This window comes from Lissotriton vulgaris, unplaced genomic scaffold (assembly GCF_964263255.1).
Source record: "Lissotriton vulgaris unplaced genomic scaffold, aLisVul1.2 SCAFFOLD_225, whole genome shotgun sequence".
NCBI lineage: Eukaryota > Metazoa > Chordata > Amphibia > Caudata > Salamandridae > Lissotriton > Lissotriton vulgaris.
In genome coordinates, this window is record NW_028252812.1 from 1,280,975 (window position 1) to 1,569,332 (window position 288,358).

Sequence of the window (288,358 nt, forward strand, 5' to 3'; positions counted from 1 at the left end):
CGTTGATAACATGTGCATTCGATACGTTGACATTTCGCTGGTTGCTATACATTCGTGAAGCAGACTCATTGTCAGGGCGGTACTCCTCATATTCAAATCGAGTACCCTCAGCTTGTGGATACCCATCCCGATCATGATGGCACAATTTATTCAAACGAAAAAGCACTCCCCCTTTTGTGGGCCATCTCAACGTAAAGAGGAGAGTATAAAATGCATTACAAGACCCATTATGCGAAAACGGTAGAGGGATGAGTGGAGTACCCCCTTTCTTCTGATGTCCAGGCAACATCCCACACACCCAGCAATTTGAAGTGTTTGTCATATTGTGTGTGTGATGTAGGATCTGAATAAAACTATTGTTCAGATAAGTCTGTCGGTGCCGTTCTTCATGATAGGGCAGGGTGAAATGGAAATGTTCAGATGGAGCTGGGGTAGTTGGCAGCAAATGTTCACGTGCAGGTACCACAAGTTCAACTACCCAGGCTATTGCCGCAATCACTACAATAGTCAGAACAAAGAGAATGGCACCCAAGAGTCTCTTATCTCGCACTGTTGATAATGCCATAGTTCTGAAGGCCTTCGCTGAGACTCAATAATTCAATATAGTCACAAAGTGTCTCATACACATACGTGTATACCTAAAAAAGGAAAAATTTGGTGCTGAACTCCGAGGTAGCCGTTGTTTTCTTCTCCGGGCCAAGACGGGTGTCGCTACACTGGCAGAACTGGTCCCCCCCCCTTGGAATTCCCGGTTTCCGTTTCACAAACCTGGAGCGGTAACCAACCAGTCATTAAAATACAAAAAAATCTTCTTATCGAGGACGCAAGTTGTAGCGTTCTCGTCCAGTAACAGTGTGGTCCGGGAAGGCTCCCTCAACTTCGGCCGACGTCACAGCTGGGCTCTTTTCTTTCTCCAAAATCTCTTTGTAATCAGTCAGTACAGCAGGAGCCACCAGGTCCGGAGAGACACGGCGACAATGTGTTGAATGCACCCACCGCTTCCTGTTGGTCACTCGCACAGCGGTACGGGTCGCAAGGAGGACCTGTTCGGGGCCCTTCCACCTGGGCTCCAGACTGCTTGCTCTCTCAAACGATCGAATCATCACATGATCACCAGGACGCAGATCATGGCCCTCTCCAGTAGAGTTGTCAGGGAGCGCTTCTCGAACCTGTTGGTGAATAGAGAGCAAATCATTTGTTAATCGTGCCAGATAATCATTCATCATAACACAAGGCACATCATGTATTAATCGCGGCTTGGGCACCCCCCAGATATTCATAGGGCGCCCAAAAACCACCTCATAGGGCGTAAGGCCAGTTCGTGAGTGGGGTACTGATCTAAGAGAGAGAAGTGCTAGCGGCAAAGCATCTGGCCATTTCAACGATGTAGACGCCACAATTTTGGCCAGCTTAAGCTTCAACGTTGCATTGTACCGCTCGACCAGACCTGCTGACTGAGGGTGGAATACAGCATGAAACTTCTGCTGAATCCCTAACCCCTTCAGTACATATTCCACAATCTTTCCAACAAAATGAGGCCCATTATCGCTCCACAGAAATTTGCAAACTCCAAAGCGAGGAAAGAATTCCTTAAGCAACACCTTAGCTGTTGTCAAAGCCGTGTTGTCTTTCGTGGGGTAGGCCTCAACCCACTTGCTAAAAGCACATACCACCACTAAGACGTACTTCAGGTTATTGCAGCGCTCAAGTTGGATGTAATCCATTTGGAGTACCTCAAATGGTGCAGAAGGTGGAACGAACCCTCCTTTCGGAGTATGGGTCCCCTTTCCAGGATTGTGTTGCAAGCATACCAGGCAGGTCTGCACTACTCTCTTTGCAGTATTAGCAATCTCGGGATGTTCCCAAACTCGTGTTAAGAGCCGAGTGATGGCAAGAGCTCCGACATGCGCCAGACCATGTGTCATCTGGACCATCGCCTGCAAGTAAGCTGCAGGCAATTTCCACTTTTCCATGTCTTTGCTTCTCCAACAACCCTCGTCATCTAGTACCCCATCGGCTGCCCATGTCGCAAATTCAGATTCAGTAGCTGATTTTTGAATGTCTAATATTTCTGCTCTAGCATCACTCCATCGCTCAGCCTGCGATTGTGCCACATACATGGGGGAGCTAGTTCGGGACATAGCCGTTTGTCTAGCTATGCTGTCTGCAAAGGCATTTCCTTGACCCACTTTATCCGTAATCTTTTTGTGGGCACTGCATTTTACTATCGCTACTTTCTTTGGGCCTAGCAGCGCATTTAGGAGATCACGCACTAGTTCTCCGTGCATGATGTGTTCTCCGTGAGATGTCAAAAACCCAGGTTCTCTCCAAAGTAGCCCAAAGTCATGTGCCACTCCAAAGGCGTACCGGCTGTCCGTGTATATGTTCACACATAAACCAGCACTCAGTTCGCAGGCTCTTGTTAAGGCTATCAGCTCTGCTGCTTGAGCCGACTTTTGTGGTATCCTAGCTGTTTCTACCACTGTCTTAAGTGTCGTAATCGCATAGGCTGCGGAAGTCGTGCCATCTGGCAGCCTTAAACACGATCCATCGACCCACAGTTCCCCATCCACATCTGGAAGTGGGACATCCTGTAAGTCAACACGACCCTTTGTCTGTTCCTCGGTCAGGAAAACACAATCATGATGTTTTTCTTCCTGACCCTCCTCAACCGGATAGGGCAATAAAGTGGCAGGGTTCAAAGTAGCGCATCTTTTCAGTGTAATGTGCGGCGCAAAAAGTGTCAGCTCATATCCTGTTAGCCGTGCACTCGTGAGGTATTGGGTCTTTGTTTGGTTTAACAGAGCATCTACTGAGTGAGGAACTAACACCAACAATTTATGTGATAAGACTATTCCCTCACTCTGTCGTATGGCTACTGCAGTTGCTGCTACCGCTCGAAAACACCCAGGCAATCCTCGTGCTACAGGATCCAGAATGGCAGAGAAGTATGCACATGGTCTCTGCTTATCCCCGTGTAATTGCACTAATACTGACAACGCGCACCCATCATTCTCGTGCACGTACAATGTGAAAAGTTTCGTATAATCTGGTGTGCCCAACACGGGTGCGGAACAAAGGGCCTGCCTCAGCTGTTCAAAAGCCTTCTGACATTCATCTGTCCACTCAAGGGGCATTGGTGTACCTTTGGACAGTAATGCTAGCAAAGGTTTTATGATATGTGAAAAACCCATGATCCATTGTCTACAGAAGGACGTCAACCCTATGAAGGCACGTACATCTCTCTGCGTGCGTGGGACTGGTGTATCTAAAATTGCTTGAATTCGATCAGATGTTAATGCACGCCCCTCCTTAGACAACAGATGACCGAGGTAGGTCACCTGGGGTCTACAGTATTGAAGCTTCTTCTTCGAAACCTTATGATTATTCTGTGCCAAAAAGGAAAGCAACGCAAGTGTACTCTGTTCACATTGTGCATAAGAGTCAGCAGCCAGCAGAAGGTCATCCACGTACTGGATAAGCGCGACACCAGACTGCAATTTAAAGGAATCCAACTGCCTTTTCAAAGCCTGACTATAGATGCTAGGACTTTCAGTATATCCCTGGGGAACACGACAAAATCTATACGATTTATTATTTAGCGTAAAGCCAAACAGGTATCTGCTATCAGGATGAACAGGGATAGAAAAGAACGCATTCTTTAAATCAATTACACTAAACGTGGTGGCCGTTGGTGGAACCAAAGTAAGCAGGGTCGTAATATCAGACACCACCGGGTATTGAGGAATGACAATTTTGTTGATCTCTCGCAAGTCAATAATAAAGCGATAGATTTTGCCGTCAGTATCTCTCTTAAGGATCGGAAGAATAGGACTGTTGCAAACATTATAAGGGACCTCCTCCACAACCCCTGCAGAAATCAAATCCTGAACAATATGTGTCAATGCAATTGCACCTTCTCTCGAAATCTTATACTGTGGCACTCGTGGTAGAGGGGCCCCCTCCTTAACAGTAATATGTATCGGTGGAATACGCATCTCTCCCACATCCGTGTCTGAAGTCGCCCATAACGTGTGCGGGAGAGAGGCCAAAGCTGAAATATCTGAAATTGCGTAAAACCTGTCGGGGTCAGGATAATTATCATTCAGGATAACCCGTACTCCCTCCGGAGCACAACGTATTGTCGCTCGAAAATATTTAAGCAAGTCAATACCCAGGATATTGTCTGGGGTATGGGGTGATAACAAAAATTGACCGAAACTGAAGTATTTGTCAAGACATAGTGCAAGGGGCTTGGACAATGGGCTGGGGGAGGGTGTGCCATCAAACCCTACACATGTAATCATTTCGCCAGACAGGGGAGCCCTCGGAACCAAGTTTTTCGACAAAGCGCTACGTGTAGCTCCTGTGTCGACTAGAAATTGATCAGTAGAACCCAGAATACCCGCTGTTACATATGGACCCTGCTGATCTACCGGCACTTCAACTGATTCCTTACCCCATCCTACGCAGTCCTATGCATGCACATAATCCTGGTGTTCCACATTCTCTCCCTCCAAAATCTGATATTGATTCCGTCTATCAAACGTATTTCGTTCATCCTGGCCACGGCCCCTCTCCTCAGTCTTTCCACGATCACCTCCGCCACCTCTAGCTCCCGTATAACCTCCTCTTGACCTTCCGCCTCCTCGACCCCGCTGACTACGCTGCTCGCGAAGTACCGGCCAATCTTCGGCCCAATGCCCAAACTCCTTACAATAAGCACACTGATCCTCCGCAATATCCGTACGACCATACGATGCGTTTCCTCCACCTCGTCTACCTCTATCATTCCCTCTACCCTGTGTTCCCCGAACTTGCGCCAACATCACCTTCGTTTTCAATTCCTTCGCCTTTTTCTCTACACTTTCTTTAGCCTCCACTTCCTGTCGCTCATAATACTGAGCCATAGTTAACAAGGACGCAGGGGTCACCGTGGCCCAGGAACTTTCACTCGACTTCAATCGTTTCGCAATCTCCGGTAGAAGATTAGCCACATACTTATCTACAAACAAATGCCGACCCGTATCGTCTGTCAAACATTGACCACTGTAATCATGAAATGCCTCCTCAAAACGTGTAAAGAAATCTGAGACCGTTTCATCGGGTTTCTGCTTGCACGACGTCAACATAGTCCAATCAATCTTTTTAGGGGGAACAAGCGTCTTTAATTTAGTCAGAATATCTGCCGGGAGATCTAGAATTAACTGACAAGGCTTACATGCTGGTTCCCTATCTAAATCTGCAGCATTCATTTCTTTCCATGTGCCCCCCAATATCGTTTCATCATTATTTTTACGAATTTGCCGCCACATATCAGGTGGCAGAATTAACCCAAAGAACAAATCTATGTCCACAAGAGTCATCACGCAAGACGAAATAGCCCCTTCCACCCCTTCATAAAATGCCGCCGGGTTTTTTCGAAGATCAGGTAAAGAATTTTTCAATGCCATAACGTCTGCTTTATTCCACGGCGTATATACCCAATTATACACAAAATACCCTTTCGCATCCTTTGACAATTTATCATCATCCGTACCTTCCCCTTTTGGTGGAACATACAAAGGCGCGGCTTCACGCATAGGCATAACATGCAATGCAAAACTCTTATCTGAACCACGGAGAGAGCACTCCTTAGTCTGCCCATTATTGCCCGAACCAGACTCCTTTTGCCTCTTTCTCCTCTCCTCCCGCAATCCGGCTGTCTCTTCCCGTAGCGCGATCAATTGCTTGAATAGGTCGTCAGCATCTGAAAGATCAAAATCACCTTTAGCCAAATTCTCACGATATACTGACAACGATTTAGATTCTAACGTGTCAGAAAGTTCCCGATACGCGCCTACAACTTCATCCGCCAAACTAGACAGGAAATACATTAATTCAAGATCCGACCACGCTTTCTTTTCTTCTAACAACTGCTCCTGAGAAACACAATTCTTAGTTACTTTACGAGCCCAACTCCGCAAATGAGCGGACCTCGCCGCAGTAAACCTGAGAGCAGATATACCCTTGTGATCCGACTTATCCTGTCCATCATCCTCTGAATCCCCAGCTGGAGCCGTCGGCGAAACATACGGAGGTGGTGACCGATCTAACAAAGAAAAATCATCAAATTCATTATTAAGGACAGGATAAAGTGGTCGGCGGATAGGAAATTGACCAGTCGTCTGCAATTTACGTTCCCGTTCCTCCCTTTCTTTCTTCTCCTGAGCCTCCTTTTCCTCAAGCTGTAAAGCCTTATCCCCGAGCATTCTTGCGCTGCTCTTTGTCCGCCAAGGCAACCTCACGCTTCATTCGCTCGCGCACCGCTTTCTCCCACATTCGCACACAATCAAACATATTTTGTCTAGACCTGCGTTGAAACAAACATTGCTCTACAAACTGTACTTTACGTAAATCGAACGACCCATGTAGAGGCCATTGCAATTCAGGATCGGCCTTTGTATACTTATGCCATAATTTACTGTACATAATAGGGGGAAGGCCATGCTTAATATACATCTCACGATTTGGTGTTCCCTCTGGGGGAGCCGGCTGTGCTTCCGCTAACCTAATTGAGGTACCCTCTCCAAGACAGCACATCCCTCGAAGTGTGCTGAAAACAGGCATGTTCAAAAGGTATCACGAAAGCGTGACACCGTATAAAAAGGCACTTACGGTACTTCACACAAATGTGCCGCTCAAAGGAAAAAAAAAACAAAGTTAGAGAAACATCTCTACATGCTTGCCTATGTGAAGTGCACTACACATATAAGTTCAAAGATCACAAATTCACAATGTTAGCTAACTCAAATCAAAAACGTAGGACTTCGGCAAGCGTCCGAGGACTACCTTACCGATCACAAATCACAAAATTTCAGTAAGCGTCCGAAGACTACCTTACCGAACACAAATCATAGAACTTCAGTAAGCGTCCGAAGACTACCTTACCGAACACAAAGCTTACCCAAAGTCTCAAATGTCCAGATTCCAACTGCCAAGGTCTTGTAAGCCAAATCAGCCAAACGGCACTTTCTCAGCGATGCAGACACTCGAAAACTCAGTCGGAGACCGGCGCCACCTGGAAGGTCAGATCGGAAGGAAAGGAAAAAACACCGTGGCAGCCAAGACTCGGGTCACTCGTGGCAGCGCGCGTCCATGGCGAGTTTCCAAGCCTTCGTCACGACCTCTCCTTCGGGCATCCGAGTCGCCGATGAGTCCCTTCGTGGTCGCCAATTTGAAGTAATCAGGGTTCCCAAGGCCTACATGCTACGAAGATAACCCACTTACATTCAAGAACTGTTGGCACGGAAACTGTAAAAGTCAAAGAACAAGTTTATTAAGACCCCATGGGGTGGTGGTACACTCATACAGCACCCTTCGGTAATGCAAGAGGTATCACACCGAACATCGGTGTGACCCTTCTTTTATATGCTTCTACAGGTAATAAACCGTACACGCGGCACAAAGTTACAGAACATTATGTACATATAAGGGCATATTTTGGAATACTGCCAGCTCATTGGAGGGTTTCAAACCCACTGGTCAGTTTGCGGCACATTCCTGAGGAACGACTGGTCAGTGTGAACTGCGCATGTGTGGCTTGACCAGTACTAAAAATAGCCTGTTGCTGGGCAGACTGGAGTGGTCAGTGGAACGGACAACGGACTAAAAGGCACGCCGGCCACGAGGCCGTTCATGATCTAAGATGGCCGCCAACATGTACAAAATGGCGTTTCTATGTATAGCTAATTTAAGCGGGAATCGTGTAGCAAAGCTAAGCGCTAACCCAGCCATCGTCAAAATACGACATATCAGTGATTAGTTCGGCATCGCTGAAAGGGATAAACCTGGGTGTTTGTTCAAACTCAGAGGCACCAATTCCCTTCTTCACCCAGTTATCATAAGGAAGTGGCAGGGGCACACGTTTGACGTGCGTCGTGTGTATCCAGTTCTTCCTACCGGCCACACGAATAGCAGTTCTCGTCGCCAGCAGCACTTGGTAGGGGCCAACAAATCTGGGTTGAAGATTCTTCGTCCTCGCAAAGTTGCGCACCACTACTTGGTCTCCTGGTTTCAGCTGATGACCTGGGCTCTCCGGTGGCTTTGGCAATGCATCGAAAACCTGTTGGTGAATAAGACTCAATTTAGCAGTCAAGTCGTAAAGGTAATCAATCAACATTGGATATTCCAGAGAACAGAATTCTTTTGGCCTTGGCACTCCCCAAATATTCGCAGGACGACCAAAGACTATTTCATAAGGACTAAGCCCTACTCTAGAATGTACAGTCGCTCTTGTTGATAACAAAGCCAAGGGTAGTGCGTCTGGCCAGGACAAACCCGTGGATGCCTGTATTTTAGCGAGTTTCAGCTTGAGGGTGCCATTGTAACCCTCAACTAAACCAGCAGACTGTGGATGGTTTGCACTGTGAAATTTCTGCTTGATCCCTAAACCGGCACACACACTCTGCATAACTTTCCCTACAAACTCACTTCCGTTATCTGACCATACAATCCGTGGCATTCCATACCTAGGGAAGTATTCTTTGAGAAGGATTTTGGCAGTTGATAGGGCAGTGTTGTCCTTCAGTGGATATGCTTCAATCCATCTGGAGAAAGCACAAACTACCACCAGGACGTATTTTAGATTGTTGCAACGTTCCATGTGAATGAAGTCTAACTGAATCACTTCAAAGGGGCAGGAAGGAGGAGCGAAGTGACCAGCAGGTGTGGGGACTCCCTTGCCAGGATTATGCATCAGGCATACCATACAATTTTTCACCACTCTCTCTGCACACTTACCAATCCCTCATTCTTCCAAACTGGAGCCAACATCTTACAAATTCCTTTAGAACTGATGTGCGCTGCTCCATGCGCCATCATTACTACTGCAAGCACATACTCATCAGGCAACATCCAACGCTGTTGTTCCGACAGATCAATCCAACATCCACTCGAGTCCAATTTACCCGTACTCTCTTTCCATACAAGCTTTTCCTCCTCAGTCGCTTCTTTCTGAATCTTTTTCACACTTTCCACTGTGTCCTCACACATTCCAGACTCGGAAATCCTTCTCGCAGACGTTGCAACATACATTCTACTCATCATATTTCTAGCTGTCTGTTTAGCGGTTTCATCAGCAAAAGCATTCCCACGACCAACATCATCCGTGATTGCTTTATGAGCACTGCATTTCACAATTGCAACTTCAGTCGGCAAGGTTAGAGATTCCAACAAGTCGTTAACTAGCTGACCATGTTGAATCTTAGTCCCATGGGACGTAATGAAACCTCTTTCTTTCCACAAACGGCCAAAACTATGGGCCACGCCAAACGCGTACTGACTATCTGTGAACACATTCACTCTCTTTCCCTTAGCTAGAACACACGCTTTCGTTAGTGCTATCAATTCTGCAGCTTGGGCAGAATTCTGACTCACTCTCGCAGTCTCCACAATCGTACTCAAAGTCGTTACTGCGTAAGCAGCAGTCACATCACCATTCTCCAATTTAAAACATGACCCATCAACATACAACGTGCCATCTGGATCTGACAACGGAGTGTCTTTTAAATCAATTCGTCCTTTTGTCTCCTCCTCGGTTCTGAAACAACAATCATGGGGTTCGGAATCACTCGACTCTTGATTAGTCGGCAACAATGTTGCTGGATTCAATACATTGCATCTTTTGATTTGAATATGACTCGCTAATAATGTCAACTCATAGCCTGATAATCTAGCACTAGTAAGGCGTTGCGTCTTGGTTCGGTTCATGAGTGTATCCACAGCATGAGGAACCATGACTACTAGCATGTTGTTCATCACCAAACCAGCAGATTGTCGAATGGAAGCCGCAGCTGCCGCTGTAGCTCTCAAACAACTAGGCAACGCTCTAGCTACCGGGTCTAATGTTGATGAAAAATATGCACAAGGGCGTTGTTTATCACCAAATCTCTGTGTCAGAACACTCAAAGCGCAACCTTCTCTTTCGTGAACATAGAGCGTGAATGGTTTACTGTAATCGGGTGTACCCAACACAGGAGCTGAACATAGTGCATTACGTAACTCAGAAAAACTCTCCTGACATTCAGCAGACCATGGCACCGGACTCGGAACACCTTTCCCAGTCAAAGCTACTAATGGTTTTGCCAGAAGAGAAAAATTTGGGATCCACTGCCTGCAGTATGATGTAATACCTAAAAAGGCACGTACTTCTCTCTGTGTGCGGGGAACATTCATCTGCGTAATTGCTTTTATTCTCTCTGGGGTCAACTTCCTTCCCTCCTTTGACAAGAGATGACCTAGGTAGGTCACTTCTTGGCAGCAGTATTGCATTTTCGAGGGTGACACCTTATGATTCGAATTAGACAAATGATGTAATAACGAAATTGTAGCTGCTTTGCAAGTTTCCTTGTCATCGGCAGCCACTAGAAGATCGTCTACATACTGCACTAGAGCAGAACCAGGAGGAAGTACAAAAGAATCTAACTGACTTTTTAATGCCTGACTGTAAATGGACGGACTCTCACAATAGCCTTGTGGAGCACGTTTAAACCTGAAGCTTCGACCTCCTAAAGAGAAGCCAAAAATATCTCTGCTTTCTTCGGCTATCGGAATGCTGAAAAAGGCATTCTTCAAGTCGATGACTGAAAACCATGTAGCTGTAGCAGGAATCAACGTTAACAATGCAGTAATGTCTGGAACCACAGGAAACTGCGGAACCACAATTTTATTAACCTCTCTGAGATCGATAACAAATCTATACACTGGAGGCTTTGAAGGATCAGTACGTTTCAAAATTGGCAATACAGGACTGTTACAGACATTTCCTCTAGTTTCTTCAACTACACCTTTCTTAATCAAATCTTGCACAATCAATAAAAGTGCTCGTTCACCTTCACTAGAAATCTTGTATTGAGGAATTAGTGGAAATTTGACATTTGCTTTCAAAGTGACTACATATGGTGGTATTTCCAAAAGGCCTACATCGTTAGGACCAGTCGCCCAAAGAGTATCAGGGAGAGAACGCAGCTCTGGTGGGAGCGCATCCATTGACAAGTACATCGGAGAGGTGATTCTTTTACCCAATGTAAGCTGTACTCCTGACGGAGAACAGTACAATGTCGCATATAGGCGTTTTAACAAGTCTAAACCAAGCAGATTTTCATTACAACCTGTCGTCAAAATCAAGGGTGCTTTCAATTGACACGATCCAACAGAGATAGAGAAAGGACCAGATACAGGGTTGTAAACAGGGGTGCCTGAAAAACCTACAGAAACATTTGTTAAGCCGGACAAAGGTGCGCCAGGGAGTTTCGCATGAATGATAGAACTTTTTGCGGCACCAGTATCCAACAGAAACGGTTCGACTACACCTGATGTTGCTACTGCGACATAAGGCCCACTCTGATCCACTGGAACTGATACTACTCCCTCTCTCTGTCCATGGCTGTCCTAGTATTCAGTTTGCTGAAATCCCTCATTAACCTCACAATAGTCTTCAACATGATACTGTTGAGATCTATTTTGTTGGGCAGACTGACCATTCCGCTGATCAAAATGATTAGAAGGGCGGTCATTCGTTTGTGGAGGCATAGCACCTCGTCCTCGACCTCTAGAGTTTTGCATAGAACCACCACGACCTCTCTGAGCCGCTGCAGCATTATTTTGCGCTAAGACTGGACACTCATTCTTATAATGACCCTCTTTCTTACAGTACGCACACTGGTTCCACTGATATTGCGGCCTCGGTGAACTATAATCTGTCCTTTGATATGACCCTTGCTGTGTATTAGTCTGATTCATGCGAGGCGGATATGCCTGCTGTAAAAGAACTTTAGTTTTTAAATCTTTCGTCTTTTTATCTGATTTCTCTTTCTCCTCTTTATCCCTATTTTCATAATACTGTGCAGTTGCAAGTATTTGCGCAGTTGTAGAAACAGCCCACGCACTCTCGGAATCTTTCAATTTATTACTGAGCTCTGGCAGTAGATTGTGTACAAATTTATCGACAAACAGTCTCTGTCCTCCTTCTGTACTCATATCCTGACCACTGTGATCTACAAAAGTCTCTTCGAACCTTGTGAAAAAGTCGGAAACACTCTCGTCTTTGTTCTGTCTGCATGCGGACAACTTGTCCCAGTTAACGCGCAGTGCTGGCATCAGAGTCTTCATTAATTCAATGATTCTACCTGGAAGATTAGCAATTAGAGGTTCGGGTTTGGAACCACCTATTTGCTGACCATCTGCCGCAATAATAGCTGCCCAATCACCACCTAGGGCAACGGGATGATTCTCCTTACGGATTTTGGCCCAAATTGGTTGCGGAACTACATTCCCAAATAACATGTCAATGTCCGCTAAATTCATCACACAAGCCTCAACTGTCTGTGCTAATTCTTTATAATATCCGGCAGGATTCTTACGCGGATCTGGTAAGGCCTGTTTCACTGCTAACACTTCGGCTCGCTTCCAAGGAATGTGTATCCACACCCTCTGGAATTGCGCCGGAGCGGCAACAACACCATTCACTGCGTCAGCTTGCACAGCTTCACGCCAAATTGGTGGAACTTCCCTCATTGGATATTGGCGATTCTGCGTCGTACTATGTTTCTCTAACTCTCTTGGTGAACGAAGAGATGTATCATTCCTATAGCTTAAAATTAGTTCCATCGCTTCCTTTATATCCTCACCAACTATCATACCTGCAGCAAATTCTTTCTGAACATTAATTAATTCTTCTAGGTTTGATTCAGAATCATCTTCTTCTAATTCGTCACGCAAAAGAGAGCACATCTCGTCGAACACATATCGTTGTGTCGGTTCTTTCCATTGCATAAATGTATCTAATACATCTCTAGTACTATATCTTCTACTTTTCGAAATCCATCTGAGAGCCGTGGAATCTAAGATTCCCCGTTCCTCAGTACTTGGAAGCTGACTACGTCTCTGCACAGACTCAGAGGCAGGAGTCTTAATTAAAGTTTTATAGAAAGGAGACAGAATATTAGAGACAGAATCAGTGATTCTTCGACGAACAGAAAGCGGAGTCATAATACTAGCAGATGTAGAAAACACAGTAGCAGTTGGAACAGATAGAATAGGAACAGTAGGAGTATCAGGTAACGTAGCTTGTGAAACAGTAGGTATAAGCGATACAGGTATAGGCAAAGAAGCCGGCACCCCAGGAAGAGGGGGTGCCGAAGGAACATTCACATTGACCACAGGAGGTACAGGAGCTTGATTCAGAGGAGCAGGAGCAGGAATACCAGGTTGTCCAGCAACCGGCAATTGAACATTCGGTACAGGTGGAGCCGTAGCACCCTGTGCATACGGTGGGGGTGACCTTAACAGATAAGACAGCAGAGGATCATTCTCGGAGTCCTCTACCGCCTTAGCTGTACTCGATGGCAAGGCAGGATAGCACTTATCCATCGCTAAATTATGCTCTCTAGTAGCCACCTCCATCGCCTTCTCAGACTCATTCACTTGCAGCTGTTTAGCAGCCTGTTCTAAAGTCATCTCCTGTTCTTTCTGTTCTTTCTTTAACCTTTTAATTTCTCTCTGTTTAGATTCTTTTCGCCAGTAATGGAAAGAATCAAACATTGCCGGCCGGGCTTTCTTCTTAAACAATTTCACTTCTAAATTGTCAAGGACTTGGGGTTCAAAACTACCATGCAGTGGCCAACTAAGGACACCGTTTTTTTTCTGTATATCGGACCCACACCTCATTATAAGATATAGGACCCACACCATGTTTACAATAAAGATCATATAGAGGAGTTCCAATCGGAGGAACCAGAGATGCGTCCTCCAACCGGGAATCACTGTTGCAACCAAAACACGACAACATACAATTTTTCCGACTTACCATTTTGCAATCCGGAACACAGAACAAACAAAAACACAAACAGAAATGTGCACTCGAACCAAGAACTTAGGCCTACCAAAACAAACCAATGTATCGATACCCAAGCTAAACCAATAGATTATCGTAACCAGAACAACCAGTGATAATCTTACGAAACCAAACCAAACCAAGAACTAAAAGGATTTTAACAACCCTTACGAAGTAACCAACTAGCAACCACTAAATACTTAACTGAGGCACTGAAGACGTCACCAAGGAGAAACCCATCTCGTCTCGCCGTACTAAGGACTGCACCTCGGGTCCAAGACAGGGCGACGGTCAAGGCAACGGACCACTGCAGCCGTCCTGAACGGGAACCCTCGTGGAAGAGAACGTCGGGCCACTTTTGCGATATGCCGGGATCGATGAAGTGGGGCGCCTCCCTCTGGAATCTTCACACGAAGCTTCTCGAACTCTTCAGGCTTTTGGACCGGTACCGAATGACGTCACCCCACTATGGGCGCCAATTGGAGTTCTGGACTTTTTGGTTCTGTCCAGAGGTGTCAGGGATAACACCCGAAGACCCCGGAGTTCTACCTGTCTCGGTGCACAAATAAACAGAAACACGGGCTTCTCGATGGTGGCGTCAAAGACCAACGGTTTATTACTGCAGGGACACAGAAGTCACAGAAACTACACACGGGCAGTATCTAGGAGCCTGTTCGATTTGTACAAGAAGGGTTGCTCCTTATATACTAAATATTGGCCTTCAGGCAAATTCTTCACATGTTGGTACATTCCCAAACCTTTGTGTCCTAAACAATAAATATTTGGCGTTGCACAGGAATCGTCGATAATATCTGATGTCAAACATTACGAAGAGGGGTTCCCACTATTCCATCACAATCCCATGTCAACATTTCATTCAAGAGCCGGACCGCCTCATCGTAAATTTCGTTACCTCCCCCTAATAAAGGTCCAGAAAGAAAGAAGCAGAGCCAGGTGTAGAAGATAGAAAGGCAGGATAAGAGATGTTTGTGGGTTGTAAATGGGCAAGGCTACCAGCTTCGGCCGCCTAATCATGATCAGGCCAACGAACACGAGAACCAGTATAGCAGGACTGGCCTCAGGCAGAGGAGGCAGCCTTTGTCGAGTCATGCAGCCACAGCGTGTTCTGTTCTAAGGTGCACGTGTCACTAGAGAGGTGAATCTCCGGCTAAGCCTACGTGTCCTTAATCGAAATGAAGTAATCAGAGGTCATTGCGTGTCCATTGTCTATGTGAGGGCAAGAAACACAAAATGGCTGCCATGATCTAAGATGGATGCCATGGGTAGATCAGAAATGTGTTTGTAACAGGAGTACTCTTGCTCGTAGCACAGCGAAAACACCAGGATATGCTAAATAGACCATTTGCGGTTCACTGATACCAAAATTATGTATTTACGACAATGTTGAAAACACGGGTTCAAATCGTCACGGAACCTCACAGCCAGTGTACTTTGTGCAGCAGAGGAGTGGCACGAGTTCTTCTCGGAAGGGAGAAGATGAGCCTAGCCGCATCATTCTGGACTACCTGCAATTTCCTGATGAGTTTTCTTGAGAGGCCCAGGTAGAGGGAATTACCGTAGTCCAGCCGGGCTATGACAGTAGCAGACACAATGGATTGATGCGCCGGGACTGAAAGAATAGGTACCAATTTCCGCAATTGTCGGAGTAGGCCAATGCAGGTGCCAACCACCGAGGAGACTTGAGGGGCCATAGACAACTCTGAGTCAATTTTTAGGCCCAGACTCTTCGCGACTTTCCCTGGAGTAGGTGCCTCACCCAGTTCGGGGGGCCAAAAAAGCTCACACCAGGGATTGTTGGGAGTATCGATGATAAGTACCTCCGTTTTGTCAGGGTTAACCTTCAGAGAGTTGTTGGCCATCCAGTTAACCGTGAACCTAAGAAGTTTTTTGACTGAGTCTTGGGTTTGGCTTGCATTATCCAGTTGAACCAGGAGTTGCGTGTCGTCCGCATAATTAAATACTTGACAGTCTCTCTGCATTAAGTCAGCTACCAGAGGCTCCAAGTAAATATTGAAAAGAAGGGGAGACAAAGCTGAACCCTGGGGGACCCCGCAAGTCACTGGACTGGCCCTGGATAGTTGGTCTCCCATTTGCACTCTCTGCAAGCGGCCAGTTAGAAAGGAGGTTAGCCATTTAAGCGCTTGCCCCCTAATCCCAAGATTCGACACCTGGCCTAGCAGGATGGCGTGGCTGACCGTGTCGAATGCTGCAGACAGATCCAGGAGAATCAGGGCGCACGGTTGTTTATTGTCCGCTCTGATTCTCAGATCATCCACCACTGACGCCATAACTAGCTCAGTGCTGTGGTGTGGTCTAAAGCCTGCCTGTCTAGGATGAAGTAGCCTAAACTCTTCCAGATAGCTCACAAGCGTTTTCAAGACCTGTTTCTCCAATACCTTTGCTAAAAAAGGGAGCTGGGAGATAGGTCTATAGTTTTTCAGAGTTTTTATATCAGCCCCTGCTTTCTTCAGGAGAGGAATAACTCCAGCTTCCTTCATATTCGCCGGTAGATAACCTGGGTCCAACGACTCATTTTAAAGATCTAACACCGGCACTTCCAAACCAGGCAAGGCCATTTAAAAGAACCTAGATGGGCACGGGTCCATTCTAGAGCCAGATTTAACCTGATTTGCAGTGGCGGTGAGGCTCGCCGCATCACAGCGAGGGAAGCTCATTAAGGTGCCACACCGCTGTGGGGGTCTCAGAGGGTCCTTTATGCTGGTATCATTTGAGATAGTGGTAATCTCTAAAATGATATCTCGTACCTTTTGGAGAAAGATACGAGATATCATTACACTACACTACCCAAACACCACTTCACTACCCTTAACCCAAAATCTACCCCCAGCATGACCCGCTACACTACCCAAACACCACTGCACTACCCTAAACCCTAAAACACTACCCCTAGCATGACCCTCTACACTACCTAAAGACCACTGCACTAACCTAAACCCTAAAACACTACCCCCGTCACTACTGAAGGACTGGGCTATTCTAAGGCCCAGCGGTGCCAGGGGACAACACCTGAAACCTTCGTGGGTTACCTGTTCCGGCGTACAAAACACAGAGACACGGGACACTTCCTGCGGCGTCAAAGATCAGCGTTTATTTACTGCAGGGATACAGAAATCGCAAGAAGTACACCATGTGTAGGTTCTGAGAGACTGCGTCAATTTACAATAAGTGGGTCGCTCCTTTTATACATATTTTCGTCATTGCACAGCATGGCAAACAAAAGGTTACAACTCAGTTCCCACAGTAAACTTCAAAAGGGTCGCTTTCATGACTTCAGAAACCCGGAACATAATTACAGTAGCATCGCCTGTTCCCAACTGTAAAAGCACGTTATCTCACCATTAAGTACATTCCATTCTGGCTGTAAACGAGTTAAGAGAAGGGACAGAGACAGGTGCAAAGGAAGACCAAGGACGAACAACAGTTTGGAAAAGAGTGTAGGGGGGCAATATCGGAAGCATGATTGCAGGATCAAAGGAGTCGTGCTCAATGTATGCACGGCTGAAACAATAGACCAGCACGGCAAGATGAGCCTCAAGCGGGGCCATCTGCCTTTGCAGTGTCATCCCCCTCGTCATAAAAGACACACTCAAAGGAACACGTGTCTTCCGCAAGAGCTTGGGAATCCCAGGGTCACGAAGCGGACAGCGTCCGTTCGCTGACTACTTGAGGGCAAGAAACAAAAGGGATGCCGTATCTAAAATGGAACCCGTGGGTTCGGATGAAGAAACCCACGAAAAAGACGAACGGTTCAGGACAGCGTAGCGAAAAACGCCTACACCCACTAAACTCGTCATTTGCGGTTCATAGATACCAAACTCGTCCATATTCGAACAAGTAAAAAACATCATTACGATTCTCACGGAACCTCAGACGCTCCTTTTGCCCTCATGTAGGCAAGCACTAGTCGATATCGGAATCGATCTCGATATTCATCAAATCATTCAGATGTTGCTGCAACATTATTCTATCCATTAATGCTTCCTTGGTAACAGATGGCCGTCTTATACACGTCGTAGCACAGAGGCCACATAAGGCAGGACCACACTGCACACAAAGACAACACGTGAATAGAAACGTTACAACAACCCCGAAGATCATCAGAATCTTCCAACCCCACGTCGACATCAGGCCCCAAAACCATCCCAGCAGCGTCCAATCACCTACGGTCACGTGTATGGACTCGGAGATCTTATGCAACTTCGAGATGGCTTGATATACAGTTGGAGCGTTATCAGGGATGAAAATGCAACAGCTCGAATGGATCACCTTGCACACACCACCTCTATCTGCAAGAACAACATCTAGAACCATACGGTTCTGCAACGTCATAAGTCTATCCGCCTGAAGCTCTGCTGTTAGATTACCAAGAGCACTTGCAGTTATATTAGCAGTCGATTCTACACACGAGTCAACTGTCTCAGATTCCTACTATTAACCATAGGTCCCCAAAACGGCAGGAAACCCTTAAAGAAGTCTCCTGCTTCTTGACCGGCAGTGTCCTCTTTGCTAATAACGCCTCTCACAACTCTAGTCTTGTGATAGTCTGAGGCGACTGTGAAAGTCGGTGGCAACAAATTCGCAATATAACAAGTGCCCGAAAAGTCACGGGGCAACCATGTATATGCGCGGTCGTAACATACAAAGTATGTACCCTTGGCAGTCAGGAAAACAGGGGAAGAGAGCATTGGCAAAACATACTTTTCAGTGCAAGCACTCTCCCCAAGATGAGCTCTCGGACTTCGACCACGACCTTGCAAGCAGAAATTACCGAGGTGGGGTACGATCCAAATCGGAGACGAGCTTTTGAGCTGTGTATCACCCACTGACATACTATACTCAGCCTCACTCAGATCCCTATATGCTCGCACCTCTTCCTCTGGGATAAGCGATGCGTCAAAAATATCTCTATCTAAGTCAGCAATCGCTATTGCCAAAGACTTGTGGTATGGGCCGGGACCAAAATTTGGAGAGCGTGGCTCTCGATGGGGGTAGGAATCTAGTGCGCTACGAAACATAGTTTGGAATGCTCGAGCTGACCCCTGGGAGCTATAAGGAAGAACCAAATATGGAATACCCCTATCCATGGTATGTGGCATTAATCCACACACCCAACAGTTAGTCGTATTCATCACCAACTGATGATGATGTAAGAGTTGGACAAAGGAGTTGTTCATGAATTCCGCACGTCTAACTTGTTCGTGTTGGGGCAGAGGATGAAAGGAATGTGAAGAAACAGTGGGAATAAAGTTCAGTTCAGGAGAAGAAGTAGGTGAAGTGGAAGGTAATAACAACTGTATTCCAAAATACACTCCACCCACCAATAACATAGAAACAGTCAAAAACAGCAGGAATACCTGAAATAGAAAGCATTTTGTTCGTACAACCCTATGTAATCTCGATCTTTGATCCAACATCCTCTCTACTTCCGACAACTTTGAGAATTCCATCCTCTAAAAACCGTCCGCAACGTTCTTGACGCACTTCGTTCTGAGTAGCGATTACCAATTCCCAGGAGTTCCCAGGAATCGACAAAAGTAACCGACCTAGTGTCAGGAACCTGCTAAACAGAAGGAAGTACCCGCACGGCCCTACGGTCAACCCGGATGAAAGGTTTTCTTAATTAAACATTCAATTTTAATACAAATCTCTTAGCTGTGGAAGAAAAAACATACATGGAAAAGGAACTCAAAAATTAAATAGAGGATGCAATAGTTCATAATGTTCATGGCAACAGTAAGGGGGTAATATGTATTCAAAAGGATTTTATTTATTAGTCTTTGTTATGAGAACAAAGAAAATATCGACTTCTCCCAGGTTGAGTCTGTTCTTCAAATAATTGTTCAGATTGTGGAACAGTGTTCAATCGGTCAGATGGCAATTCAAGTTTCGAATTCTCCAATGCTGATGGTTCAACAAATGTATCTGGCTGCAATAAATCGTTTTCTACAGGTTGAGCATCACTAAACGGCACGAAGCGTGCTGGGGTCTCTGTTTCCGTTGCAGCAATACCAGTCCTCACCCAAGAATCTGCTGGCAAAGGGATCGGAACCCTTTTGGTGTGGGTGGCATGCACCCAATTCTTTCGACCTTCCAACCGAACCGCAGTCCTCGTGGCTAGCAACACTTGGAACGGGCCCACGAATCTCGTCTCCTGGTTTCGCTTCCTGCCAAAATTTCGGGTGACTACCCAGTCATCCGGTTGGAGCCGATCTCCAGGACCCTCTGTCTGTGCCGGTAGTGCTTCAAAGACCTGTTGATGAATTAACCTCAGTTTAGCAGTCAGATCATAAAGATAATCAATTAACATTGGATACTCAAGACTATCAAAGGCCTTAGGCCTCGGGACCCCCCAAATGTTCGCAGGACGGCTGAACACAATCTCATATGGGCTGAGCCCTACTCGAGAGTGCACCGTCGCCCTGGTCGACAAGAGAGCCAAAGGCAAAGTATCAGGCCATGACAGACCAGTCGTAGCTTGAATTTTAGCAAGTTTCAGTTTCAGAGTACCATTGTACCCTTCAACCAAACCCGCTGACTGGGGATGATTGGCGCTATGGAATTTCTGTCGAATTCCAAGGCCCTTACACACACTCTTCATCACACTCCCCACAAACTCACTTCCGTTATCCGACCATACAATCCGTGGCATTCCATACCGAGGAAAGTATTCCTTCAGTAGGACTTTTGCAGTGGACAAAGCAGTATTATCTTTGAGAGGGTAGGCCTCAATCCATCTGGAGAACGCGCAAACCACAACTAACACGTACTTCAGGTTATTGCATCTCTCCATATGGATGAAGTCCAATTGGATAACCACAAAGGGACATGTAGGAGGAGCAAAATGGCCAGGTGGAGTGGGGGTACCCTTACCAGGATTGTACATCAAACACACCATACAATTCTTAACCACTCTCTCAGCACATTTAGCAATACCATCATTCTTCCATACAGGGGACAACAATTTAAATATACCTTTCGCGCTAATATGTGACAAGCCGTGAGCCATAGTCACAACGGCTAGCACATATGCATCCGGTAACATCCACCTCTGACATTCTGAAAAATCAACCCAACATCCATGCGTGTCTAACTTTCCCGTGCTTTCTTTCCACTTATTCTTTTCAGTTTCAGTGGCCTCATTCTGAATCGCTTTCTTGCTCTCAACAGTGTCCTCACACATACCAGTCTCTACCCGCCACCTTACTGAACTCGTAACATACATTGGGGTTGCAAGGTTTTTAGCTGTCTCTTTAGCAATCTCATCCGCAAACGCATTACCACGACCAACATCATCCGTAACCTTTCGGTGCTGAGTTTCCGTGACAATTTGAACCCGTGTTTTCAATATTGTCGGAAATACATAATATTGGTATCAGCGAACCGCAAATGATCCATTTAGCATATCCTGGTGTTTTCGCTATGCTACGAGCAAGAGTACTCCTGTTACAAACACATTTCCGATCTACCCATGGCATCCATCTTAGATCAGGGCAGCCATTTTGTGTTTCTTGCCCTCACATACGCAATAACCTCTGATTTCTCCATTTCAATTAAGGACACGTAGGCTTAGCCGGAGATTCACCTCTTTAGTGACACGTGCACCTTAGAACAGAGCACGCTGTAGCTGCATGACTCGACAAAGGCTGCCTCCTCTGCCTGAGGCTAGTCCTGCTATACTGGTTCTCGTGGTCGTTGGCCTGATCATGATTAGGCGGCCGACGCTAGTAGTCTTGCCCATTTACAACCCACAAACATCACTTATCCTGCTTTACTATCTTCTGCACCTGGCTCTGCTCCTTTCCTTCTGGGCCTTTATTAGGGGGAGGTAACGAAATTTACGATGAGGCGGTCCGGGTCTTGAATGAAAAGTTGACATGAGATTATGATGGAAAAGTGGGAACCCCTCGTTCGTAATGTTTTGACATCAGATATTGTCGACGATTCCTGTGCAACGCCAAATATTTATTGTTTAGGACACAAAGGTTTGGGAATGTACTAACATGTAAAGAATTTGCCCGAAGCCTAATATTTAGTATATAAGGAGCAACCCTCTTTGTACAAATGGAACAGGCTCCTAGATACGGCCCATGTGTAGTTTCTGTGACTTCTGTGTCCCTGCAGTAATAAACCTTTGGTCTTTGACGCCACCATCGAGAAGCCCGTGTTTCTGTTTATTCGTGCACCGAGACAGGTAGAACTCCGGGGTCTTTGGGTGTTGTCCCCTGACACCTCTGGACGGAACCAAAAAGTCCAGAACTCCAATTGGCGCCCAACGTGGGGCGACGTCATTCGGTACCGGTCCAAAAGCCTGAAGAGTTCGAGAAGCTTCGTGTGAAGATTCCTGAGGGAGGCGCCCCACTTCATCGATCCTGGCATATCGCAAAAGTGGCCCAAAGTTCTCTTCCACAAGGGTTCCCGTTCGGACGGCTGCAGTGGGCCGTTGCCTTGACCGTCGCCCTGTCTTGGACCCGAGGTGCAGTCTTTAGTACGGCGAAACGTGACGGGTTTCTCCTTGGTGACGTCTTCAGTACCTCAGTTAAGTATTTAGTGGTTGCTCGTTGGTTACTTCGTGAGGGTTGTTAAAATCCTTTTCGGTTCTTGGTTTGGTTTGGTTTCGTAAGATTATCACTCGTTGTTCTGGTTACGATAATCTATTTGGTTTAGTTTGGGTATCGATACATCAGTTCACTTTTGGTAGGCCTAAGTTCTTGGTTCAAGTGCACATATCTGTTTCTTGTTTTGTTTGTTCTGTGTTCCGGATTACAAAATGGTAAGTCAGAAAAATTGTATGTTGTCTTGTTTTGGTTGCAACAGTGATTCACGATTGGAGGACTCATGTCTGGTTCCTCCGATTGGGACTCCTCTATATGATTTGTATTGTAAGCATGGTGTGGGTCCTATATCTTATAATGAGGTGTGGGTCCACTATACGGAAAAGGATGGTGTCCTTAGTTGGCCACTGCATGGTAGTTTTGAACCCGAAATCCTTGATAATTTGGAAGCGAAATTGTTTAGGAAGAAAGCCCGGCCGGCAATGTTTGATTCTTTCCGTTACTGGCGAAAAGAATCCAAACAGAGAGAAATTAAAAGGTTGAAGAAAGAACAAAAAGAGCAAGAGTTGACTCTAGAACAGGCTGTTAAGCAGCTGCAAGTCAACGAGTCTGAGAAGGCCGTAGAGGTGGCCATTAGAGAGCATAATTTAGCGATCGACAAGTGCTACCCTGCCTTGCCATCGAGAACAACTAAGATCGTAGAGGACCCCGAAAACGATCCTCTGTTGTCTTACTTGTTACAGTCACCTCCACCGTATGCACAAGGTGCTACGGCTCCGCCTGTACCGAATGTTCAATTGCCGGTTGCTGGACAACCTGGTATTCCTGCTCCTGCACCCCAGAATCAAGCTCCTGTACCTCCTATAATTAATGTGAATATTCCTTCGGCACCTCCACTCCCTGGGTTGCCGGTTTCTTTGCCTATACCTGTATCGCTTACCACAAGCTGTCTTACCTGATACTCCTACTGTCCCGCTATCTATTCCTCCTGCTTCTGTGTTCTCTACATCTGCTAGTATTATGACTCCGCTTACTGTTCGTCGAAGAATCACTGATTCCGTCTCTAATATTCTGTCTCCTTTCTATAAAACCTTAATTAAGACTCCTGCCTCTGACTCTGTACAAAGACGCAGTCAGCTTCCAAGTACTAAGGAACGGGGAATATTGGATTCCACGGCTCTTAGATGGATTTCGAAGAGTAGGAGATATAGTACGAGAGATGTACTAGAAACTTTTATGCAGTGGAAGGAACCGACGCAACGATATGTTTTTGACGAGATGTGCTCCCTGTTGCGTGATGAGTTAGAAGAAGACGATTCTGAATCGAACCTAGAAGAATTAATTAATGTTCAAAAAGAGTTTGCTGCAGGTATGATAGTGGGTCAAGATATAAAAGAAGCGATGGAGTTGATTTTAAGTTATAGAAATGATCCATCTCTTCGCTCACCGAGAGACTTAGAGAAAAGTAGTACGAAGCGGACTGGCCAATATCCAATGAGGGAGGTTCCTCCAATTTGGCGCGAAGCTGTACAAGCTGATGCGGCCCATGGTATTGCAGCCGCTCCGGCGCAATTCCAGAGAGTGTGGATACACATTCCGTGGAAGCGAGCCGAAGTTTTAGCAGTGAAGCAGGCCTTGCCAGATCCGCGTAAAAATCCTGCCGGATACTATAAGGAGTTAGCACAAACAGTTGAGGCTTGTGTAATGAATCTAGCGAACATCGACATGTTATTTGGGAATGTAGTTCCGCAACCAATCTGGGCTAAAATTCGTAGAGAGAATCACCCAGTTGCCCTAGGTGGTGACTGGGCTGCTATCATTGCAGCAGATGGTCAGCAAATAGGTGGTTCCAAACCCGAACCTCTAATTGCTAATCTTCCAGGTAGGATAATTGACTTAATGAAGACTCTGATGCCAGCACTGCGCGTTAACTGGGATAAGTTGTCCGCATGCAGGCAAAAGAAAGACGAAAGTGTCTCCGACTTCTTCACGAGGTTCGAAGAGACTTTTGTAGATCATAGTGGTCAGGATATGAGCACAGAAGGAGGACAGAGATTATTTGTCGATAAATTTGTACATAATTTACTACCAGAGCTCTGCAACAAATTGAAAGATTCCGAGAGTGCGTGGGCTGTCTCTACAACTGCACAAATACTTGCAACTGCACAGTATTATGAAAATAGGGATAAAGAGGAAAAAGAGAAATCAGATAAGAAAACAAAAGATTTAAAAACTAAAGTTCTTTTGCAACAGGCGTATCCGCCTCGCATGAATCAGACTAATACGCAGCAAGGGTCATATCAAAGGACAGATTATAGTTCACCGAGGCCACAATATCAATGGAATCAGTGTGCATATTGTAAGAAAGAGGGTCATTATAAAAATGAGTGTCCAGTCTTAGCGCAAAATAACGCAGCAGCAGCTCAGAGAGGTCGTGGTGGTTTTGTGCAGAATTCTATAGGTCGTGGACGAGGTGCTATGCCTCCACAGACGAATGATCGCCCTTCCAATCACTTTGATCATCGAAATGGACAGTCTGCCCAGCAAAATAGATCTCAACAGTATCATGTTGAAGACTATTGTGAAGTGGATGAGGGATTTCAGCAAAATGGGTACTAGGACAGCCATGGACAGAGAGAGGGAGTAGTATCAGTTCCAGTGGATCAGAGTGGGCCTTATGTCGCAGTAGCAACATCAGGTATAGTCGAACCGTTTCTGTTGGATACTGGTGCAGCAAAAAGTTCTATCATTCAAGCGAAACTCCCTGGCGCACCTTTGTCCGGCTTAACAAATGTTTCTGTAGGTTTTTCAGGCGCCCCTGTTTACAACCCCATATCTGGTCCTTTATCTATTTCTGTTGGACCGTGTCAATTGAAAGCACCTTTGATTTTGACGACAGGTTGTAATGAAAATCTGCTTGGTTTAGACTTGTTAAAACGCCTATATGCGACATTGTACTGTTCTCCGGAAGGAGTACAGCTTACGTTGGGTAAAAGAATCACCTCTCCGATGTACTTGTCAATGGATGCACTCCCGCCAGAACTACGTTCACTCCCTGATACTCTTTGGGCGACTGGTCCTAACGATGTAGGCCTTTTGGAAATACCACCATATGTAGTCACTTTGAAAGCAAATGTAAAATTTCCACGAATTCCCCAATACAAAATTTCTAGTGAAGGTGAACGTGCACTTTTATTGATTGTACAAGACTTGATTAAGAAAGGTGTGATCGAAGAAACTAGAGGAAATGTATGTAACAGTCCTGTATTACCAATTTTGAAACGTACTGATCCGACAAAGCCTCCAGTATATAGGTTTGTTATAGATCTCAGAGAGGTTAATAAGATTGTGGTTCCGCAGTTCCCTGTGGTTCCAGACATTACTGCCTTGTTAACATTGATTCCTGCAACAGCCACATGGTTTTCAGTCATCGACTTGAAGAATGCCTTTTTCAGCATTCCGATAGCCGAAGAAAGCAGAGATATTTTCGGCTTCTGTCTAGGAGGTCGAAGCTTCAGGTTCAAACGCGCTCCACAAGGCTATTGTGAGAGTCCGTCCATTTACAGTCAGGCATTAAAAAGTCAGTTAGATTCTTTTGTACTTCCTCAAGGTTCTGCCCTAGTGCAGTATGTAGACGATCTTCTAGTGGCTGCCGATGACAAGGAAACTTGCAAAGCAGCTACGATTTCGTTATTGCATCATTTGTCCAATTTGAATCACAAGGTGTCACCTTCGAAATTGCAATACTGCTGCCAAGAAGTGACCTACCTAGGTCATCTCTTGTCAAAGGAGGGAAGGAAGTTGACCCCAGAGAGAATAAAAGCAATTACTCAGATGAGTGTTCCCCGCACCCAGAGAGAAGTACGTGCCTTTCTAGGTATTACCTCTTACTGTAGGCAGTGGATCCCAAATTTTTCTCTTTTAGCGAAACCATTGGTAGCTTTGACTGGGAAAGGTGTTCCGAGTCCGGTGCCATGGTCTGCTGAATGTCAGGAGAGTTTTTCTGAATTACGAAAAGCATTGTGTTCAGCTCCTGTATTGGGTACACCCGATTACAGTAAGCCATTCACGCTCTATGTTCACGAAAGAGAAGGTTGCGCGTTGAGTGTTCTGACACAGAAATTCGGTGATAAACAACGCCCCTGTGCGTATTTTTCATCAACATTAGATCCGGTAGCTAGAGCGTTACCTAGTTGTTTGAGAGCTACAGCGGCAGCTGCAGCTTCCATTCGACAATCTGCTGGTTTGGTGATGAACAACATGCTAGTGGTTATGGTTCCTCATGCTGTGGATACACTCATGAACAGAACCAAGACACAACACCTTACCAGTGCTAGATTATCTGGCTACGAGCTGACACTGCTAGCAAGTCATATTCAAATCAAAAGATGCAATGTATTGAATCCAGCAACCTTGTTGCCGACTAATCAAGAGTCGAGTGATTCTGAGCCCCATGATTGTTGTTTTAGAACTGAGGAAGAGACAAAAGGACGAATTGATTTAAAAGACACTCCGTTGTCAGATCCAGATGGCACGTTGTATGTGGATGGATCCTGTTTTAAATTGGAGAATGGTGATGTGACCGCTGCTTATGCAGTAACAACTTTGAGTACGATTGTGGAGACTGCGAGAGTGAGTCAGAATTCTGCCTAAGCTGCAGAATTAATCGCTCTAACAAGAGCGTGTGTGTTAGCAAAGGGAAAGAGAGTGAATGTGTTCACAGATAGTCAGTACGCGTTTGGCGTGGCCCATAGTTTTGGCCGTTTGTGGAAAGAAAGAGGTTTCATTACGTCCCATGGGACTAAGATTCAACATGGCCAGCTAGTTAACGACTTGTTGGAATCTCTAACCTTGCCGACTGAAGTTGCAATTGTGAAATGCAGTGCTCATAAAGCAATCACGGATGATGTTGGTCGTGGGAATGCTTTTGCTGATGAGACCGCTAAACAGACAGCTAGAGATATGATGAGTAGAATGTATGTTGCTACGTCTGCTAGATGGATTTCCGAGTCTGGAATGTGTGAGGATACAGTGGAAAGTGTGAAAGAGATTCAGAAAGAGGCAACTGAGGAGGAAAAGCGTGCATGGAAAGAAAGTACGGGTAAGTTGGATTCAAGTGGGTGTTGGATTGATTTGTCGGAACAACAGCGTTGGATGTTGCCTGATGCGTATGTGCTTGCAGTGGTGACAATGGCGCATGGAGTAGCGCATATAAGTTCTAAAGGAATCTGTAAGATGTTGGCTCCAGTCTGGAAGAATGATGGGATCAGTAAATGTGCAGAGAGAGTGGTAAAAAATTGTATGGTATGCCTGATGCATAATCCTGGCAAGGGAACTCCTACTCCTGCTGGTCATTTCGCTCCTCCTTCCTGCCCCTTTGAAGTAATTCAGCTAGATTTCATACACATGGATCGTTGTAATAATCTAAAATACGTCCTGGTGGTAGTCTGTGCATTTTCCAGATGGATCGAAGCATATCCACTGAAGGACAATACTGCCCTATCAACTGCCAAAATTCTTCTCAAAGAATATTTCCCTAGGTATGGAATGCCACGGATTGTATGGTCAGATAACGGAAGTGAGTTTATAGGGAAAGTTATGCAGAGTGTGTGTGCCGGTTTGGGCATTAAACAAAAGTTCCACAGTGCAAACCATCCCCAGTCTGCTGGTTTAGTTGAGGGTTACAATGGCACCCTCAAACTAAAACTAGCTAAAATACAGGCATCCACGGGTTTATCCTGGCCACACGCATTACCCTTGGCTTTGTTATCCACGAGAGCGACTGTGCATTCTAGAGTAGGGCTTAGTCCATACGAAATTGTCTTTGGCCGTCCCGCTAATATTTGGGGAGTGCCAAGGCCAAAGGAGTTTTGTTCTCTAGAATATCCAATGTTGATTGATTACCTTTACGACTTGACTGCTAAATTGAGTCTTATTCACCAACAGGTTTTCGATGCATTGCCAAAGCCACCGGAGAGTCCAGGTCATCAACTGAAACCAGGTGACCACGTTGTGGTACGAAATTTCGCGAGGACGAAGAACCTTCAACCCAGATTTGTTGGCCCCTTCCAGGTGCTGCTTGCAACAAGAACTGCTGTTCGTGTGGCTGGTCGCAAGCATTGGATCCATGCGACACACGTCAAACGTGTACCTCTGCCACTTCCTTACGACGACTGGGTTAAGAAGGGAATTGGTGCCTCTGAATGCGAGCAAACACCAAAGTTTGTCCCTTTTAGCGATGCCGAATTGATAACTGACACTCCGAACTCTGACTCTCCTCCTGAAAATACTTCTTTGACTCCTGAACACTTGCCCTCTGCATCAGAAGAAACTCTGCCATCTGCGAACTTGAACATTGCAAACTTTACCGACACTACACTGTTTCCTGATCAAACAGTTCCTGCAAAACTAAGATACAACTTACGATCTCGTAATATGGACAAATAAAGCAGGAAACTGCCTATTGTGATATTTGAAATTTTGAACTTTTGCCTTCAGCCAGGAAGTTTGCTATTGTTTTATTGCTTTTAAAAATTGCCTTGCCGTCTGGGTAGCCGTAGGGTTGTGGCTGTGTGCCTAGTTGAATCTGCGGGGGTCTGACACAAGGTCGATCCTTCTGTTAGTTCTGGGAACTCCCAGGGCTGATAGAGGCATTTTCATCTATGTACACATCATCAGTGGTCGCGAGCGGATTGTAGAAGATGGAGCTTCCTGCGCTGCAACGAGAAAATGTGATTTATGTTCGCAGAAACAGACTTTACAGAATCCTTCATAGCAAATGCTTTTTGATGCAATGTGCCATTACATTTTTGATTGTTGTAATAACGTTGGTGGGTGGAATCGTCTTTGGTATAAATTTGATCTTTGTGCCAGTAACTACAGTACCTCCCCTTGATCCTGCTACTTCTACTGTTTCTTCTATGCATTCTTTTCACTCGTTTCCTGAACATGAGCAAGCTCGACGCTCAGAATTTATCAATAACACTTTTGTACAGCTCTTGCACCAACACCAACTGGTAGTTAACACTACAGACTGCTGGGTGTGTGGCCTGATACCCCACACTATGGATAAAGGTATTCCCTATCTGGTTTTGCCTTTCAGCTATAATGGATCATTTCAGGCCTTTCAGACCATTTTTGCTTATGCCCTTGAAACCTATCCTCCGCGTCCACCACGTTCCACTAAATATAACTCTGTCAACAAAGCTTTAGTCCAGGGTATTATTGATATGATCAAGGATGTCAATAACACTCCATCTTACCCTAGAGACGAATTGCAAGTATATTTGAGTTGGAATTCTTCAGAGTATCGCCTTAGTTTGGGAGAAAGCAAGCGTAAAAGCTCAACTCCAATCTGGGTCGTACCTCACCGAGGTCAGGTCTGTTTGCAAGGTAATGGGAGAAATCCAAGAGCTCAGCTAGGGAGGAGTGAGTGCGTCGAAACTTACGTGTTTCCGTCTAACTCCTCCCCTGCTTTTCTTACTGCTAGGGGTACCTACTTCATCTGTCAAGACAGAGCGTATACATGGTTGCCTGCTGACTTTTCAGGGTCATGTTATATTGCTCGGTTGTTGCCTCCAACATACACTGCTTCATCTGATTATCACAAGACCAGAGTAGCAAGAGGTGTCTTCAGCAAGGAAGATATTGCTGGTCAGGAAGCTGGAGACTTCTTCAAAGGTTTCCTTCCGTTCTGGGGGCCTATGGCCAATAGTAGAAACATACGTCAGCTAACACGGGTAGTTGAATCTACTATTACCGAAACTGCTGGTGCCCTTAGCAACTTGACAGCTGAGCTTCAGGCGGATAGACTCATGACGTTGCAGAACCGTATGGTTTTAGACGTAATACTTGCAGATCGAGGTGGGGTATGCAGAATGATCCAATCGAGCTGCTGTGTCTTTATTCCCAATAATGCTCCAACAGTTTATGAGGCGATCTCTAAGCTACACAAGATTTCCGACTCTATTCATGTAGACAAGGGAAACTGGTCCTTCATAGAGTGGTTGTGGACTCTGATATCAGCGTGGGGATGGAAGGTTCTGATGGTCATTGGTGTCATCTTAGTATTCCTATTCTCATGTTGCCTGATTATCCAGTGTGGTCCAGCTCTGTGTAGTCTTTGTACTGCAACCTGTTTTAGAAAACCACCTGCGTTTGGGGAAAAGGCACGAGAAAGGATGATGATACAACAACATGTCATTGACCTGATGAGCATAGAACTAGATTCTGACATAGACTGAGTAATTGCCTATGTAAGGGCAAAAGGAGGGTCTGAGGTTCCGTGACAATTTGAACCCGTGTTTTCAATATTGTCGGAAATACATAATATTGGTATCAGCGAACCGCAAATGATCCATTTAGCATATCCTGGTGTTTTCGCTATGCTACGAGCAAGAGTACTCCTGTTACAAACACATTTCCGATCTACCCATGGCATCCATCTTAGATCAGGGCAGCCATTTTGTGTTTCTTGCCCTCACATACGCAATAACCTCTGATTTCTCCATTTCAATTAAGGACACGTAGGCTTAGCCGGAGATTCACCTCTTTAGTGACACGTGCACCTTAGAACAGAGCACGCTGTAGCTGCATGACTCGACAAAGGCTGCCTCCTCTGCCTGAGGCTAGTCCTGCTATACTGGTTCTCATGGTCGTTGGCCTGATCATGATTAGGCGGCCGACGCTAGTAGTCTTGCCCATTTACAACCCACAAACATCCCTTATCCTGCTTTTCTATCTTCTGCACCTGGCTCTGCTCCTTTCCTTCTGGGCCTTTATTAGGGGGAGGTAACGAAATTTACGATGAGGCGGTCCGGGTCTTGAATGAAAAGTTGACATGAGATTATGATGGAAAAGTGGGAACCCCTCGTTCGTAATGTTTTGACATCAGATATTGTCGACGATTCCTGTGCAACGCCAAATATTTATTGTTTAGGACACAAAGGTTTGGGAATGTACTAACATGTAAAGAATTTGCCCGAAGCCTAATATTTAGTATATAAGGAGCAACCCTCTTTGTACAAATGGAACAGGCTCCTAGATACTGCCCATGTGTAGTTTCTGTGACTTCTGTGTCCCTGCAGTAATAAACCTTTGGTCTTTGACGCCACCATCGAGAAGCCCGTGTTTCTGTTTATTCGTGCACCGAGACAGGTAGAACTCTGGGGTCTTTGGGTGTTGTCCCCTGACACCTCTGGATGGAACCAAAAAGTCCAGAACTCCAGTGCGCACTGCATTTAATAATTGCCACCTGCTTAGGCAATGTGAGTGCGTCCAAAAGATCGTTTACCAACTGTCAGTGTTGAATCTTCGTACCATGCGATGTCATAAATCCTCTTTCTCTTCACAGTCGCCCAAAACTATGTGCAACGCCAAAGGCATATTGGCTATCTGTAAACACATTCACTCGCTTTCCCTTAGACAAAACACACGCTCTCGTCAACGCAATCAGCTCTGCCGCTTGTGCGGAATTCTGACTCAATCTCGCAGTTTCCACAACCGTACTCAAAGTCACCACAGCATACGCAGTCGTCACATCCCCATTCGGCAACTTAAAACATGAACCATCAACATACAAAGTACCATCAGGATCTGCCAATGGAGTGTTTTTTAGGTCAACACGACCCTTCGTTTCTTCCTCGGTTCGTAAATAGCAATCATGTGGTGGTACATCATCTGATTCCATGTTTGTTGGCAACAATGTCGCCGGGTTTAGTACATTACAGCGCTTGATTTGTATATGACTTGCCAAAAGCGTCAACTCGTAACCGGACAACCTTGCGATCGTCAAGTGTTGAGTTTTTGTACGGTTTAGAAGAGTGTGAACTGCATGCGGAACCATCACCGTAAGCATATTATCCATGACCAATCCTGCGGACTGTCGGATGGACACCGCAGCTGCCGCTGTCGCTCTTAGACAACTCGGCAATGCTCTTGCTACTGGATCCAAGGTCGAGGAAAAATATGCACATGGACACTGCTTTCCGCCAAATTGTTGCGTCAAAACACTCAACGCACAACCTTCCTTCTCGTGAACGTATAGTGTAAACGGCTTGCTGTAGTCAGGAGTACCTAACACAGGGGCCGAACACAACGCATCACGCAATTCAGAAAAACTTTTCTGACACTCTTCAGTCCATGGAAAAGGAGTCGGAACATCCTTGCACGTGAGGGCTACCAATGGCTTCGCTAGCAATGAGAAATTTGGAATCCATTGCCTGCAATATGACGTAATACCTAGGAAGGCATGCACATCTCTGAGTTGTTGGCACAGTCGTTCGAGCGATCGCTGCAATTCTTTCTGGGGTCAACCTTCTTCCCTCCTTTGACAATAAGTGACCTAGATAGGTTACTTCTTGACAACAATATTGCAACTTAGAAGGCGACACCTTGTGATGTAAATCACAGAGATGTTGTAACAACGATACTGTTGCAGTCTTGCAAATCTGCTCAGTGTCAGCAGCCACTAACAGATCATCGACGTACTGAATCAAGGCCGCACCAGCTGCTAACACAAATGCGTCAAGTTGACTCTTAAGAGCTTGGCTGTAGATCGATGGACTCTCACAGTAGCCCTGAGGAGCGCGTTTAAATCTGAAGCTACGACCACCTAATGAGAAGCCGAATAGATCTCTGCTTTCCTCAGCAATCGGAACGCTAAAGAAAGCATTCTTCAAATCGATCACTGAGAACCAAGAGGCAGAGGCTGGAATCAGAGTCAGTAAAGTCGTAATGTCAGGCACCACAGGAAATTGTGGAATCACAATTTTATTTACCTCCCTTAAATCAATGACAAAACAGTACACAGGAGGCTTGGATGGATCAGTTCTTTTCAGAATTTGTAACACAGGACTATTACACACGTTTCCCCGAGTTTCTTCGATGACATCTTTTTCGATCAAATCGTAAATGATCGCTAACAGTGCTCGTTCTCCATCAAGAGAGATACGATACTGGGGAATACGTGGTAATCCCACATTTGATTTCAGTTGAACAACATAGGGTGATATGTCCAACAGGCCCACATCATTGGGACCTGTTGCCCACAAAGACTTAGGAAGGGAACTCAATTCCGGTGGGAGCTTATCAGTTGACAAGTACATAGAAGAGATTACTCTCTGACCCAATGTAAGCTCCACTCCCGCAGGAGAGCAATACAAAGTTGCATATAACCGTTTCAGCAAATCCAGTCCCAAAAGATTCTCACCACAACCAGTAGTCAAAATCAAAGGAGCTTCTAGCTCACGAGGCCCAATTGTAAGGGGCAAAGGGCTAGAAACCGGATTGCTAACGGGGGCGCCAGAGAATCCAACGGAAACATTTGTTAAGCCAGACAAAGGTGCGTCAGGGAGTTTCGAATGTATGATGGAACTTTTTGCTGCACCAGTGTCCAACAGAAAAGGCTCAACTACGCCCGATGTGGCAACTGCAACGTAAGGCCCTCTCTGATCAACCGGAACTGATACTACTCCCTCTCTTTGTCTATGGCTGTCCTAGTAATTACCATCAGTATCGATGTCATGCTCAACATAACAGTCATCCACGTGATATTGTGCAGGTCTACCTGACGATGAACTGCGCTGATCAAAGCAATTATTCGAATCTAATGAAGCGGTAGAACGCTCCTTCTGATTTTGAGTAACACCATGACCTCTACCGCGTGAAGCCTGTTGAGGACCACTACGGCCTCCTCGGGCCGAAACACCATTGTTTCGGTCACGCAAAACTGGACAATTAAACTTCAAATGGCCATCACCCCTACAATAAGCACATTGATTATAACCAAGCATAGATCTCGGCGTAGAAGTGTCAGTACGCGATTGTGGCCGAAAAGACTGTGATTGCGATCGATTTAGCTGTTGTGAGTCATTTTGATTCGAGCGCGGAGGATACGCTTGCTGCAACAAAACCTTAGTTTTAAGATCCTTCGTTTTCTTATCTGCACGATCACTTTCTTCTTTCTCCCTATTTTCGTAATATTGAGCCGTGGCTAAAATCTGAGCAGTAGTAGAAACAGCCCACGAACTTTCGGAATTTTTCAATTTGTTGCTTAGTTCAGGCAACAAATTCGATACAAATTTATCAACAAACAGGCGCTGACCTCCCTCAGTGCTCATATCCTGACCACTATGATCGATGAATGCCTCCTCAAATCTCGTAAAGAAATCAGAGACACTCTCGTCTTTCTTTTGCTTACACGCAGACAGTTTATCCCAGTTAACTCTCATCGCTGGCATAAGTGTTTTCATAAGAGTAATAATTCTTTGAGGAAGATTCGCAATTAACTGTTCTGGCTTAGCTCCACCAACCTGTAGTCCATCAGCTGCTACAAGAGCAGCCCAATCACCACCTAACTCAGCTGCGTGATTCTCTTGACGGATTTTTGCCCAAATCGGTTGCGGTACTACGTTACCGAACAACATGTCAATATCAGCAAGGTTCATAACAGTAGCATCCACAAGTTGGGATAACTCCTTATAATAACCTGCCGGATTTTTCCGGGGGTCAGGCAAAGATTGCTTCACCTGCAAAACTTCTGATCGCTTCCATAGAAGGTGTATCCAAACTCACTGGAAGTACGGCGGAACAACAGGATTAGCTTGCGATTCTCCTGGCATCCATACTGGAGGAACTTCTCGCATAGGATACTGACCAGGTTGTGCCATCCATTTCTCAGTTGTATCCTTAAACAATGCTCGAGGTTGCACTGCAGAACCAAGTCAAGTCAAAGTCAAAAAGTTTATTTGTATAGGTACTCTACAGAGGACCACAAATTTACATTTTACAAAAATTTTAAAAATAGTTACACATTTTAATCAGTACAATTGTAAAAAAGATTTAAGAAATTTATAAAAGTTATAGCAGACAAATTCATTTGGAGGCTGTTTGCATAAATCTATTAGTTCATTCACTCGGGTGATTCTACAGAATCGGTAAATCGGGGCGAGAAATCTTGTCCGTGCAATAATTACCTTCAAGTTGGGACACACATACAACAGGTGCTCTAGGGTTTGGTCTCCCCCTTCACACAGGGGGCAAATCGAAGATCCCTCTGGCTGCCATTTTACTGTGTAAGTTAGTATGGGTAAGGTGCCCAGTCTTAACAAGGTGATTGTCCTCCTTGCACCATGAGTCTGCAGTACCAAAGGATAGGAGATGCTCTAAAGCACGTCGCACATTACTACCCTCAATCATACCGCTCGAAAATTGATTCTGGAGTTCAGTCATTTCGGGTGGCACATTGTCTACCTCATCATCATCCCATTCCTCTCGTAGGAATTTGCACATTTCCTCGAACACAAATCTTTGCGTGGGCTCATTGAACTGAGAGAACGTATCAAAAACTACATGCAGAGTATATTTAGCAGGATGTCTAATCCACTTACGCGTCATTGTCACTAACGTATCACTTTCCCTACCACCAGGAATTTGACTTCGTCTTTGAGGGACATCAGAAACATCGGACCCAGAAATCGGTCCAAATGGAGAATAAAGAGTAGCAACAGCATTAGGTATACGACTACGAACAGACGGAGAAGAGGAGAGAAGTACAGGAGCAACGACATTAGGGGTAAACATAGGAACAGTAGGAGTAATCGAGATAGCAGGAGTAGTGGTAACAGTAGGCTGAGGGGTTACAGGCAAAGGAGCAGTAGGAAGAAGAGCGGGTAAAGGGACAGGGACAATTTGAGGAACTGGAGGATTCGGAGGAACGGGACCAACGACAGGCTGACCAGCAGCTGCCGGAACAACAGGTTGAGGAACAGGAGGAATCACAGGGGCTGTTGTATTCTGTGCGTATGGAGGTGGTGATTTCAGTAGATAGGACAACAAAGGGTCCTCTACCGCTTCTTCTCCCTTTTTATCGGAACTGGGCGGCAGAACCGGATAACATTTATCCACCGCCATGTGTTGCAGTCTAGCAAAAACTTCCTTTTCCTTCTCTTCTTTATCTTGCTGAAACTGCTCTGCATTTCTCATCACGGTAATGACACCTTCCCTCTTATTTTTCTTAATCTGTTTGATTTCTTTCTGCTTGGCCTCTTTCCGCCATAACCGAAAGGAATCAAACATGGCCGGCCTAGATTTCTTTTTAAACAATTGTGTCTCGAGATTATCCAAAATAGCAGTTTCGAAACTACCATGAGGTGGCCAACTAAGGACACCATCATCTTTAGTGTAGCGGATCCAATAATCATTATATACGATAGGACCCACTCCATGTCGACTATAGAGTTCATAAATCGGAGTTCCAACTGGAGGTATCGGACATGAATCCTCCAATCGGGAATCCACACCGCAACATTTGAAGCAACCAAACAAAGAACTACGGCCAGGCATCGTCCACACTAACCGTATCTACAAACTTCAAGGGCTATCGAATTACGATGTCCTCGCAAAATGCAAGACCCTCGCTTTTTGGCAATTGCAATCGTCAAATAAAACCCAACAACTAAGATCCAACAACTAAGAACCACAAATGCAATGGAACCATGCAAACAACCAAGTTTCAACAACAACGACTAAGGACTCTGGGAGCGACCCACAAATACTTAACTGAAAGAGCAATGGCGTCACCAGGAAGGCCCGTCTATCGTCTCGCCGTACAAAGGACTACGCCAGGCGCCAAAACAGGTCGACAGTCAGGGCATCAGTCCGTCGCAGCCGTCAGGAGGCGGGAATCTTCGCGGGAAAAGTCTTTGGACCACTTATTTCGACAACTGGATCGATGAAGCGTGGTGCACCTTCTCTCAGAGATTTCACACGAAGTTCCTCACGATCGTCGGGCTTTGGACCGGTACCGCTGATGCCGCCCCACGTTGGGCGCCAACTGAAGGACTGGGCTATTCTAAGGCCCAGCGGTGCCAAGGGACAACACCTGAAACCTTCGTGGGTTACCTGTTCCGGCGTACAAAACACAGAGACACGGGACACTTCCTGCGGCGTCAAAGATCAGCGTTTATTTACTGCAGGGATACAGATATCGCAAGAAGTACACCATGTGTAGGTTCTGAGAGACTGCTTCAATTTACAATAAGTGGGTCGCTCCTTTTATACATATTTTCGTAATTGCACAGCATGGCAAACAAAAGGTTACAACTCAGTTCCCACAGTAAACTTCAAAAGGGTCGCTTTCATGACTTCAGAAACCCGGAACATAATTACAGTAGCATCACCGGTTCCCAACTGTAAAAGCAGGTTATCTCACCATTAAGTACATTCCATTCTGGCTGTAAACGAGTTAAGAGAAGGGACAGAGACAGGTGCAAAGGAAGACCAAGGACGAACAACAGTTTGGAAAAGAGTGTAGGGGGGCAATATCGGAAGCATGATTGCAGGATCAAATGAGTCGTGCTCAATATATGCACGGCTGAAACAATAGACCAGCACGGCAAGATGAGCCTCAAGCGGGGCCATCTGCCTTTGCAGTGTCATCCCCCTCGTCATAAAAGACACACTCAAAGGAACACGTGTCTTCCGCAAGAGCTTGGGAATCCCAGGGTCACGAAGCGGACAGTGTCCGTTCGCTGACTACTTGAGGGCAAGAAACAAAATGGATGCCGTATCTAAAATGGAACCCGTGGGTTCGGATGAAGAAACCCACGAAAAAGACGAACGGTTCAGGACAGCGTAGCGAAAAACGCTTACACCCACTAAACTCGTCATTTGCGGTTCATAGATACCAAACTCGTCCATATTCGAACAAGTAAAAAACATAATTACGATTCTCACGGAACCTCACTACACAAAACACCACTGTACGACCCTAAAACACTACCCCCAGTACGACCCCCTACACTACCCAAACATCACTGCACTACCCTTACCATTAAAATGCTACCCCCAGCACTACCCCTACACTACACAAACACCAATGAACTATCCTAAACTTTAAAACACTCCCACCAACACTACCCCCTACTTTACACAAACATCACTGCACTACCTTAAACGCTAAAACACTCCCCCAGACCTACCCCCTACACAACGCAAACACCACTGCCCTACCCTAAGCACTACTCTGTACACTACAAAAGGACCAATTCACTACCCTAAACCCTAAAAAAAAGACCCCCAGCACCATGCCCTACACTACCCAAACACCACTGCACTACCCGAAACCCAAAAACACTGTTGCCCGGCACTTCCGCCTACACTACACAAACACCACTGCACCACCCGAAATTCCCCCAGCACTACCCCCTACATGACACAAACAACACTGCACTACCTTAAACCCTAAAACACTCCCTCAGCACTACCCCCACACTACACAAGCAACATTGCACTACCTTAAACCCTAAAACACTATCCCTGTCTGACACCCTACACAACCCAAACACCACTACACTTCCCTAAACTCTAAAGCACTAACCCCAGCATGACCCCTACAATACACAAACACCACTGCACTACCCTAAACCTTAGGAAATTCCCCTCAGCATGACGTCCTACACTACACAAACACCACTGCACTACCCTAAACCCTAGAACATTCCCCCAGCACTACCCCCTACACTACACAAACACCACTGCACTACCTTAAACCCTAAAACACTAACCCTGAATGACTCCCTACACTACCCAAACACCACTGCACGGTTGAATGACGATCCGTCGATGTCAATGTCATCGCGGCACTACATCGCATCGGCCGTCTCACCGGCCATTATGGCATCGCAAGCAGTTGCGCAGCAAATGCGGCAATTTAATTGGATCGCGTATCACATCGCCGATTTAACATCGCGCGACATGACAACGCGACGTTTGAGGCCACACAGTAAAAAAAAATTCGGCCAATGGGTTTATGGGGGGGGTGGGGGTATATATTGTATTTCCCACCACGTCTGCAGCCATTTCGAATCAGTAAGTGTTTAATCTGCTGAAATACAGCAATGAGGATAAACAGAAGACAGTTTTCAACACGTGACAATGGTATAATGGCTACTTTGCTATGCCCTTTGGACTCTGCAACATGCAGGCTGCACAGGAGCATTTAATAAAGTATTCAGTGATTTGTTTGAAGTATGTGTGGCATAAATTTAGGGGAAATGTTTTATTTTACGTGCTTGCCGTGGCAGCACAAACATTTTTAATAACAGTAAATCTAACAGTCACTTCATTGTTTAAGCAAATTTGAGAAGTATGACTTTGAAATTGAACATATTTTTTTTTTTACAGTTTATGATATCACAGGGCGTTTATCTGAGACAGAAGAAGATGAAGGCAGGGAGTTATCGAACTCCCAACAATACAGAAATGTTAGGGTGTTCAATGTGTATAGATGTCCTGTCTATCGAGTATGTCTTGTATGTAACCACACGTTTGGCTTCCTTATCTCAGAAGGGAAGTGGATCTGCATTGATGTCAGGAGCAAGATAGGCTTTTAATAAGCCTTCACTGATGCATCTGCCCTCAGGCTCCGAATGTGAGGTCGGCTTTCATTGGGGAAGGATACTCCTGCTGCATTTTTGTGTGAGAAAGGTAGCACCAAGGGTACACGCTTCTCTAGAATTCTTCCTTCAACAGAAATAAACGAAGGTATATTCAGGAAAGAGATGGTGAAGAAGGGTCACCAGTCAACCTTTGCAAAGGGCCGTGAACAGTTTGAGATAGAAACACATTTATTTTTGGTGAAAATCGGCAGGTTATGCAGCAGACAATGAATTATGTCACAAATGTGGCATTTCTATAATTCTACAACAAACTCAGCGGCCGAACAATCCCATAATTCAAGTAGCCTTGGCTATAATATGTTGTTTTTGCATAGTGCAGGGTTCACCACTAAGCTGCCCTCTTGTCGCTGTTAGAAGTCTCGGTTGCAGCTACCATTTGCAAGAAATGTGTCACGTCTGTAACCTCTTGTGTATGAGTTTGTTTTAGCACACAAAAAACGTTTTTTTGAGGCGTAACCCACATTTTGTTGAATCCATAAATGTGAGTGTTGCACTTGTAACAGGATTTACTCACCCAAGCACTTGTATGCGTAAACCTAGGGTTGAAATGCCCTGTGATTTTCTGTGCATTCAGAAATATACAAGTTTCCTCTCTGACCCCTTCCAACCGTGCACAGGGATCCGGAAAATCCTGAACATTGGTGGCTGTGTAGTGCAAGGTGTATTTTGTGATAAAAAATAGTTTCGCTCGTGGAGAAAACAAATCGCATTTGCACTCACACTTGCCCGGCAGAAGAGGAAATATGCACATGTAAACACATGTAGAAAATGGAATTCACAAATATGAGGCCATTGTTTTCCCGGGGTACACCTGGAAAGATTCAATTGCCACAAGTTTGCAGGTGCACTTTTGTAAACTTTTGAACATCCCTAAGAATTTATTTATTTATTTATTTATTTTTGAGATTTTTATTGCCCGAACAATTACCCTGGGGTGTCTCGGCGCATGTGTGAGCTAGCAGGACCACAATAGTAGAGTTCACTGGTCAAACAGCCATGTCTTTACGAGCCTCCGGAAGCTCATCAGGTTGGGGGCATTTTTGATATTTAGTGGAAGAAGGTTCCAGAGTTTTGGTGCAGCCACTAAAAAGCGACGGTCTCCCCAAGTTGCCGTTCTAGTGCGAGGTGCAGGTAGAAGGCAAATGTTAGCAGATCTCAGCAGTCTTTTGGGGGTGTACAGCTGGAGTGCCTCAGTCAAGAATTTGGGTCCTGTGCCATGCACTGCCTTATAGGCAATGCAGAGGGCCTTGAACTTAATACGGCTCTCTACTCTGAGCCAATGAAGCTGGCGGATGGCAAGGGTAGTAGGCTGGCGGCGAGGAATGTTTAAGAGAATTCTGGCAGCCGCGTTCTGTACAGACTGTAACTTTGACAGCACAGATTTCTGGGTGTTGAGGAAGAGGGCATTTCCATAATCAATTTTGGAGAATACCAGAGTGGTAACTAAGGTCTTCCCGGCAGAGGAGGGGAGATAAGGCAGCAATTTCTTTATTTTCTTTAGCGTGAAGAAAGCAGAGGAGACAACCTTGTTGACATGAAGGTTGAAAGTTAGTTTGCTATCGAAGATGACACCCAAGTTCCTCGCTTTTACCACTGGGACAGGTGGAGAGCCCAGTTGGTTGGGCCACCAGATGGAGGACCATTCTGGGGCGAGGTTGCCAAAGGTCATAACCTCGGTTTTATCCGAGTTAAGCCTTAGGCAATTGGAGGACATCCACGTACTGACAGCAAGCATGGCCTCTTGAAAATTAGCACCACTGCTGTGCCGTTCTTGTGGATCGCCAGCACCAGTTGGGTATCGTCTGCGTATGAAGTTAATCGCACCCCATAGGCCTTTATTACCCTCGCTAAGTCCGCTACGTAGATGTTAAATAACGTGGAACTTAGCGAGACATTCGACATTTGCACCAATGCGAACGATCAGATCTACCATTTAACTTGAGAACTGGACCCTGGATGTCCTGGAAAAACTACAACCATGAAAACGACCTGAGTTGTTCCTGCAGCTTCTACCACCAGCACAACCATGGAATTTATTGGAATCTGCCTGTCCATGGCAAAATTAATTCTCTGGTTCATAAACCCATTATCAAACTCTGGGAAGGCTCAGCTCTATGAGAGAACCAGTAGGTCAGGATTTGCTAGTAAACTATCACAGAGTTTGCTTTGCCCCCCTCTGCAATGGGATTCTTATTTCTTCTGGTCAGTAAAAAGTGTCATGTCAGTAAAAAGTGTCATGTCATGGCCTGCTGAATCTCCCTTACTTTTGTACAATGTGCCTGCCCCTTCTGAGCCGTTTTCAATATCCCCTTGGAATCCTTAAGAGGGTTACCCTGCCCCATCCTCTGACTCTTGCGAGCCATGCTCGGCTTGGATCTAAAACAACTGAAGCAAACACGCTGAAGAAACGGACTACAAGTCCCAGAATGCAATTAAAAGCCTTGGATTGGATGACCTGCCCAGGCACTGAGTTGGGGAAACCTAAGAGCTCTGATACCGGCTTAAGCCAGCGTGACAAGAGGTCTTTAATGGTCCACAACGGACCTCTTGAAGGAATGTCCACTATCAGAGTGAAAGGACACCCGGGGCCCCATCTTAGATGATTCGCATCACTCCTCTCTGAATCTTCCTGTCCCCATGGTCCATTTGCAGCCTCTTGGTTGGGCTGAGAGTTGGTCGTTTAATAACTCTCCATAGCGTATTGTTCTCCCTTTCTGTCCTGGAAATGACCTTGATAATTAGGCCCAGCAGCCAGACGGGCCTGTATCCTGTTGAAATTCTCATATTTATACACCCATACATCCACCCATCCATCCACCCATCCATGCATCCATCCTTACAGGCATCCATGCATCCATCCATGCATCCATCCATACACCCATCCATGCATCCATCCATACACCCATCCATGCATCCATCCATACACCCATCCATGCACACCCATCCATCCACCCATCCATTCACCCATCCATGCATCCACCTATTAATACAGTAATAAATAGGTAATGTTGCGCTGTACTGTTCTCCATCCATACACCCATCCATGCATCCATCCATACACCCATCCATGCATCCATCCATACACCCATCCATGCACACCCATCCATCCACCCATCCATTCACCCATCCATGCATCCACCCAGTAATACAGTAATAAATAGGTAATTTCACGCTGTACTGTTCTCCATCCATACACCCATCCATGCATCCATCCATACACCCATCGTTGCATCCATTCATACACCCATCCATACACCCATCCATGCACACCCATCCATCCACCCATCCATTCAACCATCCATGCATCCACCCAGTAATACAGTAATAAATAGGTAATGTTGCGCTGTACTGTTCTCCATCCATACACCCATCCATGCATCCATCCATACACCCATCCATGCATCCATCCACACACCCATCCATGCACACCCATCCATCCACCCATCCATTCACCCATCCATGCATCCACCCATACACCCATCCATGCATCCATCCACCCATCCATGCATCTATCCATCCATACACCCATCCATGCATCCATCCACCCATCCATCCATCCATCCACCCATCCATCCATCCACCCATACACCCATCCATGCAGCCATCCATCCACCCATCCAGGCACCATCCATACACCCATCCATGCATCCATCCACCCATGGAAACACACCTTGCATCCATCTATCCGCCATGCATGCATCCAACCATCCATCCATCCACCCATCCATCCTTACAGGCATCCATGCATCCATCCATGCATCCATCCATCCACCATGTATTCATCCACCTATCCATGCATCCTTCCATGCATCCTTCCATACACCCATCCATGCATCCATCCAGTAATACAGTAATAAAAAGGTAATGTCCCATGCATCCATCCATCCACCCATCCACCCATCCATCCATCCACCCATCCATGCATCCATCCATACACCGATCCATGCATCCACCCACACATGCATACACCCATGCATCCATCTATCCGCCATGCATGCATCCACCCATCCATCCACCCATCCACCCATCCATGCATCCATCCATCCGCCATGTATTCATCCACCTATCCATGCATCCTTCCATACACCCATCCATGCATCCATCCAGTAATACAGTAATAAATAGGTAATGTTGCGCTGTACTGTTCTCCATCCTTACACCCATCCATTCACCCATCCATGCATCCACCCAGTAATACAGTAATAAATAGGTAATGTTGCGCTGTACTGTTCTCCATCCTTACACCCATCCATGCATCCATCCATACACACATCCACCCACCCATCCATTCACCCATCCATGCATCCATCCATTCGCCATGTATTCATCCACCTATCCATGCATCCTTCCATGCATCCTTCCATACACCCATCCATGCATCCATCCAGTAATACAGTAATAAAAAGGTAAAGTCCCATGCATCCATCCATCCACCCATCCACCCATCCATCCATCCACCCATCCATGCATCCATCCATACACCGATCCATGCATCCACCCACACATGCATACACCCATGCATCCATCTATCCGCCATGCATGCATCCACCCATCCATCCATTCACCCATCCATGCATCCACCCATCCATGCATCCATCCTTACAGGCATCCATGCGGTACAGAGCGGGAATATCGTCGTAAAAATATCGTCCAACCTAAATATCGCCGCAAAAATATCTACAGGAAGAAATATCGATGACAAAAATATAGTTTGACCAGAATATCGACAGACAGGTAAGTAATATCGATAACATTAATATAGTTGTAATAAATATCGTTTACAAAAACATAGTTTACAAAAATATCGTTTTTTAATTAATTATAAGTAATGTAGTGTTTTTAATGAGTATTTGTTGTCAAAGTAGTATTTTTTGTAGTATTTTATTAGTTAATAATGTATTTTATGTTGAATTTAGTGTTAATAGTTCCGTAGCGGGTTGTGGGTTTATAGGGGAGTAGGGTGGGAAGTAATTTAAATATAATTAAATAATAGATTAATTAATGTTTTAAATGATTATAAATAGTGTAATAAATAATAGTTAATTAATTTCAATTACTCAATTGATTAATAATTATGTAATTAATTATGTTAATTGTTTAATTAATTTTAGGTGTGCGTACTGGAATTTATTAGTAAAAATGTAGTGAATTAATTACATTTTAATTGAATAATTATTTAATTAATGATTAATTAAATAAAAATAAAGAGTTGTTATTTTATAAATGAGTAAATACATTTAGTACTTTTTACACCTACACTATCCAACGCTTTCCCTACTGTTGCACCTTCTGGAGTGGGAATAGTAGTTTTTACCCCTACGCTATCCAACGCTTTCCCTACTGTTGCACCCTCTGGAGTGGGAATAGTAATTTTTACTCCTACGCTATCCAACGCTTTCCCTACTGTTGCACCCTCTGGAGTGGGAATAGTAATTTTTACCCCTACGCTATCCAACGCTTTCCCTACTGTTGCACCCTTTGGAGTGGGAATAGTCATTTTTACCCCTACGCTATCCAACGCTTTCCCTACTGTTGCACCCTCTGGAGTGGGAATAGTCATTTTTACCCCTACGCTATCCAACGCTTTCCTTACTGTTGCACCCTCTGGAGTGGGAATAGTAATTTTTACCCCTACTCTATCCAACGCTTTCCCTACTGTTGCACCCTCTGGAGTGGGAATAGTAATTTTTACCCCTACGCTATCCAACGCTTTCCCTACTGTTGCACGCTCTGGAGTGGGAATAGTAATTTTTACCCCTACTCTATCCAACGCTTTCCCTACTGTTGCACCCACTGGAGTGGGAATAGTAATTTTAACCCCTACGCTATCCAACGCTTTCCCTATTGTTGCACTCTTTGGAGTGGGAATAGTAATTTTAACCCCTACACTATCCAACGCTTTCCCTACTGTTGCACCCACTGGAGTGGGAATAGTAATTTTTACCCCTACGCTATCCAACGCTTTCCCTACTGTTGCACCCTCTGGAGTGGGAATAGTAATTTTGACACCTACGCTATCAAATGTTTTAACTAATAATATATTGTATATTTTAATTATATGTATGTATTATTGTTGTTATATAAAGTAATGTGTTTAATATATGTTTATGTACACATTTATTAAGTTTATAATGAAAAAGTGTAGTTAATGTGTTTTCAATAGTTTGAAAATAAAAGTAATGTAATGTATTTTGTTAATAGTACTTATATTTATTTATTATTTAATGTAATTTTAATTAATTTAAAAAGTCGATATTTTTTACATCTATATTTATTACAGCGATATTTTTGAGTAGATATTTATGTACTTACCTGTTTAAGTATAGGGTGTCGATATTTTTGTAAACGATATTTTTACAACTATATTTATGTCAACTATGTTTTTGTAATCGATATTTCAACACCCTACCATCCATGCATCCATCCATCCGTCAGGTATTCATCCACCTATCCATGCTTCCTTCCATACACCCATCCATGCATCCATCCAGTAATACAGTAATAAAAAGGTAATGTTGCGCTCTACTTTTAATTCCTGCATCCATCCGTAATACATTAATAAAAAAATGTAATTTAACACTGCCCATTTAATGTCTCCGAGTTGATAGGAGGCTCGAACCCTTGTTGACCATACCTAAGTCGGCACACCTACCCACTAGGCCACATCCTCTCACTGTCAACGGTGCGGCCATTGTCAGCTATATGTGTTAGTCCGTTTTTTGCAAAATGATCTTTTATTCTGTCCGCATTTTTGCAAAAGTCCATGTTAACGTCCAACTTTAGCTTTCTGACAAATTCCGTTTTTGTCTAAAATCCATTATAAAGTTCATTTCCCATTTCAAATATCATCTTCCGTTCCCAATTTTTATAAGTACATTATAACGTTTTCCAATCCGACGAAAATCCATTATAAAGTTCATTTCCCATTTTAAAGATTTTTACGTCCATTGTAGCAGTGTAACTGTTTTCGTAGTCCATTTCCCATTATGGCATTTTAACATCGCATGCGTTGTAATTGCATGCGATGTTAATGCCTTCGGTCCGTTGTAGCATGCACAGTAAAATGCTGCGATGCCAACGACAATGCGATGTCATTGGTGTTTCCCCCACTTCACTTCCGTAATTCCTAAAGCACTACCCCCAGCATGACCCCCTACACTGCCCAAACACCACTGCACTACCCTAAAACACTACCCCAGCACAAATCCCTACAATAACCAAACACCACTACACTACCCTTAACCCTAAATCTACCCCCAACATGACCTGCTACACTACCCAAACACCACTGCACTACCCTAAATGCTGAAACACTACCCTCAGCATGACCCCCAGCACTACCCCCTACATCACACAAACACCATTGCACTACCTTAAACCCTAAAACACTCCCCCAGCACTACCCCCTACACTACACAAACACTACTGCACTACCCTAAACCCTAAAACACTACCCCCAGCACAACACCTTACACTACACAAACACCACTGCACTACCAAAACCCCTAAAACACTCCCCCAGCACTACCCCTACACTACACAAAACCACTGCACTACTTAAATCCTAAAACAATCCTCCAGCGCTACCCCTTACACTACACAAACACCACTGTACTACCCTAAACCCTAAAACACTACTCCCTACACTACATACACACCACTGCACTACCCTAAACCCTACAACACTACCCCAGCATGACCCCTACACTACTCAAACACCACTGCACTACCCTAAACCATAAAACACCAATGCACTAACCTAATCCCTGAATGACTGCCTGCAGCTTGACCCAATACACAACCCAAACACAACTGCACTGCCCTAAACCCTAAAACACTACCCCCAGCATGACCTCGTACACTACCCAAACACCACTGCACCCATCTAAACCCCAAAACACAACCCCCTAAACTACACAAACACCACTGCACTATCCTAAACCCTAAAACACTACCCCCATCACGACCCCCTACGCTACCCAAACACCACTGCACTAGCCTTACCCCTGAAACACAACCCGCAGCACCACCCCCTAAACTACACAAACACCACTGCACTACACTAAACCCTAAAACAATACCCCCAGCATGACGCTCTATATTACCCAAACACCACTGCCCTACCCTAAACTCTAAAGCACAACCTCCAGCATTACCTTCTATACTAAACAAATATCACTGAACTACCTTAAACCCTAATACACTACACCCAGCATGACCCCCCATACTACCCAAACACCACTGCACTGCCCTTAACCCTAAATCTACTCACAGCACGACCCGCTACACCACCCAAAGACCACTGCATTACCCTAAACAATAAAACACTACCTCCAGCATGACCTCATACACTACCCAAACACAACTGCACTACCCTAAACCCTAAAACACTACCCCCTACACTACACAAACTCCACTGCACTACCCTAAACCCTGAACCACTACCCCAGCATGACCCCCTACACTACTCAAACACCAATGCACTACCCTACACCCTAAAACACTGCCCCCAGTATGACCCCATACACTATCCAAACACCAATGCACTACCCTAAACCCTAAAACACTACCCCCAGCATGACCTCATACACTTCTGAAACACCAATGCACTACTCTAAACTCTAACACACTACCCCCTACAGTACACAAACACCACTGCACTTCCCTAAACCCTAAAACACTGCCCCCAGCACGAGCCCCTACAATACACAAACACAACGGTACTTCTCAAAACCCTACAACACTACCCCCAACATGCCCCTAACTACTGCCCAAAAACCACTGCACTACCCTAAACCCTAAAACACTACGCCAGCATGACCACCTACACCACCCAAACACCACTACACTACCATAAATCCTGAAATCAACTACCCCAGCACGGCCACCTACACCACCCAAACACCACTACACTACCATAAATCCTAAAACAGTATCCCCAGCATGACCCCCTACACTACCCAAACACCACTGCACTTCCCTAATTCCTAAAGCACTACCCCCAGCTAGACCCCCTACACTGCCCAAACACCACTGCACTACCCTAAACCCTAAAACACTACCCCCAACACAACACTCTACACTGCGCAAACACCACTGCACTACCTTAAACCCTAAAACACTACCCCAGCAGGATCCCCCACACTGCCCAAAGACCACTGCACTACCCTTAACCCTAAAACACAATCCCCTTTACTACCCAAACACTACTGCACTACCCTAAACCCTAATATACTATTCCCAGCACGACCTCATACACTAGTGAAACACCACTGCACTACCCTAAACCCTAAAATACTACCACCTACAGTACACCAACACTACTGCAATGCCTTAAGCCCTGAAACAATACCCCCAGCATGACCCCCTACACTACCAACACACCACTGCACTACCCTAAACCCTAAAACACTACCCCCTACACTACACAAACACCAGTGCACTACCCTTAAACCCTAAAACACTACCCCAGCACGACCCCCTACACTACCCAAACATCACTGCACTACCCTTACCCCTAAAACACTACCGCCAGCACTACACACACAGCAATGCACTACCCTAAACCTTAAAACACTCCCCCAGCACTACCCCCTACATGACACAAACACCACTGCACTCCCCTAAACCCTAAAACACACCCCCAGCACGACCTTGTAAACTACCCAAACACCACTTCACTATCCTAAACCCTAAATCACTACCCCCAGCATGACCCCCTACTCTACCCAAACACCACTTCACTACCCTTACCCCTAAAACACCACCCCCAGCACTACCCCCTACACTACCGAAAACCCACTGCACTACCCTAAAGCCTAATTCTACCACCAGCACGACCCCCTACACTACCCAAACATCACTTCACTACCCTAAATCCTAAAACACTACCCCAGCACGACCCCTACACTACTCAAACACCACTGCACTACCCTAAACCCTAAAACACCAATGCACTAACCTAATCCCTAAATAACTGCCTGCAGCATGACCCAATACACAACCCAAACACAACTGCACTGCCCTAAACCCTAAAACACTACCCCCAGCATGACCTCGTACACTACCCAAACACCACTGCACTAATCTAAACCCCAAAACACAACCCCCTAAACTACACAAACACCACTGCACTATCCTAAACCCTAAAACACTACCCCCATCACGACCCCCTACGCTACCCAAACACCACTGCACTAGCCTTACCCCTGAAACACAACCCGCAGCACTACCCGCTAAACTACACTAACACTACTACACTACACTAAACCCTACAACAATACCCCCAGCATGACGCTCTATACTACCCAAACACCACTGCACTACCCTAAACTCTAAAGCACAACCTCCAGCATTACCTTCTATACTAAACAAATATCACTGCACTACCTTAAACCCTAATACACTACCCCCAGCATGACCCCCCATACTACCCAAACACCACTGCACTGTCATGAACCCTAAAACACTACCTCAGCACGACTCCCTACACTACCCAAACACCACTGCACTGCCCTTAACCCTAAATCTACTCACAGCACAACCCGCTACACCATCCAAACACCACTGCACTACCCTAAACAAGAAAACACTACCTCCAGCATGACCTCATACACTACCCAAACACAACTGCACTACCCTAAACCCTAAAACACTGCCCCCAGTATGACCCCATACACTATCCAAACACCAATGCACTACCCTAAACCCTAAAACACCACCCCAGCATGACCTCATACACTTCTGAAACACCAATGCACTACTCTAAACCCTAACACACTACCCCCTACAGTACACAAACACCACTGCACTTCCCTAAACCCTAAAACACTGCCCCCAGCACGAATCCCTACAATACACAAACACAACTGTACTACTCAAAACCCTAAAACACTACCCCAGCATGACCCCCAACACTGCCCAAACACCACTTCACTATCCTAAACCCTAAAACACTACCCCCAGCATGACCTCCTACTCTACCCAAACACCACTTCACTACCCTTACCCCTAAAACACTACCCCCAGCACTACCCCCTATACTACAGAAAACCCACTGCACTACCCTAAAGCCTAATTCTACCGCCAGCACGACCCCCTACACTACCCAAAGTTTGGCAGCAACTCTACTTTAATCTTCAAAACACAGCGATGTAGCTGCTTACAGTGTCCACGTGCAATTACCGGCAGAATTGCTTGGACGGTCACACCCCGGGTGTGGACCTCATCAACACCCATCCTAAGGCCTCCCCATCAGGCACCTCGTGGAGGGTGACTTAGCCTCCTTGACCAAGGTTGCCCTTCTCACCCCCTGCCCCTGTCCTGAAGAAGAAACGCAAGGCCGAGGCTCACACTTCCCCTAGTCCCTAAGTCGGGTCGAACCGTCGACGCCCCTGGAAAGGCCTGGACCCCATATGTACCCCCACCGTGCCACATGGGAATTTTATTCTGTACATATTGACTGTGTCATAAATAGAGTTTGTGAACTGTAAATGTGGCTAGGCCCAAATAGGACGGTGATTAACAACCAATCCCCATTTTAAATGTAAAAAGGTTTTTTCTTCTGTCACAAACTAGATTTCCTTCTCACAACCTTACACTTGAGCACTATTTCCTTACGCACGTTCCCTCTGGAGCAACCTCGTTTGAGAATTCCGTACAGTCAAATTCATTTTGACTCTTTCTCACCAGTTAAAAATGAAAATAAAATGCATGGTGAATGAGGTCCTTGATTTGTTGCATTTTGTTATATATGTATGAATAACAGACTAAGTATTTAGAGCTTAATAATTGTTTCTCTTCACAAAGCTCTTTGTAATTAGTAATTGAATAATTGAATTGAATAATTAGTAATTTATATCTTGTATGAATAAGGTTCAGGACCACTGTTTTTTGTTTCGCTAAATCTACCCCCAGCATGAGCCCCTACGCTACTCAAACGTCACTGCACTACCCTAAACCCTAAAACACTAACCCACCACAAACCCCTACACTACAAAAACACCACTGCACTACCCTAAAACACTACACTAACACCACTGCACTACCCTTAACCCTAAAACACAACCCCCAGCATGAGCCCTACACTACCCAAACACCACTGCACTACCCTAAACCCTAATACACTACCCCCAGCAAGACCCCCTACACTACCCAAACACCACTGCACTACCTTAAACCCTAAACCCTAAAACACGACCCCAGCATGACTCCCTACACTATCCAAACACCACTACACTAACCTTAACCCTAAATCTACCCCAGCACGACCCGCTACACGACCCAAACACCACTGCACTACCCTAACCCTAAAACACTACCCCAGCTCAACCCCTACACTACTCACACACCACTGCACTACCCTAAACCCTAAAACACCACTGCACTACCCTAAACCCTAAAACACTGCCTGCAGCACAACCCCCTACACTACCCAAAGACCACTGCACTAGCCTTACCCCTGAAACACAACCCACAGCACTACCCCCTAAAGTACACAAACACCACTGCACTGCCCTAACCCTAAAACACTACCCCCAGCATGACGCCCTACACTGCCCAAACACCACTGCGCTACCCTAAACAATAAAGCACTACCCCCAGCTTGACCCTCTATACTACCCAAATACCACTGCACTACAATAAAACACTCCCCCCCAGCATTATCCCCTACACTACACAAACACCACTGCACTATCTTAAACCTTAAAACACTTTCCCAGCATGACTCCCTACACTACCCAAACACCACTGCACTTCCCTAAACCCTAAAGCACTACACCCCCAGCATGACCCCATACACTACCCAAACACCACTGTACTTCCCTAAACCCTAAAGCACTAACCCCAGCATGACCCCCAACTCTGCCCAAACACCACTGCACTACCCTAAACCCTAAATCAACTACCCCCAACACGACTCCCTACACCACCCAAATACCACTACACTACCATAAATCATAAAACACTATCACGAGCACAACCCCCTACACTACCAAAACACCAGTGCACTACACTAAACCCTAAAACGTTACCCACAGCATGACCCAATAACCTACACAAACACCACTGCACTACCCAAAACCCTAAATACTACTCCCAGCATGACCCCCTACACTGCCCAAACACCACTGCACTTCCCTACACCCTAAAGCACTACCCCCAGCACAACCCTTACACTACTCAAACACCGCTGCACTACCCTAAACCCTAAAACACTACCCCCCCGGCACTACCTCCTATACTACACAAACACCACTGCACTACCATAAAGCCTAAAACACTCCCCCAGCACTACCCCTACACTACCCAAACACCACTGCACTACCCTAAACCCTAAAACATTACTCCTAGCACGACTCCCTCCACTACCCAAACATCACTGCACTAGCCTTACCCCTAAAACACTACCCCCAGCACTACCCCACACTACACACACACCAATGCACTATCCTAAACCTTAAAACACTCCCCCAGCACTGCCCCCTACATGACACAAACACCACTGCACTACTCTAAACCCTGAAACACTCCCCAAGCACTAACCCTACACTACACAAACACCACTGAACTACCCTAAACCCTAAAACACTACTCCCTACTCTTCACAAACAACACTTCACTACCTTAAACCCTAAAACAATATCCAAGCATGACTCCATACACAACCCAAACAACACTGCACTTCCCTAAACCCTAAAGCACTACCCCCAGCATGACCCCTACACTGCCCAAACACCACTGCACTTCCCTAAACCCTAAAGCACTAACCCCAGCATGACCCCCTACACTGCCCAAACACCACTGCACTACCCTAAACCCTAAATCAACTACCCCCAACACGACTCCCTACACCACCCAAACACCACTACACTACCCTAAATCCTAAAACACTATACCGAGCACAACCCCCTACACTACCAAAACACCAGTGCACTACACTAAACCCTAAAACGTTACCCACAGCATGACCCAATAACCTACACAAACACCACTGCACTACCCAAACCCCTAAATACTACTCCCAGCATGAACCCCTACACTACCCAAACACCACTGGACTTCCCTAAACCCTACAGCACTACCCCCAGCATACCCCCTGCACTGCCCAAACACCACTGCACTAACCTAAACCCTAAAACACTACCCCCAGCACAACCCCCTACACTACCCAAACACCACTGCACTACCCTAAACCCTAAAACACTACCCCCCGGCACTACCGCCTATACTACACAAACACCACTGCACTCCCTTAAACCCTAAAACACTCCCCCAGCACTACCCCTACACTACACAAACACTGCTGCACTACCCTAAACCATAAAACACTCACCCAGCACTACCCCCTACACTACACAAACACAACTGCACTACATTAAACCCTAAAACACTATCTCAGCACGACTCCCTACACTATCCAAACACCACTGCACTACCCTAAACCCTAAAACATTACTCCTAGCACGACTCCCTACACTACCCAAACATCACTGCACTAGCCTAACCCCTAAAACACTACCCCCAACTCTACCCCACACTACACACACACCAATGCACTATCCTAAACCTTAAAACACTCCCCCAGCACTGCCCCCCTACATGACACAAACACCACTGCACTAATCTAAACCCTGAAACACTCCCCCAGCACTTACCCCTACACTACACAAACACCACTGAGCTACCCTAAACCCTAAAACACTACTCCCTACTCTTCACAAACACCACTTCACTACCTTAAACCCTAAAACACTATCCCAGCATGACCCCTACACTGCCCAAACACCACTGCACTACACTAAACCCTAAAACACTACCCCCAGCACAACCCTCTACACTGCTAAAAAACCACGACATTACTCTAAACCGTAAAACACTACCCCCAGCATGACCCCTACACTACCCAAACACCACAGCACTACCCTAAACCCTAAAGCACAACCCCCAGCTTGACCCTCTATACTACCCAAATACCACTTCACTACCATAAAACACTCCCTCCCAGCATTATACCCTACACTACACAAACACCACTGCACTACCTTAAACCCTAAAACACTTTCCCAGCATGACTCCCTACACTAACCAAACACCACTGCACTTCCCTAAACCCTAAAGCACTACACCCCCAGCATGACCCCCTACACTACCCAAACACCACTGCACTTCCCTAAACCCTAAAGCACTAACCCCAGCATGACCCCCTACACTGCCCAAACACCACTGCACTACCCTAAACCCTAAATCAACTACCCCCAACACGACTCCCTACACCACCCAAACACCACTACACTACCCTAAATCCTAAAACACTATACCAAGCACAACCCCCTACACTACCAAAACACCAGTGCACTACACTAAACCCTAAAACGTTACCCACAGCATGACCCAATAACCTACACAAACACCACTGCACTACCCAAAACCCTAAATTCTACTCCCAGCATGAACCCCTACACTACCCAAACACCACTGGACTTCCCTAAACCCTACAGCACTACCCCCAGCATACCCCCTACACTGCCCAAACACCACTGCACTAACCTAAACCCTAAAACACTACCCCCAGCACAACCCCCTACACTACCCAAACACCACTGCACTACCCTAAACCCTAAAACACTACCCCCCGGCACTACCGCCTATACTACACAAACACCACTGCACTCCCTTAAACCCTAAAACACTCCCCCAGCACAACCCCTACACTACACAAACACCGCTGCACTACCCTAAACCATAAAACACTCACCCAGCACTACCCCCTACACTACACAAACACAACTGCACTACATTAAACCCTAAAACACTATCTCAGCACGACTCCCTACACTATCCAAACACCACTGCACTACCCTAAACCCTAAAATATTTCTCCTAGCACGACTCCCTACACTACCCAAACATCACTGCACTAGCCTAACCCCTAAAACACTACCCCCAACTCTACCCCACACTACACACACACCAATGTACTGTCCTGAACCTTAAAACACTCCCCCAGCACTGCCCCCTACATGACACAAACACCACTGCACTAATCTAAACCCTGAAACACTCCCCCAGCACTTACCCCTACACTACACAAACACCACTGAGCTACCCCAAACCCTAAAACACTACTCCCTACTCTTCATAAACACCACTTCACTACCTTAAACCCTAAAACACTATCCCAGCATGACTCCCTACACAACCCAAACAACACTGCACTTCCTTAAACCCTAAAGCACTACCCCCAGCATGACCCCTACACTGCCCAAACACCACTGCACTACACTAAACACTAAAACACTACCCCCAGCACAACCCTCTACACTGCTAAAAAACCACGACATTACTCTAAACCGTAAAACACTACCCCCAGCATGACCCCTACACTACCCAAACACCACAGCACTACCCTAAACCCTAAAGCACAACCCCCAGCTTGACCCTCTATACTACCCAAATACCACTGCACTACCATAAAACACTCCCTCCCAGCATTATACCCTACACTACACAAACACCACTGCACTACCTTAAACCCTAAAACACTTTCCCAGCATGACTCCCTACACTACCCAAACACCACTGCACTTCCCTAAACCCTAAAGCACTACACCCCCAGCATGACCCCCTACACTACCCAAACACCACTGCACTTCCCTAAACCCTAAAGCACTAACCCCAGCATGACCCCCTACACTGCCCAAACACCACTGCACTACCCTAAACCCTAAATCAACTACCCCCAACACGACTCCCTACACCACCCAAACACCACTACACTACCCTAAATCCTAAAACACTATACCGAGCACAACCCCCTACACTACCAAAACACCAGTGCACTACACTAAACCCTAAAACGTTACCCACAGCATGACCCAATAACCTACACAAACACCACTGCACTACCCAAAACCCTAAATACTACTCCCAGCATGAACCCCTACACTACCCAAACACCACTGGACTTCCCTACACCCTACAGCACTACCCCCAGCATACCCCCTACACTGCCCAAACACCACTGCACTAACCTAAACCCTAAAACACTACCCCCAGCACAACCCCCTACACTACCCAAACACCACTGCACTACCCTAAACCCTAAAACACTACCCCCCGGCACTACCTCCTATACTACACAAACACCACTGCACTCCCTTAAACCCTAAAACACTCCCCCAGCACTACCCCTACACTACACAAACACCGCTGCACTACCCTAAACCATAAAACACTCACCCAGCACTACCCCCTACACTACACAAACACAACTGCACTACATTAAACCCTAAAACACTATCTCAGCACGACTCCCTACACTATCCAAACACCACTGCACTACCCTAAACCCTAAAACATTACTCCTAGCACGACTCCCTACACTACCCAAACATCACTGCACTAGCCTAACCCCTAAAACACTACCCCCAGCTCTACCCCACACTACACACACACCAATGCACTATCCTAAACCTTAAAACACTCCCCCAGCACTGCCCCCTACATGACACAAACACCACTGCACTAATCTAAACCCTGAAACACTCCCCCAGCACTTACCCCTACACTACACAAACACCACTTTAGCTACCCTAAACCCTAAAACACTACTCCCTACTCTTCACAAACACCACTTCACTACCTTAAACCCTAAAACACTATCCCAGCATGACTCCCTACACAACCCAAACAACACTGCACTACACTAAACCCTAAAACACTACCCCCAGCACAACCCTCTACACTGCTAAAAAACCACGACATTACTCTAAACCGTAAAACACTACCCCCAGCATGACCCCTACACTACCCAAACACCACTGCACTACCCTAAACCCTAATACACTGCCCCCAGCAAGACCCCCTACACTACCCAAACACCACTGCACTACCTTAAACCCTAAACCCTAAAACACGACCCCAGCACGACTCCCTACAATATCTTAGGATTGGCGTTGGCGATTGGCGTTGATGAGGTCCATACCAGGGGTGTGACCGTCCAAGCAATTCCGCTGGTAATTGCACATGGACACTGTAAGCAACTACATCGCGGTGTTTTGAAGATTAAAGTAGAATTGCCGCCAAACATTCGGTAGTGTAGGGGGTCGTGCTGGGGTAGAATTAGGCTCTAGGGTAGTGCAGTGGTGTTTGGGTAGTGTAGGGGTAGTGCTAGGGGTAGTGTTTTAGGGGTAAGGTTAGTGAAGAGGTGTTTGGATAGAGTAGGGGGACATGCAGGGGGTTGTGTTTTAGGGTTTAGGATAGTGCAGTCGAGTTTGTGTAGTTTGGGGGTTGTGTTTTAGGGTTTAGGGTAGTGCAGTGGTGTTTGGGTAGTGTAGCGGGTCGTGCTGGGGGTAGATTTAGGGTTAAGGGTAGTGTAGTGGTGTTTGCATAGTGTAGGGAGTCGTGCTGGGGTCGTGTTTTAGGGTTTAGGGTAGTGCAGTGGTGTTTGAGTAGTGTAGGGGGTCATGCTGGGGGTAGTGTTTTACGGTTTAGGGTAGTGCAGTGGTGTTTTAGGGTTAAGGGTAGTGCAGTGGTGTTTGGGTAGCGTAGCATGTCGTGCTGGGGGTAGATTTAGGGTTAAGGGTAGTGTTGTAGTGTTTGGATAGTGTAGGGAGTCATGCTGGGGGTCGTGTTTTAGGGTTTAGTGTAGTGCAGTGGTGTTTGGGCAGTATAGGGGGTCATGCTGGGAGTAGTGCTTTAGGGTTTAGGGAAGTGCAGTGGTGTTTGGGTAGTGTAGGGAGTCGTGCTGGGATAGTGTTTTAGGGTTTTGGGTAGTCCAGTGGTGTTTTGGCAGTGTAAGGGGCCATGCTGGGGGTAGTGCTTTGGTTTAGGGAAGTTCAGTGGTGTTTGGGTAGTGTAGGGAGGCATGCTGGGAAAGTGTTTTAGGGTTTAGGGTAATACAGTGGTGTTTGGGCAGTGTAGGGCGTCGTGCTGGGTGTTATGTTTTAGGGTTTACGGTAATGCAGTGATGTTTTGGTAGTGTGGGGGGCGTGCGGGTGTAGATTTAGGATTTAGGGTAGTTCAGTGGTGTTTGTGTAATGGAAGGGGTCTTGCTGGAGGTAGTGTTTTAGGGTTTAGTTGTGTTTGTGTAGTGTAGGAGGTAAGGTTCAGTGTTTATGGTAGTTCTGTGTTGTTTGTGTAGTGTAGAGAGTTGTCCTGGGGTAGTGTTTTAGTGTTTTAGGGTAGTGCAGTGGGCTTTGTGTAGTGTAGTGTGGTCGTGTTTTAGGGTTTAGGGTTTTACAGTGGTGTTTGGGTAGTGTAGGGGGTCGTGCAGGGGGTAGCGTTTTAGGATTTAGGGTAGTGCAGTAGTGTTTGGGTAGTGTTGGGGGTTGTTCTGGGATGTACATTTATGGTTTAGGGTAGTGCAGTGGTGTTTGGGTAGTGTAGGGGTTCATGCTGGGAGTAGTGTTTTAAGGTTTATGGTAGTGCATTGGTGTCCCTTTTTTGTACCTGCCCACGGAGTCTCTGTACCTCGTTGCTGTTGCCCTCCTGCCTGTAGCCGTCCAGCCGCCCCAGTGACCGGTAGTCCACCCGCCGCCGCACTTCCATCGAAGCGGCCGCCGAGTGGAGGACTACCATCCCCAGGAGGCAGTGCGGCGCCACGTCATCTTGCGCGCCCGGAGGCGCCATAAATCAACCGGCACACCAGGGAGCGAGTGTGTCCCTTGTTTGTACCTGCCCACGGAGTTTCTGTACCTCGTTGCTGTTGCCCTCCTGCCTGCAGCCGTCCAGCCGCCCCAGTGACCGGTAGTCCTTCCGCCGCCGCACTTCCATCGAAGCGGCCGCCAAGTGGAGGACTACCATTCCCAGGAGGCAGTGTGGCGCCATGTCATTGTGCGCGCCCGGAGGCGCCATAAATCAACCGGCACACCGGGGAGCGAGTGTGTCCCTTGTTTGTACCTGCCCACGGAGTCTCTGTACCTCGTTGCTGTTGCCCTCCTGCCTGTAGCTGTCCAGCCGCCCCAGTGACATCACCGGTAGTCCTCCCGCCGCCGCACTTCCATCGAAGCCGCCGCCGAGTGGAGGACTACCATCCCCAGGAGGCAGTGCGGCGCCACGTCATCTTGCGCGCCCGGAGGCGCCATAAATCAACCGGCACACCGGGGAGCAAGTGTGTCCCTTGTTTGTACCTGCCCACGGAGTCTCTGTACCTCGTTGCTGTTGCCCTCCTGCCTGTAGCCGTCCAGCCGCCCCAGTGACCGGTAGTCCTCCCGCTGCCGCACTTCCATCGAAGCAGCCGCCGAGTGGAGGACTACAATCCCCAGGAGGCAGTGCGGCGCCACGTCATCTTGCGCACCCGGAGGCACCATAAATCAACCGGCACACCGGGGAGCGAGTGTGTCCCTTGTTTGTACCTGCCCACGGAGTCTCTGTACCTCGTTGCTGTTGCCCTCCTGCCTGTAGCCGTCCAGCCGCCCCAGTGACCGGTAGTCCTCTCGCCGCTGCACTTCCATCGAAGCGGCCGCCGAGTGGAGGACTACCATCCCCAGGAGGCAGTGTGGCGCCACGTCATCTTGCGCGCCCGGAGGCGCCATAAATCAACTGGCACACCGGGGAGCGAGTGTGTCCCTTGTTTGTACCTGCCCACGGAGTCTCTGTACCTCGTTGCTGTTGCCCTCCTGCCTGTAGCCGTCCAGCCGCCCCAGTGACCGGTAGTCCTCCCGCTGCCGCACTTCCATCGAAGCGGCCGCCGAGTGGAGGACTACCATCCCCAGGAGGCAGTGCGGCGCCACGTCATCTTGCGTGCCCGGAGGCGCCATAAATCAACCGGCACACCGGGAAGCGAGTGTGTCCCTTGTTTGTACCTGCCCACGGAGTCTCTGTACCTCGTTGCTGTTGCCCTCCTGCCTGTAGCCGTCCAGCCGCCCCAGTGACCGGTAGTCCTCCTGCTGCCGCATTCCATCGAAGCAGCCGCCGAGTGGAGGACTACCATCCCCAGGAGGCAGTGCAGCGCCACATCATCTTGCACGCCCGAAGGCGCCATAAATCAACCGGCACACCGGGGAGCGAGTGTGTCCCTTGTTTGTACCTGCACACGGAGTCTCTGTACCTCGTTGCTGTTGCCCTTCTGCCTGTAGCCGTCCAGCCGCCCCAGTGACCGGTAGTCCTCCCGCCGCCGCACTTCCATCGAAGTGGCCGCAGAGTGGAGGACTACCATCCCCAGGAGGCAGTGAGGCGCCACGTCATCTTGCGCGCCCGGAGGCACCATAAATCAACCGGCACACCGGGGAGCGAGTGTGTCCCTTGTTTGTACCTGCCCACGGAGTCTCTGTACCTCGTTGCTGTTGCCCTCCTGCCTGTAGCCGTCCAGCCGCCCCAGTGACCGGTAGTCTTCCCGCCGCTGCACCTCCTTCGAAGTGGCCACCGAGTGGAGGACTACCACCCCCAGGAGGCAGTGCGGCGCCACGTCATCTTGCGCGCCCGGAGGCACCATAAATCAACCGGCACACCGGGGAGCGAGTGTGTCCCTTGTTTGTACCTGCCCACGGAGTCTCTGTACCTCGTTGCTGTTGCCCTCCTGCCTGTAGCCGTCCAGCCGCCCCAGTGACCGGTAGTCCTCCCGCCGCCGCACTTCCATTGAAGCGGCCGCCGAGTGGAGGACTACCATCCGCAGGAGGCAGTGCGGCGCCACGTCATCTTGCACGCCCGGAGGCGCCATAAATCAACCGGCACACCGGGGAGCGAGTGTGTCCCTTGTTTGTACCTGCCCACGGAGTCTCTGTACCTCGTTGCTGTTGCCCTCCTGCCTGTAGCCGTCCAGCCGCCCCAGTGAACGGTAGTCCTCCCGCTGCCGCACTTCCATCGAAGCGGCCGCAGAGTGGAGGACTACCATCCCCAGGAGGCAGTGCGGCGCCACGTCATCTTGCGCGCCTGGAGGCGCCATAAATCAACCGGCACACCGGGGAGCGAGTGTGTCCCTTGTTTGTACCTGCCCACGGAGTCTCTGTACCTCGTTGCTGTTGCCCTCCTGCCTGTAGCCGTCCAGCCGCCCCAGTGACCGGTAGTCCTCCCGCCGCCGCACTTCCATCGAAGCGCCCGCCGAGTGGAGGACTACCATCCCCAGGAGGCAGTGCGGCGCCACGTCATCTTGCACGCCTGGAGGCGCCATAAATCAACCGGCACATCCACGTCGCGGCAGCGCGCGGGAGCGCCCGGGGCTAAGCCCGGGCAAAGGGCGGGCCGGTTTGTGGCCGTTCGGGGGCCGTAGGAGGCCGGGCTGGGCCTCCCCCCCGGTCTTCGGCCGTCTCTACTTCGTTGGACCTCATCGCATGATAAAGTAAGAACTGAATACATTGCTTTCTGGGTCTACCGTCTTCTACTAACTTTATGCCAGCCATCATGCCCCCCTCTAAAGCAGCTAAACCACCCAAAACCAACATACAATCACTGACAGCCATAGATCGTATGTTGCAAAGGACTATTGGAGTAGTGACAACCGCTATAGAGCATACCGACAGACGCTTGTCGCTACCCGTTGGTTCATTGCCCCCACTCTCCCTAATTAACTTATCGGATACCACTATCATTTCTCAGGATTCTTACTTACTACCATCATTTGTATCCCTTCCAGGTATTCCACCCATTCCATCTGTAACACACCCACAACTCCATCTAAAGGACACTAGCATCACGGAATCCCCCTCCCTGCACTCCACGGCGCTATTTCCATCACTGGACAATGATATCATGGTTTCTGTAGGGGTAGTCAATAATGTCATGTCCCTCCAACACCATCCTGTTACTCAAGACAAGGAGGGAGATATCAGCATTCCCTTCCAGTTACGTGAACAGATCTCGTCACCCATCCCCACCATAGATCTATTAGAAAATGAGGCTCCACTAGAAGGGGCTTTGCCGTCATCGTCACAACCACTCACTCTCTCACCTATAATGACTAAGAACCATGTTGTCCCCAGAAAGAGGAAACGAGAGGTAGAACCACTCCAAGGTAGAAGCGCTAAGTCCAGGAAGAAAACAGAGACCAAACACGGGAATGCTAAGAAAATCCAAAAAGATTCTACATCAAATGAGACAAACACCCCAAATAAACTCATAGCACAACCCCCTCTAAATGAAGAACTGGTAGGGAATTTTGAGCACTTGATTAAATCTCTAATCCTACCGTTAGTTCACAGATTAAAAATCATCTCTGAAAAGCTAGGAGAACTAGAGAGTACAACTCAAACTAATGTAGAACTAACTAGAGAATTTATCAAGCAGACATCTAAGAACACAGTATGTAGGAAACCCACCATTCCTCCAGCTTCCCAGGATACACCGGTACCTCAAATCCAACAAGGCCCAAGAAATATAGGTGAAAAAACCACAAGCGTAGACGCCGCATATAAAGATCGCAATAAAAATAAAACAGACGTTAATGGGCCCAAAAACAACCCTAACACCACAACTGGTAAAAACAATTCTTCGGCCCATAATAGGCCAGAAACCAGAACTAGGCGTGAGCTTCAAATCACGCTCCCCCCAGAATCAGCCCCATTTGTTGCTGTGTTGACAGGGGTCCCCGAGTTACTCCCAACCCAATATGAGGACTACGGGAGCCTCAAAAATAAAACAATATATTTGTTAAAAAGGAACAGACCCCTCCCTCCAAATATCAATGGAGAGATCCTACACGTTAGAAGGGCAAAATGGTTGGGTGTCAGACCAAAAGACATCAGTGGAGATGTTATAATCATCAACTTCAGAGACTACAGAGTAATGAACCATTTAAACGAGTGGTACCAGGAAAGGGAGAACTTGGGTACCAGCTACAACAATTAAATTACTTCTATCCTAGGACACTGATACTTCCTAAACACCATCAGGAGTCTCTATACCAGAGACGCCAGGAGGTTTATCACTACTCACCCACCCTAACAAATAGATCTCCTGCTCTCCTAGGCCTAGATGGTGTAGATTGACGTACCCAGGGGTTCTCCCCTAAGGCAACCTCCCGCTTCCAACTACATTCTGTAGGTCACCAATCACCAGTTCACCCTAAATTGGGTCTCTAAGAGAAGTGTAATCGAGCCACTCATCCAAATCAATAATATTGATCAATCTCAAACCCTCCTAAACAGCTTGTCATTTTCGTCAAAGACTGAAACCCTGGCCTCTGTTATTGCATGGAATGTGGCGGGTCTAGCTGGTAAAATTGAAGACACTCACTGGCAGTCAATAACAACAACCCATTCTATCATTGCCGTCCAGGAAACATGGGCAATCGAGGCACTCCATCTTCTGGGCTATAAAACATTCTTCACCCCAGCTATACCTAGTAGAAGAGGCAGACCAAAGGGAGGACTATCCCTGTATATATCAATTACTACTGGTCCAACTATCATAAAAAGTTACCTGGATAAAAATTACTATCAAATTTTAATTTCCACCTGGGGGTCTCCAAAAAATGTAATCATAATAAATTATTATAATAACATCCCGCCACCAGAAGTAGAAAAGGTAATTAAGAAACTGTCTAATACTCTTAACTCTATCGAAGAATCCCTAACCGGGGATATGACAATTATTTGGGTAGGTGACTTCAATTGCTCCATATACCCCATGAGTTTAAAGGGGGTGTGTGGTCTAGAGGGAGAAGACCATGGGGCAATATACCACCACTTCTGCCATACAAAGATTGGTGACTCAATGAATAAAATAATGAGATATTACTCCCTAGCTTTCACTAATGAGCTCTGTAACCCGCCTAAAACATTCACCCCAACCTTCAATGGCAGAGGAGCAAAATCAATCATAGATTTTGCTGTATATTCAACTATGTATGCTGCCCAGGTAACGGATTGGCTCACCCTTAATACAGCTATGAGCGACCATTACCCCATTTCGGTCACTTACAACTTTGACCTTAACAGTCGATCTCAATCTCTTGACACACACTATGATCTTAATCCGATCCTTGGGCAAAAAAATGGGTTTACAATTAAATGGAAGAAAGTAATTCCAGGAAATTTTATAAAAAGTCTGGTGAGTTCTACCCTTGATGATATTAATGTTTGCCTGTCTTTAGAAGAAGATTCAACTTCTGTTCTTAGATCTTTTGGTAACATTTGTTCTAGTATTAAAAATCTCCTGACAAGAACCCCTCGTAATACCACCAAGGGCTTCCGGGCTGGTTTGACAGAAATTGTAGAAGTGCACTTACTGCACTCAAAAACATCCTGCACACCAGTTCGTCCACTAGAACACAGATTAGAACTGCTAGACGGAATTATCGCTTTGCCTTAACTTCCAGGAAAAAGATCTTAAACTTAAAGCTTGGGCCAGTCTGCATGCGGCGTGTGAAAAAAAGGACAATATTGCCTTTTGGAAGGCCGTAAACGCACCATTCTATCAAGAGCGTTTGGGCCCTTCTCTCAGCACAGGAATGGGTGCAACATTTTCAGGCACTTTACAGTAACTTTGCTCCCCTAGAAGATTCTATTAATGTAAGACCTACAACTGAAAACTCGGGAAGTACATATCCGATAGACATTTATTTTGAATAAGAAGAGGTTCAAAAAGCTTTAAAGGAAAGTTCAGCGGCCAAAGCTCCTGGACCTGATAGTGTGCCAATCGATGTTTTAAAAAATGTTCCTGACCTCTGGGCCCCAATACTTACAAATGTACTTAATTCCTCTAATAAAATTGGTTTTATGAAGACCTGGCAAGAGGCAGTCCTGGTTCCCATTTATAAAAAAGGCGACAGAAATGATCCTGCCTGCTATAGGCCTATTTCGCTTTTAGATGGCTTAATGAAAACGGCAGGCAGTATCATTCTTTCCCGGATGCAGGAATGGCTCGACGAAAACGACATCTCATCCCCACTACAATATGGATTTAGGCGAGGGAAGGGAACGATAGAGCAAGGTCTAAATCTTGCCCTTATTATGTCAAAATATATACATGCTAAAAAAAACAATCTATACGTAACCTACGTAGACCTTAGTTCTGCGTTTGATTGCGTAAGGCATGATATTTTGTGGCAAACCTTAGGGGATATTGGGCTAGACAACAGAATCCTTATTTTTATTAAAGAACTTTATTTTGGGGCAGGTGCCCGTGTGAGATTTGGCAATAAAGGAGAATGCTCAGATTTTTCCCTATCCACAGAGGAGTAAGACAGGGGTGCATTCTTGCACCCCTGCTTTTTAATTTGTATATAAACGACGTGGGTTCTTTCCTAGTACAACACTATAATGACTACCCAGTAATTAAGGGAAAACCCATACCCATACTCCTCTACGCCTACAATGCGGCAATTCTATCACAGACTAAGAGGGGATTACAAAATGCGGTAGACACATTCTCACAATACATGAGTAAAAGGGGGCTCCACATAAACGTCTCTAAGACCTTTACAATGTCTTGTGGCCCAAGGAAAGTTAGAGCACCTTGCAACATAATTCTAGAAAATAGACGCGTTAACTTAGCAGATATCTTTTGTTATTTAGGTGTCCATTTTGACAGACGAGGCACCTGGAAACCTGCAGTCAAAGCGAGAGCCCTAGCGTTCACTAAAGCAACCGGAGCACTTTTAAATTTTGCAAAAAAGATAGTATCAAGGCCACCTAGGGAGCTCCTCCAAATTTATAAATCAAAATGCGTCTCCATAGGCACCTACAGAGCTGGCCTATGGGGGTCGCAGCCTCTGGAAACAATTCAACGAATAGAGAACAAATTCCTACGATATCTGCTGGCAATGCCAAATAGCACATCTACATATGTGCTCCATGCTGAGCTTGCCATACAACACATCTCAGATATCATAAAGGTGGCACCAATCTTATTATGGCATAACATCTGGACCAACCCTGCCACAACACTGAATAGAACTGTAATAGAGGATTGTTTGTTGTGTGAAGGGGTAAAAAATATTACATGACTCACCTATATAAAGAAGTCTGTCTCTGATATCGGTCACCCGGAATATTTCTCTAGCCCAACTACAATGGACTTTGTTTCCCGCTCCAGTCTAAAAAAAACTTTGATGGAACACCTTGAAGCGAATAGATGGAACAAAGAGAGGTCCAAGATATCAGTCATAAATCATGACGAAGTTACATTGCACAGAAACATCCAGCTGTATCTTATTGTCGACCTACCCTTTTTTTACCGTAGGTTGTTAACATCTTTTCGATTCGAAACGTTTTTTAGATTAATAACCCTCCCGAGGTGTAACGATTGGTCCAAGGATAAACTTATCTGTCCCTGTGATGAGATATCAACCCAATCTAATATCCATTGTACACTGTATTGCACTTTATACTCATACCCAAGGCGACAAATATTAAGACCTCTCTTGCTATTATGGGGAATAAGAAAGTCGCGAGAGGCTTATAACAAACTAAGGACTTTGGAAGATCATTACACGATTAATACTGTAACGATGTATTTAAGAGCAATAATGAGACTAAGATGGACCATTATATTTGAATAATTCTCGCTCCCTTGATGAATTAAGCCTATCAATCGCTATTTTTAACCTATCTGCCCCTATTGAAATCTTATGTTAATTTTTAAAATACCAGGTAATATGGATTTTACTATTGGCCTTTTGTTTTTAATTTATAACTGTAACCATAATGAATTTTAACTATTGTGATTGCTGCGTATGCTTTTATGTGTTTGGGTAGTGTAGGGGGTCGTGCTGGGGTAGTGTTTCAGGGTTCAGGGTAGTGCAGTGGTGTTTGTGTACTGTAGGGGGTAGTGGTTTAGGGTTTAGGTTAGTGCAGTGGTGTTTGTGTAGTGTAGGGGTGTAGTGTAGTTCCTATATTCCCAATAGGCTCTGCGCATTGGAATAATATCTCCTATAGTTTAGACGTAGGACTGAGGTCGACTAGATCTCTATCGAACATATTAGACTTAATTGTGAGTGCCAGCTAGCTCAGAGGTCACTAGAAACTTTGTCGAATTCACAAGAAGGGATTAGTTTCTGACAACCGCATAAACATGACAACTTTGTTTCCCAAGAATAAGAAATATATCTCTAGAGTGGCGGAAACAATACATAGTTATTTCACTCAGTCAATCGTGCATGCTTTATTTTACCAGAGGTGCAGAGAAATAAAAAGACCGGCGTTTTCAATAAAAGGTATTTATTGAACAGTCTTCTTTCTCATACAGAAGAAATGAACTGCTACAATCGTAATACTGGTTGCAAAGTACAATGCGTACAGTATGAAGAGTATTATAAAATAATACTGTAAAAGCATGATATGGTTTCTAAGCCATAAAATACATAAAATACATACATTCATAAATAAAGACTAAAAGTACTCAACTGGTGCTTCTAAAATACGCCTACCCCGATGTACCTAACCTAAGTCTAGTACGAGGGAAGAAGTACGTGAGGGTTACCTTAAGTTTAGTATTTCTCTTAGGATCTAATCAGCTCCATACCTTGGTTTAGAATGAAGGAGGTCTGGTATCTCTCTGTCTCAGGACTCGATTTTCCAACGACCCGCAAGGGTAGCTTGGAAACACTGGAGCTGGATTTCTTGGCCAGAGAAAAGACAGCGTCTCTCTCAGTGCGTCTGCTGGAGGGTCGGCTTCCTTCGGCACTTGCTGCAGCGAGGTGCATCGGGCAAGTAGATAGTCGAACTGCTCCAAACCACCGGGTGTTTGCTTGGGCAAGTATGGGCATATATATACCTTGAAGGTGCTGAGTTTGACATAAAGTTGGACAAAATAACGTCATCAAAGGGTCTCAGTTCTTTGAAAACTTTGAAAACTCCATGAGTTCTTGGATAAATCAATATTCAAGCAGGGGGAAGTCCCTGACTGTTGAAGGCGGGTTTTTCCAAGAAATCGTTGTAGATTTTCGGAACTAGTGGAAGTAGCCATGCCGTATTAGGACTGCATGAGCTATGTCTTAATATGGTTATGATTTCTATACCTATATAAGGATACAGTACTTTATACCTATATAAGGGCATGAATCAGGAAAATTATACTAGGGTCCTAAAATGCTATACAACATCCACTCCACGTATTATGTTCGATATTACCAAGTCTGTAAGCATCTAAAACATAACTAAAGAATGTGTTCACAATCCCACCCAAAAATACATACAATGCATTCGAAAATTGTTGTACATTTATTGTACATTTTGTACATATTGTACATATATGTACATTGTACATATTGTACATGTACATTTATGTATATGTATTTGTACTGTACGCATTTTAAAAGCAATAGTAGTCATTCAGTAGTCATCACGCACCTCGCGGAGGGTGACCTAGCTTCCTTGACTATGGTTGCCCATCTCACCCCCTGCCCCTGTCCTTAAGAAGACGCCCAAGGCAGAGGGTTAAACTTCCCCTAGGCCCTAAGTAAGGTTGAAACGTCAACGCCCCTGGAAAGGCCTGGGCCCCATATGTAACCCCACCGTGCCACATGGGAATTTAACTCTGTACATATTGAAAGTGTCATAAATAGAGTTTGTGCATTGTAAATGTGGCTAGGCCCAAATAGGACGGTGATTAACAACCAGTCCCCATTTTAAATGTAAAAGGTTTTTTCTTCTATGTCACAAACTAGATCTCCTTCTCACAACCTTACACTTGAGCACTATTTCCTTACGCACGTTCCCTCTGGAGCAACCTCTTTGAAGAATTCCGTACAGTCAAATTCATTTTGATTCTCTATCAGAAGTAAAAAATGAAAATAAAATGCATGGTGAATGAAGTCCTTGGTTTGTTGCATTTTGTTATATATGTATGATTAACAGACTAAGTATTGTGAGCTTAATAATCGTTTCTCTTCACAAAGCTCTTGTAATTACTAATTAGAACATTGGAATGTTGGGAGCTCCATTGAAAACAATGGACTGCTCTGGACTTATAATGGCTGGTATAAGCCTGGAGCTCCAACATTCCAATGTTTCTTTGTTCACAGCTCTGGCTGTGAACAAAGGCTTCAGGGAGCCTGAGGGGATTCCAATCCCCTCACGCTTCCAAAAGGCTTTGTTTTTTTTGTTAGAACATTCTGACCTCTAGTGACAGAATGTTCTAATAGCCTTATAGCCCTTCGTAGATGGGCTATACCGCTATTAAAGTCCGTCTCCCTTGTTAAAGGCCCTCGCCTTCGGCTCGGAGCCTTTAACGCTGGAGAGGCCTGTAGTTCCTGAAAAATTCTGTGGCTCGTGCAACAAACTTTGTCATAGAATGACGATTTTTATACCAAAAGACCGATAATGGCTAGTACACTATGCACAAGTATTTTCGTCATAATCGAGTAACGTTTGCACCTTGAAATCGTCATTTTAGTTTTTGAACCCTTGGGTTCCATTTTACGCTTGGCGGCCATTTTGTGAGTTGCCCTTCACATAGGCTTAGTACCACAGCTAAATTCGATATCAAAGGACACGTACACCTTAGATTGACTTTTCCGTGACCTGGGCAAGCTGGAACCATTGCCCCAAGCCAAACCTGTTCGGTCAGTTCCCCACCCAGTGGCCGAACGAAATAGCATCAACGCACACAGGCCATAAACTGTACCCATCGCACACACACACCCGCCCAAATCTTGCTCACACCTGTCTCTGCTCTTTTCTTCTTCTTGCTTTACGATGAGGAGGAGCCCGGTTTTATTGGGGGTACACCGATATCTGATGAGAGTGTTGGGCCTTGCCGGGTAATTGATCACGAACCGAACACACTGAAATGTGAAAATGTCACCATGACTCTGCTTTTTCTTTGTAGCGGAAATATGTGAATAGCCTACTGTAAATCTAAGAATGTTTGCACTGTAAATTTAAGAATGTTTGCCTGGAGCCCATTTTTCTGCATAAAAAGAGAAGCCTGGTTCTGTAAGATTGAGCAGTTGTTGAGAACCTACATGCTGTTGTACTTCTAGGACGCTTGTTACTTGGTTGCAGTCAATAAATTACGACTTTGACTTCACCTAGAAGACTCGTGTTTCTGTGGTCTGAATCAGGAAAGTACTCGAGGTCTTCGGGTGTTTTCCCTGACACCGCTGGGTTACCGGATCAGTACCGGTTCTGAAAAACCCAGTACCTCAGGCCCTTTAATAGCCGGAATAGTCTCTACGGCGGGCTATAAGGCTATATTGAATATGCCAAAAAGGAATCTCTGATTTATATCTTGTATGAATAAGGTTTAGGCCACTGTTTTTTGTATCGCTAAATCTACCCCCAGCATGACCCCCTACACTACCCAAACACCACTGCACAACCCTAAACCCTAAAACACTACCCCCAGCACAAACCCCTACACTACTCAAATGCTACTGCATTACCCTAAACCCTTAAACACGACCCAACTCACTACACAAACACCACTGCACCAACATAAACCCTAAAACACTGCCCCCAGCATGACCCCCTACACTACACAAACACCGCTGCACTCCCATAAACCCTAAAACACTCCCCCAGCACTACCCCCTACCATACACTACACAAACACCACTGCACTACCTTAAAACCTAAAACACTATCTCAGAACGACTCCTACACTACCCAAACACCACTGCACTACCCTAAACCCTAAAACACTACCCCAGAATGACCTCATACACTACTGAAACACAACTTCACTACCCTAAACCCTAAAACAATATCCCTACAGTACACAAAGACCACTACAGTACCCTAAACCGTGAAACACTACCCCCAGCATGACCCCCTACACTACCCAAACACCAATGCACTACCCTAAACCTTAAAACACTACCCCAGCATGACCCCCTACACAACCCAACCACCAATGCACTACTCTAAATCCTAAAACACTACCCCCAGCACGACCCCATACACTACACAAACACCAATGCAATACTCTAAACCCTCAAACACTACCCCCATCATGACTCCCCACACTACTGCACTACCCTAAACACTAAAACATGACCCCAGCACGACTCCCTACACTATCCAAACTCCACTACACTACCCTTAACCCTAAATCTACCCCCAGCACGACCCGCTACACTACCCAAAACCACTGCACTACCCTAAACCTTAAAACACTACCCCATCACGACCTCCTACACTACTCAAACACCACTGCACTACCCTAAACCCTAAAACAAACTGCACTACCCTAAACCCTAAAACACTGCCCGCAGCACAACCCCCTTCACTACCCAAACACCACTGCACTACCCTAAACCCTAAAAACACTACACCCAGCACGACCTCATACACTACTCAAACACCACAGCACTATCCTAAACCCTAAAACACTACCCCCTACAGTACACAAACACCACTGCACTACCCTAGACCCTGAAACACTAACCCCAGCATGACCCACACACTGCACAAATACCTCTGCACTACCCTAAACCCTGAAACACTACCCCTAGCACAAACCTCTACACTACACAAACACCACTGCACTAATCAAAACCCTAAAATACTTTTCCCAGCACAAACCCCTACACTACCAAAACACCACTGCACTACCCTAAACCCTAAAACACTACCCCGCACGCCTTCATACACTACTGAAACACCACTGCCCTACCCTAAACCTTAAACCCTAAAACACTACCCCCTACAGTACACAAATACCACTGCACTACCCTAAACCCTCAAACACTACCCCCAGCATGACTCCCCACACTACACAAACACCACTGTACTACTCAAAAACCTAAAACACTCCCCACAGCTTTACCCCTACACTACACAAACACCACTGCACTACCCTAAACCCTAAATCTACCTTCAGCACACCCCCTACACTACTCAAACACCACTGCCCTATCCTAAACCCTCAAAAACTACACCCAGCATGACTCCCCACACTACACAAACACCACTGCACTACTCAAAACGCTAAAACACTCCCCTCAGCATTACCCCCTACACTACACAAACAACACTGCACTACCCTAAAGCCTAAATCTACCTCCAGCATACCGTCTACACTACCCAAACCCCACTGCACTACCCTAAACCCTAAAACACTCCCCAGCACTACCCCCTACACTACAAAAACACAACTGCACTACCTTAAACCCTGAAACACTATCCCTGCCCAACACCCCACACTACCCAAACACCACTGCACTTCTCTAAACCCTAAATTACTACCCCAGCATGACCCACTACACTGCCCAATCACCACTGCAATACCCGAAACCATAAAACACTACCCCAGCTCAACCCTGCACCCTGCCCAAGCACCACTGCACTACCCAAAACCACTACCCCAGCATGACCCTCCAAACTACCCAAACACCACTGCACTGCCCTAAACCCTAAACCACATACAGCATGACCATCCACACTACCCAAACACCACTGCACTACCCTAAACCCAAAGTAAACTACCCACAGCATAACACCCTACACCACACAAACACCACTACACTACCCTTAATCCTAAAGCACTATCCCCAGCACGACCCCCTACACTACCAAAACACCAATGCACTACACTAAACCCAAAAACACTAACCCCAGCACACACCCCTAACCTACACAAACACCACTGCACTACCAAAAACCCTAAACACTACTCCCAGCATGACCCCCTACACTACCCAAACACTTCTGAACTTCTCTAATTCCTAAAGCATTACTCCCCAGCACGACCCCCAACACTACACAAACTCTAATGCACTATCCTAAACCCTCAAACACTAATCCCAGCATGACTCCCCACACTACCCAAACACCACTGCACTACCCTAAACCCTAAAACACGACCCCTGCGTCACTCCCTACACTATGCAAACACCACTACACTACCCTTAACCCTAAATCTACCCCCACGATGACCCGCTACATAACCCAAACACCACTGCACTACCCTAAACCTTAAAACACTACCCCAGCATGACCTCCTACACTACTCAAACACCACTGCACTACCCTAAACCCTAAAACACCACTGCACTACCCTAAACCCTAAAACACTGCCCGCAGCATGACCCCCTACACTACCCAAACACCACTGCACTACCCTAAACCCTAAAACACTACCCCAGCACGACCTCATACACTACTGAAACACCACTGCCCTACCCTAAACCTTAAACCCTAAAACACTACACCCTACAGTACACAAAGACCACTGCACTACCCTAAACCCTCAAACACTACCCCCAGCATGACTCCCCACACTACACAAACACCACTGCACTACTTAAAACCCTAAAACACTGCCCAAAGCATTACCCCCTACACTACACAAACACCAGTGCACTACCCTAAACCCTAAATCTACCTCCAGCACACCCCCTACACTACCCAAACACACTGCACTACCCTAAACCCTAAAACACTCCCCCAGCACTACCTCCTACACTACACAAACACCACTGCACTACCTTAAACCCAAAAACGCTATCCCTGCCCGCCACCCTACACTACCCAAACACCACTTCACCTCCCTAAACCTTAAATCACTACTCTCTACACCAACCAAACACCACTACACTACCCTAAATTCTAAAACACTATCACCAGCACAACCCCCTATACAACCAAACACCACTGCACTACCAAAAACCCTAAACACTACTCCCAGCATGACCCCCTACACTACCCTAACACAACTGCACTTCCCTAATTCCTAAAGCATTACCTCCCAGCACGACTCCCAACACTACCTAAACACCACTACACTACCCTTAACCCTAAATCCACCCCCAGCATGACCCGCTACATTACCCAAACACCATTGCACTACACTTAACCCTAAAACACTACCCCCAGCACAACCCCCTACACTACCCAAACACCACTACACTACCCTAAACCCTAAAACACTGCCCGCAGCACAACCCCCTACACTACCCAAACACCACTGCACTACCCTAAACCCTAAAACACTACCCCCAGCACAACCTCATACACTAGTGAAACACCACTGCACTACCGTTAACCCTAAAACACTATCCCCTAAAGTACACAAAAACCTCTGCACTACCCTAAAACCTGAAACACTTCCCCCAGCATGACCCCCTACACTTCCCAAACACCAGTGCACTAATCTAAACCTTACAACACTACACCAGCACTACCCTTACACTACCCAAACACCAATGCACTACCCTAAACCCTAAAATTGACCCCCAGAACGACCCTCTGCACTACACAAACACCACTGCACTACCCTAAACCCTAAAACACTACAACCAGCATTTCCCCCTACACTACACAAACACCACTGCACTACCCTAAACCATAAATGTACCCCCAGAACTGCACCCTACACTACCCAAACACTACTGCACTACCCTAAATCCTAAAACACGACCCCCAGCATGACCCCCTACACAACCCAAACACCACTGCACAACCCTTATCCCTAAAATATGAACCCCCTACACTACACAAAGCCCACTGCACTACTCTAAACACTAAAACAGTACCCCAGCATGACCCCCTACACTACACAAACACCACTGCACTAACCTAAAGACTAAAATACTACCCCCTACACTACACAAAGCCCACTGCACTACTCTAAACACTAAAACAGTACCCCAGCATGACCCCCTACACTACACAAACACCACTGCACTGCCCTAAACCCTAAAACACTACCTCCAGCAAGATCCCCTACATTACACAAACACCACTGCACTACCTTAAACCCTAAAACATAACCCCCAGCATGCACCCCAAGCACACCATTATACTACCCAAACACCACTGCATTACCCTAACCCCTAAAACATAACCCCCAGCATGACGCCCTACACTGCCCAAATACCACTGTACTACCCTAAACCCTAAATCACTACCCCCGCATGACCCCCTACACTGCCCAATCCCCATTGCACTACCCTAAACCATAAAACACTATCCCAGCTCGACCCTGCACCCTGCCCAAACACCACTGCACTACCCTAAACCACTACCCCAGCATGAACCTCCACACTACCCAAACACCACTGCACTACTCTAAACCCTAAACCACTACCCCAGCATGACCATCCACACTAACCAAACACCACTGCACTATCCTAAACCCTAAATAAACTACCCCCCGCACGACCCCCTACACCACACAAACACCACTACACTACCCTTAATCCTAAAACACTATCCCCAGCACGACCACCTACACTACATACACCAGTGCAGTACACTAAACCCAAAAACACTACTCCCTGCACAACACCCTAACCTACACAAACACCACTGCACTACCAAAAACCCTAAACAATACTCCCAGCATGACCCCCTACACTAACCAAACACTACAGAACTTCCCTAATTCCTAAAGCATTACCCCCAGCACGACCCCCAACACTACACAAACTCCAAAAGCACTACCCTAAACCCTCAAACACTACCCCCAGCATGACTCCCCACATTACCCAAACACCACTGTACTACCCTAAACCCTAAAACACGACCCCTGCACGACTCCCTACACAATCCAAACACCACTACACTACCCTTAATCCTAAATCTACCCCCAGGATGACCCGCTACATACCCCAAACACCACTGCACTACCTTAAACCCTAAAACACTACCCCCAGCATGATCCCCTACACTACCCAAACACCACTGCACTACCCTAAACCCTAAAACACTACCCCCAGCATGACCTCATCAACTACTGAAACACCACTGCACTACACTAAACCCTAAAACACTACCCCTACAGTACACAAACACCACTGTACTACCCCAAACCCTGAAACACTAACCCCAGCATTGCCCCCTACACTACACAAACACCACTACACTACCCTAAACCCTGAAGAACTACCCCAGCACAACCCCCTACCCTACACAAACACCAATGCACTACCCTAAACCTTAAAACACTACCCCAGCATGACCCCCTACACAACCCAACCACCAATGCACTACTCTAAATCCTAAAACACTACCCCCAGCACGACCCCATACACTACACAAACACCAATGCAATACTCTAAACCCTCAAACACTACCCCCATCATGACTCCCCACACTACCCAAACACTACTGCACTACCCTAAACACTAAAACATGACCCCAGCACGACTCCCTACACTATCCAAACTCCACTACACTACCCTTAACCCTAAATCTACCCCCAGCACGGCCCGCTACACTACCCAAAACCACTGCACTACCCTAAACCTTAAAACACTACCCCATCACGACCTCCTACACTACTCAAACACCACTGCACTACCCTAAACCCTAAAACAAACTGCACTACCCTAAACCCTAAAACACTGCCCGCAGCACAACCCCCTTCACTACCCAAACACCACTGCACTACCCTAAACCCTAAAAACACTACACCCAGCACAACCTCATACACTACTCAAACACCACAGCACTATCCTAAACCCTAAAACACTACCCCCTACAGTACACAAACACCACTGCACTACCCTAGACCCTGAAACACTAACCCCAGCATGACCCACACACTGCACAAATACCTCTGCACTACCCTAAACCCTGAAACACTACCCCTAGCACAAACCTCTACACTACACAAACACCACTGCACTACTCAAAACCCTAAAATACTTTTCCCAGCACAAACCCCTACACTACCAAAACACCACTGCACTACCCTAAACCCTAAAACACTACCCCGCACGCCTTCATACACTACTGAAACACCACTGCCCTATCCTAAACCTTAAACCCTAAAACACTACCCCCTACAGTACACAAATACCACTGCACTACCCTAAACCCTCAAACACTTCCCCCAGCATGACTCCCCACACTACACAAACACCACTGTACTACTCAAAAACCTAAAACACTCCCCACAGCTTTACCCCTACACTACACAAACACCACTGCACTACCCTAAACCCTAAATCTACCTTCAGCACACCCCCTACACTACTCAAACACCACTGCCCTATCCTAAACCCTCAAAAACTACACCCAGCATGACTCCCCACACTACACAAACACCACTGCACTACTCAAAACGCTAAAACACTCCCCACAGCATTACCCCGTACACTACACAAACAACACTGCACTACCCTAAAGCCTAAATCTACCTCCAGCATACCACCTACACTACCCAAACCCCACTGCACTACCCTAAACCCTAAAACACTCCCCAGCACTACCCCCTACACTACAAAAACACAACTGCACTACCTTAAACCCTGAAACACTATCCCTGCCCAACACCCCACACTACCCAAACACCACTGCACTTCTCTAAACCCTAAATTACTACCCCAGCATGACCCCCTACACTGCCCAATCACCACTGCAATACCCGAAACCATAAAACACTACCCCAGCTCAACCCTGCACCCTGCCCAAGCACCACTGCACTACCCAAAACCACTACCCCAGCATGACCCTCCAAACTACCCAAACACCACTGCACTGCCCTAAACCCTAAACCACATACAGCATGACCATCCACACTACCCAAACACCACTGCACTACCCTAAACCCAAAGTAAACTACCCACAGCATAACACCCTACACCACACAAACACCACTACACTACCCTTAATCCTAAAGCACTATCCCCAGCACAACCCCCTACACTACCAAAACACCAATGCACTACACTAAACCCAAAAACACTAACCCCAGCACACACCCCTAACCTACACAAACACCACTGCACTACCAAAAACCCTAAACACTACTCCCAGCATGACCCCCTACACTACCCAAACACTTCTGAACTTCTCTAATTCCTAAAGCATTACTCCCCAGCACGACCCCCAACACTACACAAACTCTAATGCACTACCCTAAACCCTCAAACACTAATCCCAGCATGACTCCCCACACTACCCAAACACCACTGCACTACCCTAAAACCTGAAACACTTCCCCCAGCATGACCCCCTACACTTCCCAAACACCAGTGCACTAATCTAAACCTTACAACACTACACCAGCACTACCCTTACACTACCCAAACACCAATGCACTACCCTAAACCCTAAAATTGACCCCCAGAACGACCCTCTGCACTACACAAACACCACTGCACTACCCTAAACCCTAAAACACTACAACCAGCATTTCCCCCTACACTACACAAACACCACTGCACTACCCTAAACCATAAATGTACCCCCAGAACTGCACCCTACACTACGCAAACACTACTGCACTACCCTAAATCCTAAAACACGACCCCCAGCATGACCCCCTACACAACCCAAACACCACTGCACAACCCTTATCCCTAAAATATGAACCCCCTACACTACACAAAGCCCACTGCACTACTCTAAACACTAAAACAGTACCCCAGCATGACCCCCTACACTACACAAACACCACTGCACTAACCTAAAGACTAAAATACTACCCCCTACACTACACAAAGCCCACTGCACTACTCTAAACACTAAAACAGTACCCCAGCATGACCCCCTACACTACACAAACACCACTGCACTGCCCTAAACCCTAAAACACTACCTCCAGCAAGATCCCCTACATTACACAAACACCACTGCACTACCTTAAACCCTAAAACATAACCCCCAGCATGCACCCCAAGCACACCATTATACTACCCAAACACCACTGCATTACCCTAACCCCTAAAACATAACCCCCAGTGTGACGCCCTACACTGCCCAAATACCACTGTACTACCCTAAACCCTAAATCACTACCCCCGCATGACCCCCTACACTGCCCAATCCCCATTGCACTACCCTAAACCATAAAACACTATCCCAGCTCGACCCTGCACCCTGCCCAAACACCACTGCACTACCCTAAACCACTACCCCAGCATGACCCTCCACACTACCCAAACACCACTGCACTACTCTAAACCCTAAACCACTACCCCAGCATGACCATCCACACTAACCAAACACCACTGCACTATCCTAAACCCTAAATAAACTACCCCCCGCACGACCCCCTACACCACACAAACACCACTACACTACCCTTAATCCTAAAACACTATCCCCAGCACGACCACCTACACTACATACACCAGTGCAGTACACTAAACCCAAAAACACTACTCCCTGCACAACACCCTAACCTACACAAACACCACTGCACTACCAAAAACCCTAAACAATACTCCCAGCATGACCCCCTACACTAACCAAACACTACAGAACTTCCCTAATTCCTAAAGCATTACCCCCAGCACGACCCCCAACACTACACAAACTCCAAAGCACTACCCTAAACCCTCAAACACTACCCCCAGCATGACTCCCCACATTACCCAAACACCACTGTACTACCCTAAACCCTAAAACACGACCCCTGCATGACTCCCTACACTATCCAAACACCACTACACTACCCTTAATCCTAAATCTACCCCCAGGATGACCCGCTACATAACCCAAACACCACTGCACTACCTTAAACCCTAAAACACTACCCCCAGCATGATCCCCTACACTACCCAAACACCACTGCACTACCCTAAACCCTAAAACACTACCCCCAGCATGACCTCATACACTACTGAAACACCACTGCACTACCCTAAACCCTAAAACACTACCCCTACAGTACACAAACACCACTGTACTACCCCAAACCCTGAAACACTAACCCCAGCATTGCCCCCTACACTACACAAACACCACTACACTACCCTAAACCCTGAAGAACTACCCCAGCACAACCCCCTACCCTACACAAACACCAATGCACTACCCTAAACCATCAAACACTACCCCAGCACGACTCCCCACAATACCCAAACACTACTGCACTACCCTAAACACTAAAACATGACCCCAGCACGACTCCCTACACTATCCAAACTCCACTACACTACCCTTAACCCTAAATCTACCCCCAGCACGACCCGCTACACTACCCAAACACCACTGCACTACCCTAAAACTTAAAACACTACCCCAGCACGACCTCCTACACTACTCAAACACCACTGCACTACCCTAAACCCTAAAACAAACTGCACTACCCTAAACCCTAAAACACTGCCCGCAGCACGACCCCCTTCACTACCCAAACACCACTGCACTACCCTAAACCCTAAAAACAATACACCCAGCACGACCTCATACACTACTCAAACACCACAGCACTATCCTAAACCCTAAAACACTACCCCCTACAGTACACAAACACCACTGCACTACCCTAGACCCTGAAACACTAACCCCAGCATGACCCACACACTGCACAAACACCTCTGCACTAACCTAAACCCTGAAACACTACCCCTAGCACAAACCTCTACACTACACAAACACCACTGCACTACTCAAAAGCCTAAAATACTATTCCCAGCACAAACCCCTACACTACCAAAACACCACTGCACTACCCTAAACCCTAAAACACTACCCCCGCACGCCTTCATACACTACTGAAACACCACTGCCCTACCTTAAACCCTAAAACACTACCCCATACAGTACACAAATACCACTGCACTACCCTAAACCCTCAAACACTACCCCCAGCATGACTCCCCACACTACACAAACACCACTGTACTACTCAAAACCCTAAACCACTCCCCACAGCTTTACCCCTACACTACACAAACACCACTGCACTATCCTAAACCCTAAATCTACCTCCAGCACACCCCCTACACTACTCAAACACCACTGCAATATCCTAAACCCTCAAAAACTACACCCAGCATGACTCCCCACACTACAAAAACACCACTGCACTACTCAAAACGCTAAAACACTCCCCACAGCATTACCCCCTACACTACACAAACAACACTGCACTACCCTAAACCCTGAATCTACCTCCAGCATACCGCCTACACTACCCAAACCCCACTGCACTACCCTAAACCCTGAAACACTCCCCAGCACTACCCCCTACACTACAAAAACACAACTGCACTACCTTAAACCCTGAAACACTATCCCTGCCCAACACCCCACACTACCCAAACACCACTGCACTTCTCTAAACCCTAAATCACTACCCCAGCATGACCCCCTACACTGCCCAATCACCACTGCAATACCCGAAACCATAAAACACTACCCCAGCTCAACCCTGCACCCTGCTCAAACACCACTGCACTACCCTAAACCCTAAAACACCACTGCACTACCCTAAACCCTAAAATACTGCTCGCAGCATGACCCCCTACACTACCCAAACACCACTGCACTACCCTAAACCCTAAAACACTACCCCAGCACGACCTCATACACTACTGAAACACCACTGCCCTACCCTAAACCTTAAACCCTAAAACACTACGCCCTACAGTACACAAACACCACTGCACAACCCTTATCCCTAAAATATGAACCCCCTACACTACACAAAGCCCACTGCACTACTCTAAACACTAAAACAGTACCCCAGCATGACCCCCTACACTACACAAACACCACTGCACTAACCTAAAGACTAAAATACTACCTCCTACACTACACAAACACCACTGCACTGGCCTAAACCCTAAAAGACTACCTCCAGCAAGATCCCCTACATTACACAAACACCACTGCACTACCTTAAACCCTAAATCCACCCCAGCACACCATTATACTACCCAAACACCACTGCATTACCCTAACCCCTAAAACATAACCCCCAGCATGACGCCCTACACTGCCCAAATACCACTGTACTACCCTAAACCCTAAATCACTACCCCAGAATGACCCCCTACACTGCCCAATCCCCACTGCACTACCCTAAACCATAAAACACTATCCCAGCTCGACCCTGCACCCTGCCCAAACACCACTGCACTACCCTAAACCACTACCCCAGCATGAACCTCCACACTACCCAAACACCACTGCACTACTCTAAACCATAAACCACTACCCCAGCATGACCCCCTACACTACCCAAACACCACTGCACTACCCTAAACCCTAAAACACTACCCCAGCACGACCTCATACACTACTGAAACACCACTGCCCTACCCTAAACCTTAAACCCTAAAACACTGCGCCCTACAGTACACAAAGACCACTGCACTACCCTAAACCCTCAAACATTACCCCCAACATGACTCCCCACACTACACAAACACCACTGCACTACTCGAAACCCTAAAACACTCCCCAAAGCATTACCCCCTACACTACACAAACACCAGTGCACTACCCTAAACCCTAAATCTACCTCCAGCACACACCCTACACTACCCAAACACCACTGCACTACCCTAAACCCTAAAACACTCCCCCAGCACTACCTCCTACACTACATAAAACACCACTGCACTACCTTAAACCCTAAAACACTATCCCTGCCCGCCACCCTACACTACCCAAACACCACTTCACCTCCCTAAACCTTAAATCACTACCCCCTACACCAACCAAACACCACTACACTACCCTAAATCCTAAAACACTATCGCCAGCACAACCCCCTATACAACCAAACACGACTGCACTACCAAAAACCCTAAACACTACTCACAGCATGACCCCCTACACTACCCTAACACAACTGCACTTCCCTAATTCCTAAAGCATTACCTCCCAGCACGACTCCCAACACTACCTAAACACCACAACACTACCCTTAACCCTAAATCTACCCCCAGCATGACCCGCTACATTACCCAAACACCATTGCACTACACTTAACCCTAAAACACTACCCCCAGCACAACCCCCTACACTACCCAAACACCACCACACTACCCTAAACCCTAAAACACTGCCTGCAGCACAACCCCCTACACTACCCAAACACCACTGCACTACCCTAAACCCTAAAACACTACCCCCAGCCCAACCTCATACACTACTGAAACACCACTGCACTACCGTTAACCCTAAAACACTATCCCCTAAAGTACACAAAATCCTCTGCACTACCCTAAAACCTGAAACACTTCCCCCAGCATGACCCCCTACACTTCCCAAACACCACTGCACTAATCTAAACCTAAAAACACTACACCAGCACTACCCCTACACTTCCCTAACACCAATGCACTACCCTAAACCCTAAAATTGACCCCCAGAACGACCCTCTGCACTACACAAACACCACTGCACTACCCTAAACCCTAAAACATTACCCCCAGCATTTCCCCCTACACTACACAAACACCACTGCACTACCCTAAACCAAAAATGTACCCCCAGAACTACACCCTACACTACACGAACACTACTGCACTACCCTAAATCCTAAAACACTACCCCCAGCATGACCCCCTACACATCCCAAACACCACTGCACAACCCTAATCCCTAAAATATGACCCCCCTACACTATACAAAGCCCACTGCACTACTCTAAACACTAAAACAGTACCCCAGCATGACCCCCTATACTACACAAACACCACTGCACTACCCTAAACCCTAAATAAACTACCCCCGCATGACCCCCTACACCACACAAACACCACTACACTACCCTTAATCCTAAAACACTATCCCCAGCACGACCCCTTACACTACCAAAACATCAGTGCAGTACACTAAACCCAAAAACACTACCCCCTGCACAACACCCTAACCTACACAAACACCACTGCACTACCAAAAGCCCTAAACAATACTCCCAGCATGACCCCCTCCACTAACCAAACACTACAGAACTTCCCTAATTCCTAAAGCATTACCCCCAGCACAACCCCCAACACTACACAAACTCCAATGCACTACCCTAAACCCTCAAACACTACCCCCAGCATGACTCCCCACACTACCCAAACACCACTGTACTACCCTAAACCCTAAAACACGACCCCTGCATGACTCCCTACACTATCCAAACATCACTACAATACCCTTAATCCTAAATCTGCCCCCAGGATGACCCGCTACATAACCCAAACACCACTGCACTACCTTAAACCCTAAAACACTACCCCCAGCATGATCCCCTACACTACCCAAACACCACTGCACTACCCTAAACCCTAAAACACTACCCCCAGCATGACCTCATACACTACTGAAACACCACCGCACTACCCTAAACCCTAAAACACTACCCCCTACAGTACACAAACACCACTGTACTACCCCAAACCCTAAAACACTGACCCCAGCATTGCCCCCTACACTACACAAACACCACTACACTACCCTAAACCCTGAAGCACTGCCCCCAGCCAACCCCCTACCCTACACAAACACCAATGCACTACCCTAAACCCTCAAACACTACCCCCAGCATGACTCCCCACAATACCCAAACACTGCTGCACTACCCTAAACACTAAAACATGACCCCAGCACGACTCCCTACACTATCCAAACTCCACTACACTACCCTTAACCCTAAATCTACCCCCAGCACGACCCGCTACACTACCCAAAACCACTGCACTACCCTTAACCTTAAAACACTACCCCAGCACGACCTCCTACACTACTCAAACACGACTGCACTACCCTAAACCCTAAAACAAACTGCACTACCCTAAACCCTAAAACACTGCCCCAGCATGACCTCATACACTACCCAAACACCACTGCACTACCCTAAACCCTAAAACACTACCCCAGCACGACCTCATACACTACTGAAACACCACTGCCCTACCCTAAACCTTAAACCCTAAAACACTATGCCCTACAGTACACAAAGACCACTGCACTACCCTAAACCCTCAAACACTACCCCCAGCATGACTCCTCACACTACACAAACACCACTGCACTACTCAAAACCCTAAAACACTGCCCAAAGCATTACCCCCTACACTACACAAACACCAGTGCACTACCCTAAACCCTAAATCTACCTCCAGCACACCCCCTACACTACCCAAACACACTGCACTACCCTAAACCCTAAAACACTCCCCCAGCACTACCTCCTACACTACACAAACACCACTGCACTACCTTAAACCCAAAAACACTATCCCTGCCCGCCACCCTACACTACCCAAACACCACTTCACCTCCCTAAACCTTAAATCACTACTCTCTACACCAACCAAACACCACTACACTACCCTAAATCCTAAAACACTATCACCAGCACAACCCCCTATACAACCAAACACCACTGCACTACCAAAAACCCTAAACACTACTCCCAGCATGACCCCCTACACTACCCTAACACAACTGCACTTCCCTAATTCCTAAAGCATTACCTCCCAGCACGACTCCCAACACTACCTAAACACCACTACACTACCCTTAACCCTAAATCCACCCCCAGCATGACCCGCTACATTACCCAAACACCATTGCACTACACTTAACCCTAAAACACTACCCCCAGCACAACCCCCTACACTACCCAAACACCACTACACTACCCTAAACCCTAAAACACTGCCCGCAGCACAACCCCCTACACTACCCAAACACCACTGCACTACCCTAAACCCTAAAACACTACCCCCAGCACAACCTCATACACTAGTGAAACACCACTGCACTACCGTTAACCCTAAAACACTATCCCCTAAAGTACACAAAAACCTCTGCACTACCCTAAAACCTGAAACACTTCCCCCAGCATGACCCCCTACACTTCCCAAACACCAGTGCACTAATCTAAACCTTACAACACTACACCAGCACTACCCTTACACTACCCAAACACCAATGCACTACCCTAAACCCTAAAATTGACCCCCAGAACGACCCTCTGCACTACACAAACACCACTGCACTACCCTAAACCCTAAAACACTACAACCAGCATTTCCCCCTACACTACACAAACACCACTGCACTACCCTAAACCATAAATGTACCCCCAGAACTGCACCCTACACTACCCAAACACTACTGCACTACCCTAAATCCTAAAACACGACCCCCAGCATGACCCCCTACACAACCCAAACACCACTGCACAACCCTTATCCCTAAAATATGAACCCCCTACACTACACAAAGCCCACTGCACTACTCTAAACACTAAAACAATACCCAAGCATGACCCCCTACACTACACAAACACCACTGCACTAACCTAAAGCCTAAAATACTACCTCCTACACTACCCAAACACCACTGCACTGCCCTAAACCCTAAAACACTGAGGTTCCGTGACAATTTGAACCCGTGTTTTCAATATTGTCGTAAATACATAATTTTGGTATCAGTGAACCGCAAATGATCCATTTAGCATATCCTGGTGTTTTCGCTATGCTACGAGCAAGAGCACTCCTGTTACAAACACATTTCTGATCTACCCATGGCATCCATCTTAGATTACGGCAGCCATTTTGTATTTCTTGCCCTCACATAGTCAATGGACACGCAGTGACCTCTTTCACTTAGGGACACGTAGGCTTTAGCCGACGATTCACCTTGCTAGTGACACGTGCACCTTAGGACAGAACACGCTGTGGCTGCATGACTCGACAGAAACCACCACCTCTGCCTGAGGCCAGTCCAGCTATACTGGTTCTCATGTTCGTTGGCCTGATCATGATTAGGCGGCCGAAGCTGGTAGCCTTGCCCATTTACGACCCACAAACATCTCTTATCCTGCTTTTCTATCTTCTGCACCTGGCTCTGCTCCTTTCCTTCTGGGCCTTTATTAGGGGGAGGTAACGAAATTTACGATGAGGCGGTCCGGCTCTTGAATGAAAAGTTGACATGAGATTATGATGGAATAGTGGGAACCCCTCGTTCGTAATGTTTTGACATCAGATATTGTTGACGATTCCTGTGCAACGCCAAATATTTATTGTTTAGGACACAAAGGTTTGGGAATGTACTAACATGTAAAGAATTTGCCCGAAGCCTAATATTTAGTATATAAGGAGCAACCCTCTTTGTACAAATCGAACAGGCTCCTAGATACTGCCCTTGTGTAGTTTCTGTGACTTCTGTGTCCCTGCAGTAATAAACCTTTGGTCTTTGATGCCACCATCGAGAAGCCCGTGTTTCTGTTTATTTGTGCACCGAGACAGGTAGAACTCCGGGGTCTTCGGGTGTTATCCCTGACACCTCTGGACGGAACCAAAAAGTCCAGAACTCCAATTGGCGCCCCACGTGGGGCGACGTCATTCGGTGCCGGTCCAAAAGCCTGAAGAGTTCGAGAAGCTTCGTGTGAAGATTCCTGAGGGAGGCGCCCCACTTCATCGATCCCGGCATATCGCAAAAGTGGCCCGACGTTCTCTTCCACGAGGGTTCCCGTTCAGGACGGCTGCAGTGGTCCGTTGCCTGACAGTCGCCCTGTCTTGGACCCGAGGTGCAGTCCTTAGTACGGCGAGACGTAGACGGGTTTCTCCTTGGTGACGTCTTCAGTGCCTCAGTTAAGTATTAAGTGGTGGTTGCTAGTTGGTTACTTCGTAAGGATTGTTCCTGTTTGGATAATCCTTTTTAGTTCTTGGTTTGGTTTGGTTTCGTAAGATTATCACTGGTTGTTCTGGTTACGATAATCTTTTGGTTTAGTTTGGGTATCGATACATTCGTTCACTTTGGTAGGCCTAAGTTCTTGGTTCGAGTGCGCACCTTTTTGTTTTGTGTTTTGTTTGTTCTGTGTTCCGGATTATAAAATGGTAAGTCGGAAAAATTGTATGTTGTCGTGTTTTGGTTGCAACAGTGATTCCCGGTTGGAGGACTCATGTCTGGTTCCTCCGATTGGAACTCCTCTTTATGATCTGTATTGTAAACATGGTGTGGCTCCTATATCTTATAATGAGGTGTGGATCCGATACACAGAGAAAGACGGTGTCCTTAGTTGGCCACTGCATGGTAGTTTTGAACCCGAAGTCCTTGATAATTTGGAAGTGAAATTGTTTAAGAAGAAAGCCCGGCCGGCAATGTTTGATTCTTTCCGTTATTGGCGAAAAGAATCTAAACAGAGAGAAATTAAAAAGTTGAAGAAAGAACAGAAAGAGCAAGAGTTGACTTTAGAACAAGCTGCTAAGCAGCTGCAACTCAACGAGTCTGAGAAAGAGATGGAGGTGGCCAATAGAGAGCGTAATTTAGCGATAGACAAGTGCTATCCTGCCTTGCCATCGAGTACAGCTAAGATAATAGAGGACCCTGAAAAGGATCCCTTGTTGTCTTACTTGTTAAGGTCACCCCCACCGTATGCACAGGGTGCTACGGCTCCACCTTTACCGAATGTTCAATTGCCGGTTGCTGGACAACCTGGTATTCCTGCTCCTGCCCCCCTGAATCAAGCTCCTGTACCTCCTGTGGTCAATGTTAATGTTCCTTCGGCACCCCCTCTTCCAGGGTTGCCGACTTCTTTGCCTATACCTGCATCACTTACACCTGCTGTTTCACAAGCTACTTTGTCTGCTACTCCTACTGTTCCTGTTCTATCTGTTCCAACTGCTACTGTGTTTTCTGCTTCTGCTAGTATTATGACTCCACTTTCTGTTCGTCGGAGAATCACTGATTCTGTCTCTAATATTCTGTCTCCCTTCTATAAAACTTTAATTAAGACTCCTGCCTTCGACTCTGTTCAGAGACGTAGTCAGCTTCCCAGTACTGAAGAACGGGGAATATTAGATTCCACAGCTCTTAGATGGATTTCAAAAAGTAGGAGATATAGTACTAGAGATGTATTAGATACATTTATGCAATGGAACGAACCGACACAACGATATGTGTTCGATGAGATGTGCTCCCTTTTACGTGAGGAGTTGGAAGAGGATGACTCTGAATCAAATCTAGAAGAATTAATTAATGTTCAGAAAGAGTTTGCTGCTGGTATGATAGTTGGTCAAAATATAAAAGAAGCGATGGAACTGATTTTAAGTTATAGGAATGATCCATCCCTTCGTTCTCCGAGAGAGTTAGAGAAACATAGTACGAAGCAGAGTCGCCAATATCCAATGAGGGAGGTTCCTCCAATTTGGCGTGAAGCTGTGCAAGCTAATGCAAATCTTGGTATTGTAGCCGCTCCGGCCCAATTCCAGAGAGTGTGGATAAACATTCCGTGGAAGCGAGCTGAAGTACTAGCAGTGAAGCAGGCCTTGCCAGACCCACGTAAGAATCCTGCCGGATACTATAAAGAGTTAGCGCAGACAGTTGAGGCTTGCGTGATGAATTTAGCGGACATTGACATGTTATTTGGGAATGTAGTTCCGCAGCCAATTTGGGCTAAAATTCGTAAAGAGAATCATCCTGTTGCCCTAGGTGGTGATTGGGCAGCTATTATAGCGGCGGATGGTCAACAAATAGGTGGTTCCAAACCTGAACCTCTAATTGCTAATTTACCAGGTAGAATAATTGATTTAATGAAGACTCTGATGCCAGCATTGCGCGTTAACTGGGACAAGTTGTCCGCATGCAGGCAGAAGAAGGACGAAAGTGTCTCCGACTTTTTCACAAGGTTCGAAGAGACTTTTGTAGATCACAGTGGTCAGGATATGAGCACAGAAGGAGGACAGAGATTGTTTGTTGATAAATTTGTACACAATCTGTTACCAGAGCTCAGTAATAAATTGAAAGATTCCGAGAGTGCGTGGGCTGTCTCTACAACTGCGCAAATACTTGCAACTGCACAGTATTATGAAAATAGGGATAAAGAGGAGAAGGAGAAGTCAGATAAGAAGACGAAAGATTTAAAAACTAAAGTTCTTTTGCAGCAAGCATATCCGCCCCACACGAATCAGACTAATACACAGCAAGGGTCATATCAAAGGACAGATTATAGTTCGCCGAGGCCACAATATCAGTGGAACCAGTGTGCGTACTGTAAAAAAGAAGGTCATTTTAAGAATGACTGTCCAGTCTTAGCGCAGAATAATGCTGCAGCAGCTCAGAGAGGTCGTTGTGGTTCCATGCAAAATTCTAGAGGTCGAGGACGAGGTGCTATGCCTCCACAAACGATTGATCGCCCTTCTAATCACTTTGATCAGCGAAATGGACAGTCTGCCCAACAAAATAGGTCTCAACAGTATCATGTTGAAGACTATTGTGAAATTGATGAGGGATTTCAGCAAACTGAATACTAGGACAGCCATGGACAAAGAGAGGGAGTAGTATCAGTTCCAGTGGATCAGAGTGGGCCTTATGTCGCAGTAGCAACATCAGGTGTAGTCGAACCGTTTCTGTTGGATACTGGTGCAGCAAAAAGTTCTATCATTCATGCGAAACTCCCTGGCGCACCTTTGTCTGGCTTAACAAATGTTTCAGTAGGTTTTTCAGGCGCCCCTGTTTACAACCCCGTATCTGGTCCTTTGTCTATTTCTGTTGGACCACGTCAATTGAAAGCACCCTTGATTTTGACGACAGGTTGTAATGAGAATCTGCTTGGTTTAGACTTGTTAAAACGCCTATATGCGACATTGTACTGTTCTCCATCACGAGTATAGCTTACGTTGGGTAAAAGAATCACCTCTCCGATGTACTTGTCAATGGATGCACTCCCGCCAGAGCTGCGTTCACTCCCTGATACTCTTTGGGCGACTGGTCCTAATGATGTAGGTCTTTTGGAAATTCCACCTTATGTAGTCACTTTGAAAGCAAATGTCAAATTTCCACGAATTCCACAATACAGGATTTCTAGTGAAGGTGAACGTGCACTTTTATTGATTGTGCAAGATTTGATTGAGAAAGGCGTGGTTGAAGAAACTAGAGGAAATGTCTGTAACAGTCCCGTATTGCCAATCTTGAAACGTACTGCTCCTTCAAAGCCTCCAGTGTATAGGTTTGTAATCGATCTTAGAGAGGTTAATAAAATTGTGGTTCCGCAGTTTCCTGTGGTTCCAGACATTACTGCATTGTTAACGTTGATTCCTGCTACAGCCACATGGTTTTCAGTCATCGACTTGAAGAATGCCTTTTTCAGCATTCTGATAGCCGAAGAAAGCAGAGATATTTTCGGCTTCTCTCTAGGAGGTCGAAGCTTCAGGTTTAAACGTGCTCCACAAGGGTATTGTGAAAGTCCGTCCATTTACAGCCAGGCATTAAAAAGTCAGTTAGATTCCTTTGTACTTCCTCTTGATTCTGCCCTAGTGCGATACGTCGATGATCTTCTAGTGGCTGCTGATGACAAGGAGACTTGCAAAGCAACTACAATTTCCTTATTGCATCATTTGTCTAGTTTGAATCATAAAGTGTCACCTTCGAAAATGCAATACTGTTGCCAAGAAGTGACCTACCTAGGTCATCTCTTGTCAAAGGAGGGAAGGAAGTTGACCCCAGAGAGAATAAAAGCAATTACACAGATGAATGTTCCCCGCACACAGAGAGAAGTACGTGCCTTTTTAGGTATTACCTCGTACTGTAGACAGTGGATCCCAAATTTTTCCCTTTTGGCAAAACCATTGGTAGCTTTGACTGGGAAAGGTGTTCCGAGTCTGGTGCCATGGTCTGCTGAATGTCAGGAGAGTTTTTCTGAATTACGAAATGCACTATGTTCAGCTCCTGTATTGGGTACACCTGACTACAGTAAGCCATTCACGCTCTATGTTCACGAGAGAGAAGGTTGCGCGTTGAGTGTTCTAACACAAAGATTTGGTGATAAACAACGCCCTTGTGCGTATTTTTCATCAACATTAGATCCGGTAGCTAGAGCGTTGCCTAGTTGTTTGAGAGCTACAGCGGCAGCTGCAGCTTCCATTCGACAATCTGCTGGTTTGGTGATGAACAACATGCTAGTGGTTATGGTTCCTCATGCCGTGGATACACTCATGAACCGAACCAAGACACAACACCTTACCAGTGCTAGATTATCAGGCTATGAGCTGACACTGCTAGCGAGTCATATTCAGATTAAAAGATGCAATGTATTGAATCCAGCAACATTGTTGCCGACTAGTCAGGAGTCAAGTGATTCTGAGCCACATGATTGCTGTTTCAGAACCGAGGAAGAGACAAAAGGACGAATTGATTTAAAAGACACTCCGTTGTCAGATCCAGATGGCACGTTGTATGTTGATGGGTCGTGCTTTAAATTGGAGAATGGTGATGTGACTGCTGCTTATGCAGTAACGACTTTGAGTACGATTGTGGAGACTGTGAGAGTGAGTCAGAATTCTGCCCAAGCTGCGGAATTAATTGCACTAACGAGAGCGTGTGTTTTAGCTAAGGGAAAGAGAGTGAATGTGTTCACAGATAGTCAGTACGCGTTCGGCGTGGCCCATAGTTTTGGCCGTTTGTGGAAGGAGAGAGGTTTCATTACGTCCCATGGGACTAAGATTCAACATGGTCAGCTAGTTAAAGACTTGTTGGAATCTCTAACTTTGCCGACTGAAGTTGCGATTGTGAAATGCAGTGCTCATAAAGCAATCACGGATGATGTTGGACTTGGGAATGCTTTTGCTGATGAGACCGCTAAACATACAGCTAGGAATATGATGAGTAGAATGTACGTGGCTATGTCTGCAATATGGATTTCTGAGTCTGAAATGTGTGAGGACACAGTGGAAAGTGTGAAAGAAATTCAGAAAGAGGCGACTGAGGAGGAAAAACTTGTATGGAAAGAAAGCACGGGTAAATTGGACTCGAGTGGGTGTTGGATTGATTTGTCAGAACAACAGCGTTGGATGTTGCCTGATGCGTACGTGCTTGCAGTAGTAACGATGGCGCATGGAGCAGCACACATCAGTTCTAAAGGGATTTGTAAGATGTTGGCTCCAGTCTGGAAGAATGATGGGACTAGTAAGTGTGCAGAGAGAGTGGTGAGAAATTGCATGGTATGCCTGATGCATAATCCTGGCAAGGGAATCCCTACACCCGCTGGTCACTTCGCTCCTCCTTCTTGCCCCTTTGAAGTGATTCAGTTAGACTTCATTCACATGGATCGTTGCAACAATCTAAAGTACGTCCTAGTGGTAGTCGAAGCATATCCACTGAAGGACAATACTGCCCTGTCCACTGCCAAAATTCTTCTCAAGGAATATTTCCCCAGGTACGGCATGCCACGGATTGTATGGTCGGATAATGGAAGTGAGTTTGTAGGGAAAGTTATGCAGAGTGTGTGTGCCGGCTTAGGAATCAAACAGAAGTTCCACAGTGCAAATCATCCCCAGTCTGCTGGTTTAGTTGAGGGTTACAATGGCACCCTCAAACTAAAACTTGCTAAGATACAAGCATCCACGGGTTTGTCCTGGCCAGATGCACTACCTTTGGCTCTGTTATCTACAAGAGCGACCGTGCATTCTAGAGTAGGGCTTAGTCCATACGAAATAGTATTTGGTCGTCCTGCCAATGTTTGGGGAGTTCCTAGACCAAAGGAATTTAAACTGTTGGAATACCCAATGTTAATTGATTACCTTTTCGACTTGACCGCTAAATTGAGTCTTATTCACCAACAGGTTTTCGATGCATTGCCAAAGCCACCGGAGAGTCCAGGTCATCAGCTGAAACCAGGAGACCAAGTGGTCATCCGTAATTTTGCCCGGATGAAGAATCTCCAACCCAGATTCGTTGGCCCCTTCCAGGTGTTATTAGCGACGAGAACTGCTATTCGTGTGGCTGGACGGAAGAACTGGATCCATACAACACACGTCAAGCGTGTGCCTCTGCCGCTTCCCTATGATGATTGGGTAAAGAAAGGAATCGGTGCCTCTGAATCTGGCCAAATCCCCAGGTTTATTCCTTTCAGCGATGCAGAACTAATCACTGATACGTCGAACTTTGACTCCCCTTCTGAAACTGCTCCTTTGAACTCTGAACATTTGCCCTCCGCATCAGAAGAAACTTTGCCATCTGCGAACTTGAACATTGCAACACCTGCTGAAAATACACTGTTTCCAGATCAAACAGCTCCTGCAAAATTGAGATACAATTTACGATCTCGTAATATGGACAAATAAAGCATGAAACTGCCTATTTTTACACATTGAATTTTGATACATTGCCTCCAGCCAGGAAGTTTGCTAATACTTTGTATTGCTTTGTTGTTTTAAAATTGCCTTGCCGTCTGGGTAGCCGTAGGGTCGTGGCTGTGTGCCTAGTTGAATCTGCGGGGGTCAGACACAAGGTCGATCTTTCTGTTAGTTCTGGGAACTCCCAGGGCTGATAGAGGCATTTTCATCTACGTACACATCATCAGTGGTCGCGAGCGGATTGTAGAAGATGGAGCTTCCTGAGCTGCAACGAGAGAATGTAATTTATGTTCGCAGAAATAGACTTTACAAAATTCTTCACAGCAAATGCTTTCTAATGCAATGTACAGTTACGTTTTTGATTGTTTTAATAATGTTGGTGGGTGGAATCGTCTTTGGTGTGCATTTAATTTTTACACCGGTAGCAACTACAGTACCTCCCCTTGATCCTGTTTCTTCTACTGTTTCTTCTGTGCATTCTTTCCACTCGTTTCCCGAACACGAACAAGCTCGACGCTCAGAATTCATTAACAACACTTTTGTACAGCTCTTGCATCAACACCAACTGGTAGTTAACACTACAGACTGCTGGGTGTGTGGCTTGATACCCCACACTATGGATAAAGGCATTCCCTATCTAGTTTTGCCTTTTAGCTATAATGGATCATTTCAGGCCTTTCAGACCATTTTTGCTTATGCCCTTGAAACCTATCCTCCGCGTCCACCACGTTCCACCAAATACAACTCTGTCAACAAAGCTTTAGTCCAGGGAATTATTGACATGATTAAAGACGTCAATAATACTCCATCTTACCCTAGAGATGAATTACGGGTGTATCTGAGTTGGAATTCCACAGAGTATCGCCTTAGTTTGGGAGAAAGCAAGCATAAAGGCTCCACTCCAGTCTGGGTTGTACCTCACCGAGGTCAAGTCTGTCTGCAGGGAAATGGGAGGAATCTGAGAGCTCAGCTAGGGAAGAGTGAGTGCGTTGAGACTTACGTGTTTCCGTCTAACTCTTCCCCTGCCTTTCTTACTGCTAGGGGTACCTACTTCATCTGTCAAGACAGAGCGTATACATGGTTGCCTGCTGACTTTTCAGGTTCATGTTATATTGCTCGACTGTTGCCTCCAACGTACACTGCTTCTTCAGATTATCACAAGACCAGAGTAGCAAGAGGTGTCTTCAGCAAGGAAGATACCGCTGGTCAGGAAGCTGGAGACTTCTTCAAAGGTTTCCTTCCGTTCTGGGGGCCTATGGCCAATAGTAGAAATCTACGTCAGCTAACACGGGTAGTTGAATCTACTATTACGGAAACTGCTGGTGCCCTTAGTAACTTAACAGCTGAGCTTCAGGCGGATCGTCTCATGACGTTGCAGAACCGTATGGTTCTAGTCGTAATACTTGCAGATCGAGGTGGGGTATGCAGAATGATCCAATCGAGCTGCTGTGTTTTCATTCCCAATAATGCTCCAACTGTCTATGAGGCGATCTCTAAGCTACACAAGATTTCCGACTCTATACACGTAGACAAGGGAAACTGGTCCTTAATGGAGTGGTTTTGGACTCTGCTATCAGTGTGGGGATGGAAGGTTCTGATGGTCATTGGTGTCATCCTAGTACTCCTGTTCTCGTGCTGCCTTATTATCCAATGTGGTCCCGCTTTGTGTAGTCTCTGTGCTGCAACCTGTTTCAGAAAACCACCTGCGTTTGGAGAAAAGGCGCGAGAAAGGATGATGATACAGCAACATGTCATTGACCTGATGAGCATAGAATTAGAGTCTGACATAGACTGAGTAATTGCCTATGTAAGGGCAAAAGGAGGGTCTGAGGTTCCGTGACAATTTGAACCCGTGTTTTCAATATTGTCGTAAATACATAATTTTGGTATCAGTGAACCGCAAATGATCCATTTAGCATATCCTGGTGTTTTCGCTATGCTACGAGCGAGAGCACTCCTGTTACAAACACATTTCTGATCTACCCATGGCATCCATCTTAGATTACGGCAGCCATTTTGTATTTCTTGCCCTCACATAGTCAATGGACACGCAGTGACCTCTTTCACTTAGGGACACGTAGGCTTTAGCCGACGATTCACCTTGCTAGTGACACATGCACCTTAGGACAGAACACGCTGTGGCTGCATGACTCAACAGAAACCACCACCTCTGCCTGAGGCCAGTCCAGCTATACTGGTTCTCATGTTCGTTGGCCTGATCATGATTAGGCGGCCAAAGCTGGTAGCCTTGCCCATTTACAACCCACAAACATCTCTTATCCTGCTTTTCTATCTTCTGCACCTGGCTCTGCTCCTTTCCTTCTGGGCCTTTATTAGGGGGAGGTAACGAAATTTACGATGAGGCGGTCCGGCTCTTGAATGAAAAGTTGACATGAGATTATGATGGAATAGTGGGAACCCCTCGTTCGTAATGTTTTGACATCAGATATTGTTGACGATTCCTGTGCAACGCCAAATATTTATTGTTTAGGACACAAAGGTTTGGGAATGTACTAACATGTAAAGAATTTGCCCGAAGCCTAATATTTAGTATATAAGGAGCAACCCTCTTTGTACAAATCGAACAGGCTCCTAGATACTGCCCGTGTGTAGTTTCTGTGACTTCTGTGTCCCTGCAGTAATAAACCTTTGGTCTTTGACGCCACCATCGAGAAGCCCGTGTTTCTGTTTATTTGTGCACCGAGACAGGTAGAACTCCGGGGTCTTCGGGTGTTATCCCTGACACCTCTGGACGGAACCAAAAAGTCCAGAACTCCAACACTACCTCCAGCAAGATCCCCTACATTACACAAACACCACTGCACTACCTTAAACCCTAAATCTACCCCAGCACACCATTATACTACCCAAACACCACTGCATTACCCTAACCCCTAAAACATAACCCCCAGCATGACGCCCTACACTGCCCAAATACCACTGTACTACCCTAAACCCTAAATCACTACCCCAGCATGACCCCTACACTGCCCAATCCCCACTGCACTACCCTAAACCATAAAACACTATCCCAGCTCGACCCTGCACCCTGCCCAAACACCACTGCACTACCCTAAACCACTACCCCAGCATGACCCTCCACACTACCCAAACACCACTGCACTACTCTAAACCCTAAACCACTACCCCAGCATGACCATCCACACTAACCAAACACCACTGCACTACCCTAAACCCTAAATAAACTACCCCCCGCACGACCCCCTACACCACACAAACACAACTACACTACCCTTAATCCTAAAACACTATCCCCAGCACGACCCCCTACACTACCTACACCAGTGCAGTACACTAAACCCAAAAACACTACCCCCTGCACAACACCCTAACCTACACAAACACCACTGCACTACCAAAAACCCTAAACAATACTCCCAGCATGACCCCCTACACTAACCAAACACTACAGAACTTCCCTAATTCCTAAAGCATTACCCCCAGCACGACCCCCAACAATACACAAACTCCAAAGCACTACCCTAAACCCTCAAACACTACCCCCAGCATGACTCCCCACATTACCCAAACACCACTGTACTACCCTAAACCCTAAAACAGGACCCCTGCATGACTCCCTACACTATCCAAACACCACTACACTACCCTTAATCCTAAATCTACCCCTAGGATGACCCGCTACATAACCCAAACACCACTGCACAACCTTAAACCCTAAAACACTACCCCCAGCATGATCCCCTACACTACCCAAACACCACTGCACTACCCTAAACCCTAAAACACTACCCCCAGCATGACCTCATACACTACTGAAACACCACTGCACTACCCTAAACCCTAAAACACTACCCCTACAGTACACAAACACCACTGTACTACCCCAAACCCTGAAACACTAACCCCAGCATTGCCCCCTACACTACACAAACACCACTACACTACCCTAAACCCTGAAGAACTACCCCCAGCACAACCCCCTACCCTACACAAACACCAATGCACTACCCTAAACCATCAAACACTACCCCCAGCACGACTCCCCACAATACCTAAACACTACTGCACTACCCTAAACACTAAAACATGACCCCAGCACGACTCCCTACACTATCCAAACTCCACTACACTACCCTTAACCCTAAATCTACCCCCAGCACGACCCGCTACACTACCCAAACACCACTGCACTACCCTAAACCTTAAAACACTACCCCAGCATGACCTCCTACACCACTCAAACACCACTGTACCACCCTAAACCCTAAAACAAACTGCACTACCCTAAACCCTAAAACACTGCCCGCAGCACGACCCCCTTCACTACCCAAACACCACTGCACTACCCTAAACCCTAAAAACAATACACCCAGCACGACCTCATACACTACTCAAACACCACAGCACTATCCTCAACCCTAAAACACTACCCCCTACAGTACACAAACACCACTGCACTACCCTAGACCCTGAAACACTAACCCCAGCATGACCCACACACTGCACAAACACCTCTGCACTAACCTAAACCCTGAAACACTACCCCTAGCACAAACCTCTACACTACACAAACAGCGCTGCACTACTCAAAACCCTAAAATACTATTCCCAGCACAAACCCCTACACTACCAAAACACCACTGCACTACCCTAAAACACTACCCCCGCACGCCTTCATACACTACTGAAACACCACTGCCCTACCTTAAACCCTAAAACACTACCCCATACAGTACACAAATACCACTGCACTACCCTAAACCCTCAAACACTACCCCCAGCATGACTACCCACACTACACAAACACCACTGTACTACTCAAAACCCTAAAACACTCCCCACAGCTTTACCCCTACACTACACAAACACCACTGCACTACCCTAAACCCTAAATCTACCTCCAGCACACCCCCTACACTACTCAAACATCACTGCACTATCCTAAACCCTCAAAAACTACACCCAGCATGACTCCCCACACTACAAACACACCACTGCACTACTCAAAACGCTAAAACACTCCCCACAGCATTACCCCCTACACTACACAAACAACACTGCACTACCCTAAACCCTGAATCTACCTCCAGCATACCGCCTACACTACCCAAACCCCACTGCACTACCCTAAACCCTGAAACACTCCCCAGCACTACCCTCTACACTACAAAAACACAACTGCACTACCTTAAACCCTGAAACACTATCCCTGCCCAACACCCCACAGTACCCAAACACCACTGCACTTCTCTAAACCCTAAATCACTACCCCAGCATGGCCCCCTACACTGCCCAATCACCACTGCAATACCCAGACCATAAAATACTACCCCAGCTCAACCCTGCACCCTGCCCAAGCACCACTGCAGTACCCAAAACCACTACCCCAGCATGACCCTCCAAACTACCCAAACACCACTGCACTGCCCTAAACCCTAAACCACTACCCCAGCATGACCATCCACACTACCCAAACACCACTGCACTACCCTAAACCCTAAGTAAACTACCCACAGCACAACACCCTACACCACACAAACACCACTACACTACCCTTAATCCTAAAGCACTATCCCCAGCACGACCCCCTACACTACCAAAACACCAGTGCACTACACTAAACCCAAAAACACTACCCCCAGCACACACCCCTAACCTACACAAACACCACTGCACTACCAAAAACCCTAAACACTACTCCCAGCATGACCCCCTACACTACCCAAACACTACTGAACTTCTCTAATTCCTAAAGCATTACTCCCCAGCACGACCCCCAACACTACACAAACTCTAATGCACTACCCTAAACCCTCAAACACTAATCCCAGCATGACTCCCCTGAGGTTCCGTGACGGTTCCGTGACAACTTGAACCCGTGTTTTCAAGTTTGTCGGAAATACATAAAAATGATATCAGTGAACCGCAAATGATCCATTTAGTATATCCTAGTGTTTTCGCTACGCTACGAGCAAGAGCACTCCTTCCACTGACACATTTCTGATATACACACGGCATCCATCTTAGATCATGGCCGCCATTTTGTGTTTCCTTGCCCTCACATATGCAATAGCCTCTGATCATTTCATTCACTCCACTTTGATTAAGGACACGTAGCCTTAGCCGGAGATTCACCTCTTACGTGACACGTGCACCTTAAACCAGATCACGCTGAAGCTGCATGACTCGACAAAGGCTGCCTCCTCTGCCTGAGGCCAGCCCACCTGAACTGGTTTTCCTGTCCATTGTACCTGATCATGATTAGGCGACCGAAGCCGGTAGCCTTGCCCATTTACAACCCACAAACATCTCTTATCCCGCTTTTCTATCTTCTGCACCTGGCTCTGCTCTTTTCCTTCTGGGCCTTTATTAGGGGGAGGTAACGAACTTTACGATGAGGCGGTCCGGCTCTTGAATGCAATATTGACAAGGGATTGTGATGGACTAGTGGGAACCCCTCTTCGTGATGTTTGGTATCAGATATTATCGACAGTTCCTGTGTAACGCCAAATATTTATTGTTTAGAGACACAAAAGGTTTGGGAATGTACCGACATGTGAAATATTTGCCTGGAGCACAATTTTTAGTATATAAGGAGCAACCCACTTTGTACAAATCGAACAGTCTCCTGAATTCTGCCCGTGTGTAGATTCTGTGACTTCTGTGTCCCTGCAGTAATAAACCTTTGGTCTTTGACGCCACCATCGAGAAGCCCGTGTTTCTGTTCATTTGTGCACCAAGGCAGGTGGGACTCCGGGGTCTTTGGGTGTTGTACCCTGACACCTCTGGACGGAACCAAAAAGTCCAGAACTCCACCCCACACTACCCAAACACCACTGCACTACCCTAAACCCTAAACCACGACCCCTGCGTGACTCCCTACACTATGCAAACACCACTACACTACCCTTAACCCTAAATCTACCCCCACGATGACCCGCTACATAACCCAAACACCACTGCACTACCCTAAACCTTAAAACACTACCCCATCATGACCTCCTACACTACTCAAACACCACTGCACTACCCTAAACCCTAAAACACCACTGCACTACCCTAAACCCTAAAATACTGCCCGAATCATGACCCCCTACACTACCCAAACACCAGTGCACTACCCTAAACCCTAAAACACTACCCCAGCACGACCTCATACACTACTGAAACACCACTGCCCTACCCTAAACCTTAAACCCTAAAACACTACGCCCTACAGTACACAAAGACCACTGCACTACCCTAAACCCTCAAACACTACCCCCAGCATGACTCCCCACACTACACAAACACCACTGCACTACTCGAAACCCTAAAACACTCCCCAAAGCATTACCCCCTACACTACACAAACACCAGTGCACTACCCTAAACCCTAAATCTACCTCCAGCACACTCCCTACACTACCCAAACACCACTGCACTACCCTAAACCCTAAAACACTCCCCCAGCACTACCTCCTACACTACACAAACATCACTGCACTACCTTAAACCCTAAAACACTATCCCTGCCCGCCACCCTACACTACCCAAACACCACTTCACCTCCCTAAACCTTAAATCACTACCCCCTACACCAACCAAACACCACTACACTACCCTAAATCCTAAAACACTATCGCCAGCACAACCCCCTATACAACCAAACACCACTGCACTACCAAAAACCCTAAACACTACTCCCAGCATGACCCCCTACACTACCCTAACATAACTGCACTTCCCTAATTCCTAAAGCATTACCTCCCAGCACGACTCCCAACACTACCTAAACACCACAACACTACCCTTAACCCTAAATCTACCCCCAGCATGACCCACTACATTACCCAAACACCATTGCACTACACTTAACCCTAAAACACTACCCCCAGCACAACCCCCTACACTACCCAAACACCACCACACTAAACCCTAAAACACTGCCCGCAGCACAACCCCCTACACTACCCAAACACCACTGCACTACCCTAAACCCTAAAACACTACCCCCAGCACAACCTCATACACTACTGAAACACCACTGCACTACCGTTAACCCTAAAACACTATCCCCTAAAGTACACAAAATCCTCTGCACTACCCTAAAACCTGAAACACTTCCCCCAGCATGTAAATGTAAATGTAAATGTGGCGTATTTGTATAGCGCGAACAGTGACCCGGAGGCATCCCGGCGCTTGTACTCCTACCACAAGGGAACCCCTCCTGGATTTTCCTTGTGGGGTGTCCACTCCTGGGCATCCCATGGTGAAACCAGGCATCCCTTGTGCATCGGGGGCCTTTGTGGAGACTAAGCAAGCTATTGCCCAGAGTTGCAGCGTGGGACCCATGCTTAGAATCGGCACTGAGGCGAGAATATCCGGTCAGAGGAATTTAAGCCCGAAACCCACCGAGGCGGAAATCGAACCCTGGTCCCTGGCCAGCGTTCTGCATCAAGGTCTGCCGCTCTAAGCATTGAGCCACACTTCTCCAGCATGACCCCCTACACTTCCCAAACACCACTGCACTAATCTAAACCTAAAAACACTACACCAGCACTACCCCTACACTACCCAAACACCAATGCACTACCCTAAACCCAAAAATTGACCCCCAGACGACCCTCTGCACTACACAAACACCACTGCACTACCCTAAACCCTAAAACACTACCCCCAGCATTTCCCCCTACACTACACAAACACCACTGCACTACCCTAAACCATAAATGTACCCCCAGAACTACACCCTTCACTACCCAAACACTACTGCACTACCCTAAATCCTAAAACACTACCCCCAGCATGACCCCCTACACATCCCAAACACCACTGCACAACCCTAATCCCTAAAAAATGACCCCCTACACTACACAAAGCCCACTGCACTACTCTAAACACTAAAATAGTACCCCAGCATGACCCCCTATACTACACAAACACCACTGCACTACCCTAAACCTTAAATAAACTACCCCCGCACGACCCCCTACACCACACAAACACCACTACACTACCCTTAATCCTAAAACACTATCCCCAGCACGACCCCTTACACTACCAAAACACCAGTGCAGTACACTAAACCCAAAAACACTACCCCCTGCACAACACCCTAACCTACACAAACACCACTGCACTACCAAAAGCCCTAAACAATACTCCCAGCATGACCCCCTACACTAACCAAACACTACAGAACTTCCCTAATTCCGAAAGCATTACCCCAGCACAACCCCCAACACTACACAAACTCCAATGCACTACCCTAAACCCTCAAACACTACCCCCAGCATGACTCCCCACACTACCCAAACACCACTGTACTACCCTAAACCCTAAAACACGACCCCTGCATGACTCCCTACACTATCCAAACATCACTACACTACCCTTAATCCTAAATCTGCCCCGCCCCCAGGATGACCCACTACATAACCCAAACACCACTGCACTACCTTAAACCCTAAAACACTACCCCCGGCATGATCCCCTACACTACCCAAACACCACTGCACTACCCTAAACCCTAAAACACTACCCCCAGCATGACCTCATACACTACTGAAACACCACCGCACTACCCTAAACCCTAAAACACTACCCCCTACAGTACACAAACACCACTGTACTACCCCAAACCCTAAAACACTAACCCCAGCATTGCCCCCCTACACTACACAAACACCACTACACTACCCTAAACCCTGAAGCACTGCCCCCAGCCAACCCCCTACCCTACACAAACACCAATGCACTACCCTAATCCCTCAAACACTACCCCCAGCATGACTCCCCACAATACCCAAACACTACTGCACTACCCTAAACACTAAAACATGACCCCAGCACGACTCCCTATACTATCCAAACTCCACTACACTACCCTTAACCCTAAATCTACCCCCAGCACGACCCGCTACACTACCCAAAACCACTGCACTACCCTAAACCTTAAAACACTACCCCAGCACGACCTCCTACACTACTCAAACACCACTGCACTACCCTAAACCCTAAAACAAACTGCACTACCCTAAACCCTAAAACACTGCCCGCAGCACGACCCCCTTCACTACCCAAACACCACTGCACTACCCTAAACCCTAAAAACACTACACCCAGCACGACCTCATACACTACTCAAAAACCACAGCACTATCCTAAACCCTAAAATACTAACCCCTACAGTACACAAACACCACTGCACTACCCTAGACCCTGAAACACTAACCCCAGCATGACCCACACACTGCACAAACACCTCTGCACTACCCTAAACCCTGAAACACTACCCCTAGCACAAACCTCTACACTACACAAACACCACTGCACTACTCAAAACCCTAAAATACTTTTCCCAGCACAAACCCCTACACTACCAAAACACCACTGCACTACCCTAAACCCTAAAACACTACCCGTGCCTTCATACACTACTGAAACACCACTGCCCTACCCTAAACCTTAAACTCTAAAACACTACCCCCTACAGTACACAAATACCACTGCACTACCCTAAACCCTCAAACACTACCCCCAGCATGACTCCCCACACTACACAAACACCACTGTACTACTCAAAACGCTAAAACACTCCCCACAGCATTACCCCCTACACTACACAAACAACACTGCACTACCCTAAACCCTAAATCTACCTCCAGCATACCGCCTACACTACCCAAACCCCACTGCACGACCCTAAACCCTAAAACACTCCCCAGCACTACCCCCTACACTACAAAAACACAACTGCACTACCTTAAACCCTGAAACACTATCCCTGCCCAACACCCCACATTACCCAAACACCACTGCACTTCTCTAAACCCTAAATGACTACCCCAGCATGACCCCCTACACTGCCCAATCACCACTGCAATACCCGAAACCATAAAACACTACCCCAGCTCAACCCTGCACCCTGCCCAAGCACCACTGCACTACCCAAAACCACTACCCCAGCATGACCCTCCAAACTACCCAAACACCACTGCACTGCCCTAAACCCTAAACCACATACAGCATGACCATCCACACTACCCAAACACCACTGCACTACCCTAACCCCAAAGTAAACTACCCACAGCACAACACCCTACACCACCCAAACACCACTACACTACCCTTAATCCTAAAGCACTATCCCCAGCACGACCCCCTACACTACCAAAACACCAGTGCACTACACTAAACCCAAAAACACTAACCCCAGCACACACCCCTAACCTACACAAACACCACTGCACTACCAAAAACCCTAAACACTACTCCCAGCATGACCCCCTACACTACCCAAACACTTCTGAACTTCTCTAATTCCTAAAGCATTACTCCCCAGCATGACCCCCAACACTACACAAACTCTAATGCACTACCCTAAACCCTCAAACACTAATCCCAGCATGACTCCCCACACTACCCAAACACCACTGCACTACCCTAAACCCTAAAACACGACCCCTGTGTGACTCCCTACACTATGCAAACACCACTACACTACCCTTAACCCTAAATCTACCCCCACGATGACCCACTACATAACCCAAACACCACTGCACTACCCTAAACCTTAAAACACTACCCCAGCATGACCTCCTACACTACTCAAACACCACTGCACTACCCTAAACCCTAAAACACCACTGCACTACCCTAAACCCTAAAACACTGCCCGCAGCATGACCCCCTACACTACCCAAACACCACTGCACTACCCTAAACCCTAAAACACTACCCCAGCACGACCTCATACACTACTGAAACACCACTGCCCTACCCTAAACCTTAAACCCTAAAACACTACGCCCTACAGTACACAAAGACCACTGCACTACCCTAAACCCTCAAACACTACCCCCAGCATGACTCCCCACACTACACAAACACCACTGCACTACTCAAAACCCTAAAACACTGCCCAAAGCATTACCCCCTACACTACACAAACACCAGTGCACTACCCTAAACCCTAAATCTACCTCCAGCACACCCCCTACACTACCCAAACACTCTGCACTACCCTAAACCCTAAAACACTCCCCCAGCACTACCTCCTACACTACACAAACACCACTGTACTACCTTAAACCCAAAAACACTATCCCTGCCCGCCACCCTACACTACCCAAACACCACTTCACCTCCCTAAACCTTAAATCACTACTCTCTACACCAACCAAACACCACTACACTACCCTAAATCCTAAAACACTATCACCAGCACAACCCCCTATACAACCAAACACCACTGCACTACCAAAAACCCTAAACACTACTCCCAGCATGATCCCCTACACTACCCTAACACAACTGCACTTCCCTAATTCCTAAAACATTACCTCCCAGCACAACTCCCAACACTACCTAAACACCACTACACTACCCTTAACCCTAAATCTACCCCCAGCATGACCCGCTACATTACCCAAACACCATTGCACTACACTTAACCCTAAAACACTGCCCCCAGCACAACCCCCTACACTACCCAAACACCACTACACTACCCTAAACCCTAAAACACTGCCCGCAGCACAACCCCCTACACTACCCAAACACCACTGCACTACCCTAAACACTAAAACACTACCCCCAGCACAACCTCATACACTACTGAAACACCACTGCAGTACCGTTAACCCTAAAACACTATCCCCTAAAGTACACAAAAACCTCTGCACTACCCTAAAACCTGAAACACTTCCCCCAGCATGACCCCCTACACTTCCCAAACACCAGTGCACTAATCTAAACCTTACAACACTACACCAGCACTACCCTTACACTACCCAAACACCAATGCACTACCCTAAACCCTAAAATTGACCCCCAGAACGACCCTCTGCACTACACAAACACCACTGCACTACCCTAAACCCTAAAACACTACCCCCAGCATTTCCCCCTACACTACACAAACACCACTGCACTACCCTAAACCATTAATGTACCCCCAGAACTGCACCCTACACTACCCAAACACTACTGCACTACCCTAAATCCTAAAACACGACCCCCAGCATGACCCCCTACACAACCCAAACACCACTGCACAAACCTTATCCCTAAAATATGAACCCCCTACACTACACAAAGCCCACTGCACTACTCTAAACACTAAAACAGTACCCCAGCAGGACCCCCTATACTACACAAACACCACTGCACTAACCTAAAGACTAAAATACTACCTCCTACACTACACAAACACCACTGCACTGCCCTAAACCCTAAAACACTACCTCCAGTAAGATACCCTACATTACACAAACACCACTGCACTACCTTAAACCCTAAATCTACCCCAGCACACCATTATACTACCCAAACACCACTGCATTACCCTAACCCCTAAAACATAACCCCCAGCATGACGCCCTACATTGCCCAAATACCACTGTACTACCCTAAACCCTAAATCACTACCCCAGCATGACCCCCTACACTGCCCAATCCCCACTGCACTACCCTAAACCATGAAACACTATCCCAGCTCGACCCTGCACCCTGCCCAAACACCACTGCACTACCCTAAACCACTACCCCAGCATGACCCTCCACACTACCCAAACACCACTGCACTACCCTAAACCCTAAACCACTACCCCAGCATGACCATCCACACTAACCAAACACCACTGCACTACCCTAAACCCTAAATAAACTACCGCCCGCACGACCCCCTACACCACACAAACACCACTACACTACCCTTAATCCTAAAACACTATCCCCAGCACGACCCCCTACACTACCTACACCAGTGCAGTACACTAAACCCCAAAACACTACCCCCTGCACAACACCCTAACCTACACAAACACCGCACTACCAAAAACCCTAAACAATACTCCCAGCATGACCCCCTACACTAACCAAACACTACAGAACTTCCCTAATTCCTAAAGCATTATCCCCAGCACGACCCCCAACACTACACAAACTCCAAAGCACTACCCTAAACCCTCAAACACGACCCCTGCATGACTCCCTACACTATCCAAACACCACTACACTACCCTTAATCCTAAATCTACCCCCAGGATGACCCGCTACATAACCCAAACACCACTGCACTACCTTAAACCCTAAAACACTACCCCCAGCATGATCCCCTACACTACCCAAACACCACTGCACTACCCTAAACCCTAAAACACTACCCCTAGCATGACCTCATACACTACTGAAACACCACTGCACTACCCTAAACCCTAAAATACTACCCCTACAGTATACAAACACCACTGTACTACCCCAAACCCTGAAACACTAACCCCAGCATTGCCCCCTACACTACACAAACACCACTACACTACCCTAAACCCTGAAGAACTACCCCCAGCACAACCCCCTACCCTACACAAACACCAATGCACTACCCTAAACCATCAAACACTACCCCCAGCACGACTCCCCACAATACCCAAACACTACTGCACTACCCTAAACACTAAAACATGACCCCAGTACGACTCCCTACACTATCCAAACTCCACTACACTACCCTTAACCCTAAATCTACCTCAGCACGACCCGCTACACTACCCAAACACCACTGCACTACCCTAAACCTTAAAACACTACCCCAGCACGACCTCCTACACTACTCAAACACCACTGCACTACCCTAAACCCTAAAACAAACTGCACTACCCTAAACCCTAAAACACTGCCCGCAGCATGACCCCCTTCACTACCCAAACACCACTGCACTACCCTAAACCCTAAAAACAATACACCCAGCACGACCTCATACACTACTCAAACACCACAGCACCATCCTAAACCCTAAAACACTACCCCCTACAGTACACAAACACCACTGCACTACCCTAGACCCTGAAACACTAACCCCAGCATGACCCACACACTGCACAAACACCTATGCACTAACCTAAACCCTGAAACACTACCCCTAGCACAAACCTCTACACTACACAAACACCACTGCACTACTCAAAACCCTAAAATACTATTCCCAGCACAAACCCCTACACTACCAAAACACCACTGCACTACCCTAAACCCTAAAACACTACCCCCGCACGCCTTCATACACTACTGAAACACCACTGCCCTACCCTAAACCCTAAAACACTACCCCCTACAGTACACAAATACCACTGCACTACCCTAAACCCTCAAACACTACCCCCAGCATGACTCCCCACACTACACAAACACCACTGTACTACTCAAAACCCTAAAACACTCCCCACAGCTTTACCCCTACACTACACAAACACCACTGCACTACCCTAAACCCTAAATCTACCTCCAGCACACCCCCTACACTACTCAAACACCACTGCACTATCCTAAACCCTCAAAAACTACACCCAGCATGACTCCCCACACTACAAAAACACCACTGCACTACTCAAAACGCTAAAACACTCCCCACAGCATTACCCCCTACACTACACAAACAACACCGCACTACCCTAAACCCTGAATCTACCTCCAGCATACCGCCTACACTACCCAAACCCCACTGCACTACCCTAAACCCTAAAACACTCCCCAGCACTACCCCCTACACTACAAAAACACAACTGCACTACCTTAAACCCTGAAACACTATCCCTGCCCAACACCCCACACTACCCAAACACCACTGCACTTCTCTAAACCCTAAATCACTAGCCCAGCATGACCCCCTACACTGCCCAATCACCACTGCAATACCCGAAACCATAAAACACTATCCCAGCTCAACCCTGCACCCTGCCCAAGCACCACTGCACTACACAAAACCACTACCCCAGCATGACCCTTCAAACTACCCAAACACCACTGCACTGCCCTAAACCCTAAACCACTACCCCAGCATGACCATCCACACTACCCAAACACCACTGCACTACCCTAAACCCTAAGTAAACTACCCACAGCACAACACCCTACACCACACAAACACCACTACACTACCCTTAATCCTAAAGCACTATCCCCAGCACGACCCCCTACACTACCAAAACACCAGTGCACTACACTAAACCCAAAAACACTACCCCCAGCACACACCCCTAACCTACACAAACACCACTGCACTACCAAAAACCCTAAACACTACTCCCAGCATGACCCCCTACACTACCCAAACACTACTGAACTTCTCTAATTCCTAAAGCATTACTACCCAGCACGACCCCCAACACTACACAAACTCTAATGCACTACCCCAAACCCTCAAACACTAATCCCAGCATGACTCCCCACACTACCCTAACACCACTGCACTACCCTAAACCCTAAAACACGACCCCTGCGTGACTCCCTACACTATGCAAACACCCCTACACTACCCTAAACCCTACATCTACCCCCACGATGACCCACTACATAACCCAAACACCACTGCACTACCCTAAACCTTAAAACACTACCCCAGCATGACCTCCTACACTACTCAAACACCACTGCACTACCCTAAACCCTAAAACACCACTGCACTACCCTAAACCCTAAAATACTGCCCGCAGCATGACCCCCTACACTACCCAAACACCACTGCACTACCCTAAACCCTAAAACACTACCCCAGCACGACCTCATACACTACTGAAACACCACTGCCCTACCCTAAACCTTAAACCCTAAAACACTACGCCCTACAGTACACAAAGACGACTGCACTACCCTAAACCCTCAAACACTACCCCCAGCATGACTCCCAACTCTACACAAACACCACTGCACTACTCGAAACCCTAAAACACTCCCCAAAGCATTACCCCCTACACTACACAAACACCAGTGCACTACCCTAAACCCTAAATCTACCTCCAGCACACACCCTACACTACCCAAACACCACTGCACTACCCTAAACCCTAAAACACTCCCCCAGCACTACCTCCTACACTACACAAACACCACTGCACTACCTTAAACCCTAAAACACTATCCCTGCCCGCCACCCTACACTACCTAAACACCACTTCACCTCCCTAAACCTTAAATCACTACCCCCTACACCAACCAAACACCACTACACTACCCTAAATCCTAAAACACTATCGCCAGCACAACCCCCTATACAACCAAACACCACTGCACTACCAAAAGCCCTAAACACTACTCCCAGCATGACCCGCTACACTACCCTAACACCACTGCACTTCCCTAATTCCTAAAGCATTACCTCCCAGCACGACTCCCAACACTACCTAAACACCACTACACTACCCTTAACCCTAAATCTACCCCCAGGATGACCCGCTACATTACCCAAACACCATTGCACTACACTTAACCCTAAAACACTGCCCCCAGCACAACCCCCTACACTACCCAAACACCACTACACTACCCTAAACCCTAAAACACTGCCCGCAGCACAACCCCCTACACTACCCAAACACCACTGCACTACCCTAAACCCTAAAACACTACCCCCAGCACAACCTCATACACTACTGAAACACCACTTCACTACCGTTAACCCTAAAACACTATCCCCTAAAGTACACAAAATCCTCTGCACTACCCTAAAACCTGAAACACTTCCCCCAGCATGACCCCCTACACTTCCCAAACCCCACTGCACTAATCTAAACCTAAAAACACTACACCAGCACTACCCCTACACTACCCAAACACCAATGCACTACCCTAAACCCTAAAATTGACCCCCAGAACGACCCTCTGCACTACACAAACACCACTGCACTACCCTAAACCCTAAAACACTACCCCAGCATTTCCCCCTACACTACACAAACACCACTGCACTACCCTAAACCATAAATGTAGCCCCAGAACTACACCCTACACTACCCAAACACTACTGCACTACCCTAAATCCTAAAACACTACCCCCAGCATGACCCCCTACACAACCCAAACACCACTGCACAACCCTAATCCCTAAAACATGACCCCCCTACACTACACAAAGCCCACTGCACTACTCTAAACACTAAAACAGTACCCCAGCATGACCCCCTATACTACACAAACACCACTGCACTAACCTAAAGACTAAAATACTACCTCCTACACTACACAAACACCACTGCACTGCCCTAAACCCTAAAACACTACCTCCAGCAAGATCCCCTACATTACACAAACACCACTGCACTACCCTAAACCCTAAATCTACCCCAGCACACCATTATACTACCCAAACACCACGGCATTACCCTAACCCCTAAAACATAACCCCCAGCATGAAGCCCTACACTGCCCAAATACCACCGTACTACCCTAAACCCTAAAAACTATCCCCAGCATGGCCCCAATGCTACACAAACAGCACTACTTACCCTAAACCCTAAATCATTACCCCCAGCACGACCTCCTACACTTCCCAAACACCACTGCACCACCCTGAACCCTAAAACACTACCCCAGCACGATTCCCTATACAATCCAAACACCACTGCACTACCCTAAACCCTAAATCAACTACCCCTAGCACGACCCCTACACAACCCAAACACAACTACACTACCATAAGTCCTAAACCACTCTCCCCAGCACTACCCCTACACTACCCAAACACCACTGCTCTACCTAAACCCTAAAACACTACCCCCAGCATCACCCCCTACACTATCCAAACACCACTGCACACTCTAAACCTTAAATCACTACCCCAGCACGACCCCTACACTACCCAAACATCAATGCGCTACCCTAAACCCTAAAAACTACCCCCAGAACGACCCTCTGCACTACACAAACAGCACTGCACTACTCTAAAGCCTAAACACTACCCCCAGCATTTCCCCTACACTACACAAAAACAACTGCACTACCCTAAACCATAAATGTACCCCAGAACAGCACCCTACACTACTGCACTACTCAAATCCCTAAAACACTCCCCACAGCATTACCCCAACACTACACAAACACCACTGCACTACCCTAAACCCTAAATCTACATTGAGCACACCCCCTACACTACCCAAACACCACTGAACTACCCTAAACCCTAAAACACTATCCCTGTCCAACACCCCACACTACCCAAACACCACTGCACTTCCCTAAACCCTAAATCACTACCCCAGCATGACCCCATACACTTCCCAATCACCACTGCACTACCCTAAACCATAAAACACTATCCCAGCTCGACCCTGCACCCTGCCCAATTACCACTGCACTACCCTAAACCACTACCCCAGTATGACCCTCCACACTACCCAAACACCACTGCACTACCCTAAACCCTAAACCACTACCCCAGCATGACCATCCACACTAACCAAACACCACTGTACCACCCTAAATCCTAAATAAACTACCCCCAGAACGACCCCCTACACCACACAAACACCACTACACTACCCTTAATCCTAAAACACTATCCCCAGCACGACCCCCTACACTACCAAAACATCAGTGCAGTACACTAAACCCAAAAACACTACCCCCTAACCTACACAAACACCACTGTACTACCAAAAACCCTAAACACTACTCCCAGCATGACCCCCTACACTAACCAAACACTACTGAACTTCCCTAATTCCTAAAGCATTACCCCCCAGCATGACCCCCAACACTACACAAACTCCAATGCACTCCCCTAAACCCTCAAACACTACCCCCAGCATGACTCCCCACACTACCCAAACACCACTTCACTACCCTAAACCCTAAAACACGACCCCTGTATGACTCCCTACACTATCCAAACACCGCTACACTACCCTTAACCCTAAATCTACCCCCTGGATGACCCGCTACATAACCCAAACACCACTGCACTACCTTAAACCCTAAAACACTACCCCCAGCATGATCCCCTACACTACCCAAACACCACTGCACTACCCTAAACCCTAAAACACTACCCCCAGCACGACCTCATACACTACTGAAACACCACTTTACTACCCTAAACCCTAAAACACTACCCCCTACAGTACACAAACACCACTGTACTGCCCCAAACCCTGAAACACTAACCCCAGCATTGCCCCCTACACTACACAAACACCACTACACTACCCTAAACCCTGAAACACTACCCCCAGCACAACCCCCTACCCTACACACACACCAATGCACTACCCTTAACCCTCAAACACTACCCCCAGCATGACTCCCCACAATACCCAAACACTACTGCACAGACGGCTCGTACCGTTTAGTATTGGATTATCGGCATCTTAACTCGCATTGTTGTACCTGTGCAGTACAGAATACCCACGGCTCTGCTTTAGCGGATGGTCTTGTGGGTAAAAGGTATAAAACCACACTTGATATTTCCAATGTTTTTTTTGCCCACAACTTAGATGGTCTAAGTTCTCAATGGACCAGTTTTACAAGTGGCGGCAAACAGGCCAATACAAACGTTTGCCGATGGGCTATAAGAATAGTCCAGGCGTGTTTGCTGCCCGCATAGTCTCTCCCTTAGAGAGAGTGGACACGGGTGCATGTTCGTATGTGGATGACATCTATCTCACAGACGACGAGCTTTGGGCGCATCTGTGTCACGTTGACCGCATAATTTGTAACTTTGTGGACTTCGGTTACAAATTTAACTTTGCAAAGTCTCACATTGCAGAGTACACAGTGTTGTTCCTGGGCTATGAGCTCAACAATGAAGGTCGAGGATTGGCTCCTCACTTATTGGAGAAATGGGCACAACTGCGCGCTCCTACAACTCTGAAAAAATTACAGTCTTTGCTGGGATTTTTGAATTTCGGGCGTACATACATTCCTGAATATGCCCAGCGAATCAAGCCTTTGTATGCTTTGATACAACCTAATTTTACCAAATCGTGCTGGCTGCCAGAAGTTTGCAATCCTTGCAGGCTGATCTTCTAGAATCTAAATTCTTACTGACTCGTGATAATTAACCACACCAACCTGGTGATAAGAATCATCCCTGGGGCGGTGGGTTTCACTTACCTTCTTTTAATGAAGGAGACACAGTACCTATTTTTTACAACTCACACTTGTACACTTAAGCTGAAATGCGGTTTTCCTCTGTGGAAAAAGTTTTGACAGCAGTGCTGATGGCGATTCTTAAGGAACGTGCGCTGTCACAGGGAAAACGCATGTTGGTTGTTACCCCGTATCCTGCACTAGAGGCAGTGACGAAAGCCAGTGTATCAAATTCTAAAGCTTTGCACAATACAATGGGCAGCATCATTGAAATCAGATGTGAGACCCTTGCTCATTGCACCATCAGGATTCAAGCAAACCGGGCCGAAGACGGCTGTAATGCCAGAAACCGGTCACCGGGAGCTTGTTTCCTTCCCAGTGTAAGAATTGGCTTTTGTAGTTTGGTTTGTCCTGTTCCCATCATGCACTGGGACAGGAACAGACTAATTTGCATACAGCCAGGTTCTGAAACTGGGATGGTGCAGTGAGCTAAAAAACGGTGTTGGATCTAGCCCTGATCTCTTGACTGGGTGAGAGCTTTCTGCTTAATTCAGAGACTCTGTCCCTCACCACCCCTTGTTGTAAATATTTTTGTCCACCCTAAGCGTGGAAGGGTATTCTCAGATGTGAGACCCTTGCTCATTGCACCATCAGGATTCAAGCAAACCGGGCCGAAGACGGCTGTAATGCCAGAAACCGGTCCCCGGGAGCTTGTTTCCTTCCCAGTGTAAGAATTGGCTTTTGTAGTTTGGTTTGTCCTGTTCCCATCATGCACTGGGACAGGAACAGACTAATTTGTATACAGCCAGGTTCTGAAACTGGGATGGTGCAGTGAGCTAAAAAACGGTGTTGGATCTAGCCCTGATCTCTTGACTGGGTGAGAGCTTTCTGCTTAATTCAGAGACTCTGTCCCTCACCACCCCTTGTTGTAAATATTTTTGTCCACCCTAAGCGTGGAAGGGTATTCTCAGATGTGAGACCCTTGCTCATTGCACCATCAGGATTCAAGCAAACCGGGCCGAAGGCGGCTGTAATGCCAGAAACCGGTCCCCGGGAGCTTGTTTCCTTCCCAGTGTAAGAATTGGCTTTTGTAGTTTGGTTTGTCCTGTTCCCATCATGCACTGGGACAGGAACAGACTAATTTGCATACAGCCAGGTTCTGAAACTGGGATGGTGCAGTGAGCTAAAAAACGGTGTTGGATCTAGCCCTGATCTCTTGACTGGGTGAGAGCTTTCTGCTTAATTCAGAGACTCTGTCCCTCACCACCCCTTGTTGTAAATATTTTTGTCCACCCTAAGCGTGGAAGGGTATTCTCAGATGTGAGACCCTTGCTCATTGCACCATCAGGATTCAAGCAAACCGGGCCGAAGACGGCTGTAATGCCAGAAACCGGTCCCCGGGAGCTTGTTTCCTTCCCAGTGTAAGAATTGGCTTTTGTAGTTTGGTTTGTCCTGTTCCCATCATGCACTGGGACAGGAACAGACTAATTTGCATACAGCCAGGTTCTGAAACTGGGATGGTGCAGTGAGCTAAAAAACGGTGTTGGATCTAGCCCTGATCTCTTGACTGGGTGAGAGCTTTCTGCTTAATTCAGAGACTCTGTCCCTCACCACCCCTTGTTGTAAATATTTTTGTCCACCCTAAGCGTGGAAGGGTATTCTCAGATGTGAGACCCTTGCTCATTGCACCATCAGGATTCAAGCAAACCGGGCCGAAGACGGCTGTAATGCCAGAAACCGGTCCCCGGGAGCTTGTTTCCTTCCCAGTGTAAGAATTGGCTTTTGTAGTTTGGTTTGTCCTGTTCCCATCATGCACTGGGACAGGAACAGACTAATTTGCATACAGCCAGGTTCTGAAACTGGGATGGTGCAGTGAGCTAAAAAACGGTGTTGGATCTAGCCCTGATCTCTTGACTGGGTGAGAGCTTTCTGCTTAATTCAGAGACTCTGTCCCTCACCACCCCTTGTTGTAAATATTTTTGTCCACCCTAAGCGTGGAAGGGTATTCTCAGATGTGAGACCCTTGCTCATTGCACCATCAGGATTCAAGCAAACCGGGCCGAAGACGGCTGTAATGCCAGAAACCGGTCCCCGGGAGCTTGTTTCCTTCCCAGTGTAAGAATTGGCTTTTGTAGTTTGGTTTGTCCTGTTCCCATCATGCACTGGGACAGGAACAGACTAATTTGCATACAGACAGGTTCTGAAACTGGGATGGTGCAGTGAGCTAAAAAACGGTGTTGGATCTAGCCCTGATCTCTTGACTGGGTGAGAGCTTTCTGCTTAATTCAGAGACTCTGTCCCTCACCACCCCTTGTTGTAAATATTTTTGTCCACCCTAAGCGTGGAAGGGTATTCTCAGATGTGAGACCCTTGCTCATTGCACCATCAGGATTCAAGCAAACCGGGCCGAAGACGGCTGTAATGCCAGAAACCGGTCCCCGGGAGCTTGTTTCCTTCCCAGTGTAAGAATTGGCTTTTGTAGTTTGGTTTGTCCTGTTCCCATCATGCACTGGGACAGGAAAAGACTAATTTGCATACAGCCAGGTTCTGAAACTGGGATGGTGCAGTGAGCTAAAAAACGGTGTTGGATCTAGCCCTGATCTCTTGACTGGGTGAGAGCTTTCTGCTTAATTCAGAGACTCTGTCCCTCACCACCCCTTGTTGTAAATATTTTTGTCCACCCTAAGCGTGGAAGGGTATTCTCAGATGTGAGACCCTTGCTCATTGCACCATCAGGATTCAAGCAAACCGGGCCAAAGACGGCTGTAATGCCAGAAACCGGTCCCCGGGAGCTTGTTTCCTTCCCAGTGTAAGAATTAGCTTTTGTAGTTTGGTTTGTCCTGTTCCCATCATGCACTGGGACAGGAACAGACTAATTTGCATACAGCCAGGTTCTGAAACTGGGATGGTGCAGTGAGCTAAAAAACGGTGTTGGATCTAGCCCTGATCTCTTGACTGGGTGAGAGCTTTCTGCTTAATTCAGAGACTCTGTCCCTCACCACCCCTTGTTGTAAATATTTTTGTCCACCCTAAGCGTGGAAGGGTATTCTCAGATGTGAGACCCTTGCTCATTGCACCATCAGGATTCAAGCAAACCGGGCCGAAGACGGCTGTAATGCCAGAAACCGGTCCCCGGGAGCTTGTTTCCTTCCCAGTGTAAGAATTGGCTTTTGTAGTTTGGTTTGTCCTGTTCCCATCATGCACTGGGACAGGAACAGACTAATTTGCATACAGCCAGGTTCTGAAACTGGGATGGTGCAGTGAGCTAAAAAACGGTGTTGGATCTAGCCCTGATCTCTTGACTGGGTGAGAGCTTTCTGCTTAATTCAGAGACTCTGTCCCTCACCACCCCTTGTTGTAAATATTTTTGTCCACCCTAAGCGTGGAAGGGTATTCTCAGATGTGAGACCCTTGCTCATTGCACCATCAGGATTCAAGCAAACCGGGCCGAAGACGGCTGTAATGCCAGAAACCGGTCCCCGGGAGCTTGTTTCCTTCCCAGTGTAAGAATTGGCTTTTGTAGTTTGGTTTGTCCTGTTCCCATCATGCACTGGGACAGGAACAGACTAATTTGTATACAGCCAGGTTCTGAAACTGGGATGGTGCAGTGAGCTAAAAAACGGTGTTGGATCTAGCCCTGATCTCTTGACTGGGTGAGAGCTTTCTGCTTAATTCAGAGACTCTGTCCCTCACCACCCCTTGTTGTAAATATTTTTGTCCACCCTAAGCGTGGAAGGGTATTCTCAGATGTGAGACCCTTGCTCATTGCACCATCAGGATTCAAGCAAACCGGGCCGAAGGCGGCTGTAATGCCAGAAACCGGTCCCCGGGAGCTTGTTTTCTTCCCAGTGTAAGAATTGGCTTTTGTAGTTTGGTTTGTCCTGTTCCCATCATGCACTGGGACAGGAACAGACTAATTTGCATACAGCCAGGTTCTGAAACTGGGATGGTGCAGTGAGCTAAAAAACGGTGTTGGATCTAGCCCTGATCTCTTGACTGGGTGAGAGCTTTCTGCTTAATTCAGAGACTCTGTCCCTCACCACCCCTTGTTGTAAATATTTTTGTCCACCCTAAGCGTGGAAGGGTATTCTCAGATGTGAGACCCTTGCTCATTGCACCATCAGGATTCAAGCAAACCGGGCCGAAGACGGCTGTAATGCCAGAAACCGGTCCCCGGGAGCTTGTTTCCTTCCCAGTGTAAGAATTGGCTTTTGTAGTTTGGTTTGTCCTGTTCCCATCATGCACTGGGACAGGAACAGACTAATTTGCATACAGCCAGGTTCTGAAACTGGGATGGTGCAGTGAGCTAAAAAACGGTGTTGGATCTAGCCCTGATCTCTTGACTGGGTGAGAGCTTTCTGCTTAATTCAGAGACTCTGTCCCTCACCACCCCTTGTTGTAAATATTTTTGTCCACCCTAAGCGTGGAAGGGTATTCTCAGATGTGAGACCCTTGCTCATTGCACCATCAGGATTCAAGCAAACCGGGCCGAAGACGGCTGTAATGCCAGAAACCGGTCCCCGGGAGCTTGTTTCCTTCCCAGTGTAAGAATTGGCTTTTGTAGTTTGGTTTGTCCTGTTCCCATCATGCACTGGGACAGGAACAGACTAATTTGCATACAGCCAGGTTCTGAAACTGGGATGGTGCAGTGAGCTAAAAAACGGTGTTGGATCTAGCCCTGATCTCTTGACTGGGTGAGAGCTTTCTGCTTAATTCAGAGACTCTGTCCCTCACCACCCCTTGTTGTAAATATTTTTGTCCACCCTAAGCGTGGAAGGGTATTCTCAGATGTGAGACCCTTGCTCATTGCACCATCAGGATTCAAGCAAACCGGGCCGAAGACGGCTGTAATGCCAGAAACCGGTCCCCGGGAGCTTGTTTCCTTCCCAGTGTAAGAATTGGCTTTTGTAGTTTGGTTTGTCCTGTTCCCATCATGCACTGGGACAGGAACAGACTAATTTGCATACAGACAGGTTCTGAAACTGGGATGGTGCAGTGAGCTAAAAAACGGTGTTGGATCTAGCCCTGATCTCTTGACTGGGTGAGAGCTTTCTGCTTAATTCAGAGACTCTGTCCCTCACCACCCCTTGTTGTAAATATTTTTGTCCACCCTAAGCGTGGAAGGGTATTCTCAGATGTGAGACCCTTGCTCATTGCACCATCAGGATTCAAGCAAACCGGGCCAAAGACGGTTGTAATGCCAGAAACCGGTCCCCGGGAGCTTGTTTCCTTCCCAGTGTAAGAATTAGCTTTTGTAGTTTGGTTTGTCCTGTTCCCATCATGCACTGGGACAGGAACAGACTAATTTGCATACAGCCAGGTTCTGAAACTGGGATGGTGCAGTGAGCTAAAAAACGGTGTTGGATCTAGCCCTGATCTCTTGACTGGGTGAGAGCTTTCTGCTTAATTCAGAGACTCTGTCCCTCACCACCCCTTGTTGTAAATATTTTTGTCCACCCTAAGCGTGGAAGGGTATTCTCAGATGTGAGACCCTTGCTCATTGCACCATCAGGATTCAAGCAAACCGGGCCGAAGACGGCTGTAATGCCAGAAACCGGTCCCCGGGAGCTTGTTTCCTTCCCAGTGTAAGAATTGGCTTTTGTAGTTTGGTTTGTCCTGTTCCCATCATGCACTGGGACAGGAACAGACTAATTTGCATACAGCCAGGTTCTGAAACTGGGATGGTGCAGTGAGCTAAAAAACGGTGTTGGATCTAGCCCTGATCTCTTGACTGGGTGAGAGCTTTCTGCTTAATTCAGAGACTCTGTCCCTCACCACCCCTTGTTGTAAATAGTATTGGATTATCGGCATCTTAACTCGCATTGTTGTACCTGTGCAGTACAGAATACCCACGGCTCTGCTTTAGCTGATGGTCTTGTGCGTAAAAGGTATAAAACCACACTTGATATTTCCAATGGTTTTTTTGCCCACAACTTAGATGTTCTAAGTTCTCAATGGACCAGTTTTACAAGTGGCGGCAAACAGGCCAATACAAACGTTTGCCGATGGGCTATAAGAATAGTCCAGGCGTGTTCGCTGCCCGCATAGTCTCTCCCTTAGAGAGAGTGGACACGGGTGCATGTTCGTATGTGGATGACATCTATCTCACAGACGACGAGCTTTGGGCGCATCTGTGTCACGTTGACCGCATAATTTGTAACTTTGTGGACTTCGGTTACAAATTTAACTTTGCAAAGTCTCACATTGCAGAGTACACAGTGTTGTTCCTGGGCTATGAGCTCAACAATGAAGGTCGAGGATTGGCTCCTCACTTCTTGGAGAAATGGGCACAACTGCGCGCTCCTACAACTCTGAAAAAATTACAGTCTTTGCTGGGATTTTTGAATTTCGGGCGTACATACATTCCTGAATATGCCCAGCGAATCAAGCCTTTGTATGCTTTGATACAACCTAATTTTACCAAATCGTGCTGGCTGCCAGAAGTTTGCAATCCTTGCAGGCTGATCTTCTAGAATCTAAATTCTTACTGACTTGTGATAATTAACCACACCAACCTGGTGATAAGAATCATCCCTGGGGCGGTGGGTTTCACTTACCTTCTTTTAATGAAGGAGACACAGTACCTATTTTTTACAACTTACACTTGTACACTTAAGCTGAAATGCGGTTTTCCTCTGTGGAAAAAGTTTTGACAGCAGTGCTGATGGCGATTCTTAAGGAACGTGCGCTGTCACAGGGAAAACGCATGTTGGTTGTTACCCCGTATCCTGCACTAGAGGCAGTGACGAAAGCCAGTGTATCAAATTCTAAAGCTTTGCACAATACAATGGGCAGCATCATTGAAATCAGATGTGAGACCCTTGCTCATTGCACCATCAGGATTCAAGCAAACCGGGCCGAAGACGGCTGTAATGCCAGAAACCGGTCACCGGGAGCTTGTTTCCTTCCCAGTGTAAGAATTGGCTTTTGTAGTTTGGTTTGTCCTGTTCCCATCATGCACTGGGACAGGAACAGACTAATTTGCATACAGCCAGGTTCTGAAACTGGGATGGTGCAGTGAGCTAAAAAACGGTGTTGGATCTAGCCCTGATCTCTTGACTGGGTGAGAGCTTTCTGCTTAATTCAGAGACTCTGTCCCTCACCACCCCTTGTTGTAAATATTTTTGTCCACCCTAAGCGTGGAAGGGTATTCTCAGATGTGAGACCCTTGCTCATTGCACCATCAGGATTCAAGCAAACCGGGCCGAAGACGGCTGTAATGCCAGAAACCGGTCCCCGGGAGCTTGTTTCCTTCCCAGTGTAAGAATTGGCTTTTGTAGTTTGGTTTGTCCTGTTCCCATCATGCACTGGGACAGGAACAGACTAATTTGCATACAGCCAGGTTCTGAAACTGGGATGGTGCAGTGAGCTAAAAAACGGTGTTGGATCTAGCCCTGATCTCTTGACTGGGTGAGAGCTTTCTGCTTAATTCAGAGACTCTGTCCCTCACCACCCCTTGTTGTAAATAGTATTGGATTATCGGCATCTTAACTCGCATTGTTGTACCTGTGCAGTACAGAATACCCACGGCTCTGCTTTAGCTGATGGTCTTGTGCGTAAAAGGTATAAAACCACACTTGATATTTCCAATGGTTTTTTTGCCCACAACTTAGATGTTCTAAGTTCTCAATGGACCAGTTTTACAAGTGGCGGCAAACAGGCCAATACAAACGTTTGCCGATGGGCTATAAGAATAGTCCAGGCGTGTTTGCTGCCCGCATAGTCTCTCCCTTAGAGAGAGTGGACACGGGTGCATGTTCGTATGTGGATGACATCTATCTCACAGACGACGAGCTTTGGGCGCATCTGTGTCACGTTGACCGCATAATTTGTAACTTTGTGGACTTCGGTTACAAATTTAACTTTGCAAAGTCTCACATTGCAGAGTACACAGTGTTGTTCCTGGGCTATGAGCTCAACAATGAAGGTCGAGGATTGGCTCCTCACTTCTTGGAGAAATGGGCACAACTGCGCGCTCCTACAACTCTGAAAAAATGACAGTCTTTGCTGGGATTTTTGAATTTCGGGCGTACATACATTCCTGAATATGCCCAGCGAATCAAGCCTTTGTATGCTTTGATACAACCTAATTTTACCAAATCGTGCTGGCTGCCAGAAGTTTGCAATCCTTGCAGGCTGATCTTCTAGAATCTAAATTCTTACTGACTTGTGATAATTAACCACACCAACCTGGTGATAAGAATCATCCCTGGGGCGGTGGGTTTCACTTACCTTCTTTTAATGAAGGAGACACAGTACCTATTTTTTACAACTCACACTTGTACACTTAAGCTGAAATGCGGTTTTCCTCTGTGGAAAAAGTTTTGACAGCAGTGCTGATGGCGATTCTTAAGGAACGTGCGCTGTCACAGGGAAAACGCATGTTGGTTGTTACCCCGTATCCTGCACTAGAGGCAGTGACGAAAGCCAGTGTATCAAATTCTAAAGCTTTGCACAATACAATGGGCAGCATCATTGAAATCAGATGTGAGACCCTTGCTCATTGCACCATCAGGATTCAAGCAAACCGGGCCGAAGACGGCTGTAATGCCAGAAACCGGTCACCGGGAGCTTGTTTCCTTCCCAGTGTAAGAATTGGCTTTTGTAGTTTGGTTTGTCCTGTTCCCATCATGCACTGGGACAGGAACAGACTAATTTGCATACAGCCAGGTTCTGAAACTGGGATGGTGCAGTGAGCTAAAAAACGGTGTTGGATCTAGCCCTGATCTCTTGACTGGGTGAGAGCTTTCTGCTTAATTCAGAGACTCTGTCCCTCACCACCCCTTGTTGTAAATATTTTTGTCCACCCTAAGCGTGGAAGGGTATTCTCAGATGTGAGACCCTTGCTCATTGCACCATCAGGATTCAAGCAAACCGGGCCGAAGACGGCTGTAATGCCAGAAACCGGTCCCCGGGAGCTTGTTTCCTTCCCAGTGTAAGAATTGGCTTTTGTAGTTTGGTTTGTCCTGTTCCCATCATGCACTGGGACAGGAACAGACTAATTTGTATACAGCCAGGTTCTGAAACTGGGATGGTGCAGTGAGCTAAAAAACGGTGTTGGATCTAGCCCTGATCTCTTGACTGGGTGAGAGCTTTCTGCTTAATTCAGAGACTCTGTCCCTCACCACCCCTTGTTGTAAATATTTTTGTCCACCCTAAGCGTGGAAGGGTATTCTCAGATGTGAGACCCTTGCTCATTGCACCATCAGGATTCAAGCAAACCGGGCCGAAGGCGGCTGTAATGCCAGAAACCGGTCCCCGGGAGCTTGTTTCCTTCCCAGTGTAAGAATTGGCTTTTGTAGTTTGGTTTGTCCTGTTCCCATCATGCACTGGGACAGGAACAGACTAATTTGCATACAGCCAGGTTCTGAAACTGGGATGGTGCAGTGAGCTAAAAAACGGTGTTGGATCTAGCCCTGATCTCTTGACTGGGTGAGAGCTTTCTGCTTAATTCAGAGACTCTGTCCCTCACCACCCCTTGTTGTAAATATTTTTGTCCACCCTAAGCGTGGAAGGGTATTCTCAGATGTGAGACCCTTGCTCATTGCACCATCAGGATTCAAGCAAACCGGGCCGAAGACGGCTGTAATGCCAGAAACCGGTCCCCGGGAGCTTGTTTCCTTCCCAGTGTAAGAATTGGCTTTTGTAGTTTGGTTTGTCCTGTTCCCATCATGCACTGGGACAGGAACAGACTAATTTGCATACAGCCAGGTTCTGAAACTGGGATGGTGCAGTGAGCTAAAAAACGGTGTTGGATCTAGCCCTGATCTCTTGACTGGGTGAGAGCTTTCTGCTTAATTCAGAGACTCTGTCCCTCACCACCCCTTGTTGTAAATATTTTTGTCCGCCCTAAGCGTGGAAGGGTATTCTCAGATGTGAGACCCTTGCTCATTGCACCATCAGGATTCAAGCAAACCGGGCCGAAGACGGCTGTAATGCCAGAAACCGGTCCCCGGGAGCTTGTTTCCTTCCCAGTGTAAGAATTGGCTTTTGTAGTTTGGTTTGTCCTGTTCCCATCATGCACTGGGACAGGAACAGACTAATTTGCATACAGCCAGGTTCTGAAACTGGGATGGTGCAGTGAGCTAAAAAACGGTGTTGGATCTAGCCCTGATCTCTTGACTGGGTGAGAGCTTTCTGCTTAATTCAGAGACTCTGTCCCTCACCACCCCTTGTTGTAAATATTTTTGTCCACCCTAAGCGTGGAAGGGTATTCTCAGATGTGAGACCCTTGCTCATTGCACCATCAGGATTCAAGCAAACCGGGCCGAAGGCGGCTGTAATGCCAGAAACCGGTCCCCGGGAGCTTGTTTCCTTCCCAGTGTAAGAATTGGCTTTTGTAGTTTGGTTTGTCCTGTTCCCATCATGCACTGGGACAGGAACAGACTAATTTGCACACAGACAGGTTCTGAAACTGGGATGGTGCAGTGAGCTAAAAAACGGTGTTGGATCTAGCCCTGATCTCTTGACTGGGTGAGAGCTTTCTGCTTAATTCAGAGACTCTGTCCCTCACCACCCCTTGTTGTAAATATTTTTTTCCACCCTAAGCGTGGAAGGGTATTCTCAGATGTGAGACCCTTGCTCATTGCACCATCAGGATTCAAGCAAACCGGGCCGAAGACGGCTGTAATGCCAGAAACCGGTCCCCGGGAGCTTGTTTCCTTCCCAGTGTAAGAATTGGCTTTTGTAGTTTGGTTTGTCCTGTTCCCATCATGCACTGGGACAGGAACAGACTAATTTGCATACAGCCAGGTTCTGAAACTTGGATGGTGCAGTGAGCTAAAAAATGGTGTTGGATCTAGCCCTGATCTCTTGACTGGGTGAGAGCTTTCTGCTTAATTCAGAGACTCTGTCCCTCACCACCCCTTGTTGTAAATATTTTTGTCCACCCTAAGCGTGGAAGGGTATTCTCAGATGTGAGACCCTTGCTCATTGCACCATCAGGATTCAAGCAAACCGGGCCAAAGACGGCTGTAATGCCAGAAACCGGTCCCCGGGAGCTTGTTTCCTTCCCAGTGTAAGAATTAGCTTTTGTAGTTTGGTTTGTCCTGTTCCCATCATGCACTGGGACAGGAACAGACTAATTTGCATACAGCCAGGTTCTGAAACTGGGATGGTGCAGTGAGCTAAAAAACGGTGTTGGATCTAGCCCTGATCTCTTGACTGGGTGAGAGCTTTCTGCTTAATTCAGAGACTCTGTCCCTCACCACCCCTTGTTGTAAATATTTTTGTCCACCCTAAGCGTGGAAGGGTATTCTCAGATGTGAGACCCTTGCTCATTGCACCATCAGGATTCAAGCAAACCGGGCCGAAGACGGCTGTAATGCCAGAAACCGGTCCCCGGGAGCTTGTTTCCTTCCCAGTGTAAGAATTGGCTTTTGTAGTTTGGTTTGTCCTGTTCCCATCATGCACTGGGACAGGAACAGACTAATTTGCATACAGCCAGGTTCTGAAACTGGGATGGTGCAGTGAGCTAAAAAACGGTGTTGGATCTAGCCCTGATCTCTTGACTGGGTGAGAGCTTTCTGCTTAATTCAGAGACTCTGTCCCTCACCACCCCTTGTTGTAAATAGTATTGGATTATCGGCATCTTAACTCGCATTGTTGTACCTGTGCAGTACAGAATACCCACGGCTCTGCTTTAGCTGATGGTCTTGTGCGTAAAAGGTATAAAACCACACTTGATATTTCCAATGGTTTTTTTGCCCACAACTTAGATGGTCTAAGTTCTCAATGGACCAGTTTTACAAGTGGCGGCAAACAGGCCAATACAAACGTTTGCCGATGGGCTATAAGAATAGTCCAGGCGTGTTTGCTGCCCGCATAGTCTCTCCCTTAGAGAGAGTGGACACGGGTGCATGTTCGTATGTGGATGACATCTATCTCACAGACGACGAGCTTTGGGCGCATCTGTGTCACGTTGACCGCATAATTTGTAACTTTGTGGACTTCGGTTACAAATTTAACTTTGCAAAGTCTCACATTGCAGAGTACACAGTGTTGTTCCTGGGCTATGAGCTCAACAATGAAGGTCGAGGATTGGCTCCTCACTTCTTGGAGAAATGGGCACAACTGCGCGCTCCTACAACTCTGAAAAAATTACAGTCTTTGCTGGGATTTTTGAATTTCGGGCGTACATACATTCCTGAATATGCCCAGCGAATCAAGCCTTTGTATGCTTTGATACAACCTAATTTTACCAAATCGTGCTGGCTGCCAGAAGTTTGCAATCCTTGCAGGCTGATCTTCTAGAATCTAAATTCTTACTGACTTGTGATAATTAACCACACCAACCTGGTGATAAGAATCATCCCTGGGGCGGTGGGTTTCACTTACCTTCTTTTAATGAAGGAGACACAGTACCTATTTTTTACAACTCACACTTGTACACTTAAGCTGAAATGCAGTTTTCCTCTGTGGAAAAAGTTTTGACAGCAGTGCTGATGGCGATTCTTAAGGAACGTGCGCTGTCACAGGGAAAACGCATGTTGGTTGTTACCCCGTATCCTGCACTAGAGGCAGTGACGAAAGCCAGTGTATCAAATTCTAAAGGTTTGCACAATACAATGGGCAGCATCATTGACATCTCTGGATGTCACGTTTATTTTTGATGCCTCCTTACAGTCGCAGGAGTTTTTGCAATATGAATTCGTTCATCCGGCACCTTTGGCTATACGACAACAAAATAGAAGGAGGCTCCCCAAGGGATTCTATTCATAGGCAGGAACAGGGGGGTAAGAAATAAACTAAAAGAAGAAATACCCTGCCAACATATATTCAAGGGGGGTCCTAGGCGAGGATCCTAACAAATAAACAAAGCACACAACCCGCCACAGTGAGCCAATACAAAACCTCACTCCATAATATTAGTATTTTTTTATTATAATTCATTGTTTACTCTTCGTTTCTTATATATAAAAATAGACATATAGACCTATACACACATGATTTTCACAATTTCATAAACTTAATTTCCAATGATAGGGATATAAAAACACACAATTCATAGAACACGAACAATAAGCCATATACAAGGGCTGACCCAGTCCCACCCACACCATGTCATTCACATTTGTATCATCATATATTCAGGGAAAGTCATTCACTCTATCTTCCATACATCAAAGATTGGTACAAGGTACCACCCAGTGAATAAAGAGATGGTCAATTATTCATAAAGACAAGGGGATGTAACGGCAGACACAGATGTCAAACAATGGGGCTGATGATGGAATAACCAATCCACTCTGCCAAAAGCGAATCACGCCGACGCGCGTTTCGGAGTCAGGTCCTCAGGGACCACACCTTTGTCAGGGCGATGGTGTACCATGGAGAGAGGACAGGACTACTAAAAATACAAAATATACATGTCACTTATCTAGGCATTTATTCAATCACATATTTCATGATACATAGAATCAAATACATTGATACTAGTTTGGCTCAGAGTTAGGGCGGAGCTTCCCAAGACTTAATCTAAAACATTTGCAGTCAAGATTTAACACTAGGCTAACACATGCTAGCTCACGGGTTTGGTACCAACAATCCTACATCCGTCATCACTCATACGTGTCTTTGTCGCTCATACATTTTCCAAACTACATAAAAGAGGGAATGATTTTTGTGATTCCAGGGGTAGCACAATAAAACATAAAATTATCTGGGTCCGAGTGGCTGAGCTCAAAGAGCAATTGACACTCGTGTTTGTAATTCACACTTTAGGTCATCAACGCGTAGGAGTCCACGCTGTTGGCAATTCGTTGGCAGATGAGGCCGCAAAATTAGCAGTATCGTAATATTTAGTTGCAGCAGTTACACGCACCAAAAATAGGATTGCTGATGATATCTTGGGAGCTGTTGCTGCGACTGAGAAGGGAAGTAAATATCCTAGGGGATTCCCTTCGAAGTATTCATACCACTGAAGTCCTGATAAAGTTCCTTATGTGAAAATACCTGAAGTTGGTGAGAGGTTGATTCCCAACGCAGATCGCAGGCACACATTGCTCACAGCGGCACATGAAGGAGTTGCGTCTGCACATGCGGGCGTTTCGGCTACTGTGGCTCAGTTACAACAGCGTTTCTGGTGGCGGGGACGGTACAAACAGACGCGTGATTATGACCTTCAATGTGACATTTGCCAGCATATTAAGCCTTCAACTGCTGCGCGTCTGCCCCAGACACAGTTGTACATATCTAATAAACCACTAGGTTGTGTTTACTTAGATCACTGTGGTCCTTTTTCTTCTGATACTGCGTATAAGTACATCCTAGTAGCAGTTGATTCATGCACACGCTTTGTGTGGGTGTGGCCTCACCGCAGCGCTGATTCACAAACTGTCATAAGAGACTTGCGTGTCTTTGTAGGGATTTTTGCATGTGGTACCTGCCATTCGGATCAGGGTCCGGCTTTCGCCTCTAAGGCGTATAAGGATGCAATGACTTTGTTGGGGGTCCAAGTCAAGTTTTCGTCTCCATACAAACCTGAGGGTAATAGTGTTGTGGAACGAATGAACCGAGATTTAAAGGAGTCTTTGACAGCTAGAGTTATAGGCACTGGCAGGAACTGGCTGGCCCACCACAATAGCGTGCAGCGTGCTCTAAATAATCTCCCTAGAAGGTCTCTGGGTGGGCGGACCCCATACGAGATGCTCTTTGGTATCAAGATGTTTGTACCAGACCTTGATGGTCTAGACTCTGCAGCTGTTGCTGTCTCCTTTGACGTAGATTAACATTGCAATGTTTTACAGAATCTACAAGAGACGAGAGACAGTCTTTCTAAGGAACATTTGCCCTCCACAGAAGATCAAAAACAAGAAAGAATTTGGTCCCTCTTATCGAGCTCCAGTTCCAGTGCTTGGTATGAAGGGCACAAGAACAGTCATTTTACCACCACTTCCAGGTCGTAAGGAAAACAGGAATATCTCCATTGACAATGTCAAGATACACAGAGTGGACGATTCTTCTTAGTATGACACCGGCAGTCTCATGTCCTTCGATTGTGAGAAATTCTGTTTTGGCCCCAGCTTAAAATCATGTGCCTGAGGTTGCCTTCGAGATGCCGCAATTTCTAGTCCTTTATTGAGTACACTGTCTGGTACTCAACTTGATGAAACTGACTACACTTACCCAACTGACTTATCGATGCCTGATTTACAAACTCGCCTGGCCACGGAATCCAGATTTTCATTTGACACTGTTTCACATCCATCAAGAAAGCCTTCAAGGATTACTGTTTATGCAAGATTGTTTAAAAAACATTTTTTAATTCCCCCTTAGACCTATATTTGGATGGTGCTTTTTTTGATTTACCTTTTTATGTCAATTGGTTTTGTGTTTTATTTTTTTCGTCTCGTCAATGGACACTATGTCGAGGAGAGAACATGCATTCGACATATCAATGGAACATTGGCTCCCCATTCCTCATCACACAGATTGAAAAGAGACTTGGCTTTCGTTAACATCACTGCTTGGCCTGTCCTAGATGGGATTATATGGGATGCTGTTAAATTTCAAATCCATGGCCCCACTGAGGTTATAAATGTCCCTAATGTGCTTAGAGTTAACATGGGGGATGTAGTTAAACAAAATATACGTTCTGATGATTGGGATGTTCAGGCCGTGAAGCTTTGTTTTCTGATTTGAAATATTATGCTGCCTTTGATGCTGAGGATTTGTATTTAGAATCTGCTAATTACGGTGATTTATATTGTTACCAACATTTTGGCAATCACTAACTGCATAAAACTAATACCAGGAGGAACACTGTAAATTATACACAATGGGAGCATTGTCCAGCTCCTATACAAGGCAGTTCTGCTACCTTTTTGAAAAGGTTCACTTATTTTACTGATTTTAATCAGACAAATCCTAATGCATTTTATTTTAAAATGACCGAAAAGTCCACATCCAAATTTAGACTAACCAATACTAAATTATCGTACTCGAAGTCCTTTCTAGACCAGTTGGCTGTTGGAGGCTACGAGTTGTGGAGGGAAACAGTTGTCCTTAAATCTGTTTGGGGTTCTAAAAGTTGGCAAGTGCAAGGCACTGAGGCTTTGCACCGTGCATATCTCATCCCGAACCATATGTTGTTTTTGAATTCTACAATTTCACAGACAACTTGCTTTGGATTGGCTACCTCTAAAAAATTAAATGCTGCTTCTTTCCCTGATTTAGAAGAATATTCAGGTTGGGGTAGTACTACAAAATTTTCGATCAGAGAGTTGCAAACTCTGTTGCTAAATTCTTCTTTTAACATATCCAGTTTGGATCCCAATGGCTGGTTGTTTTGGCACAGAAGTGCTGACTCGTGCTAACATCGTTTTCTGGGTTTGGCTCAAGGCTTTACACAGGTCAGGGTGGATCCCCGTTTTGAAAGTGACCATTCTGTGACTACCTATTCTGTAGGCAAATTATGTCAGAATTGGCTCAAACATTCTACCTTGGCGTCAGTTAAACTGCATTTATCTAAACTGACTGACGATGTTGATCTGAAGGATTTCATAAAAGGCCCGGCTAAAGGTAGATCTAAAAGATGGATATATGCTGTTTATAACGAGTTCTGTAAAACATCCCAGATTGAGGCGGCTACCCGCCTTAGGGCTATAGATCAAGCTAATTTAGAAAAAGTGCTAGCAGTTGTAGATAATAGCATTAACACACTATCTTCCCTCATTTACACATTGGATAATATTGTGTCATCTGTTGTTGATATTGTGCAAGATGAAGTGTCTGTATTGTACCATGGTAAAAATCAATTGCGTTCTATTATGCATTTTGCTTGGACCCTGCAGACGCTTAAGGCAGGAAAAATGCCATGGCATTGCATGAATACCTCTTCCCTGTTTTACCGTTTAATTTGACTGACAAGCAGCGTTTACTTTCAATGAAAGATGCCTCTTTTTCCATGTTACACATTGAGCGGTTGAAGTCTTTACCGTTTTCTGTGGCAGAGGCCACTACTGCAACGTGGCTTATCCACGGATTGATACTCTCCCGTTTCCTCTGTTTGAGTTTAAAAACTGCATGAAGTACTTTGCCATAGGTAGATACGAGCCTCTTGGAAGTTCTTATCTCCATGAAGCCTGGTCGCTTCCTTTTACATATAGATGCCTTAGGGAGGGCAAGGAAGTTTATTTGAATGGTGAAGAGTGCACTGAAACACCGGATCACTCATTATTATGTAGGCATATCCAGTTACACGACTCCTGTAATCAAAACGAGCCAAATTTAGCCTGTATTTTGAAAGGTACCCCCGTGACTGCTATCGTTCCCACATTCACATTACTGGCAAATGGGATTTATTTACTATTAAACAATGAGGATTGCTGTTGGTTAATAAAAGGAATTGCTTATGTTGTTACCGTCAGTGAGCGTGTGGTTTGTTGTAAGAATGTAATGTATCCACCCACGCATGGGAAACTGGATATTTCCATCTGACCCTAGATCCCGACCTTGAAAGCAGAGTTCAATAAGATGAGTCTCATAAGAGCTCTATTGTCCCAAAAAGAAGTTGCCCTCACATCTGCTCGATAAACATTTGTCCTTCACGTGGCTAACACCCGTACAGAGGTGCATGCTTTATTAAATACTGACTTGCCCTTGCATTTTGGTGAATTAATTCACACAATCTTTAATGCGTCCTCCACAACTGGGCTGGCGCACTTTTTTAAAGTAGTTAGCAGCAGCCTTGTGACTTTGTTTCAAAGAATATTCGGGGTCTTTCCTGCTTTCTTTCATTCGGTCTTTTCCAGCCTGTTTGGTGGATTTCCCATTCTATTGGCGCTGGCTGCAGGCGTTCTTTTGCGGTTTTGTTTCATTCAAAATGGATGCACATCCTGTGTTTCAAGACGAGCAGTCGCGACTGGCACTGTTTCGCAACAGAATGCTTGAGTACTATGGAGCATTACCACTTGCCACCTTAAGTGCAGGTTATGGATTATCGTTTAGAGTTTCCTATTTTACATGTGTCCAGCCTGTCTTTCATTGCCTGAGTTACGATTTCGACTGGGCCCTGGATTTGTGTCTCTGCAATACGGTGTCTCCTGATGTGGATTATAACCAGCTCACGAGCCCCTTAGTTGCTCATGAATTGCTTTTTTCTGACGGAGGGATTATGGCCTTTGCAGCGATACATGGAATACTGGGTCGTTGGAATGTATTCGCAGCGGTGCAATATTTCTTGGCACACAGCTTCATTGAGAACCCACCGAGTTGCCCTCTGATGGTGCTAGAGGCTCCGGTAATTGAAGAGCATGTATATTCTTTCCGACTATTAAATTGGATGGCTGAACTATTTTTGGATGAGGACAGTGACTTCCTATTGGAAGCTGTTGCTGACTAATTTTCTTGATTATGAGATTTTGTTTTTGGGTGAAATTGTTTTTTTAGTAATTTTCACTTGCGCAAATTTGAGCTGACTGTCGTTCTTGAACTCTGCATTCCAAAACTTTGCCCCTTATCTTATCTTATCTTATCTTATCTTATCTTATCCGTGCTCGGATCAAGGGAGGGTGTGATAGAGATATGCTTTGCCTTCACACTGTTAAGTTAGCATGAACTTATTAGAAGTTTAAACGCCATTTTACCTTTCTGCTGCTTCTGCACCCGGCACATATTGTTATTAGAGCTTTAAGCCTAGTAGACTATTTTGCTTCACACGAGAATAATATGTTTTGCTATTGTATCAGCTTTGCTTGGTAAGCTATGTCTGTACAGTGAGTGCCGAGGCCTTCAAGGTTATTTCAACACAGTGGTTGTTGTGAGGTCTGATCTTCGCACGTCCTAGACATAACATATATGTAGCTGCGGCCAACTCTGGCTTTAGGCGCGTTTAATATTGCACTGCACAGAGCATGCCAACACTCTTGATGATTTTTCGCATGCAGAGAACTGGTGGAAGATGATGTGATCCCTTTCCACTAGGATCAGAGGTATGGGGCCGCCCTTCTAAAACCCAAAGAGACCTTCTTTAGATATAATATAATATACTAGCAAGGGAGGGTAAGACTTAGATGCCATTTAGCCTTCTTCCCTTTAGCATTTTAACATGCTTTCTCCCTTTGTATTTTATGAAATGAAATGAAATGAAATGAAATATGTATTTATAAAGCGCAGTTGCTGCCCTGGGGCGTCCAAGCGCTAATAGAAGGTGTATTTGCTGAACAGAAGAGGTTCTGCTAGGAGATTAATGGCGGGCATTGAACAGGAGGGTTTTCAGCTGTTTCCGGAACGAGAGGAGGTTGGGGTTGGACCTGAGTTGGAGGGGAAGGGAGTTCCATTGTTTGGCGGCGTTGAGAGAGAACATCCTGCCACCAGCTCTTGCTCTTTTTATTCTGGGCACTGAGGCCAGAAAAGACTTATTTGATCTAAGATTTCTGGTGGGGTGGTACTGGGTTATTAGTTGGCGGCCAATTGCTGGACCTGTGCGCCAAAGTGCCTGGTGGGAGATGCACATCGCCTTGAAGGCGATTCTTTGTCGTACGGGTAACCAGTGCAGCTTGTTCAGCCCAGGTTTGGCTGATTGTCTGCGGGGCAGCTGGAGCAGTGTTTGGGCACTGCAGTTCTGCACTATCTGCAGCTTTCGTAATGTGTATTCCAGAGTACCGAGATACAAGGCATTATTGAAGTCCAGCCGAGATTGAATCAGGCCCTGGACGGCTACCTGTTTGGCCTCCATAGGCAGGAGAGGGAGGACTTTCCTCAACATCCGGAGAAGACCAAAACAGGTTGCGGACTGTTTCGTGGCCTGAGTGTTGAAGGAGAGAGCCTTATCCAGCCAGACCCCCAGGCTCTTTATGCTGTCTTTGGAGGCTGGGGGGTTGCCTAGGCAGGGAGGCCAGAGAGAGTTGAAGTGTACCGGAGATGTGGGTCCCAGAAGCATCAGCTCCGTTTTATCCCCATTGAGTTTGAGGGAGGATGATGTCATCCATCCCTTAACTTCCTCCAAGCATTTCAATAGTCCTGATGAAGATGATTGGCCGTCTTCCTGCGCCAGAGAAACCACTAGCTGAGTGTCATCCGCGTATGATATGATTTTAATGCCAAACGGACGAACAACCTCAGCCAGTGGTTTCATATAGATATCAAAAAGCGCAGGGCTTAGGGAGGAGCCCTGCGGAACTCCACAGTTCAATGGCCTGCTTGTTGAGACAGTATCTCCATCAAAAATCTGGAAGGACCTAGAGCTCAAGAATGATTCGAGCCAATGCAGTGCCCCGCCTGCTATTCCTACGTCCAATAAGCGGCTCAGCAAGGTGACATGGCTGACCGTGTCGAAAGCAGCACTCAGGTCAAGGAGGACCTCTGCCACTGATCCCCCTTGGTCTAAGATCTTTCGAGTTTCCTCAGTGACTGCTAGCAGGGCGGTTTCTGTTCCGTGCTTAGGTCTGAAGCCTGTTTGAGTGGCGTCTAACAGCTGGTTATTCTCGGGAAAGTCCGTTAGGTGGATGTTGACATGTTTCTCGAGAATTTTGCTCACCCATGGGAGCAGGGAGATCGGACGGTAGCTGCCGGGATCTTCAGGATCGAGGTTAGGTTTTTTGCGCAACGCCCGGACCTTGGCCTTTTTCCATGCAGGCGGGACGGTGCAGGAGGTGATGGAGGCATTTAAGAGGTTCATTATGGTAGGAAGCACGACTTGGCTAGCTAGCAACATTATCTCTGGCGGGGCTGGATCGCATGGTGATCCTGATTTTACTTGACGAGCTAGTCGGTCCAAGGATTCGGGATCTAGCAGAGGGAAATGGTCTAACGTTACCAGAGGTTGGAGGGGTCCCACCTCCATATTCCCCTGTCCCAGTGCGCTAGGGTTTGTTACTTCAGCCGGGAAGGAGGAATAGATTAGGTTCACCTTCTGGTGAAAAAATTCTGCCAGGTCGTTGCAATGAGCTGAAGTTTTGGCAGGAGGCGTGGTCGAAGTAGAGATTTTAGTGAGGCTTTTTACTATATGGAAGATTTCCTTAGGTTTGGACTTAGCTTCCATGATCTTTCCTGAGAAATAGGCAGATTGAGAAGACTTTACATCGCTTTTGTAGGAGTTGATTGCCTCTCTGTATTGAGTTTTTGCCTCTGGTGCGTAGGCCAAGCGCCACCTTCTTTCTAACTTCCTACAGAGGCGTTTTTTATCTCTGAGGGATTTTGAGAACCACGGTTCAATTTTATGTGATCGTTTTGATGTGACTTTACGAATGGGGAGGGTGGCTTCAAGGGATTTTAATATCCAGTCCTCATATTCTTGGTTGGCTACGCTCGGGTCCTCGTTGCGGAGCGGACAGGTGTGCATCAGATTGTGGAGCCAGAGGTCAACTGGTAGTCTGGGCCAGTTTCTGGAATTCCTGACCAGGGGGATGGGGGGTAAAGATTTGCACGTGGTCCATGTGAAAGGAATGAGGAAGTGGTCTGTCCAGGGCAGGCAGATACGTTGACGACCACTAGTTCAGTGCAATTGCTGAAGATTGGATCCAGGTGGTGACCTTTAATATGTGTAGGTACATCAACCCGTTGGTCTAACTGAAGGGCCGCTAGATCGTCCATCAGTTCCATAGCTATGTGATCGCGGATGGTGTCAAAGTGTAGATTAAGGTCGCCTAGCAATGTAAAGTTGGAGCTAGTAGTGACCTGTTCAGCTAAAATGGCTGGGAGCGATTTATGAAACTGTTTGTAAAGGCCCGGGGGACGGTAGACTACAATGCCGGAGAAACAATTGTTGGGGGAAAAATCAATACTGAAAGCAAGGCTCTCACAGTCTGGGATAGATTCAGGGTTAGTGCGGTAGTGATACTGCTCATTAAATATGTTAGCTAGGCCTCCTCCTCTCCCTTCAGCCCGATCTAACCGGGCGATTTGGAAGCCTGTAGGCAGGGCTGTTACGATATCCGGCTCGGAATCTGGTGTCAGCCAAGTTTCTGTCAGAAAAACTGCGTCTGGCATGTGTTCTTCTAGCATGAGAGCAATTTCCGTCCTGTGTTTGGGTAGAGACCTGCAATTTAGCAATAGCATATGGTACTCCTGTTTCGTGACCCACGGCTGATTGTCGTTGAATGTGTGTCTGCACCTCGGACAGATCAGTGGCAGTTCGGTGGCCATAGAGGTGTGTAGACAGCCCTGCGTCTCTATAATTCTCATACTATGAAGGGTGTCTGAGCTGTATGCCCTTGTGCGTGAGGAGCGAGATACAGGGGGTATGGCCCCGGGTCCCGCTCGGTCGCGGACGGGCGCAGACGGGCTTGCCTTTGGCGCGCCTTCGGCGTACCACCGGCGCACCCGCTGCCCGTCCGGGGAAGGCACATCTTAAAATAGGAAGGAGAGGGGGGTGTGGCCTGAGGCAGTGGGCGTGTCCTGGGCTCAGGGCTTCCTCGGGGATGACGGTGATCCCTCTGCGACCCGCTGCAGCCTCTAACTCGGCTGCGCGGGGAGAGGTGATCAGGTGAGTCAGGGCTTTCCAGCAAGTTAAAGACAGAGTGTAAACACAATACAAGTTTTACTTTTTTAAAATGAGCGTGGCTCCCGGCTTCCGCCTCAGGAGTTCATCAGCTACAACCTACGACGCGCGTGTGCAGGAGCGCGATTTAAGTAGTGGTGGACTAGTAACTATGCTGATAACTTTGTTACTTATAATATGATTGCTTGTATTAGCTAAGATACTGCGCTTGAGAACACTGCATTAGAAATAAACCTTTCAAATTTACATGTGTCTTCATTTACTCCTCGTTCTGGATTGATATGTTGGTATAACGAAAGAGTGTTCATGTGTTCCACGTTACCTGAGGTGTTCTAAGTCCATGTTCTGGGTTGTCTAAACATTGGGAGTTTGTAAGAACCAATGAGACACTGATTGCTAGTCTGGTAGAGGACTTTGGGTACTAAGGCACACCCTAATTCACTGAGGTTCCAAGTCTCTATGCACAGTTCTGTGTAAGAGCAGGATCCCTGCGACAACACTACCCCCACAGTAGACAAACACCACTGCACGACCCCAAACGCTCAAACACTAACCCCAGCATGACCCCCTACACTACACAAACACTACTGCACTACCCTGAAACACTACCCCTAGCACGACCCCCTACACAACCCAAACACCACTAAACTACCATAAGTCCTAAAACACTATTCCCAGCACTACCCCTACACTACCCAAACACCACTGCACTACCCTATTCCCTAAAGCAATACCCCCGCAATTACCCTCTACATTACACTAACACCACTGCACTACCCTAAACCCTAAAGCACGACCCTGTACACTACCCAAACACCAATGCACTACCTTAAACCCTAAAAAACTACCCCCAGCGTGACACCCTACACTACCCAAATACCACTGCAATACCCTAAACCCTAAAACAATAACCCCAGCATGACCTCATACACTACCCAAACACCACTGCACTATCGTAAACCCAAAAACACAACCTCTATACTACACAAACACCACTGCACTGCCCTAATCCCTAATATACTACCCCGAGAATGACCCCCTACACTACCCAAACACCACTGCACTACCCTAAACCCTAAAACACGACTCCAGCACGACTCCCTACACTATCCAAACACCACTACACTACCCTTAACCCTAAATCTACCCCAGCACAACCCACTACACTACTCAAACACCACGGCACTACCCTAAACCCTAAAACACTACCACCAGCATGACCTCTTACACTACTGAAACACCACTGCACTACCCAAAACCCTACAACACTACCCCCTATAGTACACAAAGACCACTGCACTACCCTAAACCCTGAAACACTACCCCCAGCATGACCCCTACACTACATAAACACCACTGCACTACCCTAAACCTTAAAACACTACCCCAGCACGACCCCCTACACTACCCAAACACCAATCCACTACCCTAAATCCTAAAACGCTACCCCCAGCACGACACCCTATACTACCCAAACACCACTGCACTACCCTAAACCCTAGAACACGACCCCTGCATGACTGCCTACACTATCCAAACACCACTACACTACCCTTAACCCTAAATCTACCCTAGCACGACCCCCTACACTACCCAAACACCAATGCACTACCCTAAATCCTAAAACACTGCCCACCTACAACCCCCTACACTACCAAAAGACCACTGCACTACCCTAAACCTTAAAACACCAACCCAGCATGACCCCCTACACTACCCAAACACCAATGCACTACCCTAAATCCTAAAACACGACCCCCTACACTACCCAAACACCACTGCACTGCCCTAAACCCTAAAACACGACCCCTGCATGACTCCCTACACTATCCAAACACCACTACACTACCCTTAACCCTACATATACCTCCAGCAAGATCCCCTACACTACCCAAACACCACTGCTTTACCCTAAACCCTAAAACATAGTCCCCAGCACGACGCCATACACTGCCCAAACACCACTGTACTACCCTAAACCCTAAAAAACTACCCCCAGCATGGCCCCTACACTACACAAACACCACTACTTACCCTAAACCGTAAATCATTACCCCCAGCATGACCTCCTACACTACCCAAACACCACTGCACTACCATAAACCCTAAAACACTACCCCAGCACGCTTCCCTATACTACCTAAACACCACTGCACTACTCTAAACCCTAAATCAACTACCCCTAGCACCACCCCCTACACAACCCAAACACCACTAATCTACCATAAGTCCCAAAACACTATCCCCAGCACTACCCATACACTACCCAAACACCACTGCACTACCCTCATCCCTAAAGCACTACCCCCACCATGACCCTCTACACTACCCTAACACCACTGCACTACCCTAAACCCTAAAGCACGACCCCCTACACTACCCAAACACCAATGCACTACCTTAAACCTTAAAACACTACCCCCAACACGACACCCTACACTACCCAAATACCACTGCAATACCTTAAACCCTAAAACAATAACACCAGCACGACCTCATACACTACCCAAACACCACTGCACTACCCTAAACCCTAAAACACAACCTCTACACTACACAAACACCACTGCACTACCCTAAACCCTAATACACTACCGCGAGCATGACCCACTACCCAAACACCAGTGCAGTACCCTAAACCCTAAAACACGACCCAAGCACGACTCCCTACACAATCCAAACACCACTACACTACCCTTAACCCTAAATCTACCCCCAGCACAACCCGCTACACTACCCAAACACCACTGCACTACCCTAAACCCTAAAACACTACACCCAGCATGACATCATACACTACTGAAACACCACTGCACTATCCTAAACCCTAAAACACTACCCCCTATAGTACACAAAGACCACTGCACTACCCTAAACCCTGCAACACGACCCCAGCATGACCCCTATACTACACAAACACCATTGCACTACCCTAAACCCTCAAACACTACTTCAGAACGACCCCTTACACTACACAAACACCACTGCACTACTCAAAACCCTAAAACACTATTCCCAGCAGGAACCCCTACACTAGCCAAACACTACTGCACTACTCTAAATCCTAAAACACTACCACCAGCACAACCTCATACACTACTGAAACACCACTGCACTACTCTAAACCCTAAAATACCACCCCCTACAGCACACAAACACCGCTGCACTACCCTAAACCCTGAAACACTACTGCAGAACGACCCCCTACACTACACAAAAACCACTGCACTACTCAAAACCCTAAAACACTATTGCCAGCAGGAACCCCTACACTACCCAAACACCAATGCACTACCCCAAATACTAAAACACTACCCTGCACGACCCCATACACTACCCAAACACCACTTCATTACCCTAAACCCTAAAACACGACACCTGCATGACTCCCTACACTATCCAAACACCACTATACTACCCTTAACCCTAAATCTACCCCCAGCATGACCCGCTACACTACCCAAACATCACTGCACTACGCTAAACCGTAAAACACTACCCCCAGCATGACCCCCTACACTACTGAAACACCACTGCACTACCCTAAACCCTAAAACACTACCCCCAGCATGACCTCATACACTACTGAAACACCACTGCACTACCCTAGACCCTAAAACATTACACCCTACAGTACACAAACAGCACTGCACTACCCCAAACCCTGAAACACTACCCCCAGCATGACCCCCTACACTACCCAAACACCAATGCACTACTCTAAAACACTACCCCACCACGACCCCCTAAACTACACTAACTCCACTAACCTACTGAAAACCCTAAAACACTACTCCCAGCAAGAACCCCTACACTACCAAAACAAAACTGCACTACCATAAACCCTAAAACACTCCCTCAGCATTTCCCCCTACACTATACAAACACCACTGCACTACCCTAAACCATAAATGTACCCCCAGAACAACACCCTACACTACCCAAATGCTACTGCAGTACCCTAAATCCTAAACCACTACCCCCAGCACGACCCCCTACACTACCCAAACACCACGGCAAAACTCTAAACCCTAAAATACGACCCCCTACACTACACAAAGCCCACTGCACTACCCTAAACACTAACACAGTACCCCAGCACGACCCCCTACACTACACAAACACCCCTGCACTACCCAAAACCCTAACACACTACCCCCTACACTACACAAACACCACTGCACTGCCCTAAACCCTAAAACACTACCTCCAGCAAGACCCCCTACATTACACAAACACCACTGCACTACCCTGAACCCTAAATCTACCCCCGGCACACCCCCTACAGTACCCAAACACCACTGCATTACCCTAAACCCTAAAACATAACCCCCAGCACGAATCCCTACACTGCCCAAACTCCACTGTACAACCCTGAACCCTAAAAAACTACCCCCAGCATGCCCCCCTATACTACACAAACACCACTGCTTACCCTAAACCCTAAAACATTAACCCCAGCACGGCCTCCCACACTACCCAAACACTACTGCACTACCCTAAAACACTACCCCAGCATGATTCCCTATACTACCCAAACACCACTGCACTGCCCAAGTTTCAAGTTTATGTTTATTTTTTTGATTAATTAAAATCTTGTAAAAAGTAGCTAAAATATCAACAATTATAAAATTATAAAACAATCCATAAATTCAGTTAATTCCTAAAACTTGAGTATGTATCAGACACATTAGTTTATATAATAATCAATCATTTGTGATTATTTCAAAGACTTGTTTATATAATATACATATTCACACAGTCCATTAGTTAATCATGCAAGAGCCTCCAACTTTTTTTGCACAGCACAAAGGAATTTGACAAATGCTGAATTCATTGATAGATCTTCTGAGTTAAACATGCAATCAGGGCTCCTCTACACGTCCTTACACCACATAAGTTAAACAGTCTCTTAAGTATAGTTTTTCTTTCGATTTCCAGATCCGGACAAAGACACAGTAAGTGTAGAATGTTTTCTTGTCCTAATTTACAAAGCCTGCATAATTTATCGTCTTTTAATCTTTTCCATGGTGGTAAGTGACATAATCCTGGCAAATAGCCAAATCTGGCGTTAACCCCTTCGATGCTGATGACGGAGCGGTTCCGTCATCAGCATCGGTTCGGCTGTGCTGATGAAGGAACCGCTCCGTCATCGGCACAGCCCTCGGGGTGAGCGCTGGCGCTCCCCCCCTGGCACATCGATCTAAGAGTTTGATGCAGGGGTGGCAGCGGAAGACTTTCCGCTGCCACCCCCGGGCCCCCCCACACTTCCTGGTGACGTCAGTGCGCACAGCGCGCGTCAACGTCATCAGGAAGCGCTGGACGCACTGGAAGCCATTTGTTTCCAGCACGTCCAGAGAGAGCAGGTAGGTTTTGGCTCTCCGGATGGGCGAGGGGCCTTTTCTCGGTGCCTTGAGGCATGGGGGGAAGGAAACAGTGTTTCTTCTCCCCTGATGTCCCAATACAGGGCATTCCTGGTGCAGGATCGCGCACAGCGTCCTGTTTTTTTTTGTAAAGAAAGAGACCCCTTGGACAAAGGTCGTTTCCAGGGGGCAATTTAATTATTTTAGACTTTTCTGCTGCCCGTTTTTTTGGCCGATTCTGGATGCAGGGGGGTAGAAAAGCCCACTAGACACCAGGGATTGTTTTTTTTTTGTAAAGGAAGCGAACCCTTGGACAATGGTCGCTTCCAGGGGGCAATTTAAATATTTTAGACTTTCCTGCCCCCCCCCCCCCCCCCTGGGGGCAGATCGGTCGTTTTTTTTCCGATTCTGGACCCAGGGGGGGTAGAAATCCCACTAGACATCAGGGATTGTTTTTTTTTTGTAAAGAAAGCGACCCCTTGGACAAAGGTCGCTTCCAGGGGGCAATTTAATTATTTTAGACTTTTCTGCCACCCGTTTTTTTGGCCGATTCTGGACGCAGGGGGGTAGAAAAGCCCACTAGACACCAGGGATTGGTTTTTTTTGTAAAGAAAGCGACCCCTTGGACAAAGGTCGCTTCCAGGGGGCAATTTAATTATTTTAGACTTTTCTGCCACCCGTTTTTTTGGCCGATTCTGGACGCAGGGGGGTAGAAAAGCCCACTAGACACCAGGGATTGTTTTTTTTTGTAAAGGAAGCGAACCCTTGGACAATGGTCGCTTCCAGGGGGCAATTTAAATATTTTAGACTTTCTTGCCTCGCCTGGGGGCAGATCGGTCGTTTTTGTTCCGATTCTGGACCCAGGGGGGTAGAAAAGCCCACTAGACACCAGGGATTATTTTGTTTTGTAAAAGAAGCAACCCCTTGGGCAAGGGTCGCTTCCTGGGGGCAAATAATTATTTCAGACTTTTCTGCCCCCCTGGGGGCAGATCGGCCATTTTTTTGGTCGATTCTGGACCCAGGGGGGTAGAAAAGCCCATTAGAGCCAGGGATTTTGTTGCTCTTTTAAATGGAAGTGACTCCTTGGGCAAGGGTCGCTTTCTTGGGCCCATATTTGTTAAAAAAATATGTTCTGCCCCCTCTGGGGGCAGATCAGTGTCTTAATTTGGCCTTTCTGCCCTCAGGTGGGGATGAAAACCCCACTAGACACCAGGGAAATCTTTTTTTTTTTAATGGAAGCGACCCCTTGGGCAAGGGTTGCTTCCAGGGGGCCCAAATTTTAAAAGATTTATATTCTGCCCCCCATGGGGACAGACACCCCATTGGTGACATACCCTGTGACATAGCCTGTTGTAATGTGTATTGTTTTTTTTTCTTGTAAAGTGTAATGTTTTATTTTTCTCTTTAGACTGTTGCAGTTTCCGGTTTCGTTACTGGTGGTTCTGCTGTTTGTGTAGTTGCATGTGTTTGGTAAGAGACCTTTTTTGTGCAATTTCAATGTAAATGTTTTTTTTGCAAAGTGTGTAATAATACAAGTATGTTTGGTTTCTGTTTTTTGTGATTGTAAAACATGTTTTGCATTTGTGCTTGATGTGTATTTTGCTTTCTGTAGATGTAAGGTTTTTTTTCTTCTTTCTAGTGGGATATCGTTGACTATTTGCTGTGTCTTTGCAGAGTAGGTGCTGGTGAGTGTAGCTGTCTCTTGTAAGTGAATTGTATATTTTTTCAGTATATAGATCTTTGTGATAAAGGCTTACATTTGTTTACTTACGTTGCACAGTGTTGGTTGTTGAGTTGTTTGTGCAGTCTCCTTTTTTAGTAAGGATAATAGCTAGCCGCCGGATTACTGCTCAGCAAGTTGTTAGAATGCTTTTTGATTCTTCCTCTGACCATGGTCCAGAGACTGACTCTGATTCTGAGGCAGAGGTGGGAGGTGAAGATTCAGGTAGTGAGTTTTCTTTCCACATGGCATCATCTGATGATGAAGATACTCTGAGTGCTGATGAAGCTACTTTTGGTGTGGATGAAGTGCCTGTGTTTGAGGAGGACATTGCTGTGCCGATAGTGCAACAAGAGGCATCTGGGCTGCAGCCTGGGGCTGCTAAACTTCCCGTTGGTGTAGTGAGACAAGAGGCATCAGGGCCGCAGCCTGGGACTGCAAGACTTCCTGTTGGTATAGTGAGACAAGAGGCAGCTGGGTGGCAGCCTGGGGCTGCAAGACTTCACGTTGAAAGTTCTGACCTCTGGGTTGCCCCAGGCATGGTGCAGACGGCATTGCCTGAATTTACTGGTGTTCCAGGGTGTAGGGTGAACACTGAAAACTTTTTGGCAATTGATTTTTTTCAGTTGTTTATCGATGATGTGTTTTTGGCTGAGATTGTAGAGCAGACTAATTTGTATGCAGAACAGTTTTTGAGGGAGAACAGTGCCAGCCTTAAGCCCCACGCTAGAGCTGCCCGGTGGACTCCCACAAATCTGGAAGAGATGAAGAAGTTCTTGGGTTGAACCTTTTTGATGGGCTTGCTTAGGAAGCCATCAATGGCTTCATATTGGTCTACTAGTCCCTTGATGGCAACTGCTATATTTCCGGCAGTCATGAGTCGTGGTAGGTATTTGCTTCTGCTTCGGATGATGCATTTTGTTGATAATGGTTTAGCTTTGCCACGAGTTCACCCTGATTGTGACCGTCTTTTCAAGATTTGGCCTGTCATTGATCACTTTGTTGATCGGTTTTCTGAGATCTATGATCCTGGGAAAGAAATTGCAGTGGATGAGTCTTTGTTGTTGTTCAAGGGCTGCCTGGTTTTTAGGCTGAGGAAATGTAAATTTTATGGTCATGTTGTGTTCCCTAGCGCGTACCCCACCGTCTCCATGTACGAGTTAAAGTGCATGTAACTTCCCTCCTGTACCAGCTATGAAGACGCAAATACATTTGCGTCCAACGTCAACATGTCCTCTTTCAGACCCACCCTGAATGGGTTGGATAGCCCGTTCCTAAGTATACTATGCCAACGTCTTTTTGTAGTGTACTTCTACGTTTTTCAGCTCTAGCTGAGTAGGCCCTGAATTTCTGCCACCGAGCCTCTTTTCTGGCTTCTGACTCCGAGGGCCTCTGCCCAGGCTGCCTCTGTACCCGTGAACTCTGACTTACTTTCAGCGCGGCCCCTCGCGCTCAGCTCAGCCTGCTGTCTGCCAAGATTGACTATAACCTTCGAGTTATCTGTTCCGCTCCCCGAAAATACATTCCTGCCTGCTAGCTTCAGTAAACATTCCCCTCAGCTGCAGAGCCAAAGGGCCGGCCTGTCTCTATGCAACTAATTCAAGTAATTCATAGCCCTTGTTGCCATGCTCCCATGGAAGGCCCATGCCCCCACGCTCCTCATACAGACACTCAGGCGCTTATACATTCACTCACAGTTAGTATAGAATAGCTTCTGCCCTAGAGACCTTTCCGCCCAGATAGCTTAGTTCCTAAACACCAGATATCAGATATGATAGAAGCACAAGTTGATCTGACATGCCAGACTTCTGTCTCTTTCCGTCGGTGCAAATGTCAAGCCCCCTGCACCCTCCAGCTTCACGTCAATCACACGTCATGCAGCTGCGCGCGCATCCAAGCTTCCGATTTTTGCTGACATTGCAACATTCCTGTTAGTGCCACCCCTTTGTGACACCTACCTGTGACGTTTCTAGCACACACCTCTAGTTCACACCTTCTGATCACGTACTTGTAACACGTGTATACTGTTATCTTGTCTTCTCTCAGCTGTTACGCCCATTATAACTGTTTCCTATGACATGAATTAAGTATATAAGCTATGTAATGTAATAAAAGGGCGCTCTATCCCTTCTGACACCCCTGTGGTGGTCAGAACATGATATCCTGGTCTAGACCATTCCTTTTTGAGGAATAAAACCCCTAAGAACTCTAACACCACGTGAGGTTCCGTGACGATTTGAACCCGTGTTTTCAATATTGTCGGAAATACATAATATTGGTATCTACGAACCGCAAATGATTCATTTAGCATACCCTGGTGTTTTCGTTATACTACGAGCAAGAGCACTCCTGTTATGAACACATTTCTGATCTACCCACGGCATCCATCTTAGATCATGGCCGCCATTTTGTGTTTCTTGCCCTCACATACGCAATAACCTCTGATCACTTCATTTCGATTAAGGACACGTAGCCTTAGCCGGAGATTCACCTCTTTCATGACACGTGCACCTTAGACCAGATCACGCTGTAGCTGCATGACTCGACAAAGGCTGCCTCCTCCGCCCGAGGCCAGCCCACCTGAACTGGTTCTCGTGTCCATTGTCCTGATCATGATTAGGCGGCCGAAGCCGGTAGCCTTGCCCATTTACAACCCACAAACATCTCTTATCCCGCTTTCCTATCTTCTGCACCTGGCTCTGCTCCTTTCCTTCTGGGCCTTTATTAGGGGGAGGTAACGAACTTTACGATGAGGCGGTCCGGGTCCTGAATGCAATATTGACAGGGAATTGTGATGAACCAGTGGGAACCCCTCTTCGTGGATGTTTCGTATCAGATTGTATCAACAGTTCCTGTGTAACGCCAAATATTTATTGTTTTAGGACACAAAGGTTTGGGAATGTACTAACATGTGAAATATTTGCCTGGAGCACAATTTTTAGTATATAAGGAGCAACCCTCTATGTACAAATCGAACAGGCTCCTAGATACTGCCCATGCGTAGTTTCTGTGACTTCTGTGTCCCTGCAGTAATAAACCTTTGGTCTTTGACGCCACCATCGAGAAGCCCGTGTTTCTGTTCATTTGCGCACCAAGGCAGGTGGAACTCCGGGGTCTTTGGGTGTTGTTCCCTGACACCTCTGGACGGAACCAAAAAGTCCAGAACTCCAATTGGCGCCCAACGTGGGGCGACGTCATTCGGTACCGGTCCAAAAGCCTGAAGAGTTCGAGAAGCTTCGTGTGAAGATTTCCGAGGGAGGCGCCCCACTTCATCGATCCCGGCATATCGCAAAAGTGGCCCGAAGTTCTCTTCCACGAGGGTTCCCGTTCAGGACGGCTGCAGTGGGCCGTTGCCTTGACCGTCGCCCTGTCTTGGACCCGAGGTGCAGCCCTTAGTACAGCGAAACGTGACGGGTTTCTCCTTGGTGACGTCTTCAGTGCCTCAGTTAAGTATTTAGTGGTAGCTAGCTGGTTACTTTGTGAGGGTTGTTAAAAATCCTTGATTGATTCTTAGTTTGGTTTGGTTTTCGTAGGATTATCACTAGTTGTTCTGGTCACGATAATCTATTTGGTTCAGTTTGGGTATCGATGCATTAGTTTGGTTTTGGTAGGCCTAAGTTCTTGGTTCAGGTGCACATATTTGTTTTGTGTTTTGTTTGTTTTGTGTTCCAGACTGAAAATGGTAAGTCGGAGAAATTGTATGTTGTCGTGCTTCAGTTGCAACAGTGACTCACGGTTGGAGGATTCCTGTCTGGTTCCTCCGATTGGGACTCCCCTTTATGACTTATATTGTAAACATGGTGTGGGTCCTATATCCTATAATGAGGTGTGGGTCCGCTACACCAAGAAAGACGGTGTCCTTAGTTGGCCACTGCATGGTAGTTTTGAGCCCGAGATTCTTGATAATTTAGAAGCGAAATTGTTTAGTAAGAAAGCCCGGCCGGCAATGTTTGATTCTTTCCGTTACTGGCGAAAAGAATCCAAACAGAGAGAAATGAAGAAATTTAAGAAAGAACAGAAAGAGAAAGAAGAGTTGACTCTAGAACAAGCAACTAAACAGCTGCAAGATAGCGAGTGTGAGAGGGCCATAGATGTGGCCATTAGAGAGCATAATTTAGCGATTGACAAGTGCTATCCTGCCTTGCCATCGAAAACAGCTAGGATACTAGAGGATCCCGAAAATGATCCTCTGTTGTCTTATTTGTTACGGTCACCTCCACCGTATGCACAAGGTGCTACGGCTCCACCTGTACCGAATGTTCAATTGCCGGTTGCTGGACAACCTGGCATTCCTGCTCCTGCCCCTCAGAATCAAGTTCCTGTACCTCCTGTAGTGAATGTGAATGTTCCTACGGCTCCTCCTCTTCCTGGGTTGCCGACTTCTATACCTGTATCTGTCTCGCTTACACCTACTACTTCACAAACTATTTTTCTCGATACTCCTACTGCCTCGCTATCTGTTCCTACCTCTACTGTGTTCTCTACGTCTGCGAGTGTGTTAACTCCACTTTCTGTACGTCGAAGAATCACTGATTCTGTTACTAATATACTGTCTCCTTTCTATAAAACTTTAATCAAGACTCCTACTTCTGACTCTGTTCAGAGACGTAGTCAGCATCCAAGCACTGAAGAACGGGGAATTTTAGATTCCACGGCTCTCAGATGGATTTCGAAGAGTAGAAGATATAGTACGAGAGATGTGCTAGATACATTTATGCAGTGGAAGGAACCAACGCAGCGGTACGTCTTTGATGAGATGTGCTCGTTGTTACGTGAGGAAATAGAAGAAGATGATGTTGAATCAGACTTGGAAGATTTAATTAAAGTTCAAAAAGAGTTTGCTGCAGGAATGATAGTGGGCGATAATATAAAAGAAGCGATGGAACTTGTTTTAAGTTTTAGGAATGATCCATCTCTTCGTTCACCGAGAGATTTAGAAAAAGGTAAGACGAAACTGAGTCGCCAATATCCAATGAGGGAGGTTCCTCCGATTTGGCGCGATGCTGTGCAAGCTGATGCTGTTGCTGGTATTGCGGCCGCTCCTGCACAGTTCCAACGAGTGTGGATACACATTCCATGGAAGCGAGCTGAAGTGCTAGCAGTGAAACAGGCCTTGCCAGATCCGCGTAAAAATCCTGCTGGATATTACAAGGAATTAACGCAGACAGTTGAGGCTGGTATAATGAACTTAGCGGACATCGATATGTTATTTGGCAATGTAGTTCCACAACCAGTGTGGGCTAAAATTCGTAGAGAGGATCATCAAATTGCCTTAGGTGGTGATTGGGCAGCCATCACTGCAGCGGATGGTCAGCAAGTAGGTGGTGCAAAACCCGAACCCCTAATTGCTAATCTTCCAGGTAGAATAATTGACTTAATGAAGACCCTGATGCCAGCAGTGCGTGTTAATTGGGACAAATTATCCGCATGCAAGCAAAAGAAAGACGAAAGTGTCTCTGACTTCTTTACGAGGTTCGAAGAGACTTTTGTAGATCATAGTGGTCAGGACATGAGCACAGAAGGAGGACAGAGACTGTTTGTCGATAAATTTGTGCATAATTTGTTACCTGAATTATGTAATAAATTAAAGGATTCAGAAAGTGCGTGGGCTGTTTCTACAACTGCGCAAATACTTGCGACTGCACAGTACTACGAAAATAGGGATAAAGAGGAAAAGGAGAAATCAGAGAAGAAAACGAAAGATTTAAAGACTAAAGTTCTTTTGCAACAGGCGTATCCGCCTCGCACGAATCAGACTAATATGCAACAGGGTTCGTATCAGAGGACAGATTATAGTTCAACGAGGCCTCAATATCAGTGGAACCAATGTGCGTACTGTAAGAAAGAGGGTCACTACAAAAATGAATGTCCGATCTTAGCGCAAAATAATGCAGCAGCAGCTCAGAGAGGTCGTGGTGGTTTTGTGCAGAATTCTAGAGGTCGAGGGCGAGGTGCTATGCCTCCGCAGACGAATGATCGTCCCTCCAATCACTTTGATCAGAGAAATGGACAGTCAGCCCAGCAAAATAGATCTCAGCAATATCTTGTTGAGGACTATTGTGAAGTAGATGAGGGATTTCAGCAAAATGGGTACTAGGACAGCCATGGACAGAGAGAGGGAGTAGTATCAGTTCCAGTGGATCAGAGTGGGCCTTATGTCGCAGTAGCAACATCAGGTGTAGTCGAACCGTTTCTGTTGGATACTGGTGCCGCAAAAAGTTCTATCATTCATGCGAAACTCCCTGGCGCACCTTTGTCCGGCTCAACAAATGTTTCCGTAGGTTTTTCAGGCGCCCCTGTTTACAACCCGATATCTGGTCCTTTGTCTATTTCTGTTGGACCGTGTCAATTGAAAGCACCCCTGATTTTGACGACGGGTTGTAATGAAAATCTGCTTGGTTTAGACTTGTTAAAACGACTATATGCGACATTGTACTGTTCTCCGGAAGGGGTACAGCTTACGTTGGGTAAAAGAATCACTTCTCCGATGTACTTGTCAATGGATGCACTCCCGCCAGAGCTGCGCTCACTCCCTGATTCTCTTTGGGCGACTGGTCCTAATGATGTAGGCCTTTTAGAAATACCACCATATGTAGTAACTTTGAAAGCAAATGTGAAATTTCCAAGAATTCCTCAATATAAGATATCTAGTGAAGGAGAACGTGCACTTTTATTGATTGTGCAAGATTTGATTAAAAAAGGTGTGGTTGAAGAAACTAGAGGGAATGTTTGTAACAGTCCTGCACTACCGATTCTGAAACGAACTGATCCTACAAAACCTCCAGTGTACAGGTTTGTCATTGACCTTAGAGAAGTTAATAAGATTGTGGTTCCGCAGTTTCCTGTGGTTCCCGACATTACTGCCTTGTTAACATTGATTCCTGCTACGGCCACTTGGTTCTCAGTCATCGACTTGAAGAATGCCTTTTTCAGCATTCCGATAGCCGAGGAAAGCAGAGATATTTTCGGCTTCTGTTTAGGAGGTCGAAGTTTCAGATTTAAACGCGCTCCACAGGGCTACTGTGAGAGCCCATCTATTTATAGTCAAGCATTAAAAAGCCAGTTAGATTCTTTTGTCCTTCCTCCAGGTTCTGCCCTAGTACAGTATGTAGACGATCTTTTAGTGGCTGCCGATGACAAGGAAACTTGCAAAGCAGCTACAGTTTCGTTATTGCATCATTTGTCTAATCTGAATCACAAGGTGTCACCTTCCAAGATGCAATACTGCTGCCAAGAAGTGACCTACCTAGGTCATCTCTTGTCAAAGGAGGGAAGGAAGTTGACCCCAGAAAGAATAAAAGCAATTACGCAAATGAGTGTTCCACGCACACAGAGAGAAGTACGTGCCTTTTTAGGTATTACCTCTTACTGTAGGCAGTGGATTCCGAATTTTTCTCTTTTAGCGAAACCATTGGTAGCTTTGACTATGAAAAATGTTCCGAGTCCGGTGCCATGGTCTGATGAATGTCAAGAGAGTTTTACTGAATTACGAAAAGCATTGTGTTCAGCTCCTGTATTGGGTACACCTGATTACAGTAAGCCATTCACGCTCTACGTTCACGAGAGAGAAGGTTGCGCGTTGAGTGTCCTGACACAGAAATTTGGTGATAAACAACGCCCTTGTGCGTATTTTTCATCAACATTGGATCCGGTAGCTAGAGCGTTACCTAGTTGTTTGAGGGCTACAGCGGCAGCTGCGGCTTCCATTCGACAATCTGCTGGTCTGGTGATGAACAACATGCTAGTGGTCATGGTTCCTCATGCAGTGGATACACTCATGAATCGAACGAAGACACAACACCTTACTAGTGCGAGACTATCTGGTTACGAGCTGACATTACTAGCGAGTCATATTCAGATTAAAAGATGTAATGTATTGAATCCAGCAACGTTGTTGCCGGCTAATCAAGAGTCGAGTGATTCCGAGCCACATGATTGCTGTTTTAAAACGGAGGAAGAGACAAAAGGACGCATTGACTTGAGGGATACTCCATTATCAGATCCAGATGGTACGCTGTATGTGGACGGGTCATGTTTTAAATTGGAGAATGGTGATGTGACTGCTGCCTATGCAGTAACGACTTTGAAGACGATTGTGGAAACTGCAAGAGTGAGTCAGAATTCTGCCCAAGCTGCAGAATTAATAGCTCTAACAAGAGCGTGTGTTTTAGCTAAGGGAAAGAGAGTGAATGTCTTTACAGACAGTCAGTACGCATTTGGCGTGGCCCATAGTTTTGGCCGTTTGTGGAGAGAAAGAGGTTTCATTACGTCCCATGGGACTAAGATTCAACATGGTCAGCTAGTTAACGACTTGTTGGAATCTCTAACCTTGCCGACTGAAGTTGCGATTGTAAAGTGCAGTGCTCATAAAGCAATCACGGATGATGTTGGTCGAGGAAATGCTTTTGCTGACGAAATTGCTAAACAGACAGCTAGAGACATGATGAGTAGAATGTATGTTGCAACGTCTGCAAGATGGATCGCTGAGTCTGGAATGTGTGAGGATACTATGGAAAGTGTGAAAGAGATTCAGAAAGAAGCAACTGAGGAGGAGAAACGTGTATGGAGAGAAAGTACGGGCAAGTTGGACTCGAATGGGTGTTGGATTGATTTGACCGAACAGCAGCGTTGGATGTTGCCTGATGCGTATGTGCTTGCAGTGGTGACAATGGCGCATGGAGTAGCGCACATAAGTTCTAAAGGTATCTGTAAGATGTTGGCTCCAGTCTGGAAGAATGATGGAATCAGTAAGTGTGCAGAGAGAGTGGTGAAAAATTGTATGGTATGCCTGATGCATAATCCTGGCAAGGGAACTCCAACCCCTGCTGGTCACTTCGCTCCTCCTTCCTGCCCTTTTGAAGTGATTCAGTTAGACTTCATTCACATGGACCGCTGTAATAATTTAAAATATGTCCTGGTGGTGATCTGTGCTTTTTCCAGATGGATAGAAGCGTACCCACTGAAGGACAATACTGCCTTATCAACTGCCAAAATTCTTCTCAAGGAATATTTCCCTAGATTTGGAATGCCACGGATTGTATGGTCAGATAACGGAAGTGAGTTTATAGGGAAAGTTATGCAGAGTGTGTGTGCAGGCCTAGGGCTGAAACAGAAATTCCACAGTGCGAACCATCCCCAGTCAGCTGGTTTAGTGGAGGGTTACAATGGCACCCTCAAACTGAAGATAGCTAAAATACAGGCATCCACGGGTTTAGCCTGGCCAGACGCACTTCCTTTGGCCTTGTTATCAACGAGAGCAACTGTACATTCTAGAGTAGGGCTTAGTCCGTATGAGATAGTCTTTGGCCGTCCGGCAAATATCTGGGGTGTGCCAAGGCCTAAGGAATTGAGGGGCATATTATCAAGGGGGTTAATCTCCGCTTTTTTGGCTTTAAAAGCCAAGAAAGCGGAGATAAAATTATCTCCCTATTACCAAGCTGTCGCTAACACCAGTTAGCGACAGCTAATAGGAGATAGCGACCATCTTGGGCCCCGCTTTGCATGTCAGTGATATTTATCACTAATGACATGCAAAGTGGGCGTGCCAAGATGTTAGCGACTGGAAACAGTCGCTAACATCGCTATCTCCTATTACCAACTTTTGGAGATATTCGCGCTAAGCGCGAATATCTCCAAAAGCTAACACCTGCCCTGAGCAGTTCTTAGCCATGTTATCCAATGGGAGGTGGATAACATGGCTAAGAGCATTTGCTCGATAATGCATGAATATCGCTGACTTTTCAGCGATATTCATGCATTGCGGCCGTTTTTTATCGCATTTGCGATAAACCTTGCTAATAGCAAGGTTTATCTGCGATAAAAATCGCCGATGTGCGGCGATAATTTTTGTCTCTAAACAAGTTAGAGACAAAAATTATCGCTAGTTGTTGGTAATATGCCCCTTAGTTCTCTAGAATATCCTATGTTGATAGACTACCTTTACGACTTGACTGCTAAATTGAGTCTTATTCATCAACAGGTTTTCGATGCTTTGCCAAAACCTCCGGAGAGTCCAGGGCATCAGCTGAAACCGGGAGAATTTGTCGTCATCAGGAACTTCGCGAGGACAAAGAATCTTCAGCCACGCTACGTCGGTCCTTTCCAGGTCCTACTTTCAACGAGGACAGCAGTTCGTGTGGCTGGACGCAAGCACTGAGTGCACGCGTCCCATGTTAAGCGTGTCCCTTTGCCGCTTCCTTACGACGACTGGGTGAAGAAGGGAATTGGTTCCTCCGAATTTGAAAGCACTCCGAAGTTCATCCCTTTCAGCGATGCCGAATTAATAACTGACACTCTAAGCTCTGACTCTCCTTCAGAAAAGACTCCTTTGAACACTGAACGTTTGCCACCTGCATCAGAAAAGACTCTGTCATCTGCGAACCTGAACATTGCAACAGCTACCAGTGAAACGCTTTTTGCCGATCAGACAGTACCTGCGAAGCAGAGATATAACTTGAGAAGCCGTAATATGGACAAATAAAGCAGGCAACTGCATACTGTGATGTTTTGAAATTTTGAACTTTTGCATCCAGCCAGGAAGTTTGCTATTTGTTTTTATTGTTTTAAAATTGCCTTGCCGTCTGGGTAGCCGTAGGGTCGTGGCTGTGTGCCTAGTTGGATTTGCAGGGGTCTGACACAAGGTCGATCTTTCTGTTGGTTCTGGGAACTCCCAGGGCTGATAGAGGCATTTTCATCTACGTACACATCATCAGTGGTCGCGAGCGGATTGTAGAAGATGGAGCTTCCTGCGCTGCAACGAGAAAATGTGATTTACGTTCGCAGAAACAGACTTTATAGAATTTTTCATAACAAATGCTTTTTGATGCAATGTGTCATTACCTTCTTGATTATTTTAGCAACATTGGTGGGTGGAACTGTTTTCAGTATAAATTTGATTTTTGTGCCAGTTACTACAGTACCTCCCCTTGATCCTGCTATTTCTACTGTTTCTTCTATACACTCTTTTCACTCGTTTCCGGAACATGAGCAAGCCCGACGCTCAGAGTTCATTAACAACACTTTTGTACAGCTCTTGCATCAACACCAACTAGTAGTTAACACTACAGACTGCTGGGTGTGTGGCTTGATACCCCACACTATGGATAAAGGTATTCCCTATTTGGTTTTGCCTTTCAGCTACAATGGATCATTTCAGGCCCTTCAAACCATCTTTGCTTATGCCCTTGAAACCTATCCTCCACGTCCACCACGTTCCACTAAATATAACTCTGCCAACGAAGCCTTAGTCCAGGGAATTATTGACATGATCAAGGATGTCAATAATACTCCATCATACCCTAGAGACGAACTGCGAGTGTATTTAAGTTGGAATACTTCAGAATATCGCCTTAGTTTAGGAGAAAGCAAGCGTAAAAGCTCAACTCCAATCTGGGTCGTACCACACCGAGGTCAGGTCTGTTTGCAAGGTAATGGGAGAAATCCGAGAGCTCAGCTAGGGAGGAGCGAGTGCGTTGAAACTTATGTGTTTCCGGCTAACTCTTCCCCTGCCTTCCTTACTGCTAGGGGTACCTACTTCATTTGTCGAGACCGGGCATATACATGGTTACCTGCTGACTTTTCAGGTTCATGCTATATTGCTCGATTGTTGCCTCCAACATACACTGCTTCATCTGACTACCACAGAACCAGAGTAGCGAGAGGTGTCTTCAGCAAGGAAGATACCGCTGGTCAGGAAGCTGGAGACTTCTTCAAAGGCTTCCTTCCGTTCTGGGGGCCTATGGCCAATAGTAGAAACATACGTCAGCTAACACGGGTAGTTGAATCTACTATTACCGAAACTGCCGGTGCCCTTAGTAATTTGACAGCTGAGCTTCAGGCGGATAGACTCATGACGTTGCAGAACCGTATGGTTCTAGATGTTATACTTGCAGATCGAGGTGGGGTATGTAGAATGATCCAATCGAGCTGCTGTGTCTTTATTCCTAATAATGCTCCAACAGTCTATGAGGCGATCTCTAAGCTACACAAGATTTCCGACTCCATTCACGTAGATAAGGGAAACTGGTCCTTTATGGAGTGGTTTTGGACTCTGATCTCAGCGTGGGGATGGAAAGTTCTAATGATCATTGGTGTCATCTTAGTATTCCTATTCTCATGCTGCCTGATTATCCAGTGTGGTCCCGCTTTGTGTAGCCTTTGTGCTGCAACCTGTTTTAGGAAACCACCTGCAGTTGGAGAAAAGGCACGAGAAAGGATGATGATACAACAGCATGTCACTGACCTGATGAGTATAGAACTAGACTCTGATATAGACTGAGTAATTGCCTATGTAAGGGCAAAAGGAGGGTCTGAGGTTCCGTGACGATTTGAACCCGTGTTTTCAATATTGTCGGAAATACATAATATTGGTATCTACGAACCGCAAATGATCCATTTAGCATACCCTGGTGTTTTCGTTATACTACGAGCAAGAGCACTCCTGTTATGAACACATTTCTGATCTACCCACGGCATCCATCTTAGATCATGGCCGCCATTTTGTGTTTCTTGCCCTCACATACGCAATAACCTCTGATCACTTCATTTCGATTAAGGACACGTAGCCTTAGCCGGAGATTCACCTCTTTCATGACACGTGCACCTTAGACCAGATCACGCTGTAGCTGCATGACTCGACAAAGGCTGCCTCCTCCGCCCGAGGCCAGCCCACCTGAACTGGTTCTCGTGTCCATTGTCCTGATCATGATTAGGCGGCCGAAGCCGGTAGCCTTGCCCATTTACAACCCACAAACATCTCTTATCCCGCTTTCCTATCTTCTGCACCTGGCTCTGCTCCTTTCCTTCTGGGCCTTTATTAGGGGGAGGTAACGAACTTTACGATGAGGCGGTCCGGGTCCTGAATGCAATATTGACAGGGAATTGTGATGAACTAGTGGGAACCCCTCTTCGTGGATGTTTCGTATCAGATTGTATCAACAGTTCCTGTGTAACGCCAAATATTTATTGTTTTAGGACACAAAGGTTTGGGAATGTACTAACATGTGAAATATTTGCCTGGAGCACAATTTTTAGTATATAAGGAGCAACCCTCTATGTACAAATCGAACAGGCTCCTAGATACTGCCCATGCGTAGTTTCTGTGACTTCTGTGTCCCTGCAGTAATAAACCTTTGGTCTTTGACGCCACCATCGAGAAGCCCGTGTTTCTGTTCATTTGCGCACCAAGGCAGGTGGAACTCCGGGGTCTTTGGGTGTTGTTCCCTGACACCTCTGGACGGAACCAAAAAGTCCAGAACTCCACACGGACTCTGTTTTCTTTCTTTCCGATTGAGTTATTATTGATTAAGTACTTACCTGCATAGAAATTAAGAGAGTAAATTAATTATTTACGTCATTTTGGCGCCCGAACAGGGACTCCTCCCCCACCTCACGCGCCGGTTGGTGCGTTGCAAGCTATGTCCCCTGCCATCAGTTAGATGGAAACTACGCGTACCGGCAGGATTTCCTGCATCTCCCTCTGACCCACGGAGGTGACGAAGACTGCGATCAGTGCCCAGACGAGGCGGTGAGGAGTGCGGAGGATCCCGACCAGAGCCTAGCCGAAAGAAGCAAGGTCCGAGGTGTCAAGAGGCCCACCAGGTTTCCGAAATTTTCCGAAGTTTTCCGAAGTTTTTCCGAAGTGTCGAATCGAGTCCAGTCGAGTTTTCCGAGGCCTTCTGTTTCCGTGCTTCCCGGTGAGTACCATTGCTGGGACGTATCTAGACGGGTTTGGGTACACAAGTCCGGTCTGCACTGTTTTTAGGCAGTGTATCTGTACTGTTTAGCAGTATGTCTAGTATTCTGAATTTCTGAATTTCTGCACTGTTACACCAGTGTATCTGTACTGTTTAGCAGTACATCCAGTATAGGGGGTAGTCATCTATGTCTCAAATGTCTTTTCATGTGATTAATGTCGTGGTATGAATGTGAATGTGACCGTTTTTTAATGTGAATTATTGTGTTTCTTGTACAATTAGCTGTACCCAGTATTAAGTAAACTAAGGATTGAGCATTCAGTACTAAGTAAGCAAAATGCCGTTTTTCAACAAGTTAAAGCAGATAGGAACTAGGAAAGGGATACTGGAGGAAGAAATTCCTATCCCCCCTAGGGACACTCCAGGTAACTTTATGTACCATAAGCATGGCATAGACGCCATATTGTATCTAGACTTATGGACTGACTATACTAAACACCTAGATGAAAGACACGAAGATGAAAATGTTAGTAGCTCAGACGGTCCCAGCCGACGGTCAGAGAAAGGGTGGGACCCAGACAAGTCACACTACAGCTCCCGTTAAAGGGACATGTAATTACTGTAAGCAGCCAGGTCATTACGTACATGAATGCCCAGTCCTGAAACATAATATAGCAACAGGTAAAACTAAAGAAAGACCGCATCCGTCTAGACAAGACCATAACCAGCATCAGTCTTCACAGAATACACAGAATACACCGCCTATGCATGCTTCTTCACCTCCTGCACAGACAGTAGCGGTACCACAGCCACAGCCCATTGCCGCGTCTCAGCAAGTTTCGCAACAGATGTACCAGTATGCCCAGTCCGCATACCCAGATTACCCCCGATATACATGAAACAGCCTAGAGAGGGAAGGTGGCTTGCCTCTTATTGAAATTCCTGTAGATCAAGAAGGTCCTTATGTACACAGTCACGTATTGGGAAAAGACAGAAAGTTTTTAATTGACACAGGGGCAAGTCGCACTACGATCAGCCATGATGAAGTCCCAGGGGCACCCCTCTCAGGCTCACAGAATGTTTCCCTTGGTTTTTCAGGACAGCCCATTGTAAATGAAGTATCAGAACCAGTCCCCCTGGCTGTGGGTCCATTATCACGTGTTACAGACTTGTTACTTACAAAATCATGTCCGGAAAATCTGTTAGGAATTAAAACATTGAAGGCTCTAGGAGCTATAATCTGCTGTTCCCCGGAGGGAGTTAGACTCTTTCTACGGGATTTCAAGGGTCATTATGTTTTGCGAGAATTCGATGTCAGATTGAAAAATATGCCAGATTACTTGTGGGCAAAAGGCCCAACTGATGTAGGTTGCATGCATATCACACCATACCGCGTTACACTCAAGGCAGGTGTTGTTTTACCGAGAATCAGACAATACAAGTTACCACCCGATGCTGTAGTGGCTTTACTGAAAATCATTGAAGAGCTCATTGCCCAAGGAGTGGTCGTAGAGACCGACTCCAATGTCTGTAATTCACCGATCATTCCGATTCTTAAACGTACCGATCCCAATGCACCGCCAGTATATCGGCTGGTGATTGATCTTCGAGAACTGAATAAAGGCATTATTCCACAGTACCCTGTGGTTCCCGACATCTCATCCCTATTGACTGCTATTGATTCAGAAGCGACGTTCTTTACTGTAATTGACCTCAAGAACGCCTTCTTCAGCGTGCCTATTGATCCAGAGAGCCAATATCTCTTCGGATTCAGTTTAAATGGACGCAGCTTCAAATTTTCACGCGCACCTCAAGGATTCACAGAAAGCCCCAGCATCTACAGTCAAGCACTGAAAAGACAACTAGATTGTATTCAAATGCCAGTTAACACCGCTTTACTGCAATACGTCGATGATCTACTGATCACCGCACGAAGTGAGCCCGAATGTGAACAAGCATCACTGACAGTTTTACATTTTCTGGCCGACAAGGGACACAAGGTGTCTCCTTCGAAGCTACAATTCTGTGTTCAGCAAGTTGTGTACTTGGGTCACTTGCTGTCCAAAGTGGGGAGACAGCTCACTCCCGATCGCATTCAGTTAATTGTGAATATGCCGCAACCCCAGACACAAAAGGAAGTGCGGGCCTTCATAGGCCTCACCTCGTACTGCAGACAATGGATTCCTCAATATGCATTTCTAGCTAAACCACTCATCCAGTTAACGACACAGGAGGCAGCGACTTCGACTGCCCTCCCTTGGACTCAGGAACACACACAAGCTTTTGAAGAATTAAAGAAAGCCTTATGCCAAGCACCAGTTTTAGCGACACCATGTTACAGCAAACCGTTTACACTTTTTGTTACAGAACGTGATGGTACAGCATTGTCTGTCCTCACTCAAGATCAAGCAGGTTCACATAAGCCTTGCGCTTATTTCTCAAGTACATTGGATTCAGTAGCCCAGGCACTCCCTGCGTGCTTGAAGTCAGTAGCAGCAACAGCATTAGCCATCAGACAGAGCGATTCAATTGTTTTAGGCCATCAATTAACAGTACAAGTTCCACACTCTGTAGAGGTTCTGTTAAACAGAACCCAGACTCAGCACTTGACTATAGCACGACTGACAGGTTATGAATTAACGTTATTCCAGCCACACATAGAAATCAGGCGCTGCAGTATTCTGAACCCCGCAACACTGTTACCTACAATTATGACAGATCCAGCCCCGCATGATTGTATAGAAATCATTAATGCAGTAACAAAGCCTAGACGAGATTTAACAGATGTTCCACTGACAAACCCAGACCTGACACTTTATGTGGACGGTTCATGCATGAGAACAAATACAGGAGAATTAGTGGCCGCGTATGCAGTGACCACTGAAACTGAAGTTAAAGAAACACATCGTATTGACACACTGTCCGCTCAAGCAGCAGAGCTCATCGCTCTGACCCGAGCTTGTATACTAGCCAAGAACAGAAATGTCAACATATACACTGATTCCCGTTATGCGTTCGGAGTCGTACACGACTTCGGCATGTTATGGCAAGAAAGAGGTTTTTTGACCTCCCATGGTGCCAAGATACAACACGGTCCCCTCATTCAAGCCCTGCTAGAAGCAATACATTTGCCCTCGGGCATATCAGTCATGAAGTGTAAAGCACATACTAAGGTCACAGATTCTGTTTCCCAGGGTAACGACCTGGCAGACCAGACAGCAAAACATACAGCACTGACTCACACCCAGACAACTGATGTGACAAAGACAATAGTACCGACAAAGTGTATGGCAGTCAAGGATCCCACTCTAGATGTAATTGATATTCAGGCACATGCTACCCCAGAAGAAATAAAGAGATGGATTGAACTAGGAGGGATCCAGACAGATCAAGGTTGGATGACGAAGGGAAAATCTACATGGTTTCTCCCTGACTCTATGGTTCAAGTCATGATTAATACAGCACATAGCCCAGCACATCTAGGAGAGAAAGCGATGTTAGACAGTTTACAAAATCTTTGGAATAATAAACACTTACGAGCAGCAGCAAAACAGAAAGTGCGTACTTGCATGATCTGTTGTCAGTTCAATCCAGGTAAAAGCGTCCCTGTAGAGCAAGGTGGATTTCATCCTCCCGATCACCCTTTTGAAGTCCTCCAAATGGATTATATCCAGATGAACCGTTGTCGAGGATTCAAGTATGTCCTTGTAGTTGTTTGTGCTCTGTCCCGCTGGACCGAAGCATACCCAGTCTCAGACTACACTGCTCCGACCACTGCCAAGCAGTTGGTTCGCGAATTCTTCCCACGATACGGTTTGCCTCATGTCGTGTACTCAGATAATGGACAACCCTTCTCGTCCGAGCTAATGAAACAAGTTTCTTTACTGCTAGGATATCAGTGGAAGTTTCATTGTGTCCGACATCCTGAAGCCGCAGGCCTTGTAGAGAGGCATAACCAGACACTAAAGATACGCCTTGCAAAAATATGTCAGGAGAAAGGGGTCGACTGGATAGTCGCCCTGCCAGTGGCACTATTCTACATGAGGATGGTCGCCCACTCGAGATCAGGGCTATCCCCGTACGAAGTGGTTTTTGGCAGACCACCGAATATGTGGGGGACGCCCATTCCGAAAAAGATCACTGATGTTGATTGTAACATGTTGACAGATTACCTTGCCTCCTTGATGTCTGCACTCCAATCATGTCGTTCACAGGTTGCCGCAGCCTTCCCTGACACCACTGATGTAAAGCCGCACGAGGTCCGTCCTGGGGACCTAGTACTGGTGCGAAATTTCGACAGGAAGAGTCCGCTGGAGCCCCGCTGGAAATCCCCGAAGACCGTCCTTCTCACCACGAGGATCGCCGTGAAGATCGAAGGGAGAAAGGGGTGGGTCCATACGAGTCATGTGAAAAAATTTCATGAACTGAAACCAGACCGAGACTCGTCCACCCCCACCAAAGACTGTGTTGAGCCAAAAGACTTTACAGTTACCGAACGAGAAAAAACTCCCCAAGAGGAGTACAGGTCGAAACTCCGATCTAGCAAGTCAGACAGTTTAATTGTTTAAGTCCTCCCCTAGGTGAATCGGTTAAATAGTTTCTGACATGTATCCCCTAGATCGAGATAGAGAGAGAGAGAGACAAGTTAAGAAAAGTGCATATTGTAAATCACTCCGTAGTCACTGTATAGTGACACTATTAATAATGTTTATTCTGAGTATCTTAGTTATTGTTGCTAGCATTCTGCTACCTATCTACTGGCCTATTTTCAGGCGTGAACAATCTGTTTACAATGTTTCTGCTGAACATTCTTTTAGTGAGTTACCGCCACACGAACTCTCTTACAGACTTGCGCTGCGCAACAATACATTCATTAGTATGTTACACCATTCCCATCAGACTAACAATGCTACAGACTGCTGGATATGTGGCCGACTCCCTCCCTACCAGAATTACAAGGGAGCTCTGCCCCTTTTTCCGTACCCGTTCACTCACAATGGCTCCTGTGGTGCATGGTTTAAAATAATTAATTCCTTAGATCCTGATATTGCTGTTTTCAATGGGGGCTGGGTTTGGGGAAACTTGAACTTAGTCCTGCTCGACGTCTGTTACCCTGATAAGGAGGGACTCCCCACTCGAATAGGAACTGATCTAGAAAATGAAGTATATGGATTAGGTAACTACACAATTAGCCTTATGATCCTTACTGTCGAATCCGAGGCTGCACCAGCCCTGCCCCATATGCTAGTATTACCAGTCACTGGTGAATTATGTGTCCGAAAGAAAGGTTCAGTACACTTAGGTCATAGTGAATGCACTACTGTGGTCGAATTCAGTGATCATGGTAAATCGTCCTTCAAAGCTATCAGTCACTCCTATTTTGTTTGTGGTCATACCGCATACATACGCTTGCCTCCAGATTGGGATGGTACCTGTTACATTGCATTCCTTCTGCCACCTGTTTTCCTAGCTCCCCCTGATTACCATAGAAATACAAATCTAGTAAAGAATAGACCCAGAAGAGATATCCCACTTGTCGACTATACAGAAACGGCTTGGGAACAGTACACTGATTTTAATAAAGGATTCTTTTTCTTTTTAGGACCTGTCCAAAACAGTAAATTAATACGTAGATTAACTAGAACACTTGAAGCTGTAGTACATGAAACTGCCTCCGCCTTAGGTAACTTAACAGAGGAGCAATCTGCTATGCGGGTTGTTGTCCTTCAAAATCGTCTTGTTATTGACGTCATCTTGGCAGATAGAGGTGGAGCCTGTAAGGTCATCGGGTCAAGTTGCTGCGTTTTCATCCCACAAAATGCGCCATCTGTCTATCAAGCTATTACCCGTCTGCATAAAATTGCAAATCAGATACATCAGAATCCAGGCACCTGGACTTGGTCCGGTTGGTTCTGGACAACGTTAACTGCTTGGGGATGGAAGATCCTATCCTTCCTAGGTTTTGGCCTTGTCATAGTATTCAGCTGCTGCCTGTGCCTACAGTGTGGGCCGGCGATATGTGGACTGTGTGCCACATCGCGCATTGAACATTCCAGTTTCCTCTCAAACCGTCAAAGAAAGAAAGATGAGCAAATTATGTTACAAGAACAAACTGATCAATTTATGATGATTGATATATCATGAAGGGTCCGTAGGGAACAAGGAGGGAATGAGGAAATGTAAATTTTATGGTCAAGTTGTGTTCCCTAGCGCGTACCCCACCGTCTCCATGTACGAGTTAAAGTGCATGTAACTTCCCTCCTGTACCAGCTATGAAGACGCAAATACATTTGCGTCCAACGTCAACATGTCCTCTTTCAGACCCACCCTGAATGGGTTGGATAGCCCGTTCCTAAGTATACTATGCCAACGTCTTTTTGTAGTGTACTTCTACGTTTTTCAGCTCTAGCTGAGTAGGCCCTGAATTTCTGCCACCGAGCCTCTTTTCTGGCTTCTGACTCCGAGGGCCTCTGCCCAGGCTGCCTCTGTACCCGTGAACTCTGACTTACTTTCAGCGCGGCCCCTCGCGCTCAGCTCAGCCTGCTGTCTGCCAAGATTGACTATAACCTTCGAGTTATCTGTTCCGCTCCCCGAAAATACATTCCTGCCTGCTAGCTTCAGTAAACATTCCCCTCAGCTGCAGAGCCAAAGGGCCGGCCTGTCTCTATGCAACTAATTCAAGTAATTCATAGCCCTTGTTGCCATGCTCCCATGGAAGGCCCATGCCCCCACGCTCCTCATACAGACACTCAGGCGCTTATACATTCACTCACAGTTAGTATAGAATAGCTTCTGCCCTAGAGACCTTTCCGCCCAGATAGCTTAGTTCCTAAACACCAGATATCAGATATGATAGAAGCACAAGTTGATCTGACATGCCAGACTTCTGTCTCTTTCCGTCGGTGCAAATGTCAAGCCCCCTGCACCCTCCAGCTTCACGTCAATCACACGTCATGCAGCTGCGCGCGCATCCAAGCTTCCGATTTTTGCTGACATTGCAACATTCCTGTTAGTGCCACCCCTTTGTGACACCTACCTGTGACGTTTCTAGCACACACCTCTAGTTCACGCCTTCTGATCACGTACTTGTAACACGTGTATACTGTTATCTTGTCTTCTCTCAGCTGTTACGCCCATTATAACTGTTTCCTATGACATGAATTAAGTATATAAGCTATGTAATGTAATAAAAGGGCGCTCTATCCCTTCTGACACCCCTGTGGTGGTCAGAACATGATATCCTGGTCTAGACCATTCCTTTTTGAGGAATAAAACCCCTAAGAACTCTAACACCACGGACTCTGTTTTCTTTCTTTCCGATTGAGTTATTATTGATTAAGTACTTACCTGCATAGAAATTAAGAGAGTAAATTAATTATTTACGTCAGGCAATACATTCCTAGTAAGAGGGCACGCAATGGAATTAAGCTGTATATGCTGTGTGACAGTCGGACTGGATATGTCTTTAATTTCAGGGTGTACACCGGTAAGGAATCCAGTATTACCCCCCCCGGTTGTCCGTCCACTTTTGGAGTGACTGAGAAAATTGTGTGGGAACTTGGTAGAGGATTATTTAACAAAGGCCATCATTTATATGTAGATAACTTCTACACTGGTGTGCGGTTGTTCAGGGAATTGGCCAAAATGGACACTGTTGCTTATGGCACAATCCGCTCTAACCGTAAAGGTTTCCCAAAAGAACTTGTTTGTCAAAAGCTTGCCCGGGGACAGTGCGGTGCATTGCGTTGTGAGGAGCTTCTACTTGTGAAGTTTTCAGACAGGAGAGATGTCTACATGTTGACTACCATACATGATGAAAGCACTGAACCGGTGACTGTTTGGGGTCAGGTTGCAGAAGCGCGCAAACCTGTGTGTATTTTACACTATAATAGGCACATGGGTGGCGTTGACAGAGTAGATCAGAGGTTGGAACCGTATGCTGCTCTTCGTAAGACTTGCATTTGGTACAAGAAGTTGGCTATCCATCTTTTCCACTTGGCAACCTTTAATGCTTTTGTTGTGTTCCAGGAATCTTGTCCTCAGTCAAAGATGACTTTTGTAAAGTTTCAGGAGTCTGTAATAGGCAGCCTTGTTTTAGGGGAACAGGCAAGTGTTCCTAGAGTTGGAGTGGTGGAGGATGTTGCCAGATTGAAAGATCGCCACTTTCCTGATCAAATTCCTCCTACTTCCTCAAAAGACTGTGTCTGTTGGCGAAGAGGTTTGCCGAAGAAAGTTTGTATGTACTGCCCCGACTGTCCTTCTAACCCTGGGCTGTGTGTACCAGCTTGTTTTAGAATGTACCACACGCAAAATAATTTTTTGGAGCATCCATGAGTGGTGAAGTCAACTGCCTGGCCTCTATTCTTTAATACTTATTGTTCAGTTACAAAGTTGGCATTTGTGTAGTGTATTTAGTTTTAGTTGTTGTGTTAGTAGATTTGTATCAATTTGCAATTTGTTTGTGTTTTCTAATTTATATGAAAAAAATTCTAAAATATGATGTTGGTTTGCGTGCAGTGGCGATTGTTTGGCGGTGTGCGTGGTCTGGCGCTTGGCTGGCAGTGTCTGTGGACTGGTGCTTGGCTGGCGGTATGTGTGGACTGGTGCTTGGCTGGCGGTGTGCGTTGTCTTGCACTTGCCTGGTGGTGTTTGGATTGGTGCTTGGCTGGTGGTGTGCCTGGACTGGTGCTTGGCTGGCGGTGTGTGTGGAGTGGCGCTTGCCTGGTGGTGTGTTTGGATTGGTGCTTGGCTGGTGGTGTGCCTGGACTGGTGCTTGGCTGGTGGTGTGCGTTGACTGGCGGTGTGCGTCGAGTGGCGCTTGACTGGCAGTGTGCGTGGACTGGCATTTGCCTAGCGGTGTGTGTGTGGACTTGCGTTTCGTTGGCGGTGTGTGTGGACTGGTGCTTGGCTGGCAGTGTACATGGTCTGGTGCTTGGCTGGCGGTGTGCGTGATCTGGTGCTTGGCTGGCAGTGTGCGTGGACTGGCGCTCGGCTGGCGGTGTGTGAGAAGTGACTTAATGCTGGTCACTACACACAGTGCTAGTGAGCGCAACTCCATGCAACCCATGAGTTTGTGTAGTTGCTGTGTCAGGAATGTGGGCGTGCGAAAGTGATGGGCCCTTGAATGGCGCTGTCTGCTGGTGGAAGTGTAGTAATGTGATGGATCCGCAACTGGTGGTGTGAATGTTTTGTATGTGTCACACGTATGAAAGGTGTATGAATGGCCTGTAGAGAGGTTGGTGCCTTGTCGTGGCTTTACAGCTCACGAGCTGTGAGTCAGTGGTTCAGTTTCTCGTCCTTTCAATTATTAACAGTGCATTTCATTTTTTATGAAATCACTTGCTAATACAATTGTATATACTGAACCATCACTCGCCCTCGTGCCAAATCCAACCAGTATGTGTGTGTGTTTGAAGACTTGATGGCTGTGTAGTAATTGTTTTTTTTTATTTTTGAAGCAGGGTGCACCTTGTCCCTTCTTTTCGAATGTTGTGATGTGTTGCTTTCGTGCCTGGTGGTGTGAATGGTCTTCTGTGTATCAGGTATGAAAGGTGTGTGAATGGCCTGTAAAGCGGTTGGTGCCTTGAAGTGGCTTTACAGCTCATGAGCTGCGAGTCATCGGTTCTGTTTTTTTGTCCATGTAATTGACAGTGCATTTCATTTTTGTGAAATCTCTTGTTAATAAAATTTTATATACTGCACCATCACTTGCCCTCGTGCCAAATCCAACCAGTATGTGTGTGTGTTTGAGGAATAGATTGCTGTGCAGGGATCTTGGTCTTTTTAGTCTCTCTACCAGGGTGTACATGCCACCTACGAATAACCTACCAATTGTAGATATTGTTGAATACCCATGGGAGTACATGGTGATGTCTCTCTGGTGAAATCTAACAAGTTATTTTATCCACAATATCCTGCAAAACTCACAATTTCTGTCATATTTTCCTTGCAATATTGCGCCCAAATTGTCACGTTGCAGAACTAAACAACTAATTTTGTCAAAACTATTTGGTTTTACTAGGGGGTCACATGGGTTTTTCACTACGTGCTCGGTGGCCATCTAGGGAAACCTACCAAAACCCACACATTTCTGCAAAGTAGACACCTGGGGGTTTCCAAGGAGCTATGGCTTGCGTGGATCCGCCAACGTTCCTTTACCCAAAATCCCTTGCTCACCTCAATTTTAGGTGAAAAAAATCTGTTTTTTTCACACATTTTTGTGTGGGAAAGCGTGGCATCACTGGGCTCACACAATTTTCCTTTCACCCAGCGTTCCCCCAGGTCTCCCAATAAAAATGGTACCTCACTTACGTGGGTGGCTCAAGGACCCGCAACAGGCAAGGGCCCAAAACCTAATGAGGCGACATCAAAATAACCTATCACAAACCAACCTGGTTTTGCAAGGGGGTTCCCATGAGTTTTTGGCCCCGGGCTCGGCGACCATCTTGGGAAACTACCAAACCCAAATATTTCTGAAAACTAGACACCTGGGGGCTTCCAAAGAGCTATGGCTTACATGGATCCTCCAACGTTCCTTTACCCAGAATCCCTTGCAAACCTCAATTTTAGTTGAAAAAATCAGTTTTTTCGCTCATTTTTGTGTAGGAAAGCGTGGCATCACTGGGCTCACACAAATTTCCTCCCACCCAGCGTTCCCCCAGGTCTCCCGATAAAAATGGTACCTCACTTGCGTGGGTGGCTCAAGGACCCGCATCAGGCAAGGGCCCAAAACATAATGAGCCGACATCAAAATAACCTATCTCAAACCAACCTGGTTTTGCAAGGGGGTTCCCATGAGTTTTTGGGCCCCGGCTCGGCTGCTATCTTGGGAAACTACCAAACCCAAACATTTCTGAAAACTAGACACCCGGGGGAGTCCTGCGAGGTATGGCTTGCATGGGTCCCTCATCATTCTCCTACCCGCAGTCCACTGCAAACCTCAACTTTTGCTAAAGAATTCACTTTTTTCTCACAATTCTGTGTGGTAAAGTTGTGGAATCTGTGTGGATCCTCAAATTTACTCCCACCCAGCGTTCCCCCAAGTCTCCCTATAAAAATGGTACCTCACTTGCGTGGGTAGGCATAGTGGCTGCAACAGGAAAATGCCCAAATCTTACGGTGGTGACTTTAAAATTACCTATAGCAAAACTACCTGTTTTTGGGGGGGCACCTGAGTTTTTTGCCCCGGGCTCGGCGGCCATCTTGGAAAACTACAAAACCCAAATGTTTCTGAAACTAGACACCCGGGGGAGTCCAGCGAGGTATGGCATGCGTGGGTCCCCCAATGTTTTCCTACCCAGAATTCCCTGCAATCCTCAATTTGTGGTAAAAAAACACTTTTTTCAAACATTTTTGCATGGAATCTCCGTGCCACCACAAATGTCCTACTGCCCAGCGTTCCCCTTGTTCTCCCGAGTAAAATGATACCTCACTTGTGTGGGTGTCCAAAGCAGAACTGGCTAAAAATGTATTTTTTTTAAAATGTAGTGTTTTGAATTCTCAGTGCTTTGTTGTAAATACCACTGTTTCGGGGTCATACTAGTCACAGGCCTTTGGCCCACCCACACAAGTGAGGTATCATTTTACCCACTCAAGTGAGGTATCAGCGACTATGGTCACTGTCCAAGACTTTATTCAAGCGATAGGATGTCACTTTGTTGAAAGTACACAATGGCATTGTAGGAACGAAACGCGTCGGCTGTATGGAGCTTCATTTTTCTACTAAAATAAAGAAATCAAACCGAGGAACTTCGATCTCTGTGACTTATTGGAATTGTATAGTAAATATTGACTTGTCTTGTGTTAAATGCTGTGGTGCACCTGTGTTGTTATACGTAACTAATTTCGTTCCCCAGGGAACCAGCATTGTTACAGTGGGTGCTATTCAGTGTGCACATGAACCCCTGTGAAAATAGTAGGGGTAACAAACATCATCTGGGGCAACTTTATGTTAGGTGCTGACCCTAAGAAGGTTCCACTGTAAGGTCTTTTAAGTACACAATGATGTTATTGTGTAATCAATACGTGAATTACCGTTACTTGAGTGAAAAGAACAAGCAGGTGGACAGTCCATTGTGAATCTGCCGTTTAGTATTCTGAGACCCAGCGCTTCCAGGTCCTTTACCAAATTTCTCCCTGTTCTATTTTGTTTATTAGATGTTCTAGGTTCCATTATTGGTTCTGGGATTTCCCATTGTTGTTTTTGGGACTGGACGAAGTCATCCCGCTCAAAGGGTATTAACAAGTTTATATTAAAGTCACCTTTTACAATGTAGTCAGCCAACGGCTCTTCCAAGATTTGCTCCAATAGTAAATTGTTTATGGCAATCGTCAGCTCTTTCTTTGAGATCAGTTTTGGAGGTATGTGTATGTTGACTAAGAATATAATTTTATATGTCTTACTTTTACAAGATTTATATTGTAATTTTACTACGAGAAGATTTGGATTATTCGTATGTATTTGCTCATGTTTCGCATCTAGTTCAATCGGTACGAATATTGCTAGACCTCCACTTGCCAGCCTGCACGCCTGTAACTCCGCTCATCGCGCCAGTAATCTACCGCTCTGCCCTGCCGCCACAGTTGCCATCGCGGTTGCAGAGAGGGGGGAGTGAAGGGGGCAAACTACAATTCCCAGCATCCCTTGCTGGGAGGACAGACGGGACGCCCACACCAGCGCCACTTTCCCGCGCCCGGAGGCGCATATAGACGCGGTGCTCCTGCTGAGGAGCGGGGGACTATTCCACTTGGCAGCCTGCACGGCTGTAACTCCGCTCATCGCTCCAGTAATCTACCGCTCTCCCCCGCCGCCGCAGTTGCCATCGCGGTTGCAGAGAGGGGGGAGTGAAGGGGGCAAACTACAATTCCCAGCATCCCTTGCTGGGAGGACAGACGGGACGCCCACACCAGCGCCACTTTCCCGCGCCCGGAGGCGCATATAGACGCGGTGCTCCTGCTGAGGAGCGGGGGACTATTCCACTTGCCAGCCTGCACGCCTGTAACTCCGCTCATCGCGCCAGTAATCTACCGCTCTCCCCCGCCGCCGCAGTTGCCATCGCGGTTGCAGAGAGGGGGAGTGAAGGGGGCAAACTACAATTCCCAGCATCCCTTGCTGGGAGGACAGACGGGACGCCCACACCAGCGCCACTTTCCCACGCCCCGAGGTGCATATAGACGCGGTGCTCCTGCTGAGGAGCGGCGGACTATTCCACTTGCCAGCCTGCACGCCTGTAACTCCGCTCATCGCGCCAGTAATCTACCGCTCTCCCCCGCCGCCGCAGTTGCCATCGCGGTTGCAGAGAGAGGGGAGTGAAGGGGGCAAACTACAATTCCCAGCATCCTTTGCTGGGAGGACAGACGGGACGCCCACACCAGCGCCACTTTCCCGCGCCCGGAGGCGCATATAGACGCGGTGCTTCTCCCGTGTCGCGGGACGCGCGCGGGCGGCGCCGGGCTGAGCTCGGGCAGAGGGCGGGCCGTCTGTGGCCGTCCGCGGCCAGAGGAGGCCGGGACAGGCCACCCCCCTTGGACTTCAAAGAGGAGGTAAAGCCACTGACTGACCATTCCACTGACTATTACATCTGGCTAGATACTGTTACCCATAACTATAAGGGAGTAGTTACATAATATATCCCTCTGGTTGAACTTATGCCCTAAGATACAATACGGGCATACTATCGACATTGTGGTACGATTGAATGTATAGTACAGTTGTTTGTTTTTATGCTATACAGCTCAGCTTAAACATACCCCTACTAGCATGGAACCCCCTTCTAAAACTTCTAGTACAGCGCCTAATCTCCCTTGGCTAGACGATTTAAACAGTATGTGTAACATCAGGTATACCCTTGTTACATCACCCCATCTGGTAACTAATACCATTCCGCCAGCCCGCAGCGTTAGTACACAGGGGCTTCTACCGACACCCATGAAAGAAAATGCAAAAAGTACAACTCCCGTTAAGGTCACATCTGGTAAAAGGAAACATGACGGGGTTGGAGAAAGTGGGTCCCAAACCAAAACATCTAAACTGCAGAGTGCGTCATCAGATATAAACCCGCCTGTTATCACGGCTCTGTTAACTCCAGAGATGGGCAAAAAATCAGATGATCCAGCATCCTCTCCCCAATTGGTTTTACTGACCATGATTGAACAATTGATCAAAACTATTATCCATCCTCTGATCGAAAAAATTAACACCTTGGGGGATGGATTGAGGAAATTGTTAAACTCAATCTGGCACAATCTTCCCACACTGTAACATCTAAGTGTTCACCCCATGCTGGCCTTCTTAATTTGCCCAAACAAACTATGCAAAACACAGTTCCCCCAACACAAGTAACAGTCTCCACTACTGTGTGTCCACTTGTCCCTAAAGCACCACCAATACGTGCCACAGATCGTAATGTCGAGCCTAGACTAAAATGTATTAAGATTCCTCGTATTAACCTTCCCCCAGAGGCCGCTCCATTCGTGTCCATCCTTTCGGCCGATCTGCTAAATAAAGTCAAGTTTTGGCTATCGAAAAATAGACCCTTAACCCAAAACCTTGATGGCAGCATAGTCAGTGTGAGGAGAGTGGGATGATTGGGTCCCCTTCGAAAAGATATCTGTGGCGACCTGGTTCTAATCAGATTTAGGAGCAGACATATTGTCCCCTATCTCCAGTCTTGGCAGCCCCAAGAAGGTGATGGTCCTATAACAACCTGGGACCTACATGACTTTTACCCAAGTGAATCATATACCCCCTTCCGGACACAAACCTCTGATCACAACTCTAAGTTGGGTTATAGATCCTGCCCATCAAATGAGTGCAGTTTCCCCTCCTTTAATCGATTCTTTTTTCCGCAAAGCAGTTTTGAGTATAGCAACCTACCTCAATTTAACCCTTTCACGCCATATAATAACTGTCAATATTAGGCTGGCGCATACCGTGTAAACTATTCAGACAATAACAACTACTGGGTTAGCTAATTCTATTTAACATATTGAGATTATGTTGCTTTTTAAAAAATGTATGTTGTTTGTTAAATTATGATTGTATTTTTTAAACTGTATGCTTTTATGGTTTGAAACAAAATCGAATAAAGCTAATTTTGATTGATTGATTGGCTAGACCTCCACAGGGACGACCAAATTTCTGATATTTAATTGCCGGTTCAAAATATCCCTTGCAGTGTTTAAGCATAAATGGGTCCATTGCCCATGTTTCCTGCAATAATACTATTTGATTATGATTCAACAATCTGTGTATTTTGGCATCAATTAATTTTTTACAAATCCCATTTATGTTCCATGAGCATATCTTTATTGTAGAAGTGCTCAAACTCTGTTCTTGTAGTAGTGCTTGTGATGAGGTTTGTCAATGCTCTTTATTACCATGCAAGAATGTCATGATCCATTTTTCATTTACCTCTTTTCTGTCCTCTTTCTTTAGTATATTGGACCATTTTTTATCTTCAAGGTTTGTTTTTCTAAGAGGATTTTTTAATATGGAAAAACAGTGTCGATTTTTTCAGGCTGTGATTTTTTTGAAGGACTTCCGGTAAATAAGAGGGGTGTTGGATAGACCTTTGGAGCCGGTTGGCTGATTAGTATCCCCTATTCAAGAAAGATTCCATGCTCTTTCAGGATTGAGTCCACTATAGATCCTATGGCCACTGTTACCAGCGTTAGTGGAAGTCTTCCTTCGGGATTAGGATGAAAGCCTACACATTCGATATCTTCTGATGTTATCCTTACAAGCGTCATTAGCCGGAGGATATTTCCTCCATTTAAGATATCATGTGCTCCTTTTGATTCGTAAAGTGGTTTAAAGATAAGTTGTATGGACCTGCTTTTTGGGAGCCTAGTTTCCCTATTGTTTTCCCTATTTCTTCTGTGTTCCACATAAGTAATCTGCCTGTTCTGACCTCTTCTTTCAATTACTAGGTTGTCTTGGTTTTTTTGGTATGTCATATCATCTATTGTTTCTTTTTCTTTCCAAGAATATATCTTTGCTCTGTCAATCCCTATTTCGTTCCTAGCCGCAAGATCATCTTTTTGATTACAGTTCCCAATAAGGCCAGGCAAGGCTTTATAGTCTCACTCTGTTAGCTTTACCCTAAACTCTAAATCAACTACCTCCACCACGAACCCCTACACAACCCAAACACCACTACACTACCATAAGTTCTAAAACACTATCCCCAGCACTACCCCTACACTACCTAAACACCACTGCACTACCCTAAACCTTAAAGCACTACCCCCAGCACAACTCTCTACACTACCCTAACACCACTGCACTACCCTAAACCCTAAGGCACGACACCCTACACTACCCAAATACAACTGCAATACAATAAACCCTAAATCAATGACCCCAGGACGACCTCATACACTACCCAAACACCATTGCACTACCTTAAACCCTAAAACACAACCTCTAGACTACACAAACACCACTGCACTATCCTAAACCATAAAACACTACCCCAGCACAACGCCCTACACTATCTAAATACTACTGCACTACCCTAAACCCTAAAACACTACCCCCAGCATGACCCCCTGCACTACCCAAACACCACTGCACTATCCTAAACCCTAAAACAATCCCACTGCACTACCCCGTACATACACAAACACCAATGCACTACCCTAAACCTTAAATCACTCCACCCCAGCACTACCTCACACATGACACACATACCACTGCACTACCCTAAACCCTAAAACACTCTCCCAGCACTAACCCCTACACTACGCCAACACCACTGCACTACCTTAAACCCTAAAATACTATCCCTGCCCGACACACTACACTACCCAAACTCCACTGCTCTTCCCTAAACCCTAAAGCACTACCCCCAGCATGACCCCCTACACTGCCCATACACCACTGCACTACCGTAAACCTAAAACACTACCCCGGTATGACCCCCTGCACTACCCTAAACCCTAAAACACTACCCCCGGCACTACCCTCTACACTACACAAACACCAATGCACTACCCTAAACCTTAAAACACTCCACCCCAGCACTACCTCATACATGACACAAACACCACTGTACTACCCTAAACCCTAAAACACTCCCCCAGCACTACCCCCTACACTACATAAACACCACTACACTACCTTAAACCCTAAAACACTATCCCTGCCCGACATCCTACACTACCCAAACACAACTGCATTGCCCTAAACCCTAAAACACTACGCCCAGGATGACCTCGTACACTACCCAAACACAACTGCACTAATCTAATCCCAAAAACACAACCCTCTAAACTACACAAACAACACTGCACTATCCTAAACCCTAAAGCACTACCCCCAGCACGACCCTCTACACTATCCAAACACAACACAACCTACAGAACTACCCCCTAAACTACACAAACACCACTGCACTACCCTAAACCCTAAAATACTACCCCCAGCATGACGCTCTACACTACCCAAACGCCACTGCACTACCCTAAACCCTAAAGCACTGCCTCCAGCATGAACCTCTATACTACCCAAATTCCACTGAACTACCCTAAACCCTAAAACACTCCCCCAGCATTATCCCCTACACTACACAAGCACCAATGCACTACCTTAAACCCTAAAACACTTTCCCAGCACAACTCCCTACACTACCCAAATACCACTGCACTACACTAAAGCCTAAAACACTACCCCCAGCACGAACCTCTACACTGCCAAAACCCCACTGCACTCCCAAAACACTTCCCCCAGCATGACCCCCCACTACCTAAACACCACTGCACTACCCTAAACCCTAATACACTACACCCAGCATGACCCCTACACTACCCAAACACCACAGCACTACCCTTAACCCTAAATCTACCCCTAAGATTGACCCGCTACACTACCCACACACCACTGCATTACCCTAAACCCTAAAACACTACCGCAGCATGACCCCCTACACTACCGAAACACCACTGCACTACCCTAAACCATTTCCCCCTGCACTACACAAACACCACTGCATTACCCTAAACCCTGAACCACTACCCCAGCATGACACCCTACACTACCCAAACACCACTGCACTACCCTAAACCCTAAAACACTACCCAGCATGACCCCCTACACTACCAAAACACCAATGCACTACCCTAAACCCTAAAACACTACCCCCAGTACGACCCCCTACACTACACAAACACCACTGCACTAACCTAGACCCTAACACACTACCCCTAGAATGACCCCTTACATTACACAAACACCACTGCACTACCCAAAACCCTAAAACTCTACTCCCAGCATGACCCTCTACACTACCCAAACACCACTGCCTACCATAAACCCTCAAACACTATCCCAACACTACACAAACACAACTGCAGAACACTAAACCATAAAAGTACCCCCAGAATGACCCCCTACATTACACAAACACCACTGCACTGCACTGCCCTAAACCCTAAAGCACTACCCCAGCACGATTCCCTTTATAACCCAAACACCACTGGACTACCCTAAACCCTAAATCAACTACCCCAGCATGACCCCCTACACCACCCAAACACCACCACACTACCCTAACTTCTAAAGCACTATCCCCAGCACAACCGCCTACACTACCCAAACACCACTACACTACCCTAAACCCTAAAACACAACCCCTACACTACACAAACACCACTGCACTATCCTTATCCCTAAAACACTACCCCAGCACTAATCCCTATACTACCCAAACACCACTGCACTACCCTAAACCCTAAAACATTACCCCCAGCACGGCCCTCTACACTACCCAAACATCACTGCACTACCCTTACCCCGAAAATACTACCACCAGCGCTACCCCTACACTACACACACACCAATGAACTACCCTAAGCCATAAAACCCTCCCCCAGCACTATCCCCTTCATGACGCAAACACCAATGCACTATCCTATACGCTAAAACACTCCCAGCACTACCCCCTACACTACACAAGCACCGCTGCACTACCCTAAACCCTAAAACACTACCCCTGGCACTACCCCCTACACTACACAAATACCACTGCACTACCCTAAACCCTAAACCCTAAAACATTACCCCAGCACGACCCCCTACACTACCCAAACATCACTTCACTAACCTTACCCCAAAAATACTACCCCCAGCACTACCCCTACACTACACACACACCTATGCACTACCCTAAACCTTAAAACACTCCCCTCATTACTACCCCCTTCATGACACAAACACCAATGCACTACCCTATACCCTAAAACACTCCCCCAGCACTACCCCCTACACTACCCACACACCATTGCACTACCTTAAACCCTAAAACACTATCACCGCCTGACACCGTACACTACCCAAACACCACTGCACTACCCTTAACCCTAAATCTACTCCCAGCATGACCCCCTACACTACCCAAACACCACTGCATTACCCTAAACCCTAAAACACAACCCCCTAAACTACCCAAACACTACTGCACTACCCTAATCCCTAAAACACTACCCACAGCACAACCTCATACACTACTGAAACACCACTGCACTACCCCATAAAACACTACCCTCTACAGTACACAAACACTACTGCACTACCCTAAACCCTGAAACAATAACCTCAGCATGACCCCCTACAATACCCAAACACCAATGCACTACCCTAAACTCTAAATCCCTACCCCCAGCATGACCCCCTACACTACACAAATACGACTGCACAACCCTAAACTCTAAAACACTACCCCCAGCACAACGCCATACACTACACAAACACCACTGCACTACTCAAAACCCTAAAACACTTCTCCCAGAACAAACCCCTACACTACCCAAACACTACTGTACTACCCTAAATCCTAAAACACTACCTCCAGCACGACCCCCTACGCTACCTAAACACCACTGCACAACCCTAAACCCTAAAACACAATCCCCTACACAACACAATCCCCACTGCACCACCCAAACCCTAAAACATTACCCCAGCATGACCCCTTCACTACACAAACACCACTGAACTACCCTAAAACACTACCCCTCACACTACACAAACACCACTGCCCTAAACCCTAAAACACTACCTCCAGCAAGACCCCCTATATTACACAAACACCACTGTACTACCCTAAACCCTAAATATACCCTCAGCACACCCGCTACATTACCCAAACACCACTGCATTACCCTAAGTCCTAAAACTTAACCCCCAGCACAATGCCCTACAATGCCCAAACACCACTGCACTACCCTAAATCCTAAAATACTACCCCCAGCATGCCCCCTACACTACCCAAACACCACTGCCCTTCCCAAAACCCTAAAACACTACTCCAGCACGATTCCCCACACTTAACAAACACAACTGCACTACCGTCAACCCGACAACACTACCCTCAACACTACCCCCTTCACTACTCAAACACCACTGCTTACCTAAACCCTAAAACACTACCCCCTGCACGACCTCCTACACTACCCAAACAGCACTGCACTACCCTAATCCCTAAAACACTACCCCATCACAACACCCTACACTACCCAAACACGACTGCAATACCCTAAACCCTAAAACAATACACCCAGCATGACCTCATATACTACCCAAACACCACTGTGTGGTGATGACCCTCAGTAAGGCCTACCAGTGCTAGGGGTTCTCCCTTCTATGCACAGAGTCCTCAGACCAATAGAAAGAAGTTGGCACAGAAGCTGGAATAGAAAAGACAGAGTTTATTAAACCTCATGAGGTGGAACTACATTCACACAACACCCTCCGGTAGTGTATGAGGTAGCACACTGACTGGAAGGAGCTTGGTTCTGTTATACCCACACAGGGGCTCAAATGAGGGCGGTACAAGGTACAGAATTCTGGTTTCAAATACATACAAGGTCATACAGAGAGTGTGCTGGCAACAAGTGGGAGGGGCTGACAGTTAGCTGACAGTTAGCTAATTCTGGTGGACACATCCTGACAGTTACAAGTTGGGGACAGCTGTAAGCTCAACTGAGCATGTGCAAAGCAGAAGAGGCTAAATATATCTTGTCTCTAGGCAGACTTCAAGAGCAGTTAACAGGGAGGTAGGACAGAGCACATGGCGAGCACATGGAAAACAAAATGGCTGCCAGAAATACAAAATGGATTCCACACAACGGACAAGATAGTTTCTAAATATAAGATGTCTTCTGCTAATGCTAAACTTACTCGCTGCTAAATTACAACAGACGCCCCTTTCAGCATTAGCTGAAGACATTCATTTATCTGGGGTAATCTAGATATGCCTCCTGTACATTGATGTTCATCATCTCAGTAATTTCATTCTTTAACATTTGTTGTGCTTTTATCTCTGCAATATTTCTTTTGGCAGGTGTACACGCAGTGATGCACATGGAGCAAAGCATAGGGCCACATTGTATACATGTACAGCATGTAAATAGTATCACCAGTAGTATACAAAAGATAGTCAGTAGCTTCCAGCCCCAATTGATAAAGAGTGTCCATATAAAGTCCGAAAATGTCCATGTACCAGTCTCTGGGTGAATCTCTTCGGCAATCTTCTGCAATTTAGAAGATTGCATTATATACTGAAGGTGAGTGATCTGGAATGAAAACGCAACAACTGCTGCCGATGATGCGGCATGCACCACCTCGATCAGCCAGAATCACATCTAGCAGCATTCGATTTTGGAGTGCTACAATCCTAGCAATTTGTAGCTCCTCTGTAATGTTCCCAAGTGCCATTGCTGTCTGGTTGGTAACAGCTCCCACAACACGAGTCAATCGCCTGATATTTCTACTGTTCAATGCAGCACCCACAAAGAAAAATAAGCCCAAGTTGAAATCAACATATTGTTGTAGGGTAGTGTCAGTTTGGTCAACTTCGTCCATACTTATTGTCCTCTTATTTCTGCTTTTGGAAATATCATTGTACAGTTTAAAATCACGGTGATACGATGCAGGTGCCAAAAACAAAGAGGGCAACAGAAAAGATACATAACAGATCCCTGACCACCCAACAGGTAATTGATAATAACCTTTATTACCACACATGAAGTACGTATTGTGCGAAGCTGTGAAAGTACTGTTATTGGCCCCTTCAATGGTCTGAAATACAGTACACTCGCTCCTCCCCACTGGAATTCTTCCAACACTACAAATACACAAATCTGCTTTAGTTCTTGTCACAGAAATCACAAAAGGTCCAATGTTCTTTATTATTCTCATATTTGTGAAGACATATGGTGTTGAAACATTGTCAGGTTGATACTCTTCCCATTCCCATTTAGTTCCTTTAACTTGCGGATAACCCTCTTTATCTTGATAACACACTTTATTAAGTTGAAAAATAATCCCACCTACTGAACGCTTTCCAGATGCAAACAAAAGCGCATACCAAGCTTGACAAGAACCATTGTGAGAGAAGGGAAGAGGAATGAAAGGTGTTCCTCCCTTTTTCTGGTGAGCAGGTATCATCCCGCACACCCAGCAGTTGGTAGTATTCGTGGCATGCGTATGATGCAACATCTAGATAAAGGTATTATTTAGGTAGGATTGTCGATGTCTGCTCATGGTAGGGAAGAGTGAAGTAGTGGTGTTCCACTGGTATTGCCGTAGTGGCAACAAAAAGCTGTCGAACAGGAGCCACTTTCTCAACAAACCAGGTGATTATCGCCATAACCACCAGAGCAACAACAAACCCTACAGCACAAATGATTCTTTTTTTATTCATTTCAGCAACAGTGATAATTGATCTTTCTAAAACTCGTTGAAAACAATCTTTGGAGCTCTTATCCCTTGGGCAGCCGCTGATTTCTTCACCGAAAATCAAGATGGGTGTCACTACACTACACAGGGCTGATGCCCCACCCCCCTTGTCATATCGGCATTCTGTTTCACTAACCCAGGGCGGTAGCTCAACCTAAAAACTTTTTCGGCAAAGCAGATTCTTTCCTTGGTCTCAGTCGATATCGGGATTCCCCAGCGATCGTGTGGTCCGGGAAGATTCCTTCAGATTCGTCAGGTGAAATAGCTTGGCCTTTCTCTGTTTCCAGAATCTCTCGATGGTCGGTCAGCACAGCAAGTTCCACCAAAGCAGGCGACACACGCTTACAGTGCGTGCTGTGGACCCAGTTCGTCTTGTTCGTCACTCAAACTGCTGTCCCTGTCCTTGTAGTCAGAAGCACGTGCTCCGGACCTCGCCACCTCGGTTCCAGGCTGTTCGATCTGTCGAAGACCTTGACAATCATATAGTCGCCAGGACGGAGTTCGTGGGCCTCACCTGTAGATCTGTCAGGAAGCGCTTGTCGAACCTGTTGATGAATATAAACCAAGCTGTTGGTTAACTGTGCCAAATAATCATTCAACAGAACACAAGGAACATCATGTATGGGGCATGGCTTAGGAACTCCACAAATATTCATTGGTCTCCCAAAGACCACTTCGTACGGGGTGAGACCAGATCGTGAATGTGGCACCGATCTTATGGATAATAATTCCAAAGGTAGTGCATCTGGCCACTTTAGGGACGTGGAAGGCAGTATTTTCGCTTACTTCAATTTTAAAGTACCATTGTATCTTTCCACTAATCCTGCTGATTGCGGGTGGAAGACTGTATGGAATTTCTGTTTGATCCCTAACCCTTTCAGGACAAGCTCAACAACTTGCCCAATAAAATGAGGTCCGTTGTCACTCCACAAAAGCTTACAAACACCATATCCAGGGAAATACTCCTTCAGAAGCACCTTTGCTGTAGTAAGAGCAGTATTATCCTTCGTAGGGTATGCCTCTATCCATTTACTAAAAGCACATACCACCACTAGGACATATTTTAGATGATTGCAGCGTTCAAGTTGGATGTAATCCATCTGCAAAACTTCAAAAGGTGTGGTTGGTGTAGCAAATCCTCCTGTAGGAGTTTGTGTCCCTTTTCCAGGATTACACTGCCAACAGATCAAACAGGACTGTACCACTCTTTTAGCTGTGCTGGCAATTTCAGGATGCTCCCAAACTTGAGTAAGCAATTTAGTTATTGCTTGAGCTCCAACATGTGCCAGCCCATGTGCCATTTGAACCATAGGTTGTAAATTGGCTGCAGGCAATTTCCCTTTATTCATTTCTTTGTTACGCCAACAGCCCTCATCGTCTAATATTCCTTCTTTAGACCATTGCTCAAGTTCTTCCACAGTGGCAGATCTCTGTATATCCAATACTTCCTCTCTAGCATCATGCCAACGCTCAGCTTGAGACTTCACTGTGTACATGGAAGTAGTGTTTCGCTGCATTGCAGTTTCACGAGCTACGCGATCTGCATGCGCATTGCCTTGTCCTATTTTGCCAATAATTCTTTTGTGTGCGCTACACTTCATAATAGCAACTTTCTTTGGGTATGTACGTGTAGTCAAGAGGTTATGTACTAATTCTCCATGCATTATCTGCATCCTGTGGGATGTAAGAAAGCCTCTTTCCTTCTAGAGTAGGCCAAAATCATGAACCACTCCAAAAGCATAGCGGCTATCCGTGTGAATGTTTACACACAAGTCAGTGCTAAGTTCACACGCTTGTGTCAAAGCTATTAGTTCAGCTGCTTGAGCCAACTTCTGAGGTATGCAAGCTGTTTCCACTACTGTCTCAAGTATGGTGATTGCATAAGCAGCTGAAGTCGTGCTATCTGGTAACTTCAGACAGGACCCATCAACCCACAGTCCCCCATCTACATCTGGAAGGGGCGTATCTTGCAAATAGATGCAACACTTTGTCTGTTCCTCAGTAAGGAATCTACAATTGTGAGGTTCCTTTGACTGGGACTGAGTCACGGGATATGGCAACAAAGTGGCTGGGTTCAGTGTCGCGCACCTCTCTTCAAGGTAATATGAGGTGCTAACAGTGTCAATTCGTATCCTGTCAAACGAGCACTAGTTAAGTGTTGTGTCTTAGTCTGATTCAAAAGGGCATCTACTGCATTGGGTACTAGCACCAACAGTTTGTGTGACAAAACTATCCCTTTACTCTGATGTATGGACACAGCTGTTGCTGCAACTGAACGGAAGCCTCCAGGCAATGCACGAGCAACAGGATCAAGAACTGCTGAAAAATATGCACAGGGAAGCTGCTTGTCACCATGTGTCTGTACTTAAACTGACAATGCACATCCATTTTTCTCGTGTACATAGAGTGTAAAGGCCTTCATGTAATCCTGTGTGCCTAACACTGGTGCTGAGCAAAGCGCTTGTCTTAACTGACGAAAAGCATTTTGACATTCATCTGTCCATGGAAGGGGAATCGGAGTGTTTTTAGTCAAAAGCGCTAGCAGGGGTTTAACAATGTCCGAAAAACCCAATATCCATTGCCTACAAAACAAAGTCAAATCAATGAATGCACGGACATCTTTCTGTGTGGAAGGTACTGGGGTGTCTAAAATTGCTAGAATATGATCTGGTGTCAGTGCACGGCCCTCCTTAGACAGAAGGTGTCCTAAATAGGTCACCTTCGGTCTACAATATTGCAATTTCTTACTTGATACTTTATGGTGGTGTGTAGCAAGAGAAGAAAGCAAGGACAAGGTACATTTTTCACACTGCTCAGGCGTATCAGCTGCTAACAAGATGTCATCGACATATTGTATGAGAGCCATTCCTTCAGGCAAAGTAAAGGAATCAAGCTGTCTCTTCAATGCTTGACTGTAAACACTAGAACTCTCAGTATAGCCTTGAGGAACTCTACAAAATCTATACTATCGGTTATTCAAAGTGAAACCAAACAAATATCGACTTTCAGGATGAATAGGGATCGAACAGAAAGCGTTCTTCAAGTCTATAACAGAGAATGTAGTTGCTGTCGGAGGAACCAAAGTAAGTAGTGTCGTTATGTCAAAAACCACAACATATTGCGGTACTACAATCTTGTTTACTTCTCTCAAGTCAATGATAAATCTATAAATCTTAGTGTCAGTATCTTTTTTCAAAATGGTAAGAATTGGACTATTGCAAATATTGTAAGGAACTTCTTCCACAACCCCCACTTTAATCAAATCGTGAACAATGCGTGTAAGTGCTTCTTCTCCTTCTTTAGAAATTTTATACTGAGGCAGTCTTGGCCAAGAAGCACCCCCCTTGACACTAATATGCACTGGCGGAATAACCATTTGCCCTACATCAGTGTCTGAAGTAGCCCACGAAGTACTAGGGAGTGAGGCTAGTGCAATGTCTTCTTTAACAATACAAGATCTCTCAATCACAGGGTAGTTGTCATTCAAAATAACCCGTACTCCTTCCGGAGAACATCGTATTAAAGCCCTGAAATATTTAAGCATATCAAGACCCACAATATTGTCTGGTGTGTTTGGAGAAAGCAAAAATAGACATGGAGCAGTAAACTTATCAACATGAAATGCGAGTGGTTGTGACAATGGGCTAAGGGAAGGTGTTCCATCGAAACCTATCGATGTAATGGTTAAGCCAGACAGGGGAGCCCTTGGAACCAATTGTTTAGACAAGGCGCTACCAGTAGCACCTGTATCAACCAGAAACTGATCAGTAGAACCCAAAACATGTGCTGTAACATAGAGACCCCTCTGATCTACTGGAACTTCAACTGATTCCGTACCCCATCCTAGGCAATCCTATGCATAAGCAGAATCTTGTAAATCAGACGGCATATAGTCGGACATTTGATATTGGTTCCTTCTATCAAAAGTGTTAAACCCATCCTGCCCACGTTTATTAGCATCAAACCTAGCGCGATCATTCGTGCTTCCTCTAGGCACTGAATATCCTGAGCAATTTCTCATGTGTCCCCGACCACGTGGACACTGCTGAGCATGCAGTACTGGATGATCAGAAAGCCAATGTCCAAATTTCTTGCAGTACGCACACTGGTCAACAGATAAATTTGAATGAGTATTAGAAGGAAAAGACGAACCATAAGATCCACGTCGCCTCTATCATTACCTCTAGGGGGTAACCTTTGTTTTCAACTCTTTAGATTTTTTATCCTCATTATTTTTAGCTTCTAATTCTTGTCGCTCACAATACTGAGCCATAGTTAGGAGAGAAACCGGAGAAGAGGTAGTCCATGAACTCTCACTGGCCTTTAGGCGACTAGCTATTCCTGGCAAAAGGTTTGCGACATATTTATCGACAAACAGATGCCTACCCGTGTCATCTGTTAATGACTGGCCACTAAAATCGTGGAATGCCTCTTCAAAGCGTGTAAAGAAATCTGAAACCGATTCATCTGCCTTTTGCTTACACGACGCTAATACAGTCCAATCTATTTTTTAGGGGGAATAATCATCTTTAACTTAACTAATAAAACTGCAGGAAGGTCTAAAATTAACTGACACAGTTTCTGTGCAGGTTCTCTGTCTTCATCTAACTGCTCTAAATCTTTCCATAATGCTCCAAATGTCACACAGTCATCAACTTTACGCACAGTTCTCCACATATCAGGCAGTAATATTAATCCAAAAAACAAATCAATATCAGGCAAAGTCATAGTACAAGAACTAATTGCACCCTCAACTTCCTCATAAAAGGCTGCTGGATTCTTTCGCGGATCAGGCAATGCATTTTTAAGGGCCATAACATCTGCTCTATTCCAAGCAGTGTAAACCCAATTATAAATAAAATATCCTTTAGCATCTACAGAAGTCTTATCATCATTTGTACCCGTTCCCTTAGGAGGAACATATAAAGGCGCGGCTTTCCTCATGGGTTTCACATTAATTACAACATTCTTATCTGTTTCAAGAGTAGAAGTTCGTGCCATGCTGATCTGAGATGTTGGTGCAGCTGCGTCTGCTGCCTTTTTCTCCTCTCGCAAACGGGCTGCTTCAACACGCAGTTTAACTAAGCGTCTGATCGTGTCAGCCACTTGAGAGAAGACAAAAAGACCATCACGTAATTGTTTACCATCAGCTGCTACATCATCGGGCTCCATTTCTACCGAATGTTTCCTAAATCGTTCAACAACCTCTGCAGCAAATACCTCAGTAAAATATATCTGCTCCCTTTCCTGCCAACTTTTTATACTAGCTAGAAGTTCAGAAGCAGTAGCAGTTCTACGAACAGCTTTACGCGCAGCAGATCTAATCTGAGACGCACGTTCAGCAGATAACATTGAGCGAGTTTTTCTAGCTTTGTCCTGGTCCGTAGAAGAGTCCTCATCTGACTCATAAGGAGCAGAAGGAAGAGTATACGGAGGTGGACAACGATCTAACAAGAGAGAGTCATCTTGGGGTTTATTAAGAATAGGATAAAGAGGTCTACGAACAGCGTATTGGCCATTTACCTGTAAATGACGCTTCCTATCTTCCCTCTCTTTAATTTCTTTAATTTCCCTATTTTTCCTTTCCAATGCTTTCGCATGGATACTCTTTCGCTGTTCTTTTTCAATCAAGACTTGCTCACGCTTCATTCGTTCACGCACTTCTTTCTCCCACATTCGTACACAGTCAAACATATCTTGCCTAGCCTTTCGCTTAAATATCCGTTGCTCCACATACTGAATCTTTCACAAATCAAATGACCCATGCGTAGGCCAACGCAACTCAGGATCATTACAAGTGTATTTATTCCATAACGTGCTGTACATTACGGAAGAAATACCATACTTAATATACATGTCCCTATTAGGCGTCCCCTCCGGGGGGCTGGCTGTGCTTCGTCGAGTTTCAAACTGGTACCACTACAAAAGTAACACATCCTACGAAGTGTGCTGTAAACAGGCATGCCAAAAATAGTGCAAAATATACAGTATTATAATCAAAAGTAGCGCTTAAGGTATTCTTCCAACGTTGTGCTGTTCAAACAATTTTAAATAGAGAAAAATCTCCTCATTACCTGCCTATATGTATTGCAACACATATATATATTTATCAAACGAGATTCAATATTGGCCAATCATACAAACAAAGCCGCAGTAAATGTTACTAAACTACCTTACCAATCAAAGGCGTCAAACTAACAGCAAGCGCCTCAGAACGGCTCTTACCAATCAAATGGTGTCCAGGTTCCAACTGCCAAGTTCTCAGATCAACCAAATGGTCACTGCATGACAAATCAAAAGAAAAGATCTCAGTCGAGGACCGGAGCCACCTGGATGGTCAGATCAGAAAGAAAGGAAAAACGCCGTGGGTGCAAAGACTCGGGTCTACTCAGGCAGCGATCGCGTCCAAAGCGAGATTCCAATCCTTCGTCGCGACCAGTCCTTCGGGCATCCGAGTCGCCGATGAGCCCCGCGTTGGAAGCGCCAATTTGTGGTGGTGAGCCTCAGCAAGGCCTACCAGTGCTAGGGGTTCTCCCTTTTCTGCACAGAGTCCTCAGACCAATAGAAAGACGTTGGCACAGAAGCTGGAATAGAAAAGACAGAGTTTATTAAACCTCATGAGGTAGAACTACATTCGCACAACACCCTTCGGTAGTGTATGAGGTAGCACACTGACTGGAAGGAGCTTGGTCCTTTTATACCCACACCGGGGCCCAAATGAGGGCGGTACAAGGTACAGGATGCTGGTTTCAAATTCATACAAGGTCATACAGAGAGTGTGCTGGCAACAAGTGGGAGGGGCTGACAGTTGGCTTATTCTGGGGGACACATCCTGACAGTTACAAGTTGGGGACAGCTGTAAGCTCAACTGAGCATGTGCAAAGCAGAAGAGGCTAAATATATAACGTCTCTGGGCAGATTTAAAGAGCAGTTAACAGGGAGGTAGGACAGAGCACATGGCGAGCACATGACAAACAAAATGGCTGACAGAAATACAAAATGGATTCCACACAAGAGACAAGATAGTATCTAAATGTTATGTTATGTTATGTTATGATTATTTATTACGCGCACAGAAATACAAGATGTCTTCTGCTAATGCTTAATTTACTCACTGCTAAATTACAACAACTGAACAACCCTAAACCCTACAACAGAACCTCTACACTACACAAACACAACTGCACTATCCTAAACCCTAAAACACTACCCCAGCACAACCCCCTACACTATCCAAACACCACTGCACTACCCTTACCCCTAAAACACTTCCCCCAGCACTACCCCCTACACTACCCAAACACCGCTGCACTACCCTTACCCCTAAAACACTGCCTCCAGCACTACCCCCTACACTACACACACAGCTATGCACTACCCTAAACTTTAAAACACTCCCCCCAGGAATACCACCTACATGACACAAACACCACTGCACTACCCTAAACCCTAACACACTCCCCTAGAACTCCCCCCTACATTACACAAACACCACTGCACTACCTGTGGTAAATAAATATTTACCGGATACTCTTTTTCTATGCGGTATAAGTTCAATAAAATAGCTCAATCAAATGAGAGGCAGAGTCCGTGGGGTCTGAGTCATAAGGGTTTTATTCCAAGTAATGGAATGGTTCGAACCATGGTATCGTGTTCCATCACCACTAAGGTTCAGGAAGGGATAGACAATATTTTATTAACAGTGCACAATATATATAGTAAAAGCATACAATGGTGATGGATACAGAAGGCGTAACAGCTGAAAGAAACGAGATAAGAACATATGTGCGTAACAGAAGGCGTGTACAAGGGCGTACACGAAGGTGTGTGCTAGAAACGTCACATGAAAGTGTCACAAGTGGGTGGATACATAGAGGAATCTTGCAGTGTCAGCAGAAACCTATGGCTTGGGTGCACGCGCAGGCGTCATGACGTATGATTGACGTGAAGCTGGAGGGTGCAGGGACTTGACATTTCGCACTACTGAGGGGAGACAGAAGTCTGGCATGTCAGAACAACCTAAACCCAAATCATATCTGATATCTTGTATTTGGAGAACTGTTTTATCTAGAAGGAAAGGTCTCTCGGGCAGAGGCTATTCTATACTGGATGCTAGTGCGTGCATATGTGACTACGTGCAATGTGCGGGGGCCATGGGCCTACCATGGTAACGGGGGCAATGAATTACTTGTAAGGAGACAGGAAGGCTTGGCCCTTTGCTCTGCAGCCGGAAAGATGTTTACCTATTTCACTAGACTGGAATGTGTTTTCGAGGAGCTGAACAGATAACTTGAAGGCAAAATACTGTCTTTGGCAGGCAGTCCAGGCTGAGCCGGGCACCGCTCGCCGAGCAGGGAGTAAGGTAAAGGTCATGGATACAGATCCAGGCTGCAGCTTTCAGAGGCAGAAATGACTTGAGAAGAGGCTTCGAGCCTCGGATTCAGGGCCTAGCTCAATTGAGCCAGAAACGTAAAAAGTGCACCATGTAAAGACGTTGGCATGGCATACTTAGGAACTGAATTATCAATCCATTCATGGTGGATCTTGTAGGTAACATATTAACGTTGGACGCAAATGTATTTGCGTCTTCATAGCTAGTCGAGGAGGGAAATTACATGTACTTTAGGCACATACATGGAGACGTTGGGGTACACGGTAGGGGACATATATGACCATAAAATTTCCATTTACCTCATTCCCTCCTTGTCCCCTACGGACCCTTCAGGATACATCTATTTTCATGAGTCCATCTATCTGTTCATATAACATCATTTGCTCATCCTTTTTCAGGCGGGATTTAGAACGTGAACTTGGACGTGGAATGCAGGCTGTGGCACACAAGCCACAAATCGCTGGCCCACATTGAAGACATAGACAACAACTGAATATTATGGCCAATATAATCCCTAGGAATGACAGTAACTTCCATCCCCAGGCTGTTATTACACTCCAGAGCCAACCGGACCAAGTCCAGGAGCCTGGGTTCTGATGAATCTGGTTAGCAATCTTATGGAGACGGGATATGGCTTTATATACTGACGGTGCGTTTTCTGGAATGAAAAACAGCAACTCGATCCGATGACTCTACAAGCCCCGCCCCTATCTGCCAGAATGACGTCAAGGACGAGACGATTCTGAAGAACAACAAGTCTCATAGCAGACTGTTCCTCGGTTAAGTTGCCTAGGGCGGAAGTAGTTTCATTTACTACTGCTTCAAGGGTTCTTGTCAATTTGCGTATCAGTTTGCTATTTGAGACAGTACCTAAATAAGGAAAGAAGCCTTTATTGAAATCTGTGTATTGTTCCCATGCAGTTTCAGTATAGTCGACAATCGGGAGATCTCTCTTGGGTCTAACATGAATGAGATGGGAATTTCTGTGGTAATCAGGAGGAGCTAGAAAAACAGGTGGCAGTAGGAATGCAATGTAACAGGTACCATCCCAGTCTAGAGGTAAACGTAAATAAGCTGTATGGCCACAAATGAAATAGGAATGGCGGGAAGCTTTAAATGTAGACTTGCCTTTATCACTGAATTCGATCACAGTAGTACATTCACTATGACCTAGGTGTACTGAACCATTCTTTCTGACACATAATTCACCTTTGACTGGTAATACTGACATAGTGGGCAAGTCTGGTTTGGTTTCGGACTGGATATTCAGAATCATGAGGTTAAGTGTAAAATTACCTAATCCATACACTTCATTTTCTAGATCGGTCCCTGTCCTTTGTGGGAGACCTTCAGCATCTGGGAAACATGCTTTATTCATAACTGTGTTCAGATTTCCCCATACCCAATTGCCCTGGTAAACTATGGAATCAGTATCTACAGATTTTTTTAAACTAAACCATGCACCACAGGAACCATTGTGTGTAAACGGATACGGAAAGAGGGGCAGAACTCCTTTGTATTTCTGATAGGGAGGGAGTCGGCCACATATCCAACAATTAGTAGCATTGCTGGTCTGATGGGAATGGTGTAACATACTGATGAATGAATTGTTGCGCAGCGCAAGTCGATAGGACAATTCGTGAGGGGGCAGGTCACTGAACGTATGCTCGATAGTGTCATTTAAAGAAGAGTGTGCAATAGGAAAGAACATATGCAATAACACACTTATGCCAATAATCGTAAGACGCAGAAAAAACATAATCAATAATGTAACGATGCAGTAACTTCGGAGAGATTTACAATGTTTCTGTTTCTTAATCTGTTTCTGTCTATCTCTCTCTCTATTGGGGTCTAACTTGTACATGTCAGGAACCTGTCTAACCGCTTCACCTAGGAGAGGACTTAAACAATTAAACTGTCTGACTTACTAGACCTCAATTTCATTCGGAACTCCTGCTGCGGAGTTTTCTCTAACAGGGGGAGTTTAGAGTCACTGGAATCTGGGCAGTCCTGGGAATCAGTTTTTGGCGGAAGTCCATGGCATTTCTTGACGTGGCTCGAGTGGAGCCAGCCCTTACGGCCCTCCAATTTGACTGCAGTCCTTGTAGTTAACAAAACAAGCTTCGGCTCCTTCCAACGGGGCTCCAGCGGACTCCTTCGATCAAAATTCCGGACGTAAACGTGGTCGCCAGGGATGATCTTGTGTGGCTTCACCTCGGTGTTGTCGGGAAAGGCTGCAGCGACCTGTGAACGACATGATTGTAGTGCAGACATCAAGGAAGCAAGGTAATCTGCCAACATAGTACTTTCAACATCAGTAATTTTTCTCGGCATAGGCGTCCCCCACATATTAGGAGGTCTAGCGAAGACCACCTCATACGGGGATAGCCCTGTCCTAGAATGGGCTACCATTCTCATATAAAAAAGGGCAACTGGTAAAGCTACTATCCAATCTACACCTTTCTCTTTACACACTTTGGCGAGACGAGTTTTCAGGGTCTGATTGTGTTTCTCTACTAATCCGGCTGCTTCGGGATGTCGAACACAGTGGAACTTCCACTGGTAACCTAGCAGGAGTGATACCTGCTTCATAAGCTCGGACGAGAATGGCTGACCATTATCGGAGTACACAACACGGGGCAAACCATATCGTGGGAAAAATTCACGTACCAACTGTTTGGCAGTGGTGGGAGCTGTGTAATCTGGGACGGGATATGCTTCTGTCCATCGGGAAAGAGCACATACAACTACGAGGACATACTTGAATCCACGACATCTGTCCATCTGGATATAATCCATCTGGAGGACTTCAAAAGGATGGTCAGGGGGATGGAATCCACCCTGTTCCACGGGGACACCTTTTCCTGGATTGAACTGACAACAGATCATGCAGGTACGCACTTTCTGTTTCGCTGCTGCTCGTAAATGTTTGTTGTACCAGAGATTCTGTAAACTGTCTAACATGGCTTTTTCTCCTAAGTGTGCTGGACTATGTGCTGTGTTAATCATAACTTGAACCATAGCGTCGGGGAGAAACCATGTGGCCCCTCCCTTTGTCATCCATCCCTGGTCTGTCTGGATCCCTCCTAGTTCAGTCCATTTCTTGATTTCGTCTGGAATGGCATGTGTCTGTATGTCGAGTACTTCTAGAATGGGATCCTTAACTGTCATGCAATGTGTCAGTGTAGTTACATCGGTCTTTGTCATATCAGTCGCATTTGTATGAGTCAGAGCTGTGTGTTTCGCTGTTCGATCTGCCATCTGCCAGGTCGTTACCCTGGGAAATAGTGTCTGTGACTCTAGTATGTGCTTTGCACTTCATGATGGCTATGGCTGAAGGCAAATGTATTGCTTCTAACAATGCTTGAATGAGGGGACCATGCTGGATCTTGGCTCCGTGAGAGGTCAAGAAACCTCTTTCTTGCCAGAGAACACCGAAGTCGTGTACGACTCCAAATGCATAGCGGGAATCTGTGTATATGTTAACGTTCCTGTTCTTGGCTATTATACAGGCTCGAGTCAGAGCAATGAGCTCTGCAGCTTGAGCAGACAGTGTATCAATACGGTGTGTTTCTTTGACTTCAGTTTCAGTGGTCACTGCATATGCGGCCACTAATTCTCCTGTGCTTGTTCTCATACATGAACCATCCACGTAAAGTGTCAGGTCTGGATTGGTCAATGCAACATCTGTCAAGTCTCGTCGGGGCTTCGTTACTGCATTAATGATCTCTACACAGTCATGTGGAGCGGGATCGGTTGTACTCGAGAGTAACAATGTGGCAGGATTGAGTATGTTGCAGCGTCTGATTTCTATGTGTGGCTGGAACAGTGTCAGTTCATAACCTGTCAGTCGTGCTATAGTCAAGTGTTGAGTCTGTGTTCTGTTTAAGAGAACTTCCACGGAATGTGGAACTTGTACTGTCAATTGGTGCCCTAATACTATGGAGTCACTTTGTCTGATTGCTAGAGCTGTTGCTGCCACTGATTTTAGGCACGCAGGCAGAGCCTGGGCCACTGGATCTAATGTACTCGAAAAATAAGCACATGGCTTATGTGATCCTGCTTGATCTTGTGTGAGGACAGACAATGCTGTGCCATCACGTTCAGTAACAAAGAGTGTAAAAGGTTTGCTGTAATATGGTGTTGCTAAAACTGGTGCTTGACATAAAGCTTTCTTTAATTCATCAAAAGCCTGTGTATGTTCCTGAGTCCAAGGGAGGACAGTCGAAGTCGCTGCCTCCTGTGTTGTCAACTGTATAAGTGGCTTAGCTAGATATGCGTACTGAGGAATCCATTGTCTACAGTAAGATGTGAGGCCTATGAAGGCCCGCACTTCCTTTTGTGTCTTGGGTTGCGGTAAGTGTGCAATTAATTGAATGCGGTCAGGTGTTAGCTGCCTACCCCACTTGGACAGCAAGTGCCCAAGGTATACCACTTGCTGGGCACAGAATTGCAGCTTCGAAGGAGACACCTTGTGCCCCTTGTCAGCCAGGAAATTCAAGACTGTCAGTGATGCATGTTCACATTCTGGTTCACTTCGGGCGGTGATCAGTAGATCATCGACGTACTGGAGTAGGGCAGTGTTAGCTGGCATGTGAATACTATCAAGTTGTCTTTTCAATGCTTGGCTATAGATGCTGGGGCTTTCTGTGAATCCTTGAGGTGCGCGTGTAAATTTGAAGCTACGGCCATTTAAACAGAATCCGAAAAGATACTGGCTTTCCGGATCAATGGGGACACTAAAGAAGGCGTTCTTGAGATCGATTACAGTAAAGAATGTCGCCTCTGAATCAATTGCAGTCAATAGTGAAGAGATGTCTGGGACCACAGGATACTGTGGTACTATGCATTTGTTCAATTCTCTCAAATCGATCACCAATCGATAGACTGGAGGTGCATTCGGGTCTGTGCGTTTAAGAATCAGAATGATAAGGGAATTACAAACATTGGAGTCGGTTTCTACAACCACTCCTTGTGCAATGAGCTCGTCAATGATTTTCAGTAAAGCCACTACAGCATCAGGTGGTAACTTGTATTGTCGGATTCGGGGCAGTACAACTCCTGCCTTAAGTGTAACTCGATATGGTGTAATGTGCATACAACCTACATCAGTGGGGCCTTGTGCCCACAAATGCTCTGGTACATCTTTCAATCTAGCATCAAAATCTCGTAATACATAGTGACCCTTAAAGTCACGCAAAAATAATCTAACTCCTTCCGGAGAACAACATATTACTGCTCCTAGAGCCTTCAACGTTTTTATACCAAGTAGATTTTCAGGACACGATTTTGTAAGCAACAAATCTGTAGTTTGTGATAACGGACCAACTGCTAGGGGAACAGGTTTCGATACTTCATTAACAATAGGCTTTCCTGAAAATCCAAGGGAAACATTCTGTGAGCCTGAGAGGGGTGCCCCTGGAACCTCGTCATGACTAATGGTAGTTCTGCTTGCCCCTGTGTCAATCAAAAACTTTCTATCCTTTCCTAATACTTGACTATGTACGTAAGGACCCTCTTGATCTACAGGAACCTCAATAAGAGGCAAGCCAACCTCCCTCTCTAGGCTGTTTCATGTGTATTGCTGATAATCGGGGTAATCTGACTGAGCATACTGGTACATTTGTTGCGTGCAATGCTGTGTCGCGGCAATGGGCTGTGGTTGTGGTACCGCTACGGTCTGTTGTGGTACAGGCATAGGCTGTAGGTTCTGTGGAATATGTTGTTGGACCTGATGTTGGACCTGGTCCTGTCTAGGTTGACGTGGTCTCTCTTTAGTTTTACCTGTAGCTATATTGTGTTTCAGAACTGCACAATCATTTACATAGTGACCTGGCTGTTTACAATAGTTGCAGGTCCCTTTAACGGGAGCCGCCGAATTATTGGACTGTGTCATACCCTTTTTCTGACCGTCAGCTGGAACTGACTGAGCAACTAGCATTTTCATTTTCGTGTCTTTCATACGTCTCTGTTCATGGTCATGTTCCTCCCTAATTCTATTCTGGTGGTACTGTAACATTTGTAACATTTGGGAAGGCGTATTTGCTTGCAAGGTGCTCTCGACTTTCAATACACGGTTCTTAACCTGTGGTAAGGAATTCTCAACTAATTTGGTAACAAAAAGATGCGGGTAAGACTCGCTACTTGTTTTCAGGCCACTATTAATAATAAAACATTTCTCAAATCTGGAATAAAAATCACTAGTGTCTTCATCGTGTTTCTGTTTACAGGCCGAGATTGCATCCCAGTCCTCCTTTTTAGTTGTCAATAATCTTGGCAAGACCTGTACTAATAATCCTGGTAACGCTCTGGCTTTTGCCCGAGGCCTAAACCTGGAGTACGTCCTTTTTCCTCGTCCTCTAATTCAGTCCAATTAATCTTTTTATCACCCACCTCCCATTCTTTCTCTTTGAGTTTCTCATAAATACCTGCCGGCAACAGTACTTTTAACATTTTCATAATGTCGGAATATGTGTAATCACCCATTAGTAACATGTCTTTAATTTCTCTGTGAAATCCTGCGGGGTCTTTATCGTGACAGGGTACTAGTTTTTTCATTTCTAGTAATTCCATTTTAGTTAGGGGTGTGTATACAAATACACGTTCTAGGGAGTCATCTGACTTCCGGATTGGATGAACTTCTCGCAACGGATTCTGTCTGTCTATGTAAAACATTTTCCTTTCTGGGGGTGGAGCTGAAACATACTGTGGATTCAGGAAAGCATTATATCTGTGTCGTTGTTCTAAAATCACTTTAATTAAATCGGTACCTAGGCCTCTCCATCTATTCGAGAGTAGTTCTACTAATACGTCAGGTAGGGGACCTGGATCAGAATGTTGGCTTTTGTACAACGTAATGAGATGTTGAATCATGTACATACCAGCTAGTCGCTGTTCATCTGGGGAAAGGTTCAAAAATGTTTGCGCTACTGCATCATCATTATATGTGCTAGAATTGTCAGCCCATTGTACTGCTGACCGGGCTAGTTCTTGTTCATCCATGGTATTGAGTACATGGTACCCCATTCGTTCTTGAAGTACTTTATCGGTAGCCTGAAACATATGTTCGGGAGAACTCGGATTCGACATAGCAGAGAGAAAAAGTCTCCTGCTTTCTGGACGTATTGCTTTACTAAAGGGTCTTCCCTTACCTACATATGCCATGGTTTCTGGAGGTTCATCCTCCTCTGATGATTCATTCTTGTCTGTTTCTGCCTCCCTTTCAGCTTTCTTTCTTTCATGCGCTATTACTATCTCTTTACGGATCTTTCTGTACATGGCCTCTATACAATTCTGTTTATCATGTTTTCCGTCTGCTATATTCTGACCCCATTTTGTTAGTACATCCATCTCTTCCTTGTTTACACCAGGCCGATCTCGTTCTCTTATCAAACAGTTTATGAAGAAGCGTAATATCAATCCTTGAGTGTCAACTTTCTGATGTGCCATGGCCTCGCCAATACATTCAGGACCCTCCCCCGTTTGAATAAAATGATATATTTTATCTAGATGGTTTGTCATTTCTGGAAATAACACTAAATAGTCTGTAACTCGTCGTATACGTAGTGATGCTAGCATCATGGCTCCGTCTTTGCCGGGTACTGGGTCATATCTACATTCTGTAAGATACTGTTTAAGTTTTTCATGTGTTATTGGTTTCGGAGTACGTTGCATTGCTAATTCCCTAATAGTCATACGCTGTACTGGTGGCGGGGTCTGAAAATGACCTCCTGCTGCACCTCCTGAAGCGTGACCGTCAGGCTGACCGTCAGCCATCATTGGCTGCGTCGTTATGGGCGGTAATGTAGCTGGTACAGTATGTGCAGTGGGTAGGCCCCGGGGGAAAGGATTCCCAGGTCCAACGACGAGACCAGTTCCAGGAGGAGCAGTAGGGGGAAGCGTGACATGTGAACGAGGGGGTGGCGTAACTTGAACAGCAGGTTGATCAGCCGGAGCTGGCAGATGTGCATTATTAACGGGTGGTACGGGTGTATTAGTATATGCTGGAGCTACATCATCTAAATAGGAAGAAAGGAATATATCTGCTGCAGTCTTCTTGTGACATACTTTAATCGGAACTAATGGTGGCGGTAAATTACTTGGCACTTCCGGGATGGCCTTAGGTAAACCCTCGGCCAGAAGAGGATACAATCCATTCATAAGGGTATTTCGTTGTCGGTCTATTTGTTCTGTTCTGACTCGTATACCTTCTTCTACTAATTCGTTTTCTCGAGCTTTTTCTGAATCTTCTCTATGTTTTTCTGCCTTTCTGAGTTCTTTTTCTGTACGTCTATGCGCTTCTTTACGCCATAATTCTATGGCATCCTTCTGAGATTGTCTGGCTTTCTTTTTCCACAGTGCTTCTTCTACTCTCATGATGCAGTCGGCATCCCATGTCCCTGTAACAGGCCATCTATATTTCTCATCTAGGTTCTTAGTATAATCGACCCATAAGTCTAGGTACAGTATGGCATCTAAGCCATGTTTATGGTACATAAAATGTCCTGGAGTGTCCCTAGGTGGGACAGGAATCGCTTCCTCTAATATCCCTTTCCTAGTTCCTAACTGTCGTAACTTTGAGAATAAAGGCATTGTTACCTTACCCTGGGTGTAAACACGATGAACACAATAATGAAATACAAACAATCACTCATACCACGACATTAAATACATTTAAACATTTCGAACAGATACTGATTATGAACGAGTTCTATAACAAAAACAAAACTGAATCGCTGGATTACTATTACACTTGATGTACTGCTAAACAGCACAGATACACTGCTAAAACAGTGCAGACCGGATCTGTGTACCCAAACCCGTCTTGACCGGATACAGATTAATGCACCCGTCTTGATGCGTCCCCAGCAACGGTACTCACCGGGAAGCACGGAACGGAAGGCCTCGGAAACTCGTCTGGACTGGACCGGACTGGACTCGACTCGACTCGACACGTGACGTAGGTACTTCGGAACTGGTGGGCCTCTAGACACCTCGGACCTTGCTCTCTCGGCTGGGCTCTGGTCGGGATCCTCCGCACTCCTCACCGCCTCGTCTGGATGTCGATCTCAGTCTCCGTCACCTCCGTAGGCCTGAGGGAGATACAGGAAAACCTGCAGATGCGCATAGTGTCCGTCACCGCTGTGGCAGGGGGCAAGGCCTGCGACGCATCTCCGGCGCGTGGGGTGGGGGAGGGGTCCCTATTCGGGCACCAAATTATGTGGTAAATAAATATTTACCGGATACTCTTTTTCTATGCGGTATAAGTTCAATAAAATAGCTCAATCAAATGAGAGGCAGAGTCCGTGGGGTCTGAGTCATAAGGGTTTTATTCCAAGTAATGGAATGGTTCGAACCATGGTATCGTGTTCCATCACCACTAAGGTTCAGGAAGGGATAGACAATATTTTATTAACAGTGCACAATATATATAGTAAAAGCATACAATGGTGATGGATACAGAAGGCGTAACAGCTGAAAGAAACGAGATAAGAACATATGTGCGTAACAGAAGGCGTGTACAAGGGCGTACACGAAGGTGTGTGCTAGAAACGTCACATGAAAGTGTCACAAGTGGGTGGATACATAGAGGAATCTTGCAGTGTCAGCAGAAACCTATGGCTTGGGTGCGCGCGCATGCGGCATGACGTATGATTGACGTGAAGCTGGAGGGTGCAGGGGACTTGACATTTCGCACTACTGAGGGGAGACAGAAGTCTGGCATGTCAGAATAACCTAAACCCAAATCATATCTGATATCTTGTATTTGGAGAACTGTTTTATCTAGAAGGAAAGGTCTCTCGGGCAGAGGCTATTCTATACTGGATGCTAGTGCGTGCATATGTGACTACGTGCAATGTGCGGGGGCCATGGGCCTACCATGGTAACGGGGGCAATGAATTACTTGTAAGGAGACAGGAAGGCTTGGCCCTTTGCTCTGCAACCGGAAAGATGTTTACCTATTTCACTAGACTGGAATGTGTTTTCGAGGAGCTGAACAGATAACTTGAAGGCAAAATACTGTCTTTGGCAGGCAGTCCAGGCCGAGCCGGGCACCGCTCGCCGAGCAGGGAGTAAGGTAAAGGTCATGGATACAGATCCAGGCTGCAGCTTTCAGAGGCAGAAATGACTTGAGAAGAGGCTTCGAGCCTCGGATTCAGGGCCTAGCTCAATTGAGCCAGAAACGTAAAAAGTGCACCATGTAAAGACGTTGGCATGGCATACTTAGGAACTGAATTATCAATCCATTCATGGTGGATCTTGTAGGTAACATATTAACGTTGGACGCAAATGTATTTGCGTCTTCATAGCTAGTCGAGGAGGGAAATTACATGTACATTAGGCACATACATGGAGACGTTGGGGTACACGGTAGGGGACATATATGACCATAAAATTTCCATTTACCTCATACCCTAAACCCTAAAACACTCTCCCAGCACTCCCCCCTATACTACACAAACACCACTGCACTACCCTAAAACACTATCCATGCACAACCCCCTACACTGCCCAAACACCACTGCACTACACTAAACCCTAAACCACTACCCCAGCATGACCCTCTATACAGCCAAAACACCACTGCACTACCCTAAACCCTAAAACACTACCGCCAGCATGACCCCCAACAACCCAAACACCACTGCACTACCCTAAACCCTAAAACACGACCCTAGCATGACTCCCAAGACTACCTAAACACCACTACACTATGTTTAACCCTACATCTATCCCCAACACGACCCGCTACACTACCCAAACACCACTGCACTACCCTAAACCTTAAAAAACTACCCCTTACAGTACACAAACACCACTGCACCACCCTAAACTCTGAAACACTACCCCCAGCATGACCCACTACACTACCCAAACACCACTGCACTACCCTAAACCTTCAAACACTACTACAGCACGACCCCCTACACTACCCAAACACCACTGCACTACCCTAAACCCTAAAACACTACCCCCACCACAACCCCCTAAACTTTACAAACACAACTGCACTACTCAAACCCTAAAACGCTATCCCCAGCACGAAACCCCTACACTAAACAAATACCACTGCACTACCCTAAACCCTAAAACACTACCCCCACCACAACCCCCTAAACTACACAAACACAACTGCACTACTCAAACCCCTAAAACGCTATCCCCAGCACGACCCCCTACACTAAACAAACACCAATGCACTACCCTAAACCCTAAAACACTACCCCCACCACAACCCCCTAAACTACACAAACACAACTGCACTTCTCAAACCCCTAAAACACTACCCCCAGCATGACCCCCACACTACACAAGCACCACTGCACTACTCAAAACCCTAAAACACTCCCCACAGCATTACCCCCTAAACTACACAAACACCACTCCACTATCCCAAACCCTAAAACACTACCCCCAGCACGACCTCCTACACTACCCAAACATCACTGCACTAGCCTTACCCCTGAAACACAACCCCCAGCACTACGCCCTAAGCTACATAAACTCCACTTCAGTACCCTAAACCCTAAAACAATACCCCCAGCATGACGCCCTACACTACCCAAACACCACTGCACTACCCTAAACCCTAAAGCACTACCCCAGCATGACCAGCTATACTACCCAAATACCACTGCACTACCCTAAACACTAAAACACTCCCCCAGCATTATCCCCCACACTACACAAACACCACTGCACTGCAATAAACCCTAAAACACGTTCCCAGCACGACTCCCAACACTACCCAAACACCACTGCACTTCACTAAACTCTAAAGCACTACCCCCAGCATGACACCCTACACTGCCCAAACACCACTGCACTACCCTAAACAATAAAACACCACCCCCAGCACGATCCCCTTCACTGCCCAAACAACACTGCACTACCCTAAACCCTAAAACACTACCCCAGCAAGACTCCTTACACTACCCAAACACCACTGCACTGCTCTAAACCCTAAAACACTACCCCCTGCACGACCTTGTACACTACTCAAACACCACTGCACTAATCTGAACCCAAAAACACAACACACTAAACTATACAAACACCACTGTACTATTCTAAACCCTAAAACACCACCCCCAGCACGACCCCCTACACTAACCAAACACCACTGCACTTCCCTAAACACTAAAACACTCCCCCAGCATTATCCCCTACACTACACAAACACCACTGCACTACCTTAAACCCTAAAACACGTTCCCAGCACGACTCCCTACACTACCCAAACACCACTGCACTTCCCTAAACTCTAAAGCACTACCCCCAGCATGACCCCCTACACTGCCCAAACACCACTGCACTACACTAAACCCTAAAACACTACCCCAGTATGACCCTCTACACTGCCAACCACCACTGCACTACCCAAAACCCTAAAACACTACCCCCAGCATGACCCATACACTACCCAAACACCACTGCACTACCCTAAACCCTAAAACACGACCCCAGCATGACTCCTAACACTACCTAAACACCACAAAACTACCCTTAACCCTAAATCTACCCCAGCACCACCCGCTACACTAGCCAAACACCAGTGCACTCTGCTAAACCCTTAAAACTACCCCCTAAAGTACACAAACACCACTGCACTATCCTAAACCCTGAAACACTACCCCCAGCATGACCCCCTACACTACCCAAACACCACTGCACTACCCTAAACCTTAAAGCACTACCACAGCACGACCACCTACACTAAACAAACACCACTGCACTACCCTAAACCCTAAAACACTACCCCCAGCAGGACCCCCTAATCTACACAAACACAACTACACTACTCAAAACCCTAAAACACTACTCCCAGCATGAACCCCTACAGTACCCACACACCAATGCACTACCCTAAACCATAAAACACTACCCCAGCACGACCCCTACACTACCCAAACACCCCTGCACTACCCTAAACCTTAAAACACTACCCCAGCACGACCCCTACACTACCCAAACACCAATGCACTACCCTAATCCTTAAAACACTACCCCCAGCATGACCTCGTACACTACCCAAACACAACTGCACTAATCTAAACCCCAAAACACAACCCCCTAAACTACACAAACAACACTGCACTACCCAAAACCCTAAAGCACTACCCCAAGCATGACCCCCCTCTACCTAAACACCACTGCACTACCCTAAGCCCTAAATCACTACACCCAGCATGACCCTCTACACTACCCAAACACCACTGCACTACCATAAACCCTAAAACACTACCCCAGCATGACTCCCTACACTACCCAAACACCACTGCACTACCCTTTACCCTAAATCTACCCCCAGCATGACCCGCTACACTACCCAAACACCGCTGCATTACCCTAAACCCCATAACAATACTGCAGCATGGCCCCTACACTACCCAAACACCACTGCACTACCCTAAACCCTAAAACACTACCTCCAGCATGACCTCATACACTACTCAAACACAACTCCACTACCCTAAACTCTAAAACACTACCCCCTACACTACACTAACACCACTGCACTACCCTAAACCCTGAACCACTACCCCCAGCAAGACACCCTACACTACCCAAACACCACTGCACTACCCTAAACCCTAAAACACTACCCCAGCATGACCCCCTACACTATCCAAACACCAATGCACTACCCTAAACCCTAAAACACTACCCCCAGTACGACCTCCTACACTACACAAACACCACTGCACTAACCTAGACCCTAAAACACTACCCCCAGCATGACCCCCTACACTACACAATTACCACTGCACTACCCAAAACCCTAAAACTCTACTCCCAGCATGACCCCCTACACTACCCAAACACCACTGCACTACCATAAACCCTGAAACACTATCCCAACACTACACAAACACAACTGCCCAACCCTAAACTAAGTGTGGGCAAAATGCGCGAATTCGCGGTACGTGAAATGCGCGAATTTGCGTTACTCGAATTCACGCGAAACGAATTCGCGTTACGCATAATCCGCGAATTCGTGCGTATTTGTGGAATTTTATTTGCGTGTTCGCGGGGCTTTTTGCGTGTTCGTGGGCCTCTTGCAGCGCATCGACCGCGAAGTTACCCATGCGGTCATACATAGGAGCGGCCATCTTGTCCGCGTTGCGTATTTCCGTTTCCAGGCGCTATTTGCAAGCTCGCGTTGTGCGCGGGGCGCGATTAAGTGTTCACGTGCGTTTTTGCGTACTCGCTGGGGAAAGATTGCGCAAACTTACCCACGCGGTCCTCAATTGGCGCGGCCATCTTGTTTTTCATTCATTGCTATGGTTCTGGGCATGCTTTTTCAATCCTCCCCTAATCTTTGCAATCCTTTGTTTCTTTGAACTTTTTTTGATCTTTTTTACTCATTATCTATCCCTCTCTTTTTCTACATCTATATTTTGTGTTTTTTTCTACTTTTGGTTACTTTAAAGCTACTTTTTTTAACTCTTTTCTTTTCTTTACTTTTTCCCTATTCTTTCCTATTTTTTTTTTCCAGCTGTCCAGGACCATGGCAAAGGGAGCCGGGAAGAACAAGGGGAAGGGTCCCGCACCCCGTACCCGGCTCCCATGCGGGTGCTGAAGGGGGGAAGCAGTTATAGCCTGGGAGATTTTCAGCGCGGTGGAGGTGGCCAGACTGATTTTCTCCGTTCAGCGCCACCTCCCCAAAACCGTTGCGGCAGGCGGCAGGCTCGGTGCCGGGTACGGGCTCCGGGAGCGTCGCCGGCTATGGGGGAAGGTGTGCCGGGCCATGTATCGTGAGTCTGGGGTCTGGCGCACCTACAGCCAGGTGACGCACCGGTGGTCCGACGTCCTGGACCGGGAACACGACCTGCTAGGCGTCGAGATTCCTGGGCTTGGTGAGTAGTAGTAGCTATTTAATCACTACTCTGTTTTCTCCTGCTCTCTGTTATATATTGCAAATGTTTGCTTTTTCTGAAGAGCAAGAATGCTGCTGATTACATTGCAGGTACTTTATGTTTCAAAAGCTTCTATGATTGCAGATGCTGGCCTGCTCAATGGCGGTGCTACTATGCTTACTTGTTTTCAATTTTGTCTTCATTTGGCCTGGGTGATGATTATGTATCAGTGTACTTTACAGAACTGCGTAATGCTAGACATTAGAGACTCAAGCCCAGTCCTTCCTTTGTTCTCCTGCCACTAAGAAGATATAGTGGTGGTGATCATGACAGACTGTGTCTGTCACTTCGCGTGCTGGAGAGTGTTGCCTGCCAGTCCTAGTAGAACCTTTTTGTAGTTGGTTTAGTGAGTAACATAACTTTCCAAGTAGACGGTCCGCGAATCCAGCAATATCCTAGTAGACCACATCAGATAGGTCAATAAATTTAGTGCAATTGTTGTCTATTTCCCCGAAAAAATTTGTTATTGTTTTTTTTTAAATGTTTGATGTGGTTGACAACAATCATTCATGTTTGTGTCTTTCTTTCATGTTGTACATCAGCTTCCCCCAGGGGCAAGGGGACACAGGAGGAGGTAGTGGCGCCGGCGGAGCAGGGACAACAGCAGGAAGGCCAGGATTGGTCCGGCGAGGGCTCCTCTGCTGGCCCCAGTAGGTTTTCCTGTTAATATTAATAATTATACTTCCCTATCTTTTACAGCACCTGTATTTTTTCCAAACGTTCCTCATTCTATTTTTTCCTAAATCATCTTTGATCTTCTTGTAGACTGTTTCTAAATTCGTATCCTGCCTCTAGTATGACTCCCTGTGGTACTACTAGATTATTATTAGTCTGTCTGTGTAGCTAACTAAGCTTGCACAGTTGGCAAAAGGTGTTCAACAAAACTTCTATTCTATTCAGTAATAGCTCTATGCACTGAGTGCAGTCCTCTGGGTTGTCCTTAATGTCTATTGAAGTCTTCTAAATGTTTATGCTTTGACAATTCCCAACAATAAAATGTCAATGGCCACCAAGAATAAGATACTAGTTTACTTTTTGATTGGATAGGAGGACAATCCATACTATTACTGTTGCAGGGACTATACTGCACAAACAGAACTATGGACAAGAAATAGGGCATTAGTTATAAATTATAATAGGCGCAGTTAGACTTTCCACAAACCTCAGACATAACAGAAGTTGAACCCCCAATCTCCTTACTGACTAGCTAGTGTGTCAGAGTCATTATTTAGCTCCCGAATGCAGCGATGATTGATCCCCAATGATTATACAACCCAGGACATAAGACTACGGAGTCAGAGTCCCGACCTCTCTGAGCCACGGACTCATGCTTGCAAATTGCAACCCTTTCGCTCACTCACTCATGACCAAAAACCACAGAGTCTGTGTAAGTTTTAAAGCTTTATTAAAATTAAAAACATTTATTAAAATCAACTTCATCATATAGGATAAACGGTGAAGGATTCAAAACTGAAAAGTGACTGATTTCACACATTAATTGTGGGAGAGCCCTCACCTGGTTGGAACTTCAAGTCTTCTTTGTGGGGATAAATCGTTGCTGACTCCAAGTGATGATGACCTGATCTTGCTCTTGTTCTTAGAAGGGAAGCTTCTGTCTGTTTTGAGAAAAATGGTGCGTGTTAAAAAGCAAGCTTTCATCAGTTGTGCCAAAAAGTGTAGCAAGACATGTTACGGCTAAGCATAAATAAAAAAAAAACTTCCCTGAAGAAAGGGAAATTTGTAGTTTAGAGACTAGAGAGTCACAAAATATTAAATTTGTTTATGTAGTACTAGTAACATTTCTTCATTCCTAGACAAAATAGGGAGTGGTGTATATGGCATCTAAGAATATGAAATGTATTTTCTAGGCGGAACATCGGCACAGCCATCCACCATTCCCGGGGCCAGCGCGGAGGTGGGCACTCCTGGGGCTGAGGCGGTGGAACAGCCATCCAGAACTGCTGTGGAGGATGCCACGGTAGTGGCGGGCAGTGGTAAGCTATTATATTCCTTACTTATTGAGATTACAGACTGCAGAGTGTGCTCTCTGCACGGGTGTATATGTTGTACAGTACAAGTACACTTTACTGTTAAGAAGACTTACAAATTAAAAAGTAAGTTTTTGTCAACCAGGTAGAAGACATTCACCCTTGACTTCGCATGAGCAATAGCATTAGCGGCGGGAGTTGATGAGTAACCAATGGCCTCCTCTAATTTTGACTTCAACTCAGCTGTGAAAGTTTTATCGAAAAGCCAAGTCAGATCAGAGATGAACTTGATGGATGGGATGAACGAAAAGGGAAAGAAGGGTGTAAGGAAGGACGAGCGAGTTAAAAGTAATGACTGGCAAAGAATGATACATGTTTTTGAATGCTGCCCGAGGTGGCTGGGAATCTGAAGCATGGCCTGTTGAAAGCTGAAGCAAGGATGGGTGGAAGGAGAAAGAAAAGAGGACTGCCTGGGTGGGTGAAACAGAAACTGTATGTGTGCGCAATATATCCTTTGCTTCAAATTAAAATGCAAGTCAAGCACGGATGCATGGCTGGCGGTTTTCAAAATAAAATGAAAAGGTAGTTTTTCCGACTCTGTGAATTTGTTTCCAGACGCGAATTACAACAGACTACTTCCTTCGAGGGCTCTAAAGTAAGTAGCTTCTGGGCTGCCCCGATTCCCCGGCGCAACATGTCATTCGCGCCCTAATTGTTCCCTGTCGGTCTCCACTTTTCCACAGCGGTACGCGGCTGTTTGACTCCCGCCCCGCTTCTTGGATCTCTCCGCGGCCCGGCCGTCTCCATCCGAGTACAACTTGGGTGCAGGTAGGAGACGTCCTAGTAGTGATATCCATGATTTCCTGTAACTTTAACCTTTCGTGTCACACTCCAACTGCCCCTCAAAATGTCATCCCCCCTTTGTTTGCTTTGCCCCCCAGCCTTCTTAAAGAAAACGACCATGTGAGTCCTCCCCTGAATCGCGCACCGCGTCCTGGGCGCTCTATATCCAGACATCTTCGATACCGCATACAGGTACATGGTTCCCCTGCTCAATCCTGTGTCTATGCCAACATGCCTTCCATATACCCTACAGTTCTGACTGTCCTCACTCTTGCTTTTGCAGAACACTTACCTTAACTTTTCTTGTTACCACTGGGTAGAGAGGCAGAGAGGACTCTCTCAGTATGACAATACAAGCAATATATATAGTTTCTGACACCACTCCCTAATTCTTGTTTCAGGCAAACTCTTACCCAGTCCCTGTCCTGAGGAGAACCTATACTTATCACGGTTCGAAACGCGTTGACTCCCAGCCTGTGTCAAGAAAGAAGGGTGCAGCTAGGGATTAATTTATACCACTTGTGTGGGCCCTTTCTGTCAATCTATAAAATTTCCTACCACAGGTGTTGTGAGACAGGCAGGCAAATCTACTCCAGATCCGCCTGTCCACTGGTTTTCTAGTCAAAGGACTGTCTCTCTCCAATTATTACTGTGTTTTTCTGTAAAGGTTGTTCATGTTGTAATTACTTTGCAATGTAATTTGTTTCAAGTGTTGTTGTTGGTGTCACCAAACTTTTGATTATTCACCTTAAATGTCTGTATATTGTGTATATATTGTATACATTGTTGATGGAAAAACAGGAAGAGATTTTAAAATACCACGGAGAAAAAAATATAAGGTACACTGTGTAGTGCAAAAATAACACTTTCAGTTTCAGAGTCGACAGTATTACATACAAGCATCATTTCGAAAGTGTGTACTCTGAATCTCCTTTACAAGGATAATAATAATGAGTAAGTATGGGCGAATTTTGCAGATCTTTCTCCTCAAGCTAGGTGCAAACTGCTATTTTAGAACAAAATTAGACCTTCCCAGCAGTGCTCCCAGACCCCTCAACCCACCCCCAAAAATGTAGAACACCCCCAAACAGCCCCCCAAAAACATGCAATACTACTAGGCCTAAGTTTAAATCGTGCCAAAACGCTGTCTGCAACTAGGCCCAAACCCCCTTTTCCACCATGGACTTTCTTCAAACCACTTGCAATCAAAATTAGACCTTCCCAGCAGTGCTCCCACACCCCTCAACCCACCCCCAAAAATGTAGAACACCCCCAAGCAGCCCCCCAAAAACATGCAATACTACTAGGCATAAGTTTAAATCGTGCCAAAACGCTCACTGCAACTATGACCAAACCCCCCTTTTCCATCATGGATTTTCTTCAAACCACTTGCAATCAAAATTAGACCTTCCCAGCAGCGCTCCCAGACCCCTCAACCCACCCCCAAAAATCTAGAACACCCCCAAGCAGCCACCCAAAAACATGCAATACTGCTAGGCCTAAGTTTAAATCGCGCCAAAACGCTCTCTGCAACTAGGCCCCAACCCCCCTTTTCCACAATGGATTTTCTTCAAACCACTTGCAATCAAAATCAGACCTTCCCAGCAGTGCTCCTAGACCCCTCAACCTACCCCCAAAAATGTAGAACACCCCCAAGCAGCCCCCTAAAAACATGCAATACTACTATGCTTAAGTATAAATCATGCCAAAACCCTCTCTGCAACTAGGCCCAAACCCCCCTTTTCCACCATGGATTTTCTTCAAACCACTTGCAATCAAAATTAGATCTCCCCAGCAGTGCTCCCAGACCCCTCAACCCACCCCCAAAAATCTAGAACACCACCAAGCACCACCCCAAAAACAAGCAATACTGCTAAATAAAAAGACTTTTCCACCATGGATTTTCTGTAAACCACTTGCAATCAAAATCAGACCTTCCCAGCAGTGATCCCAGACCCCTCAACCCACCCCTAAAAATGTAGAACACCCCCAAGCAGCCCCTCAAAAACATGCAATACTACTAGGCTTAAGTTTAAATCGTGCCAAAGCGCTCTCTGCAACTAGGCCCAAACCCCCCTTTTCCACCATGGATTTTCTTCAAACCACTTGCAATCAAACTTAGACCTTCCCAGCAGTGCTCCCAGACCCCTGAACCCACCCCCAAAAATCTAGAACACCCCCAAGCAGCCCCCCAAAAACAAGAAATACTGCTAAATAAAAAGACTTTTCCACCATGGATTTTCTGCAAACCACTTGCAATCAAAATTAGACCTTCCCAGCAGTGATCCGAGACCCCTCAACCCAGCCCTAAAAATGTAGATTACCTCCAAGCAGCCCCTCAAAAACATGCAATACTACTAGGCCTAAGTTTAAATCATGCCAAAACGCTCTCTGCAACTAGGCCCAAACCCCCCTTTTCCACCATGGATTTTCTTCTACCCACTTGCAATCAAAATTAGATCTTCCCAGAAGTGCTCCCAGACAGCCTCAAACCACCCCCAAAAATGCAGAACACCCCCAAGCAGCCCCCCAAAAACATGCAATACTACTAGGCCTAAGTTTAAATCGTGCCATAACGCTTTCTGCAACTAGGCTCAAACTCCCCTTTTCCACCATGGATCTTCTTCAAACCACTTGCAATCAAAATTAGACCATCCCAGCAGTGCTCCCAGACCCCTCAACCCACCCCCAAAAATTTAGAACACCCCCAAGCAGCCCCCCAAAAACATGCAATGCTACTAGCCCTAAGTTTAAATCGTGCCAAAACGCTCTCTGCAACTAGGCCCAAACCCACCTTTCCCACCATGGATTTTCTTCAAACTACTTGCAATGAAAATTAGACCTTGCCAGCAGTGCTCCCAGACCCCTCAACCCACCCCCAAAATTCTAGAACACCCCCAAGAAGCCCCCTAAAACATGCAATACTGCTAGGCCTAAGTTTAAATCGTGACAAAACGCTCTCTGCAACTAGGTCCAAACCCCCCTTTTCCACCATGGATTTTCTTCAAACCACTTGCAATCAAAATTAGACCTTCTCAGCAGTGCTCCCAGAACCCACATACCACCCCCAAAAATGTAGAACACCCCCAAGCAGCCCCCCAAAAACATGCAATACTACTAGGCCTAAGTTTAAATCGTGCCAAAACACTCTATGCAACTAGACCCAAACCCCCCTTTCCCACCATGGATTTTCTTCAATCCACTTGCAATCAAAATTAGACCTTCCCAGCAGTGCTCCCAGACCCCTCAGCCCACCCCCAAAAATCTAGAACACCCCCAAGCAGCCCCCCAAAAACAAGAAATACTGCTAAATAAAAAGACTTTTCCAACATGGATTTTCTGCAAACCACTTGCAATCAAAATTAGACCTTCCCAGCAGTGATCCCAGACCCCTCAACCCAGCCCTAAAAATGTAGAACACCCCCAAGCAGCCCCTCAAAAACATGCAATACTACTAGGCCTAAGTTTAAATCGTGCCAAAACGCTCTCTGCAACTAGGGCCAAACCCCCCTTTTCCACCATGGATTTTCTTCAAACCACTTGCAATCAAAATTAGACCTTCCCAGCAGCGCTCCCAGACCCCTCAACCCACCCCCAAAAATCTAGAACACCCCCAAGCAGCCACCCAAAAACATGCAATACTGCTAGGCCTAAGTTTAAATCGCGCCAAAACGCTCTCTGCAACTAGGCCCCAACCCCCCTTTTCCACAATGGATTTTCTTCAAACCACTTGCAATCAAAATCAGACCTTCCCAGCAGTGCTCCTAGACCCCTCAACCTACCCCCAAAAATGTAGAACACCCCCAAGCAGCCCCCTAAAAACATGCAATACTACTATGCTTAAGTATAAATCATGCCAAAACCCTCTCTGCAACTAGGCCCAAACCCCCCTTTTCCACCATGGATTTTCTTCAAACCACTTGCAATCAAAATTAGATCTCCCCAGCAGTGCTCCCAGACCCCTCAACCCACCCCCAAAAATCTAGAACACCACCAAGCACCACCCCAAAAACAAGCAATACTGCTAAATAAAAAGACTTTTCCACCATGGATTTTCTGTAAACCACTTGCAATCAAAATCAGACCTTCCCAGCAGTGATCCCAGACCCCTAAACCCACCCCTAAAAATGTAGAACACCCCCAAGCAGCCCCTCAAAAACATGCAATACTACTAGGCTTAAGTTTAAATCGTGCCAAAGCGCTCTCTGCAACTAGGCCCAAACCCCCCTTTTCCACCATGGATTTTCTTCAAACCACTTGCAATCAAACTTAGACCTTCCCAGCAGTGCTCCCAGACCCCTGAACCCACCCCCAAAAATCTAGAACACCCCCAAGCAGCCCCCCAAAAACAAGAAATACTGCTAAATAAAAAGACTTTTCCACCATGGATTTTCTGCAAACCACTTGCAATCAAAATTAGACCTTCCCAGCAGTGATCCGAGACCCCTCAACCCAGCCCTAAAAATGTAGATTACCTCCAAGCAGCCCCTCAAAAACATGCAATACTACTAGGCCTAAGTTTAAATCATGCCAAAACGCTCTCTGCAACTAGGCCCAAACCCCCCTTTTCCACCATGGATTTTCTTCTACCCACTTGCAATCAAAATTAGATCTTCCCAGAAGTGCTCCCAGACAGCCTCAAACCACCCCCAAAAATGCAGAACACCCCCAAGCAGCCCCCCAAAAACATGCAATACTACTAGGCCTAAGTTTAAATCGTGCCATAACGCTTTCTGCAACTAGGCTCAAACTCCCCTTTTCCACCATGGATCTTCTTCAAACCACTTGCAATCAAAATTAGACCATCCCAGCAGTGATCCCAGACCCCTCAACCCACACCCAAAAATTTAGAACACCCCCAAGCAGCCCCCCAAAAACATGCAATGCTACTAGCCCTAAGTTTAAATCGTGCCAAAACGCTCTCTGCAACTAGGCCCAAACCCACCTTTCCCACCATGGATTTTCTTCAAACTACTTGCAATGAAAATTAGACCTTGCCAGCAGTGCTCCCAGACCCCTCAACCCACCCCCAAAATTCTAGAACACCCCCAAGAAGCCCCCTAAAACATGCAATACTGCTAGGCCTAAGTTTAAATCGTGACAAAACGCTCTCTGCAACTAGGTCCAAACCCCCCTTTTCCACCATGGATTTTCTTCAAACCACTTGCAATCAAAATTAGACCTTCTCAGCAGTGCTCCCAGAACCCACATACCACCCCCAAAAATGTAGAACACCCCCAAGCAGCCCCCCAAAAACATGCAATACTACTAGGCCTAAGTTTAAATCGTGCCAAAACACTCTATGCAACTAGACCCAAACCCCCCTTTCCCACCATGGATTTTCTTCAATCCACTTGCAATCAAAATTAGACCTTCCCAGCAGTGCTCCCAGACCCCTCAGCCCACCCCCAAAAATCTAGAACACCCCCAAGCAGCCCCCCAAAAACAAGAAATACTGCTAAATAAAAAGACTTTTCCAACATGGATTTTCTGCAAACCACTTGCAATCAAAATTAGACCTTCCCAGCAGTGATCCCAGACCCCTCAACCCAGCCCTAAAAATGTAGAACACCCCCAAGCAGCCCCTCAAAAACATGCAATACTACTAGGCCTAAGTTTAAATCGTGCCAAAACGCTCTCTGCAACTAGGGCCAAACCCCCCTTTTCCACCATGGATTTTCTTCAAACCACTTGCAATAAAAATTAGATCTTCCCAGCAGTGCTCCCAGACCCCTCAACCCACCCCCAAAAATGTAGAACACCCCCAAGCAGCCCCCCAAAAACATGCAATACTACTAGGCCTAAGTTTAAATCGTGCCAAAACGCTTTCTGCAACTAGGCTCAAACTCCCCTTTTCCACCATGGATGTTCTTGAAACCACTTGCAATCAAAATTAGACCATCCCAGCAGTGATCCCAGACCCCTCAACCCACACCCAAAAATGTAGAACACCCCCAAGCAGCCCCCCAAATACATGCAATGCTACAAGCCCTAAGTTTAAATCGTGCCAAAACGCTCTCTGCAACTAGGCCCAAACCCCCCTTTTCCACCATGTATTTTCTTCAAACCACTTGCAATGAAAATTAGACCTTGCCAGCAGTGCTCCCAGACCCCTCAACCCACCCCCAAAAATCTAGAACACCACCAAGCAGCCCCCCAAAAACATGCAATGCTGCTAAAAAAACAAACTTTTCCACCATGGATTTTCTTGACACCACTTGCAATGAAAATTAGACCTTCCCAGCATTGCTCCCAGACCCCTCAACCCACCCCCAAAAATGTAGAACACCCCCAAGCAGCCCCCTAAAAACATGCAATACTACTAGGCCTAAGTTTAATTCGTGCCAAAACCCTCTCTGCAATTAGTCCCAAACCCCCCTTTTCCACCATGGATTTTCTTCCAACCATTTGCAATCAAAATTAGACCTTCCCAGCAGTGCTCCCAGACCCCTCAACCCACCCCCAAAAATGTAGAACACCCCCAAACAGCCCTACCCACATGACCAGGCCCCAACAACACCCCAAAAAGTAAAAAAAACACAAAAAAATCACCACAATCCAATGCCATCCATGCCCTCAATGATGTTTAAATTCAAGACACCCCACATAAAGACTTGGTCCATGCACCACTCACTACCCCTGGGCCTACTGGCTAATGAGGCTTTACAGGCACCCCAAAATTAAAAAAATCCACATATAACAGTGAGCTAAAATTCCATGACATACATGAGATTTAAGTTCAAAAACTCAAAGAAACAGTTGTAGCATGCACCCATGACTAACCCTGGGCCTACTGGGTACTGTGGCTACCCACAATATTTATTTTTTTAAGTTGTGAAAAAGTTTTAAAATTGTAGTTGCAGCAACTGCAATGCCCCAAACAAACAACACCAACTTACTTGTAAAATCTCAAATCCAAAAGTGATCCAAACTTCAAAGTCCCAAAAGTCCCAAATACAAATATCCAGCAGCAGCCACAAAAAGTAATCCTTCCAGCTCCAGATCCAAATCAAAAGTGACCAGGACATGGACAAAGCACTGGGAGGAGCCTGCTGGACAGGATCAGGAAGTTGGAGACTCTGGGGCACTCCCTTCCTCCCACCCCCCCACAAAAATTGACTCCTTGCACAAAAAAGTCAGCCAAATGTCAATCTGAGGAGTTATTCTGATCAAAATCATGATTTTCAGAAGGTTTATGCATCCTGTGGTGGATTTCTAGTGCAGAATTGCAATTTTTGCAAGTTCGGGAAAGCGAGCTGTTCAAATCTCCCGCCGGAAGTCAGCTGCACGGCGCATCTAAGTGCTCGCAAGTGTTTACTACCGCGATGCGTGATCACGGGCCCTTATGACGTACTCGCGTTGTCGAACTCTCGCTGTGCAAGATGGCGGGCCGCGATGACGTAATCGCGGTCGAAAAACTCTCGCGCGATCATGCAGCAAAATCCAAAATGGCGCTGCACACGCATACCGGGAGAAAAACAACTCGCGAACACAGAATCAAGGTAAGTCAACGCCAACCGCACGGCATTGAGTTTTGCCCCACCTCTTAGTAAACAAAGGGATCCTACGTTCACAGGTAGAGGCCGCGGGTCCTTCATCGATCATATATTGTTATCTAGATCAATCTTACCCCTCCTTCAGGGTTTTTCTATCATTCCAAGTGCACACAGCGACCATAACCCTGTCTGTGTGACCATAGGAGGGAGTATCATGAAGACAAAGGACAAAGCACAAGGCAGTATTAATTTATAACCGTCAGATGGAGGTTGGCGGATTAAATGGAGCCAAATATTTCCGTCACTCTTCCATGATACACTTAAAGTTGCCTGTGAGGCTGAATTTTCCGGTTGTATTAACGACGAATCTCTACCCACAGGAATTTTAAAATCCTTTGAGGGGATCGCACTTAAAGTGGGAGGCATGTTACTAGCCCAAGGGAGACCCAGTATGTCCAGTGAATCTAAATGGTTCTGTCGCCTATGCTCAAAAGCTGCGAGAGAACTTAAGGCAGGGCTGAAAACAATTCCCAGGGATAGATCTCTGATTTGTATTCTCAGGAAAAATTACAAAAATTCCCTGGCTAAACGTAAGGTTGCTGTGAAAGAAGCACTATGGATGGAACTCCTAGATCCTGTGACCCTATCTAGTAGCTCTAGATTTTGGAGCACCATCAATCGATCACCTTTTTTAGCGCAAGGGGTCAGAGAAGTGGGCTCCAACATTACAGAGGATGAATGGGTGTCCCATTTTGTAAGCATATTTAAAAACACGTCTTTTCAGTCAGACTCACTTGACAAGAACATGGACAAGGAAATAGTGGTGTTTTCTGTAAATGAAATAGAGGAGGGTATCAATAATCTTACCAACAAAAAGCACCAGGCCCGGATGGTATCCCACCGGACCTTCTTAAATCAAACCCCTCCTTCTGGGCTCGGATCCTGGTGGCTGTGGGTAACACTGCAGCTAAGGAAGGATGCCCAGCATCCTGGGATGTTTTGACGATTGTACCAGTTTACAAAAAGGGGGATCGGAACTGCACGATGAACTACAGGCCAATCTCCCGACTCTGTGGTAAAGGTCATAGGGGGAGTGATCGTTAAGAGATTGTGTACCTGCACGGAGGAAAACAGGATCATCTCGGATATCCAGTATGGGTTCCGTCCGGGTCACTCAACCATGGCCCGGTGCCTAAATCTTTACTTGATCCTAGGGAAGTACACCATCGCCCGCCCGGGGACCATCTACATGGCCTTCATGGACCTTTCATCTGCGTTTGACTGCGTCAACAGGGGAACGTTGTGGCAGTCCATGGAGGCCATGGGACTGGAGCAAAACTTGGTGGACTTCCTGAGGGATCTCCATAGAGATACCAAGGCCAACATTAGATACACTAGTGATCTGAAGGAATCCAGGAATTTTAATATTGAAAGGGGGGTTAGGCAGGGGTGCATATTGGCCCCCTTCCTTTTTAACTTATATATTAACGACCTGGAAGGATCATTACTAGAAACAGGGGCCGATTTTCCATATGTTGGACGACGAGGACTGCCCGTCCTGATTTATGCGGATGACGCAGTCCTCTTGGCAAGCACCCCTAAAGGGTTACAAACCCTACTTGATGCATTTCATGGTTTTATGGACAAGCGAGACCTGTCCACAAATAACACCAAATCCTATGTGATGCAGGTAGGGCCGCGTCCAAAAAGACAGTACCCTTTTGTGGTGAATGGAGCTAGGGTGCCAAATTGCATAACTTTTTCTTATCTGGGTGTCCTGTTAGATCATCGGCTAAACTGGGCTGCACTCTTAAACAAAAAAAGGGGTGAGGTCAACGGTGCAAAAGCCGCGATATTTGGATTCGCAGCAAAAATGGGGAATCGACCTGTGGCAGCTATGTTAAAAATTTACCGGGCAAAATGCATCTCTATAGCCAGCTATGGGAGTGACCTATGGGGATACTGCGGCCTCGATGGCCTCCAGGTGACAGAAAACAACTTTCTAAAACAATTATTGAGCATCCCAAAGGGGACAGCAAATCTGTCAGTACACGAAGTAACTGGCATGTCTATTATAAGTGACAACTTGGCCTTGCGTCCTCTTATATTTTGATTACAATGTTGGCTTAACAAGCACCTAGGCCTCACACATAACATCTTAAAAGAGGTTTTGAGCTTAGATCATATGATGAACATCCCTTGGATTAAATATTTGAAAACTTGTTTTAGAGAGATGGGACGACCTGACCTGTTTTTAAATCCAGAAGGTATTACCAGATTGGATGTAGCGCTCGTAAAGCACTCCTTCATCCAAATTAAAAAAATGGAAACAGAGGAGAAAGAACTGCTGAAGCCTAGTGTGAGGTCGCATCTGATGCTTAAAACCTCCCTAGAGATGGAACCGTTTTTATCATTGCCACTACCAGCATACGGGCGATTTTTACTGACCAGGTTTCGATTTAACCTTTTTCATTTTTTATTGGCAGTCCCAAGGGGCGGTTGCAAAGGGAAGGTGCTAGCATCCTGTGGCTGCCACAATAAGTCTCCTCAGAATTTGCTTCACTTCAGGTTCTTTAGTAAATACTATGAAAAGCCCCGGACTTTTTACTTAAAACCTCTTTTAAAAAAGTTAAACTTCGTGCAAGTACGTCCCGCTCTCTTTTATTTGCAACTACTTAAACCTGACTGTACCCTATTTGTGGCCGGTTTTCTGAAATGTGCAATGAATTATAGGAAATGTTTGGATTTTTAAATTGATATATTGTTTTTTACGGTTTTATCAATGGCCATCTACAACTCCCTATTCTCTATGTTAATGTCGCCACTAAAACACCACTACTGTTTTTATCAAGTGTAATGTATATATTGTGTTTATATCTTGTGATTGTGTTGTATTGTTTTAACATGTTACTTTTATGGTTTCTTAAAAAGAAAACCGAATAAAGCATTTTGAATGAATTGAATGAATAGCAGAAGACATATGATTCATTTCATGCACAACAAACAAACAGCAATTGCTTTCATCAGAGCCAGACAGCCATTGCTGTCCACTGCATGCCATCTTCTTTTCATTATTCATTACCTGTTCCACTTTTTGTCTACATCTTCTTCTGAAAGAGAGGGCCCACAGGGCAGCCTCTCCTGTCAATTTCAGAAGTAACTTTTTAGCAATCAGCAAGCATGTAGTCAGTAATTCCAGTCCCACTTGAGGGGACTCGTCTACGAAGACAAAGTTTCTTTATTCTGCGTAATCCAGCCATCTGCCTTGAGGGAAATGGATAGGGGGAGTCTGGAGGAGGAGGATAGAGGAGCATGATTGAGTTGTGAACTTGTGAACCTCAGGAATGCAGACTGCGGCACCTTCAAATCAATAAGGAAATAAGATGAAGACAGTGCTGCTGATGGACTTGCTGTGATTAGGTGATTAGAGTTGTGTTGTGGTAAAAGTTGCAAAACAAAGAAAGACACACAGGAATAGAAGTGAAAAAGGAGAAAAAAAAGAAGTCATTTTCAGGCCTCGGTGTCAGGGAAGTAGAGCTCGTCCTCAAACTCTATGAGTTGAGACGGGAGTAGGTCAGCTAACATAGAAGAACTTCCGTCACCTAAGTCGGTGTCCTCTTCTTCCTGCGTGCATTCACGTATTTTGTAATCTGGTGGTATAAAGTGCTGATTCATCTTGATCAGTGTTAACCTCTCCGCATTTTTGGGCGAGAGGCGGGTCCTTTTTGAAGGTATAATGGCGCCAGCAGCACTGAAAACACGTTCAGAAGACACGCTTGCGAGTGGGCAAGACAAATAATTTAGAGCCAGGTTGGTGATCAGTTGCCATAGAGGCCTTTTCCCATACCAATACAGCAATGGGTTCTGATTAACAAAGACCTCTGTTGGGTCATCCAGATAGGCCTGCACCATCGACTCAAGGTTCTCCAGGGTTGCTCCACTTTGCATACCATCTGTGGCCTTTGCATCACTTGAACGAGCAAACCCTTGATGAGTTAGCCAATCCGCTTCCAACAATATTATGGCTGGGCCTGGTGCAAGTGAGGATGATGATACGGTTGCTGGTGTCGTTAACGGCTGTGAGGGAAAGTGGCTCCCTTCAGCCACAGATTCAGAAGTGGAACTTGACGCCGGATGGCCTGCTGATTCAGTAGTACTTCTGCCGGCTCCTTCAATTTTCTGCCGCTCTTTTTCGAACCGAGTGGCTGACAGTGCTAGCCAATGTTTGTACTTTGAAACATCTGCTTCATCAAAAGGAATGAATGCTTTGCTGGCCACGGCCTTTTTGTACTGTGGATCCAGAATAGTGGCACAAATGTAATGTCGTTCTGTATGTATGTTTTTAAGCCTTTCATTGGCAACTAGGCGGCTTAATAACCTCTCCGCCAACTGATATGCATCTTGCTTTTCAGCATCACCTCGGAACGTTGAAGAGACCGCCTTCAGTTGGTGCTCTAGCATGCGCAACAATGGGAAAGCATTGCCCAAAGAACAGTCCTCCCTGCTGACTTCACGCCTGAAGACCTCAAAAGGATGAAGCATGTCTGTCAGGCTTGCAACTAGCTTCCATTCCTCCAACTCTAGCCTCATGTCTTTCATAGTAGAACCCAGTGCAAACACATACTCATTGATTACCCCCCACTGCTCAGACAGATGCTCAAGCATGTAGAAGGTTGAGTTCCAACTTGTTGCCACCTCCTGGATGAGTCCTTTGACTGGCAGTCTACTTTCATGTTGCATGCTCCTCAGCTTCTTCCGGGCCTTAAAAGAATGGCAGAAATGTGTGCAGATTCTTCAGCAGGTGGTCAGTAACTTGCTGACTGTGATTTATGTTTTTAAGAAATCTTGCAAAACAATGTTAATACTGTGCGCCAAACACGGCACTCTGAAATAGCCACCTTGTTGGATGGCCTTAACTATATTACTTATAGCGAGTTTGCAAAAACAACAGGTGATGGACCGAATGAGGATCAATGTCACACATTCAACCCAGTCAAAAGATCTGGGTCCTAATCCATCGTTTTTTTGCACTCCACACCACCCTGGGTTAGACAATGGCGAATTAACTATATTACTGCCATTATCCGTGGAAACATAACCAATCATGCGATTTCTTGGATGCAGCCATTCACAGACCTTCCTGTCAAACTCCTCCAAAAGGTTAGGTGCAGTAAGAGATTTCTCCATGGCAAACATGGCTACTGTTGCATGTTTCCGAGTAGCTTGAAAAACTGTGTCTGTGTCAACACCTGCTTTTAACTTGTCTTTAACCCCTGCAAAAGAGACCCAGTGTGCAGTGATGCACATGTAATCAAGGGCTTGGCAACTGGTCCGCATGTCTGTTGTCAGGTGGATAGTGTGAACAGCACTCTTCTGAATAGCTGGGCCAAAAACCTCCAGCACATCATGATGTAGTGCTGGAACAGCAACTCTGGCAAAATAGGACCGGCTAGGAAACTTCCATTTAGGGCAGACTGTTGCCACAAATTCTAGAAAATCCACCCCTTCCAGGAAAGAAAAAGGGAGAAGGTCCAGCGCTTACATTTTAGCCAGCTTTGCGTTATACAGACGTGCTGTTGGGTGGTTGTGTTCAAATGGCGCATCCGACCAAAACATGCTTCTAATGGTGGGCTGGACTGTTTTACGTGATGATGATGATGCAGACTTCTTCAAACCAGTTAGGTTCATTGATGTACTTTTTCGCATTGGTGTCTCTCCCAGACTCTTAGTGTGTCTCATAGATGTTTCTGGGGTAGAGGGTGTAGGCACTACCACTGCAGTGCTGCTGCCAGGGGTACTGGGTGTATCAGAAAAAATGTCCATCGCTTCTTCACTTTCCCCCTGCATGATCAGCCCCTCGTCATCTTCAGATGCAATATGAATGGATACATTTGGATTTGTTGTACGTGTGGTTTCCTGGATCTTGCTCATGTGCGCCTCCCACATGATAGTGTGGTGTTTTTGGAGATGACCTCTCTGGCCTCCGGTACCATAGTTGGTACCAAGCTTACCCCGACTAACTTCAGCTTTACAAATCGAACAAACAACCATGTTTTCCGCCTTTTTGCTAACACTAAAAAAGTCCCAAACTGGGGACTGGAGATGTCTACTGGTGGTGGAGGTGGCACTTTCAATGCCAGATGAAGTGGAGGATGGGCGTGGCTGAATTTGACTCTGTTGTGCATTTACAGCACCACTAATTGAGATAATGGAGGTCTAGCTGGATGGAGGTCCTTGCCAGACCTTCTGATGAGAAAATATGGAAGCTGTAGGTCGTGTTGGTGTAGTAGTTAACTGCATTGGTGGTGGTGCCAGTGCCAAGACGCCCACATCATGCTCAGCAGCAATTCGGGATAGGGTAAAAATGTCGGTCTGCTGCATGCCCGCTGGGCCTGGAGTGACGACTGTGATGACTGGGTCATCGTCAGACTGTTCATCAGCAGCAGAATACAACACTTCTTGTTCGTCATCATCACCCATAAGTGGAAGCCTTGCGGGAACCTTCCTTTTAGGCTTAGCTTCCTTTGTCGGCTCATGGCGTGCCTCACTCTCAGACTGCATTGGTGGGTTCCAATCAACATCAAGATCATCAGAAGGAAGGGGGCTTGAAGAAGAACTTGTAGTAGCCCTCCTTGACCTTTTTCTTGCTGGGGATCTGGAAGACAATCGATCACCATCAGGAGGAGTGGCTTCCTCGGATGATACCTCCGATTCAATCTCGATTTCCTGATGTTCCCCTACTTCTGGAGGAACAAGCATTGTGGACAGTTGTGCCACTCCATGTGCCTCTAGTTGCGCCTCTCTCACAGCACCCATAAAGTCGAAAAACACACAAAAATCACCACAATCCAATGCCATCCATGCCCTCAATGATGTTTAAATTCAAGACACCCCACAGAAAGACTTGGTACATGCACCACTCACTACCTCTGGGCATAAAGCCTGGCTTCAAAATGGCCCCTTGACCCCCACCACATGGCCAGGCCCTGACTGGACCAGGCCTCAAAATGGCCCCCACCCACATGGTCAGGCCCCAACAGCACCCACAAAGTCGAAAAACACACAAAAATCACAACAATCCAATGCCATCCATGCCCTCAATGATGTTTAAATTCAGGACACCCCACAGAAAGACTTGGTCCATGGACCACTGAGTACCCATGGGCATAATGGATGAAAGCAAGGCAAACTGGGTGCAGGCCTGAGCACACTGCCTGGCTTCAAAATGGCCCCTCGACCCCCACCATATGGCCAGGCCCTGCCTGGACCAGGCCACAAAACGGCCCCCACCCACATGGCCAGGCCCCAACAACACCCCAAAAAGTCGAAAAACACACAGAAACCACCACAATCCAATGCCATCCATGCCCTCAATAATGTTTAAATTCAAGACACCCCACAGAAAGACTTGGTCCAAGCACCACTCACTACCCATGGGCCTACTGGCTAGTGAGGCTTTACAGGCACCCCAAAATTAAAAAAAATCCACATATAACAGTGAGCTCAAATTCCATGACATAAATGAGATTTAAGTTCAAAAACTCACAGAAACAGTTGTATCATGCACCCATGACTAACCCTGGGCCTACTGGGTACTGAGGCTACCCACAATATATATTTTTTTAAGTTATGAAAAAGTTTTAAAATTTTAGTTGCAGCAACTGCAATGCCCCAAACAAACAACACCAACTTACTTGTAAAATCTCAAATCCAAAAGTGATCCAAACTTCAAAATCCCAAAAGTCCTCAAATACAAATATCCAGCAGCAGCCACAAAAAGTAATCCTTCCAGCTCCAGATCCAAATCAAAAGTGACCAGGACAAGGACAAAGCACTGGGAGGAGCCTGCTGGACAGGAACAGGAAGTTGGAGACTCTAGGGCACTTCCTTCCTCCCACCCCCCCACAAAAATGGACTCCTTGCACAAAAAAGTGCAGCCAAAAGTCAATCTGAGGAGTTATTCTGATCAAAATCATGATTTTCAGAAGGTTTATGCAGCCTGCGGTGGATTTCTTGTGCAGAATTGCAATTTTTGCAAGTTCGGAAAAGCGAGCTGTTCAAATCTCCCGCCGGAAGTCAGCTGCGAGAAAAACAACTCGCCGAACACAGAATCACGGTAAGTCAACGCCGCCCGCGCGATATTGTAATTATCAAGCGCGACCAAGCAAAAAAATCCTCCAGCTTGCGAATTTACGGATTTTTGGGCAAATTCGCGGGATTCGCAGACCGCAAAATTGCAAAAAATACGCAAATTCCGCGAACGGAACGGATTTTGCACCCACGATTACCCTAAACAATAAGTGTACCCCCAGAACGACCCCCTACACTTCACAAACACCACTGCACTGCCCTAAACCCTAAAACGCTGCCCCCAGCACAACCCCCTACACTACCCAGACACCACTGCACTACCGTAAATCCTAAAACATTACCCCAGCATGATACCCTTTAATACTCAAACACCACTGCACTACCCTAAACCCTAAATTAACTACCCCAGCACGACCCCCAACACCACCCAAACACCACCTCACTACCCTAAATTCTAAAGCACTATCCTCAGCACAACCGCCTACACTAACCAAACACCACTGCACTACCCTAAACCCTAAAACAAAAACCCATACACTACACAAACACCACTGCAATATCCTAATCCCTAAACCACTACCCCAGCATGACACCCTACACTACCCAAACACCACTGCACTACCATTACCCCTACAACTCTACCCCCAGCACTAATCCCTACACTACCCAAACACCACTGCACTACCCTAAACCCTAAAACATTACCCCCAGCACCACCCCTACACTACCCAAACATCACTACACTACCTTTACCCCTAAAATACTACCACCAGCACTTCCCCCTACACTACACACACACACACCAATGCACTACCTTAACCCTTAAAACACTCCCCCAGCACTATCCAATTCATGACGCAAACATCAATGCACTACTCTATACCCTAAAACACTCCCAGCAATACCCCATACACTACATAAACACCACTGCCCTACCCTAAACCCTAAAACACAACCCCTGGCACTACCCCCTACACTACACAAATACCACTGCACTACCCTAAACCCTAAACATTACCCCCAGCACAACCCCCTACACTACCCAAACATCACTGCACTACCCTTACCCCAAAAATACTACCACTACACACACACCAATGCACTACCCTAAACCTTAAAACACTCCCCTCAGCACTACCCCCTTCATGACACAAACACCAATGCTCTACCCTATACCCTAAAACACTCCCCCAGCACTACCCCCTACACTACCCAAACACCACTGCACTACCTTAAACCCTAAAACACTATCCCCGCCCGTCACCGTACACTACCCAAACAACACTGCACTACCCTTAACCCTAAATCTACCCCCAGCATGACCCCCTACACTACCCAAACACCACTGCTCTACCCTAAACCCTAAAACACTACCCCCGCAGTACCTCGTATACTACCCAAACACTACTGCACTACCCTAATCCCTAAAACACTACCCACAGCACAACCTCATACACTACACAAACACTACTGCACTACCCTAAATCCTAAACCACTACCTCCAGCACGACCCCCTACACTACCCAAACCCCACTGCACAACCCTAAAACATGACCCCCTACACTACACAAACGCCAGTGCACCACCTAAACACTAAAACACTACCCCTTCACTACACAAACACCACTGCACTACCCTAAAACACTACCCCTCACACTACACAAACACTACTGCACTGCCCTAAATCCTAAAGCAATACCTCCAGCAAGACCCCCTATATTACACAAACACCACTGAACTACCCTAAATATTAAATATACCCCCAGCAAACCCGCTACATTACCCAAACACCACTGTGTTACCCTAAACCCTAACACATAACCCCCAGCACAAAGCCCAACAATGCCCAAACACCACTGCTTTACCCTAAACCCTAAAATACTACCCCTTACATGCCCCCTACACTACAAAAAACCTCTGCTTACCCTAAACCCTAAAACACTACCCCAGCACGACCTCCTACACTACCCAAACACCACTGCACTACCCAAAACCCTAAAACACTACTCCAGCATGATTCCCTACACTACACAAACACCACTGCACTACCGTAAACCCGAAAACACCACTTCAACACTACCCCCTACAGTACACAAACACCACTGCTTACCTAAACCCTAAAACACTACCCCTTGCATGACCTCCTACACTACCCAAACACCACTGCAATACCCTAAACCCTAAAACACTACCCCCAGCACGACACCCTACACTACCCAAACACGACAGCAATACCCTAAACCCTAAATCAATACAACCATCACGACCTCATATACTACCCAAACACCACTGAACAACCCTAAACCCTACAACACAACCTCTACACTACACAAACACCACTGTACTACCCTAAACCCTAAATCTACCCCCAGCACGCCCCCTATACTACCCAAACACCACTGCACTACTGTAAACCCTAAAACACTCCCCCAGCACTAACCCCTACACTGCACAAACATCACTACACTACCTTAAACCCTAAAACACTATCCCTTACGACACCCTACACTACCCAAACACCACTGCACTACCCTGAACCCTAAAGCACTACACCCAGCATGACCCCATGAACTACACAAACATCACTGCGCTATCCCAAACCATAAAAAACTACCCCAGCACGACCCCCTACACTACCCAAACACCACTGCACTAGCCTTACCCCTGAAAAACCAACCCCCAGCACTACGCCCTAAGCTACATAAACTCCTCTACACTACCCTAAACCCTAAAACACTACCCCAGCATGATGCCCTACACTACCCAAACACCACTGCACTACCCTAAAGCACTACCCCAGTATGACGCACTACACTACCCAAACACCACTGCACTACCCTAAACCCTAAAACACTACCCCTGGCATGACACCCTACACTACCCAAACACGACTGCAATACCCTAAACCCTAAAACAATACACCCAGCACAACCTCATATACTACACAAACACCACTGCACAATCCTAAACCCTACAACACAACCTGTGCACTACACAAACATCACTGCACTATCCTAAACCCTAAAACACTACCCCAGCACAACCCCCTACACTATCCAAACACCACTGCACTACCCTTACCCCTAAAACACTTCCCCCGGCACTACCCCTTACACTACCCAAACACCTCTGCACTACCCTTACCCCTAAAACACTGCCTCCAGCACTACCCCCTACAGTACACACACAGCTATGCACTACCCTGAACCTTAAAACACTCCCCCCAGCAATACCCGCTACATGACACAAACACCACTGCACTACCCTAAACCCTAAAACACTCCCCCAGAACTCCCACCTACATTACACAAACACCACTGCACTATCCTAAACCCTAAAACACTCCCCCAGTACTCCCCCCTACACTACACAAACACCACTGCACTACGCTAAACCCTAAAACACTATCCCTGCACGACCCCCTACGCTGCTCAAACACCACTGCACTACGCTAAACCCTAAAACACTACCCCAGCACTACACTCTACACTGTCAAAACACCACTGCACTAACCTAAACCCTAAAACACTCCCCCAGCTCTCCCCCTACACTGCACAAACACCACTGCACTACCTTCAACACTAAAACACTATCCCTGCATGACCCCCTACACTGCCCAAACACCACTGCACTACACTAAAACCTAAAACACTACCCCAGCACTACCCTCTACACTGCCAAAACACCACTGCACTACCCTAAACCCTAAAACACTACCGCCAGCATGACCCCCCCAACTACCCAAACACCACTGCACTATCCTCGACCCTAAAACTAAGTATGGGCGAAATACGCGAATTTGCGGTCCACGAATTCGCGCGAAAGCGAATTTGCGTTTCGCATAATCCGCAAATTAGTGCGAATTTGCGGATTTATGTTTTTTGCGTGTTCGCGGGGCTTTTTGCGTGTTCTTGGGCCGCTTTCAGCGCACTGACTGCGAAGTTACCCATGCGGTCATACATGGGCGTGGCAATCTTGTCCGCGTTGCGTTTATCCGTTTCCGGGCACTATTTGCAAGCTCACGTTGTGCGCGGGGTGCGATTACGTGTTCGCGTGCGTTTTTGCGTGCTCACGGGCGAAATATCGCGCAAACTTACCCACGCGGTCCTCAATGGGCGCTGCCATCTTGTTTTTCATTCATTGCTATGGTTCTAGGCATGCTTTTGCAATCCTCCCCTAATCTTTGCAATCCTTTGTTTCTTTGAACTTTTTTGGATCTTTTTTACTCATTTTCTATCCCTCTCTTTTTCTACATATATATTTTGTGGGTTTTTTCTACTTTTGGTTACTTTAAAGCTACCTTGTTAAACTCTTTTCTTTTCATTACTTTTTCCCTATTCTTTCCTATTTTTTTTCAGCTGTCCAGGACCATGGCAAAGGGGGCCAGGAAAAGCAAGGGAAGGATCCCACACCCCATGTGGGCGATTGAGGGGGGAGGTTGTGGTGGCCAGGGAGGTTTTCAGCGCGGTGGAGGTGGCCGCACTTACATTTTATGTTCAGCCCCACCTCCCAAAGACCGTGGCAGCAGGGGGCAGGCCCGGTCAAGGGTATAGCCTCCGGGAACGTCGCCAGCTTTGGGATAAGGTGTGCCGGGCCATGCGTAGGGAGTCGGGGGTCCGGTGCACCTATGACCAAGCGACGCACCGGTGGGATGACATCCTCGACCGGGAGCAGGACCTGCTCCACCTGCTAGGCGTGGAGATCCCTGGGCTTGGTGAGTAGCTATTTAATAACTACTTTGTTTTCTTCTGCTCTGTGTTATATTTCTAATATATGTTTTTCCCGAAGAGCAAGAAGGCTGCCTATTTGATTACATTGCAGGTAAAATAATGTTTAAATAGCTTCTGCGATTGCAGGTGCTCGCCTCCTCGGTGGCGTTGCTACTATGCTTACTTGTTTGCAACTTTGTGCTCATTTGGCCTGAATATGTATGAGTGTAGTACTTTACAGAACTGCTTAATGCTAGAGAGACTAGAGACTCAAGTCTAGTCCTTTCTTTGTACTCCTGCTGCCACTAAGAAGAAGAGATAGTGGTGGATTGATAGGTCGAATATACTATGACTTGTAATTAGCAGTAGGACATTTTTTAGTGGTCTGAAATCATGATGACGGACTGTGTCTGTCACGTCGCGAGCTCGAGAGTGCTGGCAGTCGTAGTAGAACCTTTTTGTTGTTGGTTTAGTTAGTGATTTACATAACTTTCCAAGTAGAGGGTCTGCGAATCCAGCAATACTGTACTAGTTAGTATCATCCTAGTTGACCAGATCAGATAGGTCAATACATGTAGTGCAATTGTTGGTATTTTGTTTCCCAGAGATAATTTTAGATTGTGGTCAAAGAAATCAAATATTTAAAAAAAACAATCATCCATGTTTGTGTTTATTTCATGTTCCCATTCAGCACCTCCCAGGGGCAAGAGTACACCCCAGACTCCGGCGGAAGAAAGTGGGCAGGCACGGTCCTCTGCAGCCTCTTCTGCTGGCCCCAGTAAGTTGTTCTGTTGTTAATATAATTATACTCCCCTAACTTTTACAGCTCCTATTCATTCCAAACTGTTTCCTAATTCTATTTTTTACAAAATAGTCTTTGATCTTCTTGTAGACTGTTTCTACGTCCTTATCCTGCTTCTCTACCATCACTCTCTGTGCTACTACTATTTACTATTATTATGAGTCGGTCTGTGTAGGTAGCTAAGCTTGCCCAGTCGGCAAACGGTGTTAAACAAAACTCTGATCCAGCAATAGCTCTAGAGACACTGAGTGCAGTCCCCTGGGTTGCCCTTGCTGTATATTCCAGTCTTCTTAATGTGAGTGCTTTGACAATTTCCAACAACAAAATGTCAATGTCAACCAAGAATAAGCTAGTGGTTAGCTTTTTGATTTGATAGTAGCACATACCATACCGCTAGTGTTTCAGGGACTATTCTGCACATACAGAAGTATGGACAAGAGAAATAGGAAATTTTTGATGATAGGTGCAGTTCAACTTTCCACATACCTCAGTCAGAAGTAACTGTGCGAGACTCGGGAGCCCTCACCTTGTTGGAACTTCAAGTCATCCTGGTGGTGATGAGGAGTAGTTGGTTCTGTCTGTAATTAGAAAAATGTTGCACGTTAAAAAGCAAGCATTCATCAGTTGTGCCAAAAAGTGTTGCATGTTATGGCTAAGCATATAAGTTAACACCCTCCCCAAAACCGTGACTTTTCTTCAGTCCCAATATATAAAAATGGTATATGTATTAACATTTTCTCTTCCATTACGAGACGAAATAGGGGGTGGTATACGGCATCTAAAAATATGACATGTTTTTTCTAGGCGTCACAACATCAGATGCAGCACTACACACCACCAGTGCCGAGGCCAGAAGCGCGGAGGGGTCCACTCCAGGGGCGGATGCGGCGGCGCCACAAGTGCCACCAGGAGTAGCTGGGGGGGATGGCTCAGCAGCGGCGGACGATGGTAAGTTATTATACGCCTTACCTATTGAAATTTTAGAGTAGGCTCGCAAAGGAGTGTATGATGTACTGTACAGTAGACAGTACACTAGTACAAGTACACTGTACTGTTAAGAACAGTTACTAATTTAGAACTACATTTTTGCAAATCACGGAGAAGACAGTCAACCTTGACTTAGTAAGAGCATTAGCGGCGGTAGTTCTCGGGTAAGCAATGGCCCCCTCTATTTGACATCAACTCAGCTGGGAAAATGTTATCGTGAAGGCAAGTCATATCATATGATCTTGAGGGTTGTGAAGAACGAAAAGGGAAAGAAGGGTGAAAGGAAGGACGAGCGACTCGTAACATTTATGACTGTAAAGAATGATACGTGTTTTTGAATGCAGGCAGAGGCGTCTGATAGGAAGGAATCTGATACATGGCTGCTTGAAGCAAGGATGGTTGGAGGACAAAGAAAAGATGACTGCCTGTGTGGGTGAATCAGAAAATGCATGTGTGGTGTGCATTGCAATATATCATTTGGGTCAACCTCAAATGCAAGTCAAGACGGTGGTTTACCAAATAAAATGAAAAGGGTGTTAGTTGGTTGTTGAGAAAAAGTAAACTTGGCACAAGTTGAGACATTAAGAAGAATGATAGACGTTTACTTTGGAAGCATGGATGGTATCTTCTTCTTCCTCAAAGATAGCAGAGGTGTATGTAGTAGAGCAGACGCTCAGCGGATGAACAGTGTTACTTTGAACAGCATGTCCGTGCCAGAGTAGCAAAGCTGAGGAAACCCAAATACTTGAAGTTGTGATTGTTCATAAAATTTAAATACTGCCTTGACTAGCAGTACAGTAGTTTACTTTGCAAGCACAGCATATATTGTGTATGTATTGTATAGTTGACATTTTATCAAGTCAAGTCCCTTCCTCCGGCAATTATGGGTACCACACTCACTCCCTATGTTAATAATTTTCTTTCAGCTGTGTCATGGGTGGACTATAGCTGTTGTTTACTCAATCTATCAAAACAAAGCACCTAAAGTCATCCATCATATAAGCAAAGATCATGTGATCGGCAGGATATATGATCAGAAATGATTAATCTTCATTTTCCTTTTGTAGTAGTCAAGGCCTGGAGGGCAGTGCAAAATATAAATTACATTGAGCAGTAGCCCTTGATGTAACCGAGTATGGCCAGTGCCACCCCTATAGAAAAGTAAGAGCTTCCTATCCCCACCTGCATATACTGCTTAAAGTAATGCAAGTCTGCGTCATCATGGCTTGTGTCTGTTTTTCTTGTGTGCAAGCTGACTGAGCTGGCATTATGCCGGCTACCACAAGTCCACGTACAAGTAATTTCTTTTGCAAAACAAGAGAAAAAAGAAGAAGACTGGTGTAGTCTATGACTCTCTGACTATGTAGTAGTGAGTCCATAGTGCTGCTAGTAGAATTCCTGAAACTCCCACTAATGTCACAGGCCTCCAAAGACTGCGGAAAGATACATGCCAAAATGTTATACTGTGTTACTGTGAGACAAATTTCTGTTGAATTATTTTGACTTAATGTTAAAGCCTATTGGCCACAGTATTTTTCTTTCTTTCTTCATATAGATGCTCCAAAAAAGCTCTACCGCAAGAAGATGGCTGTCCGGGCCAAGGCACGTAAGCTGGAGGCCATTTGCGTTGAATATCGGCAGCTGTGGGCTCGGGAGCAGGAGAGACGGCAACTACTGCATCCTCCTCCAGTGCCTCCGGGTCCACCAGCCAGCAGCCTCCAGCAAAACGGCGCCGTGGTCCGACAGGCTCCCGCCGCTGTTGCACAGCAGCAAGAACATCAGCTGCCCCCTCAGAGCCTGGATGGTACGTCTGCGCCACCTCCCAAAGCGAGTGGACTACCTGGAGCGATTGGCGGAGAAACAACAGCGCCAGCTCCGGGACCTCCGCAAAGAGGTGTGGGACCTGTCCAAAGGAGGACACCGATGGAGGAAGTGACTTTCTCTTGCCCCTTTTTTAAAGACTGTTGGGGGGTGGGAATTGGGTGTTGGGGAAAGGGACTTGAAGGACATTTGGACATTAGTTGGGGAGGGGGGTGAGTTGGGTTCGTTTATTTTTGTTAGGGGAAATATATTCATTTATTTTACATACTTAAACATAGTATATGCGTTCATATTATTTTGTGTGGTGGTGGGCGGGGGTTAAAGTACGTTTGCTTTCTTCAAACTTACCAGCATGAATTATCTAAACGTCCACACATGCACAAAAGTGCCACTAACAGAGTTAGTGAATTCAATTGCCCTACTAGTACTTTACTAGTACTACTGTGACATTGTCAGTCCCTCCTCTCCTCCGAGTCCTAGCCCATTATTCTACCTCCCCAAAATGCTTATCTTACCTGTGATTCGTGTTTGAGAATAGGGCTAGGCACAGGGCTGGCTGCATGGCGAGTTGACTTGAATCCTGGATTGTTGAAATATCATCGTTGTGCTGGTAGTAGTAGTGGTACACACTGGCAGTAGCAGCATATGAAAAAAAAAGGAAATGAAACATTGAGTGGCCTGAGCGTAGCATTAGAAACAGTACGATAGATAGTACGGTAGAGAATAGTGCCATACATTGTAGCCTAAGCAGTGCAAAAGTATTCATAAGATAACTTAGTACTAGTTGCGTGGAGTATGGCTACTATAAGAAATAGTATTAAGGCAAACAACAAAGCAACTTAAGCATTAAGCATTCAATTCGTCACGTGTAGGAGGAGGATGTTGTTGATGATCAATCCACGATGGCGCACATGAAATTCTGATTAGAATGATTTTTTTGTTGCTTTGACCTTATCCTCAAGAGGGTTAGGGTTTGAAAATTGGATGGGAATGGGGGTTTTTGGGAAAGTTTTGTGGGGAGAGGAAAAAAAACACAGCATGGCAAACAACAAATGAAGAAAAACAAATCTTTGGATTCGAAGACATCCATAAATCTTTTAAGGGAGATAAAGGAAGTGCACTATTGCATGCATGAAGTTGTTTGCTAAATGGATGTTTAGGTTACTGAAAAGTAGTACTTACTACAACTTAGTAGTAACTATGAAGAAACAATTTGACAGTACAGGGCTGCAGTAATAATTATAGTGACGCAATTTCACTTGCCTCTCTGCCCTCAGAGAGAATAAACCCTTATAGTTATTAGTACATTAAATTAGTTTTAAAAATAGCAAAGAAACTTATCAAATAGCTGGAGGGATGAATTTGAAGCAGAGAGCAAACAAACGCACAGAGTCACACTCGTAGAAGTTCAATTTCACAACAATAACATTTAAAAGATAAGGAGAAGTTAAGAGGATACTGTAACTGTATGTTGCAGTTGTCCTGTTGAATTTGTGAAGTTGCAGGCATCCAGCCATTCCTCTTATTCGCGGTACTCCTCCAGTCCATCTGACGCTCCGTCGATCAATCTTGGTGACGAGACACACTGTCCACTGCCTGCCTGATGCGGAATTGCGGATCACTAATGGTAAGCCTGAGTTCATCGTTTGTTCGATGGCACAGGGTAAAAGCTGGCCTGTAATTGTTGATGGAAAAACAGGAAGTGATATTAAAACACCACGGTGCAAACAATATAAGGTACGCTCTGTAGTGCAAAAATAACACTTTCAGTTTCAGAGGTGACTGTATTACAAATAATCATCATTTCGAAAGTGCGTACTCTGAGTCTCCTTTTCAAGGATAGTATTAATTACTAGTGACTAAGGGCTATTTTTTAGGATAGTGCCAAAATGCTCTCTGCAACTAGGCCCAAAGCCCCTTTCCCACCATGGATTTTATTCAAACCACTTGCAATCAAAATTAGACCTTCCCAGCAGTGACCTAAGACCCCTCAACCCACCCCCAAACATCTAGAACCCCCCAAGCAGCCCCCAAAAACAAGCGATACTGCTAGGCCTCAGTTTAAATCGTGCCAAAACGCTGTCTGCAACTAGGCCCAAACCTCCCCTTTTCCACCATGGATTTTCTTCAAACCACTTGCAATCAAAATTAGACCTTCCCAACAGTGCCTCCAGACCCCTCAGCCCACCCCAAACATCTAGAACCTCCCCAAACAGCCCCCCAAAAACATGCAATACTGCTAGGCCTCAGTTTAAATTGTGCCAAAACGCTGTCTGCAACTAGGCCCAAACCCCCCTTTTCCACAATTGATTTTCTTCAAACCACTTGCAATCAAAATTAGACCTTCCCAGCAGTGCCCCCAGACCCCTCAACCCACCCCCAATCATCTAGAACCCACCCAAGCAGCACCCCCAAAAGCATGCAATACTGCCTGGCCTCAGTTTAAATTGTGCCAAAACGCTGTTTGCAACTAGGCCCAAACCCCTCTTTTCCACAATGGATTTTCTTCAAACCACTTGCAATCAAAATTAGAACTTCCCAGCAGTGCCCCCATACCCCTCAACCCACCACCAAAATCTAGAAACCCCCAAGCAGCCCCCCAAAAACATGTGATACTGCTAAAAAAAAACAACTTTTCCACCATGGATTTTCTTCAAACCACTTGCAATCAAAATTAGACCTTCCCAGCAGTGCCCCCAGACCCCTCAACCCACCTCCAAAGATCTAGAACCCCCCCAAGCAGCCCCCCAAAAACATGCGATACTGCTAGGTCTAAGTTTCAATTGTGCCAAAACGCTCTCTGCAACTGGGCCCAAACCCCCATTTTCCACCATGGATTTTCTTCAAACCACTTGCAATCAAAATTATACCTTCCCAGCAGTGCCCCCAGACCCCTCACCCCCGCCCCAAAAAATCTAGAATCCCCCCAAGCAGCCCCCCAAAATCATGCAATACTGCTAGGCCTCAGTTTAAATCGTGCCAAAACGCTGTCTGCAACTAGGCCCAAACCCCCCTTTTCGACAATGGATTTTCTTCAAACCACTTGCAATCAAAATTAGACATTCCCAGCAGTGCCCCCAGACCCCTCAACCCACCCCAAAGATCTAGAACCCCCCCAAGCAGCCCCCCCAAAAACATGCGATACTGCTAGGCCTCAGTTTAAATCGTGCCAAAACGCTGTTTACAACAAGGCCCAAACCCCCCTTTTCCATCATGGATTTTCTTCAAACCACTTGCAATCAAAATAAGACCGTCCCAGCTGTGATCCCAGACCCCTCAACCCACGCCCAAAAATGTATAACACCCCCAAGCAGCCCCCCAAAAACATGCAATGCTACTAGCCCTAAGTTTAAATCGTGCCAAAACGCTCTCTGCAACTAGGCCCAAACCCCCTTTTCCACCATGGATTTTCTTCAAATCACTTGAAATCAAAATTAGACTTTGCTAGCAGTGCTCCCAGACCCCTCAGCCCACCCACAAAAATCTAGAAAACTCCTAAGCACCCCCAAAAAACATGCAATACTGGTAAAAAAAAATATTTCCACCATGGGTTTTCTTCAAACCACTTGCAATGAAAATTAGACATTCTCAGCAGTGCTCCCAGACCCCTCAACCCACCCCCAAAAATGTAGAACACCCCCAAGCAGCCCCCTAAAAACATGCAATACTACTAAGCCTAAGTTTAAATCATGCCAAAACCCTCTCTGCAACTAGGCCCAAACCCCCCTTTTCCACCATGGATTTTCTTCAAACCATTTGCAATCAAAATTAGTCCTTCCCAGCAGTGCTCCCAGACCCCTCAACCCACCCCCAAAAATGTAGAACACCCCCAAACAGCCCCACCCACATGGCCAGGCCCCAACAACACCCCAAAAAGTCGAAAAACACAAAAAAATCACCACAATCCAATGGCATCCATGCCCTCAATGATGTTTAAATTCAAGACACCACCCAGAAAGACTTGGTCCATGCACCACTCACTACCCCTGGGCCTACTGGCTAGTGAGGCTTTACAGGCACCCCAAAATTTAAAAAAAAAGCCACATATAACAGTGAGCTAAAATTCCATGACATAAATGAGATTTAAGTTAAAAACTCACAGAAACAGTTGCATCATACACCCATGACTAACCCTGGGCCTACTGGGTAGTGTGGCTACCCACAATATATATTTTTTTAAGTTGTGAAAAAGTTTTAAAATTGTAGTTGCAGCAACTGCAATGCCCCAAACAAACAACACCAACTTACTTGTAAAATCTCAAATCCAAAAGTGATCCAAACTTCAAAGTCCCAAAAGTCCTCAAATACAAATATCCAGCAGCAGCCACAAAAAGTAATCCTTCCAGCTCCAGATCCAAATCAAAAGTGACCAGGACATGGACAAAGCACTGGGAGGAGCCTGCTGGACAGGAACAGGAATTTGGAGACTCTGGGGCACTTCCTTCCTCCCACCCCCCACAAAAATGGACTCCTTGCACAAAAAAGTGCAGCCAAATGTCAATCTGAGGAGTTATTCTGATCAAAATCATGATTTTCAGAAGGTTTATGCAGCCTGTGGTGGATTTCTTGTGCAGAATTGCAATTTTTGCAAGTTCGGGAAAGCGAGCTGTTCAAATCTCCTGCCGAAAGTCAGCTGCGCGCCGCATCTACGTGCTCGCAATTGGTTACTCCCGCGATGCGTGATCGCGGGCCCTTATGACGTACTTGCATTGTCGAACTCTCGCTGTGCAAGACGGCGGGCCGCGATGACGTAATCTCGGTCGAAAAACTCTTGCGCGATCACGCAGCAAGATCCAAAATGGCGCAGCAAACGCAAACCGGGAGAAAAACAACTCGGTGAACATAGAATCAAGTTAAGTCAATGCCGCGCGCGCGATATTGTATTTTTCAAGCGCGACCAAGCAAAAAAATTCGCCAGGTTGCGAATTTACGGATTTTTGGGTAAATTTGCGGGATTCGCAGACCGCAAAATTGCAAAAAATAGGCAAATTCCACAAATGGAATGGATTTTGCAACCACGGTTACCCTAAACTATAAATGTACCCCCAGAACGACCCCCTACACTACACAAACACCACTGCACTGCCCTAAACCCTAAAATACTACCCCCAGCATGACCCCCTACACTACCCAGACACCACTGCACTACCGTGAATCCTAAAACATTACCCCAGCACGATACCCTTTACTACTCAAACACCACTGCACTACCCTAAACCATAAATCAACTACCCCAGCACGACCCCCAACACCACCCAAACACCACCTCACAACCCTAATTTCTAAAGCACTATCCTCAGCACAACCGCCTACACTAATCAAACACCACTGCACTACCCTAAACCCCAAAACAAAAACCCCTACACTACACAAACACCACTGCAATATCCTAATCCCTAAACCACTACCCCAGCATGACACCCTACACTACACAAACACCACTGCACTACCATTACCTCTACAACTCTACCCCCAGCACTAATCCCTACACTACCCAAACACCACTGCACTACCCTAAACCCCAAAACATTACCCCCAGCACCACCCCTACACTACCCAAACATCACTGCACTACCTTTACCCCTAAAATACTACCACCAGCACTTCCCCCTACACTACACACACACACCAATGCACTACCTTAACCCTTAAAACACTCCCCCAGCACTATCCAATTCATGACGCAAACATCAATGCACTACTCTATACCCTAAAACACTCCCAGCACTACCCCTACACTACATAAACACCACTGCACTACCCTAAACCCTAAAACACTACCCCTGGCACTACCCCCTACACTACACAAATATCACTGCACTTCCCTAAACCCTAAAACATTACCCCCAGCACAACCCCCTACACTACCCAAACATCACTGCACTACCCTTACCCCAAAAATACTACCCCTACACTACACACACACCAATGCACATCCCTAAACCTTAAAACACTCCCCTCAGAACTACCCCCTTCATGACACAAACACCAATGCTCTACCCTATACCCTAAAACACTCCCCCAGCACTACCCCTACACTACCCAAACACCACTGCACTACCTTAAACCCTAAAACACTACCCCCGCCCGACACCGTACACTACCCAAACACCACTGCACTACCCTTAACCCTAAATCTACCCCTAGCACGACCCCCTACACTACCCAAACACCACTGCACTACCCTAAACCCTAAAACACTACCCTGCACAACCTCATATACTACCCAAACACTACTGCACTACCCTAATCCCTAAAACACTACCCACAGCACAACCTCATACACTACTGAAACACCACTGCACTACCCTAAACCATAAAATACTACCCTCTACAGTACACAAACACTACTGCACTACCCTAAACCCTGAAACAATAACCCCAGCATGGGCCCCTACAATACCCAAACACCAATGCACTACCCTAAACTCTAAAACACTACCCCCAGCATGACCCCCTACACTACACAAACACTACTGCACTACCCTGAATCCTAAGACACTACCTCCAGCATGACCCCCTACACTACCCAAACCCCACTGCACAATCCTAAACCCTAAAACACAACCCTCAACACAACACAAACCCCACTGCACCACCTAAACCCTAACACACTACCCCAGCACGACCCCCTTCACCACACAAACACCGCTGCACTACCCTAAAAAACTACCCCTCACACTACACAAACACGACTGCACAACCCTAAACCCTAAAACACTACCCCCAGCACAACCCTCTACACTACCCAAACACCACTGCACTACCCTAAACCCTAAAACACTATCCCCAGCACGACACCCTACACTACCCAAACACGACTGCAATACCCTAAACTCTAAAACAATACACCCAGCACAACCTCATATACTACACAAACACCACTGCACAATCTAAACCCTACAACACAACCTGTTAACTACACAAACACCACTGCACTATCCTAAACCCTAAAACACTACCCCAGGACAACCCGCTACAATATCCAAACACCACTGCACTACCCTTACCCCTAAAACACTTCCCCCAGCACTACCCCTTACACTACCCAAACACCGCTGCACTACCCTTACCCCTAAAACACTGCCTCCAGCACTACCCCCTACAGTACACACACAGCTATGCACTACCCTAAACCTTAAAACACTCCCCCCAGCAATACCCGCTACATGACACAAACACCACTGCACTACCCTAAACCCTAAACCACTCCCCCAGCTCTCTCCCTACACCACACAAACACCACTGCACTACCTTCAACCCTAAAACACTATCCCTGCACGACCCCCTACACTGCCCAAACACCACTGCACTACACTAAACTCTAAAACACTACCCCAGCACTACCCTCTACACTGCCAAAACACCACTGCACTACCCTAAACCCTAAAACACTACCGCCAGCATGACCCCCCCAACTACTCAGACACCACTGCACTACCCTAAACCCTAAAACTAAGTATGGGCGAAATACGCGAATTCGCGGTCCGCAAATTCACGCGAAAGCGAATTTGCGTTTCGCATAATCCGCAAATTTGTGCGAATTTGCGGATTTATGTTTCTTGCGTGTTCGCAGGGCTTTTTGCCTGTTTGCGGGACGCTTTCAGCACACCGACCGCGAAGTTACCCATGCGGTCATACATTGGCGCGGCCATCTTGTCCGCGTTGCGTTTATACGTTTCCGGGCGCTATTTGCAAGCTCACGGTGTGCGTGCGGCGCGATTACGTGTTCGCGTGCGTTTTTGCGTGCTCACGGGGAAAGTATCGCGCAAACTTACCCATGCGGTCCTCAATGGGCGCGGCCATCTTGTTTTTCATTCATTGCTATGGTTCTGGGCATGCTTTTGCAATCCTCCCCTAATCTTTGCAATCCTTTGTTCCTTTGAACTTTTTTTGGATCTTTTTTACTCATTATCTATCCCTCTCTTTTTCTACATCTATATTTTGTGGTTACTTTAAAGCTACTTTTTTAAACTCTTTTCTTTTCTTTACTTGTTCCCTATTCTTTCCTATTTTTTTTTCAGCTGTCCAAGACCATGGCAAAGGGAGCAAGGAAAAGCAAGGGGAAGGATCCCACACCCCGTACCCGGCTCCCATGTGGGCGATTGAGGGGGGAGGGTTTGGTGGCCAGGGAGGCTTTCAGCGCGGTGGAGGTGGCCGCACTTACATTTTATGTTCAGCGCCACCTCCCAAAGACCGTGGCAGCAGGGGGCCGGCCCGGTCAAGGGTGTGGCCTCTGGGAGCGTCGCCAGCTTTGGGATAAGGTGTGCCGGGCCATGCATAGGGAGTCGGGGGTCCGGTGCACCTATGACCAAGCGACGCACCTGTGGGTTGAGATCCTCGACCGGGCGCAGGACCTGCTCCACCTGCTAGGCGTGGAGATCCCTGGCCTTGTTGAGTAGCTATTTAATAACTACTTTGTTTTCTTCTGCTCTGTGTTATATTTCTAATATATGTTTTTCCCGAAGAGCAAGAATGCTGCCGATTCGATTACATTGCAGGTAAAATAATGTTTAAATAGCTACTGCGATTGCAGGTGCTCGCCTCCTCAGTGGCGTTGCTACTATGCTTACTTGTTTGCAACTTTGTGCTCATTTGGCGTGAATATGTATGAGTGTAGTACTTTACAGAACTGCTTAATGCTAGAGAGACTAGAGACTCAAGTCTAGTCCTTCCTTTGTACTCCTGCTGCCACTTAGAAGAAGAGATAGTGGTGGATTGATAGGTTGATTATATATAGCTCGCAGCAGTTCTGCACTTGGATTGCCCGCAGCTTTTATTCTCTGACCTGGACCCTTGGTGCCACTGAGGAACTTTGGAACACTGGTGCCTTGATATTGTGGTGGCCTACAGAGCGGGAGGTCGGGACTGCGAGGACCAGCATTCCTTAATCACCTGCAGCTGGTGCCTCTTCCCGTTCTCTCCCCGCCTACTTGTGGTACTTATTCACGGCCTCCCCACGCTCCGCGGAACGCGCAAGGGCGCACGCCGGGCGAAGCTCGGGCAAAGGGCGGGCCGTCTGAGGCCGTCCGAGGTTGTTTGAGGTTGGGTTGGGACCTGTCCCTTTCATTTGCCATTTTGGGGTCCTGTTTAACTACCTGTTAATCTGTATTGTGCCATTTAATTTTGAGTAAAAGGATTTCTTGTAATATAACTATTATGCCATTAAGATCTGGGAAGAGTAGAACTGTCACTCTCAAAACACCGGGGGGGCGGTGACTGGCACTATGGATCAATTTTTTAAAAGAGCTACTGTAATTTTAGAGAAAGAAATTGCTCTGACAGAGAAAAGACTGTCCTTAGACCTTGTTACGGGGAAGCGTTCGTCCCTTGGCCAAATTGGGTTGGTTGTCTCCCCAGGTATCCCGAGATTACTAGATTCTCTGGTAACCCAGAGCCCTAACTCAAGTAGTATCTTGGTAGCCTCAGATAACGTAGAGGCCTCTCTAATATTAAACTCTATGGCCATTAGTACGGACTCTGTCGACCTAAGTATTAGCACTGATATCCAACTTCGGTAATTAGTCCCGCCCCGTTAGCTGCAAACCAGGGTTTATTAGCAACCCCAACTCATGCAGCTATAACCAAACCTAATAAAAGGAAAAGAGGGGGGAGTCCCCAGAAGCGTGGAACTGCCAAATTTCATAAGAAAAATAAGGAGATGCAGGTAACACCTAACTTTGCTCAGACTCCTATGTTGTTTAATGCTATCTCTGTCCCTAGCGATCCACCCCCCATTAGCAGTATAAATGAGGAACTATTGGGGAAAATTGAGATTCTTGTTAAGTCACTGATGCTACCTTTATTGGAGAGGACCAGAATGATTAGCTCGAAACTAGATTTGTTGGAGCAGTTAGTCGCTGGTAACTCTAGAACTTTGGACACACTAGCTAAAGGTAGGGAGAGCCCAAAGAATATAGTGATAGCCCCCGAAGTGCCGAGGACAGGTAGTGGTACTGGCCCGGTTAAACCGTCCCTATCTGATAAGTCTAAGATTCCGCCCAAGCCACCCCGCTAGGTAAAACTCACCGCAGGGGTAGACAAGTCTAGGGCTACTAAGGGTGGGGGTCCAGTCTCAGGCGGGGCGCCTGGTCCTCAATCTGCCTTATGTGCTTTAGTGCCAAGCTTGCAGCCAGCCCCACATGAATCAATGTCTGGTCCTCGGTCTAACGGGCATCTCGCCACAGGGAAGGGGACTAGCAATTATCGGCTCCCCTGTATAAATCTCCCCTTAGAGTCTGCACGTTACACAACTATTTTGGTTGGAGTCCCAGGCCTAGGGGTGGAGAATACAGAATCCCAGAGGGAGTTGAAAAACAAAGTCATCTATTGGCTGAATAAGAATAGGCCCCTTCCTCCCTTAAGAAATACAGAGGTTTTAGGTGTCAGAAGGGTGAGTTGGGTGGGACATTGCCCAAAGGACCTGGAGGGGGATTGTATAATCGTGAATTTTAGAGACCCCTGGGTGGTGAATTTAATCTGCAGAGAACCCAGGTTTGGCAGAGTTGGTGACATCCAATCCTTGTTCTTTGACTACTTTTATCCTAGTTCAGGGCAGGGGCCGTTTATTCCTGCTCTTCTTCCTTATAGAGGAAGATCATTTGATGGACGTCATATGGATAGGATGGGGCACCACATCCCCCTAAGGAATAGGTTTGAGTCTCTTGTGGGACTGGAGGAGGTGGATTGACACAAGTGTAACTCTGGAGTCAATTTGGAATCACAGCAAAATAGTATGGATCCCTTGGGGCTGGTTGTGTTGGCTGACAGTACAGTAGCTGTTGATCTGGAAGGGTTTACCCGCGAACCTCCCAGGGTGGAGTTATCTTTTTGTAGCGCTGGTCCGGATAGGGAGGGAAGGCAGGAAGCTAAGGGTGTGGGAGGTCTACATATGGACATCCCTTCTATGGAGAGCTTATTTGGCAATCCCATGTTGGAGGAGGGGCGGTTAACAGGCCCCATTCCGCAGGCGGAAGTTCCATCGCCCAAGCCCTACCAGTTAAAATATTGTCATGGAACATTGCAGGGATGGCTAGTAAAATAGCCATAGGGGAGTGGGCGGAATTTGTGGATGAACACGACATCCTTATATTTCAGGAAAGTTGGGCCTCCGACCCCATCTATAGATTGGGGTACCTCGACTTTTATAAACCTGCTATCAAGGGTAATCGGGGTAGAGCGTCTGGTGGCCTAATTATTTGGGTGAAGCAGTCAGTCCATTATAAGCCCACCGAAGTATCAGTATGTAGCTTAGGCATTCTCTGGATTAAACTTCATAGGCCCAATTATCTGGAGATTTTTATTGTTGGTATTTATGCCCGAGGACTTCCTGGAGGGCAAAGCCCGGGGATTAATAATGAGTTAGATATTTTTTTTTACTCTATTGGTAGGGATACGTTTGTTGTTGTGGCAGAGGACTTCAACTGCACTTTTGAACCCCTCTTAAGTGAGGGTGAGGACATCTTGGCAGAGGAAGACGCATTGTGGAATGTCCCACAACTGGATCTTAAACCCATTAAAAGGGGGACTGAGGCTGCATTACATTGGCTGGGTCTGTGCCTCGAGTGGAGGCTGAGAGCTGCTAAAGGGCGCTCAATCTCTGATAAACTAGGTCAGGCAACTTTTGATAACGGAATTAGCACAAGTAGAATCGATTATATCTTGATTGAAGCGGAGTTTTGGTCGCTACTTGTGGACATGATAATTATGGCCCGTCCCGAGAGTGACCATAACCCGCTGGTCGCTAGCCTGAAACTTGATGGCAGCCAAAGGGGCAATAGAGACTCTGAGTGTGTTATAGCAGAAGCCTTTTCAACAAATGACAGGCGCAGGGTTCGGTGGTGTAGAGTAGTTGACGACCCAGGAATACTAGATTTAATATCCCAGGAAGTCTCCTCCACCCTGTGTGCTTTTCGGGCCTTGGATGACTCTGGGGACCACCTTGTATTTATAAGTTCGCTTCATGAGCAGCTATTCATCTCTTTAAAAGCATTATTTTCCAAAAGCTGTAAACCAGGAAAAAAAAACGCCCCTACAACGGGGAATAATTGGTATAACAAATCCTGTCGGCAGACTTACAGATCTTTAATTAAAGCTGTAAGATCTCGGGTATTAAGCGACATCAGGACAGCCAGGTTAGAATACAAAAAAGCTCTAAAAATGGCAAAGAAAGAATGGGACGATCAATACTGGTCTGAGCTGTTGGAGGCTAGTAAGGCCGGGAATCAGAATAGGTTCTTGCAGATTATCAAATGGGGTAGCTCCACGGATTCCCAAGTCCCTGCGAATCATGTGCCAGTGGAAGTTTGGGTTGACCACTTCGAATCAAAGTTTAGGTGCCTTGATTATGCACCAGTCAATGTTGTTGCACCTAAACCCCTCATATTACATAGTCCGTGCCCAACACGTATGTTTACTAACAAGGATGCAGAGATCGCATTGGGATCGGTTCAAGCTGGTAAGGCCCTCGGCATGGACTGTATCCCTGCTGATCTATTTAAATATGACCCCTCGAATTGGCTGCCATACCTCACCATATTAGCCAACGCCATTGCAAATGAGGCTCCTATTCCGCATTCCTGGCGAGGGGCGGAAATCTTACCTATATTTAAAAAGGGGGATCGGTCCGTACCTGGGAACTATCGCCCCATTAGCCTAATAGACGCAATACAGAAAATCATTGCGAGGATGGTGTTGACTAAAATCCATACTTGGATCGATCTTGAGAATGTCTTATCTCCCATGCAGGCTGGGTTCAGATCCTGTGTCAGTACCATCGACCAGGTGCTTAGATTTTTATTAATCTATTGGGAGGTTGTGACCTTGGGTGGAGGAGTTATTTATGAGGCTTTCGTAGATCTCAAGTCAGCCTTCGATCTCGTCCCAAGACATAAGTTATGGGACGCCTTGAGAACTATGGGAATGCCGCATGACTTGTTGGATATTGTCATACGCCTTCATGAGGGCAATTTTGCCCAGGTAAGATGGGGTAAGCAGGGGGAGGTCACCAAGAAATTCCCTGTTACCCGTGGGGTACGCCAGGGGTGTGTACTTGCACCAAAACTGTTCCTGTTAATTATCAACAGGGTTGTGCAGTATTTTGCGAACACTCCAACAGACGCCCCGGCCCTAGGTGGAGATAAATTTCCACTTCCCATCTTTGCAGATGACACCCTCATCCTTTCCAAAACACAGACGGGGCTCCAAACTGCCTTAGATAGATTTGAGGCATTCTGTACACACAATGACCTTCAGGTTAACGTAAGCAAAACTAAATTTATGGTGCTTACTAAAAGCAAGCCATTGGAGGGTAGGGTTAGCCTGAATGGTCAAGTGCTAGAGCAGGGGGAGGTTATGACCTACCTCGGGATCGTCTTGGAAAGTAGGCTTAGATTGAAAGCGCAGTTCAATGTACTCTCTCTGAAGTTTGCGCAATTGACCGGGTGTTTAATTAAGGAGCAGAGATCCTCTCTCACGAAAAGGATTGGTCCCGTATTAAAAGTTTATAACGCTACAATAAGTTCGGCTATCTTGTATGGTGCGGACTTATGGGGCCATGCGGATCTCTCCGCTTTGGTCAAGATTCAATATAAATTTTTGCACAACTTGGTTGGCCTGCCCCCATCCAGTCCCATGACACCTTTGCTAACTGATTTAGGCTGCTGTTCTATTGACGATGTTGCCCGGTTTAGGACTGTTGCTTTGTGGAGGAGAATATGGACAACCCCTGAACTAGCTCGATTTGCTAAAGAAATTGCCGAGTTAAGATCCATATTAGGTTCAGGTAACATCCCTTTGTTTAGAACTGTAAGATCCATTCTGGAAAATATGGGCCTTGGACAACTTTGGCATGCGCCTGACATTAGTATTTTTCCTTCAAAAAAGGATTTTAAAGCACTTTATTGGGTGTCCCTTAGATATAAACTTGTTATCCAGTCTAACTCTTCCACTTTGACCGGTAGATTTTTGACACATAAACTGGATCCTTCGTTCGAGGACTATTGGGACCTTATTACTAAGAGCAGCGGCAGAAAATTATACCATCAATTTAGAATTGGGTCGCTGCCAGTAAGATCATTTACATCTAAATGGCGGGGGCAGTCCAATGAATTTTGTCCTTGGTGTAGGGACCTTAAAGAAACTATAGGTCATGTCCTTTTTGTCTGCCCAGCCTACAGATAGCCCCGGTTAAAGTGGTTGAAACCGATTTGTAAAACCTTGGGAACCCGGGTGGCGCAGGATGCAGTATGGCTGCTGAGGACCAATACATCTGAATTAGTGGCAATTTCGGTTGCCAAATTTCTGGGGTGGATGTGGATTATTAGAGTAGGCACCAACACGTTAATCGATTGAATCAATGGTTTTACTGATCTATCTCTTCTTCTTACGTCTTTTTCTGTGATTTAATATTGTTTTATTAAGGTGGTTATTTATGATGTATATAATAATGTCACCTTTCTTCCTTGTGTGATAGTATTCGTGGTATATATATATTATATTTTACTTTTTGGGATATCCTGTTTTATGGAAGTCTTTTATGATGAAATATTCGAATAAAGACGTTTGAACTGAACTGATTATATTATGACTTGTAACTAGTAGTAGGAAATTTTTTAGTGGTCTGCAATCATGATGACGGACTGTGTCTGTCACGTCGCGTGCTGCAGAGTGCTGGCAGTCATAGTAGAACCTTTTTGTTGTTGGTTTAGTTAGTGATTTACATAACTTTCCAAGTAGACGGTCTGCGGATCCAGCAATACTGTACTAGTTAGTATCATCCTAGTTGACCAGATCAGATAGGTCAATACATGTAGTGCAATTGTTGGTAATTTGTTTCCCCAAGATAATTTTAGATTGTGGTCACAGAAATCAAATATTTCAAAAAAACAATCATACATGTTTGTGTTTATTTCATGTTCACATTCAGCACCTCCCAGAGGCAAGAGTACACCCCAGACTCCGGCGGAAGAAAGTGGGCAGGCACGGTCCTCTGCAGCCTCTTCTGCTGGCCCCAGTAAGTTGTTCTGTTGTTAATATAATTATACTCCCCTAACTTTTACAGCTCCTATTCATTCCAAACTGTTTCCTAATTCAATTTTTTTTTAAATAGTCTTTGATCTTCTTGTAGACTGTTTCTACATTCTTATCCTGCCTCTCTACCATCACTCTCTGTGCTACTACTATTTACTATTATTATGAGTCGGTCTGTGTAGGTAGCTAAGCTTGCCCAGTCGGCAAACGGTGTTAAACAAAACTCTGATCCAGGAATAGCTCTAGAGACACTGAGTGCAGTCCTCTGGGTTGCCCTTGCTGTATATTCCAGTCTTCTTAATGTTAGTGCTTTGACAATTTCCAACAACAAAATGTCAATGTCAACCAAGAATAAGCTGGTAGTTGGCTTTTTGATTTGATAGTAGCACATACCATACCGCTAGTGTTTCAGGGACTATTATGCACATACAGAAGTATGGACAAGAGAAATAGGACATTTTTGATGATAGGTGCAGTTCAACTATCCACATACCTCAGTCCGAAGTAACTGTGCGGGACTCGGGAGCCCTCACCTTGTTGGAACTTCAAGTCATCCTGGTGGTGATGAGGAGTAGTTGGTTCTGTCTGTAATTAGAAAAATGTTGCACGTTAAAAAGCAAGCATTCATCAGTTGTGCCAAAAAGTGTTGCATGTTATGGCTAAGCATATAAGTTAACACCCTCCACAAAACCGTGACTTTTCTTCAGTCCCAATAATTAAAAATTGTATATGTATTAACATTTTCTCTTCCATTACGAGACGAAATAAGGGGTGGTATATGGCATCTAAAAATATGACATGTTTTTTCTAGGCAAAAACAACAGGTGATGGATCGAATGTGGATCAATGTCACACACTCACCCCAGTCCAAAGATCTGGGCCCAAATCCATCGTTTTTTTGCACTCCACACCACCCTGGGTTAGACAATGGCGATATGCAAATCAGCTCTGACCCTGTGCCCCATGGGAACAGTCCAGTCCGAACTACAAAAGCCATGTCCTTCCCAGAACGGAATCAAGCATCCGAGGACCGGACCGGTTTCGAGGTAACACCTCTCATCAGCCCGGCTAGCTTGACTCCAGTGGTGTGGAGTGCCTGGGACCCACGTCTGGGTATCCCCAGCGCACTTAGGGCGGAATATGCAAAAACAACAGGTGATGGATCGAATGTGGATCAATGTCACACACTCACCCCAGTCCAAAGATCTGGGCCCAAATCCATCGTTTTTTTGCACTCCACACCACCCTGGGTTAGACAATGGCGATATGCAAATCAGCTCTGACCCTGTGCCCCATGGGAACAGTCCAGTCCGAACTACAAAAGCCATGTCCTTCCCAGAACGGAATCAAGCATCCGAGGACCGGACCGGTTTCGAGGTAACACCTCTCATCAGCCCGGCTAGCTTGACTCCAGTGGTGTGGAGTGCCTGGGACCCACGTCTGGGTATCCCCAGCGCACTTAGGGCGGAATATGCAAAAACAACAGGTGATGGATCGAATGTGGATCAATGTCACACACTCACCCCAGTCCAAAGATCTGGGCCCAAATCCATCGTTTTTTTGCACTCCACACCACCCTGGGTTAGACAATGGCGATATGCAAATCAGCTCTGACCCTGTGCCCCATGGGAACAGTCCAGTCCGAACTACAAAAGCCATGTCCTTCCCAGAACGGAATCAAGCATCCGAGGACCGGACCGGTTTCGAGGTAACACCTCTCATCAGCCCGGCTAGCTTGACTCCAGTGGTGTGGAGTGCCTGGGACCCACGTCTGGGCATCCCCAGCGCACTTAGGGCGGCAATTGCAAAAACAACAAGTGATGGACCGAATGTGGATCAATGTCACACATTCCCCCAGTCAAAAGATCTGGGCCCAAATCCATCGTTTTTTTGCACTCCACACCACCCTGGGTTAGACAATGGCGATATGCAAATCAGCTCTGACCCTGTTGCCCCATGGGAACAGTCCAGTCCGAACTACAAAAGCCATGTCCTTCCCAGAACGGAATCAAGCATCCGAGGACCGGACCGGTTTCGAGGTAACACCTCTCATCAGCCCGGCTAGCTTGACTCCAGTGGTGTGGAGTGCCTGGGACCCACGTCTGGGCATCCCCAGCGCACTTAGGGCGGCAATTGCAAAAACAACAAGTGATGGACCGAATGTGGATCAATGTCACACATTCCCCCAGTCAAAAGATCTGGGCCCAAATCCATCGTTTTTTTGCACTCCACACCACCCTGGGTTAGACAATGGCGATATGCAAATCAGCTCTGACCCTGTTGCCCCATGGGAACAGTCCAGTCCGAACTACAAAAGCCATGTCCTTCCCAGAACGGAATCAAGCATCCGAGGACCGGACCGGTTTCGAGGTAACACCTCTCATCAGCCCGGCTAGCTTGACTCCAGTGGTGTGGAGTGCCTGGGACCCACGTCTGGGCATCCCCAGCGCACTTAGGGCGGCAATTGCAAAAACAACAAGTGATGGACCGAATGTGGATCAATGTCACACATTCCCCCAGTCAAAAGATCTGGGCCCAAATCCATCGTTTTTTTGCACTCCACACCACCCTGGGTTAGACAATGGCGATATGCAAATCAGCTCTGACCCTGTGCCCCATGGGAACAGTCCAGTCCGAACTACAAAAGCCATGTCCTTCCCAGAACGGAATCAAGCATCCGAGGACCGGACCGGTTTCGAGGTAACACCTCTCATCAGCCCGGCTAGCTTGACTCCAGTGGTGTGGAGTGCCTGGGACCCACGTCTGGGTATCCCCAGCGCACTTAGGGCGGAATATGCAAAAACAACAGGTGATGGATCGAATGTGGATCAATGTCACACACTCACCCCAGTCCAAAGATCTGGGCCCAAATCCATCGTTTTTTTGCACTCCACACCACCCTGGGTTAGACAATGGCGATATGCAAATCAGCTCTGACCCTGTGCCCCATGGGAACAGTCCAGTCCGAACTACAAAAGCCATGTCCTTCCCAGAACGGAATCAAGCATCCGAGGACCGGACCGGTTTCGAGGTAACACCTCTCATCAGCCCGGCTAGCTTGACTCCAGTGGTGTGGAGTGCCTGGGACCCACGTCTGGGTATCCCCAGCGCACTTAGGGCGGAATATGCAAAAACAACAGGTGATGGATCGAATGTGGATCAATGTCACACACTCACCCCAGTCCAAAGATCTGGGCCCAAATCCATCGTTTTTTTGCACTCCACACCACCCTGGGTTAGACAATGGCGATATGCAAATCAGCTCTGACCCTGTGCCCCATGGGAACAGTCCAGTCCGAACTACAAAAGCCATGTCCTTCCCAGAACGGAATCAAGCATCCGAGGACCGGACCGGTTTCGAGGTAACACCTCTCATCAGCCCGGCTAGCTTGACTCCAGTGGTGTGGAGTGCCTGGGACCCACGTCTGGGTATCCCCAGCGCACTTAGGGCGGAATATGCAAAAACAACAGGTGATGGATCGAATGTGGATCAATGTCACACACTCACCCCAGTCCAAAGATCTGGGCCCAAATCCATCGTTTTTTTGCACTCCACACCACCCTGGGTTAGACAATGGCGATATGCAAATCAGCTCTGACCCTGTGCCCCATGGGAACAGTCCAGTCCGAACTACAAAAGCCATGTCCTTCCCAGAACGGAATCAAGCATCCGAGGACCGGACCGGTTTCGAGGTAACACCTCTCATCAGCCCGGCTAGCTTGACTCCAGTGGTGTGGAGTGCCTGGGACCCACGTCTGGGTATCCCCAGCGCACTTAGGGCGGAATATGCAAAAACAACAGGTGATGGATCGAATGTGGATCAATGTCACACACTCACCCCAGTCCAAAGATCTGGGCCCAAATCCATCGTTTTTTTGCACTCCACACCACCCTGGGTTAGACAATGGCGATATGCAAATCAGCTCTGACCCTGTGCCCCATGGGAACAGTCCAGTCCGAACTACAAAAGCCATGTCCTTCCCAGAACGGAATCAAGCATCCGAGGACCGGACCGGTTTCGAGGTAACACCTCTCATCAGCCCGGCTAGCTTGACTCCAGTGGTGTGGAGTGCCTGGGACCCACGTCTGGGTATCCCCAGCGCACTTAGGGCGGAATATGCAAAAACAACAGGTGATGGATCGAATGTGGATCAATGTCACACACTCACCCCAGTCCAAAGATCTGGGCCCAAATCCATCGTTTTTTTGCACTCCACACCACCCTGGGTTAGACAATGGCGATATGCAAATCAGCTCTGACCCTGTGCCCCATGGGAACAGTCCAGTCCGAACTACAAAAGCCATGTCCTTCCCAGAACGGAATCAAGCATCCGAGGACCGGACCGGTTTCGAGGTAACACCTCTCATCAGCCCGGCTAGCTTGACTCCAGTGGTGTGGAGTGCCTGGGACCCACGTCTGGGTATCCCCAGCGCACTTAGGGCGGAATATGCAAAAACAACAGGTGATGGATCGAATGTGGATCAATGTCACACACTCACCCCAGTCCAAAGATCTGGGCCCAAATCCATCGTTTTTTTGCACTCCACACCACCCTGGGTTAGACAATGGCGATATGCAAATCAGCTCTGACCCTGTGGCCCATGGGAACAGTCCAGTCCGAACTACAAAAGCCATGTCCTTCCCAGAACGGAATCAAGCATCCGAGGACCGGACCGGTTTCGAGGTAACACCTCTCATCAGCCCGGCTAGCTTGACTCCAGTGGTGTGGAGTGCCTGGGACCCACGTCTGGGTATCCCCAGCGCACTTAGGGCGGAATATGCAAAAACAACAGGTGATGGATCGAATGTGGATCAATGTCACACACTCACCCCAGTCCAAAGATCTGGGCCCAAATCCATCGTTTTTTTGCACTCCACACCACCCGGGTCCCAGGCACTCCACACCACTGGAGTCAAGCTAGCCGGGCTGATGAGAGGTGTTACCTCGAAACCGGTCCGGTCCTCGGATGCTTGATTCCGTTCTGGGAAGGACATGGCTTTTGTAGTTCGGACTGGACTGTTCCCATGGGGCAACAGGGTCAGAGCTGATTTGCATATCGCCATTGTCTAACCCAGGGTGGTGTGGAGTGCAAAAAAACGATGGATTTGGGCCCAGATCTTTTGACTGGGGGAATGTGTGACATTGATCCACATTCGGTCCATCACTTGTTGTTTTTGCAATTGCCGCCCTAAGTGCGCTGGGGATGCCCAGACGTGGGTCCCAGGCACTCCACACCACTGGAGTCAAGCTAGCCGGGCTGATGAGAGGTGTTACCTCGAAACCGGTCCGGTCCTCGGATGCTTGATTCCGTTCTGGGAAGGACATGGCTTTTGTAGTTCGGACTGGACTGTTCCCATGGGGCAACAGGGTCAGAGCTGATTTGCATATCGCCATTGTCTAACCCAGGGTGGTGTGGAGTGCAAAAAAACGATGGATTTGGGCCCAGATCTTTTGACTGGGGGAATGTGTGACATTGATCCACATTCGGTCCATCACTTGTTGTTTTTGCAATTGCCGCCCTAAGTGCGCTGGGGATGCCCAGACGTGGGTCCCAGGCACTCCACACCACTGGAGTCAAGCTAGCCGGGCTGATGAGAGGTGTTACCTCGAAACCGGTCCGGTCCTCGGATGCTTGATTCCGTTCTGGGAAGGACATGGCTTTTGTAGTTCGGACTGGACTGTTCCCATGGGGCAACAGGGTCAGAGCTGATTTGCATATCGCCATTGTCTAACCCAGGGTGGTGTGGAGTGCAAAAAAACGATGGATTTGGGCCCAGATCTTTTGACTGGGGGAATGTGTGACATTGATCCACATTCGGTCCATCACTTGTTGTTTTTGCAATTGCCGCCCTAAGTGCGCTGGGGATGCCCAGACGTGGGTCCCAGGCACTCCACACCACTGGAGTCAAGCTAGCCGGGCTGATGAGAGGTGTTACCTCGAAACCGGTCCGGTCCTCGGATGCTTGATTCCGTTCTGGGAAGGACATGGCTTTTGTAGTTCGGACTGGACTGTTCCCATGGGGCAACAGGGTCAGAGCTGATTTGCATATCGCCATTGTCTAACCCAGGGTGGTGTGGAGTGCAAAAAAACGATGGATTTGGGCCCAGATCTTTTGACTGGGGGAATGTGTGACATTGATCCACATTCGGTCCATCACTTGTTGTTTTTGCAATTGCCGCCCTAAGTGCGCTGGGGATGCCCAGACGTGGGTCCCAGGCACTCCACACCACTGGAGTCAAGCTAGCCGGGCTGATGAGAGGTGTTACCTCGAAACCGGTCCGGTCCTCGGATGCTTGATTCCGTTCTGGGAAGGACATGGCTTTTGTAGTTCGGACTGGACTGTTCCCATGGGGCAACAGGGTCAGAGCTGATTTGCATATCGCCATTGTCTAACCCAGGGTGGTGTGGAGTGCAAAAAAACGATGGATTTGGGCCCAGATCTTTTGACTGGGGGAATGTGTGACATTGATCCACATTCGGTCCATCACTTGTTGTTTTTGCAATTGCCGCCCTAAGTGCGCTGGGGATGCCCAGACGTGGGTCCCAGGCACTCCACACCACTGGAGTCAAGCTAGCCGGGCTGATGAGAGGTGTTACCTCGAAACCGGTCCGGTCCTCGGATGCTTGATTCCGTTCTGGGAAGGACATGGCTTTTGTAGTTCGGACTGGACTGTTCCCATGGGGCAACAGGGTCAGAGCTGATTTGCATATCGCCATTGTCTAACCCAGGGTGGTGTGGAGTGCAAAAAAACGATGGATTTGGGCCCAGATCTTTTGACTGGGGGAATGTGTGACATTGATCCACATTCGGTCCATCACTTGTTGTTTTTGCAATTGCCGCCCTAAGTGCGCTGGGGATGCCCAGACGTGGGTCCCAGGCACTCCACACCACTGGAGTCAAGCTAGCCGGGCTGATGAGAGGTGTTACCTCGAAACCGGTCCGGTCCTCGGATGCTTGATTCCGTTCTGGGAAGGACATGGCTTTTGTAGTTCGGACTGGACTGTTCCCATGGGGCAACAGGGTCAGAGCTGATTTGCATATTGCCATTGTCTAACCCAGGGTGGTGTGGAGTGCAAAAAAACGATGGATTTGGGCCCAGATCTTTTGACTGGGGGAATGTGTGACATTGATCCACATTCGGTCCATCACTTGTTGTTTTTGCAATTGCCGCCCTAAGTGCGCTGGGGATGCCCAGACGTGGGTCCCAGGCACTCCACACCACTGGAGTCAAGCTAGCCGGGCTGATGAGAGGTGTTACCTCGAAACCGGTCCGGTCCTCGGATGCTTGATTCCGTTCTGGGAAGGACATGGCTTTTGTAGTTCGGACTGGACTGTTCCCATGGGGCAACAGGGTCAGAGCTGATTTGCATATCGCCATTGTCTAACCCAGGGTGGTGTGGAGTGCAAAAAAAACGATGGATTTGGGCCCAGATCTTTTGACTGGGGGAATGTGTGACATTGATCCACATTCGGTCCATCACTTGTTGTTTTTGCAATTGCCGCCCTAAGTGCGCTGGGGATGCCCAGACGTGGGTCCCAGGCACTCCACACCACTGGAGTCAAGCTAGCCGGGCTGATGAGAGGTGTTACCTCGAAACCGGTCCGGTCCTCGGATGCTTGATTCCGTTCTGGGAAGGACATGGCTTTTGTAGTTCGGACTGGACTGTTCCCATGGGGCAACAGGGTCAGAGCTGATTTGCATATCGCCATTGTCTAACCCAGGGTGGTGTGGAGTGCAAAAAAACGATGGATTTGGGCCCAGATCTTTTGACTGGGGGAATGTGTGACATTGATCCACATTCGGTCCATCACTTGTTGTTTTTGCAATTGCCGCCCTAAGTGCGCTGGGGATGCCCAGACGTGGGTCCCAGGCACTCCACACCACTGGAGTCAAGCTAGCCGGGCTGATGAGAGGTGTTACCTCGAAACCGGTCCGGTCCTCGGATGCTTGATTCCGTTCTGGGAAGGACATGGCTTTTGTAGTTCGGACTGGACTGTTCCCATGGGGCAACAGGGTCAGAGCTGATTTGCATATCGCCATTGTCTAACCCAGGGTGGTGTGGAGTGCAAAAAAACGATGGATTTGGGCCCAGATCTTTTGACTGGGGGAATGTGTGACATTGATCCACATTCGGTCCATCACTTGTTGTTTTTGCAATTGCCGCCCTAAGTGCGCTGGGGATGCCCAGACGTGGGTCCCAGGCACTCCACACCACTGGAGTCAAGCTAGCCGGGCTGATGAGAGGTGTTACCTCGAAACCGGTCCGGTCCTCGGATGCTTGATTCCGTTCTGGGAAGGACATGGCTTTTGTAGTTCGGACTGGACTGTTCCCATGGGGCAACAGGGTCAGAGCTGATTTGCATATCGCCATTGTCTAACCCAGGGTGGTGTGGAGTGCAAAAAAACGATGGATTTGGGCCCAGATCTTTTGACTGGGGGAATGTGTGACATTGATCCACATTCGGTCCATCACTTGTTGTTTTTGCAATTGCCGCCCTAAGTGCGCTGGGGATGCCCAGACGTGGGTCCCAGGCACTCCACACCACTGGAGTCAAGCTAGCCGGGCTGATGAGAGGTGTTACCTCGAAACCGGTCCGGTCCTCGGATGCTTGATTCCGTTCTGGGAAGGACATGGCTTTTGTAGTTCGGACTGGACTGTTCCCATGGGGCAACAGGGTCAGAGCTGATTTGCATATCGCCATTGTCTAACCCAGGGTGGTGTGGAGTGCAAAAAAACGATGGATTTGGGCCCAGATCTTTTGACTGGGGGAATGTGTGACATTGATCCACATTCGGTCCATCACTTGTTGTTTTTGCAATTGCCGCCCTAAGTGCGCTGGGGATGCCCAGACGTGGGTCCCAGGCACTCCACACCACTGGAGTCAAGCTAGCCGGGCTGATGAGAGGTGTTACCTCGAAACCGGTCCGGTCCTCGGATGCTTGATTCCGTTCTGGGAAGGACATGGCTTTTGTAGTTCGGACTGGACTGTTCCCATGGGGCAACAGGGTCAGAGCTGATTTGCATATCGCCATTGTCTAACCCAGGGTGGTGTGGAGTGCAAAAAAACGATGGATTTGGGCCCAGATCTTTTGACTGGGGGAATGTGTGACATTGATCCACATTCGGTCCATCACTTGTTGTTTTTGCAAATGTTTTTTCTAGGCGTCACAACATCGGATGCAGCACTACTCACCACCAGTGCCGAGGCCAGCAGCGCGGAGGGGTCCACTCCAGGGGCGGATGCGGCGGCGCCACAAGTGCCACCAAGAGGAGCTGGGGGGATGGCTCAGCAGCGGCGGACGGTGGTAAGTTATTATACTCCTTACTTATTGACATTTTAGAGTAGGCTCGCAAAGGAGTGTATGATGTACTGTACAGTAGACAGTACACTAGTACAAGTGCACTGTACTGTTAAGAACAGTTACTAATTTAGAACTACATTTTTGCAAATCACGGAGAAGACAGTCAACCTTGACTTAGTAAGAGCATTAGCGGCGGTAGTTCTCGGGTAAGCAATGGCCCCCTCTATTTGGCTTCAACTCAGCTGGGAAAATGTTATCGTGAAGGCAAGTCATATCATATGATATTGAGGGATGTGAAGAACGAAAAGGGAAAGAAGGGTGAAAGGAAGGACAAGCGAGTCGTAACATTTATGACTGTAAAGAATGATACGTGTTTTTGAATGCAGACAGAGGCGTCTGATAGGAAGGAATCTGATGCATGGCTGCTTGAAGCAAGGATGGTTGGAGGACAAAGAAAAGATGACTGCCTGTGTGGGTGAATCAGAAAATGCATGTGTGGTGTGCATTGCAATATATCATTTGGGTCAACCTCAAATGCAAGTCAAGACGGTGGTTTACCAAATAAAATGAAAAGGGTGTTAGTTGGTTGTTGAGAAAAAGTAAACTTGGCACAAGTTGAGACATTAAGAAGAATGATAGACGTTTACTTTGGAAGCATGGATGGTATCTTCTTCTTACTAAAAGATAGCAGAGGTGTATGTAGTAGAGCAGACGCTCAGCGGATGAACCGTGTTACTTTGAACAGCATGTCTGTGCCAGAGTAGCAAAGCTGAGGAAATCCAAATACTAGAAGTTGTGATTGTTCATAAAATTTAAATACTGCCTTGACTAACAGTACAGTAGTTTACTTTGCAAGCACAGCATATATTGTGTATGTATTGTATAGTTGACATTATATCAAGTCAAGTCCCTTCCTCTGGCAATTATTGGTACCACACTCACTCCCTATGTTAATAATTTTCTTTCAGCTGTGTCATGGGTGGACTATTGCTGTTGTTTACTCAATCTATGAAAACAAAGCAACTAAAGTCATCCATCATATAAGCAAAGATCATGTGATCCGCAGGATATATGATCAGAAATGATTAATCTTCATTTTCCTTTTGTAGTAGTCAAGGCCTGGAGGGCAGTGCGAAATATAAATAACATTGAGCAGTAGCCCTTGATGTAACTGAGTATGGCCAGTGCCACCCCAATAGAAAAGTAAGAGCTTCCTATCCCCACCTGCATATACTTCTTAAAGTAATGCGAGTCTGCGTCATCATGGCTTGTGTCTGTTTTTCTTGGGTGCACGCTGACTGAGCTGGCATTATGCAGGCTACCACAAGTCCACGTACAAGTAATTTCTTTTGCAAAACAAGAGAAAAAAGAAGAAGACTGGTGTAGCCTATGACTCTCTGACTATGTAGTAGTGAGTCCATAGTGCTGCTAGTAGAATTCCTGAAACTCCCACTAATGTCACAGGCCTCCAAAGACTGCGGAAAGATACATGCCAAAATGTTATAATGTGCTTCCTAGTTGCTAGTGTTACTGTGAGACAAATTTCTGTTGAATTATTTTGACTTAATGTTAAAGCCTATTGGCTACAGTATTTTTCTTTCTTTCTTCATATAGATGCTCCAAAAAAAATCACCCGCAAGGAGATGGCTGAACGGGCCAGGGCACGTAAGCTGGAGGCCATTTGCGTTGAATATCGGCGGCTGTGGGCTCGGGAGCAGGAGGAGACGGCAACTACTGCATCCTCCTCCAGTGCCCCCGGGTCCACCAGCCAGCAGCCTCCAGCAAAACGGCACCGTGGCCCGACAGGTTCCCGCCGCCGCCGCACAGCAGCAAGAACATCAGCTGCCCCCCCAGAGCCTGGATGGCACGTCTGCGCCGCCACCCAAAGCGAGTGGACTACCTGGAGCGATTGGCGGAGAAACAACAGCGCCAGCTCCGGGACCTCCGCAAAGAGGTGTGGGACCTGTACAAAGGAGGACACCGACGGAGGAAGTGACTTTCTCTTGCCCCTTTTTTAAAGACTGTTGGGGGGTGGGAATTGGGCGTTGGGGAAAGGGACTTGAAGGACATTTGGACATTAGTTGGGGAGGGGGGTGAGTTGGGTTCATTTATTTTTGTTAGGGGAAATATATTCATTTATTTTACATACTTAAACATAGTATATACGTTCATAATATTTTGTGTGGTGGTGGGCAGGGGTTAATGTACGTTTGCTTTCTTCAAACTTACCAGCATGAATTATCTAAACGTCCACACATGCACAAAAGTGCCACTAACAGAGTTAGTGAATTCAATTGCCCTACTAGTACTTTAATAGTACTACTGTGACACTGTCAGTCCCTCCTCTCCTCCGAGTCCTAGCCCATTATTCTACCTCCCCAAAATGCTTATCTTACCTGTGATTCGTGTTTGAGAATAGGGCTAGGCACAGGACTGGCTGTATGGCGAGTTGACTTGAATCCTGGATTGTTGAAATATCATTGTTGTGCTGGTAGTAGTTGTGGTACACACTGGCAGTAGCAGCATATGAAAAAAAAGGAAATGAAACATTGAGTGGCCTGATCGTAGCATTAGCAACAGTATGATAGATAGTACGGTAGAGAACAGTGCCATAAATTGTAGCCTAAGCAGTGCAAAAGTATTCAAAAGATAACTAAGTACTAGTTGCGTGGATTATGACTACTATAAGAAATAGTATTAAGGCAAACGACAAAGCAACGTAAGCATTAAGCATTCAATTTGTCACGTTTAGGAGGAGGATGTTGTTGATGATCAATCCACGATGACGCACATGAAATTCTGATTAGAATGATTTTTTTGTTGCTTTGACCTTATCCTCCCCAGCAAGTGTGTGGAATTTATTGTTGTCATTTAGTCACACCTCAATGAAAAACCACAAAGTCCGGGGTAAGAGGGTTAGGGTTTGAAAATTGGATGGGAATGAGGGTTTTTGGGAAAGTTTTGTGGAGAGAGGAAAAAAACACAGCATGGGCAAACAACAAATGAAGAAAAACAAATCTTTGGATTCGAAGACATCCATAAATCTTTTAAGGGACATAAAGGAAGTGCACTATTGCATGCATGAAGTTGTTTGCTAAATGGATGGTTAGGTTACTGAAAAGTAGTACTTACTACAACTTAGTAGTTGCCTGCCTGCCTGCTGCCTGCCTGCTCGCCTAGCTGCTGCCGCTGCTGCCATTGCCTGAGATCGGGCAAACATATCATTGCATAACGCTAGGTTGACTGACTGCCTATATTAGCCTGTATTAGCGTGATCGTCTATTTGCGCGAAGACTGCCTGGGTGCGCTGTAGACCTGTCCTCAATTGTGCCTGATTGATTGTACTAAATTGTATTGTGCTCGTTTATTTTCCCTGATTGTGCCGCTACCTGTGCCCCAACCCTGTGGCGATTTTGGCTCGCAGCTATTTTGTGTGATCTGTTGTTGTTGTTGTTGGTACCTCCCTTCCCAGAACTCCGCCCCGCTTCCCGCCTCCCAGCTGACCCTCCCTCCCACTGAGACTATCTGCCCTGATCCCCGTGTGTCTCGCTGTGACCGCCCTGCTTCTAGCAGTAACGGCCGCTCCTCACACAGCTCCCCGCCTCCAAGTGGTATCGTTAGCGCTCTCTAAGACCACTGCTGCCTGCCTGCTCGCCTAGCTGCTGCCGCTGCTGCCATTGCCTGAGATCGGGCAAACATATCATTGCATAACGCTAGGTTGACTGACTGCCTATATTAGCCTGTATTAGCGTGATCGTCTATCTGCGCGAAGACTGCCTGGGTGCGCTGTAGACCTGTCCTCAATTGTGCCTGATTGATTGTACTAAATTGTATTGTGCTCGTTTATTTTCCCTGATTGTGCCGCTACCTGTGCCCCAACCCTGTGGCGATTTTGGCTCGCAGCCATTTTGTGTGATCTGTTGTTGTTGTTGGTACCTCCCTTCCCGGATCTCCGCCCCGCTTCCCACCTCCCAGCTGACCCTCCCTCCCACTGAGACTATCTGCCCTGATCCCCGTGTGTCTCGCTGTGACCGCCCTGCTTCTAGCAGTAACGGCCGCTCCTCACGCAGCTCCCCGCCTCCAAGTGGTATCGTTAGCGCTCTCTAAGACCACCGCTGCCTGCCTGCTCGCCTAGCTGCTGCCGCTGCTGCCATTGCCTGAGATCGGGCAAACATATCATTGCATAACGCTAGGTTGACTGACTGCCTATATTAGCCTGTATTAGCGTGATCGTCTATCTGCGCGAAGACTGCATGGGTGCGCTGTAGACCTGTCCTCAATTGTGCCTGATTGATTGTACTAAATTGTATTGTGCTCGTTTATTTTCCCTGATTGTGCCGCTACCTGTGCCCCAACCCTGTGGCGATTTTGGCTCGCATCCATTTTGTGTGATCTGTTGTTGTTGTTGTTGGTACCTCCCTTCCCGGATCTCCGCCCCACTTCCCGCCTCCCAGCTGACCCTCCCTCGCCCCTCCCCTTCCACCATCCATTTATGACAGATGGATTTCCGCCCAGCGGTCGCGCCCCATGCGCGCAGAAGTGCGCCAAAGGTAAGCCCGTCTACGCCCGTCCACGCCTGGACCGCGCCCAGCGCCGGACCCCATGTCCCCCGCAAACCGCACTCCTCCCGCATAACGTATGACGCCACCTCCCTCCTAACCCTTAACCACGGACTCGCACCACAATGCTATGAAGCTGCCCAAGGACCTACCCACGGTCCTTTCGCCTGCCACTCCTGCAAGTTCGCCTGCATCAAGACCCACACCAAATCCACGACCTCCAAACACAGCTCCGACTCTACCCACCTGAAATTCATCCTACTAAACACCCGCTCGCTCCACAAACACGCCACAGAACTCTGGGACCTACTCGACACTATGTCACCGGACCACGCCTTCCTCACGGAAACCTGGATGAACGCATCATCAGCACCCGACATCGCCATAGCCATCCCGGACGCATACAAGATTAACCAAACAGGAGGAGGCATCGCCATCGTTCATAAGAACACCATCAAAATCACGACCAGCCTCGACGACAACCTTACAACCGCCGAACACCTCCACTTCCAGATCCACACCGACCCCAGGACCACACTTAAAGGCACCCTCATCTACAGACCACCAGGTACCCGCAAACAATACTCAGAAGACATCACTGACTTCATCAGCCCACATGCCCTCCCCTCCGAGAACTACATTCTACTGGGAGACTTCACCTTCCACCTGGAAAAGGAAAATGACAGCAACACCACCACCCTCCTAGACAACCTGGCCAATCTCGGACTCAAACAACTTGTTGACACCCCCACCCATTTAGCTGGACACACGCTCGACCCTATCTTCACCTCCAGCAAACTCATCTCCTTTAATCATACCACAGCCCTCCATTGGACGGACCAGCTACAAAACTACCAAGACCCACATCTCCCCACAACCTGTCCCTCGAAGAAACTGGAACAAAATCACCACCGACCAACTCATCACATCGCTCAACCAAAACCCTCCAGCCCTCTCATCAGACCCAAACGAAGCTGCCACCAAACTCAAACAATGGATCACTCACAGCGCTGACGATTTAGCACCCCTAAAAAACAACCAGATCAAACAAAGTAGCAAAAAGGCCCCCTGGTTCAACGATGAACTCAAGAATTCCAAGAAACTATGCCGTACTCTCGAAAAAACATGGAGAAAAAACCCAACCACTGACAACATGACCACCTTCAAGGCCGCCACCCGCAAACACCACCAACTGAGTCGATCTCAAGGATCGACTCGACAACAACGCCCACAACAGCAAGGAACTATTCAACATCGTCAAAGAATTTACCAACCCCACCGCAGCCTCAAATGACATTACTCCCTCCCAAGACCTCTGCGACTCGCTATCCTCTTTTTTCTACAACAAAATCGCTGACATACATAACAGCTTTAAGAACATTTCGAAAGAACAGCCCACCCCACCCACTCCCAAAACCAAACTGCTCTCTAACAACCTTAACGCCTGGAACCCAATCACCACTGAAGACACCACCCGCCTAATGAACTCCATCCATTCAGGCTCGCCAACCGATCCCTGTCCACACCACATCTTCAACAAAGCAGACTCCATCATCACACCCCATCTCCGCGACGTCATCAACTGCTCCTTCAACGCTGCTACCTTCCCAGAAAGCTGGAAACACGCCGAACTCACTGCCCTCCTGAAGAAGCTCACAGCTGACCCCTCCGAACTTAAGAACTACCGCCCCATTTCCCTCCTCCCTTTCCCTGCCAAAGTCATTGAGAAAGCCGTCAATAACCAGCTCGCCGCATTCCTTGAATCCAACAACTCCCTCGACCCCTCACAATCCGGCTTCCGAGCCAAACACAGCACCAAAACCGCCCTCATTGCAGCAACAGATGACATCCGAACGCTACTGGACAACGGAGAAACAGCCGTCCTCATCCTACTCGACCTCTCCGCCGCCTTCGACACAGTCAGTCAAAGCTCCGTCATACAACGCCTCAGCAACGTCGGAATACAAGAAAAGCCCTGGACTGGATCATCTCATTCCTCACCGGGAGAACCCAAAGAGTCCGACTCCCCCCATTCAAATCAGAGGCCACCGAAGTCATCTGTGGAGTCCCACAAGGATCATCACTCAGTCCCACCCTCTTCAACGTTTACATGAGTCCCCTCGCATCCATCGCGCGACAACACAACCTCAACATCATCTCCTACGCTGACGACACCCAGCTGATCCTTTCCCTCACCAAAGACCCTAACACCGCCAAAACCAATCTCCATGAGGGCATGAAAGAAGTAGCCGAATAGATGAAAAACAGCCGCCTAAAACTTAACTCAGACAAAACGGAAGTTCTCATCCTAGGTTCGTCACCCTCTGCCTGGGACGACTCTTGGTGGCCACCGGCCCTAGGCACAGCCCCCATACCCACAGACCACGCACGCAACCTGGGATTCATCCTAGACTCCTCCCTCTCGATGATCAGACAAGTCAACGCCGTCTCATCCTCCTGCTTCAACGTACTCCGCATGCTCAAAAAAATCTTCCGCTGGATCCCCACCGAAACGAGAAAGACGATCACCCACGCACTGGTCACTAGCCGACTGGACTATGGGAACACCCTCTACGCCGGAACCACAGCCAAATTACAGAAAAAACTCCAACGCATCCAAAATGCATTGGCCAGACTCATATTGGACATCCCCCGCCAAGCTCACATTACCAGCCACCTAAAAAACCTCCACTGGCTTCCCGTCAACAAGAGAATAACGTTCCGTCTCCTCACCCACGCTCACAAGGGCCTCTACAAACTAGGACCCGAATGCTTCAACACAAGACTGTCCTTCTACACACCCACCTGCCAACTTAGATCCTCCAACCAAGCGCTTGCTGCAATTCCGCGCATCCACAGATCCACCATGAGAGGAAGATCTTTCTTCTACCTGGCGGCCAAGACCTGGAACTCCCTCCCCACTCACCTCCGCCTCACACAGAACCACTTTTCTTTCAGTAAGGAACTTAAAACTTGGCTATTTGATAAATAATGCACCCCCTCCATCAAGCGCCTTGAGACCCTATGGGTGAGTAGTGCGCTATACAAATCTCCGAACTTGTAGTAACTATGAAGAAACAATTTGACAGTACAGGGCTGCAGTAATAATTATAGTGACGCAATTTCACTTGCCTCTCTGCCCTCAGAGAGAATAAACACTTATAGTTATTAGTACATTAAATTAGTTTTAAAAATAGCAAAGAAACTTATCAAAAAGCTGGAGGGTTGAATTTGAAGCAGAGAGCAAACAAAGGCACAGAGTCATACTCGTAGAAGTTCAATTTCACAACAATAAAATGTAAAAGATAAGGAGAAGTTAAGAGGATACTGTAACTGTAAATGTAGTTGTCCTGTTGAATTTGTGAAGTTGCAGGCATCCAGCAATTCCTCTTATCCGCGGTACTCCTCCATTCCATCTGATGCTCCTTCGATCAATCTTGGTGACGAGACACACTGTCCACTGCCTGCCTGATGCTGAATTGCGGATCGCTAATGGTAAGCCTGAGTTCATCGTTTGTTCGATGGCACAGGGTAAAAGCCGGCCTGTAATTGTTGATGGAAAAACAGGTAGTGATATTAAAACACCACGGTGCAAACAATATAAGGTACGCTCTGTAGTGCAAAAATAACACTTTCAGTTTAAGAGGTGAGAGTATTACATATAATCATAATTTCGAAAGTGCGTACTCTGAGTCTCCTTTTCAAGGATAGTATAAATTACTAGTGACTATGGGCGATTTTTGAGGATCGTGCCAAAATGCTCTCTGCAACTAGGCCCAAAGCCCCTTTCCCACCATTGATTTTCTTCAAACCACTTGCAATCAAAATTAGACCTTCCCAGCAGTGCCCCCAGACCCCTCAACCCACCCCCAAAGATCTAGAACCCCCCAGCGCAGCCCCCCAAAACATGCAATACTGCTAGGCCTAAGTTTCAATTGTGCCAAAAAGCTCTCTGCAACTAGGCCCAAACCCCCATTTTACACCATGGATTTTCTTCAAACCACTTGCAATCAAAATTAGACCTTCCCAGCAGTGATCCCAGACCCCTCAACCCAGCCCTAAAAATGTAGAACACCCCCAAGCAGCCCCTCAAAAACATGCAATACTACTAGGCCTAAGTTTAAATTGTGCCCAAACGCTCTCTGCAACTAGGGCCAAACCCCCCTTTTCCACCATGGATTTTCTTCAAACCACTTGCAATCAAAATTAGATCTTCCCAGCAGTGCTCCCAGACCCCTCAACCCACCCCCAAAAATGTAGAACACCCCCAAGCAGCCCCCCAAAAACATGCAATACTACTAGGCCTAAGTTTAAATCGTGCCAAAACGCTTTCTGCAACTAGGCTCAAACTCCCCTTTTCCACCATGGATTTTCTTGAAACCACTTGCAATCAAAATTAGACCTTCCCAGCAGTGATCCCAGACCCCTCAACCCAGCCCTAAAAATGTAGAACACCCCCAAGCAGCCCCTCAAAAACATGCAATACTACTAGGCCTAAGTTTAAATTGTGCCCAAACGCTCTCTGCAACTAGGGCCAAACCCCCCTTTTCCACCATGGATTTTCTTCAAACCACTTGCAATCAAAATTAGATCTTCCCAGCAGTGCTCCCAGACCCCTCAACCCACCCCCAAAAATGTAGAACACCCCCAAGCAGCCCCCCAAAAACATGCAATACTACTAGGCCTAAGTTTAAATCGTGCCAAAACGCTTTCTGCAACTAGGCTCAAACTCCCCTTTTCCACCATGGATTTTCTTGAAACCACTTGCAATCAAAATTAGACCATCCCAGCAGTGATCCCAGACCCCTCAACCCACACCCAAAAATGTAGAACACCCCCAAGCAGCCCCCCAAAAACATGCAATGCTACTAGCCCTAAGTTTAAATCGTGCCAAAACGCTCTCTGCAACTAGGCCCAAACCCCCCTTTTCCACCATGGATTTTCTTCAAACCACTTGCAATAAAAATTAGACCTTGCCAGCAGTGCTCCCAGACCCCTCAACCCACCCCCAAAAATCTAGAACACCCCCAAGCAGCCCCCCAAAAACATGCAATGCTGCTAAAAAAACAAAATTTTCCACCATGGATTTTCTTGACTCCACTTGCAATGAAAATTAGACCTTCCCAGCATTGCTCCCAGACCCCTCAACCCACCCCCAAAAATGTAGAACACCCCCAAGCAGCCCCCTAAAAACATGCAATACTACTAGGCCTAAGTTTAAATCATGCCAAAACCCTCTCTGCAATTAGTCCCAAACCCCCCTTTTCCACTATGGATTTTCTTCCAACCAGTTGCAATCAAAATTAGACCTTCCCAGCAGTGCTCCCAGACCCCTCAACCCACCCCCAAAAAATGTAGAACACCCCCAAACAGCCCCACCCACATGACCAGGCCCCAACAACACCCCAAAAAGTAAAAAAAACACACAAAAATCACCACAATCCAATGCCATCCATGCCCTCAATGATGTTTAAATTCAAGACACCCCACATAAAGACTTGGTCCATGCACCACTCACTACCCCTGGGCCTACTGGCTAATGAGGCTTTACAGGCACCCCAAAATTAAAAAAATCCACATATAACAGTGAGCTAAAATTCCATGACATAAATGAGATTTAAGTTCAAAAACTCACAGAAACAGTTGTATCATGCACCCATGACTAACCCTGGGCCTACTGGGTACTGTGGCTACCCACAATATTTATTTTTTTAAGTTGTGAAAAAGTTTTAAAATTGTAGTTGCAGCAACTGCAATGCCCCAAACAAACAACACCAACTTACTTGTAAAATCTCAAATCCAAAAGTGATCCAAACTTCAAAGTCCCAAAAGTCCTCAAATACAAATATCCAGCAGCAGCCACAAAAAGTAATCCTTCCAGCTCCAGATCCAAATCAAAAGTGACCAGGACATGGACAAAGCACTGGGAGGAGCCTGCTGGACAGGATCAGGAAGTTGGAGACTCTGGGGCACTCCCTTCCTCCCACCCCCCCACAAAAATGGACTCCTTGCACAAAAAAGTGCAGCCAAATGTCAACCTGAGGAGTTGTTCTGATCAAAATCATGATTTTCAGAAGGTTTATGCAGCCTGTGGTGGATTTCTAGTGCAGAATTGCAATTTTTGCAAGTTCGGGAAAGCGAGCTGTTCAAATCTCCCGTCGGAAGTCAGCTGCACGCCGCATCTAAGTGCTCGCAAGTGTTTACTACCGCGATGCGTGATCGCGGGCCCTTATGACGTACTCGCGTTGTCGAACTCTCGGTGTGCAAGATGGCGGGCCGTGATGACGTAATCGCAGTCGAAAAACTCTCGCGCGATCATGCAGCAAGATCCAAAATGGCGCAGCACACGCAAACCGGGAGAAAAACAACTCGGCGAACACAGAATCAAGGTAAGTCAACGCCGCGCGCGCGATATTGTATTTTTCAAGCGCGACCAAGCAAAAAAATCCGCCAGCTTGCGAATTTATGGATTTTTGGGCAAATTCGCGGGATTCGCGGACAGCGAAATTGCCAAAATCCGCAAATTCCACAAACGGAACGGATTTTGCACCCATGGTTACCCTAAACCATAAATGTACCCCAGAACGACCCCCTACACTACACAAACACCACTGCACTGCCCTAAACCCTAAAACACTACCCCCAGCACGACACACGCGCCTGCAAAACACCAAAATAGGCCAAAATTCGGCCAATTCTGGACCAAAAAACGCCAAACCCCCCCTAAAACCTTGCCAACATCATTATGAACGAGCCTGCATCAGGCCCTGAGCCCTAGACTCCGTGGGAACCCTACCAAATTAAACCCAAAAACCCATGTAAACCGCACTGAACCCTAAACCCTAGATATGCTTTGTCTGTCTGTGTCAAAGAGCCTAGGTATGCTACATCAGGTTGCTTCACTCAGTGGTGCCTGCCTTGACCGTCTGCATGGCCCTGCCACAAGCATGGGCCAAAAATCCATTATGCTCAAGAATTTGTGGATTTTCTGCAATTTCGCGAGATTCGCGGATTGCAAATTTGCCGCCGAAAAACAGAAAATTTCGCGAGCGGAACGGATTTTTGGCCCATGCTTGTGGCAGGGCCATGCAGACGGTCAAGACAGGCACCTCTGAGTGAAGCAACCTGATGTAGCATACCTAGGCTCTTTGTCACAGACAGACAAAGCATATCTAATTGTATGCAGCAAGCCACATAGCCCCAATTTTACATGAACTGCTGTCTGGACTCTGCCTGGCATAACAACACTACACTGCCTTGACCACTCCATACCATGACTAGACAGACATGTAGTTCTGCTGTAGTAGTTGTTGTAGACTGGTTTACCTGTTTGCCACTCACGAATTGGCCATAGTTCTTCCGTAAACCGACACTGATGATCCATCCATCCCAGTGTGTGACTGCAAAGATAAAAGATATATTATTTAATCAATCATCATGGTATATTGGCAAACAGTAAGTCCAAGGACATTTTGCATATTGGAAAATGCAACGTAGTGGCCACTGCAGTTGAAGTACAATTTGAATTAAACAAAATAAAAAAACAGCAGAGTAGACTTTAGTTACATTTAGTGTGTCAAAGATTAAATAATAACAGAAGACATATGTATATCCTATGTAAACCCAGCCTACAGAGGAGGAGCCAACAAATCTAAACCTAAACAAGGGAAAAGTTCAGCCCCTTGGTACACCAATGAATTAAAAGACTTATTACGTACAGTACGCAAACTCGAACGTAAATGGCGTAAGCACTACAATAAGGACGACCAGGACAGTTTTAAAAGAGCAAGACGGAATTACCATGCACAAATCAAACGCACCAAAACAAATTACTTTACAAATAAGATAGAAGCCTTTCAGAACAATCAAAAGGAAATATTTCGTGTGGTTAAGAGTTTTCGAGATCCAAAGTTTTTATCTCAGGAAATACCTCCATCACAGACTCTCTGCAATGAGATTGCAGACTATTTTGAACAAAAACTTGTCAACATTACGAGAAATTTTCCAGTCATCCCTTTAAATAATGAAAATATAGCCCTAGAGAATAATTCTGAGATAACTAGATGGAACACTTTCACTACAATTGATCTGGCTGACACCTCGCAAACTATGTCAAAAATTAAATCCGGCTCGCCACTCGACCCCTGCCCCCCCACACTGGTCCATGCAATTAAGGATGAGGTGAATCCCATGATTAATGCCATTGTCAATGCATCACTCCAATCGGGTGAAATCCCCAGTACATGGAAGACTGCGATTGTAATACCATTGCAAAAAAAGATCCTACATGATCCATCTGTCCTAACCAATCTGAGACCCATTTCACAACTCCCCGCTCTATGTAAATGTGCTGAAACCTTGGTCAACAAGCAACTCTCAACATTCTTAGAGGAAAATATTATCCTACATCCAAATCAGGCAGGTTTTAGAGCTAACCACTCTACTGAATCAGCACTTTTGTCAACAACAGAAACCATAAGAGCTGCACTAGATCAGGGGAGGAAGGCAGTCTTAATTCTCCTTGATCTATCTGCAGCATTCGACACGGTGTCCCATGCCATTCTATTACATCGCTTGGTTGAAGCTGGCATAGGGGACACCTTGTTGAACTGGTTTAAAAACTTTCTGTTACACAGAAAACAGATAATCAGATTAGGTCAGTTCCACTCGGAGGAGAAAGAGATTGGTTCAGGGGTGCCTCAGGGCTCTAGTTTGAGCCCAACCTTATTCAATCTTTATATGGCACCCCTGATCAATCTAATTGCCTCCTATAATGTAAGCACAGTTGCATACGCAGACGACACCCAACTGGTCCTAGTTCTGGATGATGATACAGATAGGGCCGAACAGGTCCTGAAAGAGTGTCTGACTGCGACTTTCAATTGGATGCATGATAACCATCTTAAATGCAACTCTGCCAAAACAGAGATCCTTCCATTTGGAAAAAACAATCTCTTTTCTCCACACACTTGTTGGCCTTCGGATGCGGAAGCTCCCCCAAACACCATCAGTGCAACACGAAACCTGGACATAAAATTCGACGACATGCTATCCTTCAAACAACAAACTAAGGAAGTTGCTGCCGTTTGTTTTAACATCATCAAAGGCCTTCGCAAATTCTTTGACTACCTGCCCTTGCCTGCCCGTCGCACAGTAGCAATTGCTCTAATTACATCGAGAATTGACTACTGTAATAGTCTGTATGCAGGGGTGGCAAAATCTACCCTGCATAAACTACAGATGGTTCAAAATGCGGCGGCCCGGCTGGTTTTGAGATGGCCCAGAAGGTCATCAGCATCAGCCGCCTTGGACATGTTGCACTGGCTCCCCATCCAGAAACGTATATTATTCAAAATCCTCGTGATTACATTTAGAGGCTTTCATAAGCGCGGCCCAAAATATCTGTCTAATAAATTTCACAGATACCATCCGAACAGAGAACTCAGGTCAGCTACGGCCAACTTAATGTCCGTCCCTAAATTCAGACTGGCCACCAAGGGCGGAAAATCACTGGCAGTCCTAGGCGCTAAAGCCTGGAACATACTTCCAGCTCACCTTCGAGCAACTACATCAGAACAAACCTTTAAAAAATCACTAAAAACTTGGATTTATGGATTGGCCGAATCAAAGTGCAAAACCCTTGTCTAAATAACATCTAAAGCTCAGTTAAAACCATTTGACAACCTATTAGCAATGAAGTTGCAGCGCCAAGATGCTCCCTGGAGTGTTTGTGCGCTATATAAAAACCCCCAAACATCAAACATTAATATCCTATGTAAACCCAGCTTAATATCCTATGTAAACCCAGCCTTCCAGTCGATAATCCAGTGCTCGATCTTGTACCCCCGGCGGCCAAAATAGATAAACCTGTACATATCTTAATTGAAGGGTTTCGGGAAGAAAGTCGCCCTGAGATAACACTGTCCGACCCATCACGTGAGGTCCTGCTGTGCACCAACGAGAATTGTCAAGATCATAATGTACTCTCTTGGAACATCGCGGGGTTGGCAGGAAAGGTCGCAGACCCCATATGGGTACAGTTTGTTAGTAAATTTTCATTAATCTGCCTCCAAGAAACGTGGCATGTGAACTGTGATATTGCGTTGGAAGGGTATAGAGCCTTTTTTGTCCCAGCGGTCAGATCAGCCAGTGGAAGAGCCATGGGAGGTCTTGTAATTTTTGTTTCACTGGCCTTAAGATGTAGCATCAGGGCCATCCCTTTGGACAATAGAAACAGGCAGGCTATCTCACTGGGCCATAAAGATAGTACCCTCTGGGTGATGAACTTCTATAACGCTAATAATAAAGAAGAAGGGTGTGGGATCGCTGAGTTGAATAGTTTTGTTAAACAGGGCTGTGGCCCCCACATGAAGAATCTGCTCATCGTAGGAGACTTTAATGTCCATCCATGTGGTGATCCCAAGTTGAAAGTGCGGGAGGCGCTGGGATGCCCTTTGATATCGGGACTCCACTTTGAGCATACTAAACAGGGCAACGCACTGAATGACATGCTTGACGAGCAAGACCTATCCTTTGCATTGAGTTTTGCCCCACCTCTTAGTAAACAAAGGGATCCTACGTTCACAGGTAGAGGCCGCAGGTCCTTCATCGATCATATATTGTTATCTAGATCAATCTTACCCCTCCTTCAGGGTTTTTCTATCATTCCAAGTGCACACAGCGACCATAACCCTGTCTGTGTGACCATAGGAGGGAGTATCATGAAGACAAAGGACAAAGCACAAGGCAGAATTAATTTACAACCGTCAGATGGAGGTCGGCGGATTAAATGGAGCCAAATATTTCCGTCACTCTTCCATGATACACTTAAAGTTGCCTGTGAGGCTGAATTTTCCTGTTGTATTAACGACGAATCTCTACCCACAGGAATTTTAAAATCCTTTGAGGGGATCGCACTTAAAGTGGGAGGCATGTTACTAGCCCAAGGGAGACACAGTATGTCCAGTGAACCTAAATGGTTCTGTCGCCTATGCTCAAAAGCTGCGAGAGAACTTAAGGCAGGGCTGAAAACAATTCCCAGGGATAGATCTCTGATTTGTATTCTCAGGAAAAATTACAAAAATGCCCTGGCTAAACGTAAGGTTGCTGTGAAAGAAGCACTCTGGATGGAACTCCTAGATCCTGTGACCCTATCTAGTGGCTCTAGATTTTGGAGCACCATCAATCGATCACTTTTTTAGCGGAAGGGGTCAGAGAAGTGGGCTCCAACATCACAGAGGATGAATGGGTGTACCATTTGTAAGCATATTTAAAAACACGTCTTTTCAGTCAGACTCACTTGACAAGAACATGGACAAGGTAATAGTGGTGTTTTCTGTAAATGAAATAGAGGAGGGTATCAATAATCTTACCAACAAAAAGGCACCAGGCCCGGATGGTTTCCCACCGGACCTTCTTAAATCAAACCCCTCCTTCTGGGCTCGGATCCTGGCGGCTGTGGGTAACACTGCAGCTAAGGAAGGATGCCCAGCATCCTGGGGTGTTTTGACGATTGTACCAGTTTACAAAAAGGGGGATGATGAACTACAGGCCAATCTCCCGACTCTGTGGTAAAGGTCATAGGGGGAGTGATCTTAAAGAGATTGTGTACCTGCACGGAGGAAAACAGGATCATTTCGGATATCCAGTATGGGTTCCGTCCGGGTCACTCAACCATGGCCCGGTGCCTAAATCTTTACTTGATCCTAGGGAAGTACACCATCGCCCGCCTGGGGACCATCTACATGGCCTTCATGGACCTTTCATCTGCGTTTGACTGCGTCAACAGGGGAACGTTGTGGCAGTCCATGGAGGCCATGGGACTGGAGCAAAACTTGGTGGACTTCCTGAGGGATCTCCATAGAGATACCAAGGCCAACATTAGATACACTAGTGATCTGAAGGAATCCAGGAATTTTAATATTGAAAGGGGGGTTAGGCAGGGGTGCATATTGGCCCCCTTCCTTTTTAACTTATATATTAACGACCTGGAAGGATCATTACTAGAAACAGGGGCCGATTTTCCATATGTTGGACGACGAGGACTGCCCGTCCTGCTTTATGCGGATGACGCAGTCCTCTTGGCAAGCATTTAATTGATATTGTTTTTTACGGTTTTATCAATGGCCATCTACAACTCCCTGTTCTCTATGTTAATGTCGCCACTAAAACACCACTACTATTTTTATCAAGTGTAATGTATATATTGTGTTTAAATCTTGTGATTGTGTTGTATTGTTTTAACATGCTACTTTTATGGTTTCTTAAAAAGAAAACCGAAAAAAGTATTTTGAATGAATTGAATGAATAACAGAAGACATATGATTCATTTCATGCACAACAAACAAACAGCATTTGCTTTCATCAGAGCCAGACAGCCATTGCTGTCCACTACATGCCATCTTCTTCTCATTATTCATGACCTGTTCCACTTTTTGTATACATCTTCTTCTGAAAGTGAGGGCCCACAGGGCAGCCTCTCCTGTCGATTTCAGAAGTAACTGTCAGCAATCAGCAAGCATGTAGTCAGTAATTCCAGTCCCACTTGAGGGGACTCGTGTACGAAGACAACGTTTTTTATTCTGCGTAATCCAGCCATCTGCCTTGAGGGAAATGGATAGGGGGAGTCTGGAGGAGGAGGATAGAGGAGCATGATTTAGTTGTGAACTTGTGAACCTCAGGAATGCAGACTGCAGCACCTTCAAATCAATAAGGAAATAAGATGAAGACAGTGCTGCTGATGGGCTTGCTGTGATTAGGTGATTAGAGTTGTGTTGTGGTAAAAGTTGCAAAACAAAGAAAGACACACAGGAATAGAAGTGAATAAGAAGAAAAAAAAAAGAAGTCATTTTCAGGCCTCGGTGTCAGGGAAGTAGAGCTCGTCCTCAAACTCTATGAATTGAGACGGGAGTAGGTCAGCTAACATAGAAGAACTTCCGTCACCTAAGTCGGTGTCCTCTTCTTCCTGCGTGCATTCACGTATTTTGTAATCTGGTGGTATAAAGTGCTGATTCATCTTGATCAGTGTTAACCTCTCCACATTTTTGGGCAAGAGGCGGGTCCTTTTTGAAGTTATAATGGCGCCAGCACCACTGAAAACACGTTCAGAAGACACGCTTGCGAGTGGGCAAGACAAATAATTTAGAGCCAGGTTGGTGATCAGTTGCCATAGAGGCCTTTTCCCATACCAATACAGCAATGGGTTCTGATTAACAAAGACCTCTGTTGGGTCATCCAGATAGGCCTGCACCATCGACTCAAGGTTCTCCAGGGTTGCTCCACTTTGCGTACCATCTGTGGCCTTTGCATCACTTGAACGAGCAAACCCCTGATGAGTTAGCCAATCCGCTTCCAACAATATTATGGCTGGGCCTGGTGCAAGTGAGGATGATGATACGTTGCTGGTGTCGTTAACGGCTGTGAGGGAAGGTGACTCCCTTCAGCCACAGATTCAGAAGTGGAACTTGACGCCGGATGGCCTGCTGATTCAGTAGTACTTCTGCCGGCTCCTTCAATTTTCTGCCGCTCTTTTTCGAACCGAGTGGCTGACAGAGCTAGCCAATGTTTGTACTTTGAAACATCTGCTTCATCAAAAGGAATGAATGCTTTGCTGGCCACGGCCTTTTTGTACCGTGGATCCAGAATAGTGGCACAAATGTAATGTCGTCTGTATGTATGTTTTTAAGCCTTTCATTGGCAACTAAGCGGCTTAATAACCTCTCCGCCAACTGATATGCATCTTGCTTTTCAGCATCACCTCGGAACGTTGAAGAGACCGCCTTCAGTTGGTGCTCTAGCATGCGCAATAATGGGAAAGCTTTGCCCAAAGAACAGTCCTCCCTGCTGACTTCACGCGTGAAGACCTCAAAAGGATGAAGCATGTCTGTCAGGCTTGCAACTAGCTTCCATTCCTCCAACTCTAGCCTCATGTCTTTCATAGTAGAACCCAGTGCAAAGACATACTCATTGATTACCCCCCCACTGCTCAGACAGATGCTCAAGCATGTAGAAGGTTGAGTTCCAACTTATTGCCACCTCCTGGATGAGTCCTTTGACTGGCAGTCTACGTTCATGTTGCATGCTCCTCAGCTTCTTCCGGGCCTTAAAAGAATGGCAGAAATGTGTGCAGATTCTTCAGCAGGTGGTCAGTAACTTGCTGACTGTGATTTATGTTTTTTAAGAAATCTTGCAAAACAATGTTAATACTGTGCGCCAAACACGGCACTCTGAAATAGCCACCTTGTTGGATGGCCTTAACTATATTACTGCCATTATCCGTGGAAACATAACCAATCATGCGATTTCTTGGATGCAGCCATTCATAGACCTTCCTGTCAAACTCCTCCAAAAGGTTAGGTGCAGTATGAGATTTCTCCATGGCAAACATGGCTACTGTTGCATGTTTCCGAGTAGCTTGAAAAACTGTGTCCGTGTCAACACCTGATTTTAACTTGTCTTTAACCCCTGCAAAAGAGACCCAGTGTGCAGTGATGCACATGTAATCAAGGGCTTGGCAACTGGTCCGCATGTCTGTTGTCAGGTGGATAGTGTGAACAGCACTCTTCTGAATAGCTGCGCCAAAAACCTCCAGCACATCGTGATGTAGTGCTGGAAAAGCAACTCTGGCAAAATAGGACTGGCTAGGAAACTTCCATTTAGGGCAGACTGTTGCCACAAATTCTAGAAAATCCACCCCTTCCAGGAAAGAAAAAGGGAGAAGGTCCAGCGCTTGCATTTTAGCCAGCTTTGCATTATACAGACGTGCCGTTGGGTGGTTGTGTTCAAATGGCGCATCCGACCAAAACATGCTTCTAATGGTGGGCTGGACCGTTTTACGTGATGATGATGATGCAGACTTCTTCAAACCAGTTAGGTTCATTGATGTACTTTTTCGCATTGGTGTCTCTCCCAGACTCTTAGTGTGTCTCATAGATGTTTCTGGGGTAGAGGGTGTAGGCGCTACCACTGCAGTGCTGCTGCCAGGGGTACTGGGTGTATCAGAAAAAATGTCCGTCGCTTCTTCACTTCCCCCCTGCACGATCAGCCCCTCGTCATCTTCAGATGCAATATGAATGGATACATTTGGATTTGTTGTACGTGTGGTTTCCCAGATCTTGCTCATGTGTGCCTCCCAAATGATAGTGTGGTGTTTTTGGAGATGACCTCTCTGGCCATAGTTGGTACCAAGCTTACCCCGACTAACTGCAGCTTTACAAATCGAACAAACAACCATGTTTTCCGCCTTTTTGCTAACACTAAAAAAGTCCCAAACTGGGGACTGGAGATGTCTACTGGTGGTGGAGGTGGCACTTTCAATGCCAGATGAAGTGGAGGATGGGCGTGGCTGAATTTGACTCTGTTGTGCATTTACAGCACCACTAATTGAGATAATGGAGGTCGAGCTGGATGGAGGTCCTTGCTGGACCTTCTGACGAGAAAATATGGAAGCTGTAGGTCGTGTTGGTATAGTAGTTAACTGCATTGGTGGTGGTGCCAGTGCCAAGCCGCCCACATCATGCTCAGCAGCAATTCGGGATAGGGTAAAAATGTCGGTCTGCAGCATGCCCGCTGGGCCTGGAGTGACGACTGTGATGACTGGGTCATCGTCAGACTATTCATCAGCAGCAGAATACAACACTTCTTGTTCGTCATCATCACCCATAAGTGGAAGCCTTGCGGGAACCTTCCTTTTAGGCTTAGCTTCCTTTGTCGGCTCATGGCGTGCCTCACTCTCAGACTGCATTGGTGGGTTCCAATCAACATCAAGATCATCAGAAGGAAGGGGGCTTGAAGAAGAACTTGTAGTAGCCCTCCTTGACCTTTTTCTTGCTGGGGATCTGGAAGACAATCGATCACCATCAGGAGGAGTGGCTTCCTCAGATGATACCTCCGATGCAATCTCGATTTCCTGATGTGCCCCTACTTCTGGAGGAACAAGCATTGTGGGCAGTTGTGCCACTCCATGTGCCTCTAGTTGCGCCTCTCTCACAGCACCCACAAAGTCGAAAAACACACAAAAATCACCACAATCCAATGCCATCCATGCCCTCAATGATGTTTAAATTCAGGACACCCCACAGAAAGACTTGGTCCATGGACCACTGAGTACCCCTGGGCATAATGGATGAAAGCAAGGCAAACTGGGTGCAGGCCTGAGCACACTGCCTGGCTTCAAAATTGCCCCTCGACCCCCACCATATGGCCAGGCCCCAACAACACCCCAAAAAGTCGAAAAACACACAGAAACCACCACAATCCAATGCCATCCATGCCCTCAATGATGTTTAAATTCAAGACACCCCACAGAAAGACTTGGTCCATGCACCACTCACTACCCATGGGCCTACTGGCTAGTGAGGCTTTACAGGCACCCCAAAATTTTAAAAAAAGCCACATATAACAGTGAGCTAAAATTCCATGACATAAATGAGATTTAAGTTAAAAACTCACAGAAACAGTTGCATCATACACCCATGACTAACCCTGGGCCTACTGGGTAGTGTGGCTACCCACAATATATATTTTTTTAAGTTGTGAAAAAGTTTTAAAATTGTAGTTGCAGCAACTGCAATGCCCCAAACAAACAACACCAACTTACTTGTAAAATCTCAAATCCAAAAGTGATCCAAACTTCAAAGTCCCAAAAGTCCTCAAATACAAATATCCAGCAGCAGCCACAAAAAGTAATCCTTCCAGCTCCAGATCCAAATCAAAAGTGACCAGGACATGGACAAAGCACTGGGAGGAGCCTGCTGGACAGGAACAGGAAGTTGGAGACTCTAGGGCACTTCCTTCCTCCCACCCCCCCCCCACAAAAATGGACTCCTTGCACAAAAAAGTGCAGACAAAAGTCAATCTGAGGAGTTATTCTTATCAAAATCATGATTTTCAGAAGGTTTATGCAGCCTGCGGTGGATTTCTTGTGCAGAATTGCAATTTTTGCAAGTTCTGGAAAGCGAGCTGTTCAAATCTCCCGCCGGAAGTCAGCTGCGCACTGCATCTACCTGCTCGCAATTGTTTACTCCTGCGATGCGTGATCGCGGGCCCTTATGATGTACTCGCGTTGTCGACCTCTCGCTGTGCAAGATGGCGGGCTGCGATGACATAACCGCGGTCGAAAAACTCTCACGCGATCACGCAGCAAGATCGAAAATGGCGCAGCACACGCAAACCGGGAGAAAAACAACTCGCCGAACACAGAATCACGGTAAGTCAACGCCGCCCGCGCGATATTGTAATTTTCAAGCGCGACCAAGCAAAAAAATCCGCCAGCTTGCGAATTTACGGATTTTTTGGGCAAATTCGCGGGATTCGCGGACCGCGAAATTGCAAAAAATACGCAAATTCCGCGAACTGAACGGATTTTGCGCCCACGGTTACCCTAAACAATAACTGTACCCCCAGAATGACCCCCTACACTACACAAACACCACTGCACTGCCCTAAACCCTAAAACGCTGCCCCCAGCACGACCCCTACACTACCCAGACACCACTGCACTACCGTAAATCCTAAAACATTACCCCAGCATGATACCCTTTACTACTCAAACACTACTGCACTACCCTAAACCCTAAATCAACTACCCCAGCACGACCCCCAACACCACCCAAACACCACCTCACTACCCTAAACTCTAAAGCACTATCCTCAGCACAACCGCCTACACTAACCAAACACCACTGCACTACCCTAAACCCTAAAACAAAAACCCCTACACTACACAAACACCACTGCAATATCCTAATCCCTAAACCACTACCCCAGCATGACACCCTACACTACCCAAACACCACTGCACTACCATTACCCCTACAACTCTACCCCCAGCACTAATCCCTACACTACCCAAACACCACTGCACTACCCTAAACCCTAAAACAGTACCCCCAGCACCACCCCTACACTACCCAAACATCACTACACTACCTTTACCCCTAAAATACTACCACCAGCACTTCCCCCTACACTACACACACACACACCTATGCACTACCTTAACCCTTAAACCACTCCCCCAGCACTATCCCCTTCATGACGTAAACATCAATGCACTACTCTATACCCTAAAACACTCCCAGCAATACCCCATAGACTACATAAACACCACTGCACTACCCTAAACCCTAAAACACAACCACTGGCACTACCCCTACACTACACAAATACCACTGCACTACCCTAAACCCTAAACATTACCCCCAGCACAACCCCCTACACTACCCAAACATCACTGCACTACCCTTACCCCAAAAATACTACCACTACACTACACACACACCAATGCACTACCCTAAACCTTAAAACACTCCCCTCAGCACTACCCCCTTCATGACACAAACACCAATGCTCTACCCTATACCCTAAAACACTCCCCCAGCACTACCCCCTACACTACCCAAACACCACTGCACTACCTTAAACCCTAAAACACTATCCACGCCCGTCACCGTACACTACCCAAACAACACTGCACTACCCTTAACCCTAAATCTACCCCCAGCACGACCCCCTACACTACCCAAACACCACTGCTCTACCCTAAACCCTAAAACACTACCCCCGCAGTACCTTGTATACTACCCAAACACTACTGCACTACCCTAATCCCTAAAACACTACCCACAGCACAACCTCATACACTACTGAAACACCACTGCACTACCCTAAACTCTAAAACACTACCCCCAGCATGACCCCCTACACTACACAAACACTACTGCACTACCCTAAATCCTAAACCACTACCTCCAGCACGACCCCCTACACTACCCAAACCCCACTGCACAACCCTAAAACACAACCCCTACACTACACAAACGCCAGTGCACCACCTAAGCCCTAACACACTACCCCTTCACTACACAAACACCACTGCACTACCCTAAAACACTACCCCTCACACTACACAAACACTACTGCACTGCCCTAAACCCTAAAGCAATACCTCCAGCAAGACCCCCTATATTACACAAACACCACTGAACTACCCTAAATCCTAAATATACCCCCAGCACACCCGCTACATTACCCAAACACCACTGCGTTACCCTAAACCCTAACACATAACCCCCAGCACAAAGCCCAACAATGCCCAAACACCACTGCTTTACCCTAAACCCTAAAATACTACCCCTTACATGCCCCCTACACTACAAAAACACCTCTGCTTACCCTAAACCCTAAAACACTACCCCAGCACGACCTCCTACACTACCCAAACACCACTGCACTACCCAAAACCCTAAAACACTACTCCAGCATGATTCCATACACTACCAAACACCACTGCACTACCGTAAACCCGAAAACACCACTCCAACACTAACCCCTACAGTACACAAACACCACTGCTTACCTAAACCCTAAAACACTACCCCTTGCATGACCTCCTACACTACCCAAACACCACTGCAATACCCTAAACCCTAAAACACTACCCCCAGCACAACACCCTACACTACCCAAACACGACAGCAATACCCTAAACGGTAAATCAATACAACCATCACAACCTCATATACTACCCAAACACCACTGTACTACCCTAAACCCTAAATCTACCCCCAAGCCCCCTATACTACCCAAACACCACTGCACTACTGTAAACCCTAAAACACACCCCCAGCACTAACCCCTACACTGCACAAACATCACTACACTACCTTAAACCCTAAAACACTATCCCTTATGACACCCTACACTACCCAAACACCACTGCACTACCCTGAACCCTAAAGCACTACACCCAGCATGACCCCATGAACAACACAAACACCACTGCGCTATCCTAAACCATAAAAAACTACCCCAGCACGACCCCCTATACTACCCAAACACCACTGCACTAGCCTTACCCCTGAAAAACCAACCCCCAGCACTACGCCCTAAGCTACATAAACTCCTCTACACTACCCTAAACCCTAAAACACTACCCCAGCATGATGCCCTACACTACCCAAACACCACTGCACTACCCTAAAGCACTACCCCAGTATGACGCACTACACTACCCAAACACCACTGCACTACCCTAAACTCTAAAACACTACCCCTGGCATGACACCCTACACTACCCAAACACGACTGCAATACCCTAAACCCTAAAACAATACACCCAGCACAACCTCATATACTACACAAACACCACTGCACAATCCTAAACCCTACAACACAACCTGTACACTACACAAGCATCACTGCACTATCCTAAACCCTAAAACACTACCCCAGCACAACCCCCTACACTATCCAAACACCACTGCACTACCCTTACCCCTAAAACACTTCCCCCAGGACTACCCCTTACACTACCCAAACACCGCTGCTCTACCCTTACCCCTAAAACACTGCCTCCAGCACTACCCCCTACAGTACACACACAGCTATGCACTACCCTGAACCTTAAAACACTCCCCCCAGCAATACCCGCTACATGACACAAACACCACTGCACTACCCTAAACCCTAAAACACTCCCCCCTACATTACACAAACACCACTGCACTACCCTAAACCCTAAAACACTCCCCCAGTACTCCCCCCTACTCTACACAAACACCACTGCACTACCTTAAACCCTAAAACACTATCCCTGCACGACCCCCTATGCTGCTCAAACACCACTGCACTACGCTAAACCCTAAAACACTACCCCAGCACTACCCTCTACACTGTCAAAACACCACTGCACTACCCTAAACCCTAAAACACTCCCCCAGCTCTCCCCCCTACACTGCCAAAACACCACTGCACTACCCTAAACCCTAAAACACTACCGCCAGCATAACACCCCTAACTACCCAAACACCACTGCACTATCCTCGACCCTAAAACTAAGTATGGGCGAAATACGCGAATTCGCGGTCCACCATTTCGCGCGAAAGCGAATTTGCGTTTCGCATAATCCGCGAATTAGTGCGAATTTGCGGATTTATGTTTTTTGCGTGTTCGCGGGGCTTTTTGCGTGTTCTCGGGCCGCTTTCAGCACACTGACTGCTAAGTTACCCATGCGGTCATACATGGGCGTGGCAATCTTGTCCGCGTTGCGTTTATCCGTTTCCGGGCGCTATTTGCAAGCTCACGTTGTGCGCGGGGCGCGATTACATGTTCGCGTGCGTTTTTGCGTGCTCACGGGGGAAATATCGCGCAAACTTACCCACGCGGTCCTCAATGGGCGCGGCCATCTTGTTTTTCATTCATTGCTATGGTTCTAGGCATGCTTTTGCAATCCTCCCCTAATCTTTGCAATCCTTTGTTTCTTTGAACTTTTTTGGATCTTTTTTACTCATTATCTATCCCTCTCTTTTTCTAAATCTATATTTTGTGGTTTTTTTCTACTTTTGGTTACTTTAAAGCTACATTGTTAAACTCTTTTCTTTTCATTACTTTTTCCCTATTCTTTCCATTTTTTTCAGCTGTCCAGGACCATGGCAAAGGGAGCCAGGAAAAGCAAGGGGAAGGATCCCACACCCCATGTGGGCGATTGAGGGGGGAGGTTGTGGTGGCCAGGGAGGTTTTCAGCGCGGTGGAGGTGGCCGCACTCACATTTTATGTTGAGCCCCACCTCCCAAAGACCGTGGCAGCAGGGGGCAGGCCCGGTCAAGGGTATAGCCTCCGGGAACGTCACCAGCTTTGGGATAAGGTGTGCCGGGCCATGCGTAGGAAGTCGGGGGTCCGGTGCACCTATGACCAAGCGACGCACCGGTGGGATGACATCCTCGACTGGGCGCAGGACCTGCTCCACCTGCTAGGCGTGGAGATCCCTGGCCTTGGTGAGTAGCTATTTAATAACTACTTTGTTTTCTTCTGCTCTGTGTTATATTTCTAATATATGTTTTTTCCCGAAGAGCAAGAAGCTGCCTATTTGATTACATTGCAGGTAAAATAATGTTTAAATAGCTTCTGCGATTGCAGGTGCTCGCCTCCTTGGTGGCGTTGCTACTATGCTTACTTGTTTGCAACTTTGTGCTCATTTGGCCTGAATATGTATGAGTGTAGTACTTTACAGAACTGCTTAATGCTAGAGACACTAGAGACTCAAGTCTAGTCCTTCCTTTGTACTCCTGCTGCCACTAAGAAGAAGAGATAGTGGTGGATTGATAGGTCGATTATGCTATGACTTGTAATTAGCAGTAGGACATTTTTTAGTGGTCTGCAATCATGATGACGGACTGTGTCTGTCACGTCGCGAGCTCGAGAGTGCTGGCAGTCGTAGTAGAACCTTTTTGTTGTTGGTTTAGTTAGTGATTTACATAACTTTCCAAGTAGGCGGTCTGCGAATCCAGCAATACTGTACTAGTTAGTATCATCCTAGTTGACCAGATCAGATAGGTCAATACATGTAGTGCAATTGTTGGTAATTTGTTTCCCAGAGATAATTTTAGATTGTGGTCAAAGAAATCAAATATTTTAAAAAACAATCATCCATGTTTGTGTTTATTTCATGTTCCCATTCAGCACCTCCCAGGGGCAAGAGTACACCCCAGACTCCGGCGGAAGAAAGTGGGCAGGCACGGTCCTCTGCAGCCTCTTCTGCTGGCCCCAGTAAGTTGTTCTGTTGTTAATATAATTATACTCTCCTAACTTTTACAGCTCCTATTCATTCCAAACTGTTTCCTAATTCTATTTTTTACAAAATAGTCTTTCATCTTCTTGTACACTGTTTCTACGTCCTTATCCTGCCTCTCTACCGTCACTCTCTGTGCTACTACTATTTACTATTATTATGAGTCGGTCTGTGTAGGTAGCTAAGCTTGCCCAGTCGGCAAACGGTGTTAAACAAAACTCTGATCCAGCAATAGCTCTAGAGACACTGAGTGCGGTCCTCTGGGTTGCCCTTGCTGTATATTCCAGTCTTCTTAATGTTAGTGCTTTGACAATTTCCAACAACAAAATGTCAATGTCAACCAAGAATAAGCTAGTAGTTGGCTTTTTGATTTGATAGTAGCACATACCATACCGCTAGTGTTTCAGGGACTATTCTGCACATACAGAAGTATGGACAGGAGAAATAGGACATTTTTGATGATAGGTGCAGTTCAACTTTCCACATACCTCAGTCAGAAGTTACTGTGCGAGACTCGGGAGCCCTCACCTTGTTGGAACTTCAAGTCATCCTGGTGGTGATGAGGAGTAGTTGGTTCTGTCTGTAATTAGAAAAATGTTGCACGTTAAAAAGCAAGCATTCATCAGTTTTGCCAAAAAGTGTTGCATGTTATGGCTAAGAATATAAGTTAACACCCTCCCCAAAACCGTGACTTTTCTTCAGTCCCAATATATAAAAATTGTATATGTATTAACATTTTCTCTTCCATTACGAGACGAAATAGGGGGTGGTATATGGCATCTAAAAATATGACATGTTTTTTCTAGGCGTCACAACATCGGATGCAGCACTACACACCACCAGTGCCGAGGCCAGAAGCGCGGAGGGGTCCACTCCAGGGGCGGATGCGGCGGCGCCACAAGTGCCACCAGGAGGAGCTGAGGGGGATGGCTCAGCAGCGGCGGACGATGGTAAGTTATTATACTCCTTACCTATTGACATTTTAGAGTAGGCTCGCAAAGGAGTGTATGATGTACTGTACAGTAGACAGTACACTAGTACTAGTACACTGTACTGTTAAGAACAGTTAGTAATTTAGAACTACATTTTTGCAAATCACGGAGAAGACAGTCAACCTTGACTTAGTAAGAGCATTAGCGGCGGTAGTTCTTGGGTAAGCAGTGGCCCCCCTCTATTTGACTTCAACTCAGCTGGGAAAATTTTATCGTGAAGGCAAGTCATATCATATGATCTTGAGGGATGTGAAGAACGAAAAGGGAAAGAAGGGTGAAAGGAAGGACGAGCGAGTCGTAACATTTATGACTGTAAAGAATGATACGTGTTTTTGAATGAAGGCAGAGGCGTCTGATAGGAAGGAATCTGATACATGGCTGCTTGAAGCAAGGATGGTTGGAGGACAAAGAAAAGATGACTGCCTGTGTGGGTGAATCAGAAAATGCATGTGTGGTGTGCATTGCAATATATCATTTGGGTCAACCTCAAATGCAAGTCAAGACGGTGGTTTACCAAATAAAATGAAAAGGGTGTTAGTTGGTTGTTGAGAAAAAGTAAACTTTGCACAAGTTGAGACATTAAGAAGAACGATAGACATTTACTTTGGAAGCATGGATGGTATCTTCTTCTTCCTCAAAGATAGCAGAGGTGTATGTAGTAGAGCAGACGCTCAGCGGATGAACAGTGTTACTTTGAACAGCATGTCCGTGCCAGAGTAGCAAAGCTGAGGAAATCCAAATACTAGAAGTTGTGATTGTTCATAAAATTTAAATACTGCCTTGACTAACAGTACAGTAGTTTACTTTGCAAGCACAGCATATATTGTGTATGTATTGTATAGTTGACATTATATCAAGTCAAGTCCCTTCCTCCGGCAATTATGGGTACCACACTCACTCCCTATGTTAATAATTTTCTTTCAGCTGTGTCATGGGTGGACTATTGCTGTTGTTTACTCAATCTATCAAAACAAAGCACCTAAAGTCATCCATCATATAAGCAAAGATCATGTGATCAGAGGATATATGATCAGAAATGATTAATCTTCATTTTCCTTTTGTAGTAGTCAAGGCCTGGAGGGCAGTGCAAAATATAAATTACATTGAGCAGTAGCCCTTGATGTAACCGAGTATGGCCAGTGCCACCCCTATAGAAAAGTAAGAGCTTCCTATCCCCACCTGCATATACTGCTTAAAGTAATGCGAGTCTGCGTCATCATGGCTTGTGTCTGTTTTTCTTGGGTGCAAGCTGACTGAGCTGGCATTATGCCGGCTACCACAAGTCCACATACAAGTAATTTCTTTTGCAAAACAAGAGAAAAAAAGAAGAAGACTGGTGTAGTCTATGACTCTCTGACTATGTAGTAGTGAGTCCATAGTGCTGCTAGTAGAATTCCTGAAACTCCCACTAATGTCACAGGCCTCCAAAGACTGCGTAAAGATACATGCCAAAATGTTATACTGTGTTACTGTGAGACAAATTTCTGTTGAATTATTTTGACTTAATGTTAAAGCCTATTGGCCACAGTATTTTTCTTTCTTTCTTCATATAGATGCTCCAAAAAAGCTCACCCGCAAGGAGATGGCTGTTCGGGCCAAGGCACGTAAGCTGGAGGCCATTTGCGTTGAATATCGGCGGCTGTGGGCTCGGGAGCAGGAGAGACGGCAACTACTGCATCCTCCTCGAGTGCCCCCGGGTCCACCAGCCAGCAGCCTCCAGCAAAACGTGTCAGACTCCACGCTGCAGGATCCGGTTGTTGTACATAAAACTCCACCTCCTGACCTCACCAACACACTGGTACTAAAAACACAGTGTGTTCGAGAGATAGGGCGAGGGAAAAAAGAAACAGAACAAGGAGGGGACAGAAGGGGACGGAAGGGAAGGGATGGCTGAAAGACAAGAAAACAAGTATACAGGTTACAAATGGTCACACGGAAATCCTACTCTCATTTCATTCTCGCTAAGTGGATTAAGTGATTCACCTTTCCTGAAGACGTGCACTCCACCTCCTCCCTGTATATCGAATATGAATAACTGCACCGCTAGTCCCTATGGAACATAAACACCAGTTACACTCATATATCCCAGTGAACAGATGTCCAATTCTCTCTATCTGATTTGTACGTACCCCGCCTTGTGATAGTTCAGTGCCCCAAAATAAACGTGTATAACTCCACCATCCAACGTGAATCCAAATCAAAAGTCGGTCACTTGAAAGACAAGTTCTTCCTCAATGTAAGTACAAATAGAATCCTTAGTATATACGGCAAGACGTAGCTTCCTACTACTGTCTTCCGCTCTCAACCTAACAATCACCGTGTCCTCAATAAAGAATGCTCCAAACACGGCAAGGTGTAGAATTTCCCACTACCTTCCGCTTTGGCAATTGACCCTCTAGACACTAGTGCCTTTCTTCGTAGCGGTAGTGAGCAGAAAGGCTTGCCCCACTACACTCCGCTCTCCCTTTTTAACAAAACAAGAACTCCGCTGCAGGACACAGCCGCGCCTGTCTTACACTCCGAAGTATTTCACTTGCACTCTGGAAAGAACTATACAATACAACCCAAGCAACGCGTTAACTGTCACGCGTTGCTTAATTAACTCACAGTACTTGTACCGAGCAGTCAGGGTCCACTCTTCCTCCGTTAGAATTCCTCTCCTTCCAGCCACGGTATAACGCGGACAACAGGAACGCCAGGAGATTACGAACAGGATGCACAACACACGCGCTACTCGGAAGAACCCGAGTCAATCCAAAGTACAAAGCGCGTTTCCTCTTTCACTCGCGCTGGAAACGGTATGAAAGGGACAAAGACCTCGCTCTGCAGAAAACAGGGAGAAAACGAGCAACAGCACCCAGCTACAGGAAACCAAAAGCACTGCCGTTAACAAAATCACGAACAGAGTAGAAAGGGCCCACCCAGCCTTTATAGGACCACGCCCCCCTCTCAGGACTTCTGGGAGTTGTAGTTCCTAAATTTTAGGTAGGCGCCTTGGCAGATCCTGACAAAACGACGCCGTGGCCCGACAGGCTCCCGCCGCCTACGCACAGCAGCAAGAACATCAGCTGCCCCCTCAGAGCCTGGATGGCACGTCTGCGCCACCTCCCAAAGCGAGTGGACTACCTGGAGCGATTGGCGGAGAAACAACAGCGCCAGCTCCGGGACCTCCGCAAAGAGGTGGGGTACCTGTCCAAAGGAGGACTCCGCCGGAGGAAGTGACTTTCTCTTGCCCCTTTTTTAAAGACTGTTGGGGGGGGTGGGAATTGGGCGTTGGGGAAAGGGACTTGAAGGACATTTGGACATTAGTTGGGGAGGGGGGTGAGTTGGGTTAGTTTATTTTTGTTAGGAGAAATATATTCATTTATTTTACATACTTAAACATAGTATATGCGTTCATATTATTTTGCGTGGTGGTGGGCGGGGGTTAATGTACGTTTTCTTTCTTCAAACTTACCAGCATGAATTATCTAAACGTCCAAACATGCACAAAAGTGCCACTAACAGAGTTAGTGAATTCAATTGCCCTACTAGTACTTTAATAGTACTACTGTGACACTGTCAGTCCCTCCTCTCCTCGGAGTCCTAGCCCATTATTCTACCTCCCCAAAATGCTTATCTTACCTGTGATTCGTGTTTGAGAATAGGGCTAGGCACAGGGCTGGCTGCATGGCGAGTTGACTTGAATCCTGGATTGTTGAAATATCATCGTTGTGCTGGTAGTAGTAGTGGTACACACTGGCAGTAGCAGCATATGAAAAAAAAGGAATTGAAACATTGAGTGGCCTGAGCGTAGCATTAGAAACAGTACGATAGATAGTACGGTAGAGAACAGTGCCATAAATTGTAGCCTAAGCAGTGCAAAAGTATTCAAAAGATAACTAAGTACTAGTTGCGTGGAGTATGGCTACTATAAGAAATAGTATTAAGGCAAACAACAAAGCAACGTAAGCATTAAGCATTCAATTCGTCACGTGTAGGAGGAGGATGTTGTTGATGATCAATCCACGATGGCGCACATGAAATTCTGATTAGAATGATTTTTCTGTTGCTTTTTGACCTTATCCTCCCCAGCAAGTGTGTGCAATTTTTTGTTGTCATTTAGTCACATCTCAATCAAAAACCACACAGTCCGGTGCAAGAGGGTTAGGGTTTGAAAATTGGATGGGAATTGGGGTTTTTGGGAAAGTTTTGTGGAGAGAGGAAAAAAACACAGCATGGCAAACAACAAATGAAGAAAAACAAATCTTTGGATTCGAAGACATCCATAAATCTTTTAAGGGACATAAAGGAAGTGCACTATTGCATGCATGAAGTTGTTTGCTAAATGGATGTTTAGGTTACTGAAAAGTAGTACTTACTACAACTTAGTAGTAACTATGAAGAAACAATTTGACAGTACAGGGCTGCAGTAATAATTATAGTGACGCAATTTCACTTGCCTCTCTGCCCTCAGAGAGAATAAACACTTATAGTTATTAGTACATTAAATTAGTTTTAAAAATAGCAAAGAAACTTATCAAATAGCTGGAGGGATGAATTTGAAGCAGAGAG